At 40.6% G+C, this 288,358-nt stretch overlaps 5 protein-coding genes across 10 annotated transcripts; 3 read left to right on the top strand and 2 right to left on the bottom strand.

The window, feature by feature from the left end:
• Positions 1–46,857: 46,857 nt before the first annotated feature.
• On the bottom strand, positions 46,858–75,253 carry LOC117397938 (synaptobrevin homolog YKT6). The gene is made up of 8 exons (XM_059008467.1): positions 74,986–75,253; positions 72,751–72,884; positions 70,761–70,843; positions 68,307–68,407; positions 67,651–67,755; positions 66,546–66,611; positions 53,418–53,519; positions 46,858–50,386 (listed from the first exon to the last, which is right to left on the bottom strand). Exons 2-8 carry the CDS (start codon positions 72,852–72,854, stop codon positions 50,351–50,353), a joined length of 597 nt encoding a protein of 198 aa, XP_058864450.1. The 5' UTR covers positions 72,855–72,884; positions 74,986–75,253; the 3' UTR covers positions 46,858–50,350.
• A 53,457-nt stretch (positions 75,254–128,710) lies between these two features.
• Positions 128,711–142,027, top strand: LOC117966137 (hexokinase-4-like). Its single transcript, XM_059008639.1, has 10 exons — positions 128,711–128,874; positions 129,439–129,601; positions 130,084–130,238; positions 130,684–130,803; positions 131,780–131,875; positions 132,106–132,205; positions 136,335–136,518; positions 138,367–138,522; positions 138,964–139,197; positions 139,488–142,027. Exons 1-10 carry the CDS (start codon positions 128,827–128,829, stop codon positions 139,630–139,632), a joined length of 1,401 nt encoding a protein of 466 aa, XP_058864622.1. The 5' UTR covers positions 128,711–128,826; the 3' UTR covers positions 139,633–142,027.
• A 1,155-nt stretch (positions 142,028–143,182) lies between these two features.
• Positions 143,183–151,939, top strand: LOC117966074 (myosin regulatory light chain 2, atrial isoform-like). The gene is made up of 7 exons (XM_034911483.2): positions 143,183–143,303; positions 144,348–144,458; positions 146,841–146,916; positions 148,243–148,347; positions 149,160–149,238; positions 150,117–150,165; positions 151,071–151,939. The coding sequence occupies exons 1-7, from the start codon at positions 143,301–143,303 to the stop codon at positions 151,173–151,175; spliced, it is 528 nt and encodes a 175-aa protein (XP_034767374.1). The 5' UTR covers positions 143,183–143,300; the 3' UTR covers positions 151,176–151,939.
• Positions 151,940–173,674: 21,735 nt separating this feature from the next.
• LOC117970910 (DNA polymerase delta subunit 2-like) lies at positions 173,675–200,649 on the top strand. Of its 4 annotated transcripts, XR_009310857.1 has the most exons (13): positions 173,710–173,783; positions 174,220–174,429; positions 176,265–176,493; positions 178,218–178,339; positions 179,730–179,853; positions 191,475–191,589; positions 192,795–192,993; positions 194,553–194,633; positions 194,745–194,902; positions 196,216–196,343; positions 197,113–197,214; positions 198,038–198,262; positions 200,108–200,649. XR_009310857.1 is itself a non-coding variant. In XM_059008764.1 (12 exons), exons 3-12 carry the CDS (start codon positions 176,274–176,276, stop codon positions 198,196–198,198), a joined length of 1,410 nt encoding a protein of 469 aa, XP_058864747.1. In that variant the 5' UTR covers positions 173,675–173,783; positions 174,324–174,429; positions 176,265–176,273; the 3' UTR covers positions 198,199–198,408. The 4 variants fall into 4 exon arrangements, 3 of the variants coding, with proteins under 3 accessions (XP_058864747.1, XP_058864745.1, XP_058864746.1); XM_059008764.1 differs by lacking the exon at positions 200,108–200,649 and having other exon boundaries at positions 173,675–173,783; positions 174,324–174,429; positions 198,038–198,408; XM_059008762.1 differs by lacking the exon at positions 200,108–200,649 and having other exon boundaries at positions 173,711–173,783; positions 198,038–198,408.
• A 949-nt stretch (positions 200,650–201,598) lies between these two features.
• Positions 201,599–272,315, bottom strand: LOC117970911 (inactive carboxypeptidase-like protein X2). 3 transcript variants are annotated; one of them, XM_059008758.1, is made up of 21 exons: positions 271,532–272,315; positions 269,371–269,609; positions 251,417–251,710; positions 246,290–246,346; positions 240,122–240,220; positions 235,053–235,133; positions 234,416–234,484; positions 233,963–234,013; positions 225,443–225,514; positions 222,733–222,842; positions 222,415–222,566; positions 219,633–219,717; positions 218,145–218,289; positions 217,472–217,560; positions 214,896–215,019; positions 214,539–214,735; positions 213,764–213,943; positions 212,348–212,708; positions 209,215–209,354; positions 203,066–203,165; positions 201,599–202,646 (listed from the first exon to the last, which is right to left on the bottom strand). In XM_059008758.1, exons 2-21 carry the CDS (start codon positions 269,591–269,593, stop codon positions 202,015–202,017), a joined length of 3,261 nt encoding a protein of 1,086 aa, XP_058864741.1. In that variant the 5' UTR covers positions 269,594–269,609; positions 271,532–272,315; the 3' UTR covers positions 201,599–202,014. The 3 variants fall into 3 exon arrangements, with proteins under 3 accessions (XP_058864741.1, XP_058864744.1, XP_058864742.1); XM_059008761.1 differs by having other exon boundaries at positions 222,415–222,554; XM_059008759.1 differs by having other exon boundaries at positions 271,536–272,315.
• Between the last annotated feature and the right edge of the window lie 16,043 nt (positions 272,316–288,358).

Raw genomic sequence — 288,358 nt, 5'->3', positions numbered from 1 at the left:
CACAGGCCAGAATGGTTAACAGAATTCTTCCATGTTGTGGTAGGCTCTCTGGAAGCAGCTGTCCTTGTGGTTAAAGTCAGAGACACTGATAGAGGTGCAGAGATTGGACGGTGCTGGGTAAAAGTTACAGAAGCCTAAAGTGAAGTCTTGTTGGCAGTTCCTGGTCATTTAGCTGCACCGCCCCCTGGTGTCAGTGCCCTGTGAGCCCAGGCTGGTGGTATGGGGGTGGAGCTATCAAAATGCAGGGTCTGTCAGCACAGCAGATCCTTCCTGGGACCTTTCTGATCCCTCATCCTCATTGTCTGCTTCCTGAAATATTGCAAAGGATATCTTACAGGGAGCCATTAAGTTAGAGAAGAATCTGCAACAATTAACAACACTTCATTTCATTGGGATCCATCTCTGTACCCTGCATTTGTTTCCAAATCAATCTGCAATAACACATATTCCCTGTTAACTAATTTATGACCCAATAAAATATTTAAAAACTAGAAGTTGCAAGCAACTTAACAGCTTCCAAGGCATTCTTGTTCCTATCTGTGTTCCGTAGTAACCATCACCCTACCTGCACTCTCTAAGCAGTTATAAGCAAGTTTTGCATTTGACCTTAAGGAGAGGTCAAAGGTCACGGTCAAGGCAATTTTTGAATAGAGCATTTATGGGCTCATTTGTGTATTCTATAGTAACTATGACATGGTCTAAACTCTCAAAAGGAATTCTAAACAAGTTTTGCATTGGAGCTTTAGCAAGGTAACATGTGCAAGTATGTGCAATTTGATCATAGCTGAAATTTGATTGGCTCATGGTGGCCATGTTTTTTATGTAGCGAGTTGCTTTTATCAAACTCAATAGACAACCTTGCCAAGGCTATGTATGCAAAGTTTGGCGTCAAAATCGGCCTAACTGTTTCAGATAATTAGACGTTTGAATATTTGACAAATCCAATATGGCCGCCAGACCATGTGACCAATCGACTTCTCTTTACAACTGTAAATCTTGGCTATGAGGGTAGTCTATTGCACCAAGATTCACATCTCTGCAATAAGCGGTTTCGGAGAAATTTTTTAAAAGATTGTCCAAAATTCAAGAAATCCAATATGGCCACCACACTTTGTGACCTATGACTTTGTTTTCACTGACGCAACTTGCCTTAGGTGCCTACCACCCTACCAAGTTTCGTGAGTTTTCATGAAACGGTGTTGATTTTACGGACATACGAAAATTTGGCTTGGAAAATCCAATATGGCTGCCAAATCATGTGACCAATCAACTTCATTCTTTCGTTGACATTAATTTCCCATAATCCTCTACTACTGTATGCGGTTTCATCACTCCATCACATTGCACCATAGACTAACACTGCAATATATGCAAATTGACCATTGCTGAAATTTGATTGGCTAGTGGCGGCCATGTTTTTTTATGTGGCGACTTGCTTTGAACAAACTTGATAGACAACCTTGCCAAGGACATGTATGCCAAGTTTTGATTCAAATCGACAATCGTTTCAGAGAAGTCGTCGTTTGAATATTTTCGACAAATCCAATATGGCCCTAAAACAATGTGACCGATCGACTTCTCTTGAACAACTGTAAATCTAGGCCAGGAGGGGAGTATGTGCACCAAGTTTCAGATCTCTGCTGTAAACTGGTTTGGAGAAGATATTTTTAAATTGTCAAATTCTTGAAAAATCCAATATGGCTGCCACACCATGTGACCTATGACCTTCATTTTCACTCTGACACAACTTCCCTTAGGTGCCTACCACCCTACCAAGTTTCTATTCATTCTACAAACTGAAAAGACAAAACATATTTCATGGGGCATTTGCTGAGGCTGTAAGGATAGAATAGAGGAAGCAGAAACAAGCTTGTTAGTGGCGAACATAGAGAGCCTGGACTTTGGATAGAAGGCGAGCCGATGGCCCAGACTTAGAGACGGGCTTGCAGGGGCCCGGACTTGAAGTTAGGAGAGGAAGAGATCCCCGACCGATGAGCTGCCTTTACGTAGGCTCGGGCTTGGTCGAAGGCTGAAGCCTTGGGAGGACCTGAAAACACATAAAAGGGTTCTGACTCGGCAGAGGCGCCTCTCGGGGCGAAGGAAAGTCTGATGAATCAGGACCTGAAAGGAGAGATAGAAAAGGGTTCCCTGACTGATCTGGTGCTGCCACACTCAGAGCATGCTACCTAGTCTTTGATGGGCTATTGCTATGTCGGTATGGGATGAACGGATGTATAAACTGATTGCTGCAGAGGACCGGCACCCCATGTTTTTTGATTAGCTGGAGATTGATGCTGGCTTTGGAAGTAGCTGCTCCGATTAGAACTGAATGCGGGGTATAAGATTGGGGAGAAAGTCGGTTTTGGAGATGAGAGTGGCGTGACCACCCTATGTGTTAGTTAATATGGGATCGATCAGTGGTTTGCTACTATCATGTCTGCTTGGAATGGAAAAGGTGAACTCACATTCAGAGACTTGGGTTTCATAACTCCAGTCATTCTCCTAATAGTGGAACTCCTTAACTCATAATCAAGACAGATTTCCAGTCTCGTACCACGTCTCTCACCATGTATTAATATTTGTAGTATTTCAAAGGATGAGCGGACATATGAAGATTGCTGAGCAACTCAAGCAAAATGGCTGCCACGATCAGAGTATTGGAGGCAAGCTGGAGCGTTGGAAGCTGTGGAGGAGGGCAGCTGCTGATTTAAAATGGTAAACTAAAGCAACTTTAGCGTGCTGCAACAGTAAGCACATCTGAAGAGGGAGCCGAGATCTGCTGTAGTGAGGCGTGATTAATAGTGGAGTGTGGGATCTGCTGAACAGTGCAGATATCTAAGGAAGTAAACAACGGAGTACTGTCAGTAGTGTGCAGAAGCCCAGCTGTAGAGAGCAGAGATCTGCTGAAGCAGTTATCTGTAATAGCGAATGGTGGACCGCCATCAGTAGTGTTATTGGTTTTCGAGTGTTAAGGCAGTTTAGATTAAGCCGAAAATGAGGCTGCCTTTGGGAAGTGATATAGAATGCATAGATCTGAGGCCGCTGTAGAACCTGAGAGGATGAAGAATGCGTTGCTCTGAGGCTGCTGCGAAACCTATTGATTTGATCAGGAGCAGTCTATGCGTGTATTGTCCATTGCTGGGTAGGCGGGCGCCTTGACTGAAACGTTGATAATCGTAGGACATGGATTCCGTATCCGACATGTGTCTTGCATCGAATGAAACTTCTTAACTTCTGAAGTAATTTGGTACCGATTTGAAAATACACGACTTCCGCAGTGAAAGAGGACCAGCTAAAATATATAGAACTTAAGGTGTTATACTGCCATCTGGAGTTTATGATTAGAATAAAGCAGTTGACTTCAGAAAGTGATTCAGGGTAGAATATTTGATTATTGTGATTAATAACTCGCAATTGGAATGTTTATCCTAAATGCTCTGATGGTGTAACTGATTGTATTTGGTAGAGGGAGGTAGAATGGGCTGTGAATGCAGAGTCCGCAGGCGCTGGCTCGCGAAGCGCTGAAAATGCGGTTAAAAGACGACTGAATCAGGGGAAGACCGGCTGACAAAATGGTTCTCTGCTGCTGAGATGGTGGCGCTTTAGCGGAGAATGTTTTCTAGTACTCGTAGAACATAGTACCCCGTGGCAGTGTGCCCCGCCCATGTGTGTGTTATGTGTTATATGTTGGGTGTGGTGTGTTAATGTTGGTGTATAGGTATTGGTGCACGGGATATAAATGGGTCTGTGTAACACGAGTGATTTAAACTATATAGTTGTATTTAGGCATGGGGATTGCACAATCACTTCACGTGCAGATGAAGTATGTAATAGTGCATGAGCAATGACTCATTAGTAACTGAATCTTGGCACAGCTGTATATATAGAGGCATGTGTTTGGTGAGTGGAGAACAGGTGTGGAGAGGAGAGTAATTTAAATTAAAGAAAAAGCAATTGCTATGTCATGCTGGAGGACCAGCATGGTACTGGTTTGTTTTGTCTGTTTGTCCTTGTTATGGTTAAGCTATACCAGAAGGAAAGACGTGTGTTACTATCGTGAGTGTTTTGTCGTTATTAAATACTGTTTGTTGTTATTTAGATGGCTAACACGATCCGGAGCAGTCGCCAAAGGCCAGCACTAAACCCGGATCAACATCACTGCACTTTGTTTCACTAAGGACTGTATATTCACTACGAGCACTAGAGCACGCACTGTGTTTGTGTGACGTGTGGGTGTAAAAGATCGGGACTGTTATTTTGGGACCAACCCGTGGATTAAAGTAAAGCAATACACACTGCTCCATTGCTTATCATTTTTATTATTTGCTGCTGTTTTGCCACCAGGCAATTGGATTACAAAATAAAACACCATTGCACCTGGATTATCATTGTCTGTCTGTTTATTGATCACCTGCACACTGGTAACCACTTTGCCACATACCCCCATATCTAACAGAGCTCGATAATGTAGAATAAATATTGATCCGACTGCTGACGGCGGTGTGGAACTTGATGTTGCATGACTGAGTTTAACACGGATATCTTTACCGTTGACTATTTATTTGGTAAAAGACCTGAATTTTATTGTTTAAACTATGTTTCCAGTTGGTGGAAGTGGATATCTTCTATTTGTTTTCGAATGTCTGGAGAGAGTGTAATGATTAATGGTACAGGCTGAATGAGAACCGAATGCCATTGCTGAAACTAAATTGTACTCGGCCTATGCTTGATGATTCTTTGCAGTGTGACACCAGTTGTTGGGATAGACAGCAAGATAGGGGAAAACTGCCAATAAAACGTGTTTTTTTTTTTTTCTGATAGAAATTAAGGATCCGAAGTTGCTGAGTGTATTGCGAATGTGCAATGATACATTATGAAAACATCTTTAGTTCCGTAGCAGTGAAAACTGGAGGTGTACAGGATGGGAAAGTCCGGTACAAATAGCAATGTGAAGTCTGTTTCATACTGTAGCAACTTCGAATTGCATTGTACCAGTCAATAAATAAGTTAACTGACTCGGCAGAATCTGGTACTTCAGAAACCTCAAAAAACACACACACAATAAAGAGAGTGAAAACATAGAGGAAGTTCGTACCTCTTGGGTGCCGTCACCATACATTTCCAGAGGATTGCGTAGAGCCCCAACAACAAGCCAATGAACACAGCTGCTGCTATCCCACCTGAGGAAAGCCAGGACACATGATTATAACATTACAGTCTATTACAAACACTCCCAGGCTTGTTGTCTTGCACCAGCGGCTGGTTTCACTGGCCCCAATTAGCATCAATACTACCTTATGTTACCTTAGTTAAAGTAGTCCAAGATTAGTGCTAATCGGGGTCTGTAAAACCAAATTTTAAGTGTTTTGTGCAGAGAAAACAAGTGATTGCTTATGCTCTATGATTGTTCTCGTAATCACAGAAGAGTCTCATCATCATTATACAGGGTCAACTGCACAGCTGCTTACAGGGCACTCCACCAATCACTAGAAGTATTACAGAACTCTGCAGTTTCCTTTGCTGTGTCCTGTGTTGTCTCTATTGCATTTCCAGACAGACATATTGCCAACTTGCATTTTGCATGGGTAATAAATCAAATGGCGAAGACATCTTAGAAATGCATCTGCGGTAGTGAACACTTTGGAATTTAAAACACTAGCAGTGTATACATTCAACCTTGGAAAAAAGATTAAGTAACAGATACACAAGAGAGCATATTTTATTGATCTAAACTGTGGTGGATCTTAGTGCCACCTGTTTGTTTGTTTGTTTTTTTGGGGGGGAAGTGTACAGTAATCATAGCACTAATAAACATTTCAAAATAACATTTTTATAAATTATTACTTATTTGCTTTTAGTTTCAGTCTGGAAAACCGCACTTAATAATGCAGGGATCCAATGAGAGGCGATTGTGTTTCAGATTCGGTGACAGGTCTGTTCCCACCGCATTGAACCCTGTTCAGTACATAATGAATGGGTTTGTGGTGCGTGAAAAAAGACAGAACGATTGTGCAGGTGCATCATCGTCTAGAAACCCAAAAGTTCGGAAACATGAAGAAAGTTATTTGAAAATTGGATTTACATTTGTTGGCACTGCAGATGAACCTCGTCCTCTTTGTGCCACCTGTGGAGCTGTCCTGGCTAATGATAGACTGTTTATTAAAAACAAAAGTGCAGCCGGAGAAACGTGCGTTTTAAAAAGTTTATAGCGATTTCTGTAATATCTTTCTTTATTTATTTATTTATTTGTCAAGGAAACATACAATAATAACATAAAAGTGTCATTTACAGAACACAAGATGCATTGCATTTTCAATTTATCCGATTGGCTAATTTCCATTGATAGTCCCTGGGCAGACATTGGTGACCACTATAAAATAATGCCCCTACTGCTCCTACTCCAACTCCTAAATTATTTAATTAATGCTAGAGATACAATCATAAATAACCAATATAATACAGGAGTACACTCCATCAATATGTCAGACACACACTACAACAATTCTAAAAATTAATACAATAAATAAAATCACCTATTAAAATTAAATTACCTATTGTACACACAAAATAAATCAGCAACTTACATAATAGTCCTAATACATTATTAACCAGTGATACAGTTACTGAAAACATCCTAAATAAGTTAATGATTACACAATGAAGTATGTTTAAGCCAAATCTTAACTTTGTTGCAAAAGATTTTAGTCACTTCAGACCTTCATTTCAGAAGGAAGCGAGTTCCAGAATAGAGTGCCTTTTATTGAAAAAGATGTTTGAGCGAATGTTGTTCTTGTCTTTGTACTCTACAATTCCCACACACAGCCTCTCTAAGCCTTTTAGAGTCTTCAGAGGTCTTTATCATGAAAGGCGGAGCACTTAAGCCTTGCAAAGTTTTAAATACCAGTTTTGCACAGGAAAAGTTTATATAATTGTCAAAATTCAATGACTGGTATTTTCTCAGACTGTTACAATGATGGTATCGCATAGGTTTTTTATACCACATTTTTATGCCTTGCTTATAAAGAGAACATATTGGTTTGATTACTGATTCACTAGCTTGACACCAAGAGGTAATGCAGTAAGATATATGGGGGGAAATCATGGTATGCAAAAACAGTTTAGCAGCATTGGTAGTTAGATTAGGTTTAATATGTCTAAAATTTGGTAGATTCATTTTCTCTATCCTACTAACCTTTATGTGACTATCACATTTCAAACGGGAGTCGATAATAATTCCTTGACTTCTGAAACTTCCTCAATGGCTTTCCCATCAATTTGAATGTTAAAATGATTAGTTGGTGGTTGCTTTATGGAGAAACACAAGCTGACTGTTCTCTTCACATTTCAAGTCAAACATGAAGAAACCAGCCAGTCTGATATAATGTTCATTAGCTCTGTCAGTTTAGAAGCTGCCGGTGCAGGTTTCTGCATATACATATATGACAGTGTCATCAGCATACAGCTGCAAATCCACACCTGGACACATGTCTGGGAGGTGATGGATATATAAACTAAATAGTAAGGGTGCCAGCACAGATCCCTGTGGGATTCCAGTAACAGATTTTCTAACATGAGATTTAACATTATTAATTGAGACACACTGGGTCCTATCCTTTAAATAGGATTCAAACCACCGTAATGCAGGTTCAGAAAAGTTAAATGTGTGTAATTTAGAAAGAACAACTTGATGGTTAACTGTGTCAAATGCCTTCTTCAGGTCCAAAAATACTGACCCAACTATACCTCCTTTATCCAAGATTGCGTTTACCTTTTCTATAAAAAAACAATTTGCAGATTCAGTAGAGTACTTGGGTCTAAATCCGAACTGTAGCGGATGCAAAAATTTGCCAGACTCCAAATGATCTATCAATTGCCCAGCTAGTACTTTTTCCAAGACTTTAGATAATGCTGGAAGAATACGGATTGGTCTGTAATTAATCACCTGTAGAGAGTCCCCTGACTTATGTATTGGAATTATTACAGCAGGTTTCCAATCTTCAGGAAATTTACCATTCAAAATGGATAAGTTAATCAAATGCGTTAGAGGTTTCACCAGTACATCCCTGCACTTCTTTACAAAAAAAGTATCTAAACCGTTTAAATCTCTAGACCATGATCCACTTACACTATTTTTTTCACATCAGCCTCGGATACTTCTAGAGCAAAAATGGGCTTCCCATCAATAAGTGATTCAGTATTTTGTCTTTTACCCGTTTCAAACTTTAAGGACAACTCCTCTACAGAATCAATAAAAAAACTGTTAAATTTCAGCAACATTAGACTGTCAGTAACTGTTTTATCTTCAATTTTTAGTTGATATCCCTCATGAACATTGTCTTTCTTTTAGTTAACTATCTAATTGCTTCTAAATAATTTTACTGTTTCCCTTTGCTTCATTTATTATGTTTATAAAATATTCTGCCTTTGCTTGCGTATTTCTCAAACTACTTTGTTTCTCAATCCCTTAAAAATCCTGAGATCTCTTGCACTTTTTAATGAGGATTTTAGAGCTAAATCTCTTTTCTTCATAAGTTCCCATATATAATCATTTATCCAAAGTAAACAATTTCCTGATCTAGGTTTAACTTATAATATTTAAAATGTCTCCCTAGTATACCTTGAGGCTTCACCTTCAAATCCCAGATTATGTTAGAGTGATTTACCGTTTGAAAAAACAGCCATTGTTTTTGCTTTTGTACAGCTACATTTTTTACCCAACCCAGTCAGTTTATGTCCTTTTTGTTGACACTCAAATTTCCCAACATTCTTTTGTGAATCATGATAAGCATTGCCATTATTCACAAATTTACGTTTATCAGAAATGCAGTCTGTAAACACCAGTTCATTTTCATACAGGTTCAAATCGTTACATTGTTGCAGTATAGTGTCCTGATGTCCTCCCATTCGTACTCCACACCAATTAGCTTCACAGCTATCCACAACTACTTCATGTTTATCAGCTGGTATCCCGTACTCACATATCATACCCTCTCCCCTCCAACGCAACTCCGCACAGCACAGCAGGGTGTTCTCTCAGCCAGGCCCTTGATTCCCCGAACCGCAGAGTCCAGCAGTTCCACTCCACCACTCACAACCAGCCCAGCCTGACACAGGCTCCGCTCCACTCAAGTCCGTCCCAACAATCAGATGATTCCACCAAACTCAGATCCACATCTTCCCTGACTTCAGGATCATGCTGGTTAGGGACTGGGGTTAAGCTGTACATCTCCAGTGAGATCGTAAAAAGGAGAGCAGTAGACAAGCGCCTTCTCTCTCTTAAGGTCAAGTTTGATATTTGATTTTTTTTATCAGCCCAGAACTGTTGCGCTCGCCCAATCTTTACTACTGAGGTGTAGGCAATATACCACCCAAAACAACCAAAGATAAAGACTTCTATTCAGGATGCATTCCTTGTTTTCAAACATTCTGTCTTTGATGTATACTTTGTTGTGAAAAAGTAACTTTTGCCCCGTAAAACTGGATCAAACTGGAGCTCCCCCGGTGTATAGGGGTAACACAAACAGTAATAAAATACAATACGTAAATAATAGACCATTGTCCGAGCCTGTTACTAAATAAACATGCAAATATTTTTAAAAAATAATGCAAGAGTAATTCTATTAAAAAAAAAAAAAAAGAAAAGCATTACGAGCGGCGAATGCAGTATCTACCGTATTGCTCACCATTGCTCCTGAAGCACCAGCAGTCTGCAGCTGTCTTCTTATTCAGTAAAATATATAGTATATTCTGAATTGGATTTTATTTCTTGGTATTGTGGCTCTTTCTACATATATTACAGCTCATCTTTCAGAGAAGCATCAAAGTTCCATCTCTTTTAGACAGCAGAATTATAATTCCACACCTATCAGAATTGTTGACATTTATCTTCTGAGAAACTAGCACCAAGTAAAAAGAAAAATTGCTAAAGTAGGGAGTGATTCAAAAACAGGTTGAGGACCCCTGGTTTAAATCATTAAATTAGAGCCCAAGCTAACAAGCCCCAGTGTAGAGAATGCTCACCTGGGACGATCCCGTTTCCCCTCTCCGTCACGCCCCTGCCCCTCGGGGGTTCTGTCCACGTGAACAGGGTCGAGTCTGGAATAAGGAACAGAACCAGCAACTCGACAGTACAGCAAATATTCAAGCAGGGGAAAATACATTAAAAAAAAACAAAAGCACAATCATAATGGGGCTGGGAGGTTAAACTCAAGCCATGTCTACTTTTGTAAAGAGATTTTCTAATTAAAACAAGTCTGCACCACACTGCTAATGCAAACCATTGATTTTAGGAGCACAGTCTTACTGACAATCCCAGCAGCTGCTTGTGAGCCGATGACATACAAGAGTAGGAATTGGAACACATATTTACTGTTTATTCTGCTGGGTAACGAACTGAAATGAAAAGAGCACAGGCTGTCAGTAATTGCTGCAGTATTAGAAGTTTACAAAAAAGGGCATTTATGCAAACTGACCTTCTTGTAACATCTTAGAGTAAGTAGCGGGGATCCGAAAAATATAGCGTTACACGTCCCCAGTTGTTGCTACAACTGTTTAAATAACGCGCCTGTAATTTTTCTTTTCACTGTTAACATCCTGACAACATTTTACACTTTCAAAGCTCTTTTCAAAATGGCCGCTCTAGTGCACTGATAGTTTAAGGATTATTGCCCACATTCTCAAACAGGGGTGCGGGTTCTGTAACATTTTCTATTGAACGCCCTGTTACAAAAAAAGCACTCTGTAACGTTAGCTAACACTCTCAGGAGTTGACTCTGTGGGCGTGTCAAAATTGTCTATGCTTGTAGTCATTGTTAATGTGTAAATCTTGTTGCTTTAAAAAAGGTGACGTTTTTCGTACATTTCCACGCGCACAAGAAGTAAACAGTCTTATGTGTTGTAATGGCTGCACACATTTATAAATGTTATTGTAAATAAATAAACTTATGGTCAGATTCTGTAGTATTTTTATTACGTTAACGATAGGAATGTTAAACATTATTCTCATAGTTTTGCTACCCCTGCACAGTTATAACTTTTTTTTTTTTTTCTAAAAGGGGGAGTGACATTAACTTCATTATTATTATTATTATTATTATTATTATTATTATTATTATATAAATTACAATTCGTATTCATATTATTGTTGCTCACTCCATCAAAAAATGAGCTTTAAATGCAGCATCGGTGTAGTAGGCTATATCACAACATTCTCAACGTAATTTTCTACCCTCACTGGACAATTTGAGTTCACTGCTGTCACAGCCGCTAACGCTGCAAAGTCGTTGCTGAGTATACTGTCATGTAGGCATGATGCTGTCTATCTTCCAGAAACTCCTGCAAAACTAACCCCATTGCAGCTTTGTCCACCATTTTTGAAAATGTTTGCTAACATACCATTCAATAAGACCTAACTTCCGCCTTGTAGACCCACAAAAGCGCTCTGCTTATTGAACGCAGCCCAGGTAACACAGCAATAACGATCCATGATGTGGTACCGAACTGAAAGGCAGAGCACTTATGTGTGTGTTTTTTTTGTTTTTTTTTAAATCTCTCTTCCTGCAGTGATTTAGAGGACAGATCTCAAACCCCTGTGCACTAGAGTGGACATTTTGAAAACAGCTTTGAAACAGACTTTAAAGTTAAAGTGTAAAAAGTTGTCAGGATGTTAATGAAAAGTAAAAAATGACATGTATATTATTTAAACAGTTGTAGCAACACAAAGGGACGTATAATGCTTGGGCAGCAGTGTGGAGTAGTGGTTAGGGCTCTGGACTCTTGACCGGAGGGTTGTGGGTTCAATCCCCAGTGGGGGACACTGCTGTTGTACCCTTGAGCAAGGTACTTTACCTAGATTGCTCCAGTAAAAACCCAACTGTATAAATGGGTAATTGTATGTAAAATTAATGTGATATCTGTATAATGTGAAATAATGTATAATGTGATATCTTGTAACAATTGTAAGTCGCCCTGGATAAGGGCGTCTGCTAAGAAATAAAAATAATAATAAAAAAATAATAATATCAATGAAAATCTAAGCTCAACCTTCTCTCCGTTTTTCAAAACCTCAACATGACTGCTTCCTAACGCAATTTGTCAAGGCACCGACTAGAGGGGAGGTAGGAAGGTATGAAACAGAGACTAACAGAAGTAGATTGGAGTAAAATAGAGAAAACATCCACAGAAAAAGGATGTTTTTTAAAAATGTAGTACTAGAGGCGCAAAACAATTACATCCCAAAAGTAAACAAATCTAAATCTAAAACAAAATGGCCAAAATGGTTTAATAGATCAATTAAAAAAAATATTCAGCGAAAAAAGGCACTTTACAGAGCGTGTAAAAGGGACCAAAAACAAAGTACACAGAAAGAGTACTTGGAACTGCAAACACAAGTCAAAAAGGAAGTTAGAAAGGCCAAGAGAGAGATAGAAATCAATATTGCTAAGGGGGCTAAAACCAATTCCAAAATGTTTTTCCAATATTATAACAGCAAGAGAACATTCAAAGAGGAGGTTAAATGTCTAAGAGACACCAATGGCAAAATCATAGATGAAGAAAAAAAAAATAGCAAATATATTAAATGATTACTTTTCACAGGTTTTTACAAAGGAGGACATGGACAACATGCCCCACATGTCGACCTGTTCCTATCCAATTTTAAATAACTTTAGCATAACAGAGGCAGAAGTGTTAAAGGGACTAGGAGCTCTGAAAATAAACAAATCCCCTGGGCTGGATGAGATCCTCCCAATAGTACTCAAAGAAATGAAAGTAGTTATTTACAAACCGCTAACCAAGATCATGCAACAGTCTCTTGACACAGGGGTTGTACCGACAGACTGGAAAATAGCAAACGTAATACCGATCCACAAAAAGGGAGACAAAACCGAACCAGGTAACTACAGACCAATAAGCCTGACTTCTATTATATGTAAACTTATGGAAACTATAATAAGATCCAAAATGGAAAATTACCAATATGGTAACAATATCCTGGGAGACAGCCAGCATGGTTTTAGGAAAGGGAGATCGTGTCTAACTAACCTGCTTGACTTTTTTGAGGATGCAACATTGAAAATGGATAATTGCAAAGCATACAACATGGTTTATTTAGATTTCCAGAAAGCTTTTGACAAAGTCCCGCATAAAAGATTAATTCTCAAACTGAACGCAGTAGGGATTCAAGGAAATGCATGCACATGGATTAGGGAGTGGTTAACATGTAGAAAACAGAAAGTACGGATTAGAGGAGAAACCTCAAAATGGAGCGAGGTAACCAGTGGTGTACCACAGGGATCGGCATTAGGTCCTCTGCTATTCATAATCTACATTAATGCTTTAGATTCTGGTATAGTAAGCAAACTTGTTAAATTTGTAGACGACACAAAAATAGGAGGAGTGGCAAACACTGCTGCAGCAGCAAAGGTCATTCAAAATGATCTAGACAGCATTCAGAACTGGGCAGACACATGGCAAATGACATTTAATAGAGAAAAGTGTAAAGTATTGCATGCAGGCAATAAAAATGTGCATTATAAATATCATATGGGAGATAGTGAAATTGAAGAAGGGAACTATGAAAAAGACTTAGGAGTTTATGTTGACTCAGAAATGTCTTCATCTAGACAATGTGGGGAAGCTATAAAAAAAGGCCAACAAGATGCTCGGATATATTGTGAGAAGTGTTGAATTTAAATCAAGGGAAGTAATGTTAAAACTTTACAATGCATTAGTAAGACCTCACCTAGAATATTGTGCTCAGTTCTGGTCACCTTGTTACAAAAAGGATATTGCTGCTCTAGAAAGAGTGCAAAGAAGAGCGACCAGAATTATCCCTGGTTTAAAAGGCATGTCGTATGCAGACAGGCTAAAAGAATTGAATCTATTCAATCTTGAACAAAGAAGAATACGCGGCGATCTGATTCAAACATTCAAAATCCTAAAAGGTTTAGACAATGTCGACAATGGGACTTCTTTGATCTGAAAAAAGAAACAAGGACCAAGGGTCACAAATGGAGATTAGATAAAGGGGCATTCAGAACAGAAAATAGGAGGCACTTTTTACACAGAGAATTGTGAGGGTCTGGAACCAACTCCCCAGTAATGTTGTTGAAGCTGACACCCTGGGATCCTTCAAGAAGCTGCTTGATGAGATTCTGGGATAAATAAGCTACTAACAACCAAACGAGCAAGATGGGCTGAATGTCCTCCTCTCATTTGTAAACTTTCTTATGTTCTTATACCTTAACACCAATTTGTTCCGTTCAAAAGAAACCCTGAGTACAATCAAACATAATTCAGCTTTCCTAACCCTTTCCAGAACAAACAAATAAACAAACACAGTCTGTCGTAATTTTCTGTCTGCAGTCTGGAGTACGTCACCTTTTCAATTCCGGCCTTAATAGCTTCCACATGATCTCGCAACACACCACCATACCTTGCAAGTAATTGAACTAATTGAACAAATTACCATTGTGAGGACTAACTTCTCGTCTAAGCTTCTCAAAAGCTAAACACCTCACACAAAAGTACAGCACAATATAAGATGGGACAAAATACTGTGCCATGTGTCCTTCTGCATCCAGTAGCATGTTTGCATACCTTTGTTAATTGTGCGACCTTTTTCCAACCATTCTACAAGTTCCACCCAGCGAGCTATTGCCTCCATGTGTTCCTTCGAATATTCGTGTTGGCATACTCACTCGCTAAAGTGAAAAGAGTTTGTGAACCCATTTTTACAGCAAATGAAGATGAGGAATTTGTCTGGAAAAGCAAAAAATAACAAAGGAGGCAAGAGCTCAGCTGTACATCAGCCAATATTGCTGACGTACGTGTTGACAAAGAACCATGATTTTAATACTTGCCTTCCTTTGCTTTCTCTAGGCAAAAAGAGTTGTTCTAAATTAGTCCACATCCATAAAAGACGCACGAGCAATGAACAGACATCTTTCTGTAGCAGCACCGCCCATGGATTGTAAACCAGGGGCCCATCTCAAGAGTTCTGCGATTCGATGTGCTTGCGAGGATGCAGAGGTCGTCGCTTGCGATCACTCATTTTTTTCAGCTGCATTGAGATCAAATCAGTAACTATGGCAATCAGCTTTAAAGCACAGTGACCAATTATGTAATTAGAGTGAGTGGAACAGGGCGTGATCACGTTATCCCCTATGAGAATGACAGTGTTTTCGAATTATGAATGCTGCCGTTTTTAAAATCGATGCAAGATTATTCCAGTAATCATCAATTGCAAAATACATTTAATACAACTTTGTCTACTACATGTCTGTCTTAAAATAGTTATGTTTGAGTAGTTTTGTTTACAGAGCTCTAAAAGTTACTACATGTCGCCAAAGACAATGAAACCTGTTGTATTAAATCATAATAACAATTTCACAAAATATCATTCTTTGGATTGTACAATTCACCTAGATTATATTCGGCACAAACAAATCATATTTTGCTAAGTGGATTTTATTGTATAACAGTTTGTTTTTAAGACAATCTGCCATTGAATTACCAGACTTAGCCACAGCATCCTGAGTTTCGTTTGCAGTTTACCTATTTTTGACAAAACCACACCGACTTCATTATACTACACATACAAACTGCTTTCAAATAAACGCAATACCCTTTAATCTTTCTGAATCCCTGTTTTCACGTTATTCTCGCATTGGTTAATGTTATGTGTCCGCAACAGATTCCTCATCTTCCTTTGCTGTGGGGTCAATTTCACTCTTCAGGTGAAATCAAAGAAAGTACTCCTTGAAACCAGCTGTGATCAGAATACACTGGGCAGTGGAATTGGAGCGGCTGACCATTCCTGATACTTCCCAAGCATGAAACACGAAGACACAGCCACCCTTCATCCTGCACACTCACCATTGTGGATTCCTCTGGAGCCAAACTCTTGCTGGGTGAGATCCTGAGGAACACTCTAGAAAACAGGGACAAGAAAGCAGGGTTAAAGACTGGTGGATCATTTGTTGCGATTTGTGTAAATTCCATTGGTTTTGACAAGAACCGTATAGTGTTATATCACAGTGCCAAAGGATGGCAGAAATTGTATATAATCTTACAATGCTCAGGTAATCCAAGGCACGCATGCAAAGAAATTAGATTTTTGAATGGATTCCCTGAAAACAGATCTACCATTCAAAACACAGCTAGCCACTACATAAACCTACCACTTTGCATCTAGATCAACGTTTCTCAAATGCGGCCACCAGCGGGATTTTGTGCAGCCACAACAGCCCCCCCAGCAACTCCTCTCAATCAACCTTTACCTTAATCACCGCTGCTATCCAGCTTTTATTCAATGCAGTTCACATTGCTTGCACTCCGATTCCTCATACTGCTTCTGCATGAACATCAGTATAAATCACTGCATGATGAGTGGCCGAGCTTTCATTCTGATCAGATTTTATTTTGGCATGCGTCACAAATCTCCACCCATTTTGCTTTCTGTTAGTGCTCATTGGTTGATCAACGAGAGATGACTTTAGTAGTGCAACGTGAATCTGAATATTCGAACGAACACTGCTGCACATGAATTTGAACGAAATAGATCTATATCTGTGTTTGCCATAAATTACTTAGTTGATGGATATTAGAACTATGTATGTGTTTTGCCTAAAATGTATAGTGATGAACGTTTTCTTTTGTGATCAAATCTTTATTTGAAAATGGGGGAAAAAACAGAACAATTCAAAACAAAAGCACATTCCCATTTTCACCCCATATCCCCCCTCCCCCCACAACAGACCCTGAGAATCCACATTAGACATCGAGAGCTGAGGACTGGTTTATCAGTGATTTAATAGTATCTGCGGCCGCTTCCCAGCCCTGTACAGTCCCCTCCCTGGCCCCATGAACCACAGCGACAGAAAGCTCCATATAGATAATGTCAAGGAAAGCAAGGGTCCACTGACGCCAGGGCAGGGAAAGCGGAGGCTGCCAGCGCAGGGTTATCATTTTCTTAGCAGCAGTAAGGCCAGCCACTTTTGCTGTAGAGACAGATCAAGTGATAAATCATCATTTAACAAAAGGACTAAGAGGAACAAGGAATGACCCCCACGCCATGGATCTCTCACAATGTAATGTATAGAATTTGAGACATGGCCACTTTCCTCTCCACACGAACTTAGAGATTACTGAATGTAGTTTACCCCAGTATCCAACATGAGGAAGTGGAAGCATCGAACTGAAAAAATTGATTTGTGGAAGTACATTCATTTTTATTATGGATATACGAGTTTGGAGCGAGTTGGGCAGCTGCATCCATCTGTTTAAGTCCCCCTAAACATGCCTGAAAATCGTATTAAAAAGTTAGTGAGTACAGTCGAGTGTAAAGGTGGGTGGATTTCCACACAAAGATATTTAAAATGCTTCACTACCTGTATGTTTGCAGGAAAAACTATATCAGTCATTGATACTCAATGGGGCAGACTAGACCAGTTTTAAATCCCGAAAGAGCACTGAAATCATTAAAAAGGGCAAGTAAGTAAGTGAGTGAGTGAGCGTTTGGGAGACGTTTAATAAATAACACGTCATCAGCATAAAGCGAGATGCAATGCTGTGTATTCTTGATCCAGGAGTGAAAGTAGCAGATTGGTGGACTGTTCGAGTGAGTGAAAGAGCAAACAACAATGGGGGGAGAGGGCAGCCCTGACGAGTGCCTCTGGAAATGGCAAACTGTGGAGAACATTTGGTGCCTGTGAGCACCATCACCGAAGGATTCGCATATAAATTTATTAAGAACATAAAAAAGTTTACAAACGAGAGGAGGCCATTCAGCCCATCTTGCTCGTTTGGTTGTTAGTAGCTTATTGATCCCAGAATCTCATCAAGCAGCTTCTTGAAGGATCCCAGGGTGTCAGCTTCAACAACATTGCTGGGGAGTTGGTTCCAGACCCTCACAATTCTCTGTGTAAAAAAGTGCCTCCTATTTTCTGTTCTGAATGCCCCTTTATCTAATCTCCATTTGTGACCCTTGGTCCTTGTTTCTTTTTTCAGGTAAAAAAAGTCCCCTTGGTCGACATTGTCTATACCTTTTAGGACTTTTAATGTTTGAATCAGATCGCCGCGTAGTCTTCTTTGTTCATGACTGAAAAGATTCAATTCTTTTAGCCTGTCTGCATACGACATGCCTTTTAAACCCGGGATAATTCTGGTTGCTCTTCTTTGCACTCTTTCTAGAGCAGCAATATCCTTTTTGTAACGAGGTGACCAGAACTGAACACAGTATTCTAGGTGAGGTCTTACTAATGCACTGTAAAGTTTTAACATTACTTCCCTTGATTTAAATTCAACACTTCTCACAATATATCTGAGCATCTTGTTGGCCTTTTTTATAGCTTCCCCACATTGTCTAGATAAAGACATTTCTGAGTCAACATAAACTCCTAGGTCTTTTTCATAGTTCCCTTCTTCAATTTCAGTATCTCCCATATGATATTTTGATCAATTCTGTCCCCACTCCCATATATTCTAAAATACATTCCATGTGGGCAAAAGTTTTTTAGCATCTAATGAAAGGACCACACACAGGGCTTCAATGTCCATGGCCGTAAGGATAACACAAAGGAGACGGCGAACATTATCTGTCGCCAACAGAGTCTTAATAAATCCTGTTTGATCATGGTGCAGGGCCGGTGCCATGGGGGGGGGGGGGAGGAATGCCCGCCCAAAGTCAAGCTGGTGCCCACCCAGTTTGACTATTCTCAGCCTTGATAAATAATTAATATACTATATAATTTGTAGAATATTTCGTGTTTTTTTGTCAAGTTTGTATTTATTGTAAGTGATCTACAACAAAGCCCACAGCGTCCGCCCCGGAGTTACCCCCTTCCGGATTCCTGTGTATTTACGTAATCGTCGTACAACACGCAAACTGAAAAAGTAGAGCAGGGGGAGGGTCTTATGTGGCGCGAAGTGAACGTTTCACACAAAACAAAGTAAATATTTTGAGAGTGTAAATTTAACCTCTACCATCTAGGAGTTATGGATATTAGAATGTGGATAAATAAAATCAAACAATCTGTTGACATTGTGGATAGATCTAATGGAGTTTTCCTGGGTTTATTTTAATACACTTTAACCCTCTGCAGTCCACTTATTCAGTGCTTGTCAGGTCCAATTTATTTTCACACTCGCAGTTAATTTTAGACGCGCTGTTTAAAAGTATTTTTCCACAGTCAAACGGGTTTAAAAGACCCTGCATATCAACAAAGCACTCACTAGGCATTACCAGCCCCGCCCCACCCTTTCGATCGCTATAGCTTTCACATATGAGAAGAAGAAGAAGAAGAAGAAGAAGAAGAAGAAGAAGAGGAGGAAGAAGAGGAAGAAGAGGAAGAAGAAGAAGAAGAAGTCATACATACTCAATACCCAATAGTACTCAAAGAAATGAAAGAAGTTATTTACAAACCGCTAACCAAGATCATGCAACAGTCTCTTGACACAGGGGTTGTACCGACAGACTGGAAAATAGCAAACGTAATACCGATCCACAAAAAGGGAGACAAAACTGAACCAGGTAACTACAGACCAATAAGCCTGACTTCTATTATATGTAAACTTATGGAAACTATAATAAGATCCAAAATGGAAAATTACCTATATGGTAACAATATCCTGGGAGACAGCCAGCATGGTTTTAGGAAAGGGAGATCATGTCTAACTAACCTACTTGACTTTTTTGAGGATGCAACATTGAAAATGGACAACTGCAAAGCATACGACATGGTCTATTTAGATTTCCAGAAAGCTTTTGACAAAGTCCCGCATAAAAGATTAATTCTCAAACTGAACGCAGTAGGGATTCAAGGAAATGCATGCACATGGATTAGGGAGTGGTTAACATGTAGAAAACAGAAATTACTGATTAGAGGAGAAACCTCAAAATGGAGTGAGGTAACCAGTGGTGTACCACAGGGATCAGTATAAGGTCCTCTGCTATTCCTAATCTACATTAATGATTTAGACTCTGATATAGTAAGCAAACTCGTTAAATTTGCAGATGACACAAAAATAGGAGGAGTGGCAAACACTGTTGAAGCAGCAAAGGTCATTCAAAATGATCTAGACCGCATTCAAAATTGGGCAGACACATGGCAAATGAAATTTAATAGAGAAAAGTGTAAAGTATTGCATGCGGGCAATAAAAATGTTCATTATAAATATCATATGGGAGATAGTGAAATTGAAGAAGGGAACTATGAAAAAGACCTAGGAGTTTATGTTGACTCAGAAATGTCTTCGTCTAGACAATGTGGGGAAGCTATAAAAAAGGCTAACAAGATGCTCGGATATATTGTGAGAAGTGTTGAATTTAAATCAAGGGAAGTAATGTTAAAACTCTACAATGCATTAGTAAGACCTCACCTAGAATATTGTTTTCAGTTCTGGTCACCTCGTTACAAAAAGGATATTGCTGCTCTAGAAAGAGTGCAAAGAAGAGCAACCAGAATTATCCCGGGTTTAAAAGGCATGTCGTATGCAGACAGGCTAAAAGAATTGAATCTATTCAGTCTTGAACAAAGAAGACTACGCGGCGATCTGATTCAAACATTCAAAATCCTAAAAGGTATAGACAATGTCAACCCGGGGGACTTCTTTGACTTGAAAAAAGAAAAAAGGACCAGGGGTCATAAATGGAGATTAGATAAAGGGGCATTCAGAACAGAAAATAGGAGGCACTTTTTTACACAGAGAATTGTGAGGGTCTGGAACCAACTCCCCAGTAATGTTGTTGAAGCTGACACCCTGGGATCCTTCAAGAAGCTGCTTGATGAGATTCTGGGATCAATAAGCTACTAACAACCAAACGAGCAAGATGGGCCGAATGGCCTCCTCTCGTTTGTAAACTTTCTTATACTGATCAATCATCTCCTGATCACTCGTTTTATCACCAAACGCCTCAATAATGCAATCCAAGTCATTATTTTATTACTATAACATCTCAAAAAGGCTCTGCAAATGTCTGTGATATTCTCTGAGCGCTGATGCAGTCACAGGCAGCTTGTTTCCTTATGGCCGCCCCTATCAGGGGCAAGTATGACTATTCATGAGATACATCCTTTTTTTTTCGGCTTGTCTCAGCTCCTGTCGCTCCCACTCGGCCATTGAATGGTTTCTTGGCTTTTTCCGGAGAAAAAACGACTAGAAACCCGTTTTTTGCGTCTTTTTGATGATGTCGGACAGGGTCCGACATTGGACCGGATAGGAATAATTGCAATGTCGGACCAGGTCCGACATAGGACCGCAAAGGGTTAAGAAAAGATCCAGAGCTGGCAAAAGTTTACCAAAACTATACCAGGCAATGCTAAGTGCACCTTGCACGATATACAAAATGAAATAAACTAATGTGTGAAACTGTGAAGGAAGAGATAATATGAGAGATCCGGGATTCGTGGTATACAGTAAAAGCTGATGGAGCACGAGACCCAACTGGTTGTGAAAACATCTCGATCGTAGTTTGTTTTGTAACTGCGAATGATGAAATCAGGGAAAGGCTTTTGACTGACTACAGCCACAAACACAAATGTTTCGGTGCATTTTCAAACACGATTGTAACTTAAAATAACGGAAGCAGGACTCTGCCCTTCTAAAACATTAAGCCAGTGCTACGATGGAGCAAATATTATGTCCGGCTGCCACGGGGGGGAGCGGGGGTGGGGGGGTGGTTTAAAAGATTTTACAGGACAAACTGGGAAGGGAGGTCCAGTACATCCATTGCTTTAATCACCAGCTACACTTGGTCATTGTGCATGCCATGCATTTAAAACTAGAAAGGAAGGGGGGAGAAAACAAAAAAACAGAAGGGAGACCACATCAAAACAAGGGCAACAACTCAGGTAAGACAACAATTAAATGTATTTATCTTAATGTTAGAAAAATGTTAAATGTTAGAACTTGAAGCTACTGCACTAACAAGTAACTATGGTGTGATAGGTGTTACGGAAACTTGGTTGTCTGAGAGTGATGGAGATGAATATAATATTAGTGGGTACACAATGTATAGGAAAGACAGGCAGGACAGAAGAGGCGGAGGGGTAGCGCTATACATAAGAAATAGCCTTGAAGCCCAGGAGTTAAATCTGGACAAAGAAAACAACGCTGAATCAATATGGGTCAGAATAATGGACAAAAATTCAAAGAGCATAATAATAGAAGCATGCTATAGACCGCCAAATTCAGACGCCGAGCAAAACAATCTGTTATACAATGACATTAGAAATGCGTGTAGAAAAGGAGAAGCCATACTAATGGGTGATTTCAACTTCCCGCGTATAAAATGGGAGAACCTGGTGGGGAGCACGACGGATGAAATTGAAATGGTGGAAATGACTGCTTCCTAACTCAATCTGTCAAGGCAACGACTAGAGGGGAGACATGACTTTATTTAGTCTTTTCAAATGACGAAGACAGAATAACTAAAACAGAGGTGAGAGAGCCATTGACAAACTCAGACCAGAACATGGTCTCATTTGAAGTGTTTTTTATTATTATTTTTTTAGCAGAAACCCCAAAAGTAATGACTAAAGCTAAGGTTTACAAATTTTAGAAAAGCAAACTATGAAGGTATGAAACCAAGACTAACAGAAGTAGATTGGAGTAAAATAGAGAAAACATCCAAAGAAAAAGGATGGCAGTTTTTTAAGAAAGTAGTACTAGAGGCACAAAACAAACAATCACATCCCAAAAGTAAACAAATCTAAATCTAAAACAAAATGGACAAAATAGTTTAATAGATCAATCTAAAAAAACATTCAGCGATAAAAGGCACTTTACAGAGCATTTAAAAGGGACCAAAAACAAAGTACACAGAAAGAGTACTTGGAACTGCAAACACAAGTCAAAAAGGAAGTTAGAAAGGCCAAGAGAGAAATCAATATTGCTAAGGGGGCTAAAACCAATTCCAAAATGTTTTTCCAATATTATAACAGCAAGAGAACATTCAAAGAGGAGGTTAAATGTCTAAGAGACACAAATGGCAAAATCATAGACGAAGAAAAAAAAATAACAAATATATTAAATGATTACTTTTCACAGGTTTTTACAAAGGAGGACACGGACAACATGCCCCACATGTCGACCTGTTCCTATCCAGTTTTAAATAAGTCTAGCATAACAGAGGCAGAAGTGTTAAAGGGACTATGAGCTCTTAAAATAAACAAATCCCCTGAAAGAAATGAAAGTAGTTATTTACAAACCGCTAACCAAGATCATGCAACAGTCTCTTGACACAGGGGTTGTACCGACAGACTGGAAAATAGCAAACGTAATACCAGTCCACAAAAAGGGAGACAAAACCGAACCAGGTAACTACAGACCAATAAGCCTAACTTCTATTATATGTAAACTTATGGAAACTATATTAAGATCCAAAATGTAAATTTACCTATATGGTAACAATATCCTGGGAGACAGTCAGCATGGTTTTAGGAAAGGGAGATCATGTCTAACTAACCTGCTTGACTTTTTTGAGGATGCAACATTGAAAATGGATAATTGCATAGCATACGACATGGTTTATTTAGATTTCCAGAAAGCTTTTGACAAAGTCCCGCATAAAAGATTAATTCTCAAACTGAACGCAGCAGGCATTCTAGGAAATGCATGCACATGGATTAGGGAGTGGTTAACATGGTTAACAGGAGAAACCTTAAAATGGAGCGAGGTAACCAATGGTGAACCACAGGGATCGGCATTAGGTCCTCTGCTATTCCTAATCTACATTAATGCTTTAGATTCTGGTATAGTAAGCAAACTCGTTAAATTTGTAGACAACACAAAAATAGGAGGAGTGGCAAACACTGCTGCAGCAGCAAAGGTCATTCAAAATGATCTAGACAGCATTCAGAACTGGGCAGACACATGGCAAATGACATTTAATAGAGAAAAGTGTAAAGTATTGCATGCAGGCAATAAAAATGTGCATTATAAATATCATATGGGAGAAACTGAAATTGAAGAAGGGAACTATGAAAAAGACCAAGGAGTTTATGTTGACTCAGAAATGTCTTCATCTAGACAATGTTGGGAAGCTATAAAAAAGGCCAACAAAGATGCTCGGATATATTGTGAGAAGTGTTGAATTTAAATCAAGGGAAGTAATGTTAAAACTTTATGATGCATTAGTAAGACCTCACCTAGAATATTGTGTTCAGTTCTGGTCTCCTTGTTACAAAAAGGATATTGCTGCTCTAGAAAGAGTGCAAAGAAGAGCAACCAGAATTATCCCAGGTTTAAAAGGCATGTCGTATGCAGACAGGCTAAAAGAATTGAATCTATTCAGTCTTGAACAAAGACGACTATGCGGCGATCTGATTCAAACATTCAAAATCCTAAAAAGGTATAGACAATGTCGACCCGGGGGACTTTTTTGACCTGAAAAAAGAAACAAGGACTAGGGGTCACAAATGGAGATTAGATAAAGGGGCGTTCAGAACAGAAAATAGGTGGCATTTTTTTTTACACAGAGAATTGTGAGGGTCTGGAACCAACTCCCCAGTAATGTTGTTGAAGCTGACACCCTGGGATCCTTCAAGAAGCTGCATGATGAGATTCTGGGATCAATAAGCTATTAACAACCAAACGAGCAAGATGGGCTGAATGGCCTCCTCTCGTTTGTAAACTTTCTTATGTTTTTATGTCCTCAGAAGAAAAAAGGTAGAAGAATTCTTCAATGTGTGCAACTCACTGTACAAATTTCTAAGGAAACCAGCTGTTGTTGTTCTCTAAAAAAGGCGAGAAACTTAAACGATTACTCGAGCAGCGTTGGACTGGGCATTACTGTACAGCTGGGGTTGTTGTGAAGTCGTTTAAACAACATTGTAGAATTACTCGAGGATATGGAACCGAAGTTAAGATTGAAGCTATTGGATTATTGAAGCAGGTGCCAGCTGTAGACTTCAAATTCATTGAACACATGGTGCAAAAAATTGAGTATACTGAACACTCCAAACAAAATGCTTCAGGGAGAAAAAAGTGATCTTCTTTCTACTGTAGAGGTCATTCTTCACTCTGAGTACTTCAGAGTGTATTGCGAAACTGCATTGTGATGCAGTTTAACAATCTGCTGAATGATAGTGGTGAAACAACTGTGCCATGCAAGAAACAGAGTTTTACATTTGAGCAAGGACCTTGAAGACCTTGTGGTTGAGGGATCTGTTGGTCAGCCAGGGGGTGAAGCTGATAATGAACATGAGCTCAAGAGGCTGTTTTATTATGTGCTGGATGCTGTACTAGTTGAACTGACGGCTCGTTTTAATGAATGTAATACTAAACTAATTGCAGCGCTACAGGCTGCCGACCCCAATAGCCCAACGTTTCTACAACTTGCTAATTTGCAACCCTTAGTTAATTTATCAATGGACATTGCTGAATCTGAATTGCTATTTGCACGTAAGTTTCTACAGAAGCAGATTAAATCAAATGAAATGAAAAGTGGACAACACAGTCTGTGATGAAAACATTTCACAGCGCCCTTGAAGCAATGCCAAGTGTTAAGACAGTGCTACGACTTGCTTTGACTTTTGGGGCTTCTACTGCTATGTGCGAAAGCTCATTTTCTTCCCTTTCCAACGTACTGACAACACACAGAAGGAGCGTCACAATCGCAAAGCGCACCTCATACAGTTGGCCTTTGAGAAGGTTTGACCCTCAAGTTCCGTGGCGAAAGTAGTACTGAAAGTTCAGTGCAAAAGGGAAGTGAAGATTGCAGCTTTACTGAGGACTTCTACATTGGTAAGTTATGTTTTACATTTAATCGATATGCTTGTCATTATAGATTTTCTGTCGATCTGTTAATATGCTTATTCAGTTGTTACATGATCAGTTATTTGCTTAGTTAGCTGTTATTTGATAATAGGTGCATATAGTGAGTAGCACTGTAAAGCACTTGGGTATTATTATTATTTGTGTCACTCTTTATTTAAATACCGGTACAATGTGTCAGTTTGCATATTATACATGATATTTACATGTGCCCCCCCCCCCCCCGTGTAATTCCTGGTGCCGGGCCTGTCATGGTGGATTAATTTGGCCATATAAGTTTCAAGTCTACAAGAGAGCGCCTTGGCATACAATTCAACATCCACGTTTATCAACGATAGGGGGCGATAACTAGCACAGAGAGAGGGGTCCTTTTCTTTCTTCAGCAAGAAAGATGCAATAGCAGTATTAACATCTCTGCAAAAAAAAAAAAAACCCTCTCTATAGCCTGCACCATCTCCAGCAGCAAGGGTCCCAGTTCATTCAAGAAAGTGAGGGGAAAAAAAAGAAACAGGGGATATGCCATCAAAACCAGGAGATCTGGCCTTCCTCATATCCTGCACCCCCTTTCTCATCTCCTCCAGAGAGATCAGAGCTCCCAACGCAGCTGATTCATCATCTGAGAGGCGGGGCAACTGAGCTCTGAAGAAACTGCTCACATTTTTCGCTTTCAAATGGAGTATCAGAACTATATAAATTTAGAATAAAAAGAGTGAAATTCAGTATTTTTCAAAAATGGATCATCACCCTGCGTGGTCTTGGTAAATGAAATGTTTGCGAGATGTTCATTACTGAAGCCTTAAAGCTAGGAGGTGACTCGCTCTGCTACCATGAAAATAGTAGTTCTGCCAAGCCCTATGAATGAGAAACTCAGCACGCCATCCAAGTAATAGATTGCGATCTTTCCTAGTAACATCCAATTTGGCTTCCAGCTCTTTAATTTTGCTCAAACGTGATTTATTGAGATTAGAGGCAAACAATGAAGCAGAATCTCTAATAAAGCCCTTTATTGCGTCCCATAAATTACAAGGATCATTCACTGAATCACGGTTAAAGTCAAGAAACTCATCCAGATTAGATTGAAGCGAGGTACAAAATGATTTGTTCTGTAATACAGTAATATTGAAGCGCCATCGTGTGGCTCGATTCGGAATGTCATCCATTACTAACGTACAGTACATAGCGCTGTACTCTGACACGCAATGATATTTCGTCACTTGCTGACTTTCCACACCACTCGCTGGCGCATGCGTATTTCCATCACAGAGTGAAAGCCAGATGTGCAGTTAAAAGTAAATTTCATAATTTTGAATGAAGTGCTCGTTCGTTTCGTGGAGACAATAGCATTGGGCAAACCACCCAGGAGTAATGAAAGTATGAGGCTTTAAACAAGACTGGAAGAAAGAGTGTGATTTCACTGAAAACAGTGGTAAACCCACATCTCATCTGCAACAAATCACTTACACACTGTACCCTGTACAAAGCGAGCAACCTCAAACGTCATTATAAAACAAATCGACACATTTTCATCTGAATATCATCTGGGTCAGACTTAAGGCAGATTCTGCTTTCGGCTCAAGCGAGTTTTGTATGGCAAACGTCCTTCAGATAAATGCTAGTATATAAAATGTCTCTCGCAAACATGTCATGTTTTACAGTGTGTGTCTTGCAGCTCTCGACCATATGGAAATTTTCATATGGGGCTCATTGGGTTAGGAAGTTTGGCCACCCGTGAAATATATGCTCAAAATACTGACGAGTCTGAGACATGCACGCCTTAATATTGGAGGCCAGCTCCAGATCGACTCCCCCTTGGATGGAGAACAGGAGTACGATGTAGGTCGCTTTTTCGACGAGTTCGACATCCTGGGGCATGTCAGACAGCCGAAAGCGGAAAAAGTATGTAAGAAAACTGAGGTTTAAAATGAGGGGAGGTGAAACGAAAAGCTTCTAGGCAGCCATTGCTCAAAAGGTGCCGGCCCCATCAAATCCAACAACCGTCACCGAACCATATAGCAGCCGGCCCATCAAACCCAACAACCGTCACTGAACCATAGAGCAACCCGGCCCCATCAAACCCAACAACCGTCACCGAACCATATAGCAGCCGGCCCCATCAAACCCAACAACTGTCACCGAACCATAGAGCAACCGGCCCCATCAAACCCAATAACCGTCACTGAACCGCAAAGCAGCCGCGAGGCTGCCGACCCCATCCAACCCAACAACCGTCACCGAACCATAGAGCAGCCGGCCCCATCCAACCCAACAACCGTCACCGAACCATAGAGCAGCCGGCCCCATCCAACCCAACAACCGTCACCGAACCATAGAGCAGCCGGCCCCATCAAACCCAACAACCGTCACCGAACCATAGAGCAGCCGGCCCCATCAAACCCAACAACCGTCACCGAACCATAGAGCAGCCGGCCCCATCAAACCCAACAACCGTCACCGAACCATAGAGCAGCCGGCCCCATCCAACCCAACAACCGTCACCGAACCATAGAGCAGCCGGCCCCATCCAACCCAACAACCGTCACCGAACCATAGAGCAGCCGGCCCCATCCAACCCAACAACCGTCACCGAACCATAGAGCAGCCGGCCCCATCAAACCCAACAACCGTCACCGAACCATAGAGCAGCCGGCCCCATCAAACCCAACAACCGTCACCGAACCATAGAGCAGCCGGCCCCATCCAACCCAACAACCGTCACCGAACCATAGAGCAGCCGGCCCCATCCAACCCAACAACCGTCACCGAACCATAGAGCAGCCGGCCCCATCCAACCCAACAACCGTCACCGAACCATAGAGCAGCCGGCCCCATCAAACCCAACAACCGTCACCGAACTTAAATTAACCCGGCATCATGGCAAATAGAATGTTATATTGTGTAGAAACAGTCTTAGTTATGCCAAGACTATTTAATCCGCTGGTTAATACTGAATATTGTGTCCCATTTAGGAACATAGAAGGCTGATCCCGGGGCAAAATGAAATGAGCTGTGAGAACAGGTTAAAGAAAAGCCCCTTCAGCCTAGAAAAAAGAATGGTTACGAGGGGTCTAGATTAAGCTTTATAAAACCCATCACTGCAAATTTAGCAGAGAGGGTAGAATGAGAGGGCATACATGGGAGCGGAGAAAAAGTTTAGAACAGAAGGCAGTAAGCACTTTTATTAGAGATATAAATGCATGGACTAGCCTACCAGGTGACATTGCAGAATCTACAGCTCCGGGAACATTTAAAAAACAACTAGATTCTGTCATTTTAAATTAGACACCCCTAGTAAAGACAAATGGTGTGCTAGGATATGACAAGCCTTACAAACATACAGACCGGAGCAGACTGCAGGTAAGAGAGACAGGAAGCACTGTATCCCTTCACTGCACCACCAGCATCTGCTATGAATGAACCCTGAATAAACTTTCTGGCTGTCTCATCTATGTTTATAATCCTAGCACTCACTGTCTGATTCATGACTGGAGGCATTCTAGCCATGTGAAATTTCCATCTGGGACAGTGAAATTGTTATGAATAGATTTAGAATGGTTTAACCTTTTGCGGTCCTATGTCAGACCTGGTCTATAATTATCTGTATGCAGTGGCTTTATTGAGCTATTCACATAAAAAACAATAACAGAAAAACAGCTACCATGGTGATCATCAGCATTATAATAAATGTAATATTGTTTACAGCAAAAAACTAATTGGTAAATTGCAGCATACCATTTAGTCTACATGATGTGTCTAACTAGTGGATTGAGCAGGTTTAGTTCACTTGATGCGGACAAAAGGCCCTTTCATACCTAGTTCGTTTATGAAGATCCGATTCAGAATTCACTTGCAAACAAGTGTTGCAATTTTGCTTTGATGGTTTCAAACCAGAACATATCAAATGAACTGCATTTTTCCTGCAAGTGAGTTCAAGTTCGCCTTCTCGACTTGTAATTGCATCAGAATGTGTTTGTTTTCACACTGCAATTTAAGTGAACCTGACTGTCTGGGTTTGTGCATGTGACTAAAATGATATCTTCCTGTTCATGCCCAGACGGATGCTCATTACTAAACATGGAGGGGTCCGCCCGTGCAAGGCTTGCCATATTAGTACTATGTATGTACATTTTATTTATTCAACATCTGCTGGTACAATGTTAGCACGAAAGCCAGATAACAAATATTGTTAAGCAACAACAACATTTTTCATGCTGTTTTATGTGCAAGGAGGAGACATTTTTAAAAGATGACAAATGTATAGTCTGGACGTTGCGAGTTCGAGTCCAGGCTATTCCTGTGCCGATCGAGGATGGGAGCTTCCAGGGGGCGGCGCTCAATTGGCCGAACGCCGCCCGGGGGGAGGGAGGGTTAGGTTGGCCAGGGTGTCCTCGGCTCACCGCGCACCAGTGACCGCTGTAGTCTGGCCGGGCGCCTGCGAGCTTGCCTGTAAACTGCCCGAGAGCTGCGTTGTCCTCCAACTCTGTAGCTCTTGGGTGGCTGCATGGCGAGTCCACAGTGTGAAAAAAAGCGGTCGGCTGATGGCACACGCTTTGGAGGACAGCGTGTGTTCGTCTTCGCCCTCCCGAATCAGCGCAGGGGTGGTAGCGGTGAGCTGGGCATAATAAAATAATTGGCCATTCCAAATTGGGAGAAAATAATAAAAATAATTGGCAACGACAATTTATAAAAAAATAAATAAATAAAATTTAAAAAATCTGCCTGCTCGCCCGAGGCGAATTAAATCTGATGAGGACTAGTTGATGTCTGTGTCTCAGTAGTCCTCTGGGCGAGTACTTAAAACAAATGTACACATATACTCTCACATTTAGTCTTGTGTTATGCAGGAAAGTCAATTTTCTAACAGGGTGTAGCAGTGGTGAATAAGCATTCATAATGATTTAGTCACTCAGAACTGAACCCTCCCTTCATCTCCCCTGCAACGCCAACTTGAGTGACACGGGAATGAAGCTTCAGTCCTGTCAGAAATGTTCCTGTCCCATCCCATCCCATGAAAGAGTCATCATTTCCAATCCTGTCCCATCCTGTAACTTTTTTTAAATTCCTGTCCTTTCAAAAAAAATCCCATCCCATCCCATCACGTGATATACAGAGATCAACTATTATTTGGAGGTAGATATAACCCAAACATGGTATTGAAATATTTCATGAACATTCAGAGAGTATCCATCATGTATTTATTTATTAAAAATCGTAGTATTATACATACCCCTTCAAGGTAGCGCCGTAGCAGAATCTCAAAAAAATAGTAGCCGATATGGCCAAATCGTAGCCGTTGGCATCTCGTCATTATTATTATTATTATTATTATTTATTTCTTAGCATACACCAGGGCGACTTACAATTGTTACAAGATATCACATTATTTATTTATTTATTTTATTTTTCTATTTACATACAATTACGTTATTTTTTACACATTATTTTTACATACAATTACCCATTTATACAGTTGGGTTTTTACTGGAGCAATCTAGGTAAAGTACCTTGCTCAAGGGTACAGCAGCAGTGTCCCCCACCTGGGATTGAACCCACGACCCTCTGGTCAAGAGTCCAGAGCCCTAACCACTACTCCACACTGCTGCCCTAGGGGTAATATTCATAAAAACCAAAAATGTGCACATCCTTAATATACTGTACATATGTACCGTGCCCCCTGTCTGATTTTCTGCATTTTTGCACATTTTTCACATTGTATTTGGTCCGATTTTTTTTGTGGATTGTAGTAGTACATAGAGGGAGTCTGAGAGAATAAATGACACCAGAGTATGGTGCTTCTTTCATTTGTTTGGTGTGCAAGGTAATCAAACATGCAATCTTCAGGTGTGAAAAAGTTATTGCCCCCCCTAGTTAACTCAACCCAATTAAAGGGATAATTATGGTCAGCTGTTTGAGTACTTTCAACCAGGCCTGAGTTGGGCCAGCCCTTCCCAATATAAATCTGACTATCTTTGGACATTACAGAGTGAAGTTGTCAGCACACAGGTTCTAGAGGCACATCATGCCACGAACAAAAGAAATTTCTGAAGACCAAGTTGTTGATGCCTATGAGTCTGGAAGCGGTTACAAAGCAATTTCTAAGGCTCTGGGGCTCCACCGAACCACAGTCAGAGCCATATTGTCCAAATGGAGAAAGTTTGGGACAGAAGTGAATCTTCCCAAGAGTGGCCGTCCTGCCAAAATCTCTCCAACAGCAAGGTGTAAAATCGTCCAGGAAGTCACAAAGAACCCTAGAACAACATCCAGGGATCTGCAGGCATCTCTCGCCGACATGGGCCCCGTTATGTCTGGCAAAAATCAAACACTGCATTCCACAGTAAGAACCTCATACCAACAGTCAAGCATGGTGGTGGTAGTGTCATGGTTTGGGGATGCTTTGCTGCATCAGGACCTTGGACGCCTTGCCATCATTGAAGGAACCATGAATTCTGCTCTGTATCAGAGAATTCTACAGGAGAATGTCAGGCCATCTGTCCATGAGCTGAAGCTGAAGCGCAGCTGGGTCATGCAGCAAGACAATGATCCGAAACACACAAGCAAGTCTACATCAGAATGGTTAATTTAAAGTTTTGGAATGGCCTAGTCAAAGTCCAGACCTAAACCCCATTGAGATGTTGTGGCAGGACCTGAAACAAGCAGTTCATGCTCGAAAACCCACAAATGTCACGGAGTTGAAGCAGTTCTGCATGGAGGAGTGGGCCAAAATTCCTCCACGGCGCTGTGAGAGACTAATCAATAACTACAGGAAGCTTTTGGTTGCAGTTATTGCTGCTAAAGGTGGCGTAACCAGTTATTGAGTCTAAGGGGGCGATTACTTTTTTTCCCGGGGGCATTGGGTGTTGCATAACTTTCTTTAATTAATAAATAAATGAAATATGTATCAAATTTTGTGTTATTTGTTCACTCAGTGTCCCTTTTATCTAATATTAGGGTTTGGTATAAACAGAAGGGAGACCACATCAAAACAAGGGCAACAACTCAGGTAAGACCACTATTAAATGTATTTATCTTAATGCTAGAAGTCTCAGAAACAAAATGTTAGAACTTGAAGCTACTGCAATAACAAGTAACTACGATGTGATAGGTATTACAGAAACTTGGTTGTCCGAGAGTGATGGAGACGAATATAATATTAGTGGGTACACACTATATAGGAAAGGCAGGCAGGACAGAAGAGGCGGAGGGGTAGCGCTATACATAAGAAATAGTCTTGAAGCCCAGGTGTTAAATCAGGACAAAGAAAACAATGCAGAATCAATATGGGTCAGAATAATGGACACAAATTCAAAGGGCATAATAGCAGCATGCTATAGACCGCCAAATTCAGATGCTGAGCAAAATAATCTAATAAGCCATACTAATGGGGGATTTCAACTTCCCCCATATAAAATGGGAAAACCCGATGGGGGGCAAGACGGATGAAATTGAAATGGTGGAAATGGCAAATGACTGCTTCCTAACGCAATTTGTCAAGGCACCGACTAGAGGGGAGGCATGCCTTGACTTAGTCTTTTCAAATAATGAAGACAGAATACCTAAAACAGAGGTCAGACAGCCATTGACAAACTCAGACCACAACATGGTCTCATTTGAAGTGTTTTTTAAAACCCCAAAAGTAATGACTAAAGCTAAGGTTTACAATTTTAGAAAAGCAAACTACGAAGGTATGAAACAGAGACTAATAGAAGTAGATTGGAGTAAAATAGAGAAAACATCCACAGAAAAAGGATGACTGTTTTTTAAAAATGTAGTACTAGAGGCGCAAAACAATTACATCCCAAAAGTAGACAAATCTAAATCTAAAACAAAATGGACAAAATTGTTTAATAGATCAATCTAAAAAAACATTCAGCGATAAAAGGCACTTTACAGAGCGTTTAAAAGGGACCAAAAACAAAGTACACTGCAAACACAAGTCAAAAAGGAAGTTAGAAAGGCCAAGAGAGAGATAGAAATCAATATTGCTAAGGGGGCTAAAACCAATTCCAAAATGTTTTTCCAATATTATAACAGCAAGAGAACATTCAAAGAGGAGGTTAAATGTCTAAGAGACACAAATGGCAAAATCATAGATGAAGAAAAAAAAAATAGCAAATATATTAAATGATTACTTTTCACAGGTTTTTACAAAGGAGGACACGGACAACATGCCCCACATGTCGACCTGTTCCTATCCAATTTTAAATGACTTTAGCATAACAGAGGCAGAAGTGTTAAAGGGACTAGGCGCTCTTAAAATAAACAAATCCCCTGGGCCAGATGAGATCCTCCCAATAGTACTCAAAGAAATGAAAGAAGTTATTTACAAACCGCTAACCAAGATCATGCAACAGTCTCTTGACACAGGGGTTGTACCGACAGACTGGAAAATAGCAAACGTAATACTGATCCACAAAAAGGGAGACAAAACTGAACCAGGTAACTACAGACCAGTAAGCTTGACTTCTATTATATGTAAACTTATGGAAACTATAATAAGACCCAAAATGGAAAATTACCTATATGGTAACAATATCCTGGGAGACAGCCATCATGGTTTTAGGAAAGGGAGATCATGTCTAACTAACCTACTTGACTTTTTTGAGGATGCAACATTGAAAATGGAAAACTGCAAAGCATACGACATGGTTTATTTAGATTTCCAGAAAGCTTTTGACAAAGTCCCGCATAAAAGATTAATTCTCAAACTGAACGCAGTAGGGATTCAAGGAAATGCATGCACATGGATTAGGGAGTGGTTAACAGGTAGAAAACAGAAAGTACTGATTAGAGGAGAAACCTCAAAATGGAGTGAGGTAACCAGTGGTGTACCACAGGGATCAGTATTAGGTCCTCTGCTATTCCTAATCTACGTTAATGATTTAGATTCTGGTATAGTAAGCAAACTCGTTAAATTTGCAGATTACACAAAAATAGGAGGAGTGGCAAACACTGTTGAAGCAGCAAAGGTCATTCAAAATGATCTAGACAGCATTCAGAATTGGGCAGACACATGGCAAATGAAATTTAATAGAGAAAAGTGTGAAGTATTGCATGAGGGCAATAAAAATGTGCATTATAAATATCATATGGGAGATAGTGAAATTGAAGAAGGGAACTATGAAAAAGACCTAGGAGTTTATGTTGACTCAGAAATGTCTTCATCTAGACAATGTGGGGAAGCTATAAAAAAGGCTAACAAGATGCTCAGATATATTGTGAGAAGTGTTGAATTTAAATCAAGGGAAGTAATGTTAAAACTCTACAATGCATTAGTAAGACCTCACCTAGAATATTGTGTTCAATTCTGGTCACCTCGTTACAAAAAGGATATTGCTGCTCTAGAAAGAGTGCAAAGAAGAGTGACCAGAATTATCCCAGGTTTAAAAGGCATGTCGTATGCAGACAGGCTAAAAGAATTGAATCTATTCAGTCTTGAACAAAGAAGACTACGCGGCGATCTGATTCAAACATTCAAAATCCTAAAAGGTATAGACAATGTCAACCCGGGGGACTTCTTTGACTTGAAAAAAGAAACAAGGACCAGGGGTCATAAATGGAGATTATATAAAGGGGCACTCAGAACAGAAAATAGGAGGCACTTTTTTACACAGAGAATTGTGAGGGTCTGGAACCAACTCCCCAGTAATGTTGTTGAAGCCGACACACCCTGGGATCCTTCAAGAAGCTGCTTGATGAGATTCTGGGATCAATAAGCTACTAACAACCAAACGAGCAAGATGGGCTGAATAGCCTCCTCTCGTTTGTAAACTTTCTTATGTTCTTATCTGATAACATTCAGTGTCAAAAATATGCAAAAATGCAGAAAATCAGGCAGGGGGCAAATACTTTTTCACGGCACTGTATAAAGAGGGAGATGTGTTAAAAACATGCCAGTAGCTATCCACAGTGTTCGGTTATTCTGCTTGTATCAATAATTCATATATCAATATTGTTAACTAAAAGACTGACTCTTCCCGTCTGCTGGTGGCAGAGTAGTCCCATTCCTTCCCATTCCCGGAAGCTTAAATCCTGTTCTTGCCCGTCCTGAGAGGTTATTTTTTTATTTTTTATTTCCCGGTCCCGTCTGTTCCCGTGAGCTTCACTCCTGTACCATCCCATCCCGCAAAATTTAACACAATTTTTTTCCTGTACTGTGGGAGTCCCGTCTTCATGTCACTCTCTAATGCCAACCTCACTTAATGACATTTTAGGTTTGAGTTCTGCCTCTGCACGGGATGCGAAGTTAATTGGTCATTTGAATTTACTGAAACACGTTGCTGCTTTGAAGTAAGTGTGAAGTCATTTTACAAGAATGTGGAGATTTATACCGGGTTGTGACCCCCCACCTCAAAACAAAACAAAAAAATACTGAAGATGCGATTAGGAAAGAGGGCCGGTTGTACTAAGGTCAAAGATGCCACGTTTTACTAAACATTTTAAAACCAATAAACAATTACCTTAAATGAACATTATAGTAATATGTTGCTTAAAACATAACACAATATATCATAATCAAGTTGAGTTCTTACCAATGAAAAAACACAACACGTTGAAAGGATCACTGTCTGTAGTTTGGTGTTGTTTACATTATCGTCAGCATATTTTAAATGACTGGAAACTAAAATGACTTTTTTAAAACACCCTTTTCTTATACCAATACAATACTGGTGAGTGGCAACACCGTGTAACAATTTTTTTTTTTTTTTTTGGTTCCTGGGTAGTAAGTGTTATTTCCTAATTGCTTATGCCTCAAAAGTATAGAGAATGGCTATTATTCCCCACAAACTTTGCTTTTGTGACCAGGACAGTGATATTTTGAAATTTACCTATTTTCCAGAACATTCCAGATAGATTCAGTGCTGAGTAAACTTGGAGTAACTTCTAGAACTTTCCAGTAATATAAACAGTACTATAAATACAGGGGCCTTAAGCCCACCAGTTCAGTTTAGTTCCAGCTGCCTAAGTGGATACATATCTGCATTTTTCTGAGATGGCATCAAGAGGCTACAAGCATCCGGCAGACGCATTTTGCTATGTCTGCGGCCAATTTATCAAGACAAGAGCGAAAAAGTACTCCGTGAAAGCATCTGCTAAGATGTATGAGGCCTACAAGGCATATTTCGGCATGCCTGTCGGGGATCAAGACAAACCCTGGGCACCTCATTTCACCTGCGAGCACTGCAAAAAAACTCTGGAAGGTAAGATGGACAATTGTTGCTCGGAATTTTATGTTATAAAATTTGTTAAAATTTTTAAAATTGTAAAAGTTTTTAATTTTAAAATGTTTTACAATTTTCAATGTTATTGAAAAAATATATCATATATGAAAAATGCTGCGAGAATCTCTTGCACATTAGTGATGGGTGAAATAAATGTATTTTTGTAGGATGGTACAGAGGGGAAAAGAGAGCCATGAAGTTTGCTATCCCAAGAATTTGGCGGGAACCCACTGACCACTCAAGCAACTGCTACTTCTGCATGGTGGACCTTCCAAGCGGACCGAGTTCTCTGTGGGGAGGAACAACGTCAAGTGGGAGCCACTGGTGGACCCCCGGAAGGTGCTGATGCCACCACTGCACATCAAATTGGGCCTTATGAAACAATTTGTCAGAGCTCTAGATAAGGAGTCGGCAGCCTTCAAGTACCTTCAAGACTTCTTCCCTAAGCTGTCTGAGGCAAAGGTCAAAGCCGGTGTCTTCGTCGGACCACAGATAAAGAAGATCCTGGAGTGCAATGAATTCCCCAAGAAGCTCACTAGTAAGGAGAAAGCGGCTTGGAACAGCTTTGTCGCAGTGGTTCGGGGCTTCCTGGGCAATCACAAGGACGAAAACTATGTGGAGCTGGTTGAGACTCTGGTGAAGAACTATGGCACAATGGGCTGTAGGATGTCCCTCAAAGTCCATATCCTTGAAGCTCATCTTGATAAATTCAAGAACATGGGAGCGTACTCGGAGGAGCAAGGCGAGCGCTTCCACCAGGATATACTGGACTTTGAACGCCGCTACCAAGGACAGTATAACGAGAACATGATGGAAGACTACATTTGGGGGCTGATTCGTGAAAGTGATTTACAGTATAATCGTAAATCTCAAAAAACTACTCACTTCTAAATCTTTTGTAGTCATTTTTGTATTACTTTAGTATAAATACATGTTAATTTGGATTCATATGTTGTTTTTTTTCTGACTTATGTGAACGAAAAGACACAAATTTGCCCGTTTTCTCATTGGAAATAGGTAAATTTCAAAATATCACTGTCCTGGTCACAAAAGCAAAGTTTGTGGGGAATAATAGCCATTTTCTATACTTTTGAGGCATAAGCAATTAGGAAATAACACTTGCTACCCAGGAACAAAAACTGTGTTCCACAATTAGTTTGTTTGAAAATCAGGCTTTAAATCACTGATAATAGGTGCATAGGAAAAGTCAAAGTGGTCTTGTGTAAGCCTAGAGCATGTAAAACCCCTCAAAACAATGAACAAATGTACAAACAGGCACAGGCACATACACTTGACCGGAGGGTCGTGGGTTCAATCCCAGGTGGGGGACACTGCTGCTGTACCCTTGAGCAACGTACTTTACCTAGATTGCTCCAGTAAAAACCTAACTGTATAAATGGGCAATTGTATGTAAAAATAATGTGTAAAAAAGAATGTAATTGTATGTAAAAATAATGTGATATCTTAGGAGGCTGTGGTCCAGTGGTTAAAGAAAAGGGCTTATAACCAGGAGGTCCCTGGTTCAAATCCCATCTCAGCCACTGACTCATTGTGTGACTCTGAGCAAGTCACTTAACCTCCTTGTGCTCCGTCTTTCGGGTGAGACGTAGTTGTAAGTGACTCTGCAGCTGATGCATAGTTCACACACCCTAGTCTCTGTAAGTCACCTTGGATAAAGGCGTCTGCGAAATAAACAAATAAAAAATAAACATCAACTTAACAGCTTCTACAATCTCATATCAAACAGGCACAGGCACATACATCAACTTAACAGCTTCTACAATCTCATATCAAACAGGCACAGGCACATACATTAACTTAACAGCTTCTACAATCTCATATCATACAGGAATTTAGGGACTAAATGTGATGCAGGTATAATACATTTTATGTCAGTGGGCACAGGCTCCATATTTGCCGGGTTGTAAACATAAAATACAGTGCATGGTGGGATAATGTCATATCATGTCCCACGGTACCATTGTGCTGCTAGGAACTGTAACTAAACTATTTTAAAAGTGCTTGTACACATTAACCCTGACTAAACATGAAACAGTACTTTAGTGTGGATGCTTTGAGCTGGTTTAATTTAAAAGATTTTGAGTACGGTTTTCGAGATCGGTTATAAGAACATAAGAAAGTTTAGGAACGAGAGGAGGCCATTCAGCCCATCTTGCTCGTTTGGTTGTTAGTAGCTTATTGATCCCAGAATCTCATCAAGCAGCTTCTTGAAGGATTCCAGGGTGTCAGCTTCAACAACATTACTATGTAGTGCGGAGAGGAACTAAGACATCCTCTTTACAATCACAATTCTGCTCACACAGGCTTCCTCCCCTCCCCTGCATGACAGATTTAAACACTGTCTACAATACAATGTGAATAGATACAGGACAGATTAAAGCCGGAGGGCAAACAAACCCTTATTTTTAAATAGTTTGTATTTCATGCATACCAATGTACAGAAGTTATATTGGATACTTCTGGAGAATATCAACATTTTTGTCTCCCAATACAATTGGTGTATATTTCTGAATATTGTTGTACTAGTCCTTTTATCATACAGTTCTCTAGATAAGACACACATGTGACACACAAACAGAAGATCAGACAGACTGACAACTTCCATGCACCCTCAGATTCGATTCACACACTGAATTCCAAGGGCACTTTCTAGTGCACTGCTTCTAGCATAAACTATCCAGAGTGATCATTTCATATATGATTGTTAGCTTTCAAATCTTAGAAAGTAGGGTTAAATCTAGTGTATAGAATGTGTTAAAGGTCAGTGGTCTTACTTTTAGAGACCATTCATAACTATTACTACTACTCAGTAGTGCTTAATTTAGAAATACTAAAACTTAATTAAAACGACTATTGTCTTCAATGTCAATGAACGCAAGTTTGAGTATTTATTATTTTGGAGATACTACTGCACAGCAGTAATGACATTCAGTACTAAAAACTCAAGAGTAAGACGAGTACAACCAATACTATTTTAGAAAGTCAAAAACGACTGGGAAAAAACATCCAGTATTCTTACAAAACTTAACTGAAACAGACCAAAACATGTGTAGTTGTGACACTGGACTGGATATATTTGTTGATTAGGGATTAAACCATCCCATGCTTTACTGTCAAAGAATAAGTAAAGACGTGACGATGCACCCGAATTTATTTTGCAGATTATTATTATTATTATTATTATTATTATTATTATTATTTATTATTAGAGCATGTAAAAAGGTAAACAATTAAAGTACTGAGTTGAAGAAGCACGTGTGTTATGCCACGGTGCATTCTCTAAACATTAACAAGTCAAGGTCTTCCGCTCCGATAAAAACTAAAGATATGTACTGTATCTTTCTACAGTCCTCATTCGAGAAGTGACCGTGCTGGTCTGCCTGTCACAGTATTTTTACGGATCGTGTCCAGTAATACCGGTGTGTATTTCTTTCCCCTCCCTCTGTTGTTGTTAATCAGTAAGTGTCTGTGCCCGCAGCTAGTAAAACGACCTTTAGGTAACAGTGAAAACAAGGTCTGGGTTCTGAGAAAGTAGAGTGCACGTACGTTTGAATTCTCTACAAGAAATAGCACGAATATGTTGCGCTGTGTTTTATCATTCACGCCGTACACTGTCATTAAGTGTGGGATCTGCTGCTTTACAGGTAACTAAAAGCAACACTATTATTATTATTATTTATTTCTTAGCAGACGCCCTTATCCAGGGCGATTTACAATCGTAAGCAAATACATTTCAAGTGTTACAATACAAGTAATACAATAAAGAGCAAGATAAATAAAAATGACTTTGGTTCAAGCAAGTACAAGTGTGACAAAATACAATTCAATAATACAGCAGATAACAGTGACACAGTGATAGTTACATCAGGATATGATTAAATACAAAATACTACAGATTAAACACTTGGCAGATTACAGTACTCTGAAGTACAGGATTAAATGCAGTAAAATAGGGGGCAGATAAGAGCAAATAAAGCGCATTTAAGGAAGGGTGATAAGTGTCCCAGGGGAAAAACAGAGGAGTTCTACAGGTGCTGTCTGAAGAGGTGAGTCTAAGGAGGCGCCGGAATTATTAGCGTCATGAATTCTTATAGTTATGCCAAGTTTTTACGTTTTTTTTTTTAAACACATATTAATGCCTCAACATCTGTTTGAACACGGTAAGAAAAGAAAAAAAATGAAATTATGCAGTGTTCACTAAAACCCTTGCACTGTCGTCCAAAATAGCTTTTGCAAAATGAGCAACATTTTCAGTTTGTTCACGTGGTCGAGCTTGCATACAAACAGTAACGGGGACGCGCAATAATAAATAATACATTTTAAATTCAATATTTAACTCCCCTTTACTAAATCGACTGCGTTAAACACAACATCGTAGTATCTTGCCAAAACAAAACAACCACATCTCTCTGTTGCCTATTCCTATTCCCAGCCTACCTGAGACAGGTTAGCTCCAATCCCAAACTTGCTCCGGTTGTTTGAAAGATTAAAATGTCCCGACATTTTTCATCACTTCGGGGATAGTGTACAAACACCGTTCTGCGTCTCGCTCATCGCTGCTTTGCTCGGACTAGTTCGGTGGCGGGTGTCAATTATCTTCTGCTGAAATTCCCGAAAACGTTAAACTGATTTTGTGATTTCAGGGACTTTCAATACCAGAGGGCGGAGACTGCTCATCAGTGGGAGGGGCGGAGCGTGTGTCATGGGAAACTTCGCCCCTCCCCTCCTCTGCAGTGGTAAATAGTCACGTGACAATTCAGTTTTGCGATTTAGACCAACAGAGTGAAAAAAAAAGGAATAACAAGTACGATATTTTGGCGTATTTTATTTATTGTTATTTAACCGTAATGTTGACCTTTTCCCCAGTGCCCTTGCTGAAGCTGTCATTCTTTGTCCAGGGATCCAATAAATGTATTTTAGGTAAATGTGTGCAGGACTGGGGTTCTGCAGAAATGCATGAAGCTGGTTGGGCTATCTGTGGTGTAGCAGGTGCTGCCTGGAAAATGTTGCAAAAGTTGTCTGTGTTCTCTAATAAAAAGTTCCCCAATTGTGTGTTCGGGTTCTGTGTTGTGTTACTGCAGAACTGAGTGTTTGCAATGTGTTCAGCTCTCATGCCAGTATTTTCTTTCATTCAATAAAACCTTTTAATTTTGTTTAAAACAAGTCTGTTTTTCCTGCCGTTTTTATTACTTATTCTAAATTTGGTAAAACACAGGATGTGTTAACAGGGCCGCAGCCACAAATTTTGGGGCACGGGACAAATCCTATGACAAGGGCCCCCCTCTCAATCCAGCATCATGTCAACGTTCTATTGCTATGTGATGCGTCATCGCTTTAACGCTACTGTCTTCGATAGTTCGAGTGCAATACCTGCTTAAGGATTGACATACAGCCCATTGATGATCACGTGGGGGTGTGCGTGTGTGTGGGGGGGACTCAAAATTGGCAGGGGGGAAGAATTTGGCATGTCAACGGCTTCTACGTGTGACATCTGTTGCGCGCTCACTTACAATAGGACATTGATTTAACATCTCATCCGCAGGATGGAGCACAAGGAGGTTAAGTGACTTGCTCAGGGTCACACAGTGAGTCAGTCAGTGGCAGAGCTCCTGGTCCAGGCCCTGGTACTCTCCTGCCTAGACGACTCCAACTCCCTCCTGGTTGGCCTCCCTATGTCCGCCACCCGTCCGCTCCAGCTCATCCAGAACTCCGCTGCTCGCCTGGTGTTCTCTCTGCCTCGCTTCTCCCACGCAACTCCACTGCTCTGCTCACTCCACTGGCTCCCGATCACCACTCGCATCCAGTTCAAGACTCTTGTACTCACCTACAGATGCCTTGACCAGACTGCACCCAGCTACCTCCTGACCCTCATCTCTCCCTACACCCCCACTCGACCTCTCCGCTCCTCTTGCACTAGAAGACTGCATCAGTGTCTCCCACCTGGGATTGAACCCACAACCCTCCGATCAAGAGTCCAGAGCCCTAACCACTACTCCACACTGCTGCCAGAAGTTTGCCAGAAGATCCCCCAAAGTCAAACTTTGACGGCTTATAACTCCTTACAGAGTGCAGATAGATCCATAGTTAGTGTTGAACACTTATAGGAACCACTGGGTGCTCTATAAAAATAAGTCCTGGACTTTGACCTTTCCAGAGCTGGAGACTGAATCTTGGCAATTTGCAAAAAAAAATAATAATTTTTTTTTTTTACTGCTTATAACTCCTTACATAGTGTTTATTGGGTCATAATCAATTTTGAACACATATAGAAAATCAATGAAGCTGTATCCAAAAAGCAGCTTCTGTTTGACCTTTGACCTCAGAGAATGTTTATATCTCCTTACAGACTGCACATTGAGTCATATTTACTATAGAACTCGTATATGACACCAACTAAAACCTTTCTAAAAATGTCTCTCCTGAAAGGTCACACTATTGTTTACAGCATAAAATTTCTTACATATGCAGAATAGAGATTAATTCTGCACTATGTAAGAAGTCTTTGCACCGTCACAACTACATCTACCACACTGTTTACATAGAAAAGTTACACATTTGACCAACGTATACACAGGCACTATACAACACAGACGAAGTTTCTCCAGAAACTTCCATTCTAGTTACATATAGCATTTAGGTACCTCATTTTCCTTCAAACTTTTTGTGATTGGTGTTTGTTCCAAACTACTGGAATTTATATTTAAAAAAAAGGTGCGTTGGATATTCAAGTTGTATGATAAAGAATGGCAATGTTACTATATGTATGGTTAATTTGGGGCTGTTTTACTGTGCAGTTTTGGAATTAAAGAACTTTAAAAGCACCACATCGCATCATTTCTCAGAATGGGAAAATGCATATGGAGCGTTTTGAAACACTTTTATCTCAAGTTTACTAAAAGGTGCGTTGGATATTCAAGATGTATGATAAAGAATTGTATTTTTACTATAGGTTTGGTTCATTTGGGGATGTTTTTCTTTTTAGTTCTGTAATTAAGAATCTTTAAAACCACCAAATCGCATCATTTGACGCATAGGCACATTGAACTTTTGAAAATCCTTTCTCTCAAGTTTGTTTGAAAATGCGTTAAATATTCAAGTAGTATGATAAATAATCGTATTTTTACTATACGTATAGTATACAAAAAAATAAAATAAAATCTTAATAGACTTTTAAAAGAACTACCCCACCCAATGTCTCCCCACGAAACAGTCTTTAATTTTATGACACCAAAATAAATACTGAAGGGAATCCTCGGGGTACGTTGCAGCAGCTGTAGTGTGTGATACCTGAGAAAAAGCAACAAGCCGATGTACCAAGTGCGTGAAATAGCAGCCTACACAACAGTTAACACATATTCCCTAGAAACAAAACAAAACAAAGCAAAAAAAAACAAAAAAACATTAGACATCAGTGCAGATAACAATCAAAAATAAACATAAGCAATATGGGCAGAAAACGTATAATACTTGTTATAATATTATTGTAAAATGTTATCGTAATTTATCTCGTGTGATCTTGCCGCAATCCAAATACGTGAAAAGCATTTCAACCCAAAATTAGAACAGCGTGCTCACTTTATCGCAGTACATTATTATTATTTATTTATTTCTTAGCAGACGCCCTTATCCAAGTCGACTTACAATTGTTACAAGATATCACATTATTTTTACATACAATTACATTCTTTTTTACACATTATTTTTTACATACAATTATACAGCTGGGTTTTTTACTGGAGCAATCTAGGTAAAGTACCTTGCTCAAGAGTAGCAGTGTCACCCACCTGGGATTGAACCCACGACCCTCCGGTCAAGAGTCCAGAGCCCTAATCACTACTCCACACTGCTGCCATAAAGTATATTATGTTAAACTAATTTATTCAGTATTTCCAAATAAATATATGTAGATTATTTGTTTATTTAGCTGACGTATTTATCCAAGGCGACTTACAGAGACTAGGTTGTGTGAACTATGCATCAGCTGCAGAGTCACTTACAATTACCTCTCACCCGAAAGACGGAGCACAAGGAGGTGAAGTGACTTGCTCAGGGTCACACAAGAGTCAGTGGCTGAGGTGGGATTTGAACCGGGGACCTCCTGGTTACAAGCCCCTTTCTTTAACCACTGGACCACACAGCCTCCTATATTACTTCGCTGTCACAGAAAAAACATGTATTTTCTTTTTAAAACATATGGTACTACTCGGGGTGAAGAGTTAGCGGTACATGCTTCGGCTGCCCACGGCAAGCCACCGAAATCAAAACAGCTTCAGTGTTTTTTTTCCCCAAACCTGGCGAACATCGGAAATTATAAACAGTTTACACAAAACCACTGGAGAGACGGAAAAACAGCCCCCGCCGAGACAAATATATGTCCTGTTTCCATTGTCAGCTGAAATTGTAAATCCCTGTCTAAATGGAAAGGAAGACAGACTGTTTGTTAATCATGTGGATTATCCTGAAGGATTTATAAGGGTGCTTTATGTGTTACTGAAGGAAGCTGTCGAAGTGAGGGCAACACGTCTGTTTCCTAGATTAAATTAACATGTGGGCATTTTATTAGGAAATGTTGTGAAATACTGTAGGCTTATTATAAGGATGCAACTGACTGGTCTACGAGAAGGCCTAGAGCCATTAACTACTAGCAAGTAATGGGGTAGAAGACGTCTTGAAGATTGTTTAGTTTTTATACTTTAATACAGGATCAACATATTTCAAATACACCTACAGCACAGGAAGTGATTAGGTACCAGGAAATAGCAGCGCATTTGTTTAGTGGCAAATTTGAAAAATGTGTGGAATTACTCCACTGGAAATCTGACTAACCAAACTCACACCCGAGACATGAACCAGCCAGCGAGCTGCAAAGGGCGGGAAGGACAAGCATTGGAACAGCTGAATGCTCTCTAGGAAGTTTCCAGAACAGCTCCAGTGGAAACACAGCTGCAGTTCCCCTGTGGAACAAAACCAGGTCCCAGAAATGAGAGCCCTTGTTGTCCAAGGTCATTTCCATTGCATCACTGAGACCCAATGCACCTTAAAGGTCAAATAAAAACAACTAAAAATAAAGACGATTGCCACAAGCTACAAAACATTAATGTTTATAATAATTAAAGTGTACAGTGTTTACTAGAAATGCATTATTTTTCTGTACCCTGTATTGTCCAGATGTATGTATTTTCAGACATACTGTTTTGATAGTTTTCATATTTTTAGTCACACATTACATTTCTCAACTTTTACTCAGGGTGGTGCCCAGAGAAATAACTTCTATTATGAACATCATTGTGTTCCAGATCATAGTGTATTCAGATCATGCTCCCTCCTCATTTCATTCACATCTTTTAAATATGAACCTTCTTGAGTTTAACATATTTTGCTTAAAAGAATAAGCTGTGTTGGATGTTTGATATTCATAACCTTGAAACTCGATTTCTGTTTCAACAGTGTCAGTGTTTAGATAATTTGAATAGCCCCTAATGTATTAAATGAGACTCTTTCATTTGTCATCATGTTGTGCACAAAATCCCAGATGAAAATTACTTCCATCCAGGGTCAACTGAAAGTCCAATATGCATAAATTAATTGAGTTAGACTATTGAAAACAAAAAAAAAACAGGAGAGACACATTTTCCCAAAGCAAACTTTATACACTTTATATAGGCAAGATTACAATTAATGTAAACAGTAATTAGAGAAGATATTAGGCAACGTTTATTAAAATAAACTTTTTTTTTTTAAATTAATATTTTTTACTGACAGGTTTTCAGTGATAACTATCTGAAAATGACAATAAATTATCTACATAAAGCACATTTACAAATTAGCTTGGTTATAGAAAGGGGGAAAATGAAAATGTAGATTAATAGAATGGATTTTTTTTTTTTGGTTTACAGATACCATGAAGATCAGAATTTGGGTAAGTTTAAAAGATTACTTTCTATGGTGTTAAATGCTATGGAACCAAACAGTCTTTTCCAAGCAGAAAAAAAAAAACGAGAACAAAATGGTGGTACAATTCCCAAACGGAGTAAGAACATAAGAACATAAGAACATAAGAAAGTTTACAAACGAGAGGAGGCCATTCAGCCCATCTTGCTCGTTTGGTTGTTAGTAGCTTATTGATCCCAGAATCTCATCAAGCAGCTTCTTGAAGGATCCCAGGGTGTCAGCTTCAACAACATTACTGGGGAGTTGGTTCCAGACCCTCACAATTCTCTGTGTAAAAAAGTGCCTCCTATTTTCTGTTCTGAATGCCCCTTTATCTAATCTCCATTTATGACCCCTGGTCCTTTTTTCTTTTTTCAAGTCAAAGAAGTCCCCCGGGTTGACATTGTCTATACCTTTTAGGATTTTGTATGTTTGAATCAGATCGCCGCGTAGTCTTCTTTGTTCAAGACTGAATAGATTCAATTCTTTTAGCCTGTCTGCATACGACATGCCTTTTAAACCCGGGATAATTCTGGTTGCTCTTCTTTGCACTCTTTCTAGAGCAGCAATATCCTTTTTGTAACGAGGTGACCAGAACTGAACACAATATATAACTCTGCTGTGATATGACCTTGTGCCCACACACTTCCTTTAACTTCTCAAAAGAGATTCACATAGGGGTCCAGCAACAGTATGTATGCAACACTCAAATGTATGTACACGCAGTGTAATCTCTGGAATGGCTCAAACTGCTATCCAAAGGGAATCGATTGTCTTTCCACAACTTTTTAAATTATACAATATTTCAGTCTTTTTTTTCACCAGCTTCAAGCAATACCTAAAGATAGATCTCAAAATTTGCAGCTGAACAATGTGACCAGTTTTGGAATTGAAAAATGTTTCCGATTCAACCCGTGTTTCAGGCTGTTTGCAGTCCAAGTTTATGGTTGACATTGGCACCACCCGGAGTCAACTGGTCACTGCAAGGCCTGGTAGAGGCACTATTTTCTACACATGCTCTTTAACAATCCAGAAGACTTTAATGAAAGCCTATGGGCACAAGATTGTAAAGCAGACACCAGAATAGCAAGAGTGTAAAAATATTGCACACAGCACATACAATTTAACAGCAATAGTACTGGGGCATTGTGCCCATGTCACAAACACTGTCCATTAGTAAGTACAGTCACGCACACACACGCTTACAGACACCAAACACACACACAGCCAAATTACACAGGAACCAACAGCAGAAATACATGGAGTTTTTGTTAAGCCTCTTGCTGGAATCATCACATAATTAATGGGAAAAAAAAAAAAAAGATCAGCTAGGTCCTGCAATGTATCTTCCTTTAAAATGTTTCTTTTATACATTTTTTTACATTTGTAACAATCTAATTTTGTGCTGATGCACTTAACCATCATTAAAAAAAAAAAAAAAAAAAAAAAAAAAAAAGTAAATCAACCCCCACACACCCCAGAAAAGCTGGGTGCTGGGAGAGACCTTTGAATATTCAAAGAGGCTGCCTTCAGGATGGATCAGCCTTACTGTAGACCGTACTATACCACCAGGTTTTAAATAAAATGATTATGCTAAGAACAGAATTCCAGTGGGATACAGTGGTTAATTGTACTCCTAAGATATTTCTCTGTGGTAACTTCCATTTTTACTCAAAATAAAAAATGATGGAATAGGTATGATTTGAAAGAATATTCAGACACGAAAAATGTGAGGGATTGCAGGCTGTCATGAGTTTTCATTGGTAACAGAAAAAAAAAAAAAGGAATTAATGAATTGGACAACCCCAAAAACAAAATTAGTTAATTATAGCTACACAAGATTACTTTTCTTCAATATTTTAAACAGTGTATCTATGCATGTAGAGACCAGTCTGGTTTGAAAGAGATTTGAACAGGTCCAGCTCAGGGAAACAGTCCCGAACAGAGAGGATCAGGGGACCGATTTGAAAGAATGAAGTGACTTCCTTGCAAATTGCTTAAGATAACTTGTAAGAAAAAAACAAGATAGAATAGAAAACAAAGAAGAAAAGATCTTCAGCTTCAATACTGTGCAAGGTAAGAAAATAGATTTGAGTGGATTTGCATTACTCTTTTTTTTTTTTTTTTATCTGTAAATGTTACCATTATGTGTGTCCTTTATCATCATATATTGCTCTTGCTGTTCTCATGGACATTGGGCAAGCTGAAATTTGTAAAATTAAGCCAGTTTTAAAAGAAGTCCACTGGGAGTGTGCACCGGTAATTTCTTTTTCACCGAGACCATGAGTTTGTCTGCAATGTTTAAAATTACAGTTTCAGTGGGGAAGAAATTAATGGTGCACACCTCTAGTGGTCATTTTTATACTGGGCTACAGAAATTCCACCATGCTCAGAGTTAGTAAAATATGATGGTGATCCATGGTATAGTAAAATATGCTTGCCAAAACTCCATGTTTGCAAAAACTAATAAATGAGGACATAAAATGGAAAACCAGATTAAATAAAATCATGCAAATTATGTTCTACATTGCAGGCTTCAACAGTGTGTGTTTGATTTATAATAAAACATGTATGCTTGTAAAAGGACTATCATGGTAAAGATTGCATCTGCAGTGAAAGCACACACAAGCTGCATTATGCAATGATCCAGATGTCGTGTGCGTGTGGGAAAGATGTGTTTTAATTCTTGCCATCCTAACTATGAGCAGATAATCCACTTCACTTCTGTAAAGCAATGACATCGTCAAGCTACTTGGACTAAACCGCAATACGCAAGACAAGAGGCTAGTTTAAAAGATAGGTAGGTAACGTGGCTTTTAATAAAGCATTTATACTTAGGAAGATTTCCTGCTTGCCAGATTGTTGTTCATTAAGTTAATTTCCATTGTGCAGAGCAATTGAAAAAACTAAACATACAACAAATACAAATTATCTGCCAAGTACATCACTGCAATTCAAACAGGAAACCGGGTAAATGGGCAAGATAATGCTCTAGGCAACAACTTTGTAGTGATGAATACAGAATCTGATATAGTAATGAACACAGTTAAAACCGCCAATAGGAAGAACAAAAAAAACAAACAAACAAACAAACAAACTTGCAGGAATGTGGCGCACTCTTTCAAATCAGCCCCCTTTGTATTTAAGGAATTAATTTAAAATCATTTTAATGTTCTTAAATCAGATAAAAACTTCATGTATATCTCACACTGGCCTCCCCTAGCTTTTAAAGCTCCCGGAAGTAAAAGACAGATGTCAAATAATCTCCCCCCTGCCCGCCCGTTCCCCTGAGGAAAAGGATTGTTAAGTGTCTGCTCTCGTGTCCTGTGTGCTCGAGGCTTGGTTCTGAATGTTAAGAAGGCTTGATAGTCAGAGATCAGTAGGTCCAGTGGGCCTGGTGAGGAGGATCACATGATCTCACAACACGAGTTTTGCTTGCGAGCCTGAAAGGATAAATAGAAGAGAAAAAAAAAAAGGATCAGAAATTACCAATTCTCTTTCTGTGTTCACAAATCCATACGGATGGTGGTTACCAATTTTTATTTTATATATGCCTTTCATAGTGGACCACCATCACAAAGCACTTTAAATAGGGATGTAATGATACACTAATGCCATAACACCTGCATATCGAACACATGTATCAAGACATGTGATGGTTCTGATGGGCTGCTTGTATGGTTCATACCAAGATCAAATGATAATTTAATTCTCCATTCAAGAACCACTTGGTGGACAACAATGACCTATGTTGGACTTTTGGTTTTGTATCACAATACAAAGACACTTACCTATACTACGATATGATACTCATGTAAAGAAAGGACCACAATTCATCGATACACAGAGAATCTTTCTACCACGAGTTATGAATGGTTCAGCCCCCCACAAACTCTTTCAACCATTTTTTAAATCGATCGACTAATCAATTATTGATCAGCATGGTTTTTATTTTGTTAGCCTCAATCAAACATTATTTGATCCTTTAATCTCCCTGTTACCCCATATGAAGCCTCAACTATATATTACTAGTTAATGCTTTAGCTGTATTTGTTCACACTGACATTTTCTCAATGCAATATATTAGATTACAATGTCTAATAATATGTACGTGCATGTTTTCAATTGTATTTTATTTGCTTCTTGCTTTTGAATAATAAAAAGTGTTCTCAATGCATCAATTATTGTTGATTATTACCTGTCCATTATTCAATTAGAACATTGGTTGCCGACTGTATCTCTAGCTATTCTACCCCTGATGTCTCCCTCATTTTAAAGTCACCTCACTGCTAGAACCCAGAAAGACAGAAGATCAACGGTCGGTCCTCCAACCTAAGCAACGGATGTTCCCCCGGAGGACAGGGTTTAGAGCGTTTGCCCTGCCCAGACTGTGGAAGCACACAGCTCCATGTGGGTTAGAAAATATAAAAGCTAATCAGGAAAGCTTCAAAATACACAGAGCCAAATACCTGATATTTTATGTATTACTATCAATTCATAGATCTCACATTTTCTTACAAGAAAGACGCGCACATTATGTTAAACTGGCATTTGGTTTCGTATTTTGTTCATAACATTTGTTATTCCATGACTGACCCAATCACTGCTATTCCTCTGACTGACCCAATCACTGCTATTCCTCTGACTGACCCAATCACTGCTATTCCTCGACTGACCCAATCACTGCTATTCCTCGACTGACCCAACCACTGCTATTCCATGACTGACCCAATCACTGCTATTCCTCTGACTGACCCAATCACTGCTATTCCTCTGACTGACCCAATCACTGCTATTCCATGATTGACCCAATCACTGCTATTCCTTTGACTGACCCAATCACTGCTATTCCATGACTGACCCAATCATTGCCAACTCTGACTGACCCAATCACTGCCATTCCTCGACTGACCCAATCACTGCTATTCCTCGACTGACCCAATCACTGCCATTCCTCGACTGACCCAATCACTGCCATTCCTCTGACTGACCCAATCACTGCTATTCCATGATTGACCCAATCACTGCTATTCCATGACTGACCCAATCACTGCTATTCCATGACTGACCCAATCACTGCTATTCCTCTGACTGACCCAATCACTGCTATTCCATGACTGACCCAATCATTGCCAACTCTGACTGACCCAATCACTGCCATTCCTCGACTGACCCAATCACTGCTATTCCATGACTGACCCAATCACTGCTATTCCATGACTGACCCAATCACTGCTATTCCATGACTGACGTGCTTTCAATGTTGACCGGAAGTGCAGCACTGAAGAATCTGCAAGGAGCTATCGATACATTTTCTTCACTAACAGCTTCAAGTAAATTACCATTAAATAAACAAATTCACCTTTTCCAGGATATGTGTGTTTTTCATAGAGGAAGATCTAAGACCTACAAAATGGCAAGATATATTGGCTAAGATTTACTAGACATTTTGTAGTTTAACATAGTAACTCTTGGACAGGGTATGTTAATGTATTAAAACAATTCAGACATGTTAAACATCCTTAGTTGACTATTCGAATGAACTTGCTCTTTCAGTGCCCTACAGGAAAGCTGTGAAGCATCTCAAGTTTTTTGGTGATATAAGTGATGTTAAATGACAGATAGTTAATTTGGTTAGAGAAACATTCAAGACTTCATTTGTTCTTTCTCCCGATTTTATCCCCAGTTTAGAATGTCCAATAACGTTCTCTCACCACAGCAATTCCCCCAACAGTTCATGACAACGGATAGTCAGTGGGCATCCTTCAATACCAAGACCAGGCCAATTGCCTCTTTTACACCCAGGAACTTGAGAGCGGATGTCTACTGGCCTCTGAAGATGTCCTCCTGAGCTCACCAGGCACCTGGCCGGTAGGGTCCGCTGAAGCACGATGAGGAGAAACAGTCCCTGCTGGTTATGCCTCCCTAACCCTGGGGAGCGCCAGAGCTAATGCAACACTCCCTCCAGAATCCCCAGCAAAAACCGGTGACTTCACACCCCCAGGAAGCAAACCTGTGCTCCCCTGACTGTATGACTCACCCTGCACACCACACTGTCCCTTTACCAGTGGAGACAGTAGGGGACTCCCCATACCTTCTTTCTTGTCTACAGTTTAATGCTCATAGCAGGACTGTCTGGCAGATGGCTCATTGAGTTCCACCATATAGCTCTGTTGATTTAGAGGAGAGGGCTGGACATTCAGCACTTTTTGGTAACACACAACACATTACTGGGGTGTTTGTTAAGTTCTTGCCAATAACATCACTTCTTGCGGCTGGTTTTGAATTGGTGTCCCCACTACACCAAGGTACTGGACAGTCTAAACTTAGCTTCCAAGTGCTGCTGAAATCACACTCAAGTGTTATGGCTGCCAGCAAGATGCTTTTAATAGACAATAAAATATCTATTTTAACACTGAATTAGATATTTATTTGTTATATCATCTAAAAAAACACATACATACAAATACTCACAGTTTTGTAAAAGGCTTTGGATTGGTTTCCCAAGTGTTCAGACTTCTGGACTAAATCATCCAGCTTCTCACCTCTCTCCAACAAGGACTCCATTGTGTTGTGCTGCCAATAAATTAACATATATAAGATATGAATAATCCTCAGATTTCAGCACTTAACTAGATCAGAAACCAAGCATCCCCATGGCACAGCCCAGCGGGAATGTTACATCAGTATACTTTGTCCACAGGTAAAGGCAATATGCAATCTCATGATCGTAATATGGCAGTCGTGTATGTTAGAAGCCAAAGCCGCACGCAAATTGTGTTATAGCAATGCAGAAGTCTGGATCAGTGGCAGCAATAGGAGATGCTTCATTACTGAATTAAGTTTATGAGAAAAAGCAGTTAATCATTTGGTTTCATATATAAGCCCATGAGGATAAGTGTCCCCACTGATAAAGATCACATTAAAGCAAACTGGTTTTCTATTAGATATTAACTTTTTACATTGTCAACTGTTTTCTAAGATAGTCCCAAATGTATTTCATGCATAAGAGCTACAAGAGCCTTTTCATGTGATTATACAGCAATATAACCTTTTAAAATCCCCTTATTTTTTGTTTATTCCAATACCTTTATATTGATTTTTTATTTTGCTTTAGTTCAGTGTTTTTCAACCTTTTTAGGCACCAATGCCGCAGTGGCAGCATTTGAGAATCGAACAATGCCGCCACTATTAAAAATGCAATCATTTCAAACTGAAATCCTGAATTCACACTAGTAAGTACTATGCAGCCTATACGCCGATGGTCTTTACACCAGGAAAGGGCAACAAAAGCAACAAAAAAGCAAAGGTTTTACTTTCAGGTTCTAACTATACACATTAAATTCTAACAAGAATGCAATTAAACACAAAAAACGATGTTTTACTTGACGCTAAGAGCTGACAATTCCAAAAAGACGGGAAATTGTCAGGTAAGACCACCACTGCGCCCTTACCTGACCCATGCTCTGACAAGGCTTTCCAGCACACACTGCTTAACTGGTACAGCAGGTGGGTTCACTTCAGACAACATGTGGAGTCACCAGTGAGCAGGCCAGGTCTAAAACCAGAACAACCACGGTTGTTTTCATGTCGTCACAGAATTATATGTGAATTGGAAAAGCTAATTAGAATAGCTGTTGTAATATTAACACATATGGAATGAGACAAGTTATTTATCAAGTACTTTTCCAAGTACTCATATTTACAACTGTCAATTTACAACTTTTTTTCTTTTTTTGGATTTGTTTATGAAGGACACAAAAACAAGTTTGATATGCTAGAAAATAAATTTGATGTATGTGTGACACAGAAATGTACGGAACCTCCGGAAAGTACATGGTGTAAAAATTAAAATGGAAGGCTGGTGAGCACGAGACAGCACCGTAAAAAATGTTGTATAAGTCGATTTTAAAAGGGGGGAGTGACTAATACACCGGTGCGACATATGCGCCGGTGTGTCTACTAAACTACCGTACCAGTGCCACAAACAAAGATACACCAATGGGATTACTACAGCCACAGTTACGGCTCACACAAACTTAAATATCAACAACCTGATTATTTTTGTCAGGATCTACAGCATTTCAGCTCATGTTAATCTCAATACCATTAGTCATTTTGAATGTTAAACGCAAGCTTTCAGATTCTTGACTGACCTCCTCTCGACCCAGACGCATGTATGTGAAGAAAAATAAATAGCGGTTAAATGTATCAATTTCCGGATCTCTATGAATTTCCTTCCCACCCTCCTGAGCCACTGATCTGTCAACATTCAGACTGAACCCGCCCCCGGGATCCGTACCAAACGGCGGTAAATTTACATTATGGAATAAAATTAGGATTTCGCAGACCTGTTTAAACATTAAATAAACTTAAGTAGACAGTATTTCAGAGCACAATAAAAGCCTAAAAATAGTGATACTTGCTTCCTTACTAAAACAGAGTGCTGTCATTTGTTAAAGGCAAGCATGCAACATCCCCTAGCAGTTGCAGCTGACATTCTCTGTCTGGTGTGGCCTTGCCCATACATTGAGACTGCATGTTCTGCATTCACTGAAGTGTAAGGCAAAGCTTTGCCAAGTTATACAGATGTGGAAATCGATTAGAAACAGTCCTCAAACTCAGTTACCCAAGGTCATCTGGCATACTTTAATAAAGGCAATATATGCAGCACATTCGTTGTCATGTTATTTGTCCCATCCAATAATTAATTTTATTAGTACTGAGTCAAAACAAAGAAAACGTGCCTATTCTGGTCTAAATTTCTAACTACACGATAATCAGCCAAAATATACTTTGCTTTTTATGCTGAAAACTAGATTTTAGCAACCTACATCAAAACAATGCCGCACTGACTTTGTCCCACCCCCTACTGTACAGTATTATTTGTTTTATTATTTGTTTATTTAGCAGACACCTTTATCCAAGGCGACTTACAGAGACTAGGGTGTGTGAACTATGCATCAGCTGCAGAGTCACTTACAATTACGTCTCACTTTGACTTTGCTGAAAAGCATGGCAATCACAATGCCTTAGAGAGAGTTTGGAATTAATGAAAAAAGCTGACTGGAGACGAAACAAAGACAAATTAAATATGGTGAAAGAAAAACAAACTGATAGGAGGAAAGTGTTTATGGCCCAATGTAGGAAACATTTTGTTTGAATGGAGTACTTTTAATGACTTTAATACATACTGTAACTGTTCTTCGTGTCAGTGCAATGCAGTGGTACACTTGTAAACTATGTGTATGGTATGGTTCTGATTAACAAATCAAAAGTAATGTATTATTGTACTGCTGGAAGTTTAATGCAATTGTACTGCACTGTATGCAGTGGTTTACACTGTTCCTACTGGCACTTACAGTAGTAGTATATCTATATTTTGATGCATTTTGACATTGTTCTTAAATTGACTTGAACCAATTACAGTAGAGAGTCAATTATCCGATCTTTGTCTAATCAACCGAACGCACCTGTAATCACATGATAAATTATGTGTGGTGTATTACGCACTCAGCTTCTGCTGCTAAAATGGCTACGAGATTTAGCTGCCAAAAAAAGGACCAGAATTATTCAGACCACCAAAACCTTAGATGGAGCATTGTGTGCTTTAAATGGTTGCAGTTCAAGGGTACATAAGGACCTTTTTATTTTATTGTGTTACATGTTCCCATGTGTTGCTACAACTGTTTATGTAAGGTGTCTGTATTGTTTAATTTTTATATTTTATTTTTACATTTTGACCACTTTATTAAACTTTTAAAATGGCATTCCCTGCCTCAATATGGCTTCCCATGTACCCGCATGGACCTCTCAGAACTACATTTCCCATCATCCTCCTGCTCTCTGGTAAATCCATCTCAGTTACATATGTGAGAAGAAGGATTATGGGAAATGTAGTTCCGAGAGGTCCATGTGGGTATATTAATTCTACTACAAGTAGCAGCACTCTAAGAACCTCTAAAAATATTAAAGTTGAGATCTTGCTACCACCAGTGCCCCTCTCTATGTCGTGGTGCTGATTTAAATTCTCTGAGCAACTGTCAAATACAAGATGCAAACCGACCTAAGATTTTAACATCATTAAAATCTGTGAAGTTGGCTCTTTTTTACACACTACCTCTTACAAATAAGAGTCTTTTCTTTCTGATTTTATATCTGAAAAGAAGCTTGACGACTTATGTTTAACAGAAACATGGCATCAACAAGATTATTATTTTCTGTTAAATGAAGTAGCGTCACCTGGCTACGGCTATGTGGAAAAAGCTTGGGCTGTTGGTTGGGGTGGGGGTCCAGCTGTTTGTCATCATTTAGATATAGAATTGAGCCTGGTACCTATTCTTGATGTGAACTTATTTGAATGTTTGGCTTTAAAATTAAGATCCTCTCATTTACTTCTTGTAATTCTAGTCTATAGCCATCCTAGACCTAATACTCATTGTTTAGTGAGTTTGCTGACCTCCTTACATCTCTGTGCCCAATTTTTAATAGAATTCTCCTGTTAGGGGAGATATTAGATCTCATTATTACTGGTGGTTGTCTGCTTCTGACTTCCATGTTCATGAACTTGGTATTTCTGATCATATGGCTGTTCTTCTGGATCTGATTACACCTCTAGGTCTAAAACCAAGCCTCTCATGAAATTTCGTAGCTTAAAATCAATCAACACAGTTGTGTTTTCGGATGTGGTTGCTGTCTTATCTTTATGTGATCGTAATCTGTGTTCCTTGGATGATATGGTAGAGGTGTACAACCGTTCTTTAAGTGACACTTTGGACTATTTTGCACTGGAAAAAACCTGTCTTGTGTCTTTCTCCCATTCTTCCCCGTGGCTCACTGAGGAGTTACGTACAATGAAAGCAGCAGGGCGTAAACTTGAGCGTTTGTGGAAGACTGGTCTAATTGTTCATTTACAATCCTACAAGCACATCAATTAGCTTATGGTACTGCATTGAAATTAGCTAGGTCCTCGTATTACTCTGGCCTTATTGAAGGAGGTAGTGGTAATTCTAGGCTGCTATTCTCTACTATCACAAGAAGATTTAAAAATAAGATTGATAATATACGACTTCAAATTCTGTCTTCTGAAACCAATGCTACCTTATCTGTTGATTCTCCTGCCTGCACTGGTACTGTTTTAACTGACTTTGTCGAAATTACCTCTACAGGTCTATCTGAGCTAGTTGCCAAAATGAATTCCACTAGTAGTTCTTTAGATCCCATTCCCACCTCTTTACTCAAGTTTTGTTTTTCATCCTTATGCCCCTTAGTAACTAGTTTAATCAATGAATCATTGAGATCTGGTGTTGTTCCCTCATCTCTCACACTGGCCACTCCATTATTGAAGAAAACAAATCCTGACCCTGAAGCTTTATGTAATTAAGGCCAATCTGAAATCTACCTTTCCTGGACAAAATTTTAGAACGGGTGGTAGCGTCTCGGCATCAGTCCCATTTAGTGTTAAATCAGCTTCATGAACCTTTCCAGTCCTGTTTTAGACCCGCACACAGCACGGAAACTGACCTAGTTAAGGTAGTAAATGATTTGTTGATGGCTGCAGACTCAGGCTCCCCATCCATTCTTGTTTTATTGGATCTAAGTGCGGTCTGAAGGACCTCATTGGTCTTTCTGTTACTGTCCTTCAGTGGTTTACCTCCTAGCTGTCGAACAGAAAGCAGTATATTACCTTAGGGGGGTTAAAGTCTGTGTGGCAAGACTGCGAGTGGTGTGACGTGACGAGACGTGTTTGCGCTCGGCTTATAATAATAAATGAAATAAACAAAACACTTCACAATACACAAAACAAAAAGAGACCGGTGGCCAAAATAAACCAGCAAACAAATACCGTGTGGTACAGCGGTAGCAGTTGCTTCTCTTATATTCTCCAGCTCAACACAGTACTCTCGTCTGTGGCTCAAAAAATGCCTCGATCAGCCTGGAGCGGGTTCTTTTAAGCTGTGGCTGGAGCCTTAATTAATTATCAATAAAGCAATTACCTTGTTGAGGCACCAGCCACATTCTCACAGGTTTTAATTAAAAACAAACAATAAAACACTGCTTTTTCACCGTTATAAATACAAATATATAAAAATACAGATAATAATACAGGGGTGGGGTGTACCTTGTCACAGTCTGACATTACCTTTGTTACATCTGGTGATCCTCAGGGTTCTGTGCTGGGACCTCTTCTATTTAATATTTACATGCTCCCACTGGGTCAAATAATTAGGCAGTACGGCATTCAATTTCATTGCTATGCTGATGATACACAAATCTATTTACAGACTAAACCGGATGTTTCTTTGGCTGTTTCTGTACTTAACTGTCTGACTGATATAAAAACATGGATGCAGCAAAATGTCTTGCAGTTAAACTGTAGCAAGACAGGGGTCATGTTATTGGGTTCTACACATCAGGTCAGGAAAGCTGGCAATTTAGGGTTGGTTATTAATGGGCATTAGTCCAATATCAGAAGTTACTAACCTAGGTGTAAAGTTCGATTCCACTCTGTCATTTGAGGCTCACATTAAGAATATCTGCAAAGTGTCCTTTTTTCATTTATGGAATATTGCCCGCCTTAGGTCAACCTTGTCTTTGCCTGATGTGGAGAAACTAATTCATGCCTTTATTACATCAAGCTTGGTCTATTGTAATGCCTTGCTTGCTGGTGTTTCTTTAAAATTAATGAATCGGTTGCAGTATGTGCAAAATAGTGCTGCACGGCTTTTATCAAGATCAAGGAAGCATGAGCATATATCGCCAATCCTGGTATCATTACATTGGCTACCAGTAAAATTCAGAATAAACTACAAGATCTTGATGCTGACGTTTAAGGCTTTGCATGGCCTTGGCCCATCATATGTCAGGGACATGCTTAACCTTCATTTGCCACCGCGGAATCTGCTTGTGCCGAAGACAAGGCTGTGCACTATGGGAGACCGGGCTTTTTGCTCGATGGTCCCCTGCCTATTGAACAATCTGCCTGGACACTTGATGGACTGCAAGACTACTGAGGCTTTTAAATCTGGACTCAACATATTTTTATCAATTGTCTTTTTTGTAATTGTGCTTATTGTTTTACATGTATTTCTCTATTTTTCTTTTTTGTGACTCCTGCTATGAAAGGCGCTATATAAATACAATTCATTAATAATAATAATAATAATCTAATATAATAATCTTTATTTATAGAGTACCTTTCATACCACAAGGTTCAAGGCGCTGCACAAAAAACAAAAAAGAAGGTAACAGAACACAAGATTAAAATCAAAGTTAATAAAACGGCATAAAATTGATAAACAGGTTAAAAAAGAGAAAAAAGACACAGTTTAAAACAACTAAAAACAACAATATTTAAAATCAAAAAGCTAAATTATAAAAATAGGTCTTAAGCCTAGATTTAAAAGTAGCTACTGTAGGTGAACCTCTGACATGGTCGGGGAGAGAGTTCCACAGCTGCGGAGCACGAACACAAAAAGCAACCTCTCCTTTCCTCCTGAGCCTCACCCTCGGAATACAGAGGAGGCCACTATTAGTCGACCTCAATGCACGCCGAGGCTGATAAAGAGACAACAACTCTGAGAGGTAATCTGGTGCCATTCCATTTAGTGCTTTAAATGTAAGCAATAGAATTTTAAAATCAATTCGATATTTCACTGGAAGCCAGTGCAGAGAAGCAAGTACAGGAGTTATATGTGCTCTACTTTTGGTTTTGATAAGGACCCTTGCAGCTGCATTTTGCACAAGCTGTAGCCTTAATAAAGCTTGGCTAGTAAGTCCAGAAAAAACAGCATTACAGGAGTTAAGTCCCCCAAATGTATTTCTGATAAATCAATTTGTTGCTGAGAGCCTACTATCAACACTTCTGTCTTATCAGAGTTGAACTGCAGAAAACTTAAGGACATCCAAGTTTTGATGTCAATGATACACTCAAGTAAAGCTGATGTTGTGCTAATGTCACCAGGTTTCACAGAGATGTATAACTGTGTATCATCAGCATAGCAGTGGAAATTTACAGCATGTTTATGAATAATCTGGCCTAGAGGTAACATGTATAAAGAGAATAATATCGGACCAAGAATCGAACCCTGAGGGACACCACAGGTAATATTTTCTAAACCAGACACAGACTCCCCCAGTGAAACAAAGAACTGTTTGTAAGGTAGGATCTAAACCAGTTTAGTACTTTACCATCTAGGCCCACCCATCCCTTAAGACGATCAATTAAGATGGAATGATCCACAGTATCAAACGCAGCACTAAGGTCCAAAAGAACAAGAATGGATATAGCATTTGAATCTGCACTCATTAATAAGTCATTTATTACTCTTACCAGGGCAGTTTCTGTACTGTGATTTGAACGAAACCCAGACTGAAACTTTTCAAACATATTATTAGCAATTAGAAAGCCATTAAGTTGTTTAAGCACTACCTTTTCAAGAACTTTTGCTAGAAAAGGGATATTTGAAATGGGTCTGAAGTTACTCAGCAGTGAACTGTCTAAGTTGGGTTTTTTAAGTAGGGGCTTAACCAGGGCAATTTTGAAAGAAGCCGGAACTATTCCATTTTCCAGCGAACTATTCATAATGGCAAGAATATCATTACACAAGTAACTAAGGACATCCTTCAGAAACCTTGTTGGAATGGGATCTAACATACAAGTTGTGGATTTCATGTGCATGACAATCATGTTTAGTTCCTGTGCAGTAATACAAGAAAATGATTCCATCACTGTTTTCCCCAGTCTATCTGAAATAATTAAATTAGAACCATAAGATGGAATTTGTTCCCTAATAGTCTTTATTTTATTTTCAAAGTAGTTGAGAAATTCTTCACACTTGGACGAGGACACTTCTATGTTGCAGATGGGTGAGAATGAAGGATTTATCAATTTATCTATTGTTGAGAAAAGCGACCCTGGAGTTATTTTTATTTTCCTCAATCAATTTTTAGAAACATGCACATCTTGCAGATCTTATAGCTTCATTGTACCTCGATAGATAATCTTTCATAATATCAAAATAGATCTGTAATTTTGTAGCCCTCCATTTTCGTTCCATCTTACGACAGTGTCTTTTTATTTGATTGATAGTATTGTTAATCCAGGGAAGCCATACTGAGGCAGGGAATGCAATTTAAAAGTTAAAAAAGTGGTCAAAATGAAAAAAGAAATAAAAATAACACACACCTTACGGAAATACATGGGAACATTAAAATAATAAAATAAAAAGGTCCTTGTGTACCCTTTAAGCAAATTAAAAAGTCACCTCGTTCTTGATTTTTCTTCTATTTTGTCAGTAAAGGCTGGAGATCCTGTCTGTTACTGAGCAGCTAAATAACTTATTGTATTAAATTTCAATTGCACGTTATTACAATGCTTAAAAGCAAGTATCAAAGTATAGAAACGTTTTACTGAATTTTTGAAGTTTAATGATTCCTAAAGTTCTGTAATGTGTCAAACTTGTGCTGAATTGTATTCTTAGATGATTTTCAAAGTTTGGTATATGGTACATTTAATTACAGTATTGCATTACCATAACTGTAGGTGTTAGTTTTACTGAATTGCAAATTATTTGTAAAGCTTTGTAATTTGGTATGCTTAGTGTGATAGAATAGGTTACTAGCTATATATCAGCAGTAGGTACTTTATTGTATATATTATTAAAGGTACAGTCATTGTTATTAATGCCCGTTGATTATGCGAACTAGTATCGGTCCCAATTACTATTAATAATTACTGTTATTATTAGGCTTCCAAGCCAAATTATTAGGATAATTGACTCTACTGTATTTTGAAAAACAGAAGAGAGCTTCTATTAGCAGTTTAGCTCAAAACAAACAAAAAAAAAATTATTAATGGAATAAAATGTTGCAAACAAGGGTTGTATCAAAACTAAACCTGTGTATTTTTCTTTATTATATGTGTTCAACATATAATATGCTCAAAAAACAAAAACAAACAAAAAAAAAAGGATTTTAAACTCAAAAAAAGGTGTTTTCCTAAAATTGAAGTCTCAAAAAGGGGGGAGTGACTTTTAGGCCAGTGCGACCTATACAAGGAATTTTACAGTGAGTCGTGTGCATGAGATAGGAGCCCATAATTTACACCATGTCTCTTTAGGGGGTTCCGTAGTAATGAGATCATTCAAAGGAGACAAACAACATGTTACACAAGCATTTTCCACCCAAGCAATCCATGAAGTTTATAGATCTTTCTTATCCATTCATGACAGTGACACTTCTGAACTTGTATATCTATTAGGCTGTTTCAGAGAACTTTTGAATCCTCAGCAACCCACTAGTGACTACACACGTTGTCTGAAGTGAACCCACCTGCTGTACCAGAGTGAAGCAGCGTGTGCTGAAAAGCCTTGTCAGCTCTTTACCGTCAAGTAAATCGTAGTTTTTGTGTTTAATATCCATTCTTTTTTCACTGGAAGGCTGATTTTAAAACATGATATTTATATGCAATGGAATAGATCCCTCCATTTAGATTGTAGTCCTCTCTTTATATATTAAAGGAAGTTTTTGGTTTGCTATTTATTTTTTTTATTTGTGATGCAACTGTTAGTTTTTGCATAAGAGAAATGATCTGCTATTATAACAAACATTCAAATAGGACCACATTTTAAATACATTAAACATATATACATAGACTTCTCATACATAAAAGAAGCTATTATTATTAAGCTTACATTGAGAATTTTTAAAAACATGAATAGTTTAGTTACATTTATATTAGGCTAGCTATCTGATTGATTATTAATAACTTGAATATATTCATAAATGTATTTATATTCATACCTTGTTTAAAAACGTGCAATGATTCAAATTGCGTCATTAGGAGGAGAACGGCACATTTCAATACAATCGATTCAACCATTTCATGGCTTAACAGAAACAATATACTAGCCTAATAATCATGAACAGGATCTCCCACATACTTGTCACTAGGGATTTCAACATGTAAACAAAACGCTGGGGTAAAAGACATACAAAGAAAAAAGAAAAACACTCAAGCACTGACTTTACTTTTGTTGTTCAAATGCAGCTACCCTAGTGTATTCACAGCTATACTGTATGTATTGTCCATCACAGTTCACAGTCAAATGCTGCAAATCTATAATTGTTTGTGAGCAATTTATTATTTGGCAATCTTAATTATCACTCACATTATATTGTTTGTAATACATTATCAAACAGAATATATTGGTAATACGAATATAGAACTTTTATGACTGTTTTAAAGTGTATAGAATGCATATAAACTAAAATATATACTGACTAATACCTTGGCTGTAAATATTTAAGAGAGGTACAATTTCATTCGTTGCTACATCAGCTTCTGGAGTCCCCATTGGAGACAGCGCTGTCAATCATGGTACTACATCCGGGGATTAGCTTCACAGACTGAGTTAAGGTTGGTGGAAGCATTTAAAAAAGAAAATGTAAATAAGTCATAAAAAAATGAAATGGATAAAGTCAGGATCCACATAAACCACAAGAATAAGGAATTCCAATTAAATTACCCACAGAGAATGATTAAACTGACGAATCCCTGCTAACGTACTCTTGGTGGTGGAGCCCGACTGTGCAGGAGTAACTTCTGAGTTAACAAAAAATAAAATAACTCGCTAAATACTTTATCAATTTCTTCATTTCCAAAACAAAGGCACTCCTAGTCAATGAGTACTATCCGGCTGTCAGATATGGTGTTTAAACAAGCGGGCATTTTTTAGTTATTTTAGCTCAAAAAAAAAAAAAAAAATAATTGTCAAAACTATTTTTTTCTGTAACTTGAAAACTACTGCAAAGATTTTCACGAAACTTGGACAAAGAAATTCTCTGTCACATGGACACGGAGCATACGAAATGCTGTCCCGATCCGTTTTGAAACGGCCGAGAAAATACACCCCTCAAAATTTAGTTAAACAAGGCTCTGCCAGCCGCTCTTACCTATAACGCCACAAATCGCACCGTTATAAAAGCAGATGGTTATTTTGAGAGAAGCAGCAAAGGACATCTAAATGGGAAATCTGAACTTGTCTTTCAAATCACCAAATGAGAGAAATTCTCAGCTGAGCTTCAAGTTTAAAGTCAGCCATTCTGTTCCTTGGGTTTTAAAAGAGCTTAGTTTAGCTTTCCGTGGGGATGCAGATTTTTTTGCTTTGCCTTTTGTTTGTAAATAAAACGCACTACTTCGAGTCTTGAATCTGAAGAATTGCACCGTCAAACATAGCAAGCTACCACACTTTGAGATACAGTAGATGTCAGTTATTAGCAACCCTGATAGACAACTTTTGGTTATTAACAACATTTTCTTAATGACAACTTTTTTTTTTTTTTTACAATTCTAGGCTACGGCAAGCAAACGAATACATCGTGCACAGGCATAGCAGTGTCTGACTGTCGTCTGTCATCATGGCTTCAAAATGGGTAGACCTTTCTATAGCCGATAAAGTTCAGATTCTGGAGGCACTACGTGAACCCGGTGCTAAAGAAGTACAGGGAGCAGAAAAGTTGGGCATCTCAAAATCTGTTGTATCCCGTATTTTGAAATTGGCTACGAAGCTGCACGCAAAATTGAGTGGGATTTACAGCTGGAGGTGGAGAATCGTAAAAAAACAAACATTAGACAACCACTTCTTTTCAAATGATGCTTCTGTATTAAATGTAAATACTGTATACCATGTGTGTTTCCTGTTTGTAAGGATATTGATAGTATGTTGTTGTAGTACTATGTGTACAATACAGTACTGTGTATAATTTTTTGTTTTACACATCCGTATAGTATTAGTAAACAGTTGTTTGTTTTGATATTTGGTGTTTTTCGTGTTTATTTTTTTAACTGTAATGAAACAGTGCGCTGTTTCTACAACTATAGTATACATCGTTTTTCCAGATACATACACTTGAAAACGTTCGGTTAATAACAACTTTATGCTGGGAATTGAGAGGTTGCTAATAAGCGGCATCTAATGTACTAGAATTAATCTGTATACTAACCGATGTAGTTTACTTAATTTGAGTTCAAATACCCGCTACATTCCTTCCACACCATATCCATGGTAACAAGTGTGCCTTAACTACAATTGCTAATTTACTTATATTTTGTAAAGTGTAACTTTGTTTTATAAAGATTTTTATTTTTATTTTCTGGTATTTTGTATTAGCGAAAAACACGGGGATCTACATATTGGTAAAGAATTCTTGAAAATGTAGTTGCGTTTGAAGTAATAAAAATGTTTAACTATTTTAATAGTACAGTGAAGCTGTACAGGTGTTCAATGTACGAGGGCGAAGAGGCTGTTGCTATGATACTGTTTCCAAGGTAAATGTAACCTTTTGACCTTTAAACTTCCTGCAAAGGTATGCGAGATAGACGTGGAAGCATAGCTGTGCTGGTGTTACCTTCAATGTGATTGATGCGGTGACTTTTCAGATGGAAATAAAAATAAAACATGGGAGAATTACAATAAATACTTCTGAATTTTTTTTTCTTTTTTAATATTTTGCATAACCCGTGGCATGAAAAGCGCTGCTTGAGTTCAATGGAAAGGATTGCAGAGTACTACTCTAAATCATGTAGTTCACCGAACTCACCAGAATGATTTTGGTTTCGTCCAACTCTGCCTGTACTTTGGACATAGCATCAGCCTCCCGAGGATTCTAGGAGAAAGGAGGGACCATGACAAATGATGTAGTTAAGAACAAAACATCTTGGCAACTCTAAACTAGAATGGCTAAACAAAATAATCAATAAAAAGAACACAGGTGTAACATCAACTATTTTTTAAAGCAATAACCTCCTTTAAATGCATTTACTTTGTTTCCAGATATTGACTTGGAAATTCCTGTGTTACAGGTAATAGGACCCCACCTGAGCCTCACAGGGGTCCATCAGCTATGTATAAATATCTTCTCTATAGGGAGTCGTTATGCTACATTGTAGTTGCTCTAACACAGATCCCGACAGGAACATAAACAGCTTCTTCTTCAGTAAACTAAGCTCCTTTTGATGCGATACAAGGACTATTTAGATTTATAAACAAAACATTTAAAATAGTTTGCCTGAATGTACACTTTAAAGAACTCAAATTGCATACGAAAAATACTACAGTATAAATGATGCACAAGTATGTATCTACAGAACACACGTGCATATATATTACCTGAAGTCATTAATCTAACAGTGTTTTATATACATTATATCCATCCCAACTAACATTTGCTACTAAATAATACTAAAACTTTATGTATTGTTATGATTACAATTTACTATTTGCTATATCCAGTATAAGATTGTTTGTTTGTTATACTACAAACATTTTAATTACCTAATGTAATTATCTGCAACTGAATCCATTCTGTCCTGCTAGAGTTGAATTTACTATTTTAGACCCCTAATAAAATGTGCATTGATCACTTTCCATCAGTGCCATTTATTTGGTAGCATCATGTGTAAACGACACATGCCACAGGTCTATTGGTTAATGGCGGTTATTGAATTTGACAGGTTCTACTGTATATGCTGTCCATAAGAGACTGTTGGGTCAAGTGGGATCCTGTTACCTAACACAGGAAGTTTTTGGTCAGATGAGACCAAGTCAAGTGTGGTCACGGTCAACGTGAAAATAAAGACTGGGGGGGATTTGGGCGTCGCTGTTCTGCTTCCGAGAGGCAGCCTGTGTTCCATGTTTTTCCTCACCTGGTATTTGGCGAGGTAGCCGTCTAGTGCGGTGTAGTTGATTGTAGTTGGCGAGCCAGAAGGCCAGTCTATCCTGTCCACCTGCTTGGAGAATTCATCTAATACCTGAAAACGGAGACCAAGGAATGAATCAACCAGGTTTGCGCTGCTCTTTAAAATTAATACACAGCATAGGTGGTCAAGCCAGAAAAAACTCAAGACTTTTCATTTAGGGATTTATGATCCCTCAAGTTTATTTTGTTTTTTTCTTCTTTTTAGAGTCTAATTGATATTACTTGATATAAAGACCTCTATTTTGCAATGTTTCCTGGAGACAGTTTAACATTGGAGAATATGTGAAAATTATATTTTAGTCAATACTAAGAAACTATATGTAATTATATTAATTAAACTATGTTAGTCGTTTTATCTGCTCATGAACACCCTGACTTAATAGTCTAGGACAGTTTTAATTTAATAAGATTCATTATTGAACTTTGTCTCTTTGAAACATTTTCTATATTTAAAGCACCGATAGGCTTGATTGTTGTAATCAAACACACAGAATGTCGCAGACAGAAGCGACGTGGGTCTTCTAGGGTCCGTGCGCCTGAGCCAGTTGATAATGGGAGAGGCATGTAGAAATAGCAGATGTATTCAAGACTGCAGTTTCTTACCTTATCGAGCAGAGTGAAGCAGACTCTGGAAGGGTACTCGTTGTCAGCGATCACCACTGCGCTCAGCGAGTCATTACGCACGTACACGTGGCACAGGTACTCTGGGGGAAGGCAAAGAATATTCACCCCATGGATCCTCTGCATACAACATAGTAAAAACAACAGAGATGCTCTACAGAACAGAACACGCTTTCTACCTCAGTTCAAGTCTGCACTGAAGGTGATTGGTTTGCAGTATAATGATATAGTATGCAATGTATCAATTATAACTATAATATAATTGTAACTGTCATTTTTATCCAGGGATTCTTGGGACAAGCCAAGTCACAAGAGCAATGTCTGAAATCAGCAGAACCCAGTGATGTAACTTCAGCTTGGTTAGAAAGTCGCTTAATCTTTTTTCTAACTACAGGCATTTCTAATTGAAAAGGCGGCAGCCAGCCATCATGAAGTTTTGAAAAGTACCTGTGAAAATGCAACACTATGGAGTTTTTAGTTATCTTGAAAATGGGAACCCTCATTGGTGCAGTTGCACACAGAGTATGGGCTTCAGCTAGAGCATCTACTAGACTCGTGGTGGCAGTCCTAAAACCTTGCCGGCACTTGCCAGATTTCATTGCTGTGTTATAGCCATAACAGCAGTGCAAGGTGGTCAAACTACACCCATAACATAGGTAAGGTAAAATTTTCTACATTAAAGAGCCTCCCACGCACTGATGTTTGTCATGACCATGGTACACAATGGGCTCTCTTTTAATGATCAAACTCCCTCTCAGTTTAGATCGACGCCATATCAGAGGAACCACTGGGCAAGATAGGACAGATTTATGGTCTGGGATCCACAATCATATTCTTCAAGCAGTCGGATTTAACAAAACTTCAGGGTTTTCAAAATAAGCCAGCGACCTGCGAGGTCCACCACATAATAATATATTTGCACTGGCTACTTTATTAAAAAAAATCTTAAGATTATTTTCAGGTATTATCATTGTCCATTTTGTGTTGTATTATCATACTGTAAGGCGACAGAGTACATAATAGCTATACATATGCATGAAAATTGGGGGGTCATGTAAAGTACGCCTTTCACAAAAAAGGCATGATGGGATATCAGCTGAAAGCTTGTCAGCCGATTTCGGCTTCATACAACTGTTGTGATGGTGACCAAACGTGTGGGGGGGGGGAAAAAAAAATTAAAATGAACAGTTGCATTCAAGAAATTTTGAACAAGAACCATGAAAAACTAAAATAAACACACTTAAGGTTTGAACGTTACACTCGTGCATTTAACAAAATGCCCTGAAATTTCTTCTAAAAAGTAAAAACAAACTGTCTACAAGTGTGTATAAATGTCCTTGGGTTCTGTGTTACTTATTTACAGTTTACAACATTTATTATAAGAAATATACAATTTAAATAAGAGTCGTGTAAATTTTAATGGACCCTGTGTGTGTGTGCGGGTGTGTGTTGGATTGATTTGATGGACGTCCGGGTAGGCAGGGACATGAAAGCCCACATCAACATGGACAGAGCTGACAGCCGAGTCAGACAAGCTGCTGAGTGGATGTGCAAGACTGTTTGTTGTTTTTGGTGTGGCCCAGGCCGACAGGGGCCGGGAATAATCATCCCAATAAACTATGGATTCCAGTACCTGCAAACTGTATGTGTCTCCTTCCTTCATTTTCCATGGTACACTACAATATTAATTTGGCCATTGTAAATCATTTCAGGAACAAAAATGACAATACTTGTTATAAGGCGAAACACAAATAATGCAGTCTACAATTGTGGACCCCGACAGCAGCGTTATAACGGGGTAGCACTGTATATGACAATGTGCTTGCTGAGGTGTATTTAATATCAAAAATAGCAGAATGAACACGCTGCAGTTTAAACTTGTTTTTACTGAAATATAAAGGGTAACATGTAATAAGAACAGTCTGTGTTACAGTACATGCTGTCAGATTAGGACTTGACTAATGATGAGCATTGGAGCTGCAGCATGCTGTTTCCCATATTACTGGTCACAATTAAAGGTGTGGTCACCAATTCCACACACATTTTCAGCCAGTCTTGTATTGCAGGGGCCTTGATGCTCCAAAAGTCAATTTTTATTCTTGTTGATCTTGCCTTGCTGTGAGCAGCACTGAAATAAAACTCCTTCATTGCACTAATGGAGTACTTTGTTAGAGACTACAAGCAGACCACTAGTACATGTAAACCATTCAAAATCATGCCAGAATGCACCCCCATCGGCCTTGCACGCTACGATGCGATCAGTGCCCCCTACTACTTTGTAAGTGCCACATAACTTAAAACTAACTGCAAACCCTGCAACGTACTAAAAACATAGGTCAAGCTTTATTAAATGACAAGTCTTTAAGAATGCTAACCCTACTTTTAAAGGAATATATAACATCCTATTATTAAACTAAAGTTTTGTTGTTTGTTTACCTTGTTCCTTGACAGATGCCCGGCTTCCATGCGATGAACGTTCCACAATCAAGGAGCTGGTAAAGGTCATGAACTCTTGCACACTGAAACAAAACCAGTCAGTCACTGTGTGTCACGCTGTACTCTGCATTAGCTAGACCTCTTTGAACACCAGTTTATTGGATTTTTGGCATGACAGAAAGCAGCATATTAAGCAACAATTAAATTAGAAAAAAATGATATAATTGAATCACCACGGAGCACAGGAACTGCTCCGTGCACATTACTGTGCTCTCACATGGCCTGCATGTTTCTGGCTATCAAGACTATAGAAAACTGCTTTCAGAACATACACTGTCTGCACACATGTACTAAATATCAGGTCGGGCCACTGTTTGCCCTGAGCACAGCCTTGACACAAAGTGGCACAAGGTGCTGGAAGGGTGTTCATCCATTCAGTCACTGATATTTCAGCTTGACAAGCCTCCAACAGCCTAAAAGCATGGCTTATAACAGAGGTTTATTTAACCTAGTGTAGTATACGTTTTAAAATAAAAATGCATGTTTGTTATAACATGGATTTCTTTCAAAACTGCACATTTGAGACTTATACAGTCAGCACTCACATATCAGACTCTATAAAATGTTGACTTCAGTGACGGTTAACAGGTGTGACGCATATCTGATTATTTCATTCTGGCCCGTTCCAACCCTTGTCCATTTTTTCAGGGAACACAAAAAAAGATATAATGTCAAAAATAAATAGCTGAAAGGACTGTGTTTTAAAATAATTAGGCTTCCGTTTAGATGTCCTGTAATTAGTTTGGTTGGTACAGTACTATATTTTCAACAGAAGTAGTATTTTAATTCAGAACGACAGGATTCTGAAAATTCCACTTGCCAAAAGAGACGAATGTGGACACGTGGACTGTAATACACTACATACATTTAAATCAAGTACGTATTGTAGCAGTATGTAAAATTCCCCAGCAAAATGAAATTAAAATGTCACCCATGCACAGAACTGCGTAAAAACGTAAAAGGCAATGCAATTTAGCAAAAGATTAAAAAAAACAACACCAGTTTCCAGAATTAAAACAGTATCCAAAGTCAGTTTTCAAAATTGCAGAATATAGTGCTCGATAAGGCTCTAACGGCATAGTTTACTAACAAATGAAAATGAACAAAAGCATGTGAAATTGGAGGAAGCGCTTTGTAACTGCACAATAAAGACTGACAGATTTGGCATGCGAGAAAAGAAAAAACGCGGCCCGTGACGAATAAACAAGTACATTGTAACATTGAAGAGATGGGCATTGTATCAGAAAACTGACAAGAGTCAGAAATCACGTGTGACCAGCAAGTGTATTCATTTGTTACACATATATTTATATATAAATAATGGGGATTGATTTTAATCTTAATACAAGGGCGGTAAAACACGACTGACATGTAAATGGGTAACGGATATCCGAGTGCTGACTGTATAATGAATGAATGGTATTGCGAGGAAGAATGTATGGAACTTGCTTGTTAGCTACAAATACTGCAAGAACGCCACCATACTTTAAGTCTTTCACCTCTGTAATCCATCTCAAGCCAACTAAACTTCAGATGACTGTAGCCAACACCTCAAAAATCACACGACTCATCACATTACGAACTGGGCACCTTTTATTCAATAACGCCGTGACCTGAATGAGCGTGGAACTGAATGCATAGAAGCTTTATCTGCTACTACGTGTGCTTATAAGTAAATACATTTCATGTGCCCGAAATTCCAGGGATGGAAATAAGGCTCTCATTGCATAGCAGTTTGAGCCAATCCTGATTTTGCTAGGAGTTTAATAAAACACACCTGAGCCTAGCTACCTATACATTGGGGCTAATCAAGATTGTATTAAAACCTGGAGTGGGTGAAACTACTATGCAATAGGACTCTTATTTCCATCCCTGAAATACCTAATCTGCAAAACAAAGGAAACGTGAATAAGGTGGTGAAGGTACAGACCTGGACCTCTGAAAGAAGCTGAAGGAGGACAAGTCATAGGCTGCTTTGAGGAGGTTGGCTTTGGAAGCCCCTTTATGGAGAACACTCAGGCTGTACAGCTTCATGGCGAGTCACCCTGACAATCACAACAACCCCTGAAACACAATACGAATCGTTACTGCCATGCAGGTACACAGTGTTTCCAGAGAGAGAAGCCAGCAAAACAATCCGATTCCTTTCACTTCGATCAGATGCTTTTATTATCACACACTGGCAATGCACAGCAGTGGATGCGGGTATGTCACAGTTCTGAATGTTTCATATTTATGGATGATATATCTAGAGAACCATTTCACTAATTGTGATAAAACTTGCTAACAATACCGAGTGTATTCACAATCTATGGGGGTCTATGGAGGATGTCTGTCTGACCGACCATCCGTTTGTAGCGTACGGTGGATGCATTGCAGGGCATGGTGATCTACTTTTTCATGTTACTGATAGTTCTAATTTTGAATTTGCAGCTGTGGTCAGTGCTATACCTCTGGTATTATTCCTTGCCAATAAATTAGATAATCTTAATCAATCTGCATTACATTGGAGCTTTGGGACAGATTTGGGAATATAAAACATATTTAATATAAATGAAACCGCCTTTATTACGAAATGTGTTATATTATTTTGTAAGCGATCAGGATTTGTAAGTGCCATAAATGACAATCCCTCTGTTTTTCAGCATGGTCCAGAGTCTTTACTTTAATAAATGAATGAGCTATGAAGATAAGACTTAAAAGAACTGATTCTATTTAGCCTTGAATAAAGAAGAATTAGATAAAGGGGCATTCAGAACAAAAAATAGGAGGCACTTTTTTACACAGAGAATTGTGAGGGTCTGGAACCAACTCCCAGTAATGGTTGTTGAAGCTGACACCCTGGGATCCTTCAAGAAGCTGCTTGATGAGATTCTGGGATCAATAAGCTACTAACAACCAAACGAGCAAGATGGGCTGAATGGCCTCCTCTCATTTGTAAAATTTCTTATATTCTTATGAAGACTATGGACTCCTCCAGGTGGAAGAGCTAAATAGTTAGACATGTTTATAGAAGCAGTTAGAAATGAAATAGTAACACGCCTAAAAAAAAAAAGAGATAAACTTACTTTACCTAAACATAAAGAAGAAGCGCTACACAGATTAAGAGGATGAGAGTAACAGTGTCAGACCAGCAGATACAGGGTCACAGATTGTAATAACAGACAATGTGGATATGAGAGCAGTAGGGTCAAAGATTGTAATAATGGACAACGTGGATTACATGAAAGCAGTAGAGACTGAACTGCAAAATGTAAAATATGGAGGAAAAACAAATAACATCATAAAATAAGTGAGCATTTTAGAAGACAAACTGTATAAAAATGGATTTATATCCAAATTAAAAACACTAAACTTCCACAGAATACTATTTTATTTTCCCTGGATGTAAAATCCCTGTACCCCAGTGTTCCTAGGAATGAAACTTTAGAGGCATGTAAAGAAGCATTGGATAACAGAACAGATAGCATAAGAACTACACAAGAAATGTTACACATGATCTTTAGAACTTATTTTACATTATTAAAATACCTTGATTCAAATTGATCAAGGCTCTATTAAAACAGTTCTTTACTCCAAACCGACTGACATGCATCAGTACCGATGTCATCTGCACATCCTAGCCATGCTAAAAGAGCCATTTCTAAAGGACTAGGTACAAGGACAAAAAGAATATATGTTCTGATGAACATATTAGAATAAATCGTAAAAAATGACATAAAAATAGATTTTAGAGAATGAGTTGACAGACTCAATAGAAATGAACTACTTGAGTATGTAAGAGAGGAATACCATTATTAATTACATATTCTACATTACCTAACATTTCAAAAATAGTTTGGAAGCATTGTCGTATACTTAATAATTGAAATGTATGTTAAACATATCTAAACGCTGGCTCTTTTGAGCAGAAACTTGAGAAAGACATGCATTTTGATGTTGATCTTCGTATTTTTGTTTTTATTTCAGAGAATTCATGAGAGACTGGCTAGTACTGTGGTAAAATCCTCTTCGTTTCCTGTGGTGTTTTGTATACAATCACACTGCTAACTGGTGTTAACAGTAACCCGATACCAAGACACTTTAGGTTGATACACCTTCATTGTAATCTGTGTAAAAAGGTTTCCTGTCCATCATTACCCAAACCCTCTCCGGCAGGACTTACCGAATCTGATTCTTCTTCTCTCGCTCGCTCTATGCACTTCGTTTCTCTCCTGTCTATCACCCCAGGATCTCGACCTAAGTATCTACAAATGTAGCTTCCGTGCTCCTTTAACAGCGGCTGATGAAAATGGTATATTAAAAAACACAACAGCTGAAAATAAAAACCGAGATGAAATCCAACAAAGAAACTCCCTTTTCTTCACCTAACCACGTCACTCCAGCGGAAAGCGGTCCTACTGTCAAACACAACCGGCTGGAAACACGACACAGAATCGCAGAATCGCGAATGATTTAAAAAAAAAAAAAAAAAAAAAAAAAAGTACCCCAGAGAAGGCTAATTGGTTACTTGACCTATTTGCAGTTCTCCTGCGCAGAGTTACTGTACTACGGAAACGGTATGCAGTTACCTTTCCTCGAGGTCTGCAGTGATGAGTCTGATATTCACAAGCATCTGCACTAGTCTAACGTTTTCACCAATTCTACAGTTTACAGAAGCTACACACAATTCCGTACATCACATTAAGGATTCCAGTGTAGTATTTTCTTTCTATTACAATAAAAGCATCATAAACGTATTATGGTAAGAAATACTGTATAGCGCCTTTCACGACAGGTCGCCCTCCTCCTGTGTGTGGAATGCCTCGCCCTGTGTGATGCGCCTGCCTGCGTTAACCTATTAACAATATTACAAAAACAATAAACAATAAAAAAAAGAACTGCATAAAAAAACCCCAGTAAAATATGTAAAATAAATAAATAAATAAATAATAAATAAATAAATAAATAAATAAATAAAGGTTGGGGGGGATTATATAAGCTATATTATAAAAATGTGTTTTTAATCTTGTTTATAAAAAGAGCAACAGTGGGAACAATATGTGTAATGGAGAGAAATTTCCACTTGACCTCATCAAAAATTCACTGTGTTATACACTGGTTGGCCTATTTTTAAGTGATTGTAACCTTGTGTTAAATGTTGGGTGGCCGATGCCTGTAATGTGCTACATGTATCAATAATGTATACCTGCCAGACGGACGCACCACGCCTTGTACTTCAAAGCATGGGTGCGTTCACGAGACGCACACTTTGCTAAGTCTGTGCAGATTCTGCAAAGATTCTGAAAATTCATTGGCTACTTGCTCCGATTCTGTGCAGAATAGCGAAAGTCTGCGTGGTTGAACGCACCCATATACCACAGTAACTCCACCTCCACAGTGACGCGATCGCCAAGCCCCATCCATGGAAAGTCAAGGGTTTTTTTTTTTTTGTTTTTTTTTTACGGAATCTGCTTTGCTCTGTATTGTCAATGTCGTAATGTTTGTATTGTTAAGAAAGGCTCAGACACCTAAAAGTAAAGTGTAATATGCCAATTTGATGTGTTTTATAAATAATGAATACATTGTCATTACACTATAAATAAACCATGTAATTACCATTACGTTTAAAAAGGCAGTATTAGCTAATGCTCTTGCATGTTTCCATATAATATAGCAAACGCAGTGATCGTTAACTATTTGTAGTATGTACGATAAAAAAATCAAACTGCAAGCATTTTCAGTGATGTTTAGTTTCTATATCTGCAAGCGTTGTCGGAAATGTTCTTGATGTAAGCGTATTTTAAAAATATTGCCTGATACTCCCTGATTGATATATTAACCTCCACTTCTTTGGAAACCGTTAAATTATCCGTTTGTGCCCATTGAACAATACTGTTAGAAAGGATCCCTATAAAAATGAACCATGGCACTTCTACCACTGGATTTTGAAACAAGGTACGATGGTATCAGTGTGAAAGTACATTGGTACTGTGTAATATATGTACGTATCCTATACCATCAATGTACAATTCCCTGCTATGTTACTATAATGCAGTACAACCATAATAATATATAGCTACACTATACCATGGTACTAGAAAGTACAGTGGTACAAGTACCATGGTACATTTTTATAAGGGGATAGCTTCACCCCATTTACCAGATCGTATTAGTTAAATTAAGAATGGTGTGCCATTCTCATTTTATTTACAATGTAAAATGTACATGCTTGCATGTCTGTCCAGGTTAGCCTAGGTATACGCAATCAAATACAGGGAGCTGAAGCTGGCTTTATTCAAGTAGTTTAGTCACTCATATCTTATTTGCATCCCAGTTTTTTGTTCCATCCTTTAAGCTCATATGCCAATTGTTTTATCAAAGTTGAATGATTTTCCCTTTGTTTACCCTTTGGTTAAATCATGCTGACCCGCTTTTTGTCTGTGAGTATCCCACAAGGAGCATCCCTTCTACAAGTGCATGTAACCTGGCCCAACATGGATTTGTGTGGCACTGTGGCAGGAATGGCTGAGTGGTGACGTCACGGCAGAAGAAGGCACAACAAAAACAAAAGGTATGGTGCAGTGGCGCGGGCGCTGTTTTATTTAAAGCAATCCAAAAAAATAAAATAAATATTCAAACAGAAAACACTTGCTCACAGAGCAAAATAAAAAGTTAAACAAAAACAAATCACGAACACAAAATAATAACAAAACCCAGGTCAGGCTGGGCAATCGCCTTCACTGACGCTAGTTAGTTTCGGTTTTTAAATAAATTCCTCTCGCTCTCCGTCTCTCTACTCGCTCTCTCCTCTTTAACACCCACCCTGAGTTAGCGAGCTGCAGGCTTTTTATAACAGGTGACCATCTCCCGATTAGCAACAAATTAAATCACCTAATTAATTCGGGAGATGGCCACCTTCTGTACGAGTTTTAATTATTACTCCTGGCAGAGGACGAGCACCGATTTTGCCTCTGCCAGGACACGTTTTAAAAAATAAACAAAACAATAACACGGCGCTACGCCGTCATAAATATAATACAATAAAACATACGGCGCTCGCCGACAAATACAATAAATCATAATAAACAAAAACAATAATCTGCACAGGGGCGGAGGGGGAGACCCCGATCTAAAAATAAATAAACAATACCATTAAACAGCAGGGCTTTTCTTCCGCCCTGCTACATATCCCCCTCCTTGTGCGAAGCACACATGGCCCCAACGGCCACCTCCCCCCTCAGTCTCAAAGTCCCAGAAGAGGGGGAAGCAAGTTGCTTCTGGGGGGGTGGCCATGGTGGAATCTCCGGCACCCCCCAATTCTTCGTGGCTGGTAGCTCCCTCTTCCGGGGCTCCCTCCACACTCTATCCTGCCGCGAAATTGCGGCTGGGGGAGCTGGTCTCCTGACCTTCCCCCTCCTCTTCATGGCCAGCAGTTCCCCTCCGTGGGGCTCTGACCACACAAACTCCTGCCGCGAAAGTGCGGCTGGGGGAGCTGGTCTCCTGACCCCCCCCCCCCTTCTTCATAGCCGGCAGTTCCCTTCCGTGGGGCTCTGACCACACAATATCCTGCCGCGAAAGTGCAGCTGGGGGAGCTGGTCTCCGGACCTCTCCCCCTTTCTTCATGGCCGTCCGTTCCCCTCCGTGGGGCTCCGGCCATAGTGTGGCGACCCCAGGCGAAGCAGGATCCCTGGCGACCCCAGGCGATGACAGCGGACCCTCGGGAGGCGACGGCAGCGGACCCTCGGGAGGCGACGGCAGCGGCAGCGGACCCTCGGGAGGCGACGGCAGCGGACCCTCGGGAGGCGACGGCAGCGGACCTTCGGGAGGCGACGGCAGCGGACCCTCGGGAGGCGACGGCAGCGGACCCTCGGGAGGCGACGGCAGCGGACCCTCGGGAGGCGACGGCAGCGGACCCTCGGGAGGCGACGGCAGCGGACCTTCGGGAGGCGACGGCAGCGGACCCTCGGGAGGCGACGGCAGCGGCAGCGGACCCTCGGGAGGCGACGGCAGCGGACCCTCGGGAGGCGACGGCAGCGGACCCTCGGGAGGCGACGGCAGCGGACCCTCGGGAGGCGACGGCAGCGGACCCTCGGGAGGTGACGGCAGCGGACCCTCGGGAGGCGACGGCAGCGGCAACGGACCCTCGGGAGGCGACGGCAGCGGACCCTCGGGAGGCGACGGCAGCGGACCCTCGGGAGGCGACGGCAGCGGACCCTCCGGAGGCGACGGCAGCGGCAGCGGACCCTCGGGAGGCGACGGCAGCGGACCCTCGGGAGGCGACGCAGGACCGGCAGCAACCCTAGGAGATGCAAGAGAGACACAGGCGACCCTAGGCGATGCCGACGGCGGGAGGGGAGCCCCTGGCCATGAAGGCGGCAGCAGGAGCTCCACTTCTCCCAATGGTGGTGGTGGTGGAGGTTGAGGTAACTCCTGCTCCTCTTGACAGTAAAGGCGGCAGGGGCTCCTCCTCTTCTGGCGGCCAAGGCGGCAGGGGCTTCTCCCCTTCTGGCGGCCAGGGCGGCAGGGGCTCCTCCCCTTCTGGCGGCCAGGGCGGCAGGGGCTTCTCCCCTTCTGGCCGAGGCGGTAGGGGCTCCTCCCCTTCAGGCGGCCAAGGCGGCAGGGGCTCCTCCCCTTCAGGCGGCCAAGGCGGCAGGGCTTCCTCCCCTTCAGGCTGCCAAGGCGGCAGGGCTCCCTCCCCTTCAGGCTGCCAAGGCGGCAAGGCTTCCTCCCCTTCAGGCTGCCAAGGCGGCAGGGCTTCCTCCCCTTCAGGCTGCCAAGGCGGCAGGGCTTCCTCCCCTTCAGGCTGCCAAGGCGGCTCCTCCCCTTCTGGCAGCGAAGGCGGCAGGGGCGCCTCCCCTTCTGGCTGCAACAGGGAAACCAGCAGGCATGTTCCCTCTGCTGGCGGTGGTGGAAGCGGAACCAGCAGGCATGCTCCCTCTGCTGGTGGTGGGGGTGGGAGCGACATGTCGTCCTCCCACGGCAGTGGAGGTGGAACCAGCAGGTACTCTCCCTCTGCTGGCGGAGGTGGGAGCGACTCACAGTCCTCCCATGGCGGTGGAGGTGGAACCAGCAGGTATGCTCCCTCTGCTGGCGGAGGTGGGAGCGACTCACAGTCCTCCCATGGAGATGGAGGCGGCACCAGCAGGTATTCCCCCTCTGCTGGCAGGTACCTGGGCTGTGGACCTTCGGCCTTCCCCTTCTTGGGCCGTGGACGCACCGACTCCCCCCTCTTGGGCCGTGGACGCACCGACTCCCCCCTCTTGGGCCGTGGACGTTCGGGCTCCTCCCACTCAGGCGCAGGACGTTCGGGCTCCTCCCACTCAGGCGCAGGACGTTCGGGCTCCTCCCACTCAGGCGCAGGACGTTCGGGCTCCTCCCACTCAGGCGCAGGACGTTCGGGCTCCTCCCACTCAGGCGCAGGACGTTCGGGCTCCTCCCACTCAGGCGCAGGACGTTCGGGCTCCTCCCACTCCAGGTCCATGTCTTGGAAGACCTCCAGGCAGTGGTGCTCCTCATGCCCGTACCTCATGCAGTTGGTGCACCACTCCTCTTCCCCTCGTTCCACTTTTCCTCTCCTCCTCCTCACCTCTGTCTGTGTCCCCTCCTCCTGCCATATGGGGAAGGTGCCAGGGGAAATGTGCCATGGCTCCCCACAGTTGAAGCACCACTCCTCCCCCAACAGGCAGGTAAGGCAGACTTGCTGCGGCTGTTGCTGCTGCAGCGGCTGCTGTCTCCTCATCCTCCTTCTTCCTCCCATCTTCCTTTCTCCTCTTCACTCCCCTTTTCTCCCTCTTCACACACTCAAAAAACGAAAAAAAAATGAAAAAGGTGCAGTACCCTCTTCTGCCTGCGTCCTGGAGGCGCTGCAATCCCACGCAGGACACCACGTGTGGCAGGAATGGCTGAGTGGTCTGACGTCACGGCAGAAGAAGGCACAACAAAAACAAAAGGTATGGTGCAGTGGCGCGGGCGCCGTTTTATTTAAAGCAATCCAAAAAAATAAAATAAATATTCAAACAGAAAACACTTGCTCACAGAGCAAAATAAAAGGTTAAACAAAAACAAATCACGAACACAAAATAATAACAAAACCCAGGTCAGGCTGGACAATCGCCTTCACTGACGCTAGTTAGTTTCGGTTTTTAAATAAATTCCTCTCGCTCTCCGTCTCTCTACTCGCTCTCTCCTCTTTAACACCCACCCTGAGTTAGAGAGCTGCAGGCTTTTTATAACAGGTGACCATCTCCCGATTAGCAACAAATTAAATCACCTAATTAATTCAGGAGATGGCCACCTTCTGCACGAGTTTTAATTATTACTCCTGGCAGAGGACGAGCACCGATCTCGCCTCTGCCAGGACACGCTTTAAAAAATAAACAAAACAATAACACGGCGCTACGCCGTCATAAATATAATACAATAAAACATACGGCGCTCGCCGACAAATACAATAAATCATAATAAACAAAAACAATAATCTGCACAGGGGCGGAGGGGGAGACCCCGATCTAAAAATAAATAAACAATACCATTAAACAGCAGGACTTTTCTTCCGCCCTGCTACAGGCACATATGACAATGGGCTTTGTATGTCATGAGTAAATATCCTTGTGCCACATATTTACATATCCTAAATGAAATACAAACTGAAATTACAATTTCAATGTACATGTAAAAGAAAAATACAGGCCTCTTGCATAAACCAATGTGCAATCACAGTTTTTATATATATATATATATATATATATATATATATATATATATATATATATATATATATTGTGATGATGTGTATGTACCAGACAGTAATTTGGAGGCTTTAGGACCATGGGGGGTAGCCACACACTGTGTTGAAACAAATGTAACAAGTGTTTAATTGTATAATTAATCGGCAAATGCTGATCAGATGGAAGTGATCAGGTCGGGGTTAAAAAGGGTTTCAGTTTGTGTGTTCGGGGAGAGGGTTGAAGTGGTGAAACAAGCGTGTTGGACAAAAGGTTTTCTTGTAACAAAATAAAGGTACGGCGATCCTTGACAACGAAGTTCTGGACGGTGATTTGGCTGAGGTGATTCTGGGAATTAGTTTAAACAGGGGAACAGGCTTACCCTGCCCTGCATTAGTTAGCCTTTCTGTTTCTCAGTTTAGTTAGCGCCTGAAGAAAGGCTAGGTTTTGTTTTGTGTTTTTGTTTTGTTTGAACAGTTTGCTAAATAAACGTACGCCACGGCGTTTAAAGAGCACTACCCTTGTTTCGTGTATAATTAAAGTGACAAACACCTGTTGGAAAGAACAAAGTACTTCACATATGGTACCAGAAGTGTGGGTGCCCCTACGACCCAGTAAAAGGAAAAAAATGGATTTTAAGGAATTGATCGAGGAGATCAAAAGAAACACCGCTGCTCAAGTGGAGCAGACAAAGAAGTGGAGACAGGAGTTGGGGCTACCGGATCCGGAGCCGACGGAGCTGGACCTGCTGCTCCAAAGGTGGGAGCAGGCAGGGGGTGCCCCACTGACTCAAGCCCCGGAGCCCAGAGGGGAGGAGCTGCCGCTGCCGGAGCCCAGAGAGGAGGAGCCGCCGCTTCCGGAGCCCAGAGGGGAGGAGCCGGAGCCCGGGGAGGAGGTGGAAAGCATACCTCCACCACAGCCCCGACCACCACCCCTACAGTCCAGTTCGGCGCCGCTGCGTCCAGTCCCTCACCCCTTGCTCCGGGACACCCTGCCGGTCTTCCTGGACCTCCCTGTGCTGGACCTGGAGCCCAGGGGTCTGCAGCACTGGCCACAGCTCTGCCCCTGGTTACCTGCTCCGCTCTCCCCGAGCACCCAGACGTCGCTGGGCTGCTGCCAGACGTCGCTGTCGCTCCCCCTGTTCGCTGCTTCGCTCCCCCTGGGTGGTCGGGCATCACTGCGCCAGTCCCCAGGGGAAGACCTGTGTCCACTGCGGCATCCTCCAGTGCCCCGGCCTACGCTTCGGTCGGCCCTGTTAGCCCCCAGTCCCGTGTCGCCGGTTTGCGGTCCCTTCCTGGCAGCGCCGAAAGGACCGACCCATCCCCAAGCCCGCCCGTGGAAGAGGGCGGCAATGGACATTGCTGGACTTGGGGCTGGGTGGTTGTGTTTTAGGGGAGGAGGTGGCCGTCTCTTGAAAAGACAAGGGGGGGGATGTGTGAGGAAGCAGGTGGAGTGAGACAGCAGGGAGGGGGTTAAAACCTCCCTGCAAGAGAGAAAAGATGTGCGAATGCACGTGTTGTTAATTGTTTTATTAATGATTATCCGCACCTGAGCGTGATTGGGCAGTTAAAAGGAGAGCAGTCAGTCTGCACAAGGCTGCTGAGGAGAAGGAGGCAGACGAGGTGCTCTGCTTCCCAGCAGTCAGAGAGAACGAGCAAGAAAGTTGAAAAGTAAGTGCGGTACTAAACTGTTTTGTGGGGCAGGGAAACGGCTTAGCCGTCCTGCGTTAGTTAGGTTCCTGCGTGTGTAGTTAGCGCTCGATAAGAGCTAGGTGTTTATTTGGTTTTGTGTGTTTTTTTTGTTTGTTTTATTAAAAGTGCGCGCAAGCGCTGAACCGCCTATTTCTGTGTCTGGGTCAATTTTTAAAGGGGCAACGAACCCGAGTGGGGTGAGATCTTTCACAATATATATATATATATATATATATATATATATATATATATATATATATATATATATATATATATATATATAGTTTTCTATGAATATTAATTTGGAGCATGCACAAAGTGAATTAGATAGGGTATATTCACCCCTGAATGTTCCCCCAGATATACCAGCATGTGGATTAGTGTTCAGGGCTCTGGACTTGTAACTGGAAGGTTGTGGCTTCAAACCCAGGTGGGGCACTGCTGCTGTACCCTTGAAAAAGGTACTCCACAGACTGCTCCAGTAAAATACCCAGCTGTACAAATGGGTACAAATGCAAGTCGCTTTGAATAAAAGCATCACCCAAAAAGTTATCTATAGCAATTTAAGTCCACATGTGAAACACACACACAATATATCATGTAGTCACATAGAGATGGTGATTAAATGGGTCTCTTTTAGAGAACCTAAAAACAGGTCAGAAAAATCATTTCTGTTCAGACACTGAAAAGTGTTAGGACAGGTTTCGGTGGAGAGTCAAGGGCAGTTGCACTGAACTGAAAGTGGTTGCCTATAGCTACAGTTGGTGGCTAAAAGTTGAATTGAAGACAAACCAACCCTAACCTTAACCTCAAACCCTAAATAATAAGCTGTGATGTAAATAAAAATCCAACTGCGGCCTGTATTAAAGATTATAATCATTGAACACATCTGTGATGTTTGCTGGTATTGAAATGAATTAGTAATCCTAGAAGAGGAATGGATTTTGATTTATTGCTATTAAAACTGGAAGTTTTTAGATACACAAGGAGTTCTGTAACCACTGTGGGTCTTAATGAAGAACTTGATTTACAACCTTTGCTCTTATGATTTATCATGTATATTTGGTTATGGTTTATATTTTTAATAAATAATGCTACTCACATGTATTGACGTCCCCTGTTCTCTGATTGATAAACATTTGGACTCAACTTGTTCAATTTTCCCACACATGGATAAATTGTCAAAATCCCTGTGACAGAGATCGAATGATTCTTGGTGTTAGATCTCCCTCCTGACCTGGGAGGGCGCTGTGTAAAAGGAACAGAGTACCCTTAACTAAATGGCACGACAATTTATTCCTTAGGGTAGGTGGAAGTCGATCATTTAGGAAGGGGGCGGAGCTACGGTACCCAAGCTCACTGACCCAGACGGTAAACAGCATGGCATCCAAGGATTGGAGGAGCGGATGCGCTCGCTAACCTAGGGGTGAGCGAGGATATAAATAGGGGACATAGTGTAAGTGATCTGTTCCTTTGTAAATGGTTAGATCAAACCTAGAAGGAGAATTCTGTGCTGCCAAACATGAGTGTTGTGTTTTAGTTTGTCTAAGTAAAAACTGTTTGTTTGTTATTTTAGACTTCTACTAAAGATGCGGAGCTGTCGCTATTCAGCCAGCATCAAACCCGGACACCAACACTTTCCCTTTGTTCACGGAGAACTGTCTTGCACCACGAGCACTAATATCACTCTCTGTTAACTGTGTTTGTGTTGTGTGTTTCGTGTGGGTGTAATAGAACTGGACTTTTTGGTTACGGGTCAAACCCGAGGATTACAATTACCGAGTGATACACGCCGCTGTATCACTCCATCATTATTATTTACAGGTATTTGCCATAAGGCTCTGGACATTGTTAAATAAATCAATAAACACCCTTGCACCTGAAAATCATTGTCTGTTTGTTTTGTATCCACTCTGCACTGCACGCACCTGTAATCAATCACCACTTTGTCACAATCCCACATCAAGTATAAAATTCAACTGCTTAAGAGCAAATAAAAGGGTTCAACTTTTCCAATTAAGCAAATTAATTCAAATCAGGTAATGAAGGCCTCGGGGAACGAAAACCGAAAACCTTCTGGCCCCAGTGTTATGCATCCCTAACATAAATAAAGTAGAGGTTAAGACAGTTATTCATTCACAGTAGTCTGAAGGTGAGGTTTTTGTTTTATTTCAAAGCACTTATTTAGCTGTTTTGGTTGGAGTCCTGATTTCCTCTCAGAAGTACTATGAAACAAACAAGTAGATCAAAATTGGATGGATGTCACCCACCCACTCGTTGTTGTAATGCTGCTGCTGTTGGTGCTGAGTCGATTTGAGGTTGTCTCGGGCCAAACAACCTACCAAATCTAGGTCATCTCTTAGTAGGAGCACATGCATCATTACATTTTTGGACGAGCCTTTGTGCTCCTCCAACCCCTCTCTCAACAGATTGAGGATGCCGCAAGGCTGTCGGCCGTACAAGAGCTCGAAGGGGGAGAACCCTGTCGAACTCTGTGGCACCTCTCTCACTGCAAAAAGGAAGTAGGGAAGAAGCAATGCCCAGTGTTTTTGCTCTTGTGTTACAAACCGTCTCAGCATCGACTTCAAGGTCTGATTAAAACGTTCCATCAAACCGTCTGTCTGTGGATGATAAACAGACGTCTGGATGGGACGTATTTTTAATATTTTATATACCTACTGTAATGTGTTAGTGTGGCAAAGTGCCCGCCCCTGTGTGTATTTTGCGTGTTATGTGTTGTATGTATGGTGCGTATGTTAATGTTGTCCTGCGTGGGATCTACAGTGCCTCCAGGACTCAGGCCAGAGCAGGAACAGCATTTTTGGATTAAAAAAAAAAAAAAAGAGAGAGAGAAAAAAAAAGAGGGAAAAAAAAATGGCAGAAGACGCAATCAAAGTGCGGGACTGGATGCTGGATGCTTTTTCGCTGCAGGACGGGACCAGCATGCTGTCAGCCGTGCCACTACCGGCAGGGGAGCTGACAGCATTTCCAGCCATGGGCCCACTGAAGCCTCCCTTCCCAGCCCGAGACTTTGGCCTGGACTGCTGGGTATTTAAGGGGGGAGGTGGCCGTTGAGGCCATGTGTGCTTTGCACAGGGGGGGGTATATGTGGCAAAGTGCCCGCCCCTGTGTGTATTTTGCGTGTTATGTGTTGTATGTATGGTGCGTATGTTAATGTTGGTGTATAGATTGGTACACGGGATATAAACGGGTCTGTGTTTCACGTGTATTTAAAGTGTAGATTTGTATTTAGGCACGAGGAGAGCACAAATCACTTCACGTGCTGGTTAAATGTAATATGTGAGCACGGGGTTGCACAGAATTAATTCACGTGCTGGGATTCAAGTGAATAATTAATTAGTAATTGAATCCCAGCACAACAGTATAAATAGGCACATTTTTAGTCACTCAGGGTTGGGTGTTCGAGAGTGGAGAACGGGTGTGGAGAAGGAGAAACTAAATAGTGAAAGAAAGCGTAAATATAAGTGTTGTACTCACCGTGTTTGTTTGTCTCTCCATGCACCGTTTGTTAAGTGTTTAGTACATTTTGTTTGTCTATTTATTTTGGCTACCAGTGCCGTGTCCTGTTTTTGTGTTCCAACCTTTTATTTTCTGTTCTGTTCTGTTTAATTATTAAATGCTGAGCGCAATCACGCGCTCAGCTTTACCAAAACCCCATCTCTCTGTTTATTTATTTCCTGCATCTGGTCTGACGCCACCCACTCCGGCCGTCTTTGTGACAGTTAGACAGAAAGTTGGTTCCATGATTAGTCAAAATCTCCTTGGGGATCCCGACTCTAGCCATACTCTATACTAACTCGGTGGCTATTGCAGCAGCATTAGTGGACCTCAATGAAACTGCCTCTGGGTATCGCGTTGCATAATCTACCACTGCTAATATATGCGTATACCCAGAGTCAGAAGGTAGCAAAAGGCACACTATGTCCATTGCAATGCTTTCAAAAGGAGTGGAAATAATCGGCAGTGGAACCAAAGGGGCGGGGCGCACTCGATCCGGCGCTACTCGCTGGCAGTCTGGGCATGTGGCTACATATTTTGACACATCAGTATGAAGACCTACCCAATAGAATCGAGCCAATATCTGTTCCCTTGTCTTGTCAGCTCCAAGGTGCCCCACAAAAGGGATATCATGCGCCAGCCTCATGACCTCGGTGCGACAAGACAGGGGAACCAATAATTGTGTTACAGGCTGCCCTGAGCCCATGGCTAGATTTGCACTATACAGTAATTGCCCCTTGATAATGAAGTGTGGATATACTAGCACCTCAGCGCCATCAACATCCTTACCTTCAATAGACCGGACCTGCCCCCAAGCGCGCACTAGTGATGGGTCATTATGTTGGCCCCACACTATGTCCGCACTTGAATACCACATGTCCGGTTTATTGAGAGGGGCCGGAGTAGCATCTGCCCTGGATGGCCCAGTAACCTTGCCCTCTCGGTTACACTGTGTTCCGACTCCCTTTGACTGGCGTTTGTTACCATTCAAGCACTCTCCCACCAGACCCCAGCCTTGTATCAGTGATGCTCCCTCCCATTTTGCGGTCCGTCTCTCTTTATTCGTTTTTCTAGGATGGAAAATAGGAGAAAACATTTCAGCTTGAAAAGGAAATACATCGCCAATTCGTTCCCTTTTCTTTTCTTCTGCCACGTTTACGTGTGCGACCGAGACTGCCATTATTTACATTAATTCTTTGAATTTTGGCTAGTCTCGGCCCAGAATAACTGGGTGTGGCAGCCTTTCCACCACCCCTACTACCAGGTGACGTTTTATTGGTCCTACCGATAAATATACCTTTAGGGTGGGGTATGCCGCCGTGTCTCCATGGATACAGGAGATGACCACCTGACCTCGTAGCCACCACGACACACCACCCAAGAGCTGTTCTAATCAAGGTTTGCTCACATCCCGTGTCCTCTAATGCGTGGGTTTTCACATTACCTAAAACCACATCAATCATACAAGGCCCCTCCCAACCATTTTCCCCATGCTTACCTGTCTCAGGTGCCCAATTACACATGGCCACGTCACACTCCATGGCAGCGGGGCATAACCTGGCCTGATGTCCTGGTTGGTTACACCTAAAACACGTTGGGGGGTGTGACAGGCTAGCTGCAGGGAGGACTTCAGACCAGAAAGAATCACAGAGACAGACGTACTGTGTGTAACTGAGTCACGGCAGCGCTCAGTGTTTTAATTAACAAACAAAAGGTTTTAAACAGAAAACAGAAGACAGGCACGGCACTTTACACCAAAATAAACAGACAAACAAAACGGACCAACACTTAACAAACGGTGGACGGACAGACACACAAACATGGTGAGTCTAAATAAACAAACAAGTATTGTGCTGGTCCTACCAGCACACAATAGCAATTGTTATCTCTATTTCTCCTTCTCTCTCTCCCGTTCTCCACTCATCGAACACACAACCCCGAGTGAGTAAAACGTGCATCTATACAGCGCCTTGCATAAGTATTCACCCCCCTTGGACTTTTCCACATTTTGTAGTGTTACAACCTGGAATTAAAATGGATTTAATTAGGATTTTTTGTCACTGATCTACACAAAATAGTCCATAATGTCGAAATGGGGAAAAAAATCTACATATTTTTCAAAATTATTTACAAATAAAAAAACTGAAAAGTCTTGATTGCATAAGTATTCACCCCCTTTGCTGTGACACCCCTAAATAAGCTCTGGTGCAACCAATTGCCTTCAGAAGTCACATAATTAGTTGAATGGAGTCCACCTGTGTGCAATTAAAGTGTCACATGATCTCAGATTAAATACACCTGTTTCTGGAAGGCCCCAGAGTTTGTTAGAGAGCATATCTAAACAAACAGCATCATGCAGACCAAGAAGCTATCAAAACAAGTCTGGGATAAAGTTCTGGAGAAGCACCAATCAGGGTTGGGTTATAAAAAAATATCCCAAACTTTGAACATCCCCTGGAGCACCGTTAAATCCATTATTAAAAAATGGAAAGAATATGGCACAACCGCGACTCTGCCTAGAGAAGGCTGTCCACCAAAACTCAGTGACCAGGTAAGGAGGGCAATGGTAACTCTGAAGGAGCTGGAGAGATCCACAGCTGAGATGGGAGAAACCGTCCATGGAACAACTATAACCTGGACGCTCCACAAAGCTGGGCTTTATGGAAGAGTGGCGAGAAGAAAGTCATTGCTGAAAAAAACCCATATCAAATCCTGTTTGGATTTTGCCAAAATGCATGTGGGAGACACAGCGGGTTCTCTGGTCTGATGAGACTAAAATTGAACTTTCTGGCCTTAGCGCAAAACGCTATGTGTGGCGCAAAGCCAACATTGCTCATCACCCTGAGAACACCATCCCCATGGTGAAGCATGGTGGTGGCAGCATCATGTTATGGGGATGCTTTTCAATGGCAGGGACTGGGAAACTGGTCAGGATTGAGGGCAAGATGGATGGAGCCAAATACAGGGAAATTCTAGAGGAAAACCTGTTTCAGTCTGCAAGAGACCTGGGACTGGGGCGGAGGTTCACCTTCCAGCAGGACAATGACCCTAAACAGACAGCCAAAGCTACACTGGAGTGGTTTAAAAACAAGAACCTGAATGTCTTAGAATGGCCCAGTCAAAGCCCAGACCTCAATCCGATTGAGAATCTGTGGCAAGACTTGAAAATTGCTGTTCACAAACGGTCCGCATCCGACTTGACAGAGCTTGAGCAATTTTGCCAAGAAGAATGGGCAAAAATTGCAGGATCCAGATGTTGAAAGCTGGTAGAGCCTTGCCCAAAAAGACTCACAGCTGTAATTGTTTCCAAAGGTGCTTCTACCAAGTATTGACTCAGGTGAATACTTATGCTGCTAAATAAACAAATAAATAAACAGCCAACAAATTTCTTTGTTGGTCTTTTTTTTGTTTAATTAACTTTTGTGTCACAATAAAAAATATTTTGCACCTTCAAAGTGTTAAGTATCTTGTGTAAATCAAATGGTAAAAATCCCAATTAAATCCATTTTAATTCCAGGTTGTAACACTACAAAATGTGGAAAAGTCCAAGGAGGGTGAATACTTATGCAAGGCACTGTATATACTGTTGTGCCGGGATTCAATTACTAATTAATTATTCACTTGAATCCCAGCACGTGAATTAATTCTGTGCAACCTTGTGCTCACATATTAAATACTTTAAATACACGTGAAGTGAAGTGCAATCCCCATGTCTAAATACAATTAACATTTAAATACTCCTGCTGCATACACCCATTTATATCCCGTGCAGCCATCTCTATACAACATTAACACACCACACGCAACATACAACACAGAAATGCACACAGGGGCGGGACACATTGCCACAGGGGGACAGAGGGAACACTGGTTAGATATTTGTCCCTTTGCTGGTATGGCAACGGGGCAGGGGCAGCACCTCTACCCCAGCTGGGGGTCAACCTTGGTCTCCATGAAGAGGGCCCATTGGGGTCGGCTGTCTTGGAGGTCTGGGTCCCGGGACTGATAGTAGGGGTGGTGTTGGAGGAGAGAGAGGTAGGGGTCGGCTGCTCCGAGGGGCGGGAACCGACAGTATCCCAGTCTGGGTGGAGACCAGGGAGTGCTTGAAATCGCAACCACTCCCTGAACCATACATGGTGGGTCTCTGCCGTAATGTTGAGGCAGTGGGGAATGGCCAGCTTGTCCAGGTCGTAACTGGCAGCGCTGAAGTCGCTCGTAGCCTGCTGGGCTGCCTGAGCCTACCCGATCAGGCAAGGTCCTAGCTGGCTTGCCCAGCGCTCCCGCGGCCATAACGCGGTGGTAGCCATCCTCTCAGATGCAACCAGGTGCACCTCTGGGTCACTGTGGCAGAGTGTCCCGCACCTTTGTTTGTTATTTATTTATATTATGATTTATGTTTTATATTACGGCGAAAGCCGATTGTTATTTGTTATTGTTTTGTATTTTAAAAACCTTATGAGGATGCGTGACTGATCAGCTACTGATTATTTAACTAGCTGACAGTCACGCATCCTTACTAAACTCGTGCAGACTGTGGTCGAGGGGTAATAAGATAATTAACAGTTAGATAACCCCTTGGTCAGAATATAAAAGCCTCCAGCTGTCCGCGCTAGAGCGGAGAGTGTACAGAGGAGAGTACAGGAGAGCGAGCAAGGAGAGCTAAAAAAACAACTGTTCAAAACAACTGCTAAGAGTGCTGGTTTTCACCAGCACGATACTTATTTGTTTATTTGTTTGGCCAACGTGCCCTTTTGTTTGTTTGGTGTTTGTTTTGTTTAAACCTTTTGTTTTTGTTTATTATTTAATAAAAGAAGCTGAACGCTGTAGCGTTTCAGCTCTCACCCGCTACTTCCTGAGTCTGTGTTTCTGGTCTGACGTCATCACTGAAGCCATCCTGTTCACAGTCATCCTCCGCCGTCATCTTCATCGCCCGAGCCTTCGGTGTCGACATCGCTGGTGTTGCGGTAGGGGCTGGTGCTGTGGAAAGTGCCAGCTTTACCCCTTTAATGAGCGCAGTGTAGCGCTCCTCCCTCCTTCTCTCCTCTGTGTCCCGTCTGCTATCCAGTGCCTCCAGCAGGTGCAGAGTAGATACAGTGCAGAAATAATCACACAGCAGGAAACTGTAATCCGTTTGGAAAAGGAGGTCTTTTATTTATAACTCCCGGTCTGGTGACCAAACAATTAACCTCCGGCAATACACACCAATGTGTAAAGCACGGAAGAAACAATAATAAATGGACTGCAGTCCAAATAATAAAGACATGTTATCCGCCCCACGGAGACGTGTTAGCCGTCTAGTGAATTCACAAAAACAAAAGACAATTACCAACAATGACAAAACAAACAAAACACTCACAAACTCTATTTAGTTTTTAAAGGGTTTCTCCCGGTCCTTCCAGTTTCTCGTTTCTTAAAAACCAAGCGAAGGAGTAGATTGCGATTCTCAGTCCCCTTTTATGCTATCACGCATGACCCCTTGGTAAACAAGTGCAGCTGTCTCTACTATCTGCAGCTGCTACATCGTTTCCTTTCCGGGTCAATACGTTCCTGCAACAGTCTCGCCTTCTTCCAGACTGACCGACTTCACGGCCCAGGGAAAGAACTGTCAAGCCAGCCCGTCCAAAGACTTCTCCTTTCATTGCTTAGCGCCCTTGCAGGTATACCCTTCTCACATGTATTAGTGCTTAGACCATACCATTTCAGAAAACTGGGCGGAGTTAAAAAAAACATTCTGATGGACAGTGTTTCTTTCAAACTGTCTAAAGGTTTAAAATACTAGGTAAATACTTACAAATATCAATGGTTGTAATGGAGCTGTAATTTAAATATCTACTAGATTAACAAATCTGTGACTGACACATTGCCTACCGCATTCAGGCGCTGATTTATGGTATCGTGGCCCTGCCCCCTTCCTGGATGGCCGGCTTCCGACTGACCCCGGAATGAACTGCCAAACCATCCATTCCGGGGTACTCTGCTCCGGTCATACAGTGTCCTCTCTGTCACAGTAAAATATAAAGAGAAAATAAAATTGAGCCAAGAATTGAACCTTTAGGGACCCCACAAGTAACCACTGCTAAAAAGGAGGTCTCCTCCTCAATTTTTATAAACTGAAACCTGTTTGAGAGATAGGACTGGAACCAGGACAAGACAGTACCTGACAATCCCACCAAATGTTCAAAGCGATCAATTAAAACAGAGTGACCAATAGTGTCAAAAGCTGCATTTAAATCAAGTAAAACAAGGACCGAAGGTGAGCCCAAGTTAGAGGACAGCAGAACATCATTTACTTCTCGAATTAGTGCTGTCTCAGTACTATGATAAGGCTGAAATTTCTCAGATATATTCTGTGCATCAAGAAATCTATTGAGTTGGCCAGCCGCTACTCTTTCTAACACTTTGGACAGAAAAGGGAGATTGGAAATAGGCCTGTAGTTATTAAGAACAATGGGATAGTACTGGGGAAATTCAGACTAATTGATAGTGAAGTAAAGGAGGATTTGCTTTTATTTGTACTGCAGGGGTGTGCCCCATGTTTCTGATAGTAAAATCATCGCAAAGTGTAATAAAAGCACACTAAAGCATGGTGTTGCAAAGGTAAGCATTGTAACGCTCAAGTAGGTATGGTAAACCATGGCAAACTATGTAAGTGCATAGCCATGGGAAAACGACGTCATTACCATTGTAATCATTTATAAGTGTAAATAGCAGGTTCAGCTTGGCTCAAACACTAAACTTCAATATTTATGTTACACAACAGATCTGCAGTAGCATCGTTTGAAACACATTTCTGTGAGATATACAGAGTACTAATTAGGTTATCAGTATGCTTTTAAAATGTTAGAAATAAATGGGCTCCTGAGTGGCGCACCCAGTAAAAGCACTTGCCTAGAGTGCAGGATGCGTCCTATAGTCTGGACATCGCGAGTTCAAGTCCAGGCTATTCCTTTGCCGACCGAGGACGGGAGCTCCCAGGGGGCGGCGCTCAATTGGCTGAGCGTCGCCCAGGGGGAGGGAGGGTTAGGTCGGCCAGGGTGTCCTCAGCTCACCGCTCACCAGCAACCCCTGTAGTCTGGCCGGGCGCCTGCGGGCTTGCCTGTAAGAGCTGCGTTGTCCTCTGACGCTGTAGCTCTTGGGTGGCTGCATGGTGAGTCCGCAATGTGAAAAAAGAGGTCGGCTGACGGCACATGCTTCGGAGGACAGTGAGTGTTCGTCTTCGCCCTCCCGAGTCAGCGCAGGGGTGGTAGCGGTGAGCTGAGCTTAATAAAATAATTGGCCATTCCAAATTGGGAGAAAATAATAAAAATAATTGGCAATGACTAAATTTATAGAAAAAAGAAAACAAAAAAAAATGTTAATGAAATAAAACATGTAAATGCATTATTTTCAATTGATACATACAAAATCAAACATTTATTATTTATTTCTTAGCAGACGCCCTTATCCAGGACGACTTACAATTGTTACAAGATATCACATTATTTGTACATACAATTTCCCATTTATACAGTTTTTTTTTTTTTTTTTTTACTGGAGCAATCTAGGTAAAGTACCTTGCTCAAAGGTACAGCAGCAGTGTCCCCCACCTGGGACTGAACCCACAAGCCTCCAGTCAAGAGTCCAGAACCCCTAACCACTACTCCACACTGCTCATTATGAAGGATATTGTGTAAATTATTATAATAACTAACTTAAACCCTGTTTGTGTTCACCTGCTACATTTCAATGTGTGTACTTAAAAATAATAGCCATTCTTGGTTGCAACAAGTTGGTCTATATTGTTTAAAAACATGTATTTTCTGTTACATGTCTTTACCCTGATTTCAAAACCAGAAACGTTTGGGTCAAGTGTTTGAGATACATTAACACTAACACAATCACTGAGCATCATGCATTTATTACTAATTTACACCAGAAGGTGGAGCTATTTTGTAAAGAAATGCTATCATGTATTGATAAAGGTGGTTATAGTCAGTTGACCACTTTGCAATTCTACTGTGGAAAAATGATTCACAGCAGAACCTTGAAACAAGAACAACCATCATGGGTCATTGCGGCAAAGTGGTTTGCAGTGTGCAGGTGTAGAGGTGATGCAATGTGTAAACAGATGACAAATAACAAAGTTAACGCTCCAAACAATTCTTTATTTGTTTTATTTGTAATCCAGGTCGTTTTGGCGACCGTAAATAATAATCCCTGGCAATACACAGCAATGTGTACTGCAGAGTCTGTCGGTTGTACCGACAGACTGGAAAATAGCAAACGTAATACCGATCCACAAAAAGGGAGACAAAACCGAACCAGGTAACAACAGACCAATAAGCCTGACTTCTATTATATGTAAACCTATGGAAACTATAATAAGATCCAAAATGGAAAATTACCTATATGGTAACAATATCCTGGGAGACAGCCAGCATGGTTTTAGGAAAGGGAGATCGTGTCTAACTAACCTACTTGACTTTTTTGAGGATGCAACATTGAAAATGGATAACTGCAAAGCATACGACATGGTTTATTTAGATTTCCAGAAAGCTTTTGACAAAGTCCCGCATAAAAGATTAATTCTCAAACTGAACGCAGTAGGGATTCAAGGAAATGCATGCACGTGGATTAGGGAGTGGTTAACAGGTAGAAAACAGAAAGTACTGATTAGAGGAGAAACCTCAAAATGGAGTAAGGTAACCAGTGGTGTACCACAGGGATCAGTATTAGGTCCTCTGCTATTCCTAATCTACATTAATGATTTAGATTCTGGTACAGTAAGCAAACTCGTTAAATTTGCAGACGACACAAAAATAGGAGGAGTGGCAAACACTGTTGAAGCAGCAAAGGTCATTCAAAATGATCTAGACAGCATTCAGAATTGGGCAGACACATTGCAAATGAAATTTAATAGAGAAAAGTGTAAAGTATTGCATGCGGGCAATAAAAATGTGCATTATAAATATCATATAGGAGATAGTGAAATTGAAGAAGGGAACTATGAAAAAGACCTAGGAGTTTATGTCGACTCAGAAATGTCTTCATCTAGACAATGTGGGGAAGCTATAAAAAAGGCTAACAAGATGCTCGGATATATTGTGAGAAGTGTTGAATTAAAATCAAGGGAAGTAATGTTAAAACTCTACAATGCATTAGTAAGACCTCACCTAGAATATTATGTTCAGTTCTGGTCACCTCGTTACAAAAAGGATATTGCTGCTCTAGAAAGAGTGCAAAGAAGAGTAACCAGAATTATCCCGGGTTTAAAAGGCATGTCGTATGCAGACAGGCTAAAATAATTGAATCTATTCAGTCTTGAACAAAGAAGACTATGCGGCGATCTGATTCAAACATTCAAAATCCTAAAAGGTATAGACAATGTCGACCCAGGGGACTTCTTTGACCTGAAAAAAGAAACAAGGACCAGGGGTCATAAATGGAGATTAGATAAAGGGGCATTCAGAACAGAAAATAGGAGGCACTTTTTTACACAGAGAATTGTGAGGGTCTGGAACCAACTCCCCAGTAATGTTGTTGAAGCTGACACCTTGGGATCCTTCAAGAAGCTGCTTGATGAGATTCTGTGATCAACAAGCTACTAACAAGCAAACGAGCAAGATGGGCTGAATGGCCTCCTCTCGTTTGTAAACTTTCTTATGTTCTTATGTTCAGAGTTTAAACCATGGGTTACAGTCACGAAATAATAAACACAGTATAAACGCACACACAACACAAACATGATCACAAGACCAGAGGGAGTGCTAACGTGTAAGTGGTGAAATACAATTTATTAGTGAACAGTAGCGCAGTGCTGTCCGGGTTTGTGGCCCTTAGCGACAGCTCCTGGTATGTGTAGTTGTCTAACAAGAACAAACGAGTACAATTAGAAATGACAAAACAAAGAAACACTAAACACTCATGGTTCTTTTATTACTCTCCTTCAGCGGTTCTCTCGCAACCATAACATAGGAGCAGTTCACTTGGCCACATCCCTTTTGTACCTCAACCACACCCCCTTGGTTAGCGAGTGCAATCGCTGGGGCAATGACGGTGTACTGTGGCTCCGCCCCCTTTCTAGATGGCCAACTTCCACTTTTCCCTGGAATTAATTGTCAGACCATCCAGTCCAGGGCACACTGTTCCCTTTACACAGCGGCAGGGAGATTTATAACAAAGATTCCAAGTAAAATGAAACAAGGACCAGGGGTCACAAGTGGAGATTAGATAAAGGGGCATTCAGAACAGAAAATAGGAGGTGTGCACTAGGCACCTATATGCATATCTTTTGGCACTGTGACAAAATTAAAACATTCTGGCTATACAGGATATATTACATTTTAAATTTGACATGTCTCCACTTTTGTAACTTTTGGGTATAGAGCCAAATTTAGTACTTGACCCTAATCGTGAAAAACTTTTTGACATGCTGGCATTTTTAGCAAAAAAGTCCATCCCTTTACTGTGGAACTCAGATACAGCTCCCTCTCTTAAACTATGGACTTCTCAGGCATCAAATATTTTACCTTTAGGAAAATTATCATATGATCTGCGCAACAGATCTGATACATTTTGGAATATATGGTCTCCTTTGTGGGATTATATTGAGAGTGGGAGGGGGGGTCATACTTCAGTCCCTGATAGTTAGACATGACCTTGACTTCTGTGTATTGTGCTTCTCTTTTATTTATATTTTCCTTCTTGCAGTATAGGCTATCACATGGAAAATGTTTATGCTCCTTTGGTCTGTTAGTGAACTGCAGTGGTTTATGTTTTTCTTTCCTTTTTTCTTCATTGCTATTATAATTATTATTATTTATCTATTATCCTATTGTGTGTGTATTTTTTTTATTTTTTTATTATTGTTATTGTTGTTGTTATTATTATTGTTATTATTATTATTTTATTATTATTTTGATATCCTTTGTATTAATAAAATCCAATAAAAATTTGAATTGAAAAAAAAAAAAGAAAATAGGAGGTACTTTTTTACACATAGAATTGTGAGAGTCTGGAACCAACTCCCCAGTAATGTTGTTGAAGCTGAAACCCTGGGATCCTTCAAGAAGCTGCTTGATGAGATTCTGGGATCAATAAGCTACTAACAACCAAACGAGCAAGATGGGACATTTGCAAACTTTCTTATGTTTCTTATTGTTTTTATGTATTGCATCATTTGCTACTGGGGTAATGTTTTCCTAAGTAATTTTGCTTCATTAAACAATTTCCTCTTGCTACTTCTTGCTTTGTTGATAAGTGTTTTCCACGCCAAATGTGAGCGTATTAGGCCTTGAGTGGTCACCAGGGCAACATGACTCTTAAATGTTTTTGCCATGGTAACAGGAATAAAGTACCTGGAAAGAAGTTGAGTGGTTGTTGCAGTAAAACGCGAGTGTGAGTGCTTTCCATAGCAACAGTAGGCTTTCTTTCTGGTTTCCATGGTTACTGAATTAGAACAGTTACCAGGAAGAGGAGGATGAATGGCTGGGCCTGGGTGTGTTGTACTCGCAGCCAATAGTGTGATAATGGACTGAGGCACAACTCTACTGGAGTTATAAAGCCGAGATGAAAATAAAATTCCAGGTAATTCAAACATGGTAAATTAAGGAGAGAATGATGTGCCACTTGTAGTATGAATGGCTAAATTAAACAAAAAGGAATTACATAACAACACAGATGAAGTGTTCTTAACGGTTTTCTGAAGTTAAAATCATAAACAAATGGTTCAAGAACTATACTCCTCGGTGGCTAATTGGTGGAACGCTTTACGTGGTAACAAAACCATAATTGACTGGATTATTTTTAGTGAGAAAATTACAACAACAACAATAACTTTCTTATAAAAAGGAAAGCAACTTGGAAAAAAAATGCACGGTAATACTTCCAGGCTTGACTATGGCAATGTACTGAGTGAGGTGAGAGGAGTAAAGAAGGAAAAATGAAGACAGTCCAGAAGGCCAGCGCAAAATAAAATGAAGATTTATATGAAACAGAAAACCAACTGCTGAAGAAAGCAAGTCATTTGCAAGGAACACCTGGAAAACAATGATGCAACAAAACAAGTAACTTTCACAAAACATTTGTATCATTTTAAAGAATATATATGTGGTGTTTATATTATTACACCAAGAATTTTAGAAAAGACAACGGGAAAAGACAACAGTACAGAAGGGACAGACAAGCCGAATTTAAAACTAAAAAAGTTAGGATTTTACATTAAAAAAACTACAGAATAGCAGGGGAAAAAAGAGAACTCCAAATATAAATACATGTGAATGAAACCATTGTTTTTACTATTTTTGACAATAAAAGACCTGCGTGTGCGTGTCCATATTGTTTCTTGTTTGGAGTTTCTTTTTATAGACCCGTCAGCTCTATTTTGCACCCAGTGTTTGTCGGAGTGGATTTACATTCATACCCCCAACCAGCCCTCATGACAGATGGCAGGAGCACGATGGACCCCAGTGTGATGGAGAAGGTAAGATATAAAACATTTATTTACAAGAAAGGAATAGTTGTGAGTTTTGCCATTTGTTCGCAGTGATGTAGATTTGTTAATAATACACCTCCAATGAGAGGGATTTAAAGGTATGATGTCACTTAGAGAAAAGCTATTGCATTTTGTACTGTAAAATATTTTCTGTGTTGCTGAAGATACTGTAGGACCAATCGAATTACACCCCAGGCCCAATCCACAATTATGTAGCTGGCATAATCAGCTTTACTGGTGCACTGTAATGTAGCTTACTGTATCTGTCTCAGATGTGAATGTAATCACGTTGTTGTAGTCTCAGCAAAAGTAGCGTTCAAGCAGCTAGAACTTAAAATAATAATAATAATAATAATAATAATAATATTTTTTTACAAAGCGTTAGTGTAGCAGGGCAGAGCCTGCTTGTAACAGTGTTGTGTTTGTGGGTTTGTGGTGGTGGTTGGCAGGGATGGGGTTAAATCCTATCCCTGTCAAATACATGTGAGAATGTGGCTGTTCCTAAATTAGATAATTGGTGCTAATTGGGAACAGCCATATGATATAAAAAGGGAGCTAGAAGCTCTATTGTGGGAGAGGTCTAGAGATGTTTGGAGAAAACAAATATACCTCTGTTTATGTTGAAACGGCGTGTGCGTGTGCGTGTGCGTGTGCGTGTGCGTGTGCGTGTGCGTGAGGGATTTCCTTTTCATTATTTGTGGTGCTTGATGTGGTGGTGTTTTATTTAACCCTTTTATTTTGGCTCTGTGAGCTGTCCTTTTGTTTGTCATTTTCATGTGTAAAATAAACACTTGAGTCTCTTTCCTACCTCCTCACCACTTTAAACACCCAGCTATCTTGTCACAATTGGTAATAGGATTAAAAACTGAAAAACTGACAGTGTTAAGTTTCATTTGTTTAGAGCCACATAAGTGTTTAACTATAAGTTAAGAGCACTTGTCTGAAAATACAATTTTATTATGGAATACAACACGTAAAACTGTGTACACATTTCCAGTAAAAGTTACAGGCATAAGTAAAATTTATTTTTCTTTTTGAGTCTTGTAATTCGAGGAAAGCATGCTGTATTTTACAAGTGTTGGTTAATCAATGGCCTACAGAGGGACTGTGGGGATTGTAGCTAACCGCTGCTCCGTGTGACGTCGATACAATTCTGGTCAATAACTTTTATAGCTCACTTTATCTAATGATGCATTTGATTTAAGCAAACCAAAACTGACTTACACAATACATCCTTTAATATTGAAAGGTGCAGTGACCCACACAGTTACAAACATTATATATACTGTATATATATATATATATATATATATATATATATATATATATATATATCTATATCTATATGTATATATAGATATATATATACACTGTATATAATCATTTTTTTTAGGATGGTTTACTGCAAAAGCCCATGCTGGAAATACTACATTTTGACCTTTAAATATGAAAATCCCAATCCTCAGTTAGTCATATTGGACAAACCTATTTTGGTTTAAATCGTGTGATTTAGTACCTGGTTTCATGTTAAATGAAATACACCCCACGGTATATTTAGTGTTGATTGTTCCACTTGCTGTAATTCCCATTGTGGAGGGTCTGTCAAACAGTATGCCTATGATGTGTTGTGCCTTAGCTTAATGGTCAGGAGATTTATATGAATTGTCACCCTGTGTCATTGGCGGCACTATCACAGCTTGTCATCTGTTGACAATACCCTTACAAAACCATATTAAAAGCATAGCAAAGTGTAATAAAGCACAGTGAAAGCATGGCAAAGCATAGACAAGCATAGTAAATTAAAGTATAATAAACATGCCAAACCAGGGTAAACTATGGTAAATGCATAGTGTAACCAGGGGATCTCCAAAGTTAAACACAGCACATTAATTCACCCTTTGGCTTACTATTACAATTGCTCCAGTATCTTTAAAAAAAAAAAAGATAAAAAAAAGTAGCATGTGTTTCTAAAGTCAATTTGTTTTTTTATCTGCACACCCCTTACCTCTAAACTAAGTAGGTCAGTGGTTGAACTTGGGCTTAAAACCTAATACTGTAGCTTCCAGTTCTCCGCTCTAACCCCTAGTCTAAATTGCCACAGGTGATTTATCCTCCAGGATAACTTGTTGACTGGATGGGATGGTCAGTCACCACTGAACCGTGGCAAATCTGTTCACCTTGAGCTCAAAGGCTTTCTTGTTTTCAATGTGTTGCCTAAAGTCAACACAATTTATCCAGTTATTCCTGTAAACACATTAATGGAAACATTTACTGTTCATTTTGGTCCTTGAATGCACTTGTATCACATGGACAATTTGCAAAACCATTACAATACTTGCAAGATGCATACAGTGCTGTCATTTACCATGTTTTCATATAGTTTACTGCACTTTGCTATGCTTTTACATTGTTGCTAGTTTACAGCTGATCTATGCAAATAGTGCTAACTGGATGATCTGATTATGCACAAGAGTACAAACCTTCTCTATCAGTGCACACGGCACAGGCCCAGATACAGTAATGTCCACATTTAAAACAATTAGAGGTTTGTCCACAAATCTGAATATCCAATATCACACCACATCTGCAACTCCCCCCTTCACCAAGCCAATCACCTCTCTAGACCCAGTAGCTTGGTAGTGTATGCCAGCTGGCTTCTGAACACCAGTCACCTGCCCAGTAGGGTTGGTGCAGCAGAGTGTTTTTCCCTCCCCAACCAGTTGCCTAACTCACTCCGCAAACCACAGGTTAGGCTTTTACCAGGTGAGCCACTTGGGAGTCCTGGAAAGTACTTTCAATGGAGGGCTCACATAAGAGCACAGCAACATTGAGCAGCAGAAACAACACACAATATGTTTAGCATTCAAATCAGGAAAGATGTTTGGAAAAGCAAATAATACCACATACTGTAAAAGTGTCTGGATACTGAAAATACTATTTACTGTAGGAATCATATATTAAAAAACATTAAATCATTTTATTAGGTGCATACTTTGTTTTTCTCTTTTTTCTTTTACAAAATCTGAACCCCATTTTACAACAATGCATCAGCTTTATACAAATATAAAGACATTGACAAGAAAAAGATACACTGCAATTCCACCCTTCCACACTCCATTACTGTACATGTCACTCAATTGCCAAACCGCTGTTATATCCCAGGCATTGCTGAGCGCTCTTCAGGCTTCAGTTTTGTACATTGCTTGATTTCTCAACCTGGAATTCAACTTAGTTCAACTTACTGAGTCACCACCATTCACAGCCTGTGGATTTTTGGTTTGTTTGTGCTTGTATGATGATAACATTACAACATCTCTACCCTGGTGCTCTTGCCATCCTGCAGAAAGGCCAACCTTGAAAAGAAAGGCCGATCTAAATTTAAACTGGAATGTGGATCGATCTCCTGGTTTTGTTTAAACAGCTAGGGACACAGGGTCAGGCAATGCTCATTAGAAGTGTTCCTATACTAAACATGCCAGAGGTCTTTGTATGTGAACCGATTAACCCTCCATTTAACTGGCACTGAGAACAATTACCTGGTCAACACCCCACTTTCATTTCAAGAGAGAAATTAGCAGCTGTCAAAAACTACCTAGTATTGACCAAAAATAAAGAGGTTACGGTTCTATATTTAAACTGGATTAGAAATAATTTGACCCACAATTCAAACTGAAAAGTAGACAATGAACTTCACTGAAATCTGATTGGAACAAAATGTATTCAGAATGTATTTCAAAATATATTTGGAAATATGTAGCAATATTCTAAATAAGAACAGCGATTCAACACATGCACAAATTGAAAAAAGTAATACAGTAAAACTTGTTTTATACAACCTCCCTACAGCCTGGCATTCTGTATAATTTATTTTAATATTTGGGTCCCAACTGAATCCCCATTAAAATGAATGGTGTCATACCCTCTACAATATGGAGCTGAGACCTCTCTGTAAAAGTACACTTTTTTGAAAGATTTAGAAACTTCTAGCTGCCTAGGCTATTGCTGTGCATGATTGGTCTGCAGAAATGACCTATTGTGTGAAACACTGAGTCTATGATGGGACCTTCTTTCCTGGATGTATCTTGTGTTTTAAGGCTTCAGAATTGTTTTGGGGGTGTTATTTTTGAATATATGACAATCCAATTACATTAAGTATTTTACTATTTTGTGTTTAGTTGTATTTGTGTTTAAGAAGAATGTTCTCAATAGAGCTGTGGCTGTATGCCATACTTGACCCTGTGACTTCTGTTTGTTTCATAAACTGTAGATCGTGGCCCATGACAGCCCGCTCCGTGAGCACGGTTCATAGTGTTTTGTAAAGTACAATACTGTATATAATGCTTCTTAATGCTCACATGTTTATGCAACCTGTTTAGGCAGTATGAACAATTGTTATTTAAATTGTTTTTAAAGATGGAGTACTGTGTGGGGGGATATGGGTATTCCCTAAAATAATAAGCTGTTTTTTTTTTTTTTTTTTACAGTGTTATAAAAACTATACTATAAAACTTGATCTTGAGATGCCACATTGAATTTCTCTGTTGTCAATAAGTAGCCTGCTGGGTGCAAATAAATAAGTTCCGGTGACCTGATCGATTTATTTTTCTTCTCCTTTACTTTTCCTAGATTGTACTTTTTACGATGGAGAAGTTTTTTCCTTATTCTTTTATGTTGTCATTTTCTTATTTGTTTATCTGAATTCATTCAGGTATGTGAGATTAAAATTAATAAAAATATTCATTTTCTCATTTATTGGGAGATTTCTTATAATACAAATGAATTGCTTATTTGTGTTATTATTCAACAAAATATACTGTCCTACAGTACAGGGCTATGCATCTGACTATACAGTTTCACTGTAAATCTTTCACTGCAAAAGTTTTGCTTTTGTGGATTAGGTTACAAGAAATAGATGTCTACAATTATTTATTTCACGATTTTTTTTTTGCAAAACTCAAAAAATGCTAATTCAAAAGTATTCATACCCTTTGATGCTATGATAGTATTGTCTACAAGTTGCTAGAAATTTCAATATGTCAATGCAGAACCTAATTCTAGAAAAGTCTACAAAATGCTGGATTGTAGGTGAACATTCTTAGAGAGTATAAAAGGGTTAGGCATAGGGTGATTGCTGTCATTACCAATAAGTCAATATGGGAAAAAGTAAAGAGCTCGTATTTATTGTCATAAAGCTGGAGAAGGATACAGGAAGATTTCCAAGCATTTGAGTATCCCAATTTCAACTATTGTTTCTATTATCAAGAAGTACAAGACTCATGGTACTGTCACAGTGCTCCCTCGGTCTGGAAAAAAGAAGGTTCTTTCACCAAGAAGTAGTAGAAGAATTGTGAGGAAGGTTAATAACAATCCGAGATTGATTGCAGAAGATATTCAAAGTGAATTGGCTGCAAGTGGGACTGGGGTTTCCATTTCAACCACAGGTCAAGTATTACATGGTGAAGGTCTCAATGGTTGCAGGCCAAGGAAAAAGCCACTCTTAGGAAAACGTCACAAGGACAATCACTTAAAGTTTGCAAAACGCTATTTGAATGATGGATATGAGTTCTGGTCAAAGGTTTTGTGGAGTGGTGAAACAAAAATTGAGCTATTTGGTCACACGTTTAGTCGTTCTGTTTGGAGAAAGTCTGGTGAGGCGTACACAGAAAAGAACACCATACCTACTGTCAAGCATGAAGGTGGTAATATCCTTCTATGGGGCTGTTTTTCCTCTAATGGCACAGGAAATTCAGTTACAATGCATGGTAAAATGGATTCCATAGCAGACCAAAAGATATTGGCCAATCACCTGAAACCATCCGCTACAAAACTTGGTTTAAAACTCAACTGGACGTTCCAACACAACCATCCAAAGCACTCATCAAAATCTATTTCAGAATGGTTAAAGAAGAATAACATCAAGGTTCTGGAATGGCCTAGTCAAAGTCCTGATCTAAAAGAATCTTTGGTATGAGTTGAAGAAGGCTGAGTTGAAGAAGTCCTCGGAAATTTGAATGAACTGGAACAATTTTGTGTTGTATAACTGAGTACATTGATTTGAATGCAAAACTAGATTTTTTTAACGAGAGGCCAATTAAAGCATGGGCGTGTAAGAGCCAGATTCAGTCTGTACCTTGTTGTGTAAAGCTTAATAACAGGGATACCTCTGCAGCAGTTTCCTTCCATGTCTCCAAGGTGGATGATTTTGCCATGTTTATCCTGGAGGTGGAGAGCTCTAACAGAATGATGTCTTTTAAAATTAAATAGACATTGCCGCCAGGATAAGTTGTGAGGAGGGAGCCAACGCTAAACTATCATTTTTTTTTTTGCCGCTGTTATTCCAGCCAGCCAGATCTTAAGTTGGCGCTCAGATAAATGAAGATTAGAGTCATCATTAAGCAATAAAAGTAAGGGCTCCAGCGGCAAATCCTTGTCAAGCAAATTGGACAAAGTAGAGGCCACACGGCCCCAAAAGGGCATTCCCATAAAATGTGTAGTAAAGTGCCAGGATCCTACAGGGAGCAGAACTCGCAGTGTGGATTCGAGATAATACCAATAAGGAAGCTTCTACGGGCGGTCAAATGAGATCTATGACAGACCTTAAGGTGGATTAATTGGTGGTTAGGGTTTTTGAAAGCTCCAAATATATTATCCCAAACTGCTTCCCAATCAATTTGTCTATCAGGTCTCTTTCCCATAAATAGTTAGTGGTTTATAGGAGGCTTTGAGTAAGGTGCAAATAGATCTGACCTCCAGGGCCCATAAGCTCGTAGGGCAGAGTGAAGTCTGAGGTAGAAAAAAAAGAACCAGGTAACGCAAAACGTGAACATAATTCTTGGAATCTGAGGAGACCATCTCTATTAAATATATTATTAAGCATGTTAATACCTTTTTTAGATCAGGATGCAAAAAAGAAGTGCTGGGCACCGGAAAGAAGAGCTTTGTTTTACCATATCATGTTGTGTCCCATATGCTTTTCCACCGCTCTCCAGCTTGCAATTGAGTTGGCTATATTAGGACCATAATGTAAAGCGCGTTTTTTAGGCGGAAGCCCCACAAATAATAGATCTTGTAGTCTGATGGGTGAGACCAAAGCGTCCTCAATTGCTCGCCAAGGCACAGTAGAATCCAGCCAGACCTTCAGAGAATGTAACTGAAAGGTCCAGTGATACAATTTGAAGTTTGGGACTGCTAAACACCCAGCTGATTTAGCACGTTGTAATGCAGTTAATTAAATCTGTGGTTGTTTATCGCCCCACAGAAATTTCCTATTGAAGGAATCGAGCTTTATCCAGTAACCTGAAGGGGGAGGTAGCAGTATCATGGGGCTCACAAAGTTAATGCGGGGGGAAGATATTCATTAACAGTAGAGCCATCCAGCCATGTAATGAGGAGGGCTTAGTGTCCATCTGCGCATGTCTTCACAAACTCCCTGTAAGGGTTTCAAACAGCTTATTTTGCAGTTGTTTGCAGGGTGTGGTAAATATCGATACCCAAATAAGTAAATTGTTTTTTTAACAGGGATAATGGATGGTAAGGGGACCCTACCAGTGGCAACATTGAGGGGCATCAGGGCAGATATAGACCAATTCATTTTATAACTAGACCAAGCACTGAAGTTGTTGAAAGCTGACAGAACTGTGGAGAGAGTGTTGACTATCTGCAACATAGAGCAGAATATCATCGGCATACAGGGAAATGGCATGCTTTGACAATTTAAATTCAATAGAGTGGCTATTTTGTATTCTGATGAATATTCTGTGCTAAGGGTTCAAGTGAGAGAGCAAACAAAAGGAGAAAAAGCAGGCAGCCTTGTCTGGTTATTAAAGTGTTCAGAGTGATATATACCAGCCGATACCATGGCAGAGGGACTGTCATAAATAATATGTAACTTATTAATAAAATCTGTCCCTAGACCAAAGCAATACAAGCCATAAAAAGTCCCATTCAAGCTGATGAAGGAGTAATAAACGGCGCACATTATCTGAAGCAAGACGTCCCTTCATAAAACCAGTTTGATCAGGGTGAACAAGTCTATCCATAAATTTTTCAAGATGCATAGCCAGGGCTCCCGAGTGGTGCATCCAGTAAAGGCGCTCCACGTGGAGTGCAGGATGTGCCCTATAGTCTGGGCATCGCGAGTTCGAGTCCAGGCTATTCCTTTGCCGACCGAGGACGGGAGCTTCCAGGGGGTGGCGCTCAATTGGCCGAGCGTCGCCCGGGGGGAGGGAGGGTTAGGTCGGCCAGGGTGTCCTCAGCTCACCGCGCACTAGCGACCCCTGTAGTCTGGCCGGGCGCCTGCGGGCTAGCCTGTAAGCTGCCCGAGAGCTGTGTTGTCCTCCAACGCTGTAGCTATTGGGTGGCTGCATGGTGAGTCGGCAGTGTGAAAAAAAACGGTCGGCTGACAGCACACGCTTCATCTTTGCCCTCCCGAGTCAGCACAGGGGTGGTAACGGTGAGCTAAGCCTAAGAATAATTGGCCATTTCAAATTGGGGAGAAAATAATAAAAAAAATAATTGGCAACAACTAAATTATTAAAAAAAATAAATAAAGATGCATAGCCAAAACTCTAGCGTGTCATTTGATATCTGAATTAATCAAAGAAATAGGACTGAAGTTAAAGCAGTCAGTCAGGGGGGTCTTTTTTGGAAGGGAGATCAGAGCAGTACTGAGTTCACGATGACATGCACCTTTTTCAATTGCTGGGTGCAATGCAAGCAAAATTTGTCCTAATAATGTAAACCCCTGTGAAGCCTCCCCTCTAGTCGGTGCCTTGACAAATTGCGTTAGGAAGCAGTCATTTGTCATTTCCACCATTTCAATTTCGTCCGTCGTGCCCCCCATCGGGTTTTCCCATTTTATACAGGGGAAGTTGAAATCCCCCATTAGTATGGCTTCTCCTTTTCTACACGCATTTCAAATGTCATTGTATAACAGATTATTTTGCTCAGCGTCTGAATTTGGAGGTCTATAGCATGGTCCTATTATTATGCCCTTTGAATTTGTGTCCATTATTCTGACCCATATTGATTCTGCATTGTTTTCTTTGTCCTGATTTAACACCTGGGCTTCAAGACTATTTCTTATGTATAGCGCTACCCCTCCGCCTCTTCTGTCCGGCCTGTCTTTCCTATATAGTGTGTACCCACTAATATTATATTCGTCTCCATCACTCTCAGACAACCAAGTTTCTGTAACACCTATCACATCGTAGTTACTTGTTAGTGCAGTAGCTTCAAGTTCTAATATTTTGTTTCTGAGACTTCTAGCATTAAGATAAATACATTTAATAGTGGTCTGTGGGAGGGTAGTGGGTGGAGCTTTAGGGAAGGACCAGAAATGACAGCACACAGGAGCCGGAAGTGTCGTTTAGTCCTTGGAGCCCTGTACCATCAATGGTACAGGCAGGATTTTATTTTAACAAACAAAAATAGAACAGTCCAGCATTTCAGAAAATAAACAAGAAAACCACCGGAATACCAGCGATGGTAAACTCAAGTTTCAAATAAAAAGAATAAACAAAAACGTCTCGTTACAAAACAACAATAAAGGAAGCACTGGGTTTCTCCGTGCTACTGCAGTGGGTTTCCTCTCACCGCCTCTTGGCCCCCTTCCACGGATTACTGGCTTGTCCTGGGTTTCCTCCACTGCGGCAATCCACCAAAGTTCCTTAAAGTTTCAAGCTTCTGCGAATTACAGCAGTTTGATAAAAACAAAACAACAACAAAGCACAGCACGTGTTTTCAGTTCAGGACAGGGGGCCGAATGGCAAAACCATACTGCTTAAATACTGCCAAGTCCCACCCCTGCAATCAGCACGCTGCCTCATGTCAGCCAATCGATGAGAACAGCACAGCTGATTGCAATGATGGGACCTGACGGCCGCATGGTTCCACCTTGGTCCAAGATGGCCGCCTGACCCGGAACTTCCTGTATGGTCAGAGTTCAGCCTCCTGACCCAATCACGGTCAACCCTACACAGCGCTGCCGGTGGTCGGGAGGGCGAATTACAACAGGGACTCCTTTCAATCCTGTCACATGGTCTTACCTGAGTTGTTGCCCTTGTTTTGATGTGGTCTCCCTTCTGTTTTTTTGTTTTCTCCCCCCTTCCTTTCTAGTTTAAATGCTTCTGGACTGCCTGAAGGATCCTTTCTCCGAGTAGATCCAGGCTCCTGGAAGGCAGCACACTGTTGTAGTAAGGGGGTCCAAACTGCGAACTGAACTTGCTGTGTTTTTCAGTATGGAGTCCCCAACAATCATGACCTCCCTTCTTTTTGCTGCCTGGCCAGCACTGTTTATAGGGTCCTGGGTGTTGTTTCTTTCATTCTCTTGATGTTGGTTTTGGTCATCTAAATGTTGAAGTGGCTCAAATTTGTTGGATGTCTGGATTTCTGGTGGTTGTGTTTGACGAAGTTTCCTTTTTTCCCTGCTTCTGCCTATCTGAACCCAGCTGTTTCGACTCTCTTCCATCTCCCTGGTGGCTTTCAGTCTGCTAGGGGTGCAGACTTCCATGAATTGTGGGTGTGTCAGCTCCTCAAGCTCCTGTTGCTGTCTCATTTCCTCCAGCTCCTTTTCTAGCAGGCTTAATCGCTGAAGCAAGTCCTAGATCGTGCGGCACTTTACCCGAACTTGGTTGAGCCCTGTTGGGTTTTCTCGGATTTCCCACATCATGCAGTGGTCACAGATTACTGGCTTGAAGACCATTTTTTTTTTTTTTAGTTTAGTGTAGCTTCTGCAGCTGTCAACCTGCTTTCCAACTGCTTCTAACTGCGTTGTACTTGTCCACTCGTACTTCTCACACGATGTCGCTTCCACACGCTGTCGCTGGGAAGCCTGTCTGCCTTTGTTTGTTTTTGTGCTGCGTGCTCCGCTCCTCTCCCGTGTCCCAGAACGCCGCAGGATTTGAATCAGGAATTTAAATATATATATATATATATATATATATATATATATATATATATATATATATATATATATATTTTTTTTTTACTGCATCATCATTCACACTGGTGTTGCTTTAAAATAAGCTGCTTTCAGGAGACCTAACAGCTGGTCATCACTGTGAGACAGAGCACTCTCCATTGCTTTTGCCATTGCTTGACGTGAAGTTTTTGCTGCAGCAGAAGAAAAAGGTGCTTTTTTTACACTCAGCCCTATTTCCACCTGTTTTCACTGTTTTCATTTATTTATGTTTAACTACTGGATAGTTTGTACTGCATGCATGTAGTATCAACTGGAAGGCCACAACATTTCCTTTAATATTATGTAAGTTGCAACAGTATCAGGCATATTATACGTGGTAGAGATGAGAATATATTAAAAAAAAAAAAACGCTTTTTCAAAAAAAATCATGTTTGGTCACTGCTATATATATTATAATCATAGATGGCTAAAAAAACACTGCACCATTGAACCTCAATATGAAATGAACATGGGGGTGGGGGTGGGGGAAGCTGAGCTTTTAAGCTTTCCAACGATACCGCCCCTTTCAGTCTGCTTCAATGACGGAGCAATATACTCAAAACGAAACCTAAGCTGTGGGGCTGATCTTAGCTGACAGTCGGAGTGCACCACAAGAGCGCCCACCACTGCTCCGTGCCTGCCAATGGGGCACCAGCAGGACATGCCCCCAGGGAAAGCAAGCTAATTTCAGCATTACAAGAGCCAAACAAATTGTTACACTGCACCACGGGTCGAAACATGTATGCAGCATGGGTGAAAGTGCTCCGTCTGAAGACGGAATTCTGTCAAAATGGCCTCTCCCAGGTCCATTCCTATAATTCGTGTAGAAATGACTTGTGACCTTTTAGTATATTTTTCTCCTGTTGAACTGTAACTTGATTGAGACAGTAGGCGCCTAACCCATAGGGCACCGGGGAGGCAAACGATTTATTTTGCCACTCGATTTTTTTTTGCTCTGTGTAAACACACTATTATTCTAAGTTTTGTTACGGTTTTAACCTATAAACGGTTTAAAATGTAAAATTAATACTAATTAATTAAATATAGGCTAGTTAATTGTTAGTTTAGTTTGTTTTATTCTCTATTAATTAAATTATATTCAGACGGTTATTTAGTAGGTTCGTGTTGCTGCGGGGCCATGAGCGGGTTTAAATTCAACAGCAACTCTAAATAAAATGTTACTGCTATTAAGCACTGGTAATAATCTGAAGCAGCGGTATTGCAGTGTTTTTTTTTCCATTAAAAACTTGTTGTTCTCTCATTAAAGCAAACCAAGTAGGAATTTGCTTAAGACGATTTTCAAGTCAAGTAAGCTTATTTGTGTATAAATAATGACAAGAGTTAAATCAACTTTAAAAGGCCCCTGAATCGTAAGGTTATTAAACTGGTTTGCTTACACTCTACCCGCCGTTCTGCGCACTGTCAGCGCTGGTTAAAGATATAAATAATGTACCCGATCCAAAACAAGTGTAAAACTTGCCCGAACATTGAAGTAAAAAATATAAATATTTTAAAACTAGCAAGACATGACTTGTTGCACGAGCAGCAGTTACATGATTGTTTTACATTATTGTTTTGCCCTCTAACTCAATGGACCATAGAAGCAAGCACAAAGGCAAAGACACCATTTCTTAGAGCAATAAGACCATTTAATGTTATAAAAAAGAAACAACTCTTGACTGGTCCTTCCTGCAACTAAGTTTATACTGTTGAAATACTGTTAAATGTACTGTTTATTCAGCAAAAAAAAAAAAAAAAGTCTTTGCATTTGCTTCAGAGTGAAGTCTTTTTTTATATAATAAAACAGTGCTTTTGACATGGCAAGTATTTTGAACTGCCTTACTTATTTACCTTCTAAAGAACAGTACTTGCTTTTCATTGTTTAACAGCTTCCTTTAATAAACTACATGTGGGAATTCTAAGTGTTGCACTGTGCAGAGACTTGTATGTATTTGTATTTAATGCATGTTCAGTAAGTACATATTGTAAATTTTAAGCTGAAACATCTGCACAGTTTTGTAGGTTTGCAATTTCTGAAACAGCAACTTCACAACAGCAAGGTTTGCTTGGTTTCTTAGAGCTTCTTAATTGTAATAAATAAATAAATAAATAAACATTTGCTTCTCTACGCTCAGCAGTTAGTCCTTCAGTTTGCCCTCCTACTGTTTAACAAAGTTAGGTGCCTGTGATTGACACAATTCTTTGATCATTGCTTCTGACATTGATTAAAACACTGAATTGTTGTGCTGTTTTTAGAATGAAGCACTCACCTATAGATACCAAAACTGACTCATGTTACTGAATAAGAAAGGTTACTGGTCCAGAGCTTATCTATAAAAGTGAGTATAATTTAGATTTTTGTTATAATACAGTTAAATAAACTGTTAATGCAAACATTTTATTTTTTACAGTTGGTTATTAGTTATGAACTTAGAAAAAGATGTCAAACTCAGAAAAACTGAATGAACCCTGTATTTACGATATCTGATTGGGGGGGGAGGGGGGGGAGTTTCAGTCAAAATGATCATTGGCCACTTTCACCCATGATGCAGTTGCTGTATTCTAACTTTTAAAAGAGAAAAGCTCAAGAATAAGTAAATACAAGTAGCTTTCGAGTTAAGGTGGGAGAAAGCAGTAACTATAGAATTTTGCCAATAGCTTGTGTGTTCCACTTACTGAGCCGTCTCCGTTCACAGCATGTGGTGTGTTTGTATCGGATGATGACATTGCAATATCTCTACCCTGGTGCTCTTGACACAGAAAGGCCAACCTTGAAAAGAAAGGCAGATCTAAATTTAAACTGGAATGTGGATCTATCTCCTGGTTTTGTTTAAATAGCTAGGGACACAGGGTCAGGCAATGCTCATTAGAAGTGTTCCTATACTAAACATGCCAGAGGTCTTTGTATGTGAACCCATTCAACAAGTTCACTTAAAACATAAGAACATAAGAAGGTTTACAAAGTTTGCTTGCTTTGTTGTTAGTAGCTTATTGATCCCAGAATCTCATCAAGCAGCTTCTGAAGGATCCCAGGGTGTCAGCTTCAACAACATTACATCAGATCGCCGCATAGGGCCGGACCAAATCAAAGTTAGCACTTAGCGAACAAGGACGCGAAAGCATTCGCAGTAATAAAACACAAGAAAAATTCCAAGCGAAATTTCGCCGAACCAAAACAAGCCCTTTTCGCCCTTCAAAAAGCAGCTCTCGCTTGTTGACTACAAGTGGGTTGAGAAGGAGGGGTGGTTGGTTATCACCCGAAATCTACTCAATTCCAGCTATAAATCACATCGCAAGACTTTCACAGGACCGGATTTTATAGCCAACTTAACTTGTCGAAAGCTATCGCGTTTTAAGCAAATAGTAAACAAAATAACACTAAACATCCTGATATTTGACAAAAAAAACAAAAAAAACATCATGCCTCAAAACGCTCTGCAGACCTCATATATGAAGAAAACAACAGCGAATCAATATGGGTCAGAATAATGAACAAAAATTCAAAGGACATAATAATAGGAGCATGCTATAGATGGCATAGCATGCTCCTATTATTGTGGTGGAATATATATGGTGGAAATGACAAATGCAGGCTTCCTAACGCAATTTGTCAAGGCACCGACTAGAGGGGAGGCATGCCTTGATTTAGTCTTTTCAAATAACGAAGACAGAATAACTAAAACAGAGGTCAGGGAGCCATTGGCAAACAGACCACAACATGGACCACAACAGGGGTTGTACCGACAGACTGGAAAATTGCAAACGTAATACTGATCCACAAAAAGGGAGACAAAACCGAACCAGGTAACTACAGACCAATAAGCCTGACTTCTATTATATGTAAAGTTATGGAAACTATAATAAGATCTAAATTGGAAAATTACCTATATGGTAACAATATCCTGGGAGACAGTCAGCATGGTTTTAGGAAAGGGAGATTGTGTCTAACTAACCTGCTTGACTTTTTTGAGGATGTAACATCGACAATGGATAATTGCAAAGCATGGTTTATTTAGATTTCCAGAAAGCTTTTGACAAAGTCCCACATAAAAGATTAATTCTCAAACTGAACGCAGTAGGGATTCAAGGAAATGCATGCACATGGATTAGGGAGTGGTTAACAGGTAGAAAACAGAAAGTACTGATTAGAGGAGAAACCTCAAAATGGAGCAAGGTAACCAGTGGTGTACCACAGGGATCAGTATTAGGTCCTCTGGAGTGGCAAATACTGTTGCAGCAGCAAAGGTCATTCAAAATGTCATTCAAAATCTAGACAGCATTCAGAACTGGGTAGACACATGGCAAATTACATTTAATAGAGAAAAGTGTAAAGTTTTGCATGCAGGCAATACAAATGTGCATTATAAATAGCATATGGGAGATACTGAAATTGAAGAAGGAATCTATGAAAAAGACCTAGGCGTTCATGTTGACTCAGAAATGTCTTCATCTAGACAATGTGGGGAAGCTATAAAAAAGGCCAACAAGATGCTCGGATATATTGTGAGAAGTGTTGAATTTAAATCAAGGGAAGTAATGTTAAAACTTTACAATGCATTAGTAAGAGTTCTGGTACAGTCACCTCGTTACAAAAAGGATATTGCTGCTCTAGAAAGAGTGCAAAGGAGAGCAACCAGAATTATCCCGGGTTTAAAAGGCATGTTGTATGCAGACGGGCTAAAAGAACTGAATCTATTCAGTCTTGAACAAAGAAGACTACACGGTGATCTGATTCAAGCATTCAAAATCCTAAAAGGTATAGACAATGTCGACCCAGGGGGCTTCTTTGACCTGAAAAAAGAAACAAGGACCAGGGGTCACAAATGGAGATTAGATAAAGGGGAAGAATGATGGCGCTGATTCCGGGACTGAAGCCAAAAAAGTAAACATACCACCAAGCTTTGGGTTCATGCGGAGTTTCCCAAAGCAGTTCATAATGCCAAACAAGTAGAGAAAGTTATTTGAAGTGATCCAGGAAGATAGGAAACAGCAATGCAAGGTCCAATACAGTTCATCTTACGGGTATTGATAACTTATATGAATGTGATACTGGCTTTTTAAAGTAACCTGTATTGACCAAGAATAAAGAGGCTCTGATGTCTATTTAACTGACCTGATGGATCTAAACATTAAGAGACTCACACAAACTGTTATTTGTTGCTTGCTCCAGTCACTTTGGAATTGAGCAGTATGGAACGAGGAGTGTGTGTCTCTCAGATGGAAACAGCGTGCTATGTGTCCAGTGTTGGTTTGGATTTAAACAAGGGCAGTATTTAGATTTGCCATTGTTTAAATCAATTGAATTTCAAAGACCTCTTTTTGATTTGGAAATTCGATTGGAAATAATTTGCCCCACAATTGAGAAAGAAAAGTAGTTTATGAGCTACATTGAAACCTGCATGGAAACTAAATGTATTTCAGAATGTATTTCAAATATATTGCAATAAAAAAATATGTTGCAATAGGAAACTATTTGCAATTAACTCCCAATATTCATAGCTGTCTACTGAAACAAATCCTTACCTGCAAAATGCAATACTCATGGTGTATCCTTTATATCTTCAAAAGCTTCTTGATAAAACTTGGTAGGGACTTGGTTGATTAGTTTTGCATACAGTAATGCAAGGGATACTTGCAGCATGTTACTAACATACTGGATACAATTTTTTTTACACAGTGAACCTGAATGACAATTCTTGAGATATAATTTTCACTGTAACTGAAAATACAGTTTGTTGGCTTCTATATGATACGAATCTGAAGCTGCCCAAAGAGGAAGTTGCTTCATATTACATTATTTGTTGTCATGTTTGTAGTCATTCTGTGTGTGTGGTTCTATTTTCTATTTCTATTTTCAGTTGTGCTGCTTCAGTTTGTGATAAGCCTGCATTTGGGGCTTTGACTATGAGTTCAGGAGTGACTGTTCTAGTTATCCCCTCTATATACATACACTATGTACTGTAATGTAGGCTAGATCAGCCAAAGACAGAGTGCCTGATATTTCTAATGCTCAGCTATTTATTGCCAAAAAAACCCAAACGGAAACTTAATCCAAAGTCATAGATCACTAGATGAATAAATAGATCACAAAGTGAATGATTAATTAATTAATGAATTAATTAAAGATTGATATTTATGAAAGTTTTCTTATAAGTGTTGAATCAGGAAAACTAATTCACTGTTTCGAGTGCCGACTCGCACTGAGTTGTATGCCAGTTATAACAGCAGTGTGGCGTAGTGGTTAGGGCTCTGGACTCTTGACCGGAGGGTTGTGGGTTCAATCCCCAGTGGGGGACACTGCTGTTGTACCCTTGAGCAAGGTACTTTACCTAGATTGCTCCAGTAAAAACCCAACTGTATAAATGGGTAATTGTATGTAAAATAATGTGATATCTGTATAATGTGAAATAATGTATAATGTGATATCTTGTAACAATTGTAAGTCGCCCTGGATAAGGGCGTCTGCTAAGAAATAAATAATAATAATAATAATAACATGTCTTCCTAATTAATACTAGTCCGATAATGAGGTTCAATTGATTGTTTATTTGGTAATTGGATCTGGTTTTTGCTCTTTTGTTACGCTTAGTTCTTCAACCTGTTAATGTTTGCCTCTCATATTGTGGGAATGTTGTCATGAGTTCCTTAGTTTGAGTTTGAAATCCCACTTACAGTGTCTGTTAAGTGAAGATCGTAGTAGCGATGTCTCTGTTTTAGATGTCGAACGTGAAAGTGGCATTGAAAAAAAAAAAAGCAAAAACTAAGCAATGTAAACCAGGAATGGAGGATAAAGTTATTGTTTGTTTGGCCAAACCTAAAACAGATGAAGACCTAAATATCATTGCCAGTGATCGGTTTTTAAGAAGTACTAGCGTAGTCTTCTTTGTTCAAGACTGAATAGATTCAATTCTTTTAGCCTGTCTGCATACGACATGCCTTTTAAACCCGGGATAATTCTGGTTGCTCTTCTTTGCACTCTTTCTAGAGCAGCAATATCCTTTTTGTAACGAGGTGACCAGAACTGAACACAATATTCTAGGTGAGGTCTTACTAATGCATTGTAGAGTTTTAACATTACTTCCCTTGATTTAAATTCAACACTTCTCACAATATATCCGAGCATCTTGTTAGCCTTTTTTATAGCTTCCCCACATTGTCTAGATGAAGACATTTCTGAGTCAACATAAACTCCTAGGTCTTTTTCATAGTTCCCTTCTTCAATTTCACTATCTCCCATATGATATTTATAATGCACATTTTTATTGCCCGCATGCAATACTTTACACTTTTCTCTATTAAATGTCATTTGCCATGTGTCTGCGCAATTCTGAATGCTGTCTAGATCATTTTGAATGACCTTTGCTGCTTCAACAGTGTTTGCCACTCCTCCTATTTTTGTGTCGTCTGCAAATTTAACGAGTTTGCTTACTATACCAGAATCTAAATCATTAATGTAGATTAGGAATAGCAGAGGACCTAATAATGATCCCTGTGGTACACCACTGGTTACCTCACTCCATTTTGAGGTTTCTCCTTTAATCAGTACTTTCTGTTTTCTACCTGTTAACCACTCCCTAATCCACGTGCATGCATTTCCTTGAATCCCTACTGCGTTCAGTTTGAGAATTAATCTTTTATGCAGGACTTTGTCAAAAGCTTTCTGGAAATCTAAATAGACCATGTCGTAAGCTTTGCAGTTATCCATTTTCAATGTTGCATCCTCAAAAAAGTCAAGTAGGTTAGTTAGACAGGATCTCCCTTTCCTAAAACCATGCTGGCTGTCTCCCAGGATATTGTTACCATATAGGTAATTTTCCATTTTGGATCTTATTATAGTTTCCATAAGTTTACATATAATAGAAGTCAGGCTTATTGGTCTGTAGTTACCTGGTTCGGTTTTGTCTCCCTTTTTGGGGATCGGTATTACGTTTGCTATTTTCCAGTCTGTCGGTACAACCCCTGTGTCAAGAGACTGTTGCATGACCTTGGTTAGCGGTTTGTAAATAACTTCTTTCATTTCTTTGAGTACTATTGGGAGGATCTCATCTGGCCAAGGGGATTTGTTTATTTTAAGAGCTCCTAGTCCCTTTAACACTTCTGCCTCTGTTATGTTAAAGTTATTTAAAACTGGATAGGAACAGGTCGACATGTGGGGCATGTTGTCCGTGTCCTCCTTTGTAAAAACCTGTGAAAAGTAATCATTTAATATATTTGCTATTTTTTTTTCTTCATCTATGATTTTGCCATTTGTGTCTCTTAGACATTTAACCTCCTCTTTGAATGTTCTCTTGCTGTTATAATATTGAAAAAACATTTTGGAATTGGTTTTAGCCCCCTTAGCAATATTGATTTATATCTCTCTCTTGGCCTTTCTAACTTCCTTTTTGACTTGTGTTTGCAGTTCCAAGTACTCTTTCTGTGTACTTGGAACTGCAAACACTTTTTGGTCCCTTTTAAACACTCTGTAAAGTGCCTTTTTTCGCTGAATATTTTTTTTTAATTGATCTGTTAAACCATTTTGGCCATTTTGTTTTAGATTTAGATTTGTCTACTTTTGGGATGCAATTGTTTTGTGCCTCTAGTACTACATTTAAAAAACAGCCATCCTTTTTCTGTGGATGTTTTCTCTATTTTAATCCAATCTACTTCTGTTAGTCTCTGATTCATACTTGTTTGAACAATGGTTAAATGAAAGAAATACAAAAGCTGAGTTTAAATCTAACGTCAGTGTAATTTATGGAGATTTACTAAGTGCTGGAAATGCATTTGTATTTGAAAATGCATTTGTAATTATGATTTTTTACTTTGGTAATGTACAATTGTATTACTTTTAGCAAACAGTAAGAAATGCTAAACTGAAATTGCAAGCCCTTTTCTAAGTGTTACGTTTGAAATGTGTTGTTGCATAATAAAATGATATTCACTTTCCTGTTGAATTGTTCTGACTGTGGTTTCGTTGATGACGCAACAGTTTTCTGTGGATTCGCAGCACAAACTGCATCCGTTAATCAAGAATATACCTGCCATGCAATCCCCTTCTCTCAAAGGCACACTGCCACTTTTCATTAGAAGATTCGTAGAATGAATCAATCAGAAAATCAAAGGGTGATGTCACAGAAATGTTTTAAAGATGGTTATTGGGCTCTTTTAGCAAAAGGGAGACCTGTGCTAATGCTAATAATGGATTTCAACATCTCGGTTTGCAGCACTCCTATTAGACATGCTGGAAAAGATTGGAATACCATAATACCACTGATGCTGTCTGGATAAAGCCTTTGATATCCTGGAGTTCCAGCCCTTATAAAAGTTTCCCATTCAACTCCCCAGTAATGTTGTTGAAGCTGACACCCTGGGAGCCTTCAAGAAGCTGCTTGATGAGATTCTGGGATCAATAAGCTACTAAGAACCAAACGAGCAAGATGGGCTGAATGGCCTCCTCTCGTTTGTAAACTTTCTTATGTTCTTATGTAAAAGCATGGCACTGTAATAAACCATAGTGAAAACACGATAAAGCGTAGGTAAGCATCGTAAAGCCAAGCAAGATATGGTAAAGCAAATCAATTTTTACATTTAGCCGTTGACTGAGCAAGACTTTCCTGGAAACACTACAAAGTGCTCTCTGCTTTCTCGTATTTATATATATATATATATATATATATATATATATATATATATATATATATATATATATATAAATATATATATATATATATATAAAGACATTGACACAAACATTATAGAGCATGATGTAACATGATCATGTTATTATCAACACACTGTTTTTTTTATTATTATATTGTGCTCGCAGAGTAATGTGTTTGCACTGAAGTAAGTGTCAGGTGATTTATTGAGTGAAGATGTGTACACAGGGAACATTTTTTAACCTTTTGACTTCCACGCAAATGCTGGGCCACAATCAAAACAGTACTTTACAATGTTTTATTCAAATCTTTATTAAAGTGTTTTACTTAGTTCACATAATTAAATTGTTGATATACCCCAAGAGAAAACACTCCTACTAAACTGTTGAGACGTATTCTCTAGGATTACCAAGTCAATAGTTTCCTTGCATCTGGTATTGTTCCCGACTCCTGTAAGGCTGCTGTAGTAAAACCATTGCTAATAAACCTACTATAGATCCAAAAGTTCTTGATAATTGTAGGCTGATGATACTCAACTATATTTATCTCAAACTGGGTGACACCTGAAAATACTCTGACTACCTGTCTTTCTGCAATTAAGCAATGGATGTCCAAAAAGTTTTTCATGTTAAACTCAGATAAAACAGAGATGATGCTTTTGGATCACAGAATCAACTACATATAAATCCATCTGATTTAGCATTTGGTAGTTTCTCCTCCGAGTTGGGTAAAACTTTAGTTTAGGCATCTGTTATAATTGATTATAAAAAATAGCAAAAAAAAATGGCAAAAGTGTATAATAATATTATGTTATTATTTCTAATCATATTATATAATTGTTAACAGCATACTTAATAACATGTTTATAGATTGCTTATAATCACTCAAGGGATACCTAAACTAAAGTGTTACCCTGAGCTGAAGGCTGAAATGAGAAATGTGGTTGTCATTTTTTATCCAGATTCGATCCACACACTAGGAATGTAACTAAAGTGTCTGTTTTTTTCATTTAAGAAATTTAGCTAAACTAAGATGTTCTCTTTTGCTGCCAGACGCTGAGAAACATATGCTTTTATAACATCTGCGATTGATTATTGCAATGCTCTTTTCTCTGGTATTTCAAGTTTTATCACAATTGCAGCTTGTGCAAAATGCTGCTGCCAGTTTTAACAAGAATAAAGAAGCACAAACACATTACCTCTGTGTTAGCAGCCTTACAAAGAAGCACAAACACATTACCTCTGTGTTAGCAGCCTTACAAAGAAGCACAAACACATTACCTCTGTGTTAGCAGCCTTACATTGGCTTCCTGTATGGATGAGGATTGATTTGAAGGTCCTGCTTCTAAATGATACAGCTTTAAATGGCCTTGCTCCCCTATATCTAAAAGATTTGCTGACCCCGTATGTTTACATGACCAGTTTGACTCAGTATTCCATGGATACAGAGAAAGAAAACAGGTGGCAGTGTTCAGATTTAGAGCTCCGGAATTGTAAAATGATCTGCCACGATTTGTAAGGAGGCACCATCTCTTTTACAGCTGCTTTTACAGTAAGATTAAAAACACTTTTTAAAAAATAATAATTTTGGCATTGTATTTTAAAGGGAAAATGTATCATCCTATCTGATACTACTTATTGTTGTTTTTTATACAACTTATTTTGTCACTTAAAGTAAGAATTAAACCGACTTTTTTATTATTTTAATGTATGTAATTTAAAGGGGTATTTTATCATCTTATCTTTTACTATTTTACTAAATTGTTTTGTGTATTTTTTGTTATTTTTATCTGTAAAGTGCTTTGAGGAAATTTATCATGAAAGGCGCTATATAAGAAATAAAGATTGAGAGAAAATCAGAAATCTGTGAACTGGGGAGTTTATGACGCTGTGTTTTATTAGTTTCAGAAACAGCACAGTCACTTACACATATATAAAATAAATATATTATACATTTGTAAAGGTTATAATCCTTAAGTAGATTGCTGTAAAATAATCTAATTGATAAGTCTAATTGGTCTGTATTTTATTCTGTATTCCATTAAGAGTCAATTGTATTTCCCTTGCATTCGTGCTGAAAGCTGGCTTGCTGCTTTCCGGGAATCAACGACTTTGATAAGACCGAGTCTTTTGTCTTTTTGTCTTTCAGCAGCCACCTCTCTTGCATGGTAGGCCGCTCTTTGTATCTGTCTGTCGTGTGTGAGTGACTGCCTGTGCAGTCATCCGCGAATGGTTGTCCTTTCTTCCGGAGAGTACACAGTTCGTCCATGGGGCTAGGCTTTGCCGCATCCCCGCTGTCGAGTAGACCCTCTTGGCTGTGTAGACCTGAGCCCGCCTGCTCTCCGCTTTACTATCCTTTCCATGTGCTGTCTGCTAACTCGCCCACCGCGGCTTCGGCCTTGTCCCCCTGGTACATGCTACTCGCTGACCAGGTGTGTTGACAACGTGGTTTGGGTAGGCACTCTGCGTAGTGGCTTCTCCGGTGCTGTGGTACCGCGGCGCACGCATCGCCCTTGATACTCTGGTATCTCGGTGAACGGGTGCTTAGTGCGGGCACGCATACGGCTGCACGGTATGCGGTACGAACAGCCCCCGGCGGTGCACGGGGTTACCACTGCCTAGACCTAGCGCTACAGCTGTCGGTGCGGCACAGTACTCAGCACACGCGGTGCACAGGTCGAGCGGTGCTTGTGTCTACACTGCTGCACGGGCATTCAGTGCGCAGTGTTAGGTACTATTAGCGCTACTGGGTGAATGCACAGCGTTCGCACTTACTAGTGCCTGAGCGCAGTGTGAGTGGTGCTTTCTGCACTCGAGCCTGTGTATCCACCCCGGTATATGATATGCGCTCCCTGGTTGTGTTGACTTCACGCGGTTAAAGTGCTTCGGCTCCCTCAGTGCTTAGCGCCACAGCATGTCAATAACACCTGCACTCGGTGCCCCGATCCTTCGGTGCACCAGTACTGTATTCTACCTCACTCAGTGTCCTCGGTGCGTCTGCACCCTTGGTGCCTGCCTCAATACATGGCTGAGCCGTACGCGGCGTTGGGAGCCTCTGGCCAGGCAGCAGGCAGCAGGCTCAAGCCCTTGCTCTGGCCCCAGCTCAGCCGATAATGCCGGCCCCGGAGCTGGCCCTACCTGCACCAGTGGTTGCCCCTGGTGTTACAAAACCGGATTTCAGCATTGCTGAGGACCATGATGCAATTCTATCGCGGCCTCATGGGAAGGTGGCTCCTTTCTTCAAAAGCAGCCTCTACCTCCCCCTGACCATTTCTTGGACCAGCAATTGAGGAATTGCTGCAGCGCTCTCACTGAGAACGCAAGGCGTCTCGGCAGGTAGAGAACGAGACACTGGCATCCAGGCTGTCTGGCCGGATGAATGGTTTATCACACTGGACCGAAAGAACACGGATTCCACATTCCTATTCGTCCAGCGCACAGGAAATATCTCTGCTTTGCCTTACAGGGGAGCGTCTTTGAGTTTTCCGTGCTGTGATTCAGCCTCTCCTTAGCCCCCCGCACGTTTTCAAAGTGCATGGATGCCATCCTAGCTCCCTTGCGGCTGCAGGTGATCAGGGTGGTGAATTACCTGGACGACTGGTTGATCTGCCAGTCGCAGGAAGGAGCAGTGGCCCACACAGCGATTTGTATGAAGCATCTGTTGAGGCTGGGTCTCACCCTCAACGATGCCATATATATATATATTTGGCTATTAGTTATCAACATTGAAAATTGTCAAATTCTTTAAATTAGGTGTTTGAAAAAGTGGTCCTTGAAGGTCCTTGAAAAGTCCTTGAAATTTGTATCAGAAAAACTGTAAGAACCCTGTACATCTGATTGAGTTAAGCAGAGATTGTATATTATTTTTGCAGCTGAGGTTTTATAAAATGAATATTATGTGAAATCGGGGGCATACATGTAAAAGGTTTTATCAGTAACATTTCAAAAACTATGTTTGTTAACTAGCCTCATGTGTGATTTATCAGGTGGATCCATCCGATAAAATGAAGTAATTTCTGAATTTGATTCTGAAAGTGGTCCAGAATGGCTCTGAATGCATCTGAGACCATGTACAACCCCAGAGCTTCAAGTGGCCTAGGGGGCACCCTGTCCTGCCAAATTCTGTCCCTCGCTGAATTTTGCACTACTTTGAGATATACGCATGCGTGAGTGTTTCGTTGAAGTTTTTCTGTGTGATTACTTAAGCTATTCATTTATTCATCGTGGTTTACCGTGAACTTTCGGTATCACAAATTAAATGTACAGTTTAGACAGCAAAACAGTGTGAAAACATCAAAACACAAAATGGCTTGTGAATGGCCATTTCCTCACATTATGTTTCTTTAAAATGGGCCAGATGACATTTTTATTGTAATATTTTACACTGATTTCCATTACACGAGAGTAGATGTTAAAACTTCATGCTGATTTGAACTCGGCTCTCGCCAAGATAAGCACCAACTAAGACATAGCTTTTCAGTAAACTAATGTGATCCATCTGTGTCTCCATCCATCCATATGATGATGTAGATATCCTTCTGTCTGGTGTTGAAGGCTGAAGTGTAATGCTGGCTCCAGGGATCAGCTTATTGCCTCCCTAGCGCATCAGCACACACAACGGCTGCGATGCTGGCTCCAGGGATCAACCACAGTGCGGTCTCCCCAGCGCATCAGCATGACAACTGCCTGGATTGAGCTAAGTAGGGTACATCTCTGGGGTCTTCAAGTGGGCACCTTCCATCTGTGTTTTGTCGACTAGCCCACGACACCTCAAGAGGGCTTGACGGTGATTCTGGCGTCCCAGAATAACCCCCCTCCGCCCCCCACTCAACTCAGCCCAGCTTACTTACCTGTACATCAGCGTTTCTTTCTTTCTATTGTGCTTGAGATCACCTGCCAGAATCTTTCCGTCTCAACCACAGCCAGTTGCTGCTCCTCTCTGCTGCTTCAGATAAGTTCTTCACAGTGCAACACAACTCTTGGCCACTGAATCCGACGTCTCTGAGAAACCGGGTTGTAGAGTGTGCCACAAATCCTTGACAAACCACCTCCACTGGGTAAACCCGGACTCTCCATCCTCGCTGTTCCGCTTCAGTGGCTAGTTGAGCATACCGCAGTTTCTTCCTCTCATACACCTCATCTACAGCATCTTTCCATGGCACTGTTAACTCTACCAGGTGAACAAGGCGTGCTGATCCAGACCACAAGACAATATCTGGTCGAAGGTTACTGATGGCAATCTCAGGTGGAAAAATAAGCCGTTGACCAACATCTGCCAGCATTTTCCAGTCTCTAGCAGCTTCCAGTTGTCCTGGGCGAGGTTTGGTTTTAACACCTTTTCTTGGTGGTTGCTCTCCTGGGCAGAGGAATGTTGTCTTTTGTGTGTAATGTTTTGATGGAACAGATGGCAACTTATTGGTCATGTTACGCTTGTCTTCCAATGCTAAGGCCAAACATCGCAGCACATGGTCATGGCGCCAAATAAACTGTCCTTGGCTAAGAGCCACCTTACATCCTGTCAAAATGTGCCTTAATGTTGCAGGTGATGAACACAAAGGACATGAGGGGTCCTCTCCTACCCAGAGGTTTAGGTTCTGTGGTGATGGGAGAACATCATATGTTGACCTGATGAGGAAACTGATCCTACTCTGTTCCACTGACCATAGGTCTTGCCAGCCAATCTTGTGTTGTTCCACACTCTCCCGTCTCATCCATTCTCCCTGCTTGGCCTGGGAAATGGCCTTTATACACCTCATCCTCTCCTCCTGCTTTTGCACCTCGTTGACTACCAGCTTCCTCCATTGAGCTGGGGCTGCCATGTAGGAGGAGCTGAACTGAGACCAAGACCCCCTTTTCCAATGCTGAACTTGCCCCATGATATCACCATTTCGAAGGGCAGCCTTTACATCCTCCACAGCTTTCTTTGCCGCCCACTTTCTTCCAGTTTTCAACACAGGTGCTGCCTCCCTTACACATTTGTCAAGTGACTCTACTAATGTCATTTCCAGTCTGACCTTGGCGCACTTAAACTCCTTGGTTAGAGCGGAGACTGTTAGCTGCAGTATTCCTTTACCATAAAGTCCCACTCTGCTGAGGCAGCGTGGAACTCCCAACCATTTCCTGATGTAAGAACTGATTAAAGCTTCCAGCTTATCTGCTGTTGTCACTGGCCACAGTAACCTCAGCAGTAGACCAAACTGAAAGCACCAGAGTTTTAGTTTGCCTGGTAGAGCGCAGCTGTCTATGCTCTTCAACCCTTCCATTGCTTGTTGTCTAACTTCTCCCACACGAACTGTGTCCTTTAGATCCTCGTTGTACCATCTCCCAAGACTCTTCACTGGCTTCTCAGTATTACACATTAAATATACATTTTAGACATCATATACTGTGTATCTATATACAAACATAATTTTCTACACAGCAGAAGGGCTTTTTTGTCTGAAACGTCCTGAAATATAGATATTTTAACCAGTTAAATAATTTAAACCTTATCTGTACATCAAAAAAAACTATTTTTTTCTATATCTTTCATTTTTGTACACTGCAGTTATACCTCCTTCAAACCTATATATACCTCCTTCAAATATATACTTGTCCAAATACACTGAGTGTACAAAACATTAGGAACACCTTCCTAATATTGAGTTGCACCCCCTTTTGCCCTCAGAACAGCCTCAATTCGTCGGGGCATGGACTACAAGGTGTCGAAAGCGTTCCACAGGGATGCTGGCCCATGTTGACTCCAATGCTTCCCACAGTTGTGTCAAGTTGGCTGGTAGTGGATCTCTACTCCAAATAGCTCGTTCCATCTCATCCCACAGATGCTCAAATGTATTGAGATCTGGTGACTGGGCAGGCCACTGCAGTAAGCTGAATTCACTGTCATGTTCGTGGAACCATTCCTCGACAATCCTAGCCTTGTGGCATGGGGCATTATCCTGCTGAAAAAATCCATTAGCAGATGGATACACTGCTGCGTGAAGGGATGCACCTGATTGGCAATGATGTTCAGATATCCTGTGGCATTCAAACGTTGCTCCACTTTTATCAAGGGGCCCAATGTGTGCCATGAAAACACACCCCACACCATCACACCACCACCACCAGCCTGCAATGTTGACACGCGGTGGATGCATGTACTCATGTGGTTTTCTCCATCCCTAGTCCTCCCATCAGCGTGAAACAGCAGGAACCAGGATTCATCAGACCAGGCAATGTTTTTCCAGTCCTCCAGTGTCCAGTGTTTTCGTTCCTTAGCCCACTGCAATCGCAGTTTCTTGTGTTTTGCTGAAAGAAGTGGAACTCTGTTAGGTCGTCGGCTGCCATACCCCATTCATGTCAAGGTACGACGAGTTGTGCATTATTTTATGGGTCTTTCGGCACCAATGTTGTCTGTTGCTCTGCACAATTCGTGTCAGCCTCCTTTGGCCTCTTTCACCAATGAGCCGTTTTCGACCACTGGCCTGCCGTTGGCTGGATGTCCTTTGGGGGGTGGACCATCCTTGATACACACGGGAAACTGTTGAGTGTGAAAAACCCAGCAGCATTGCAGTTCTTGACACACTCAAACCGGCGCGCCTGGCACCTACTACCATACCCCGTTGAAAGGCACTTAAATCTTTTGTTTTGTTTTTCCATTGTTGGCATTTGTACGTGTCTGTGTTTGTGTTACCATGTTTCATTACTATATTTATTATGCTAAACAGTGCTTCGCTCTATTGTATAATTCTTACGTTTTGGTTTACTGAAACTTGCATTAAGCATTTACTAGTTCGCTAACATTGTTTGGATTATGCATCAATCTTTTCATACTGGTATTCACAATTCAGTTACTGTGGTGCAATATTTCACTGCAAATAAGACTACCGTTTACTACTAATACTGTACTTGTATTATGCATGTAGTGTATGGAAAAGGGTGAATGATTTATACATTTTAGATGGTTTTAAATGGGTCTACCTTTGATTTTAGTCTCTAAACACATATATAAAAAGAGTAGTCTGTGGCTAGATATAGCGAAAGTTCATTGTAAACAACATTGATGAATAAATTAAGCTTAAGTAATCACACGGACAAACTTCAACGAAACACTCACTGATGCGCATATCTCAAAGTAGTGCAAAATTCAGCAAGGGGCAAAATTCGGCACGGCACCCCCAGACTCACAGCCAAAAGATTGGTTTTGCTCCAGGAGTTTCAGTCAAAATGATCATTGGCCACTTTCACCTATGTTAATAGCATGTGCTATATAAATGGGACAGTTTATTCAAGTGTTGGAGTGGTAACTACATTTTAAAGTTCTGTTATTATTATTACTATTAATTTCTTAGAAGACGCCCTTATCTAGGGCGACTTACAATTGTTACAAGATATCACGTTATTTTTACATACAATTACATTATTTTTTTACACATTATTTTTACATACAATTCCCCATTTATACAGTTGGGTTTTTACTGGAGCAATCTAGGTAAAGTACCTTGCTCAAGGGTACAGCAGCAGTGTCACCCACCAGGGATTGAACCCACAGAGTCCAGAGCCCTAACCACTACTCCACACTGCTGCCCAATAAGTTCACTAAGGGACTAGTTAAAATAAATATTTACAGTGCTTTATTAAAATACAGTTTGTATACACACTTTTATTTGCAGATGTTATGAGCTGTTGAGGTCATGGTTTTGTACTGTGTGTTTTACTTTTAATAGTAACTACTGTTTGACTTCTAGAAAGAAATTGCAAAATTAGATCATTTCCAAGGCTAAATGTCTACGGTTATTCTCTTTACCGGCCGGTCATCCCGTTTAGTTACACAACAGATCTGGCCTTGAATTGCACATTATCTTGGATCATGTGTGTGACATTGACCTTGCCTCCCTGACAAGTATAAATACAGACCCCTGAGCTACTGTACTCTGTGAAGAGCAGAGGCACGCACGTAGACAGAGTCAAACAGGCAGAAGGAAGGTACCTCCAGTCTCTGTTCTAGTTTGCCTGAATTCGTCTCTACTAAATACAAGGATGCATCTTTTAAGCAAAGGCAGTTCTGTTCTCGAACATATCCTTAAGGTAAGGAAGATTTGTACTGTATACAATTAAATATGCAAATATGTGTGTGTGTGTGTGTGTGTGTATATATATATACAGACACACACATATATATACATTTAAATGAAAACAATAATATAAGTATAAACTGGGATAAGATTATACTGTGAGCTGGTCAGTCGACTGATAAATGTAGTGCTTTTGAAAATTCCAGGTGAAGGAACTGTTTAATCCATGTGCAGAGTGACTAATGCTTGTGTCAAATCCCTTTATTTTTGTGTTCAAATCAAATGAGTTATCAGTTCACAGATGGATTTCTTAGAGCTTCTAACAGAAGTGGGGAATCACCCTGGATTGCATCTCCTTGGTTATCCTGGGATTAAATAATCATTTAATCCAGGTAATCCCTGGTGCTGTAAAATAATCAAATACATGTCAAATCACCCCACTTAGCTATAGTTTAGTTTTAGAGAGGAATTGCCAGGCATTGCAAGATCCACTCAAGTTGAGAAGCAAATGGCGTGTGTAATCAATCAGCCAGATCAATGCTGTTATTTACATGTCAGCTCCTTTCCACACACCCAGGTGGATCAAATTTTATCAGAGTTCCGACTGACAAAGGAGGAGCTGAAGGAAGTGATGCGAAGGATGCAGCAGGAAATGGAGCGCGGCCTGCGTCTGGAGACTCATGACCAGGCTAGCATCAAGATGTTACCCACCTACGTGCGCTCCACCCCTGAAGGCTCCGGTATGCATGTGTGTGTGTGTGTGTGTGGTAATGAACCATCTTGAGCAACGCACAAGAAGCATCTGTATGTTGTTTTGGACTCTCAGTTGCCGCAGAGACCTCAATAACTTTGCAAAATACACATTGTTAATGTATGGAGTCCATTCTCACAATAATGTTTTAAATATTAGTAAATGGTAGTAGTAAAATATTAGTAAATGGTAGTAATTTTGTATTGATTAAGAAACGGAGAACACAATCAGATATAAAACTGGTGAGAAATTAATATCATGTAAAGAATTTATTTTAATTCCTAAACATAATAATATTTTTGCAGTTATTGCTAGCAACTTTTTAATGAAGGAAACTTGCTGCTGTGTTTGATCGCCGTTATTTATTTTGTTATATAAACAATTTCTAACACAGTTAAATTTAGAAGCTCTTGATATGATAAAAAGACAAAATGCTTCTGTTACACTTTTGTGTCTGGTTCTCAATCTCAGAAGTTGGTGATTTCTTGTCCCTGGACCTGGGTGGGACGAACCTCCGAGTAATGCTGGTGAAGGTGGGAGAGGACCAGGAGCGAGGCTGGAAAGTGGAGACCAAACACCACGTGTACTCCATCCCTGAGGATGCCATGACCGGCACTGCTAAAATGGTAGCGTTAAGAGTTATTACAAAACCTTTGAAACAATAGGGATCAAAGCACCTCTAGTTTGAGAGACATACTAAAAAAACGATTGCGTTTCAGTAGATACAGTATTGGGTATCATATACAGTATACCAATTGCCTTGGATCAGCTGTTCAGTCCATGCAACTATTATCGTGGTAACATTATTGCCATGAAATATTTGACAATTCTTGCTCATTAGTAAAATGCTTATAATACATAATCTAATAAAGCTTCTAAGTAATTAATACATACACAAGATTGTTGTTTAAATTACATTTTGCTGGGGAGTGTCAGTGGAGTTATAAGGTTTGTAATCCTATCAATGTGACTTGCTGGAGATAAGGTTTGGAACTTGTTGGGTAATATTAAAGATCCCATAAAATAGTTTCCATCTTAAATACTGATAGCAATTTACCTTTTCCCTCCCAGCTTTTCGATTACATTGCTGAGTGCATCTCTGACTTCTTGGACAAACATAACATGAAGCACAAGAAACTGCCCCTGGGGTTCACCTTCTCCTTCCCTGTGCGTCACGAGGACATTGACAAGGTAACCGAGCCCTGGATTGTGCTGGAGTTCGGGATCAACCCTGCAGGGAGCAGTCAGCATAGCTTTAAAGAAGACAACATACTGACCCTATAAACCTACAATAAATATCATCATTTCTTTAGAAAGAATGTACACCCGATTATTAAATGACTGGCTCATTAAACAACCCTCTATATAAAATGTTAAGGTCTTAGAATTTTAATGAACAGTCTATGATAATATGAGCTACACCCAGAGATGAGCAGTATCAAAAATAATTGAAATATGTATTCTCATAACATTCGTATTTTTGTAATTTGCAATTCAAATGCTAATGTAAGTATTTTGTATTTTATATCAAAAGTACACATGCCTGAGTATTTTGTAATACATTGTTTTACATTGCTGCTATGCAGAGCTAAGCTCATTGCAGGATATCAGATGCAAACAACCTTTTCACTGCAAGAATGCAACAACATTGAGTTTTGTACACAATGTTTTGTATGTGAAAATATGTACTTTTAAGTAGACTATTATCAGATTGCAAGCAATATTCAGTGACACAGCAGTGGAAATCCAATGCATATGTTGACATACCAATGATATTACAATGGTAGGAACCAACACAAATGTACTGTTATGGTAACTGGACCACCATGCATTATTTATTCCAAATCCATTGTGTTGCTGGCAATAAAGGTTCTGTTTTGGTTTCTTCATGGTAATAAACTGTATTATATTGGCACCCCACATGTTTTTCTTTATTGGTGCTTCCAATTTGAAACTTTGAGGGCTGCCATTCATTGGAACTAATTTCATGTGATCTCTAGTTTAAATGTCTGGCAGTGGTACAATGTACAGTTATACTACAGTTTGTTACCCTATTTGTCCTACATCGCTACAATAGAATGAATGTGTGTCACAATAACCTGCTTTTCAACAATACGACACTCAATACAATACTTTGTTTATTTCCCACCTGTTTTTCTAACTTCAGGGTATCCTGTTGAACTGGACAAAGGGGTTCAAAGCTTCAGGAGCAGAGGGAAACAACGTGGTGGGGCTGCTGAGGGACGCGATCAAAAGGAGAGGGGTGAGTCTCTCTGTCTGACTGACTGCCTGGCACAAAGAGTTAATCTATGCCCTTTTATAAGAGAATACAAATCAGTCCGTTTTGTGAAGGCACGTCCCTTGTGGTTAGATTGGACTGTAGTTCCATCACGTTTGGATCATTCAATCTAGGTACTTTCACGTTAATGTTTAAGTTGTGGATTTTGGGGTTTTCTTCAGCAAATGACAATAACAGCTCTTGTTGTTACCCAGGATTTTGAAATGGATGTGGTAGCCATGGTGAATGACACAGTGGCCACGATGATCTCCTGTTACTATGAAGATCGCACTTGTGAAGTTGGGATGATAGTAGGTAAGGTTGCAAGTGGACGAGATTTGATATAGTACAGCATAAGTAAGCTTTGTGAATGTTTGTACTAGAATTCACACAAACTATGGCACTGGCTTCAAATCCCTTGCAGGGGTCTATTCAATTGTAAAACAGTGGCAGATCTACAATACTAACACTGTTGGTAAAATATAAAATTAAAGGTGTTGGTTTTGTCAAAGTCACCTTGTGCAAATGTACAATGGCAGAATTTGACCTGCCGCCATGTATTATACCCATATGTAATCAGAAGGGTCTGTGTAGGAGGCTCTGAGTCTATGATAAAAGTCTGGAGTAAGCTTGAACATTCAAGGCAGTTATAAGAACATAAGAACATAAGAAAGTTTACAAACGAGAGGAGGCCATTCAGCCCATCTTGCTCGTTTGGTTGTTAGTAGCTTATTGATCCCAGAATCTCATCAAGCAGCTTCTTGAAGGATCCCAGGGTGTCAGCTTCAACAACATTACTGGGGAGTTGGTTCCAGACCCTCACAATTCTCTGTGTAAAAAAGTGCCTCCTATTTTCTGTTCTGAATGCCCCTTTATCTAATCTCCATTTATGACCCCTGGTCCTTTTTTCTTTTTTCAAGTCAAAGAAGTCCCCCGGGTTGACATTGTCTATACCTTTTAGGATTTTGAATGTTTGAATCAGATCGCCGCGTAGTCTTCTTTGTTCAAGACTGAATAGATTCAATTCTTTTAGCCTGTCTGCATACGACATGCCTTTTAAACCCGGGATAATTCTGGTTGCTCTTCTTTGCACTCTTTCTAGAGCAGCAATATCCTTTTTGTAACGAGGTGACCAGAACTGAACACAATATTCTAGGTGAGGTCTTACTAATGCATTGTAGAGTTTTAACATTACTTCCCTTGATTTAAATTCAACACTTCTCACAATATATCCAAGCATCTTGTTAGCCTTTTTTATAGCTTCCCCACATTGTCTAGATGAAGACATTTCTGAGTCAACATAAACTCCTAGGTCTTTTTCATAGTTCCCTTCTTCAATTTCAGTATCTCCCATATGATATTTATAATGCACATTTTTATTGCCCGCATGCAATACTTTACACTTTTCTCTATTAAATTTCATTTGCCATGTGTCTGCCCAGTTCTGAATGCTGTCTAGATCATTTTGAATGACCTTTGCTGCTTCAACAGTGTCTGCCACTCCTCCTATTTTTGTGTCGTCTGCAAATTTAACGAGTTTGCTTAATATATCAGAGTCTAAATCATTAATGTAGATTAGGAATAGCAGAGGACCTAATACTGATCCCTGTGGTACACCACTGGTTACCTCACTCCATTTTGAGGTTTCTCCTCTAATCAGTACTTTCTGTTTTCTACCTGTTAACCACTCCCTAATCCATGTGCATGCATTTCCTTGAATCCCTACTGCGTTCAGTTTGAGAATTAATCTTTTATGCGGGACTTTGTCAAAAGCTTTCTGGAAATCTAAATAAACCATGTCGTATGCTTTGCAGTTATCCATTTTCAATGTTGCATCCTCAAAAAAGTCAAGTAGGTTAGTTAGACATGATCTCCCTTTCCTAAAACCATGCTGGCTGTCTCCCAGGATATTGTTACCATATAAGTAATTTTCCATTTTGGATCTTATTATAGTTTCCATAAGTTTACATATAATAGAAGTCAGGCTTATTGGTCTGTAGTTACCTGGTTCGGTTTTGTCTCCCTTTTTGTGGATCGGTATTACATTTGCTATTTTCCAGTCTGTTGGTACAACCCCTGTGTCAAGAGACTGTTGCATGATCTTGGTTAGCGGTTTGTAAATAACTTCTTTCATTTCTTTGAGTACTATTGGGAGGATCTCATCCGGCCCAGGGGATTTGTTTATTTTAAGAGCTCCTAGTCCCTTTAACACTTCTGCCTCTGTTATGCTAAAGTTATTTAAAACTGGATAGGAACAGGTCGACATGTGGGGCATGTTGTCCGTGTCCTCCTTTGTAAAAACCTGTGAAAAGTAATCATTTAATATATTTGCTATTTTTTTTTCTTCATCTATGATTTTGCCATTTGTGTCTCTTAGACATTTAACCTCCTCTTTGAATGTTCTCTTGCTGTTATAATATTATAGTGCTCACCATCACCAGTGTAATAGATCAGTGTGGCAAAGTGGTTAATAGTGTGCAGCTGCAGATGATCAATATCAGACAGACAACGATAATCCAGGTGCAATGGTGTTTAAATTTGTAATCCAATTGCCTGATGGCATAACAAAAGTAAATAATAAACAATGTTAACAGGCAATACAGCGGCGTGTATTGCTCTGTTAAATTCACGATTGGTTCCCAAATAATAAACAGTCCCGTTCTTATTCACAAACACAAACACAAACACAAGTCCACAGTGCGTGCTCTAGTGCTCGTAGTGAATATACAGTCCTTGGTGAAACAAAGTGCAGTGATGTTGATCCGGGTTTAGTGCTGGCCTTTGGTGACAGCTCCAGATCGTGTTAGCCGTCTAAGTAACAACAAACAGTATTTAATAATGACAAAACAAAACAAACACTCATGATTATCACAGCACAGTTCTCCTTTTAGTTACCAGTTTTTAACCATTCACAAAGGAACAGATCACCTCACAACGTCCCCTTTTTATACCGTCAACCAATCTAGTCCACGGTACTCTGTTCCCTTTACTCAGAACACTCACAGGTCAGGAAGGAGATCTAACACCAAAGAATCATTCGATCTCTTTCACAATCAGTGAAAAAAAAAACAAGAAAAAACAAAAAATCTTCAACACAAATAATGCTAACCAAAAGGGGCTAGGGATAAGAGTTGGAGGCCAATGATGTAGAAAGACTCTTTCTCAGTGTGTCACAGCACTGTGGCAAGCTTGTGACGAGTGTGTATGTACTGTAAGTGTGTGTGTGTGTGTAGGGGCTGGGTGCTGATGACCTGGTGCTGTCGCAGCTCGTTACTTCCACTCCACTTCTCTGCCATTGAGCAAACAGCAAATAATAATGGCGAGCAAGCAGCACGAAGTGCGTATTCAGGTTGTGTGGCCAGAGACAGGGTAAACACAGGCAAGCAATAACAGGACTCATTATAGGGAGAGAAAGAGAGAGAGAAACTGTGGTGGGGAGGAGGGAATACTGTCAGAGAACTAGACAGAGAGGAGTGTCCAAATCGGAGATATAACGAGGTGCCTGTCTGGCTGTCATTATGAACTGCTTCTTTAAAAAAAAAAAACTATTAAAAGTGTAAGAAGTGCATGTGTGTCCGTATGTCTGCATGTCACACGTACATTGTACAGTACATACTGTTGGTAGGTCTGGTTGATTTACTTTTTCATGTTACAGTAATAATGCTATATTTGAAGCCGTGGCAACAAAGACTTATAACCGTGGGTCTGTTTATTTTCAACCATTAGGGTCTCTGTAAAGAACTGGTGGGATGTTACATCAGCTTATTATAGGAGATAGTGACGTGAACTGAACTCAACCTTTCGGCTTTACAGAATCTAGCACAGCAGCCTGTTGTGCCATTAGATCCTGTATGCTGACACATCTACAAAACTCAGTCACCTGCTGGAGTGAGTTGATTACAGTGGCCTTGACCGACTGGCTGTGAATAAACAGTGGCAAGCGTTGTTCAAGGTTCTTGAAATCAGTACCTTAATGTAGTCTTTTGTGGAGGGGAATGGCACCTCTACCTCAGTCACAAAGGCAGACCAGCTTTCATGGTTAAACGCTAGCTTTGGGGTCTTCCTAAAGGAGTGCAAACCCAGGTCTAAAATTCATTTTCTTATCTAACCACTTGTGTGGTAGATCACATGGTCTGATTGTAGTTAGACCATTGGAGTACAGGAAGTGATTTTGTACAGGGATGCAGCAGCTACCTTACTCCTAATGTATAGCCTTTGAAACTTCTGCATGTTTGAAATTGAATTATAAAATAGAACTGAAAGATTTTCAACAGAGGAAAGAGGGAAAGGGATAGTATTAATTGTGATAATAAACCTTGGTTTTCCCTCCTTTAAAACTCTGTGTGACACAGCAGTTCTTTTGAAGATGGCCTGACAGTCTCTCTCTCTCTCTCTCTCTCTCTCTCTCTCTCTCTCTCTCTCTCTCTCTCTCTCTCTCTCTCAGGGACGGGCTGCAATGCTTGTTACATGGAGGAGATGCGCACGGTGGAGCTGGTGGAGGGAGAGGACGGACGCATGTGTGTCAACACAGAGTGGGGGGCGTTTGGAGAGAGGGGAGAGCTGGAGGAGTTCAGACTGGAGTATGACCGTATTGTGGACGAGACCTCCACCAACAGTGGACAGCAGCTGTGAGTGACACTCGGATACATCTTGATAACTACTTCTACTGCATGCAGTCTGTACACTATGAACCAGTGGGCACACATTAAGACAGTCCTCATAATCTCAGATTACATTGCTGTGTAGGTTAAAAACTTGGAATAAAACTAACACTTTACCTGAATATACAAAAAACGCAATCCAAGGTCTATAGGAGTCGGAGTCTATGATAAACGTTTGGAAAATCCAAGGCAGTTATCAGGTTCACCATGTAGAGTAAGACAGACTGACAGACATGATCAGTGCATAAGGGTCCACATTCTGAATGTGGCTTCTAGCCAAGTACAGTCATTGCAATACACAGTAAAGCTGGTCATTATTCCTGGTGATCTACTTTTTTATTGTACTGGTTCTCCTATATGCATGTACTTCACACTTTTATATACATCTAGAGAATAATAGCGCATTCAATGACACAGATTTTTGAGAGTCTCACAATTTAGAATCCAGGTCTGTGGTAGGGTAGCGTCACAGCCAACGCTGGTATATATTTTTAACCACCGCGGTTGTAGGCTGAGCCGCTGTTTCACTCTATAAACACGGCTTCATGAAACTCACTTACACACCAACGATAATTATTTATATATTACACAACGCACAATACATCTTCACCAACTATCACATTAAATCTCACCAGTGAGAAATTTAACCCCCTCCCTGCCACCCAATATTCCCCACACCTCTGCACCAGAGGGCAGTGGTTTACATCTAGTGGTGGGGCATGGTTTATCTATGTTGACAAGTGAAAGAGTTTCTTTTTCTCTCTGAGAGCGCTGTGGGTCGGTTGCTAGCCCTCTGCCGGAGTGCGTAAGCAGTAGTTTAATTAAATGTGATGTGAGAAAGTATGCCACCCCCTCCAGGTCACCTGCAGATCACCTGTGGCCGCAAACAGGGCTGAGGGCTGAGTTTCAGAAAACGTTTGTTTTTGTGCAGCCCGCAGTACAATCAGACCCATAAACTGGCCATCAATCTCGTGTCTGGATGGAGGGTAATGTTGTGTAATGGCCCCTCCATTAGCCCTGCATTGCTAATGGTTGTTTACTGTAGACGTAGGCGCTGAGCTGCCACTGCACTGCTCATAGACAGCTGTTAGCTGAGGCTCTCACTGAGGTACAGAGCTGAGACTGCAGGACATGCCCCTCCTGCACAGATCCAGAGTAATATTACTACTCTGACTACTCATAATCCTTAAGTTATATGCTGGAGCACTTCAAAGGTGCCATTTGTGACTCATTTCACTTATTCTCTTAGCCTGATTCGAGTCTGGTCCCAGAAGTGAAGGTACTTGAAACTTGACATGTTTGCAAGCAAGATATTTTCACTAATTCTGTGTTCATTTAATAATCCGTAAAAAAAACATGCTGCAGAATTAGCATTTTTACATATTGGTGATTTTGTAGCATTGCATACTTTTCCACTGCATCATCCAGTTGTAAACTATAGAATTAGTATAAAACCACTTTTGCACAGCAGAAAATACTATTATAAGTCAGTAGTATAAACTATACTCAGAAATGTCTTAGGAGGGTGTATCATGAAAAAAGACATAAATACAAATTTTTAACATACAATTCCTTACTAATAACATACAGTAAATCCGAAATGAAAACCGCGCTTCAGTTTAAAAAGTAGTTCTTGTAGCTGCTTCTGTCAAGGACAGCCGTAAGTAGATGTAACCGGAACGCAAGCCGTACGCAGGTTTATTGGTATTCAACATCACAGGCCTTACCTACAAAGAACAAACACAACAGCAATCTTAAAACTATTTTGCTAATTTAGGTAAAGTACTGAGTGTTGTTCCCTTTCTCTCTGTGCAGCTATGAGAAGATCATCAGTGGGAAGTATATGGGGGAGCTGGTGCGGCTGGTCCTGCTCAAACTGGTGAATGAGAACCTGCTCTTCAACGGAGAGGCCTCTGACATCCTGAAGACCAGGGGCAGCTTCGAGACTAGATTCGTCTCCCAGATTGAAAGGTACATTTCAGCCAGCAGGATGCCAGCGGATTGTAGCTGATTAAGGGACTTGATTAAGGGACAGCGGGAATATCAGAATGGCAGCTATAAAATTATGAGTCTGCCTTTAGTAGAATGCTACCACATTTTTGAAGTACCAACACTCAACTTAGTAATTTGTTTATACTAAATAAAAGAATAAAGGCTGGTTCATACTTCTGTAGATAGTCAGGTGACATGACCAGCTAGAGACGAATTCAACTCTGCCAGTCCCTCCCACTTGGGTTGCCAGATAGTCACGCCACTAGAAATCAGCAAGGGTCGCATGAATTGAGGTATAAACCAGCTTTTAATTTTACATTACCAATTATTAATATGGATTACATAAAACTATTGAAAACTACTTTTAATTTACTTTTGAATGACAGACACTAAAAACGCATTACCTTTTTCTTATAACAGTGATTCTGGGGACCGAAAGCAGATCTACAACATCCTGACATTGCTGGGCCTGCTACCCTCAGAGCTGGACTGTGACATCGTGCGCCTGGCGTGTGAGAGCGTGTCGACACGGGCGGCTCACATGTGTGGCGCGGGGCTGGGAGGCATCATTAACCACATGAGGGAGCAGCGCAGCGAGGAGGTGCTCAAGATCACGGTGGGCGTCGACGGCTCTGTGTACAAGCTACATCCCAAGTAAGATCATGCAACTGTTTAAGCTATGGGAATGGGGTAGGACAAGAAATTAAAATACATACCATCTGTAGCAAGTAAGTTTGTTTCAATTAGCTGTCTGTCTCATGACTCATTAATATGTTATGAAAATGGAACCAGGCATGTGTTCTGTACTGTTTAAAAGCTGACTCAAAGTGCAAGGCTGCAATCTGACATACTTTTTAGTAGAGGGGTGATAGTAGGCTATCAGTTGGCAGGTGCATTAGTATGGTGTTCTTATAATCCTATATACAATCCCTTTCCTCTTGCAGTTTCCAACAGAAGTTCCATGCAGTGGTGAGAGAACTGACGCCTGGCTGCAACATCACCATCATCCAATCGGAAGAGGGGAGTGGCCGGGGGGCAGCCCTGATCTCAGCAGTGGCTTGCAAGATGGCATGCATGCTGAGCCAGTGAGTTCAGTGCAGCCTCTAGCCACTGGGGGCAGCCTCTCTGTACACTGCTGGACCACTTTACAAACATTAACACTGTGCCAAGCAGGGCATCTAATGTAAGGGCTTTTCTTCCAGCCTAGAGCTCTATCCTGGTAGGACAAGCCACCTTGCTCATACCTCTAGAATACCAGACCCACACCAAAGACTTGGATTAGCTCAAGGGGTTCAGATCAGGAAGAAAAAGAGACATTCATAGCAGTAAGCACAGATTTCCACTCCACTGCTTGACAGATCAGCTGGCTTCACATACTGTACCTGGAGTTCCTTCAGACACAGTGTTCTGTGTTCAGATTGCCAGCTTGAACTTTCCAAACAAAGAGTTTGTAAAGAGATATGAAACTGAAATAGAGTGAGTTTTTATGTCTCCCCTATAGGGTAATTCGTTAAGTCCAGCAAATAAAAACAGAAGAGCATAAGACATTCTTGAGAACGAGAAGAGGCCATTCAGTCTAGGCTTGACCCTTACTAGCACAATATTTGCCTAAAAGTAATATCATTGTTCTCTCTGTTCATTGAACTGAGTTTATCTTTTTATTGCAATGATGAATCATTATTACAATCATTGACTTTTGGAATTGTTCAGAAGTAGTTTAACTACATACCTCTGTCTGTGAATCGTCAGTTCTTCTAAACCTTATAATGAAGCAAAGTTTTGTCTAAAGAAAAGCACGGTACCTCGGTGCTTAATTTGTGCCGGGCCGCAGCCACAGGACCTCTGGCAACTCTTACATTATGAAAGTTAAAAATCTCATACTATGTTTTTCTGTCAAATGCTGGCTGTCTGACAATTTAGCATTTTAAGCCAGGCATAATATAATGCACCAACGTTTTCTTAAAATTCTCAACACTGTGTTACCCATTCTGCAAGTTCTTGCGTGAACCAAGGATAGAGACAGTCGGCTGCCAGGGACATTCACGTTAGTTTTTGGTACAAGGCAGCTGAGGCGGAGCGGTTGGCTGTAATAACAGAGAGCAAGCCTGGGCAAAGGTGTCTGTTGCTGTCTGTTTAATTTGATGTGTTGCAGACAGGTAATCACTGTGTATTACATTTCTTGCACGCTGAACTTGAAAATAAAGCTAAAGGAAAGTTTAAATATTTCAGGGCTGGTGGAACTACCCCTGGTATATTGTATATATTTTGTATATAAATGTAATGGTTGTGTACGTTTAGAAATGCAAATCACTGTAAATAGAACATTTCAGAACTTTAGACTGCTGTATTATGCATTGCTGTGCAGTGCAATTGTTGTGTAAGATTGGGCAAAAATATGACTACTATAGTCAAAATTACTCCCCCTTTTAAATTTGCTTTCAAAGCACTGGGTGATTTGTGCCTGTGTATCGACTGCTGATCATAGCTAATATTCTTTAAAGACGTTCAATTAAAAATTAAAGATAGCCAAGTCAACAGTTGTGTGTAATCTTAGATCTCTTTATCAAGCATATTGGGCAGAGCAGGAATAAAGTTGCCTTTTCACCATCAGGATCTGTTCAAACAAAAATACAAACCAAATCACTATTAATATGACATGATTCTAAGGAAACTTGATTGCATTGTATTGAGGTAAAGTGACGCAAGTGCAAGTAGAAAGACTCACAAGCAGCTTTACTCTTGACAGGGAAAACTGAATACAAGTGCAAATGAGACACTTTTATCAACTAGGATCAGTCTAGCTTTTACAGTAGCTCAAACAGAACCGGGGCAAAATGTGTTATACTGAGATCACAAGATAAATGATCTGAGGATATCGATATTTCAAACAAAAAATCCACTTCTATGAAATATACTGTTATTTCCTACAGTTCACACACTTTATTTCAAACACATACAGGTAATCATTTTGAATAGTGTTATCTTATTCATCCATACCTTTGCACACCCAATCCTAAAATAAAATGAAAGAATGTATTTAACATACATATTTAAATGTAGATTTTCAAAATTCATACCAAAAACACACCAATAAAGTAACCAAACCTAAATAAATCTACTTATCATTTAGGGGCATGTATTGTAAATAGTTCCACGTTGTTTAATAGTTTTATAACTGGTGTTCTTTCCATACACTTAGCAATTGCTTTGAGAGTACCTATTTACAGTGACAATAGACTCTATCAGACCTCTCAGGTCTACTGGCATTTCTTTCTTATCACATCAGCTTATTCACTAACCCAAAGGCCCCTGACTTGGTGAGAGGTTTTTCTAGATGATGTTGTGGGCCTGCCCAGCCCCTCAGCATCAGGGAGCTACGTCTTTATAGTCAAGTGGAATTGCTGTTGCTGGATTCAATTCAGTTACCTGTGAAGTATTATTCTGTAAACAATAAATTATACCTTTGAATAAAAAACAAATTTGCTGGGGTAGTCTTTCTTCTTGTTCCTTAAACAGAAACACATTCCTTTTAGGAAAAACAGATAACTTAATACCTGAAATACTGGTGTTTAAGAGGTCAGATGAAACTTTCTTAAAGGTGTTTACTAATTTATTATTATTATTATTATTATTTATTTATTAGCAGACGCCCTTATCCAGGGCAACTTACAATTGTTACAAGATGTCACATTATTTTTACATACAATTACCCATTTGTACAGTTGGGTTTTTACTGGAGCAATCTAGGTAAAGTACCTTGCTCAAGGGTACAGCAGCAGTGTCCCCTACCAGGGATTGAACCCATGACCTTCCGGTCAAGAGTCCAGAGCCCTAACCACTACTCCACACTGCTGCCCCAGATTTAAAGCACAGCACTTCTAAATCGTGTTAACCCTATGTTGCTTTGCACCTTGCATTACAGTAGGTTATCTAGATTACATTTTTGACAAGAAAAAGTTTAAAAGCTTGAATTATTTTCATTTCCATTAACATATTGTCTAGTATTCTGGAAACTCCTGGTATGTTACCAACATAATGTATGTAAACAAGAGACTGAACAGAGGAAATCCTTATATAAATGTACAAGATAAATGTGCACGATAATATTTCTAAGCTTTGAATACATTTTCCAAGCTGAGTAAATGTAGCCTCTTTGTCATTTTCCAAGCTGAGTAAATGTATCCTCTTTGTTAAAGTACACAAAAGTAACACAATGATTCCAGCACCTCTTACACAGATTTGCCTGAATACAATACGGTCTCAAAGTGATGGTTAGGTAAGATGTACAGAAATTAGTTTATTAGCTTTATGTCCGTTAGTTTTCTTTGAATACATTTACTCTACTTGCTGGTTTATTACACAGTAAATTGACATTAGTGCATTTAAAGTTACAAATTGATTTTCCAAGCTAGTTAACATCAGGGTTTCTATACCATTGTACCAGCTGTATATCCTCATAATGCTCCACCGGTGCCCTTACCAAGCTTAATTGCAGCAGAGGGAGCAGCTTTTCAAGCCTTACAGGGTGACATGCTGGCCAGCTGGAATGATAGCGACCCTCAGCCCTATCTCGTCAGGACCAAAAGAATCCTGGCAATCGTCTTATCTTGTTCAGAGGGGACAGTGCTGCACATTCCCATGTAGGGACTATGTTCCCACTGCTGTCCTATTATAGGACGCTGTAGATAAGGTGTGCTATATAACCTAGTCCGGAAGCGTGCCAAGCAAGGACTCGGACTTCACTTCACAGCACAGGCATGGTGAGTAAACAGCAGCTTTAAAATCTGCAGCTTCTTTTCCAAGGCAATACACTATAGTCTGCTTGTCTGCCTCTTCCAGCACTGAATATATTACTTGAACATTGTGAATGCGTGATTGTTATCAAGTCATTTTTTCCTTAAATTGTCTGCCTTAACATATTTTCTCCAACTGAAAAGATCTTAAAGGTGAAGTTTTATTTATGTCTGCAGTGCCGCTGTTTCCTGTATCACTGTGTAGTTGAACTTTTAATTCTCTCTGAAGATACAACACTATAGAGCAGCCCTTTACTCAGTGTTGGTCTGCTGAAATTGGAGTTCACCAATGCCGTGTGTCCCTTTAAGGAAACACTGAGCTCTGTTATTTGCATGTGCTAAGAGGAGTTCATACTGCACATGGACCAGCAAAAAGTATTGGAACTCTGTAATTGTGAACCAGCACAAAGAGCTCTGTTACTGTGTACAGTCTGAAATAGCCAGATGTCCAGTAAACTATATTTCTTAGAATGGACTGAAACAATCACTCAAAGCTCTATAATTCTAAAAGAGATGTGAATACCAAATAAATTACATGTATTGACAATTTAAAAACAGCAATCATTATATAAAGTATTTTATTGTGCTTAAAAATACATTACCTGTTGGATGTAGTTCCCTTTAATAAGTAAGTACGATAGCTTTAAATTGAATTCTTTTTTTATTGTCTGCATTCATTTCAAGTGGTTCTTATTGCAATTACTTAAATATGCTCTTCAGTTCTTGTTGCCTGCTATAAAAATATGTAGGTTGACTAGATCAGCCAAAGTGTCAGTGCCATTTGGTCATCAAATAGAGAGAAAATAATAAAAAAAAAAAAAAAAAAAAAAAAAAGAGATACAGTATTGATTCATTACAAGATTAACCTTTCAGAATGATTTAACCTCATTAAGGAGGTAAGAGGACTGCAGAAAAAGAAAATGCAATTTACAGCACCTTACTCTTTGAACTGGTGACTGCTGTTCAATATTGGATATTGGCCAAAGAGAATATCCTTTTTTTTATGAACAGGCCAGCAGGAAAGCAGCAACAAAGAGCAAGGCAGCAGCCAAGCGCACACAGCGCGGCTCCTCCAATGTCTTCTCCATGTTCGAGCAGTCCCAGATCCAGGAGTTCAAGGAGGTACAGTACAGCCGTCAACACAACAGCTCTTTGTCAGGTTCACAAGACCTGTTGTGTTCAAATGTGTAGTTCTACCACTCTTTTGTTTGTTTGCTTGTTTTAGTAAAAGCATGTTTTACCTAATAAAATGAAGAAAATCTTTTTTAAAAGACTACAGTAAATCCTGTCCTATTTTTGAGTGTGCGACCAATTGGTCTCTGGGACTTCAATCTACGTACCTATTTGAGAAGTGAACATAAGCCAAAACAGACTTTCTTTTGTTTTAATATACAATCACCTTATATGGTCGGCACATCATTGTGGTTAAGCATTGTAGTGCACAGATGTTTATACATACATATATATATATATATATATATATATATATATATATATATATATATATATATATATATTACACAGTTGTCAAAAGTTTACATATCCTAATGGAAATTTATCACTTGTAGAAATTTCTCAAACAACTAATTATAGGAAAAATCTTGTATAAAAGTTTTGCTTTTGTGGATGAGGAAAAAAAGTTACAAGAAATAGGTGTCTACAATTATTTATTTCAGCAATTTGTTTGCAAAACTCCAAAAATGCTAATTCAAAAGTATACATACCCTGACAAAGAAAATGAAATTAATAGCTAGTTGAGGCACCTTTAGCAATAATAACCCTTTTAAACAATATCCTATCCTAATTAGGGTAATTAGGATAGAATATTAGGATACAACTTCCCAGTAATGTTGTTGAAGCTGACACCCTGGGATCCTTCAAGAAGCTGCTTGATGAGATTCTGGGATCAATAAGCTACTAACAACCAAACGAGCAAGAAGGGCTGAATGGCCTCCTCTCGTTTGTAAACTTTCTTATGTTCTTATTTGTTAATGAGCTTTTGGCATGATTCTTCTTTAACCATTCTGAAGTAGATTTTGATGTGTGCTTTGAATCGTTGTTGTGTTGGAAGATCCAGTTGCACTTTAAACCAAGTTTTGTAGCGGAGGGTTTCAGATGATTGGCCAGTATCTTTTGGTATGCTATGGAATCCATTCTACCATGTACTGTAACAACATTTCCTGTGCTATTAGAGATAGAAACAGCCCCATAGAAGTATATTACCACCTCCGTGCTTGACAGTAGGTATGGTGTTCTTTTCTTTGTATGCCTCACCAGACTTTCTCCAAACAAAGCAACTATCAGCATGACCAAATAGCTCGATTTTTGTTTTATCACTCCACAAAACCTCTGACCAGAACACATATCCATCATTCAAATGACATTTTCCTAAGAGTGGCTTTTTCCCTGGCCTGCGACCATTGAGACCTTCACCATGCAATACTCAACGTATGCCTATGAAAACCCCAGACCCACTTGCAGCCATTTCACTTTGAATATCTTTGGCAGTCAATCTCGGATTGTTATTAACCTTCCTCACAATTCTTCTACTTGTTCTTGGTGAAAGAACCTTCTTTCTTCCAGATCAAGGGAGTGTTGTGACAGTACCATGAGTCTGTACTTCTTGATAATAGAAACAATAGTTGAAACTGGGATACTCAAATGTTTGGAAATCTTCTTGTATCCTTCTCCAGCTTTATGACAATAAATCAGATAGCTCTTTACTTTTTCCCATATTGACTTATTGGTAATGACAGCAATCATCCTATGCCTAACCCTTTTATACTCTCTAAGAATGTTCACCTACAATTCAGCATTTTCTAGACTTTTCTAGAATTAGGTTCTACATTATCATATTGAAATTTCTAGCACCTTGTAGACGATACTATCATAGCATCAAAGGGTATGAATACTTTTGAATTGGCATTTTTGGAGTTTTGCAAAAAAAATTGTTTAAATAAATAACTGTAGACATCTATTTCTTGTATCTTTTTTCCTCATCCACAAGCAACATTTTTGCTACAAAAGATTGCCGGATGCGCCCTATAGTCTGGATGTCGCCGGTTCGAGTCCAGGCTATTCCTTTGCTGACCGAGGACGGAAGTTCCCAGGAGGTGGTGCACAATTGGCTGAGCGCCACCCGGGGGGAGGGAGGGTTAGGTCGGCTAACCGCGCACCAGTGACCCCTGTGGTCAGGCCGTGTGCCTGCGGGCTTGCCTGTAAGCTGCCCAGGGCTGTGTTGTCCTCTGACGCTGTACCTCTGGGTGGCTGCACGGTGAGTCTGTAGTGTGTAAAAAAGTGGCCGGCTAACGGCACACAGTTTGGAGGACAGCGTGTGTTCGTCTTCGCCCCTCCCGAGTCAGCGCAGGGGTGGTAGCGGTGAGCTGAGCTAAACAAAAATAATTGGACACTACTAAATTGGGGACAAAATAACAAAAACCTAATTGGCAACTTTAAAAAATATATACTGTATCTATTCTATTCTTATTCTTATTCTGTTTCCAGGCCTTCAGCTGCATCGATCAGGATCGAGATGGAATCATTAAAAAAGCTGACTTGAAAGAGACATATGCACAGCTGGGTACTTTATTATTATTATTATTATTATTATTATTATTATTATTATTATTATTATTGTAGTGTTCCATCGTTGGGGATAGGCATGATAGAATTAAGAACAACTCCCACTTTCTCGGCCGAAGTTAAGGTATTGTGCAGCAGTGTTGGGGTATGTTGAGCAGTGTTGGGGTATTGTTGAGCAGTGTTAGAGTATTGTTGAGCAGTGTTGGTGTACTGTGCAGCAGTGTTGGGGTATTGTTGAGCAGTGTTAGAATATTGTTGAGCAGTGTTGGGGTATTGTTGAGCAGTGTTGGGGTATTGTTGAGCAGTGTTAGAGTATTGTTGAGCAGTGTTGGGGTACTGTGCAGCAGTGTTAGGGTATTGTTGAGCAGTGTTAGGGTATTGTTGAGCAATGTTGGGGTATTGTTGAGCAGTGTTAGGATATTGTTGAGCAGTGTTGGGGTATTGTTGAGCAATGTTGGGGTATTGTTGAGCAGTGTTAGGATATTGTTGAGCAGTGTTGGGGTATTGTTGAGCAGTGTTGGGGTATTGTGCAGCAGTGTTAGGGTATTGTTGAGCAGTGTTGGGGTATTGTTGAGCAGTGTTGGGGTATTGTTGAGCAGTGTTAGGGTATTGTGCAGCAGTGTTGGGATATTGTTGAGCAGTGTTGAGGTATTGTTGAGCAGTGTTAGGGTATTGTTAAGCAGTGTTAGGGTATTGTTGAGCAGTGTTAGGGTATTGTGCAACAGTGTTAGGATATTGTTGAGCAGTGTTGGGGTATTGTTGAGCAGTGTTAGGGTATTGTGCAGCAGTGTTAGGATATTGTTGAGCAGTGTTGGGGTATTGTTGAGCAGTGTTGGGGTATTGTTGAGCAGTGTTAGGATATTGTTGAGCAGTGTAAGGGTATTTTGCAGCAGTGTTAGGGTATTGTGCAGCAGTATTGTTCAGCAGTCTGTATTTTAGAGACCCCAGTGCTGAGCTCGGTATTAAAATTGTAGCTAACAAAATACTTCCCTTTCATACAATTCTATTGACTATGAAGTTCTCAGATGTCACTAAAATAGATTTATTTTCTGGTTTACTTCCAGATATCATGTTTTTAAATGAAAATACATGTTTGCTAAAACAGATTTCATTCAAAATTTCACATCTGAGATGAATGAATGAATGAATTTGCAAATATAGTAGCCCAGAGCCTACATACTATATTTGATATTTAAAACTAATGTTCCAGTTAGCACTCTGAACTGCTGGATTTAGAATCTGAGTGCTTGAGGTTGACTCTGTCCTGTGCACCAGCATGAAGCCAGTATATCCAAGACAGTGAGCCAGTGTGTTTGTGCTTTAGGGAAACTCAACGTGAATGATGATGAACTGGAGGAGATGCTGAAGGAGGGGAAAGGTCCCATCAACTTCACTGTCTTTCTAACGCTCTTCGGGGAAAAGCTTAACGGTATGTAACAGGAAATTCTAATTTTTTGTGTTTCGGTGACAGTTATGATTTATTTCCTAAGCATATAATATATTTTGAATGCCTGATGCATTCTGTTGACACCAACAGGGCCCCACCTGAGCTTGGTAATTATGATTTCCATTACATGAGAGTAGATGTTAAAACTTCATGCTGATTTGAACTCGGCTCTCACCAAGATAAGCACCAACTAAGATGTAGCTTTATAGTAAACTAATGTGATCCATCTGCATCTCCATCCATTTGCGTTTCTGATGATGTAGATATCCTTCTGCCTGGTGTTGATGGCTGAAGTGTAATGATGCTGCACATGAGAAGTGCCACCATCAAACTAATAGTGTTGTGGATCAATAGATGAGCGAAAAAAAGACTGAGCAAAATCACCCATGTGGCCTAAAAAGGACTCACAAGGATGTCTTTTCTCTAAGTACATCTGGTCCGCCAGAATGTAACCACTAACCAGTACCCCTGCAATGCACAGGGTGGCAGGTTAATGTAGCTACATCATAAAAGAAATATCTCATAGAAGAACTGAAACAGAAAACAGTATACAAAGTGACTGTAAATGGTAAGAAGAACTCTGAGAATACTGAGATACTTATTCCTTTAGCTACAGGAGTCATACTGTACTACTGTCTTATGTGCTTATGTTCTTATGTACTGTCTTGAGGTGTCCTGATTGGGAAAGTCATATTTACACTTTTACACTAATAATCTGGATGTCTGAACTTGATTTTACAAAGGCACTCTGCACCCGTATTGGTTTGCAAATGGCTGTGTTTGTTTCTTTGCAGGCACTGATCCGGAAGACATTATCCTGAATGCATTCAAACTCTTTGACCCCAATGGCACTGGAGCAGTAAACAAGGACGAGTGAGTACAGAGAGACTCGAGAGGAGAGAGGGGCTTGCACTGAACTTTTATTAACTGACTTACAAAATGATTCTCGTGATATTAAATACAATACCAGTCTGGGGGTAAAATGCTATGTATTCTGCATTGGTAGTAAATTAATCATATTGGGGTACCACTCCACTTATGGGATGTCTTACCTATGGAAATCCTTTGCATTTATTTGAAGAGGGGACAATTACCTAGAAAGAGAATGGAAAGATGGGGCTTGATTGATATTTTGACATGGTACAGATAAAGGTAACCCAAGACATGACATCAAATTTAACACAGAGATAAAGATGAAAGGGCATACATGGAAGCTGAGTAAAAGTACATTTAGAACGGAAAGTGGCAAGCACTTTTTCACACAGTTATAAATGCATGGAATACCTTACCACCACATAGGGTCTAAAACACTGGGAACATGTAAAAGACATCTAGAATCTGTCGTATTAAATTATATACCCATAGTCAGGGTGAATGGTGTGCGAGGAAGGCATGAGCCTTGATGGGCTGAATGGCCTCTTATTCCCCAAATGTTTATATGTTCTAATCTATACAAGGATACCTATATATATATATTTATTAGGGTAAAGGGGTTTGGTAATATTTTTCAACTGCTTTTGGAAGGTTGTATAAACAAGTTAGCAATAACACAGAGGGGCACTGCTGAGGCACATTCTGCTTTTCCTGGTTGGAATGAAATGATATCCAAACCACTGGTTATACTCTTTTTTTTTAACCATATTAATTAGGAATGTCAGCTGCAAATTATGATTCAAGAAAAATAATGTATGTGGTCTCTACCATGGGAGTGTCTGTGGATGTTTACCTAAGGAAGTGTTTGTGGTTTGCAGGTTCAAGAGGCTGCTGATGACCCAGGCTGACAAATTCACTGCAGAGGAGGTGGGCATCTGAAAATAAGAACTGAGAATCAACTGCAAATTGTACTGGGGCTGGGTATCACCTTTCATCTCATGTATTGGAGCTGGGTTTCAATTGCTTTCATCTCCTGTATTGGAGCTGGGTTTCACCTTTCATCTCATGTATTGGAGCTGGGTTTCACCTTTCATCTCCTGTATTGGAGCTGGGTTTCACCTTTCATCTCATGTATTGGAGCTGGGTTTCACCTGCTTTCCTCTCCTGTATTGGAGCTGGGTTTCAATTGCTTTCATCTCCTGTATTGGAGCTGTGTTTCAATTGCTTTCATCTCTTGTATTGGAGCTGGGTTTCACCTGCTTTCATCTCCTGTATTGGAGCTGGGTTGCACCTGCTTTCATCTCCTGTATTGGGGCTGGGTTTCACCTGCTTTCATCTCCTGTATTGGAGCTGGGTTTCACCTGCTTTCATCTCCTGTATTGGGGCTGGGTTTCACCTGCTTTCATCTCATGTATTGGGGCTGGGTTTCACCTTTCATCTCCTGTATTGGGGCTGTGTTTCACCTTTCATCTCCTGTGTTGGGGCTGGGTTTCCTCCATCCAGACCCTGAAGTAGTTCATTGTCTCGTTTTAACTGTTAAACCAGGAGGGAATGGCCCTCCAGGACTTTGAATGGACACTCCTGGTCTTGAAAGTAGCCATCACAGTCAGGGTGCAGTATTGTTGGGTGGACTCGTTCTGCAAAGATGCATTTGTTCAGCCTTCCAGAGCAAGAACGAGAATACCAGCAGAAGAGGCCCTCCACCAGGGCGATGCCAAATCCACAGAGGCAGAAATAATAAAGTAGCAAAGCAGTGTATCTGTAACAAGGAACCCTAATCGAATCTGTATGGTTTATCACCCAGGTAAAACATTTTATTTTCAACCCTATAGGTGGAGCAGGCATTTTCGGTCGCACCCATCGACGTGGCAGGAAACATCGATTATAAATCCCTTTGTTACATCATCACTCACGGGGATGAGAAGGAGGAGTCTTGATGGGACACACCCCAAAACAGACCACACCTGGAAGGTGGGAGAGCCAAGGAACCCGAACTGTGCTGGAGGATTCAATCCTACTGTCTGGCGAACTGTCACCACTGACGCCTCAGAATGGTTGTAGCTAACAAAATAATTCCATAAACATTATTTTTTTTCTGCACTTCATTCTTCACTATAAACATCTCAAACGTGCAGTATTGAAAGAAACACGTTATTGCACACACATATTTTCATTTTAAAACACAATATCTGGTGCTACACTTAACTTCTCAGTTGTTTGTCCTTATTTGCAGGAAGTCTGCTACTGAATTTCCTAGGACCTAGGCCATTTCAGCAGTGTCTTCAAAGTATGTTGCTGCACAGCAAGACAGTTATAAATGACAGGAAACAAAGTGTTAAAAAGGTTGGGGAAAATCTCACTCTCTCTCTAGGTGAAATGACCAAGGATGTGCAACACTAGCGGAACGCAAGGCTTGCAAAAATAGATGTATTTAATTGAGAATAGTAGCAGCATGTGTTTCTTTCAAAACTGTACAACTGCACTGCAAAACTGTCTAAACAGTGACAGGTACGTTTATGGAATTGTTTTGTTAAACAGCGTCCAGAGTGTTCAGTACAGAATAAATACCCTAGGATGGGTCATAATATTGTGCTACTATTATATTAGTTTTTTTTTTCTTATAGTGTTATTGCCATTCCATGTTAGTGTTTTCCATCAAAATGCTGTCCCATTTCTCTCAAAATAAAGGAGTGTATTCTGAGATTGCGTTAAAATGTGTGAGGATGGTGTGGGTGTTAAACATAAGAACATAAGAAAGTTTACAAACGAGAGGAGGCCATTCAGCCCATCTTGCTCGTTTGGTTGTTAGTAGCTTATTGATCCCAGAATCTCATCAAGCAGCTTCTTGAAGGATCCCAGGGTGTCAGCTTCAACAACATTATTGGGGAGTTGGTCCCAGACCCCCTCAATTCTCTGTGTAAAAAAGTGCCTCCTATTTTCTGTTCTGAATGCCCCTTTATCTAATCTCCATTTGTGACCCCTGGTCCTTGTTTTTTTTTTTCCGGTCAAAAAAGTCCATTGGGTCAACATTGACTATACTTTTTAGGATTCTGAATACTTGAATCAGATCACCGCGTAGTCTTCTTTGTTCAAGACTGAATAGATTCAATTATTTTAGCCTGTCTGCATATGACATGCCATTTCTGAGTCAACATAAACTCCTAGGTCTTTTTCATAGATTCCTTCTTCAATTTCAGTATCTTCCATATGATGTTTATAATGCGCAGTACTTTACACTTTTCTCTATTAAATGTCATTTGCCATGTGTCTGCCCAGTTCTGAATGCTGTCTAGATCATTTTGAATGACCTTTGCTGCTGCAACAGTGTTTGCCACTCCTCCTATTTTTGTGTCGTCTGCAAATTTAACAAGTTTGCTTACTATACCAGAATCTAAATTATTAATGTAGATTAGGAATAGCAGAGGACCTAATAATGATCCCTGTGGTACACCACTGGTTACCTTGCTCCATTTTGAGGTTTCTCCTCTAATCAGTACTTTCTGTTTTCTACATGTTAACCACTCCCTAATCCATGTGCATGCATTTCCTTGAATCCCTACTACGTTCAGTTTGAGAATTCATCTTTTATGCGGGACTTTGTCAAAAGCTTTCTTGAAATCTAAATAAACCATGTTGTATGCTTTGCAATTATCCATTGGCAATGTTGCATCCTCAAAAAAGTCAAGCAGGTTAGTTAGACACGATCTCCCTTTCCTAAAACCACGCTGACTGTCTCCCAGGATATTGTTACCATATAGGTAATTTTCCATTTTGGATCTTAGTATAGTTTACGTAAGTTTACATATAATAGAAGTCAGGTTTATTGGTCTGTAGTTACCTGGTTCAGTTTTGTCTCCCTTTTTGTGGATCGGTATTACGTTTGCAATTTTCCAGTCTGTCGGTACAACCCCTGTGTCAAGAGACTGTTGCATGATCTTGGTTAGCGGTTTGTAAATAACTTCTTACATTTCTTTGAGTACTATTGGGAGGATCTCATCCGGCCCAGGGGATTTGTTTATTTTAAGAGCTCCTAGTCCCTTTAACACTTCTGCCTCTGTTATGCTAAACTATTTAAAACTGGATAAGAACAGGTCAACATGTGTCCTCCTTTGTAAAAACCTGTGAAAAGTAATCATTTAATATATTTGCTATTTTTTTTCTTCATCTATGATTTTGCCATTTGTGTCTCTTAGACACAAAATCACTTCAAATGAGACCATGTTGTGCTCTGACCTCTGTTTTAGTTATTCTGTCTTCATTATTTGAACAGACTAAATCAGGGCATGCCTCCCCTCTAGTCGGTGCCTTGACAAATTGCGTTAGGAAGCAGTCATTTGTCTTTTCCACCATTTCAATTTCGTCTGTCGTGCTCCCCACCAGGTTTTCCCATTTTATATGGGGGAAGTTGAAATCCCCCATTAATGGCTTCTCCTTTTCTACATGCATTTCGAATGTCATTGTATAACAGATTATTTTGCTCAGCGTCTGAATTTGGCGGTCTATAGCATGCTCCTATTATTATGCCCTTTGAATTTTTGTCCATTATTCTGACCCATATTGATTTGGCGTTGTTTTCTTTGTCCAGATTTAACACCTGGGCTTCAAGGCTATTTCTTATGTATAGCGCTACCCCTCCGCCTCTTCTGTCCTGCCTGTCTTTCCTATACAGTGTGTCTTGTAACAATTGTAAGTCGCCCTGGATAACAGCGTCTGCTAAGAAATTAGTAATAATAATAATAATAATAATAATAATAATAATAATAATAATAATAATAATAATAATACCCACTAATATTATATTCGTCTCCATTACTCTCAGACAACCAAGTTTCTGTAACACCTACCATATCGTAGTTACTTGTTAGTGCAGTAGCTTCAAGTTCTAACATTCTGTTTCTGAGACTTCCAGCATTAAGATAAATACATTTAATAGCTGTCTTACCTGAGTTGTTGCCTTTGTTTTGATGTGGTCTCCCTTCTGTTTTTTTGTTTCCCTTCCTTTCTAGTTTAAATGCTTCTGGACCTCCTCAAGGGGGTGCGGGGGGGGGGGGGGGAGGGGGGATGGGATGCAATGGTATTTAGGAATGAACTTTTATTTTGAACAAACATCTCACGAATTAAAAGTATACACAGAGAGGGGTCCCCGAGTGGCTCATCCAGTGAAAGCACTGCCGCTGGGAGTGCAGGATGAGTCACACAGCTCGGACGGTACCAGGTTGCGTCCAGGCTGTGCAAAGAGACCGAACTTTGCTGGGAAACCGGCAGGGATTGCTTCTCCTCATCGCTCAAAAATGAACCCTACTGGACAGACAGCGAGCACATTCAGAGTGGATAAAAAGCAGGGCTGATCTCTGTTCACCAGGATCGGTAGCCCGCCCACCTCTGCTCTGGATTGCTCGGTGTAAAAGCGATTCTGGCTTTAGGCTTATAAGATCAGAGGACGCTCACACACCCTCAGAACGTCTGTGCTGTATAGTGACTCGCTGCGGTGAGCAGAAAAAAATATAACTGGACATTCCAAACTGGAATTTTTACAAAAAAAATAAAAATAAAGTAAGTATACGCAGAGTATAACCACAACTTAACATTGTGTGCAATGCAAGCGTCTTTTCCGTTGTGACCATGTTTCTTTTGTCAAAAAGTGATTTTGTTAGCTACAAAAATATTTAACACAGTTCATATGAAAATAATATTAATTGAACACAATATTTGTGTAATTGCAATAAGAACCACTTTGCATGAATGGAAACATCAGAAAAGGTCAGAGACAGTAAAAATGATAAAAGTATGTAACGCCATTTGTGCCAAAACTATCATCAATTAATTCGGCAATTCATCAATTAGTCAATTAATTCATCAATTTGCACATAAATTCATAGATAAATTTGTCAATTTGTCCATCAATTCATAAATGAATTAATCAATACATGCAGCAATTAATAAATTAATGTCAATTATTCCATATGAAAGGCTTGACAGGCTTCTGGGTGAATTGATTGCTCTGCGATTGACCTGTGAATTAATGAACTGAAAGATGAATTGCCAACTGTCAATCTCGCACTGTGCCAAAAAGGCGTAACTATTTCTAGCCAAAAGAAGCAGGTACTCAACCAATGAGAATCCAGTCTCAAGCAAAACTGCTTCAGCCAATAACCTTGCAGCTTACTAGAAAAGGCATTTCAATCACCTAAGCCACTAGCAAAAGAAAAAAAACATCTATGAATAGATCTTGATGGATTTCCAAATGATTATTATTATTATTGGAAGTAGTAGTAGTACTAATATTATTTATATTCATACAGAAGAAGTCTTTATCCAAAGTGACTTACAGTTTTACTTTGCAGTAAGTGACAAATATAATAAAGCAAATATGGTACAATACATAAATAAAAAAGCAAAATTCTAATAATAAGAAGTTTGCAGAATGCATCAGTCCAGCAGGTTGGCAGGAATAGCTGGTGATGCCGTGCTGGATCCAGACTGCTGTAAATCAGTGTGCAGAGTGAGATCAGAGGGGTAGATCTGTGTGAAGAGTGAGAGCAGAGGGGTAGATCACCGCTCGCATCCAGTTCAAGACTCTTGTACTAGCCAACAGATGCCTTGACCAGACTGTACCCAGCTACCTCCAGACTCTCATCTCTCCCTACACCCCCACTCGACCTCTCCAAATCCTCTTGCACTAGAAGACTGACTGTACCTCCTCTACGCTCCCCTGCCTCCAGAGCCCGCTCCTTCTCCACCCTTGCTCCGCAGTGGTGGAATGACCTTCCTACAGATGTCAGGACTGCCCAGTCCCTGACCACCTTCCGGCGCCGCCTCAAGACTCACCTCTTCAGACAGCACCTGTAGAACTCCTCTTTTTTCCCTCTGGACACTTATCACTCTTCCTTAAATGCGCTTTACTTGCTCTTATCTGCTCCTGATTTTACTGCATTTAATCCTGTACTTTAGAGTACTGTAATCTGTCACAAGTGTTATTTGATCTGTAGTATTTTGTGTTTAATTATATCCTGATGTAACTATCACTGACACTGTTATCTGCTCCGTTATTGAATCGTATTTTGTCATATACTTGTACTTGCTAGAACCAAAGTCATTGTATTTTTATCTTGCTCTTAATTGTATTATTACTTGTACTGTGATTCTTGAAATGTATTTTTGTTTACGACTGTAAATCGCCCTAGATAAGGCCGTCTGCTAAGAAATAAATAATAATAATAATAATAGATCAGTGTGTAGAGTGAGATCAGAGGGGTAGATCGGTGTGTAGAGTGAGATCAAAGGGGTAGATCAGTGTGTAGAGTGAGATCAAAGGGGTAGATCAGTGTGATCAGTGAGATCAGTGAGATCAGAGGGGTAGATCAGTGTGTAGAGTGAGATCAAAGGGGTAGATCAGTGTGATCAGTGAGATCAGAGGGGTAGATCAGTGTGTAGAGTGAGATCAGTGAGATCAGTGAGATCAGAAGGGTAGATCAGTGTGTAGAGTGAAATCAGAAGGGTAGATCAGTGTGTAGAGTGAGATCAGAGGGGTAGATCAGTGTGTAGAGTGAGATCAGAGGGGTAGATCAGTGTGTAGAGGGAGATCAGAGGGGTAGATCAGTGTGTAGAGTGAGATCAGAAGGGTAGATCAGTGTGTAGAGTGAGATCAGAGGGGTAGATCAGTGTGTAGAGGGAGATCAGAGGGGTAGATCAGTGTGTAGAGTGAGATCAGAAGGGTAGATCAGTGTGTAGAGTGAGATCAGAGGGGTAGATCAGTGTGTAGAGTGAGATCAGAGCGTTAGATGAGTGTGTAGAGTGAGATCAGAGGGGTAGATCAGTGGGATCTACAAGTATGTTTTTGTGCTCTGTGTATTTTACAATCTGACATACCATTCCGGCCTTTAAATCACAGACACAAAAACTACTAGTGGACCTCAATGGAACTGCCTCCGGGTATCGCGTTGCATAATCTACCACTACTAATATATGCGTATACCAGGAGTCAGAAGGTAGCAAAGGGCCCACTATGTCCATTGTAATGCGTTCAAAAGGAGTGGAAATAAATCGTCAGTGGAACCAAAGGGGTGGGGCGCACTCGACCCGGCGCTACTCACTGGCAGTCTGGGCATGTGGCTACATATTTCGACACATCAGTATGAAGACCTACCCAATAGAATCGAACTAATATCCGTTCCCTTGTCTTGTCAGCTCCGAGGTGCCCCACAAAAGGGATATCATGCGCCAGCCTCATGACCTTGGTCCGACAAGACAGGGGGAACCAATAACGGTGTTACAGGCTGTCCTGTGCCCGCGGCTAGATTCACCCTATACAGTAATTGCCGCTTGATACTGAATTGTATCGCCCCATCGCCATCAACATCTTTGCCTTCAATAGACCAGACCTGCCCCCAAGCGTGCACTAGTGACGGGTCATTATGTTGGCCCCACGCTATGTCCGTGCTTGAGTGCCACATGTCCGGTATATTGAGAGGGGCTGGAGTAGCATCTGCCCTAGATGGCCCAGTAACCTCGCCCTCTCAATCACACTGCATTATGACTCCGTTTGACTGGCATTTGTTACCATCCAAGCGCTCTCCCACCAGACCCCATCCTTGTCTCAGTGATGCTCCCTCCCATTTTGTGGTCCTTCTCTCTTTATTTGTTTTTCTAGGACGGAAAATAGGAGAAAACATTTCAGCTTGAAAAGGAAACACATCACCAATTCATTCCATTTTCTTTTTTTCTGCCACGTTTACGTGTGTCGCTGAGACTGCCATTATTTACATTAATTCTTTGAATTTTGGCCAGTCTTGGCCCAGAATAACTGGGTGTGGCAACCTTTCCGCCACCCCTACTACCAGGTGACGTTTTATCGGTCCTACCGATAAATATACTTTTAGTGTGGGGTATGCCGCCGTGTCTCCATGGATACAGGAGATGGCCACCGGACCTCGTGGCCGCCACAAAACACCGCCCAAGAGAGCTGTTCTAATCAAGGTTTGCTCACATCCTGTGTCCACATCACTCATACAAGGCCCCTCCTGACTATTTTCCCCTCGCTTACCTATTTCAGGTGCCCAATTACACGCTGCCACGTCACACTCCATTGCCGTGGGGCATGATCTGGCCAGGTGTCTGGTTGGTTGCACCTAAAACAGATGGGGGGGTGTGGCAATGCGCCCCACCCCTGTGTGCATTTGTGTGTTATGTGTTGTATGTTGCGTGTGGTGTGTTAATTTTGGTGTATAGATATTGCTGCACGGGATATAAATGGGTGTGTGCAGCACGAGTTATTTAAAATAACATAGGTTAAATAGGTCTGCAGCACCTCTACCCCAGGTGGGGGCCTACCTTGGTCTTCATGGAGGGGAGACAAGGGGGCCCATCGGGGTCGGCGGTCTCGATCCCGGGGCTGAGGTTGGTGGAGGTGGAGAAGAGAGAGGAGGTGGTGCTCGGCTGCTCCGAAGGGCGAGAACCGGGAGTCCTCAAAATCCTCGGCCAGCTTCACGTTTTAGTCTCTAAGCACAAAACACATTTAAAAAACTCTCACTGCTTGACTTGACTAGCAGGCAACTGAAATATGACACCACCTGTCTCCTCACACACCAGCACTCGAGCAAGCAAGCAGGCTGTGACGTAGTAGCTTGCTCACACACACACGCCGACATCCAAGCACACAGCCTCAACTGAGGTGATGCAGACAATCGTAGAATATATCACATTAAGCTTATTAATGGTATATAGATTAAGGATATGGCAAGTTTTCTTTTAAAGAAATTCTTCATACAACAATATGAGGTAAATTACTTATAGTTACTTCATCAAGTTTCACTAAAAGTTATTTCACACGCAAAGTGTGCAAACTATTTTTTTTTTTTTTAAACTTTTTATTTATTACAAGAAAAAGGTATACATATATATATATAAAAAAAACATACTGTAATACACATTAACCTCTCACTTGTTTTTTGGTTATAAAGAGGGCAGAACTATACAATATACAATGTCAATTCATTGCTCATATGTTGGAGGCTCTTGAGCAAGCCATTTTCTTCTGATGGCTTTTTTACTGGCCACTGGAAGAACACCCAGGATGGATCTTATTCTGCTCTCAAATACCTCGCTGGGAAAACTTCCCAAATACATTGACAAAAAATCAAATGGTATATCAGAATGTGTTAATTTTTAAAAAGCTACTTAAGAAGTGCCAAAACTGCTGCATCTTTGGGCAGGACCAAAAAATATGTGTATGGGTCTCTACTTGTTCTCCACAAAGTCTCCAACACTGTGATGTTCTGTGTTTTTGTAGTGCTTGTATTTTGGGACTAATAAAAACAAGTTATGTTTTTCCAGCCAAATTCTCTCCAAATTTGTGAATTAGTGGAGCTCTGTTGAAATTGACATATTCCTTCCCATTGTTCAACAGATATTACCCACTCAGCTTTTATATATATTGTTGATTCTTGTTTATTGTCTCGAATGCTGTTGTACAATTTAGATACAATTTTCTTCTGATTGCTTTATTGATAGGCAGTAATGAATATATCAAGAATGTCATTAGTATTAGACCCTGTTTTTCTAGATTTTATATGTTTGCCTAAATAGTGTTGTATTTAGAGGTATCTAAAAAAATCATTTTTTTCCAAATTAAACTTCCGTGTCAGCTCTTCAAAGCTCTCCATCTGACCCTGCCGCATCATTGTGCATATCGCAGCAGTGTGGCGTAGTGGTTAGGGCTCTAGACTCTTGACTGGAGGGTCGTGGGTTCAATCCCTGGTAGGGGACACTGCTGCTGTACCCTTGAGCAAGGTACTTTACCTAGATTGCTCCAGTAAAAACCCAACTATATAAATGGGTAATTGTATGTAAAAATAATGTGATATCTTGTAACAATTGTAAGTCGCCCTGGATAAGGGTGTCAGCTAAGAAATGAAATTTATTTTTATTTATTTTATTTTGTTTGTATGTGATTCATTATATGTAGTGTACGCCTAATGTTATCCTGTGTTTGCCTATTTAAAATAAAACCTGTTTGATCTAGATGTATTAGTTGAGGTAAAATATGCTCTAATCACTTGGCTATAATTGAAGCATAGATCTTGTAGTCCACACAGAGGACAGAAACTGGACTAAAAGATCTGCATTTAGTCTGGTCCTTTCCTTCCTTTGGAATTACAGAAATAATAGCTTCCCTCCAAGAAGGTGGGAGTCCTCCCCCTTCCCGTAACCAGTTGCACGTGGACAGCAGCCATCAGCCCCTGGGGATTTATGAGATTTAAGATTCGATATAGCTTTATTAATTTCCTCAATAGTTATTGCTCTTGTCAAATCTGTGTTTTGTTCCATATTCAAATTAGGCAGTGTAGCTGGGCGGTAGTAAGCCCTGCTGATTAAATGTATTTATTTATTTTTAGAACTGGGTTTCCCCCTCCGCCCGTGTTATTTTGTGTTTGTTTATGTATTTATTATTTAGATTTGTCGGCGAAGCCCCGTATGTTTTGTTTATAAATATGACAGAGTAGCCGATTTGTTTTGTGTAGCGTGGATGGGTAGCCCCATCCACAGTAATTAATAAACTTGTGCAGATTGTGGCCGAGGGGTAATAGAATAATTACTAACCAGTTAAACCCCTCGGCCACGATATAAAAGCCTGCAGCTCGCTGCACTCTGTGTGGAGTGTTCAAGAGGAGGAACGAGAGCGACGAGAGACAAAACAAAACAAAACAAAACAAAACAAAACAAAACAAAACAAAAACAAAACTTCAAACTTCAAACTTCAGACTCCAGGATCAGTGAAGGCCACTGCCCAGCCTGACCTGGATTATTTATTGTTTATTTTGTGTTCGAGATTTGTTCTGTTTAACCTTTTTATTTCGCTCTGTGAGCAAGTGTTTTTGTTTAAATATTTATTTTATTTTTGTTGTATAAAAAAATAAAAACTGCAGTACTCCCTGGTGTCAGTTTCCCTTCCTGCTTCTGCCGTGACGGCACCGCCCAGCCACCCTGTCACATGTGGTGTCCTGCGTGGGATCTCCAGCGCCTCCTGGACGCAGACAGAGTAGGATACTGCAGTTTTTTGTTTGTTTTTTTTCTGTTTTTTTTTTCGATTTTTACTTGTGTGTGGAGAAAAGTAGAGTGAGGATGGGAAGGTAGAGCTATAGAAAGCAGCACCCCAGAAGCGGGAGCTACCAGTCGTGGACACAAAGCGGGAGAGCAGCTGGGATGCCATCATCCGGGCGGTCATGCATGACTGCTGGTGCCCCATCTGTGGTGAGCAGGGGCATTCCCCACTCAACTGCTCACTCCTGTCAGAGGGGTGCCTGCTGCGCTCATTCCCACCAGCAGAGGGAGAGTGTCTGCTGGTCCCGCCACCACTACCCACAGCAGAGAAGGTAGACCTGCTGTGCCCACCGCCACCAGCAGAGGGAGAGTGCCTGCTGGTCCCGTCTCCACCACCTCTGATGACAGGAGCAGAGCAGCCTCTGTCTCCACCACCGCCAGCAGAGGGAGCATGTCTGCTGGTTCTGCCTCCATCGCCGCCACCAGCAGAGGGAGCATGCCTGCTGGTTCCGCCTCCATCGCCGTCACCAGCAGAGGGAGCATGCCTGCTGGTTTCCCCGCTGCAGCCAGAAGGGGAGGAGCCCCTGCCGCCTTCGCGGCCAGAAGGGGAAGAGCCCCTGCCGCCTTCACGGCCAGAAGGGGAGGAGCCCCTGCCGCCTTCGCCAGGAGCAGAGCAGCAGGAGCTGCCTCTGCCTCCACCACCACCACCCGAGGGAGAGGAGCAGGAACTGCCTCTCTCTTCACGACAGGGTGGACCGGAACAGGAGGCTGGCGGTCCGTAGCCACCCTTGCATAGGCTGCTGAGCAGAGCAAGGGGGAAAACCGGCGGGTCGCAGCGGCTGAGAAGAGGGCCAACCCCAGCACCACCGCTGGTCCTGGCTCCCCTCCTGCAATTGCCTCCCGAGGGTCCGCTGCCACCGTCGCCTCCTGAGGGACCACTGCCGCCCCGTCGTGCATCGCCTGGGGATGCCAGTTCGCCATCGCCTGGGGATACCAGTCTTGCACCGCTCAGGGATGCCTGCCTTGCACCGCTCAGGGATGCCTGCCTTGCACCACCCAAGGATGCCTGCCTCGCACCACCCAAGGATGCCTGCCTCGCACCACCCAAGGATGCTACGCCTGCTCCGCTCAGGGATGCCACGCCTGGATCGCCTGGGGCTGCCTGCTGATGTAGTAAGCCCTGCTGATTAAATGTATTTATTTATTTTTAGAACGGGGCTTCCCCCTCCGCCCGTGTTATTTTGTGTTTGTTTATGTATTTATTATTTAGATTTGTCGGCGAAGCCCCGTATGTTTTGTTTATAAATATGACGGAGTAGCCGATTTGTTTTGTGTAGCGTGGATGGGTAGCCCCATCCACAGTAGTTAATAAACTCGTGCAGATTGTGGCCGAGGGGGAATAGAATAATTACTAACCAGTTAAACCCCTCGGCCACGATATAAAAGCCTGCAGCTCGCTGCACTCTGTGTGGAGTGTTCAAGAGGAGGAACGAGAGCGGCGAGAGACAAAACAAAACAAAACAAAACAAAACAAAATGAAACGAAACTTAAAACTCCAGGATCAGTGAAGGCTACTGCCCAGCCTGACCTGGATTATTTATTGTTTATTTTGTGTTCGAGATTTGTTCTGTTTTACCTTTTTATTTCGCTCTGCGAGCACAGTTTTTCTGTTTAAACTTTTTATTTATTTTTGTTATTTAAAAATAAAACGGCGCGCCGCGTCATTTACTTTGATCCGCAGTACTGGTGTGTTTAGTTCCTGCTTCTGTCTGATGTCACCGCCCAGCCATTCCTGTCACAGGCAGATTAAGAGAATTTAATAAGGAGTCAGCATCTTGTCTATTCTGATTCTCAGGTTGTGCATATAGTTTTATAATATTCTACAAAGATTGTTTGGATTTCCTCTAATTTGGAGCATATCCGCTTGGTTTTTGGGTCTTGTATTTAATGAATTGTAGTCCTGCTCTGTTGTTTATGTAGTCTTCTTGCTGATATTTTCATAGATTTGGTTCCAGATTCGTAATATTTTTGCTTTATCAACTTAATTTTTTCTCCACCTCAAGGGTTTGTATATTATTTATTGCTGCTCTAATTTTCAGGAGCTTTTCCCTTATGTGAGGCGCCAGTTCCTTTTTATGTTTTTGTTCTAAAAGTTTTAATTCAGATTGTAGTTCAATCATTTTGGCTTCTTTTAATTTTTTTCTATGGGAATTAATTGCAATACATTTTCCTCTGATCACAGCTTTAGCTGCGTCCCACAATATCGCAGGGGATACGTCGCCTGTATCATTATTTTGTATATAAAGTTTGATTTCTTGTTTGTTCTTTGACCGTATTGTCATTTAGAATGCCAGAGTTCATTCTCCATAGAGTTTTTTGTTTCTTTAAATTTAATTCCAAAGTCATATAGATTGGAGCATGGTCAGATAACTCAATTGTTCCAATCTCACAATCCTTAATCTTAGCTCTGTCCTTATTATACATTAAAAAGTAATCTATTCTACCATAGGATGTGTGAGGGGCAGAAAAATGTGTATAGTCCCTACCTGAAGGATTCAGATCCCTCCATACATCCAGGATGCCTAACTCTTCCATAGATCTATTAACAAATTTGATTAAGGGTTTAGGGGCTTTTAAATTGTTTTTAGAGGAGTCCTGAATGGGCTTCATATAAATATTTAAATCGCCTCCACAGATTAGCACTCCAACTGTTTCCAGGGCCATTAAATCAAAGATTAAAAAAAAAAACAACTCTATGGCTCCCCGGAGGGGCATAAATATTAAATAAAGTAACTGAGGCCCCCCAGATTCTCCCTTTAACTAGAATGAATCTACCTTCCTTATCTTTCATTTCTGACAGGTATTCAAAATTAGTATTATTTGGTATCAAGATGGCAACACCACGTCTATGTCCAGATCCATGAGAGGAATAGAATGTTTTCTGGAATCCCATATGTGTCAATTTAACATGTACACAGTCAGAAAGATGGGTCTCCTGGAGGAATACAGCATGCGCCCTGTCCCTTTTAACTTTTGTCAAGATCTTACTCCTTTTTATAGTATTGTTTAAACCTTTCCCATTATAAGATATAAGACATTAAGATATTATTTTAATCTCCCTATTCATTTTAATGTCAAATATATAAACCTTTCTTTCTCTTTCACATACTGACCTATTGCTTTCTTCTCTCAGAATACAAAAATGCAGGCAAGTAAAACAAAAAAGGACTTCAAAGAGGGGGTTCAGACACTTATCAACCCCTTGTGGCCCAGGAGGGACCCTAGGTATCTAGGGGAAATCCTCTCCTGATTGAGAGAAGAGGGCCCTAAATGGCTTGCATATTTAAAAAAAAAAAAAAAAAACTGCAGCTGCAGCAATACACAAAATATATATATATATATATATATATATATACACATCGGTGCAGGGTTATGAAATTTTAGTCACTGCTCCCGATCATTGATTTAACTCTAAATTGTCATCTAAAATTGCGGAGATGTTTAAAGGAGAATTCAAATGCAATAGGCTATGCTGTTATATATCTTTAAAAGAAATACAATTATAATTTACTTGTCAAATTAAGGTAAAGGGTTCAGTAACTTCTTAATTTCTATGCCCATGCAAAACCATACATTACATGCCCAAATTATGGGTCCCATTACCCACAGATTATAAGTAAACTATAATTCGCTATGTAGATTACTGATCCGAACTTAACATCCATTTAGATCTACATTGTTATTTGAGTGACTGAAAATATTAGAGAGATATAGGAACAATCACACCAAAATATCGTTAGCTCCTTCAATTACACTGTTCGGTGGGCTATTTGTGTCCAACAGAGTTCAAGCATTTATTTCAGTCTTCAGGAGAGGTACGGCGACAAAAGGCCTGGAGTGCTATTTTGTATTGGTCATTCGTTTTCTGTCCCTTGCGTCTCCCTCGCTGACCTCCTGCCGTCTGCCAGGCATTGCGTTTGATCTTATCCATCACTGTTTCAGTTTTCTTGAGATGGGCGCTGATATCAAAACCTCTGTCTGATAGATCCTTTATCGCATTATCCGCTGACGAGTACAGTTGCACACCAAATTCAAAGAAAACCCTGAGTTTTGCTGGAAATGCCGTTTGGAATTTGATTTTGTTTTCCTTTAGAACTTTCTTCACTTCCTTGTATTCCATGCATTTCTGTAGAACTTCGGGTGCATAGTCATGGTCAAAGTATACTCTTTTCTTTTCATAAAATATTTCCTTTTTCCTCCATGCTTTCATCAGGATTTCTTCTTTGGTTTTGTATCTCAGGAATTTGATCACTATAGATCTCGGTCTAGCACTGGAATCCGCGGGCTTAGGGCCAAAAGATCGGTGAGCTCTTTCAATTTCTAGATTAAAGTCTTTAGGCAGGTCTAGTTCTTTTTTAATGAGTTTATCGACAAATAGTGTCATCGAGTTTTCTTCAAGTTCCTCTGGTACACCGTATATCCTCAGGTTCTGTCTTCTCGATCTCCCTTCTTGATCCGTCAGCTTCGCTTCTGTGTCTGTTTTTGAAGCAGGTGTACTATTACGTTATCCATTTTTTCACCCCAGGCTTCAGTTTGCACAATGCGTTCCTCTGCTTCGTCGATTCTCTTGTTGGTGTGTTTTATATCCTCAGTAATGTCAGATAGTTTTTTATTGATATCTCTTCTGAAGTCAACCAGTTCAGCATATATTTTTTCAAGACTTACACCGGGGGAGTGTGGAGTGTTTCTCCATTTCACCAAAGCAACGTCTCGTCTCCCGCTGGGAAACTGGAGAGTTGCTGTGGCTTCTTTCCCCTTCGTCATATTCGTCTCTATCATGTTGTTTTGTAGATTTACGTCCTCCGTCTCTTGTCTCCATAGTCACCCAATATTCACTATAAGAAGTATAGGTTTTTAATAATATTTGGTCGGGTTTATTGGATAAATTCTAATCAAAACCGAGAGAGCTTTAGTTTCAGGCAGCCATTAGCTTGCTGACTTCACTGGAAGTCCCCGCAAACTAAATAATTAACAGTTAAATTCTATGTGAATATGTTACAATGAATTAGGGCAGCAGTGTGGAGTAGTGGTTAGGGCTCTGGACTCTTGACCGGAGGGTCGTGGGTTCAATCCCCGGTCAGGGACACTGCTGTTGTACCCTTGAGCAAGGTACTTTACCTAGATTGCTCCAGTAAAAACCCAACTGTATAAATGGGTAATTGTATGTAAAAATAATGTGATATCTTGTAACAATTGTAAGTCACCCTGGATAAGGGCGTCTCCTAAGAATTAATTTAGTTCCATGAAAGGCAAATGCAACTGGAATTATACTCAATGGTTCCTTGAAGCTTAGACTTCTGGTCCGCTGTTTTGGAAACTCAATCTGTTGAAGTGTCCAGTACAAACTCCCCTCTCCACAACAAAGTCTTCAATCTCACATTGGATCAAACTCAGCAACAAAGCTTTCAATTCTCGATAGAATCAACAAACAGCTCCAACAAAGTCTTCAGTCCTCGGTATAGGATCCACAACAGCGCCTGTCCGCTCTGTCCTCTTCGTTGAATCTTTTAGCTATGCAGGTAGCAGGGCACAGTTTCTTTTGGATACTGTGGTTTTAGGTGTACAGCAGACCTAGACTGGTTTGTCTGATAAGTCTCTGTAAGGTTACGGCAGTCCTTCAGGTGGGCCTCAGTCTCGTTGCTTGTGGTCGTTGACTCGCTTGCAGCTTGCTTCCTCGTCTTGGGTCTGTTTTCAGGCAGAGTCCCGTCTTGATTCCGTTTTTAGGAGTCCCGGAGTTGCAGCTTTTCGTAGTAGAGTGACAGCACCTTGTTTAGCATTCGATGTGGAGCGCAAAATATTTAGTTTTCTTAGATATTTATAGTCTTTCTCACTCTGCTAGATAGTCACTTTCATGAGATCATTTGTGTATCTTGCCTTTTTTTAAACTCACAGTCCTCTGATGTTTTAATGTCCTTTTCCACTGGGACATCGCTAGTTTATGTCTTCCTTGCGTCAAAACAATTGTTGTTGCACGTGTGAATTATTTGTACATAATTCAACTGTCCGCTCAGCCTAATCCAGTTCAGGCACCTGTCCTCTAATCAGTAGGTCACATAGTTTAGTAAGTCTGCCAGGAACCAAGGGGCCCTTTTTCTTAAGGCGCAGCAGTTTGCGCTGTTTCTAAAGACACGCAGTTTCATTAATGAATCCAGTTACATATCCGTTCATGTATTATCATATTCAGGGAATATGTCCCACACCGTCTTCTCTCCTCTGCGTCCCCTCTGCTCTCCAGCGCCTCCAACAGCTCTGCCAGTGTGTTGCGGTCCATTGTCCCATCTCTGACACCACGTGTGGCAAAGTGACTTTACTGTGTACAGGTGCAGGAGTGATGCAGTGCGTAATGAACCAGACAGAGAGTTATTCCAAGGGAAAAAACTGAGCTTTTATTTTCAAAGTCCAAGTCTGGTGACCAAAAGAAAAGTCCCTGGCAATACACAACAATGTGTACAACGCAGGGAAAATAACACGGGTTGCAGTCCCAAATAATAAAAAACAATATCTGTCCCACAACATACAATCACGGTCACCAGTCCTGGGTGCGCGTTGTAGTGCTCCACGTGGGTGATAAAGTTTATCTTGGTGACAATCCGTGCAGTGTTGTTCTGGGTATTTTTTTGCTGGCCCTCGGCGACAGCTCCGGAACTTATTTAAGTGTCTACTAATAATAATAACAATAATTAGTACAAAAAACAAATAAACACTCACGTACAGCAATCACAGGCATTTTCCGTCCTTCTCAGTTAATTAAATTTTTAACCAAAGCAAAGGAACAGATTGCGATTCTCCGTCCCCTTTTATGCCGTCACACATGACCCCTTGGTAAATGAGTGCAACCGCCTCTCCAATCTGCGGCTGCCGTGTCATTTCCCTTCTGGGTAAACGCGTTCTTGCAACGGACTCTCGCCTTCATCCAGACTGGCCGACTTCCCGACTACGGGAAATAACTGTCAGACCAGCCCGTCCAAAGAATTCACGGGAAAGAACTGTTCTCGCTGCTTGGCGCCTTCACAGGTTGGGAGGGAGATTTATAACCAAGAATCATTGTATTTCTGTCACAGAGGGTCAGACCCTCACTGTAGTATTGAATTGCCTGTTATTGTGATTGTGATCCTACTGGCGATAGAGCCGTGGGTTTATTATGTGTTGTGCATGCTGTTGATCAAGTGTGTTTGGTGTATGACACTGTATTGCTGTAATTAGATTAGGGCGCTTCCATTAAGGAAGTTACCGTAGCTACCGTGGTTTTGTTATTGCTATTTGTTCAGTAATCTTCCACTAGAAGGAATAATGCTCATTTTCAGTCTGGTAATAGTTAACGATTAAAAGAATAATGACAGTGATTATAATAAGTAAGCAATATTATAGTTTAACAATCGTTTGTAAACAAAGACGGTGTGCATGCAGGTTAAATAAATACATATAAATGAGAAGAAACCTGTTTAACATAAAGTATATGAATGTTGTATTGTAAAAATATAACTGTTAAATAAGAGTATTTTTGTATAAAATCATTCCAGGTGCATATGTTTATTGAATAATTAATCCTGTCAGGAGTAGGTGGGGTTGGGGATTATATAATGCTGTGTCTTTCCTTAGGAGAGAGACAGGATTATTAGGTCAGTCATGTTGAATGTCAGTTATTGACGATACAACCTGCTAGTCTGTGTTAATCATTGCTAATTTATGTGCAGTATCCAGTGCAAAAGAACAAAATAAACATTTATAAATGAACTCGAGCAGTGACGGTTTCCTGCGTTTTAAACACCTCCGTGTGAAGTGATTGAGGGTGGAGGTAAGCTTGCACCTTTCACCCCGTTACATTGTGCATAAAAAACCGTCAATAGAGTCGCAGTCCCTCTTTCTCAGCAAGTGTCATCTTTATGGCACGTAGCTGAAATCGTAAAATAAATGTCCCGGGCAGCGGACTATATTGAGAATTAAGAACGCCTTTGCGAGCAAAACATTCTATGACATTTTTAAGTAGCTGAAGAGGTGCCGGGGCTATGCCTCGCCAAACCCAGAGGGCCGGCCAGCTGGCACAAAATTAACCACTGCATTTGTGTACTGCACAGACTCTGTGTCAACAAATACAGGCGTTTATGTACTGATACAGACTCTGTGTTGGTACATGAACACCTGTACTAACTGACACATTTGCAGTGTCACTATATAAATACCTACCTTTCCCAGTTGACACAGTTCAGCTGTTCAGTTAAAATTATAGAAACTGTAGTGTGCCAGTGTCACCTAATGGACACCTATACAAAGGCTAGCAGGAAGTGGATATGAGGTTTGGGGTAGGAAGTGTAACAAGCAGCCTTTAACACCTGCCAGAATAGAAATAGGAGGCACTTTTTTTACACAGAGAATTGTGAGGGTCTGGAACCAACTCCCCAGTAATGTTGTTGAAACTGACACCCTGGGATCCTTCAAGAAGCTGCTTGATGAGATTCTGGGATCAATAAACTATTAACAACCAAATGAGCAAGATGGGCTGAATGACCTCCTTTCGTTTGAAAATTTTCTTATGTTCTTATTTTCTTATGTTCTTATCCCGGTTCCTGCTGTTTCACGCTTATGGGAGGACTAGGGTATGGAGAAAACCATATGAGTACATGCATCCATCATGCTGCATGTCAACATTGCAGGCTGGTGGTGGTGTGATGGTGTGGGGTGTGTTTTCATGGCACACATTGGGCCCCTTGATAAAAATGGAGCAACGTTTGAATGCCACAGGATATCTGAACATCATTGCCAATCAGGTGCATCCCTTCACGCAGTAGTGTATCCATCTGCTAATGGATTTTTTCAGCAGGATAATGCCCCATGCCACAAGGCTAGGATTGTCGAGGAATGGTTCCACGAACATGACAGTGAATTCAGCTTACTGCAGTGGCCTGCCCAGTCACCAGATCTCAATCCAATTGAGCATCTGTGGGATGAGATGGAACGAGCTATTTGGAGTAGAGATCCACTACCAGCCAACTTGACACAACTGTGGGAAGCATTGGAGTCAACATGGGCCAGCATCCCTGTGGAACGCTATCAACACCTTGTAGTCCATGCCCCAATGAATTGACGCTGTTCTGAGGGCCAAAGGGGGTGCAACTCAATATTAGGAAGGTGTTCCTAATGTTCTGTACACTCAGTGTGTGTGTATATATATATATATATATATATATATATATATATATATGTGTATATATATATATATATATATATATATATATATATATATATATATATATATATATATACAGTGTCTTGCATAAGTATTCACCCCCCTTGGACTTTTCCACATTTTGTAGTGTTACAACCTGGAATTATAATGGATTTAATTAGGATTTTTACTATTTGATTTACACAACATACTTAACACTTTGAAGGTGCAAAATATTTTTTTATTGTGACACCAAAGTTAATTAAACAAAAAAAGACATTTGTTGGTTGCATAAGTATTCACCCCCCTGAGTCAATACTTGGTAGAAGCACCTTTGGCAGCAATTACAGCTGTGAGTCTTTTTGGGTAAGTCTCTACCAGCTTTGCACATCTGTATCCTCCAATTTTTGCCCATTCTTCTTGGCAAAATTGCTCAAGCTCTGTCAAGTTGGATGGGGACTGTTGGTGAACAGCAATTTTCAAGTCTTGCCACAAATTCTCAATCGGATTGAGGTCTGGGCTTTGACTGGGCCATTCTAAGACATTCAGGTTCTTGTTTTTAAACCACTCCAGTGTAGCTTTGGCTGTGTGTTTAGGGTCATTGTCCTGCTGGAAGATGAACCTCCGCCCCAGTCCCAGGTCTCTTGCAGACTGAAAAAGGTTTTCCTCTAGAATTTCCCTGTATTTGGCTCCATCCATCTTGCCCTCAATCCTGACCAGTTTCCCAGTCCCTGCCGATGAACATGATGCTGCCACCATGGTGTTCTCAGGGTGATGAGCAGCGTTGGCTTTGCGCCACACATAGCGTTTTGCGCTAAGGCCAGAAAGTTCAGTTTTGGTCTCATCAGACCAGAGAACCTTTTTCCACATGTTTGCTATGTCTCCCACATGCCTTTTGGCAAAATCCAAACAGGATTTGATATGTTTTTTTTTCAGCAATGGCTTTCTTCTCGCCACTCCATAAAGCCCAGCTTTGTGGAGCGTCCGGGTTATAGTTGTCCCATGGACGGGTTCTCCCATCTCAGCTGTGGATCTCTCCAGCTCCTTCAGAGTTACCATTGGCCTCTTGGTTGCTTCTCTGACTAATGCCCTCCTTACCTGGTCACTGAGTTTTGGTGGACGGCCTTCTCTAGGCAGAGTCACGGTTGTGTCATATTCTTTCCATTTTTTAATAATGGATTTAACGGTGCTCTGGGGGGTGTTCAAAGTTTGGGATATTTTTTTTATAACCCAACCCTGACTGGTGCTTCTCCAGAACTTTATCCTGGATTTATTTTGATAGCTCCTTGGTATTCATGATGTTGTTTGTTTAGATATGCTCTCTAACAAACTCTGGGGCCTTCCAGAAACAGGTGTATTTAATCTGAGATCATGTGACACTTTAATTGCACACAGGTGAACTGCATTCAATTAATTATGTGACTTCTGAAGGCAATTGGTTGCACCAGAGCTTATTTAGGGGTGTTACAGCAAAGGGGGTGAATACTTATGCAATCAAGACTTTTCAGTTTTTTATTTGTAAATAATTTTGAAAAATATGTAGATTTTTTTCCCCACTTCGACATTATGGACTATTTTGTGTAGATCAGTGACAAAAAAATCCTAATTAAATCCATTTTAATTCCAGGTTGTAACACTACAAAATGTGGAAAAGTCCAAGGGGGGTGAATACTTATGCAAGGCACTGTAAGTAGCCAGGGTTATACATGGACATACTGGGAACTTTGGGATATGGATAACCAGGAGATTCCTGAAAATATAAAATCCAATTTTACTGACATCCTACTGTACAGTATGCTTTCATGGGTTTTCATGTCATGTCAATTTAGAGAAGGAAAAAAAGTATTTCTTTAAAAAAAAATTTAAAAAAATTCTTCAAAACTGTTTAACACATTTACATACGCACCAAGCAAGAACACTAACTAATGCCCATAACACTGGCGTTTATGAAAAACTTAAATACTGTACTATATTTTATAATAAAGGTTTACTCCCTCGCCATTAACGTATAATCCTCATGCAGCTGTTTTTTTCTTTTCATGCGATGCAGTTAACCTATCTAAACCGAGCAGGTTTTTTTAACACAAGTGTTTTTGTCAGGAGAAGGACCTCGGGAAACCGGGACGTTATGGTCACCCTACCTGTAACACCTAAGTCACCTTGGATAAAGGCGTCTGCCAAATAAATAAATAAATAAATAAATAAATAATAACAATAACAATAATAATAATATGAAACGTGTTGTCATCAGAATACAATAGTAAGATTCTACTGCTGCCGCCACCAGTATTCATGAGTCACCCATAAATAATACAGCGATATAGTCCTAAACAAATGTGTGTTAAGAGAAAACCCAAACAAAACTACTATTATCTCAATAATCTACTACAGTGTGGAGTAGTGGTTAGGGCTCTGGACTCTTGACTGGAGAGTTGCGAGTTCAATCCCAGGTGGGGGACACTGCTGCTGTACTCTTGAGCAAGGTACTTTACCTAGATTGCTCCAGTAAAAACCCAACTGTATAAATGGGTAATTGTATGTAAAAAAAATAATGTAATAATGTGTAAAAAAATAATAAAAAAATGTAATTGTATGTAAAAATAATGTGATATCCTGTAACAATTGTAAGTCGCCCTGGATAAGGGTGTCTGCTAAGAAATAAATAATAATAATAATAATAATAATAATAATCGGGACTCTTAAATTAAACAATAGTGCCAATATGACAGATCAAACTGCTCAACACCCAACAGTAAGCAAATCAATCTACCCAACATCTTATTCGTGAATCAAAATGAACAACTTTGTGTTTTGCACTATTCTTCGGAAGCACATATGTATTGTAACATTTCACAGGCAGCCAGAAAACAGGAGAGACTGACACGTTTGTTTCTCATTCCAAAAGCTTTATTCAGCACTGTTTTCTCTCAGTCGCTCCCTCAGCTCCCTCAGCTCCCTCAGCTCCCTCAGCTCCCTCAGCTGCAACCATGCAACCATGCAACCACGACACAATCCCAAAAACAGGACGTCTCAGCGCCTCTTATAACCCCAGCCCGCCCCTTCATTCAAAGCTTACACATCCCATTGGTCCTCAGCTGCACACTTCGGGCCAGTGGGAACACACAGTGACTCACAGATGGGACCAATCACAGGGGAGACACATAACATGACCCGCGCGCAGGCTAGGTCAAACAGCAACAGAGACAGTTATATGGCGGGAAATACAGAGGGGGAGGGAACACAATTACAAACAAGGGGAACGACATAACACACATGCACAGAGGTACAGTACAACACAAATGCACAGATCGTTACAGTATCAATATCATGAATATAATACTGTTACTTTATTGAACAAAGTATTTGTATATCTACCCTATGCAGTTAGTATATTTGTAGAATAATTTAAATGCAGTAGTTACAACTGTTCTGTGTGCGTACGCGATGTATTCTGTGTTTTTATTTATTTATTTTTTCATCTGAGGTTCAGGGCTTCAGTACTAATATTCACCATCAAAGTAAAACGTTTTGTTTTGGTCTAAAATGTACGAGTTCTGTGGTTAATGAAACGTGGTAAAAGAAATCTATGGAATTAAATAAATGCAACATTTTACTATTGGCAACACACCACTAAATTCTATTTTCTTGTGAAAAAGAGCCACGCTTTTCTATGTGTTGGTTGGCACTTAATCTTTGCATTTACCAATTTCCTAATCTAGTGAAGGACCACTAGTCACATATGACCTCACTAACATGGCGGCGTCTCGACACTGCTTGACGCGTACGCAAGGTGAAGGGTGAGAGGTTACTGTCTTGCTTTCAGGCGGCGGGAGATATTAATACGGTTGCTGGACGACTGAGAGAAACATCAAAATATACCAGCGACTAAACGTGTGGGTGCCTGGTGGTCCTGTTCTCAGATAATAAAGGTAAGTAATAACGCGATACTCAGCTGGGATAGGTAGATATAACAAAACGGTGTACAAGAAACATCGCATTAAATAATTGTTATGGGCAATCAGTCATGCTTTATTGATTTCGAAACTATGGTACTGTTAATAATATTATATATGTATTAGCAGCAAATCATATTCTTTTGCACCGGCCTCTGGAGTAGTTCAGGAGGGTTTCCAATCCTTTTGTTTGAACTCTAAACCCCTTACTCCCACTAGCGGAGTCCCCAGGTGTGGAATCCTCTCAGTCTTTGCCAGCTGCATATTGACACCCTACTAGCAGATGTCAAATCTGCGAATGCATGCTGAGGTGACGAACAATGTTATGTGCAGAAGTACCATTGAATGTATACTGTATACAGGAGCAGGACAAACATAGAAGCACCTGGCTTTAGTAGTTTAGATTTTTGGGCTAATCTCACATGACTGATTCAGTTGTTACCCATATGCAGGGATGGCAGTAAGACTCCTATTGCATAGCAGTTTGATCCATTCCTTTTTTTACTATTAGTTTAAAAAGACACACCTGAGCTTGTTACCTATACACTGATTAATCAATTGTAGTAAAACTGGAATGGGTGAAACTGCTATGTCTTTATTTCCACCCCTGCAGTGGCACCCATGACCTGTATTCTGCAGTATACTCAGCATCTCCTGTGGCGAGTCGATTTCAGAGAGGTGATCCCATATCCAAAACAAATTGCTGATGTTTCAATTGCAGTAGGCCATTCCAGTCAATTCATTTCTGTATTTCCACCCCAGTTCCCTAAATGAATTGTGAATGTGTTCATCCAGGACAGTTTAAACACCTTGACTTGCCGTGTGGAGTCAGTCAGTCCTGACTTCCATGGTGTCCCTGCACCCTGTTGACAGTGGTTTGGCAGGTGTCATCAGTTTTAGTCTATCTAAACAGTTTGGATGTTCAGCGAGTGTCTCTGCAGAACTGCCTCTTGCATAAGTGTCCCGCAGGTCCTTCCTGCCCTTGGTAAAACCACTAATACATGTTTATCTCCTGAAATAGTTTAGTACTGAGACAAACATGGGTCATTCATCTTTAAATATTTGTTCAAATTTAAACGAATATCCTAATATTCCTTCATTTTGAATTAGCTGGAAAGCAAAAGTGTGGGTATTCATTTCAGATGTGATGTATGCATTGGTTTTCTTTGCAAGATATCATTTTGATATAAGGATTCATAAATTCTTTTATACAGCTATGGCCAAAAGTTTTGCATCAGCTAGGATTTTAGGATTGAGACACAATTTAAAACAAAATTTAGATATTTTATTTACCATCATGTAATCAAACAAACTACAAAATTATATCACAAAAATATACTGGAAGACGTAATAGTAGTGCAGTATTTTTCAATTTGTCAGTTTTTCAATAAGTATATGAAACTACAATGTTAACGTATCGTTATTCAGCAGGTTTCATTCAACCTTATGCAAAATTAGTTAATTCTAGATGGTGATGCAAAACTTTTGGCCAATGCTATATAAAAAATACAAATTGTTATCTATTTTTGCAACTGAATACAAGGGGATGGAATTAAGACCTATTGCATAGCAGTTTCACCCATTCCAGGTTTTAATACAAGCTTGATAAGCCAGTTAGTAGTAAAATCCGGAAAGGATCAAACTGCTATGAAGTAGGAGCCTTATTTCCATCCCTGATACATTCCAGACAGTATTTATTAGTATATGTCAAACATTTGCCCCAGCACTTTAGAGAGAGAGATGTTTTTTTAGTTTATCTTAATCTAGCCCACTAGTTAATTGAGATGCTAACCCTCAGTTTGTTGTTCCAGTGTTTGGCCATGTTCTCTGACCTCACAGCCCAGAAGGGGGCAACGTTGTTGGCCCCACCTGCCCTTGAGGGCCCGGTCTTCGACAGAGTGTGCCCCTCCTCCTACACCAACTGCTCGGAGCGCTTCAAACTCGGGGAGCGGAGCTTCAGCCGCCAGTACGCTCACATCTACGCCACCCGGCTCCTTCAGATGAGACCCGTCCTGACCAAGAGGGCTCAGCAGATGTGGGGTGAGTGTCTTATTTCAAACAGCAGATAGAGGTTCAAAGAGCAGCAGACAAAGTTAACCCTAACCAATACATTAGGCATAGCACAGAAACCAGGACCAGAGGACACAGTTGGAAATTGAGTGGTGAGGGTATGGTGGGTTACCGAGTCATGTTGTTGAGGCAAAAACACTTGGATCCTTTAAGACACAACTTGACAAAGTTCTAAGATTAATCAGCTACTAGGACCCGGACGAGCTTAGATGGGATGAATGGCCTCCTCTCGGTTGTAAATGTTCTTTTGTTCTTAAATGTAATTTTTGGTTCTCTGTAATTAGAAAGCAAGTAACATACACATTTTTTTATATACTGCAGCATGAATCAAGACTTTAAATCCTATTTTTTACAGTGAAATTCATGATGCAGAAAAAAGAAAAAAAAAACTGGGAGAAACCCAAGAGAGTTGTCTCCCTGGCTCTTAGAACCTAAGAACCAGGGTTACAAACTCCTGCTCGCCCGAGGCGAATTAAATCTGATGTGGACTAGTTGATGTCTGTGTCTTTGTAGTCCTCTGGGTGAGTACTTAAAATAAATGTACACATATACTTGTTCTTTCGTTAAAAAAATGCATGGAAGTCAATTTTCTAATGGGGTGTAGCAGTGGTGAATAAGCATTCACAAGTAATGCTTAGAAAACAGTCACTCGGAACTGAAACCTCCCTTCATCTCCCCTGCAATGCCAACCCCACTTAATGGCATTTTAGGTTTGTGTTCTCCCTCTGCGCGGGATGCGAAGTTTATCCCTAGTTTTTCTTTTGTATTTGTTATGCTGTCATTAGTATCTATAGTAGATTCAGCGTCCGTCAGTTCTGGCAGATTCTACTGTACTTGCTGAAGCGTTTTTCTCCCACTGCTAATTTAAAAAAAAAAAAAAGCCACCTAGCTAACAAGTTCATCCCGAGGGCTAAAGTGAAACGTACTGTCTTTAAATTGGGACTTTAGTGAAGACCGCATTTGTACGTGACTACATTCATTATTGTAGATAATAATTCATAGTCTGCTAGCATTTTTGTAAATAGCAACACATGTACTGTACAATAAAATAAACATTTTATTTGTGTCATCGGTGTCAATTTCCGGTTGAGCTTCATCAGTGTCAGTTTCTCAGCACACAGTACAGTAGTCTCTCAGTAACGAGGTGCAAACAGGTGATTGATCAATTTGTATGAGCGTTTAGAAGGTGCTTTGTTAAAAAAAAAAAAAAAAAAAAAATGTAAACCTAAATTTATAACGGTGTTTATTTTTTTAGCAAAATAAAATCAAAACCTATTTTTAGGGATCCCGACTGTTGTTGATTCCAACCTAGGCACTTCACATAAGGACTAGTAAGTTTACATCAGGACTAGCAAGTTTCAAAAGGTACTAGTCCTTTGGACTAGTAGCACAATATTGTTGTTTCTAACCCTGCTAAGAATATTAGAATTTACGACCGTGAGGAGGCCATTCGACCTATCAGTGCTCATCTGGTTCCTAGTAGCTGATTGATCTCCTTCCCTCTGTCCTGAGTCTTCCTCCACTTAATTTCCTCTGGTCCTGGTTTCTGTGCTGCTCATACAATATTGGTTAAAGTTTATTTTTGTCAACTCCTTTTAAGATTTTAAAGACTTCAATCCTGCCTCCCTGTAATCTTATGTGTTCTTGGCTAAATAAATCAGTTCCTCTTGTCTGACTGTAGAATTTCATTGCAGGAGCTGACATACCGGTAAAGAAACTCTGTGAGATCCAGATGGGTGAGCAGTGTTGCATTGTGGGAACCATCTTCAAGCACATGGACCTCCAGCCATCTATTCTTCGAGAGATCAGCGAGGAGGTACGTGAGTGTGTGTGTGTGTGTGTGTGTGTGTGTGTGTGTGTAAGAGATGGTACAGTTTGCTCTGTGTCCTATGTAAGATTTGTGCACAATTGTGTAACAGAATCGCTCAAATGATCCAATATTCAGACCCACCCGGAGCACACAGGATGACACTCAACCCTGAGAGTTGTAGCTGAAAGCCACGCTGCTGTAAGATCCTTTCAACCAAACTAACCTTGTTCTACTTTTACAGTAACAGCAATGTTTGGGAGGCCTCCGTTTGTTTTATAAATCCCTGTGAAGGGGATATAGTGGAGTGTCACAAAGACGGCCGGAGTGGGTGGTGTCAGACCAGAGCCAGGAAATAAATAAACAGAGAGATGTGGTTTGGTGAAGCTGAGCGAATGCTGTCGCTCAGCATTTAATAAACAGCACAGAAAATAAAAGGTTGTAACACAAAAACAGGACACGGCACTATACGCCAAAATAAATATATAAACAAAAACGGACTAAACAGTAAACAGACAAACGAACAAACACGGTGAGTGAAAACACTTACTATTTTATTATTCTTTTCGTTTATTTGAACTCCTCTCCACACCCGTTCTCCACTCACCGAACACCTAACCCCGACTGAGTGCTACGTGTCTCTATATATACTGTTGTGCTGGGATTCAATTACTAATTAATTATTCACTTGAATCCCAGCACGTGAATTAATTCTGTGCAACCCTGTGCTCACATATTACATTTAACCAGCACGCGAAGTGATTTGTGCTCTCCTCGTGCCTAAATACAAATCTACACTTTTTAAACACACGTGAAACACAGACCCGTTTATATCCCGTGTACCAATGACTATACACCAACATTAACACACGCACGCAACATACAACACATAACACACAAATGCACACGGGCGGGGCGCATTGCCACATGGAGACACGTCACACTTCACATGTTTGCATAAATCTGGAGAACCACTTATCCAATTGTCATGAAACGTGGCACTATTTAGCATAAGTTATTGACAATGTCGAATTCTGGGGATATAGTGGGGTGCCTGTATGTCCGTTCATCTGCCTATCTGTATGTCACTCTTACTAAAATTGATAGTAACATTATTGAACTGGAGTTTTTGAGAGTATCAGATTCTGGGGATATGGGGGGTGGGTGCTTGTGTGTCTCTTCATCTGTCTGGCTCTATGTTTTTGCATTAATCTGGTGAATTGGTTATTACATTGTGATTAAACATTTCATTGCTAATTCTTATTCTATACGATTCTGCATTACTGTTGATGCATGTCTTGGTCATCAGCTTTGTCATCATGCTGATAGCTGTCATTGTGAATGTACAGCAGTGGATGGGGGATGTGTTTTACTTAACAAAGCTTCATCTTGGTTTCAGCACAACCTCCTACCTCAGCCGCCACGAGCAAAATACATCAGCCAATCGGACGAGCTGATTCTGGAGGACGAGTTACAGAGGATCAAACTGGAGGGTGCCATCGAAGTGCAGAACTTCGTCACAGGCAAGGAGCAGGGATCTCTGTTTATATTGTTAATAGACAGAGAAGGAGAGGTGATGCCTTTTGATCTCTTCAGGTGAAAGTAGAAAAGAGAGATTGATGTTTTTCAGGGCTTTCGTTTTTATATACTGTATGACATTAGTGTTTTTGGTTACTTTCCCAAAATGCTTGAGCGTTTTTTGTGTGTGTGTGTCAAAATATGTTTAGTAACTCGACAGTACTTGCACGCTTAAGTTGTACCTTCTTTCCTTTGCTTTCCTTTGTCTTCCACAACGAAATCCCTCTGGTCACGGGCACATTCTTCTGGGGTTTTTGTGTGTACGCATTTTTGTACTTTTCGCCATAATTCTGTTTTAAATCCTCCAAGTAAGTTACTTGTGTCTAAAGTAATTCCAAAATCATTTATTTATAGTAGAATTTTAAAACCACAAACTTGTCTTAGCACGCAGTAAATTTCAAAGTCCACATATTTAAGCAAACTGTTTGGTTTTGCAATAATTTATTACACACAAAAAAAGTGGTGGAAGACAGAATCAGACACCAATGAAACTGAGAAATTATATTTCAAGCATAAAAACAAACAATGTCACATAGATACCATAATACCAAGTGAGACGGAAGAGAAAAATGTGAAGCAATTTCTAAATTAAAGATAAGAAGCAGTATTAATTGGTAGTACATTTTAATACAGAAAAGGTAAGCCATGAGCTGTGTTTTGTTTTCTATTTTTTCATGTATACAATTTTTTCCTTTGCATTTTATACAAAAAACAAAAAGATACATTTTTAAGTTTCTAAAATATTCATAGAACCAACCACTCCTTACAGTTATTTTTAGTCTTCCAAGATTCTGAGTATACATACTTTCCCATGTCACCATTTATCATTAACTACCGAGTCTGAGAATGCGCAATATAATATAATGCAATATGCAATATAATGGTCATTTTTAAAAATGCACTTGCAAGAACTGTGATTTCGAACACTGTTGATTTTACAGTTTTCAGAAGTTTGTTTCTGTTGCATTTTCTGTAAACATTAAATCGATTTCTACAGTAAGTTGTAGGGCTGGTACAATGCATCAAATCGCTGTAACCATCGATGGATAAAATAACCTTTGATGGTTGAAAAAAACCCCAAAAACGCATCTATCAGTTCATTAATAGGACTGTTTTTTATTAGGACCGGCAAAATTTAAATCTACACTCTTATTCCTTGCCTTTCCTTTGGTTCTTTGCCTTTCCCTTGTGTAAAAAACCTCCCCGCCCACTATGGAGCACGTACGTTTTCAGAGTAAGCATGACAAAACAAAAAAAAACCTAGAGAAGGGACGAGAGGTAGGCTGCACTGTGGAACCTCGCCGACACTGTGACTAGACATAAATAATTAGAAATGTGTAGTTTTAAGTTCAACTGGAGAAATGTTTACTTTTCGTGATTAAATTTTATGAAAATATGTACTTATTATTTACACGTTTCTTTTGCGTTATGAAACTAGTGTCTAAACAGGTTTATGTACATACAAAACTGTAAAAACAAAAGTAGTGTTTAATCTAAAATGAAAGTAACATATGATTTCTCGTGTGTGTGTGTCACTTGCAGCACAGAATCCAGGTTGAGCTGCTGTAGCAATTTTCTGATCAAAATGTTTCTGGTGAAGCGCTGTGGCTAGCTTCAGGATGAAATCTCGCCTACTGATATTTTCCTCGGTGCATTTCTTGTACAAAATGAAGGAAGAGATGGCTGCTAGATCCAGCAGAGATAACAACAGGCTTGCATATATATTAAAAAATAGAGTATTGTAGGTTATATTCAAAATAAAAACATGTATTGTAATAGGCGGTTGTAGTGTTGATGAAATTTAACTGTTAGATGTTCCACACACACAAATATAAATTCTAAGTAGTAAAACTTGTACTTAGTAGAAATTATATTTTATATGTCAGCCTTAAGGCAAAAATTCAGGGGGGTGTCGGAGAGGGCCCCTCTCTCACTACGATCTCCATTTCCTACCTCAATCCTGTCCTCCCATTAGTCCAGATGAAAGCGGCCGCACTTAGCTCGGGCAATGCGTTTCTGCCTCCACTCTCGAGCTCCGTCTTAAAGCCTGGCTCCAGAGCTGCGCCCCGCCGATTCGTCAGTCCCGGGTCGGCAGAGCGGGAGCTTCTCTTTGGCTATCTTATCTGTCGGTCTATATTCACCTATATAAGCATGATTCTAATGCTGGTCTATGTGTTGTGTTTGTTTTCGTTGTTCTGCGTTTTTTTGGTTTCATGTATCATCACAGACCCACATCTAAATCGATTTGGAATACAAAAGAAAACTCACCCGCAGCAATTTTCTTTCTAGAATCAACAAATCTCTGATGATGGCGCCCCATCTATTTAAGTTCATCAGATGAAATGGCTAAAGAAATCCGCCCGGTATCCCGTTTTATCCTACCGACATAGCGACTCTTCGACTCCGCACAACACCGACCTTCCGTATCGGCCGCAGCGGTACAGTACTCGATCATGCAGCAACTCTAGTATTCTGACCGTTAGAGAAATCTTCCTTGGTGTGCGTTTCCAGCACGTCTTTGTAAAGATTGATACGTTCACAGAATCCTGAAAGCGCTGTTCGTAAAAGGTATTTTCTTTTCTTTTCTATTGCAATCCAGTACTCAAGTAAGCTCCCCCAGGTGGTTTAAGCCGCCGACATTTTACTCTGTCTGCGTTACAAGAACCAGTAGCGCAGATTATCTTTCTCCACTTTTATAATATCTAAAGACAGCAAGCTTTAATTCAGCTCTCAACGATGCCCTTCGGTGCACAATCGCCTGGAATCACTCATCAGCATTACCAATGCTGTTTACTTTCTTGCCATGCATATCTCAATTCAGCCTCGTCTTCACGCCCATATCAGCAGTAGATTTTTCAGTCATCACGTTTTACTATTTCCATACACTCTCCCAGGTGCAGCGATCCATTGCTACTTTCTTTCAGTGACTGAGAGACAAATTCATAATGGGTAGGACATTATTTGATTCAATTCTCATTCATCTCGGGATCCCCAGCCTGTTTTGGGGGGGGGGGGGGGGGGGAGTTAGTCATGGCGAAATTGTCTTGGTTTCATGTTTTACAACAAATTCTTGTGGTTTACCCTCTTGCTTTCATGAAGTGGACTCATGCATGTTTAATCGTAACCACTAGAAGGCAGTATGACAACAGTATATGTATCATTGTGTAAGAAAGCCCTGTATTTTCCAATCAAATTATTACCTGGAGCTTGGTTTGAAATGTTTACTTTAAAGGCTAATAATTAATGTGTGGAACTGCCAGCAGACATTGAAGAACTATTAATATAATTTAAAGCAGCCTCTTACCTCAACGTGGATAATGCATTCATAGACTGTTTCCGATCAGTTCAACGGGTTCGCAGCAAATCTACATCTTGCAGCAACCTCCGAGTAAACGCCTGCAGGGATATGATCCACCGCACACTTTGTATCAATCTTCCTAAATCTGCCCCAACATTTGTATAATGTATCTCTCTTCAGCCCTCTTGACCGGTCCTCTTTGTCACTGGTCATGCAGCCTCTCTGTCATCTAATATGAATTTCAGTTTCCAATCCTTTTTATTCAAGACACCACTTTCCTGATACTCATAATAACACGGCCAGTGCGTTAGCTCAGATACAGATATCCAGATTCCATCATAAAGTCTGCAGCTCATCCAATGCCTCTGGAAGCTTTGCAATCATATCATCTATTCAACTAAATCTCTCCTTAGTAATCTCCTGGATTCAGTCCAGGATACATGGCATCTGCTCTCACACTTCAACTAGATCATCCTACACCGTCGGCTGGAGCACTTTTCTCAAAAATTTCTGAACTAAAAATGGATTTCCTCAACCCCTTTCAATCAAGATTGGTTTCTCATTTTTTATTATTCATTTCAAGGACTCTTTCACTATCAAAGTCTACCTATCTGGAACCCAGCATCAGTATTATGTGATATCCATTCCTTCAACACTACACTCCATTCCAGCTGTTCATCTTCGCCTGTGTGGGACCTTTAAGAGCCATCATATACCTTTCCTTGTTTGCCATTTTTCCCGTTCTCAAATACTTTAATCTCTCAGGATCTAGTGATGGAAACAATCTGTTTAGCCACTGCAATTTCTAGGAATCATACTGGCACTGGATGTTTTAAGTAAGCCCTCTGTATCTAAACCGGGCCTAGCAGTGGATTTAGCATCAGTAGCACCTTCCAGCAGAGCTTCACATACCAGGATTTCAAGGTAGCAACAGAGCAACGCTTCCGATTTCGATTTCAAACTGCAAACTGAGACACCAACTCCAGGCAGCGCTGCAGTCACTTCCATCACTCAAGAGATACTTAAAGAAATTAAATAATTTTTTGCAGACATTTGCAGACAGCATTGCACCAATCAACACTTGTTTGGACACGATGGAAGCCCAGTTAAACTCTCTCCTACCCTCAACCAGCACTCCTGCCTTATCTACCATCACAGCAGAATCAGCACCGGCTTTCAACCTGACTTAAGCTACAGCTACAGATCTGCAAGTTTCACAACCTGGTACCAGCAGCTGAACCTATACCTCTGCAAGTCCCCACCTTCAGCCATCTGACGTTATGAGCAACTCAACATTATCCAACTTGCTTCAGTCAGCTTACCAATACATGGCTGCAGCACTGGCTCCATCCACCAGATTTCACCACATACAGCTCTGGAAAAAATTAAGAGACCACTGCAAAATTATCAGTTTCTTTGGTTTTACTATTTATATGTATGTGTTTGGGTAAAATGAACATTTTTGTTTTATTCTATAAACTACTGACAACATTTCTCCCAAATTCCAAATAAAAATATTGTCATTTAGAGCATTTATTTGCAGAAAATGACAACTGGTCAAAATAACAAAAAAGATGCAGTGTTGTCAGACCTCGAATAATGCAAAGAAAATAAGTTCATATTCATTTTTAAACAACACAATACTAATGTTTTAACTTAGGAAGAGTTCAGAAATCAATATTTGGTGGAATAACCCTGATTTTCAAGCACAGCTTTCATGCGTCTTGGCATGCTCTCCACCAGTCTTTCACATTGATGTTGGGTGACTTTATGCCACTCCTGGCGCAAAAATTCAAGCAGCTCGGCTTTGTTTGATGGCTTGTGACCATCCATCTTCCTCTTGATCACATTCCAGAGGTTTTCAATGGGGTTCAGGTCTGGAGATTGGGCTGGCCATGACAGGGTCTTGATCTGGTGGTCCTCCATCCACACCTTGATTGACCTGGCTGTGTGGCATGGAGCATTGTCCTGCTGGAAAAACCAGTCCTCAGAATTGGGGAACATTGTCAGAGCAGAAGGAAGCAAGTTTTCTTCTGATCACTGCTTGAATTTTTGCGCCAGGAGTGGCATAAAGTCACCCAACATCAATGTGAAAGACTGGTGGAGAGCATGCCAAGACGCATGAAAGCTGTGCTTGAAAATCAGGGTTATTCCACCAAATATTGATTTCTGAACTCTTCCTAAGTTAAAACATTAGTATTGTGTTGTTTAAAAATGGATATGAACTTATTTTCTTTGCATTATTCGAGGTCTGACAACACTGCATCTTTTTTGTTATTTTGACCAGTTGTCATTTTCTGCAAATAAATGCTCTAAATGACAATATTTTTATTTGGAATTTGGGAGAAATGTTGTCAGTAGTTTATAGAATAAAACAAAAATGTTCATTTTACCCAAACACATACGTATAAATAGTAAAACCAGAGAAACTGATAATTTTGCAGTGGTCTCTTAATTTTTTCCAGAGCTGTATATTCAATCAAGTTTTCCTGCTGGCATTTATTGTTTATCTCCGAGACATTCTCAAACTGGCACCATCATCTATCCGGTCTTATATCTCTGGCATTCGGTACGAATACCGCCTCAGGTCTATACCATCCCCTCCTCTGCTATCGGTTCAAGCAATCCGCCTAACTCTTTGGGGGATTGAAAAAACCTCGCCTTCAGCCTCCCCAACCAGACAGCCGATTACCCGAGACATTCTTTTTAAACACATCAATAGGTTGTGAAATAGTTGTTTCAATCCAGCCGACGACCTCATCATGGAAACCTTATGTCTCATAGCTTTCTTCGGATCCATGAGATGTGCAGAGTTTACAGTACTACTCCGACCTGTCTGGTTCCTGGCAGCCACTTCATCTTACATCCCAGTTTCTAAGACCGATCAACTGCGGCAAGGGCAGTTCATCTAACTATCAAAAAATCGACTGTCCCTTGTGCGTGTTTTCATCCATATCCAAATACCTCGCCGCCAGGATCTATGCTCTTCCAACAGACCTGCTATTCACGGACATATCCAGGACAATTATTACAAGATATTGGTTCTCCTCCCATCTATCAGCTCTCACTTCAAGAGCCGCCCTGTTGCCTCAGTTCTATACACCGCACTCCTTCCGGATAGGAGCAGCTACTTCAGCAACAAGCGCAGGAGTGAACCAACACCTCATCAAGAGCCTGGGGCGTTGGTCTTCATCAGCAGTAGAGACTTATATTAAATCATCTCCCTCAGACATTGCAACAGCCCAGCAGTCAATTGTTAGCATACCCGGAGAGTATGGGTGCCCTCTCTGCCAGGACCAGAGGTTTTCCCCCCATTTAAAAAATTAAAGAAAATGTTTGTTTTTTTTCCTCTCCACAGCGCAGATGGCCTCCAATCCATAGTCGTCCTACTAACACTTTACTTTGTCTTGTCTAAATGTTTCCAGCTTATATTCATTTGTGCAGCAAGTGGTCTTTCTCTTCACGGTGAGGTTTGTGTGTGTGTGTGTTGGAAAGGTAACCAGACAAACATGTAGCTAATGCGTGGTGTAATTCAGAAAGTGCGCTACAACACGTGAATTCATTTCTCTTGTTTAAATGTTTTTATCTTCATGGCAACGCATGAAGCTCTCCTCATGATTCCTACTTAGTAAGCAGACACAGACATTTAAATATCCCCTCCCCTAAATGACTATGAATTGAGTAATCTGCATTGGTACGGACGAATTTTTTTCCTAAATCACAACAGCATAGCAATGCATTTCCTGAAAAGTACGGCAAACATGTTGTGAGGAAAACTGTCATGACTTATGCATGTAAACGCTACCAATGAAACTACTTCAAATGGAAAAGAGTAATGTTGAAACGGAAAATCACTTTGGTGTACAAATTACACACAAATGGTTTTGGATATTTCTTATTCATTTTATTAATACAGATTAGCACGAACCAACATACTGCTTCTTTAGGAGATTAGCATGAGCTACTACAGGAAATCTGGAGCAGCTTCCCATTTTGGCTGGTAATTGCAGTCTGCCACAAAACACTGTAATTCATTGCTTACTAGCTTTAATTTGTATTAAATTGAAGTACAACTACTTACTGTAGATATCACATTGTTTATGTAGCACCCTGGAAAAGGGTAAAAGTTATTGACATAGATTGTATACTATTTAAGACTTTCAGTGTAATACTGTTGTAGCTCAATTTTGCCAGACGTGACACCACGAGAGACACTCAAATCAATGAGCCAGCTATACAGCTGGTGAGTGCATAGGAGCAGGGGCGCTGGAACTAGGGGTGCTGGGGGTGCAGCAGCACCCCCTGGCTTTGCATGGCTTCCATCATGTACAGGGGTTACAGTTTTGTTCAGTGGCTTTCAGCACCCCCACTTTAAGAACATAAGAAAGTTTACAAACGAGAGGAGGCCATTCGGCCCATCTTGCTCGTTTTGGTTGTTAGTAGCTTATTGATCCCAGAATCTCATCCCAGGGTGTCAGCTTCAACAATACTTCAACATTACTGGGGAGTTGGTTCCAGAGCCTCACAATTATCTGTGTAAAAAGTGCCTCCTATTTTCTGTTCTGAATGCCCCTTTATCTAATCTCCATTTGTGACCCCTGGACCTTGTTTTTTTTTTCAGGTCGAAAAAGTCCCTTGGGTCGATATTGTCAATACCTTTTAGAATTCTGAATGCTTGAATCAGATCCCCGCCTAGTCTTCTTTGTTCAAGACTGAATAGATTCAATTCTTTTAGCCTGTCTGCATACAACATGCCTTTTAAACCCGGGATAATTCTGGTTGCTCTTCTTTGCACTCTTTCTAGAGCAGCAATATCCTTTTTGTAACGAGGTGACCAGAACTGAACATATTATTCTAGGTGAGGTCTTACTAATGCATTGTAAAGTTTTAACATTACTTCCCTTGATTTTAAATTCAATACTTCTCACAATATATCCAAGCATCTTGTTTTTATAGCTTCCCCACATTGTCTAGATGAAGACATTTCTGAGTCAACATAAACTCCTAGGTCTTTTTCATAGATTCTTCAATTTCAGTATCTCCCATATGATATTTATAATGCACATTTGTATTGCCTGCGTGCAGTACCTTACACTTTTCTCTGTAAATGTCATTTGCCATGTGTCTGCCCAGTTCTGAATGCTGTCTAGATCATTTTGAATGACCTTTGGTGCTGCAACAGTGTTTGCTACTCCTCCTATTTTTGTGTCGTCTGCAAATTTAACAAGTTTGCTTACTATACCAGAATCTAAATCATTAATGTAGATTAGGAACAGCAGAGGACCTAATACTGATCCCTGTGGTACACCACTGGTTACCTTGCTCCATTTTGAGGTTTTTCCTCTAATCAGTACTTTCTGTTTTCTACATGTTAACCACTCCCTAATCCATGTGCATGCATTTCCTTGAATCCCTACTGCGTTCAGTTTGAGAATTAATCTTTTATGCGGGACTTTGTCAAAAGCTTTCTGGAAATCTAAATTAACCATGTCGTATGCATTGTAATTATCCATTGTCGATGTTGCATCCTCAAAAAAATCAAGCAGGTTAGTTAGACGAGGTCTCCCTTTCCTAAAACCATGCTGACTGTCTCCCAGGATACTGTTACCATATAGGTAATTTTCCATTTTGGATCTTATTATAGTTTCCATAAGTTTACATATAATAGAAGTCAGGCTTACTGGTCTGTAGTTACCTGGTTCGGTTTTGTCTCCCTTTTTGTCAATCGGTATTACGTTTGCAATTTTCCAGTCCGTCGGTACAACCCCTGTGTCAAGAGACTCTTGCATGATCTTGGTTAGCGGTTTGTAAATAACTTCTTTTATTTCTTTGAGTACTATTGGGAGGATCTCATCCGGCCCAGGGGATTTGTTTATTTTAAGAGCTCCTAGTCCCTTTAACACTTCTGCCTTTGTTATGCTAAAGTTATTTAAAATTGGATAGGAACAGGTCGACATGTGGGGTATGTTGTCCGTGTCCTCCTTTGTAAAAACCTGTGAAAAGTAATCATTTAATATATTTGCTATTTTTTTTTCTTCGTCTATGATTTTGCCATTTGTGTCTCTTAGACATTTAACCTCCTCTTTGAATGTTCTCTTCCTGTTATAATATTGGAAAAACATTTTGGAATTGGTTTTAGCCCCCTTAGCAATGTTCATTTCTATCTCCCTCTTGGCCTTTCTAACTTCCTTTTTGACTTGTGTTTGCAGTTCCAAGTACTCTTTCTGTGTACTTTGTTTTTGGTCCCTTTTAAACGCTCTGTAAAGTGCCATTTTTCGCTGAATATTTTTTTTAATTGATCTATTAAACCCTTTTGGCCATTTTGTTTTAGATTTAGATTTGTTTACTTTTGGGATGTAATTGTTTTGTGCCTCTAGTACTACATTTTTAAAAAACAGCCATCCTTTTTCTGTGGATGTTTTCTCTTATTTTACTCCAATCTACTTCTGTTAGTCTCTGTTTCATACCTTCATAGTTTGCTTTTCTAAAATTGTAAACCTTAGTTTTAGTCATTACTTTTTAGCTTTTACAAATCACTTCAAATGAGACCATGTTGTGGTCTGAGTTTGTCAATGGCTCTCTGACCTGTTTTAGTTATTCTGTCTTCGTTATTTGAAAAGGCTAAATCAAGGCATGCCTCCCCTCTAGTCAGTGCCTTGACAAATTGCGTTAGGATGCAGTCATTTGTCATTTCCACCATTTCAATTTCGTCCGTCGTGCTCCCCACCGGGTTCTCCCATTTTATACGGGGGAAGTTGAAATCCCCCGTTAGTATGGCTTCTCCTTTTCTACACGCATTTCTAATATCATTGTATAACAGATTATTTTGCTCAGCGTCTGAATTTGGCGGTCTATAGCATGCTCCTATTATGCCCTTTGAATTTTGTCCATTATTCTGACCCATACTGATTCGGCTTTGTTTTCTTCGTCCAGATTTAACTCCTGGGCTTCGAGGCTATTTCTTATGTATAGCGCTACCCCTCCGCTTCTTCTGTCCTGTCTTTCCTATACAGTGTGTACCCGCTAATATTATATTCGTCTCCATCACTCTCAGACAACCAAGTTTCTGTAACACCTATCGCATCGAGTTACTTGTTAGTGCAGTAGCTTCAAGTTCTCACATTTTGTTTCTGAGACTTCTACCATTTAGATAAATTCATTTAGTGGATGTCTTACCTGAGTTGTTGCCCTTGTTTTGATGTGGTCTCCCTTCTTTTCAAACAAATTATTTGCACCGGAGCTGATTTAGCAAAAGGGGTTGAATACTTCTGCAAACCACGTGTGTGTGTGTGTGTGTGTGTGTGTGTGTGTGTGTCTATCTATATCTAATATATATATATATATATATATATATATATATATATATATATATATATATATATATATATATATATATATATATATATAAATATAGTGTGTGTGTAAAGCAGTCACGTGCTGTACTTTTATTCCAGGCACAAATAATGTTGTATAGTTTGAATTTTGTATTTATCTAGTTATCTAGAAAATATATAGTTTGTCTTATTACCATGTTAAGAAATAACATCTTTTTCAGTCGCAAATTCAAGAAAATCCTCCAGCACTGAGGGTTCCAAATGCCCTTGCACCGAAAGGGTTAATGTGTGATTAATAGTATTCACACACTGTCAAACGGTTTCTGTTAACAGAAAGGAAAAGAAAAACGGTGCGTGAATGCTGTCTGACGAACCTTTGAAGGTTTATAACAATCTTCGAATTCCTGTCTAGTGAACGAACCTTCGAACACTGCCCTAATACATATATATATACACACACACACACACACACACACACACACACACACACGTATTATAAGTTGCAATGAGGTAGGAAACCAGTATCCCTTTTGAGTCCAGGAATTTTATACTGTTAATACTGTTAATAAAAACACTGTAAGGTCTTTAGATAGAAATGGGAACTACCACTACGTTACACACAGAAAATGTACTGACGCAGAATACAAAAACACATTCCCAAAAGCTGCCTCTGGTCTCTTTGGATTTCAGGAATTTAGAATAAAAGTCATTTTTTAGCTGTGAAAAAAACCCAAAGATAGTAATGTAGAGTCAATAAAAGATATTCTATTTTCAAAAGGCTATTATGTGTCATTTCAAATTAGTGTATCTTAGGAGAGTGAAGGCCGTATTGTAGATCATTCTAAAAAACAACTTTTCCGGCTCCACATGTTACAAAACTGTACCTGTAAAGTTAACCCTAGCCTATGCTACTGACCAGCCTCCGCTCCTTTAGGAAGTGTGATTGCTGTTTACGGAGCTGAGAAGAACGATGGGAAGTTCATGGTGGAGGAATACTGCAGAGCCGAGCTGCCCCCACAGTCCCCACGGAGAGGCCCCCATGCTGACAGGTGAGGATAGCTGAGCAGCCCACGCTCAAACTTCCTCCATCTCCACCCTTCTAACTACCCCTTAATCTCGGGGGTCTTTTATCTGGTCCAGTTGGACCCAAGTGGGTTTGAGGCAGTTAATGTTGCAAAATCATCAATTCAAAGTCATTCTGTTTCAAATTAAGAACTACTAAATAAACAGCAATGCTTGTGTCTAACCATCATGTAGCAATCCAGTTCAAATGTGAAGTATTTAGAAATTGTGAACAGGCTGTAGAATTGAGTTTAACTGCAATTCATCCATAACTTCAAACATTCAGATCATAACATCTCTATGAAATTAACTTTTATAGACCAGGAGACAAACATTTCAACACGGTATTGTCTACAAGATTCAAATCTTGGTAATGGTATTTTGGGGATGTTTTACTGTATGTTGATATTAAGTTTGTACATTGTACAAGTTTTGGTAGGTTGATTAGATTGATGGAATAACATCAGTCGCCACTACATAGCATAAAGTCAATACCATGTAAAAATATTGTGTTTTGTACCTCCATAAATCCTCAGATGATGATTCTCAATAATTACTGATCAAGAATGAACTTTGAGAAGCAGTTCTGTAGATTTATGTAAAAATGTGATGTAATTATGGACAGACTTATGTCCGTAAAATGCGTCTGCCGTATGATACACCGCTATTAAAGTGTTTGTAGCTAACAAAATACTTCCATAAATATTTCTGTCAGTATGCTAGATTAGAAAGAAACACATTTTTAGCAAAAATGATTGTTTATTTTAAAACATGATATCTGTACCACAGTAGGTTAAACAAATCTCTGTTAGCAAGACAGGCTTTCAGATGGTCTTGCACTTCCTGGGTCATTTCACCTGGAGCACGAAATTGTTCTTTCTTGCTAGTAACCAACCAGCTACTTTTTATCTAATGACGGACATACTTTGCAGCCAGTAAGGTGCTTTGACCCCAAAGACACTGCTGGGGTGAAATTACAGAGGAATTAAAGCAATAAAGACTTCATGGAAGGCAAGCCAAGAAAACTGGGAACTGGGAAAATAGTATAGTTTTCTATAAGATGTGTTTCTTTTGAAACGACACATTGAAACCCATATAATGAGGAAAAGTTAATGGTTTGTGAAGTTATTTTGTTAGCTACAACCAGTTTAAAAAAGTCTTCTAGTTGACACTACCTCTCTCTCCCTCTCAGGTTCGTGCTCCTGGCCTCGGGGCTGGGTTTGGGGAGTGGCAATGCGGACTGTCTCCTGGGTCTGCAGCTGCTGGTGGACATGGTGACGGGGCAGCTGGGGGACGAGGGTGAGCAGAGTGGGGTGGCCCGAATCTCCAGGGTGCTGCTGGCTGGGAATCTGCTGAGTCAGAGCACACAGGACAAGGACTCCATCAACAAGGTGAGGGGGGGTGACCGGGAAGGTAGTGCTGGGACAGATATTCAGACAAACACAACTTGAAATGTATTCATATAACAGAATGTTTATATAACAGAACTCATAAATGACTGGAACAAAAAATACCATGCAAACGAAACCAATGCATAAATGGCATCTGCAATAAATAACACATATTTAACTGTGCGTAATAGTGTTTTTCTCCTTTCTACAGTAGGTAATGGTGTACAAAATGTGGGTATAAGCATAAGAAAAAATCTAATAACATCATTACCCTGCTATGGGTTTATATGCAATCTGTTGAATACAGTTATATTGTTATTATACAAGGTATAGAGCTTTGAAAGAAATCTTTGACTTTCACTGTAGTTCGTTCATAATCAAATCCATGCGCTTGTGTGTGAATTTAAAGGGTACATAAGGACCTTTTTATTTTATTGTTACATGTTCACATGTGTTGCTACAACTGTTTACGTAAAAAATTAAAACCATGCACGCACCTTACGAAAACAGTTGTAGCAACACATGGGAACATGTAACACAATAAAATAAAAAGGTCCTTATGTACCCTTTAAAAAGCTCTTTGGGTTGGAAGGTTTTTTTCGCACTATTATAATATGAAAGGTTGTTTGCTATTTTGTGTGTTGTATTCTTAAGGTTGTATTAGGATGTGGGTGACAAAGTTTTCTTTGACCTTCTGCAGTGGAAAGTTACTGAGAAGGAAATACATTCCTTATTTGGGTATGATATATGGAGGTTGTCTGTGTCTTGTAACCTTTTGTACCAGTACTTTAATAGCAGGATGTGTGTGTGTGTGTGTGTTTGTGACTAGAGGAGATGGAGTACTGGAGGTGCCATGTCCAGCTGTGAGAAGTTTTATAATGAAGAAATCATTATTGAGGAGCGATGTAACCAGGGCAGTGATACTGAGGAGAGGGTTGTTGAAGACTGATGTAAGAGTTAGGTATAAAACAGGCTGATTCTTTGTTAGATCAGAGGAAGAAGAGAAGGCTGTTACACTCTGCATCTCCAGAACTGGTAACTAGCCATTCTGCATTGCTTGCTGTTAACTGAGTTTAATAAAGTGTTGGCATTAAACTGAACCTCTGTATTGGGAGAATCATTCTGGGTTAATCCATCACAAAGACTGGCATTAGTGAGCCACTTACTAGTGTGTAGTGTAGGAGGTTGTGTGGTCCAGTGGTTAAAGAAAAGGACTTGTAACCAGGAGGTCCCCGGTTCAAATCCCACCTCAGCCACTGACTCATTGTGTGACCCTGAGCAAGTCACTTAACCTCCTTGTGCTCCGTCTTTTGGGTGGGACGTAGTTGTAAGTGACTGCAGCTGATGCAAAGTTCACCCACCCTAGTCTCTGTAAGTTGCCTTGGATAAAGGCTTCTGCTAAATAAACAAATAATAAAAGTGTAGGTACATGCAGTTACTGTGTATTTGCGATAATATAGCTTAAAACACATCTGATAAAGTTCGCTGTCACTGGCTCCATGCTCTTGGCTTGCCCCCTGCTCCTCTGCTCATCTCCCGCTCTTGTTGATTCCTGGCAGGCTAAGTACCTGACCAAGAAGACGCAGGCCGGCAGTGTGGAGGCTATCCGGATGCTGGATGAGATTCTGGTACAGCTGGCGGTGAGTTTCTCTACGGAAAAATCGGTTGACTGACTGAACTATGCTGGTGAAGACAAATTGAATTATGTGATCCCTGTTCTCAACGATCTTGATTCCTTTGTCCCCCTCTAGGCCTCTGTTCCAGTGGACCTCATGCCTGGGGAGTTTGACCCCACTAACTACACCCTGCCCCAGCAGCCTCTACACCAATGCATGTTCCCACTGTCCTCCGCATACCCCACCCTGCAGCTGGTCAGCAACCCCTTCCAGGCAGACATCGACGGGCTCCGGTGAGCATCGGGCTGGGGGACCTTACCCAGGCTGGAAATCTGTGTTTGCATGAATTTAACCTTCATACAGGACAGTTGGTGATGACACTTCTTTTTTTTTTTATGGTTTTTTTTTTGTAATGAATAGAGTAGTGTGTTTTCTTTCTTTATTGAAAACAATAATGTAGAACCTTTTTTTGTTTAACATTTACACATTTAAACTTTTCAAGTTGTAGAAAGTCAAGTAGACAAACATTTTGGCTAATACATCAGTGGTTCCACAGCCCTTGTTGAGCACTAGTCTTGGACTACCTAATGTTACCCCAGCTAAAGTGTCCAAGATTAATTCTAATCCAAGCCTGTGAAACCAGCCATAAGACTTTAACGGCAAAATGAATGTTCTCCTTTTTACAAAATACTCCTTTCTGTTGTTTTCCAATGTTTCTACTTATTACTTGACATGAAGCACTTTTAATTTGAAACTGTTATACAAGTCAGTATATGATTCATTGTTGGTTGTATTAATTTTTAATTACATAACAGTCCACAGTAAAAAATAAATGGTAAAAACATATCAGTTATTTATTTAATACTGAACGTCGGCTATTAGCACTACTGAGCCAAATCTTAAGTGCTTGATGATAACAAATAGTCCACACAAGCTGCAGTCTAAAATTATAAAGCAGCATATTATTGGTGTTAAGGCTAATTATTTAATGGTAATTTCATTACCATGGAATGTCAAAGGTTCTAGGGTACTCCTTTAAAGAGTAAGTAGTGGGGTTCCAAAAAATATAGCGTTACACGTCCTCACGTGTTGCTACAACTGTTTAAATGGCGTACCTGTATTTTGTCTTTTCATTTTTAACAGCCGGACAGCTTTTTACACTTATAACCTTAGTCTGTTTCAAAGCTGTTTTCAAAATGTCCGGTCTAGTGCACGCATAGTATAAGGATTATTGCCCACATTGTCAAACAGGTAACACAGCAATAACAAATAATAGAGCAGTCATTTTGAAAAGAGCTTTGGAACAGACTTTAAACTTATTAGTGTAATAAGTTGTCAGGATGTTAAAAATGAAAAGAAATTACAGGTACATTATTTACACAGTTGTAGCAACACGTGGGGACATGTAACGCTATATTTTTCAGAACCTGTTACTTGTTCTTTAAAGAGCCACAGCAATGTGGGCTGTGCAATTATTTCTACATCACTTTCTCAGAAGCATTTAGGCGTTAACAATCTAGATCCTTGGAATATTATCCTGTCTATAATCGTGGAAATGCAGCCTCTTTTAAAGCTGCTGCCTATGACCAGTGTTGTTTCCACTCAGGTTCCTGGGGACGTCAGGACAGAATGTGAGCGATATCTACAAGTACAGCGGGCAGGAGGACTACATTGAGATCCTGGAGAGCACCCTGAGACTGAGCCACTTGACCCCCACTGCTCCAGACACGCTTGGTAAGGTGCTGAGGGATACAGGGGCTTTGGGATGTCCGAAGGGTAGGATCATTCTAATCCTGCTCGCGTTGAGTTGCAGATCTTGGTTTGAGACCCCCAGGGTTAGGTAGGTGGGGATGGTTTACCTCATCACATCCCCAACTGATTCGGTGGAGACTCCCCAAGCTGGGCCCTTGCCTTCAGGGTTCAGTAGTTGTAAACATCCGTTGCTTGGCTTGACAGCAGGTCTTTATCCTGGGTTGCAGCGGTGAGGCACTATTCAAATTGGACATTTCAAACTGGGAAGAACAACAAAAAAATTGAAAAACAACTGGGTCCCAAAGTAGCTCATCTTATAAAAGCACTACCACATGGTGTGAGGGGTCAAGGTTTGAGTCCTGGTTCAAGCTGAAAGCTGACACCTGCAGGGCTGGCCTTTGTCCTCAAAGCACCAGTAGCTTGCCTACATATGCCATTGAACTGCTGGGTGCAAAGAGGCAAGTGGCTGGGCGGTGGATCGGAGGACTGCCCGAACTCCTAGGTGCAAAAGAGGCAAGTGGCTGGGCAGTGGATCGGGGAACTGCCCTTTAGTTGTTCTGAGCTGTCATGGGGAACTGCTCCGGCAACATATTTTGATGTTCTGAATTGAGAAAAATAAGGGTAAAATAATTGGGTGTTAAATAAATAATAATAAAAAAAAAACACAATGTAAAACCAAGAAGGAATTCCAGCATCTTCTAAAGTGTATGTGGTAGGATTGAGACTGATGCTGTATGTGTGTCCTGTGTAGGCTGCTACCCATTCTACCAGCGCGACCCGTTCATTCTGGAGGAGTGTCCTCATGTCTACTTCTGTGGCAACGCACCGGCCTTCCAGTCCAAACGAGTCATAGGTGAGGGAGAACGAACACACTGTGATGGGTTCGTGGGAAAGGGATATTCGCCATGGGTTTTACTCTTGACATGTCAGTTTTTTCCTGCGTCATGTCAGTTTAAGTATCATTCTGAGTGGTTCTGTGGCTCCAGTACTGAATTGCATTAATTTTTATCTGGATCAGAATCCACTTTCTATTGTCCAAGCCTGTATGATCCTTTGTGTCTAGCAGAGAGGACTGCATCATGTGATTTGAGATGATCCTGATGCAGAGGAAAAAGAATAACATTCAGTATTAGAAAAAAGGAACTCAGAACCACCACTGATTGTTAATGGAAATGAGAAAGTAAATAGATAAACAACATAATAGAAGTTGCACTGCCTAGTTAGTCTACAACAGAAGCAGCAACAGTCGTGTTTTTGTGTGTTTTAAAGTGTATTCTAGTAGCAAATTGTTTTGTCAAATTGAAATTGTAAGTAATTGTGAAGTGTGCGGTTTCAGATGAGTGCAGTTGCCTTCCATTTAATATGTAATGACATTTTAGAACATTTAATAATTTAGTTGAAAAAAATTCCAAGCAGCCTTAAAATGCATTTCACAAACAGCAGTGTTATAAAACTGCATCTTGTAAAGCTCTTTGTGATGATGGTCCACTATGAAAGGCGCAATATAATTTGATTGATTGATTGATGAAACAGTATGTTCACAAATAGAGCACCAGAAAGGATCAGATGCGTGATTTATTAAAACTAGTCAACTATTTTTACCTCAACTATTCGACTAAATAGTGTGCTGCTGCGAAGCAGGTTCACTGACCTGGTGTCTGGATCTTGGTCTCTAGGTGCTGACGGCCAAGATGTCCTCCTTGTCGCTATCCCAGAGTTCAGCTCGACGCAGACTGCCTGCCTGGTAAACCTGCGCAACCTGGAGTGCCAGCCAATCAGCTTCTCTGCTTTCTCAGCCGAGGCAGAGGAAGAGAGTGAGATGGATATCAGCCACTGAGCGCAAGCTTAGCAGCTGAAGAGAGAAGCTCAGCCTGGGGGTATAAGACCAAGGCCAGGCCCAGGTCTGTCGGTCTGTAATACAGTTGTCAGACTGATAAGTTGCTACATTACCTGCACTCAGTACCAGCTGCTTCAGGCTAACATGGAAAAACTTATTTTTTAAAAAAATGAAAAATAAATAAATAAATGTAGGTTAAATCTAATAAAATATTCCTAGTAATTATTGTATTATGCAGATCTTGCATTTTCTGATATAGAAGGTTCACACATTTTTGGTAAACCTATATTTTCAAGTTTTAATTTCTTTTGTAGCAATTAGTGAAAAAAATGTATTGTGCTGCACATATTCCCAGCCTGTACTTTGATGATTAGTTTGTGAAGATGTAAAAGCTCCAGTGTTCCTGCATGAGGACGTCATGTTAATGCCCATTCAGGATTGCCAGCTGGCTCCAGAATTTACGGACACTTTAAGCCGGGTCAGGTCTTTTAACTCGCCTCTCTAACCGCAAATTAATTGATTTTAATTTGAACATGCAACGTGAGTGTAATTTGCATAAGCTGTCGCTAAAGGAATGTAATTATTTTGCTAACTATTAGAACATAAGAAAGTTTACAAAAACGAGAGGAGGCCATTCAGCCCATTTTGCTCGTTTGGTTGTTAGTAGCTTATTGATCCCAGAATCTCATCAAGCAGCTTCTTGAAGGATCCCAGGGTGTCAGCTTCAACAACCATTACTGGGGAGCTGGTTCCAGACTCTCACAATTCTCTGTGTAAAAAAGTGGCTCCTATTTTCTGTTCTGAATGCTCCTTTATCTGATCTCCATTGGTGACCCCTGGTCCTTGTTTCTTTTTTCAGGTCAAAAAAGTCCCCTGGGTCGACATTGTCTATACCTTTTAGGATTTTGAATGTTTGAATCAGATCGCCGCGTAGTCTTCTTTGTTCAAGACTGAATAGATTCAGTTCTTTTAGCCTGTCTGTATACGACATGCCTTTTAAACCCGGGATGATTCTGCTTGCTCTTCTTTGCACTCTTTTTAGAGCAGCAATATCCTTTTTGTAACAAGGTGACCAGAACTGTCTGGGGGCGAGAATTACTTCCTGTGAGGATCGTTTCCATCAATCAGACCTATACAGCTTGCTGATTTGCTGTATTTGTGTGATTGAGGCGGGACTGTGCGAAGCAAAAATAAGTATTACATTAATAGAAACTTAGCCCCAAGGTTAAACAAGAAAGAGTGCGGGTGAGTGCAGAATTCTCTATTACAACAGAATTGCACTATTTTGTTTTTTTTTTGTTTACCATATAACATTTCAAGCAATATGATTTTAATACGTTATGATGGTCTCCGGATAGAATTGCCACCGCAATTAAACAATTGAACACTTTTATTGAAGCCGCTCATGCAATTTACACTCATGTTACATGTTCAGTAAAATCAATTAAAATTTGCGGTTAGAGGCAAGTTAAAAAACCTGACCTGGCTTAAAGTGTCCGTAAATTCTGGAGCCAGTTGGCAACCCTGTGCCTATTGCAGAGACCTTCAAAGTACATGAGTCTCATGAAAAACAGTGGCTGGTTAATTGTTGAGATTGCATTGCCTTCAGGGAGTAGAGTCGTTGTATAATGAATAAATGGCAGAAAGTCAGAACTTTTTTTTTTTTTTTTTAAACCATTTTTTTACCCTCAAGAAAAAACTAAACAAGAACTGTAGTTCCCAGAGGCCATGACAACCCCTCCCAGTAACTGACCTCCACAATGAATACAAGCAGCCCCCACTTTCCCTAATTGCTAAGATTAAAATTCTATAAAATTAGTGAAATATGAAGTGATCTCTAATACATGTGGATGATATTTACTGGAATTATTGTATTTGCTTCATGTCCTTTTGAAACGCTCTTTTCCAGCACGAACAAGGAAGAGTTTCCATTGCAACCTGATAATTCTCTGGTGCAGCCACCATAAGCTGAACCCTTGCAGCTTATCCAAGAAGCCTTTCTTAAATGAAATTTGGACTGGAATACACCATCTGCTGGTAGAGATATAGATAGCGGTCGGTATTGTTGTCATTCCACACCCCATACCCCAGAAACATACTCCAATGACCCTGCAGATCTATTTATGCCAGTCCCTGCATCATGAACTGGCATCCTTGGGAAGCAAGTACATTATTCCAGTTTATTGGCAAAACATCAGACTCTTGTGTTTAACAATCACTATTTTAAGAAGCATTTTGTGCTTCGACTGGACTTGAACTTGCATCGTCAGGCCTTGGACTCGAAATTGTGACTTGACAACTGCTGTGGGGTCGCGAAAGACAGACTCAGATACATTTTGAAAGAAGAGCTATATACCCTTCCCATGCCCCTCCCTGATGTACTGTATCTGTGTTTGTTTTACTGAAGACACTTGTAAATAAACTAGGATCTTGTGATTTTCTTATAAGAAAGACTCTTCTTTATTCCAGTGTTTATTCTTTATTAAGGTTGTCAATCAATTTTTTTTTAATAGATTAGTAGACTACCTGATGTTATGTCTGTGAAACATATATGTTTTTAAACCTACAAACGGTTGTTTATCATACATATGTCCAGTGCTCGATTTTAGTATTTATAGTCTTAGGTCGACATGTGGGGCATGTTGTCCGTATCCTCCTTTGTAAAAACTTGTGAAAAGTAATCATTTAATATATTTGCTATTTTTTTCTCTTCATCTATGAGGTTGCTAGTTGTATCTCTTAGACGTTTTACTTCCGCCTTGAATGTTCTTTTGCTGTTATAATATTGGAAAAACGTTTTGGAATTGGTTTTGGCCTCTTTGGCAATGTTCATTTCTCTCTCTTGGCCTTTCTAATTCCTTTTTGACTTGCGCTTGCAGTTTCAAGTACTCTTTCTGTGTACTTTGTTCTTGGTCCTTTTTAAACGCTCTGTAAAGAGCCTTTTTTCTCTGAATATTTTTTTAAATGGTTCTATTAAACCATTTTGGCCATTTGGTTTTAGATTATGTATTTGTTTGCGTCTCTAGTACTACATTTTTGACATTTTACTACATTCTCTGGATGTTTTTTCGATTTTACTCCAATCTACTTCTGTTAGTCTCCGTTTCATTCCTTCATAGTTTGCCTTTTTAAAATTGTAAAGCTTACTCGTTACTTTTTAATCTTGAGACAATTCAGGTTGAAAATAAATGAAAATATATTCAATGAAAGAGAAAATTGCTCTAATAAAGAATTCCATTTATTAAGTAATGTTATTTTTGAAAATTGTGGCCCAAGGTCTCTCCTTACGGGGAGCCACTCAGGGCGGTCAGAGGCTATTCAAGGCTGGTGAGGGAAGCCATTGACCTGCAAAAGGGAGATACAGCTGCAGAGGTTGATGAGAAAGAAACTTAAGACACTCTTGTAAAAAGATAAACCATGTATTTTGTTACAGTCAAATAACAATTATCCAAACTATCTGGAACCAGGATTACTGTAATACAGTATTGTTAAACAAGATCAGAGAAACAATAGCATTTATATGTTTAGATATCTGTCTATTTTCTGTTTGTGTATACGACAGAAGGATTCCAACCACTGCACTGTACGCCCCGCCCCCCCAATCCAGAGATACTGTAAAGCATGCTTAAGGAATGGTTCAGCACATCATGTAACAAAGCAACCAGCAGACACGGTTCAGCACATCATGTAACAAGCAACCAGCAGACATGGTTCAGCACATCATGTAACAAGCAACCAGCAGACACCTGTAAATCAGGACCCTAATATTTATATGCCCATCTCTAAAGTGGCCCGGACAGTTATTAAAAAAAGTTGTTAATAATCGTCCTCCTTGTACCCAAAAGGATAATTCTGCTCTGTGGGTTCAGGATAATCCTCTTGTTTATATTTGAAATGGTAATTCTGCTCAGTGGGTTCAGGATAATCCTCTTGTTTATATTCGAAATGGTAATTCTGCTCAGTGGGTTCCGGATAATCATCCTCTTTATAAGCGAAAGGGTAGTCCGGCTCCGTGGTTGTTTCGATGAAGGGCAGAGTGGTGGGAGGGAGTGTGGTGGTTGTGGGTGGCAGGGTGGTGGGAGGGAGGGTGGTGGTGGTGGTGGCATTGGCTAGCAGTTTTTGCTGGCGTAGCCGTCGCAATCTCATCATGCGCAGACGCTGCAAACGCATCCTACGGGCTCTGGGACCCAGCCTTATCACTCCATTGCCTTTCCCTTTCCCGTTCCTGATGCTGTTCCCATTCAACAGTCGGATCGGTCTCCCGCTGTTCAGCGCCATGATCTCATGGATACGTTTCCAGTTCGATTTGGCCAGGACGAAGTTGCAGGGGCTGGCACCGATCTCATAGCCCACCACACACACCTTGGTGCTGGAGGAGAAGGTCTCGGCTCGCACAGTCACCCGGTACTCACCCGGGTTCAGCAAACGCCAGTAGTCTCCGTTGGTGGCTGAGAACGAGAGTGGCACAGATTATTTAAATCTTCAAATAGCCCTTCATTCATTTTAATACCATTTATCCAAAATTTAAAACACAAAAGGTTCAGATTCAATGAAAAAGCAATGTTGCTTTTGGAGCAGCGTTATGGCGCTATTAACGATGTTCACACAAAAGTTAAACCGTTGCCACATTTTGCTACCTACCTGAAAAAGGAACAATTAGTTACAAGAGACTGAACAATGTAATCCGATTACACAAACTGGTTACATGTAATGTGTTACTCCCCAACCCGGCCCCAAGTCAAGGAGAGAAATGCTTGGCTAATCATTAATATAACTGAAAGACGTTTGTATTTGGACTCTGGAGGGTTGAAAGGCTGTTGTCGTGGTGCAGCAGTGGGGTCTGGGTTAATGGAGTGCAGGTCCTTGCCTGTTTTAACATCATGGTTGACTCCATCCACAGAGACGGTGGCGTTAGCAATTGCGTTGCCTTCCCGGTCAGTCACCACCCCCTTGATCCCACGATGGACCTGCGAGAGAGCAGCAAGCAGGGTTTCAGTGCCTGAACAGCTAAAACCTCACATGGCATTCAGCCCTAAAGCCGTACAAAACACTATATATTAATATTATTATTAGAGGCTGACAAGAGTAGAAAATCCAGAACTGGGTACCTGCCGTGAAAAATACCCGGAAAAAAAAAATGTTTATGTTTTAAGTGCACGATACATATTTAAGTACTACATAGTACACATAGTAGTCCCTTCAGATCTGTAGACTTGTGTAACATTTTTCAGTCTTGGAAACATCGAAATAGTAATAATAATAAAAAAAATCTGTTTGAATACAGTTATTAATCTTAAATGCAGATCATGCTGCGGGATTCTTTGCAACATCTATTGTCCATATTCCGCTGTTGTTGTTAACATGGCCTCCAAGCACAGCATTTTGTGGAATTTATTTACCAAAGCAGGAGAAAATGGAATTTGCAAACTCTGCCAAGGAAATATTCTATTCAAAAGAGGAAGCACTAACACACTTAATGTGCTCCACAAATATTTTTTATTTAACCCAAAACAAAATAGGTAAACATTTCGTAAGTGTGTGAGTAATGTTTTTCTCATACTGATTTAATTTTGTACTTTGCACCTTATGCATTTTGGAGTGTGTGTGCTTTTTCTTATATAATCTACTACAAAATGTTTATGATTTTCATTCTGTTTTCTGGGATGCACCAATACTTTATTTGTTTATTTATTTTCTTTATAAATAAAGGCTATTTATTTGATCTTTATGGGTAAGAAACTATATCTGTGCAATAACTGTAGATAAAGCATTCCGTACTGGAAGACACATGGTTATTATTATTAATGGATCACAGAGTTTTCAGTGACATAAACCCAACAGGATGTTATGTTGTTTTCTTTCCGATTTAGTTGTTGTGAAGACTAGTCGCCGCAGTTATTATTATTTATTGAGGTGTACACCGCTGTGTTCTTGTTTTCTGTAAAACATTGATATCCTGACAGTTAAGAAAAGGCTTAATGCAAAGCTTGTTTTAACGTTGTCTTTATTATGCTGGGCAGAGACCCGCGCTTACAACTGCATTGTCATATTTTCTACATTTTCTTTAAATTCTCAAATTAATAATCGATACCCGGGTAGTAAAAAGAGACCTGGGTCGGGTAATTTAAAACCGGAGAGACTACGAACAGCTAAGTAACACGTTACTTACATCTGCATAGTTTTGCTTGTGTAATTACACTAGTTAAGGCGAATTGTTATGTGATTTTAGTAATTGCTATTTACACATATTGTGCACTCCGCCTGTTGTTTTGCAGTCATGCAGCGGCCTAGTTCCCCGCGTGAAGCCGGCAGCTCCAGTCGCCCCTTCCTTGGGATCAAACAACCTTAAAATGGCTGCATCGTTCTCTCTCTCAGGCTGCTAACTTCAATTTGAAGTTTAAAATTAAGTTTAATTTTTTATTACAAAAGTCATACAGTTTGAACTGTAATCATGGTATTACTGTTTTGTGTGAGTTTGTTTCTCTTCTGTGTTTTTTTCTTTTTTTTTTTTTTTCAGAAACACGAACGCAACTGCTGGACTCGATAGGCTTGCGTTGCCCAGTGTGTACTTCGGGTTACATTTTAAAAAGAACTACGATTAATCTCTCCACAGCATCTTTGTGCCACACTATTCTGCTTGCAGAAACATTGAGAAGGTTGTTAGGGCACTGACAGCAGGCTTCCCTCAGTATTAGGACTGTGTCAGTTTGCCTGAAGCTAATAGACGGGCACCCCTATATATTGCTTCTACGGGAACTGTGGGTAAACAGATCTACCCCGTTCCTGACCCGGTACATGTACCGAACAGCGAGCGAGGTTATCTCACCGGTTCTGTACCATGGGCACCATGCCATGTGTACCATACCGTACTGTACCTGGGCACCGTACAGGGGTTCACCCTGGTTCAAGTCACCATGATAAGGTACTGTATTGTACCAAACTGGAACTAAGGCTCCAAACCAGTACTAAACCAACACAGGCCCGTCCCGGTTCTACACGGTTCAACCTTGGTGCATCAACATTCAATCTCGGTTAAAAAAGTAGCCTTAAACAGTGGTACCATCCCTGGTCCAGTAACAGCGGACTTGGTCTTAATCTTGGCTCGCCCTGTTTCAATCATAAGCGGCGTTGCTGCTTGCGCTGTCTGAGACAGCTTATTCTGTGGTTACAAGTACTGTATACTGTACCTGTTACAGTAAGTACAATATAGTAGCTGCAGCTGCTTGCTGTGCCAGCCTTTTACTCCTGTGACCTGTGCAAGACCGGTCTCCCAATGGAAGACAAGGAAGGTGCGCTGCCTGTTTGGGTCCAGAGCATGTGAACGAGGCATTCACAGACTATAGCTCCTGTGAGTTGAGAAATAGGCTTCACCTGGAGGTGTTGAACCTTATTTGGCAGTGGTGCAGGAGAGCAGAGATAGACCTCTTTGCCTTGCAGGAATCTACCCATTATCCCCTCTGGTTCTCCATAACAGGAGCCGGGGACCCGCTGGCGATAGAGGCCTTGGCGTACCAGTGGCCGAGGCAGCTGCTATATGCTTTCCAACAGCTCGCCATGATCCTGCTGTGTTTGGAGAAAATCAGTCAGGACCGGGCCAGGGTGCTATTAGTAAGAATCATAAGAACATAAGAAAGTTTACAAACTAGTGGAGGCCATTCGGCCCATCTTGCTCATGTGGTTGTTAGTAGCTTATTGATCCCAGCATCACATCAAGCAGCTTCTTGAAGGATCCCAGGGTGTCAGCTTCAACAACATTACTGGGGAGTTGGTTCCAGACTCCCACAATTATCTGTGTAAAAAAGTGCCTGCCTCTCCATTTGTGACCCCTGGTCCGTGTTTCTTTTTTCAGGTCGAAAAAGTCCCTTGGGTCGACATTGTCTATACCTTTTAGAATTTTAAATGCTTGAATCAGATCGCTGCGTAGTCTCCTTTGTTCAAGACTGAATAGATTAAATTATTTTAGCCTGTCTGCATATGACATGCCTTTTAAACCCGGGATAATTCTGGTTGCTCTTCTTTGCACTCTTTCTAGAGCAGCAATATTCTTTTTGTAGCGAGGTGACCAGAACTGAACACAATATTCTAGATGAGGTCTTACTAATGCATTGTAAAGTTTTAACATGACTTAAATTCAGCACTTTTCACTATATATCCGAGCATTTTGTTGGCCATTTTTTATAGCTTCCCCACTAGATGAAGACATTTCTGAGTCAACATAAACTCCTAGATCTTTTTCATAGACTCCTTCTTCAATTTCAGTATCTCCCATATAGTATTTGTAATGTACATTTGTATTGCTTGTGTGCATGAATCCTCCAATTGAGCCCTTGCATTCAGCTGAGCTGACATTTTTATCGCTTAACGCGTCTGTCTTGCTTGCAATCACGTCCGCTAGCGGGTTGGTGAGATGCAAGCATTTCTGATTGCGAAAGCCTGCTTAATTTTTGCAGAAGCCAGGACTAAGGTTACGCTTCGTACCAATCCTGCTTTTTTTGCCGAAGACATTTTGTGCAAGGCACTGTGGAATTGGAGGACTTCCATCCACCTCTGACAGGGAGCGAGCAGCTCCATATGCTCTGCCCTGTGCGGGCACTAGCGTATTATGTGGAAAGAACACAGTTGGAGGCAGTCTGAACAATGTTTTGTCTGTTATGGGTCCCATGGTAAAGCCCTGTCTTAGCAGAAGAATCTAAATGGATCACAGACACAGTCAAGACTGCCTATGAGCGAGCCAACTTTCCTCCTCCAGAAAAGCTCACTGCCCATTCCACCAGGGGCATGGCAACTTCATGGGCTTTGTTCCAGGGTGCATCTGTCAAGGACATTTGCAGTGCAGCGGTGTGGGCTACTCCCCATACTTTTACAAGATTCTATCGACAGAATGTTGTGGATCCTCAAAACCCTGGCTTTGGAACGAGAGTGTTAAGGGTGGCTTCAGGGTCTACCCTTACAGCATAAACATAGAGGTGAGTTCTCCCTCAATTTTCTAGCCCTAGTTCTGGGGTTTCTGTATGGTAACATGCAAGGTAGCCTTGGCTTAGCCTTGTGGCATTCTAGTTGGTCTGCAATATTGCCTTGCGACAGCTATGCATTAATGGTTACATTTCGTACTTGATAGGGAACGTTAGGTTAGGTCAGTCCCTGACCACCTTTCGGCGCCTCCTGAAGACACACCTGTTCAGACGGCATCTGTAAACCTCACAACTCTCAACTATACTGGACTATATGACACCTAACTGTAGCAGTACTGGCATCATCTTGTATTTGCACTTAACTGCTCCACACATTGCTGTATTCTACTACTGCTCTCAATCATAATTATACTTTCTGTATCTTGTACTTGATATTAACCATATTGACATTTTTTTTTGTAATTGTTCTTAATTAAAATCATTCTTATCCACTTATTGTACTTGCTCTTAATGGAATTTACTCTCAACCAGGCTTGCTACTTTCCGATATTAATCAGTAAAGCTTGTTAAACGTCGAATTCATAAAAAATTTGAGTTTGACTGAAATAAATGTATATAGGATAAACGTCTGTAAAACCAGTCGCTATTTTTTATTACCAAAAATAATCATTTAGAAATCCTCTCTAGTTTGTGTAGTTTTTATACTTGCTGTCTGTCCCGTCTCCGTTCCACTCTGAATGGCTGGGCGTCGTTAGTACTGTGGTTTCACTGTCACCGTCATTTCACCCTGTTCTGACACATCTCGTTGACTGAAACAGCGCTAGAATGCTCTCATTCATTTAAATGACTGTCAATCATCAAGACCTGCACTGACTGTGCACTTTCATTTGCCAGCTACAGCACCTGTCATTCAAAGCGCCTACTTTGAAATTAGCAGATTAAGGTGTAGGTAAGCTTTTGCTATAGGTATACGGTGACAGTTATTAGTTTGATTTGAAAATGAGGTGCAATGACAAAGCGGGCCCGTCTGCCTTGCCTTCCAGTGACTCTGAGTCCAGCTGTGCTGAAGCAGGAGAGGGGGAGCTCAGACTCTGAATAATAAGTGCAAGTTAGTTTTGTTGCATGTTGAATATGATAAAGGGGGTTCGCTAAATGAGACTTTTAAGCTTTTTTTAACATAAAGATCGAAAAAAACAGTTAATTCTTTCTAAAATAAACGTTGATGTTAATCATCGATTTTGGCAAAAAAATACAAATCGAATAATAGCAAGCCAACTTATATCCAAATATTTGTAAGTTTAACTGCTCTTAGTCGTAATCACTCTCAAACGCAATTATTTACTGTCATTTTTATTTTCTCTCATTTGAACTTGCTCTTACTTACTACTGATATTATTGTATTCTGTAACTGCTGTTATCTGTAATGTGACACTTTGTAATGTGATATTTAACTGTAAGTCACCCTGGATAAGGGCATCTGCTAAGAAATAAATAAATAAATAATAATAATAATAATAGCCCTGGTTCCCTGAAATAGAAATGTAACCATTAACCTTCAAGGTCGCTGCATCCATGATTGCAGCAGTCTTGAAGGAAGAATTATGACGAGCAGTCTTTGTTATATCTATTCAGGTTACAGGGTATTTATGAGATAAATACCCATACGTTAATGGTTACATTTATATTTCAGGGAACCAGGGTTATGGTACTAGCCTAACTTTTTGTTGTTGTTTTACTGTTCCATAACCCTTTCATGACAATCTTTCTGAGTTGTTCTTTTGCAATTGCTCGAATCTTGAGTATTTTTGTTAAGGTGCTTTATCTTATCAGCTGGGGTCACATATCCCAGTTTACCACATTGGATAGTCCAGGATTTGTGCTAATCGGGTTCTGAAACCAGCTGTAAGAGTTCAGGAACTACTCTCCAGGTCTAGTTACCTGCCTTGGATAGCTGTAATGTCAGCATTGTTGCCCCCCTAGACTCACACTTAGTAGGACAGTCTTTTCCAAAGGGCATCTGTATGCCCTCAGTCAGGATGCCTATTGTTATGACATGACTGAGTTTGGGAGCCCTAAAGGAGGCAGAGAATCTCCGCCTGGTTACCTGCTCCATGAACATCAGGAGTGCCTCCCGGTTGTTCTCCCATTCCTGCGGCAGCTCGCTCTCGTGAGGGAACTTGTCACAGCCCACAAAGATGGACAGTTCAAAGCAGTTGGTGTGCAGATAGCTGAAGTCATTCATACCTACATTCAAAGAAAAGCACGAATGAAAGTGCTGCTGAACAGACTGTCGGGTTTAAAGCACAGTGCATCACTTTCCCCAGCCTTCTGCTTTGTTGTACATATTCTTGCAATATCTTTTTCAACATAATTGCAATTGTTTTGATATTTTTATTAACATCACTGGTCATAACTCAGTTTTTACAGTTATTTTTGTTTCACAGCGTCCCGTAAAAATGTCGCCTTAATTAAAAACACTGGCTGCTAAAATCCAAGCAGTTAAATCAGAACTCCTCTCCCAAAGTTCAACATTTTGATTGGTTCATCTGCCATACTTGCTCACTCCGGCACAGCTAGGGAAAGTAATGTGTTGTGTTTTAAACCCTACAGCTTGTTCAGTAACACTTTCAAACTCTTCAAATAGAATTGCTTTAAACATGTATTAACCTTCAAGTAACTGGCATTCTCAGTGACCACAGTCTATTATCCAAAATAATTAGAGCTGTTTGTAAAACCAATGTGTTTACAACTGTCAAGAAACCTCCATCAAGACTGTAATTACAATCCAACTCCAGTTACTTTCAATATAATGCACTGAACTAATTCTATACATAGCTGTTTACCAAATTGTCATTGGCTCCATTTTTTTTTACGGAAAGAAAAAACAGAGATAAACAACTGAAACATGTAATACATGTACATGTAAACGGTTTTCAGTAGTTTATTCATTTGGGAACTGTAATTGTCTTTCTTTTGAGAAAAAAAAAGAGGATTTTAAGTTAATAACCGAGAATTTTTAGCCCAATATGTAGTGTTTCTCAGGCTGAAGACACTTTATTTTGAAACGTTTCTTTTAATATTACTGATTTAATAACATAAAGAGAGGACTGGTTGGCACATTTTCTCTCAAAGCATTGCACAAGACATGACTGTACCAGGGGGTTGTTCTGAGAACAAGAGGTCAAATTCAAGTTCTGTTAATTAAGGTTTTACAGTAAAAATAGCATGGCATTAAAATTCACATATTAGGGTTAGCAATACGAAACCAGTTATCCACAGTAACAGAAGTTTTGCTTTGGGTTTAAAATGTTAAACAAATTGTGATTAAACCTTGATAACATTGTATGAAGTACAGAAAGATACAGCACTGCCACCAGGTGACTACCTTGTACTTTTAACAGTCTTGTCATGGTACAGTAAATTCGTTATTTAAACTTAGAGGGTAAAAGTTTTGAATGCTAACCAACATTTTAAAAAGGACAAGGGATATAAAATAGGTTGCCTGTGTGGGTTTTGCCCAAATTAAATGAAGAATTTTAAAATGTTGGTTTACCACTCTAAATTAAAGGAAAGCAAGACCACAGCTTTTGTAGTAAAACTAAAATAAACTGAGTCAAGTAAATTAACACCTGAAGGAGGCACGAGCTGAACAGTTTGTCTACTTGACTTAGTTTCTTATGGTTTTACCACATCTTCCCTGCAGTTTGATGAGTGAGCGGCAGGGGATGCAAAAATGATTTGATGCATCGGTATTAGTCATCCGTACTTCAATTTCCTGCCACTTCGATTACATAGTGTTGAATCGGTGCATACAATTTGAGCCCAGTTTGAAGTCTCCCATTGCCAGTTTGCATTAAACATTAATGATGTGCTAGTGCTAGTACGGTAGGTAGCTAACGTTAGCGCATTGCTGGGATACAAACCTTTTTTTGCTTCTGGATTGCTTCAGTTAAAAAAAGGTTTTTTTATTTTTTTTTATTTGGAATTGGCAATTATTTTACCCCCAATTATCTCCCAATTTGGAATGCCCAATTATTCAACCCAGCGCACCGCTGCAACCCCCGCACTAACTCAGACGAGACGAATATGAGCACTCGCATCCTCCGAAACATGTGCCGTCAGCCACCCGCTTTTTTTCGCACTGCAAGCCCGCCGTGAAGCCATTGCAGAACTACAGTGAGGAGGAGGCTGTGTGGTCCAGTAGTTAAAGAAAAGGGCTTTTAAACACGAGGTCCCCAGTTCAAATCCCACCTCAGCCACTGTCTCATTGTGTGACCCTGAGCAAGTCACTTAACCTCCTTGTGCTCTTTCTTTCGGGTGAGACGTAATTGTAAGTGACTCTGCATCTGATGCATAGTTCACATACCCTAGTCTCTGTAAGTCGCCTTGGATAAAGGCGTCTGCTAAATAAACAAATAATAATAATAATAATAATAATAATAATACAACGTTGGAATTGCACACAGGGGTCGCTTGTGTGTGGTGAGCCAAGGACTCCCCAGCCGACCTAAACCCTCCCCATCTGAGCAGTGCCTGGCCAATTGCGCGCTGCCCCCTGGGAACAGTGGCCTAGCCTGGATTCGAACTGCCAATCTCCAAGCTATAGGGCACATTCTGCGCTCTGGGCGGAGTGCCTTTACCAGATGCGCCACTCGGAAGCCCCCTGAAAATATTTTATTTACATTTTCCCGGTTTTAAAAATTAAAGCTATAGAATTATTTTATTTATAAAATGGAAAAATCGGACAGGATGATTGGTAATTTTTAGGGAAAAGGAAACGGAGGACGGAAAAGCGATGGCAATCGCTTTGGCAATTTATTGGATTTTGTGTAGAGGGTAAATACTTTGACACAATGTTAACAGTAATGTTAATTAATAAACATATTTCAAATGTAATATAGATTTTTGTAATTATTATTATTATTATTATTATTATTATTATTATTATAGTAGTAGTATAACAAAGTCTTAAAGGGACACATGGTGCTGATGCACACTTTCTTTTAACTGAAGTCAAATCCTTCAGATTTTTTTTCTTTGACTCAAGTGTTCTAATTTGAATGTAAGTTGTGCTTTGCCATTTAACTATTAAGCACAGCAGTTATCTTCTGAGAAAAATCTTAATATTTGTTCTTGATTTTGAAAAAAAAAGTTGTTGATGCATCGATTATTGTCGATTTAAATGCGTATGTGACAATCGATTATGAAGTTAGGTTGTCGATTGCACCACTACTTACTGCCGATGGTGGGTTTCCAGGCTCCCCCGTTGAGGATGCCCAGCCCCCCTGTGAGGTCGTCCGTGTGGCAGGCCCCTCGGTAGGTCTCGGTCATGGTTAGGTGGGAGGAGGCGAAGGAGATGGCCAGCCAGCGGAATACTGAGTCGTCCGGAGTCTCCCGGAGCGAGAGGTTCTCGTACTGCCCCCCCTCCTCCTCCTCCTCATCGTGCTGCCTCTCGCGTCGAGACCCCGGTGAGCCTACAGACGGACGCACCATGTTGAAGGGGTAGGTCACCAGTTGCTCTCCCCCGTGGATATTCGCCCCCAGCACGAACGGGGTCTTTTCCATCCAAGAAATGATGGCTCGCGTCTCCACGGCAACCTGCCAGGGCACATAATCCCATCAAACTGGTCAGAATACATTGGGATTATTAACAGCCATAGTCACAGCAGAACACACTTGGATTATTAACAGCCATAGTCACAGCAGAATTCGTGAGAAGTTGGTTTGGTCGCAGTTCAATCCTCCATATAAGTTTTAAGAATAGTAAATTAAAAATCTGTTCGCTGACTTCTATAAGGCGCTTTCTAGTTTTGGCGCAGGGTACCGACAGCACAACAGTCAGAACATGAGGAGAGCTGGAACCAGTAGGCAGCACGCTCTTCAGGGATTTTATTTGCGATTACAAAGTTATATGTCGTACATTTTATAATTAGTCTTAAAAAGCAACAATACTTACCCTTTAACAATTGCTGTTCTGAGGATACCTAATCATTTAGTACCACCAATTCAAATGTAAATCTCTTGTTTCTTTAAATATGATTTTTAATATAGGCGAATGTTCATGAGGATTTTTATAGCATGAATCAGAGTAAGACATTTTTCTTTGTAAATCAGTTCAGGTTATTAGCTCCAGCTGCACCCTGTTTTTCCAGAGGCAAGGCTGGAATTATCATATCAGTAAAACCACATGGCTTGTTCCAAAATGCTTCTATGTTTACAGACTCGGTGTGGAAAAAACGCAATTGAATCTCAGAAGTGCTGATGCTTTTTTCTTTAGTATCATCCATTACACTGCTTGGAACTGCTTGTTTTAACTACCTTGGCACTGCAGTAACTCATGAGGGAGCTGGGTGACACAGCAGGCCCTGATAACACCGATTGTAAACAGCTTTTATAGATAAAACATGCTTTTTTGGTGGGATAACACACAATAATAATGGTAAGTGACTTATTTTAATTCGGACCTTAATGTGTGTGTGTATATATATATATATATATATATATATATATATATATATATATATATATATATATATATATATATACACAAAAAAGTAAAGCAAGGTGGATTTTCTGTCAAAGAGTATAACAAATAGGTGGCGAGGGTTGGTTCCTTTTAGACCCCTACCGTTCCCATTGGCAGTCTGACTCACCGAGGCGTTCTCTGATAGGAAGTTGTCTGGGATAGGGATGTGGTGATTGGGCACAATGCGGGGGACCCACCCCCTTTCCTCCGCGCCCCACAGGATGGTGTTAAGATCGGGGAAGTTCTCAAAGATGTCATAGCCTTCCTCTGTCCAGTGGCCCAGTGCCCAGTTACCCAGCTCGGACCCCTGAAAACAGGAAGTAAAATAAACTACCAGGGAGCTGACAGTGGGAATTTGTTCTGTAGTTTGTGTTTTCCTCCCCTTAACTGTACCCTGCAAAGAGGATATTGTGGAGGCAGTCATTACATAGGTCACGCTTCACACAATATTGCATATATCTAGAGAACCACTTATCCAATTGTCATGAAACGTGATAGTTACATTATGTATCATAAGTTAAGTATCAGATTCTGGGGATATACAATACTGACACAAAGTATGTAAACAACAAGTGATGTACAGCAAGATAAGTGGTGCCTATTTTCCTCACTTGGTGCCTTTACTTACCAAATACTGTACCTTGGTATCTCTGAATTGATAATCGTCTCCTCTTAAAAATATTCAAAATATCTTAATAATATTCATCTCATAAGTATAATAGTCCCCAGTGTTCTACTTTTTCTTAGAAAGCTGTAAAACTGGGGGTGGTGCGTTTATTACCAGATAATTTCACTCAGATTACTTGCTCACTAAATATTTTGCTATCTCTGAATAATTGTCACACATATGTTGTAATCAAATTACAAGCTACTATCTTAGATAAAGCTGAAAGGCTACAGACCATCTCATAGGCAAGCTCGTAGGCGTCAGGGTTGAAGGAGGGTACCAAGTGGATGCGCGTTTCCTCCACTAGACGGCGCACTCGCGGGTTGTCGTCATTGTATTCCTTACACATGAACTGCATTAGCAAGAGCAGCAGCTCCCGCCCCAGCACCTCATTGCCATGGAGACCGGCTGTGTACCGGAACTCCGGCTCGCCTGTCAGGGAGGAATAATACATATCAATCATAAACACATATCAAAGCAATGAAAGAGATTTTGTCAGAGGCACAACTCAGGAGACAGTGAGGGTAACTCAGTTAAGTTAAGTAATGATGCCTGAGCTGGTACAGGGCTCAGCCTGTGGTCCTGTCGGTACCTGTCTCGTGTTCTCCAGGGTTGTCTGAGATCTCCATGGCGTACAGCTTCAGCCCCTGGGAGCTCTTGCCGATGTTGTAGATGCGTGTGATGGAGGGGCACTCCTCATTGATCACCTTCATCATCTTGGGGACAAATTCAAAGAGACGGGGTGGAACATTTATTTTACCCAGCACGTGAAATGCCAGATTTGAACATCAACCCACTGCTGCAACACATGTGAAGTACAAGGAGCTAACCAAACAATTCCAGTGAATCTAACATGTATAACCAACCCTTTGTAGTTCTGACATTTTCCTATATGAAAGATGCACACATTATATTAAACGCTGGCAAATGCCTTTCACAATGTTTCAAATGCTGCACTTTTCGTCATGAAGGAATCAGTCGACTTTAAAAAAGAAGCATCTGGGGATTCAAGTTCTTGTTTATTTGTTATACTACATCTTGATATAATATATATATATATATATATATATATATATATATATATATATATATATATATATATATATATGTGTGTGTGTGTGTGGTATTGTGTTGGAAAATAGATCTATCAGCTTGAGAATGAAGAGGGCACTGTTCCCAGAAAGCTCCTGATCTTAAAACCTTTTAAAGAAAAGGGTTATGTGCAGAATGTCCACTAGGGGATCAGGAGCCAGTTCTCTCTCATGCTTAACTAGCTGATTATTAGGAGCAGCTGAAGTCAAGCTGTCTCCAATTAAGCTAAATCAGGCAGAGATATAAGCTGTCTCTTTGTCAGTGCTCGGTGATCGCGAGTGAGAGAATGTGGAAGACTAAAGGCAAGTTAATTTTCAATGGTCTGTGAAAAGGAATATAATCCCTTACTACAGAAATTAACCCTGTGTTTAGTTACGGTTTGGTAACTGTTTTTTTGTTTGTTGGATAAGCGGCTTATCCGTTCCAACCGTAGTTTAGGAAAGCCTGTGTTTAGTTAGTGCTCTGTGGAGAGCTAGGCCTTTTCTTTACTGCCCTGTGAGGTGCTGTGGTTTTTTTTTTTTGTTTTCTTGTTTATTTCAAACCTGTTAGTAATAAACTGCCAGTCCTGCTTTGAAGACCACTTTCAGCTTCCAAGCGCTTTTATTCTGATTCCAACTTACCCTTCTAGCCACTGGGTTACAATATATATAGTGTGATAGATTGGGAGATATAAGTAATGGGTCATTATTATTATTTATTTCTTAGCAGACGCCCTTATCCAGGGCAACTTACAATTGTTACAAGATACAACATTATTTTTTACATACAATTACCCATTTATACAGTTGGGTTTTTACTGGAGCAATCTAGGTAAAGTACCTTGCCTAAGGGTACAGCAGCAGTGCCCCCCACCTGGAATTGAACCCACAACCCTCCGGTCAAGAGTCCAGACCCCTAACCACTACTCCACACTGCTGGGTCATGTTATTTTTGAAAAAAATATTTATTGGAGTGACCACTTCAGATAGAGATGTGGGAAAGGATATAGACTTATCACGGAAGAGAAAGAGAACTCTGTATCATTGAACTGTGACCCGGATCTGAAAGGTGGCTATCTTTGAAAGGGGCAGAGTGAGTTTGCACAGGGGAGAGTGAGTGAAGAGGTTTTGCAGTCAATAGTTGGAACACAAAGAATTGGTGTTTGGTCAAAAAGAGTCTTATAGTGGTCTTTGTAGAATTAATGAAATAAAGGTATGGTACACCAGAATCTTACGTAACTCCCCTTGTAGGTAAGGATACGCTGGTGGAGGTAATGGTGTCAGACTGGCGGTGAGACATTTCCACACAGACAGTTTAAAGTCTGCCACTGGGTGGTAGTGAAGATTTTGTGTTGCCTTAAACGTTAAAAATAAATATTGCCAGCAGCTGATGTACTGTAGTTGTGGACATTGTAATAATTTACACCATCTTGACCACCCTATCACAATATATATTGGGCAGCTGGCTCTTTGAGCTAAAATATATATATATATATATATATATATATATATATATATATATATATATATATATATTTTAAACTGTGTGCCATTTATTTCCTTACAAAAACTCCTGACTTGCCTTTCCAGTAACCCATTGCTGCATGACTGACTTGTGACACTGAAGCATTGAAATATCTGTACTTCGATTGATTATTTTTCTTCACTAATATCTACTGAATCTGCCTGTCCTCACCAGCAGCCTGATCAGTAGGGGTCTAATGAGATGAACTACCCCCAGTAGTGCTCTCCTTACCCCAATGCAGAGCTCCCTGTGGGCCCCCCAGCCAAGATCAGCAACTCAAGCGTGATTCGAACCACATTCATAGGACTCTCCCTGCACTCCATCCAATAGTGCCTTTACTATGAGATCTCCATTTTTGATACGACTATAACATATATTTAGCTTGCTGTTTTTATATTTTTTACCTTTTTAGTTTTTGTTTGTTTTCTCCTTTTCATTTCTATTCCTTAAACATATTTCAATTCTATTCATGATTTATTTACATTGAGAATATATTAAATTAGTAACAAGCAACTCTGATCATTAACTTAAGGAATCAAAAGTGTGTCTGAATTGGTAAACAGTTTCATCTACCTGTCTCATCTCTTTATAGTTGTGATGCCGGAAGTCCAAGTCGTCCAATGAAGTTACTTCATTCTGCCTGTACTGGTAGCTGTTTGGGGCTGAAATAATAAAACAAATTTGAATGTAAAGCAATGCAAAGTTTCAGGCAGTAAACTCTAAATACACCTGCAAATATGATCATTTCACTGACAGGAAAATCCTTGCAAACATATTACACCAGCAGTATATTACCTTGACTATCAGCTTCATAGAATCATTGCTTTTTTATATAATTACTACACAATTCCGTAACCATCGTAAAGGTGTCCTCCTGAGAGCAGATTTTCAAAGTTAAAAATGTTTGTGATTTATAGCAAACTTTTGTGATTTAAAATATAATATATTATTGTAAAATAGTTCCACACAATACTCTCACCCAAATGGCACGAGAAGACATTTATTATACAACAGAAGATATAATAACAAATTAACTTGTCTGGTAGCCTATTAAACGCCCTTATAAAAGTTTACCACAGTGATTGGTAAACTATGAATTTACTCTGGTTTGCCATATTTTTCAGTACACTTTATCATCCCTTACAATGCTTACTTAAGCTTTACCATCCTTGCCCTATCCTTTATTACACTTTGCTGTACCAGTCTATTACCCCTTCTTCCTCTCCCTGGGTATAGAAGCACTTACAGTACACCGGGCAGCCCAGGACCTCCAGGCGCATGCACAGGCTCCCGTTCCAGCTCTGAGGAAGGATTCGGATGTACCGAGCCACCACTGGCTCAACGAATTCTGAGATCACAGGCGTGTCCTTATCTACATTCCCGAAAAACAACTTCCCAGGGACAAGAGAGAAAGAGACATCTATAAACAAACCTGGACTTATGCCTTTCTGTCAGTCTAGGTCTCTAGTAACCCCTTAAGGATTGGGTCACAGTATTGGCTGTGATGGATGGTGGCAGGGCAGAAGCCCTGCACAGGGGATTAATGCTTTGTTTGGTTTTGTGTATTAAATTTACGTTTATTCATTATTGTCACTTCCTGCCGTGCAACTTGGGTGTTCAGTGGAGATGCACTGACAGCCAATTGATTGACAGGGGGCTCAGTCAAGGTTTGATTGATTGGCAGTCCCTGATTGGCTGGAGGGGCGTTTCTTGAGGCGCACCCGACCATAAAGGGAGGGGCTACGCTGAACACTCGCTCGCCTCCAAATCGCTTCCATGCGTCTGCTGTGTGCATCCAGGTCTGGCTGAAGGATCAGCATTCGGCTCAAGAGAGGGATCAGTGACGGTGTCGCCCAGTCTGAACCCTAAGATCATCGGAACTGTGTGGTCCAGTGGTTAAAGAAAAGGGCTTGTAACCAGGAGGTCCCCGGTTCAAATCCCACCTCAGCCACTGACTCATTGTGTGACCCTGAGCAAGTCACTTAACCTCCTTATGCTCCGTCTTTCGGGTGAGATGTAATTATAAGTGACTCTGCAGCTGATGCATAGTTCACACACCCTAGTCTCTGTAAGTCGCCTTGGATAAAGGCTTCTGCTAAATAAACAAATAATAATAATAACTGGTATGGCCATGTGTATACCCGGGATCACCAGAGCTGAGATTGGCAGGTAAGTGAACCAGGACGTGTGTGTGGATCCAGATACAGATCCCCAATTAGATAGTGCACGGCCCGATCTTTGCCAACTTTTATTTTTTTTAGCTGTGGTTTTTTAATGTGTTTTGTTTTAGGACATTCTTTTCACTGTCTGGTACCCTAGTGGCTGCCACCTACCACTGCACTGGAATTTAAATTGTGTAAATGTGAATAAATCTGCGTGCCAGCGTGGCAATGCCAATTTACTGTCTGTCCTTGCCCAGTGAATACCCCAAAACTACCCTTTTACAGATAGATATACTGTACTGTGTAATAATGGATTTATGAATGTAATTTTATTTTATTATTTTACTCTAGTTTTTCACTGTTTAGACTGTCCAGTCATGCTTCCCCCTGCAGTAAATCAGTACAAAAGCTCTGGCCAGTAGGGTCTCCTATAGCATGCTGAAGACCTTTTAGTCTCTCTAACCCGCTGAGCCACTGCTACTCTCCCTGTGGAATCCCTAGGTCATGCCTGAGCCAGGTGAGTCATTCAGGGACCCCTGAGAAATCTAATCTGGCTTTTACACCCTACTTACCCACTCTGCGTAGCCATCGTGGATCACAGTCCATGTGGTGCTGTCATTGCTGAAGGCCACAAAGTACGAGGTGACAAAATCGTTGCTGGAAGAACAAAAGAAAAAAATGTGTGTACATTGTCAGCTATCATACAAGACAGCATAGCAGTTCTCAATTTAAACACTATCTGTTATAAATAGTAAGTATGTCACCATTCTATGTCTGTGAATACAGAGCTATTGGTAACATAATCACTAGGACCTACAGCACATACAATGTATGCACATAAATACTGTAAATGTGACAAAGACTGTAGCAGGGTGAAGGTAAGAAGGTGGTGACGCTAAAGCATGGTTCTTTAATCTGTGCTCATTTTTCTGGAAAAAAAATGAATGGTCATAAAATATGTGCTCCAGTTGCCCGGGATACATGAATATTTCTATTATTTCCATATATTTTTGGAGAGGTTAGCTGCATAGTAACAGAAGTTGTGTGAAACAGAGAAGCTGTATTTGTAACTTGACTTGTGAACTGTGCTGTAGTGTGAACGATCGATTTTAGCTCCATGTTATTATATGGGTTTATTCCACCAGGTATAATATTTTACAAGACTGTATGCCAAAAGGAAATTCTCTTAAAACTACTTCTGGAAATAATGTGTACAGTCTGTTCCTGATGCTGTCATATTTAATCAAAATGCTATAAATCCTATCGACCGTGTGCCACCAATCCCGTTTAATTTACACATCACCAGAAGTATTAGGTAACATCCTGTATACTCTCCAATCGTTTTTACATTTTTCAAATTGCTTCCCACCTACCTCATCTTCATATTCTGATGTGTTTTTTCTATGTGCGAAGTTGGTGACAGTGAATGCAATAAGTTGTTAGAAATTGATAGATTAATTTGCTACACAAGGTAATGGTTGCGGGGACAAGCACTATTTACATTTATTGGATCCAAGGCTGACCCAAGCCCCAGTGCATTATTTGTCGGGAGGTTTTGTCAAACACAACTCTTAAACTTGCAAAATTGAGACACCATTTATCTACAAAGCATTCAGAATGTGAACTTTGTCATCAGCGCAAAATAACAACATTGCTTGTTGACCTGGTAGCAAAGATTCAAGCCCAGGAATTATATAACTACTTTCTACATGTACTTATACATATACACATAAAAAGTAGTTTCAAAATGCTGTTGTGAAAAAATGCTGGTCCGTGGGAAAAATCCAAACACCAAGGTGGTCCCTACATTGAAAAAAGTTGGGAACCACTGCACTAGAGCAATCGCCCCACGGGTCCTCACCAAGATGGGACATACATTAAGTATAGAGTCAGCTTGCAGCAGCCATCTTGGGAAGGACAATCATTCAGGTGTTTCGAGTTGCACATTCCACAAAGCTAGTGTTTTTCCATGGACACAATCAACTAGTGATTGGTCATGGAGGATTGCTGGGGATGTGGCTTGGACCATAAAGGTTAACTGTGCCTGGGGAGACAGACAGAGAAACACTGCCTGGAAAGACGTGACGTGGCGTGACGTGACGTGACGTCCTGACTTGTGCTTTAACCCTTTTTGGTCCTATGTCGGACCTGGTCTGACATCGCAATTTTCCCTTTCCCGTCCAATGTCGGACCCTGAAAAAGATGCAAAAAACAGGTCTCTATCGTTTTTTCTCTGGAAAAAGCCAAGAAAACCATTCAATGGCCGAGTGAGACCGATAGGAGCCGACAGAAGCTGAAAAAAAAGGGCGTATCTCATGAATACTGATACATATTCATCACATAGATAACACGGACATAAACAAACAAGATAGCTGCATCTGCATCCAGCGCTCAGAGAATATCACAGACATTTGCAGAGCTTTTTTTTAGATGTTATAGTAAGAAAATAACAACTTGGATCACATTATTGAGGAGTTTGGTAATAAAACAAGTGGTCAAGAGATGATTTATCGGTATATACTATTATTAAGAGGTATTTGAAAAATATAGAGAACAAGGGGTGGGGTGGGGCTGGAGATGCAGTACTGAGTGTCCTGTTGATATGCAGTGCCTTTTAAACCTGTTTAACTGTGAAAAAAAATACTTTTAAACAGCACGTCTAAAATAAACTGCGAGTGTGAAAATAAATTGGACCTGACACGCCTGAGATGCACTGAATAAATGGACCACTAAGCGGTAACCCAGGAGTCCAGGAAGTAGGAGAGTGTGGACGCTGGGAGTGGAGCTCTTCTGGACGGAGCAGAGAGCAGTGCCACGACGAGCCTACCAGGGAATGGGGCACTAGCACCTGAGTGAGACAGCAGCAGGAGGCGGACGTTTCCTTCCCACCAGGAGCGAACATTGTTGTGTGTGGAGGTGAACAGGACTGTGGGGTACCTTGTGTTGTGTTATCACGGATACCAAGTAAAACTTTGTTGCACCACACTCCAGCCAGGGACTCAGACACATGCCAGTATATACTCATAGATTATGATAAATCTTATCATAAGACCTTAGCAAGTTTCATTACAATTGGATAAGCAGTTCTAGATATTTGCTGACATAAGTATTGTCACCTCCACTATATTCGTATCACCGGTGATCATGACAGATCACTGAGCAACCATTATTAATAGAGTAATAAAAAGTTATATCATTGTGTTGCCATTGCTGGTAATACTTGTTTGCTAATGGTCCTGTTATTAGTTTCTTCAGGGTAATCCACAATCAACCACTGGAAACTGGGTCTTCCAGTTGTCTGGCCTAAACATCAGAAAGACATTTAGAATCCTAAGATTGTCCAGTGATACTTACTGTGTCTGAGAGTCTTTGCCCTGAGTGATCACTCCAGTGAATTTGGTGTTCCTCCTCGTGTCCACCTCAAACCAGTGCTGTGTTTCCTCACTGTCAGCACACCAGGCCCCATCATAGTAATCTTCTTCCTCTTTGCCAGCCTGAAAAGTTGACTTCATTTACCATGAAATCATTAAGCAGATGAGAGATTAAGATGGTGACCTAGTCCTCAGCTCCATGCAGTGAGCGGTATGGAGTATGTACTGTATGGTAGTATCTTCTGCAGCTAGACCTAGGGATGTCAGATTTAAAACTCGCTCAATCCAACCTGTGCCATACCTGCATATTTAGCCTGCCACGCTGTGGACCCAGGCCGTGCCGTAACATCGAGGAGGCCAGCAGCTGGTCATCTTCCACGCGGTGGGACTCCAAGCCAAGGGGCGGGCATTCTGGGGCAAACAGTTATCAGTCAGAATCATAATCCTTTCTTTACTGAACACTGTTGAATATGCTGGCTCTCTGATTCCCAGTACTGCATTGTCTACAGTTACATTCATTTGTAGTCCACCTCAGTAACACCTCCGTGTAGAACTAAATACACCACCAGTGGAATGCAAAGTGTGGTCTTACAATGGTGTCTGTGGCTCACCTGCACTCATCTCTTCCCATTAGCTCCTTTAAGAGAAACACCTTTAGAAGAGGACCAAGAGAAATCATAGCAATGTGTATATCTGCACATCCTGCCAGAGTGTGTTCTGTGTGGAGTCAGATCTTCTTATTCACTCTAAACAAAAGTCACCTGCATCTTCTCTGCACTATTCAATAACAACCTACAGCTCTGAATGACTTTAGATTAGCAGGCTTCCTCCAATGTCTAGCAATCTTCTTAACCAGAAAACAGAAGCAGCAAATGTATCCAAGCTGCAGAGGCCTGGTGGAGGGCATTCAGCTCATGCACCTGATTCAGTAACTGTGACGAGATGAGGTGAACAACCCCAGGGGATTTTCCATCTCTGTGGGATCTCCATAGCCTGTGGGATCACAAAGGCCAACGAGGTGCAACCTAAGGGGCCCCAGCCAAGATCACAACTCAGCGAAACCTGGATTGAAACTATCAGGATTAGGGCTGCATTATTCACCCTACATTCCTTGCAGTAGTGCCCTTACCACTTAGAAACCAGACCATTCTGCATAGCATTAAGAACTCAGTACTGGAGATCTGAGTCAACAAATTGAATACAGCATAGTAGTGAGAAATAACAGAACTGGGGATCTGAGGGCTAGGAAATCTAACCCAGAAAATAGAAACGAGTCCAGGGAATCCATGAACCAGCATCTTGATACAGTAATAGAGCATTACTGTATTTGCAGGCAATCTGTGAGGCAGCCAGGTCAGTATAATGGGGGTCTGAGAGCCAGCAAGTTTTAGTTGAGCACGCTTCATCTGATCTGGTTGTAATTTGTTGTTTTTGGAATGTTGCACAAGCAAGAGCTAACGCCAGAAATAACAGCACCACATCCAAGGGTCTAGGTGCAGTATTGACTTTGGATACTTTTTGTAATTTTATGCAAGCTTTCTCTTTCCTAGGAACAACAAAAGACATGCTTTCTCTCTGCGGATGGATTAGGGAGTGTCTGTACCTACCATGCTGTCTGGTAACAAGTTTTTCTTTGTAATTATCCCAAAAAAGTGCAAAACCAACCAGAGAAAGTTGAATGAATCAGTAGAATAAAAGCTGTAGTTCACTACTTCCTATCAGCGCACTATCCTTATAATTATAACTTTGAAACATCCACAACACTATAGAGCAGCCCTCCATGTTGGTCTGACCCCTGACCGGTTGGTGAGATGAGGTTAAGGTTGTTGGTCTGACCCCTGTCCCCTGTTGGTGAGATGAGGTTAAGGTCGTTGGTCTGACCCCTGACCGGTTGGTGAGATGAGGTTAAGGTTGTTGGTCTGACCCCTGTCCCCTGTTGGTGAGATGAGGTTAAGGTCGTTGGTCTGACCCCTGACCGGTTGGTGAGATGAGGTTAAGGTCGTTGGTCTGACCCCTGACCGCTGTTGGTGAGATGAGGTTAAGGTCGTTGGTCTGACCCCTGACCGGTTGGTGAGATGAGGTTAAGGTCGTTGGTCTGACCCCTGACCGGTTGGTGAGATGAGGTTAAGGTGTTACAGAACACTGCAGTGTTTACAAGAAACATGTTGCGTTACCTTTGCTGTGTCCCATATTGTCTGTAGCGCAACAATATATTTTGAAACATATTGCCAACTGTTTTGACATTTTTAATTACACATCATGGGTCATAAATAACTTGAATAATACATTTCTCAACTTGTACTCAGCAGTGCTATTCAGGAGAAAGAGAATTACACTGGATACACTGTGAAGCAAAATTATCTTTCTCCGAGCAAATGTTCCTGAAAGGTCTCTGTCCTGATACAAGATGGCAAGATAAGGGAAAGGTTTCCATACACAAGTGTGGCAGGATAGCTTGGGTAGATGACGTCAGACCAGAAATGAAACCATAACAGGCAAGTAATGCAGTGCGAGACGCAAACACGCTCATTTCTTTAGTAAATAGAAAGGTTGAACAAAAACACAAACACTGATACAAAGCAAATGGCATGATGGCCAAAACAAACAAACAGAACACGGAACAAACAAACAAGTATCGTGCTGGTTTAAAACCAGCAATCGTAGCAATTGTTTATATTTAGTTTTAGTTTTACTTTTACTCCTCCTCACGACTCACGTTCCGTCTCTGAACACACCAACCACTTTCTCACCCGTGATCACCCTATTTATACACCTGTGGCTGGAGCCTTAATTAATCATTTAATCATTTATTCAATTCACGGGTCCAGTCACATTACCATGTGTTTACACCACTATTCCACACACACACAAACCCACATCCCCGTGCTCACATACTATACATTAACTCCCCTGTGATACATAACCCCAACTATACAAAATAAACAAAAAATACACCCAGGGGTGGGGGTACCCCATCACAACAAGTCAGTTAGGTTTGTTAAGAGCCTTACTCTGTGGTGTACTGTAGAGTGGATCCACTGGCTCTGGCTCGTTCTCCTCCTTTTTCTCTTTCTTTGGTTTGGCTGTTTGAACAACAAGAAGGGAAAGGCACAGTCAGCTATGGCACTGCATTGGGAGTAGGAACCTTCTATGGGTGTAACGATGCATTGTGTATCGATGAATCCTGATACATTCTTTACATACTCCGTCTCATAATAGAGGTATGTACTGTTTATATCGTGATACAAGACCAAAAGCAGAGCATGTTGTAGTTCACCAAGTGGTTCTTGTATAAAGAAGTGTGTTTTATAGTTGGTATTAATGCACAGTTTCCCTAACTGATTTTTTTTTGTCTTTTAACAAAATAGCACTTCATTAAATGATCATTTGATCTTATTATGCATCATCAAGTAGCCAATCAGGCAATCACTTGTATTGTGATATACAGTGCCAATATTAAGTATTCACCCCCCTTGGACATTTTAACAGTTTGTTGTGTTACAACCTGAAATCTTGATGCATTTAAATGTTTTTTTTTTCCCTTTGATTTACACAACCTACTCAACACTTTCAATGTGTGAAAAAATGGGGGGGGGGGGGGGGGGGTGAAAAAAAAAAATCAATTAAAAACAAAAACCTGAAAAGACTTCTTTAGATACGTATTCACCCCCTTTGCTATGACACTCCTAAATAAGCTCAGGTGCAACCAATTGCTTTCAGAATTCACACAATAAGTTAAATGGAGTCCATCTGTGTGCAATAAAAGTGGTTCACATGATTTCAGATTAAATACGCCTGTCTCTGTGAGGTCCCACAGTTGGGTAGTGCATTCAAAGCAAAGGTACTACCATGAAGACGAAGGAGCTTTCAAAACAACTTTGGGATAAAGTTGTAGAAAGGCACAGATCAGGGGAGGGGTATAAAAAGATTTCAAAGGCATTGAATATCCCTTGGAGCACAGTCAAGTTGATCATTAAGAAGTGGAAGGTATACAGCACCACCCAGAATCTGCTTAGATCAGGCCATCCTCCCAAACTGAGCAGCCGGGTAAGAAGGGCATTGGTCAGATAAGCCAGCAAGAGGACAATAACAACTCTGAAAGACAGCGTTCCATGGCTGAGATGGAGGAAACTGTCCATGTGTCAACAATAGCTCAGGTACTCCACAAATCTGGCCTGTATGGAAGAGTGGCAAGAAGGAAGCCATTTCTGAAAAAAGTCCATGTAAAACCCCGCTTGGAATTTGCAAAAAGGCACGTGAGAGACTCTGAAAAGATGTGGCAAAAGATTCTGTGGTCCAATGAAACAAAAAAGGAACTATTTGGCTAAATGCAAAGCGTTATGTCTGGCGCAACCACAACACAGTACATCACCCAGGTAACACCATCCCTAGAACATAAGAACATAAGAACATAAGAAAGTTTACAAACGAGAGGAGGCCATTCAGCCCATCTTGCTCGTTTGGTTGTTAGTAGCTTATTGATCCCAGGATCTCATCAAGCAGCTTCTTGAAGGATCCCAGGGTGTCAGCTTCAACAACATTACTGGGGAGTTGGTTCCAGACCCTCACAATTCTCTGTGTAAAAAAGTGCCTCCTATTTTCTGTTCTGAATGCCCCTTTATCTAATATCCATTTGTGACCCCTGGTCCGTGCTTCTTTTTTCAGGTCAAAGAAGTCCCCTGGGTCGACATTGTCTATACCTGTTAGGATTTTGAATGTCTGAATCAGATCGCCGCGTAGTCTTCTTTGTTCAAGACTGAATAGATTCAATTCTTTTAGCCTGTCTGCATACGACATACCTTTTAAACCCGGGATAATTCTGGTTGCTCTTCTTTGCACTCTTTCTAGAGCAGCAATATCCTTTTTGTAACGAGGTGACCAGAACTGAACACAATATTCTAGGTAAGGTCTTACTAATGCATTGTGAAGTTTTAACATTACTTCCCTTGATTTAAATTCAACACTCCTCACAATATATCCGAGCATCTTGTTGGCCTTTTTTATAGCTTCCCCACATTGTCTAGATGAAGACATTTCTGAGTCAACATAAACACCTAGGTCTTTTTCATAGTTCCCTTCTTCAATTTCACTATCTCCATATGATATTTATAATGCACATTTTTATTGCCTGCATGCAATACTTTACACTTTTCTCTATTGAATGTAATTTGCCATGTGTCTGCCCAGTTCTGAATGCTGTCTAGATCATTTTGAATGACCTTTGCTGCTGCAACAGTGTTTGCCACTCCTCCTATTTTTGTGTTGTCTGCAAATTTAACGAGTTTGCTTACTATACCAGAATCTAAATCATTAATGTAGATTAGGAATAGCAGAGGACCTAATACTGATCCGTGTGGCACACCACTGGTTACCTCGCTCCATTTTGAGGTTTCTCCTCTAATCAGTACTTTCTGTTCTCTACATGTTAACCACTCCCTAATCCATGTGCATGCATTTCCTTGAATCCCTACTGTGTTTAGTTTGAGAATTAATCTTGTATGTGGGACTTTGTCAAAAGCTTTCTGGAAATTTAAATAAACCATGTTGTATGCTTTGCAATTATCCATTTTCAATGTTGCATCCTCAAAAAAGTCAAGTAGGTTAGTTAGACACGATCTCCCTTTCCTAAAACCATGTTGACTGTCTCCCAGGATATTGTTACCATATAGGTAATTTTCCATTCTGGATCTTATTATAGTTTCCATAATAGAAGTCAGGCTTATTGGTCTGTAGTTACCTGGTTCGGTTTTGTCTCCCTTTTTGTGGATCGGTATTACGTTTGCTATTTTCCAGTCTGTGTCAAGAGACTGTTGCATGATCTTGGTTAGTGGTTTGTAAATAACTTCTTTCATTTCTTTGAGTACTATTGGGAGGATCTCATCCGACCCAGGGGATTTGTTTATTTTAAGAGCTCCTAGTCCCTTTAACACTTCTGCCTCTGTTATGCTAAAGTTATTTAAAATTGGATAGGAACAGGTTGACATGTGGGGCATGTTGTCCGTGTCCTCCTTTGTAAAAACCTGTGAAAAGTAATCATTTAATATATTTGCTATTTTTTTTCTTCATCTATGATTTTGCCATTTGTGTCTCTTAGACATTTAACCTCCTCTTTGAATGTTCTCTTGCTGTTATAATATTGGAAAAACATTTTGGAATTGGTTTTAGCCCCTTTAGCAATATTGATTTATATCTCTTTCTAACTTCCTTTTTGACTTGTGTTTGCAGTTCCAAGTACTCTTTCTGTGTACTTTGTTTTTGGTCCCTTTTACACGCTCTGTAAAGTGCCTTTTTTCGCTGAATTTTTTTTTTAATTGATCTATTAAACCATTTTGGCCATTTTGTTTTAGATTTAGATTTATGGTAAAGGAATACTGCAACTACCAGTCTCCGCTCTAACCGAGGAGTTTAAGTGCGCCAAGGTCAGACTGGAAATGACATTAGTAGAGTCACGCAACAAATGCGTAAGGGAGGCAGCACCTGTGTTGAAAACTGGAAGAAAGTGGGCGGCAAAGAAAGCTGTGGAAGATGCAAAGGCTGCCCTTTGAATTAGTGATATCATGGGGCAAGTTCAGCATGGAAGAGGGGGTCTTGGTCTCAGTTCAGCTCCTCCTACATGGCACAAGGCAGCCCCAGCTCAAAGGAGGAAGCTGGTAGTCAACGAGGTGCAAAAGCAGGAGGAGAGGATGAGGTGTATAAAGGCCATTTCCCAGGCCAAGCAGGGAGAATGGATGAAATGGGAGAGTGTGGAACAACGCAAGATTGGCTGGTAAGACCTATGGTCAATGGAACACAGCAGGATCAGTTTCCTCATCAGGTCAACATATGATGTTCTCCCATCACCACAGAACCTAAACCTCTGGGTAGGAGAGGATCCCTCATGTCCTTTGTGTTCATCACCTGCAACATTAAGGCACATTTTGACAGGATGTAAGGTGGCTCTTAGCCAAGGACGGTTTACTTGGCGCAATGACAGGTGCTGCGATGTTTGGCCTTAGCACTGGAAGACAAGCGTAACATGACCAATAAGTTGCCACCTGTTCCATCAAAACATTACACACAAATAATAATAATAATAATAATAATAATAATAATAACAATAATAATAATAATAAAGACAACATTCCTCCGCCCAGGAGAGCAACCACCAAGAAAAGGTGTTAAAACCAATCCTCGCCCAGGACAACTGGAAGCTGCTAGAGACTGGAAAATGCTGGCAGATGTTGGTCAACGGCTTATTTTTCCACCTGAGATTGCCACCACTAACCTTCGACCAGATATTGTCTTGTGGTCTGGATCAGCACGCCTTGTTCACCTGGTAGAGTTAACAGTGCCATGGGAGGATGTTGTAGATGAGGCGTATAAGAGGAAGAAACTGCGGTATGCTCAACTAGCCACTGAAGAGGAACAGCGAGGATGGAGAGTCCGGGTTTACCCAGTGGAAGTGGGTTGTCGAGGATTTGTGGCACACTCTACAACCCGGTTTCTCAGAGACGTCGGATTCAGTGGCCAAGAGTTGCGTCGCACAGTGAAGATCTTATCTGAAGCAGCAGAGAGGAGCAGCAACTGGCTGTGGTTGAGACGGAAAGATTCTGGCTGGGGATGTCAAGCACAATAGAAAGAAAAAACGCTGATGTACAGGTAAGTAAGCTGGGCTGAGTTGAGTGGGGGACGGAGGGGGGTGATGCTGGGACGCCAGAATCACCGTCGAGCCCTCTTGAGGTGTCGTGGGCTAGTCGACGAAACACTGAGTATGGAAGGTGCCCACTTGAAGACCCCAGAGATGTACCCTACTTAGCTCAATCCAGACGGTTGTCATGCTGATGCGCTGGGGAGGCCGCACTGTGGTTGATCCCCGGAGCCAGTATCGCAGCCGTTGTGTGTGCTGATGCGCCAGGGAGGCAAAATAAGCTGATCCCTAGAGCCAACATTACACTTCAGCCATTAACACCAGACAGAAGGATATCTACATCATCATATGGAAGGAAACGTAAATGGATGGAGACACATGTGGATCACATTAGTTTACTGTAAAGCTACGTCTTGTTTGATGCTTATCTTGGCGAGAGCCAAGTTCAAATCAGCATGAAGTTTTAACATCTACTCTCGTGTAATGGAAATCATGTCTACTTTTGGGATGTAATTGTTTTACCCCTCTAGTACTACATTTTTAAAAAACAGCCATCCTTTTTCTGTGGATGTTTTCTCTATTTTACTCCAATCTACTTCTGTTAGTCTCTGTTTCATACTTTACTAAAATTGTAAACCTTAGCTTTAGTCATTACTTTTGGGGTTTTAAAAAAAATATTTCAAATGACACCATGTTGTGGTCTGAGTTTGCCAATGGCTCTCTGACCTCTGTTTAAGTTATTCTGTCTTCATTATTTGCAAAGACTAAATCAAGGCATGCCTCCCCTCTAGTCGGTGCCTTGACAAATTGCGTTAAGAAGCAGTCATTTGTCATTTCCACCATTTCAATTTCGTCCGTCGTGCCCCCCATCGGGTTTTCCCATTTTATATGGGGGAAGTTGAAATCCCCCATTAGTATGGCTTCTCCTTTTCTACACACATTTCGAACATTGTATAACAGATTATTTTGCTCAGCATCTGAATTTGGCGGTCTATAGCATGCTCCTATTATTATGCCTTTTGAATTTGTGTCCATTATTCTGACCCATATTGATTCTGCATTGTTTTCTTTGTCCTGATTTAACACCTGGGCTTCAAGGCTATTTCTTATGTATAGCGCTACCCCTCCGCCTCTTCTGTCCTGCCTGTCTTTCCTATATAGTGTGTACCCACTAATATTATATTCGTCTCCATCACTCTCAGACAACCAAGTTTCTGTAACACCTATCACATAGTAGTTACTTGTTAGTGCAGTAGCTTCAAGTTCTAACAATTTTTTCTGAGACTTCTAGCATTAAGATAAATACATTTAATAGTTGTCTTACCTGAGTTGATGCCCTTGTTTTGATGTGGTCTCCCTTCTGTTTTTTTGTTTTCTCCCCCCTTCCTTTCTAGTTTAAATGCTTCTGGACCTCCTCAAGGATCCTTTCTCCGAGTAGATTGGTTCCCTTTCTGATTAAGTGCAGTCCGTCCCACCTGTATAGATAGTCCTTGTTGTAGAATGTGGTCCAATGTTCAAGAAAGGAGAAGCCTTCCTGAGTGCACCACAATTTCAGCCATGTATTTTGATTTTGTATTTCCAGCTGTCCATATGGTCCTTTGCAAGGCGCCGGCAGTACCCCAGAAAATACCGCAGTTTTGGTCTTGTCTTTTAATTTCCTTCCTAGCTCTCTGAATTTGTTTTGCAGGGATCTTGGTCTGTCTCTTCCAATGTTGTTTGTACCGATGTGGATGACTACTACCGGGTCGTCTCCTGTTCGTTCTAGGAGCCCATCCACGTTCTCAGTGATGTGCTTAACAGAGGCTCCTGGAAGGCAGCACACTATTGTAGTAAGGGGGTCCAAACTGCGAACTGAACTTGCTGTGTTTCTCAATATGGAGTCCCCAACAATCATGACCTCCCTTCTTTTTGCTGCCTGGCCAGCACTGTGTATAGGGTCTTGGATGTTGTTTCTTTCGTTCTCTTGATGTTTGTTTTGGTCATCTAAATGTTGAAGTGGCTCAAATGTGTTGGATGTCTGGATTTCTCGTGGTTGTGTTTGACGAAGTTTCTTTTTTTCCCTGCTTCTGCCTATCTGAACCCAGCTGTTTCGACTCTCTTCCATCTCCCTGGTGGCTTTCAGTCTGCTAGGGGTGCAGACTTCCATGAATTGTGGGTGTGTCAGCTCCTCAAGCTCCTGTTGCTGTCTCATTTCCTCCAGCTCCTTTTCTAGCAGGCTTAATCGCTGAAGCAAGTCCTGGATCATGCAGCACTTTACACAAACTTGGTTGAGCTCTGTGAAGCATGGTGGTGGTGGCAGCATCATGCTATGGGGATGCTTTTCATCGGCAGGGACTGGGAAGCTTGTCAGGATAGAGGGCAAAATGGATGGAGCTAAATACAGGCAAATCCCTGAGGAAAACCTGCTTCAGTCTGCAAAAAACCTAAGACTGGGACAGAGATTCACCTTCAGCAGGACAATGACCCCAAGCACACAGCCAAAGTGACACTGGAGTGGCTTAAAAACAAGAAAGTGAATGTCCTAGAGTGGTCCAGTCAAAGCCCGGGCTTGAATCCGATTGAGAGTCTGTGGCAAGACTTGAAGATTGCTGTCCACCAACGATCCCCATCCAACTTGACAGAGCTTGAACAATTTTGCCAAGAAGAATGGGTGAATATTGCAGAGTCCAGATGTGCAAACCTGGTAGAGACTTACCCCAAAAGACTCACAGCTGTAATTGCTGCCAAAGGTGGTTCTACCGAGTATTGACTTATGGGGGGGAAGGAGGTGAATACTTATCTAAACAAGACATTTCAGTTTTTTTATTTTTCATTAACTGTTGTTTCATAATAAAAATTCTCTTGCCTCTTCAAAGTGTTCCCATTTAAATGCATCAAGATTTCAGGTTGCAACACAACAAACTGGAAAACATCCAATACTTACAAAGGGCACTGTATACTGTATCGGGGCCAGCGTACTGCGGTACAGTATTATATTGTGACATTAGTGTTTGAAATATTCATGACTAGCAAAGTCTATGCCGTAACATGGGCCCAACCCGATATAAAGTACAGGTCCTAGCTAAGTTTCCAGGCAGTGTACTGTATGTACCTACACCTCCACTCTATCCCCCAGCACAGAGGAGAATACTATATTCCTTCAAATTTAACGCACCCTTGAATTTAAGACACAGCCCAAATTTACCAACCTCAATTTGAGGAAAGAATAAAACATCAAATAAATAGGCATTTACAAAGATACAACCTCAACCTCACTCACTTATGGCATCACGCATCTTGGCAACAGCAAGCACAACACAACACTTCACTACATCAGGCAACATGTAACCCAGAAACCACAACAGCAGTGATCGCAACAGTCAGAACGATATGCACACTACCAACTATCAGAACATAACATATGGATATGGAGATTACTTACACCTGTGTTTTTCTCCCAATTTGTAAACTGTGGTATTTCTTGGCATGTAGAAAAATACAGGAGTCTGATCAGCATCTCCGATCTATCCAAGCTGGTACTGGAAGCGAATGACTCTTTGAAAATGGCTGCCTGTGTGTCATGAATGATTAAAGATCAGGCAGTAACATTTTGGTTTGTTTTCTCTCAGCAGTAAGTCACGTTGCTGCTTGTGTATTCGGGCAGTGACGTCTTTGTTCGTCTTTTCTCGGCAGTCCGTCACGTTGCTGTTTAAGTACTCAGGTAATCACTGTACTGTACTGGAATTTAAGATGCAGGCTATTTTTGAGAAGCAAAACATGGTTCAGAAAATGCATCTTAAATTTGAAGGAATACAGTAATAGCCATCGTTGTTTGAACTGGCTCAATACTTCCTCCTCTTTCTGGCTTTTCTGACAGTTCACATCTGATCCCAGCTGTTGTTTTTATCATGTTTCTTACATTTACCTTTCTCCTCCTCTCTCCTTCTCTCCTCAGCTTCCTCCTCTTCCTTCTTTCCTGTGGGGTTAGGAGGAGGCAGAGCTTCATTATAGATCACAGATGTGTTGTTCTCTCATCCTCTCTTACAGTTTGGAAGCTGGACATCCAAAAGTTATTTGACTAAATGTTTGCCTTCCTTACTCAATGAAAGTGCAGTTAAAACAGTCAGCACAACTCATATCAGTCTATCTAAATACAGCACTGATATCAATTACTGTAGATTATTCAAATACAATTTTGGTGTTTTTTTACAGGCAGAAATACACTGAAAATAAAACTATATGCACTGTTACAGTTTTCATAACCAATGTGGTTTTGATAAATTAATGGATCCAATTCAGATATGTTTTCTTCATCCTCAGTGTTTTTTATTGCAAGCTATCATGGAACACAAGTTTTAAAATTCAGTGAGGTACGTACTGTCTCCATAGTCATACTCATCAAACCATGTGTCTTCCTCTGGAGGAGGGGTGGGTTCCTCACGTTCCACTGTGGAGAAAGGAAAACAAAATGTTGAAAACTACCTCCCAGTCCCTCAGCTCTAATCACTTTGCCATGTTACCTCCGTCCCTCAGCTCTGACTGCTAAGGCACTGCATCCCAGCCTTTAGCTCAAGGCCAAAGTGCCTCCTAGTCCCACTGCTCCAACTAGTTGGGCACACTGGGCCCTCCATGATCCTCAGATCTACTACCGTTAGTTTATAATAGTAAAAGCACAACAAAGTTTAATAAAGCATAGTAAAAGTAGGCCACACTGCCTCCCTCCCTCCCAGTCCCTCAGCTCTAACCACTAGGCCACACTGCTTGCCTTCTTTTCCCACAGCTCCAGCCACCAGACCATCCTACTTCAGATTCCCACATTTCTAACCACTAAGCCACACTGCTCCCTAGTCCCAGAGATCCAACCACTAGACCATCCTGCTTCTCACTGGACCACACATTTTTATAGTCTATCAACTCTATGTTCTCCCCTCTGCTTCCAGTGTCTCAGCTCTAATGTCTAGCCCCCTTCATCAGTTCTACAGGCTCCCTGTGTGGCTGGCACAGCTGCTGTGTACCTGTTGGGTAGAGTCTCCAGTCCTCAGTGTAGGGCTCATTGAAGTCCTCCTTTCCATCAGTAGGGGGCTCTGGAAGCTCATCTGTTAGGAGAAAATCACACACCGCACATTGACAACAGCATGGCATCCCTACTCAAATACCTATCCACTCATGGTGTACTGCTGACCAGCAATAGTTTGAAATTAATTGGAGCACACAATTACTGCTTTAGGTAATTGCACCCAACTGGCTAACAAAATTCAGCAATGATTTATAAATAAATATTCCTTATAGTTTTGAAAGAAGCACCTGTTATACTTTAAGTAATACAAATTATATCTTGTTCCATAGAGGTTAACTCACTCTTGCATGACCTACTTTCAGGTAGTCTGATACATTTGCACCTCCCAGGTTATTTAACTTCAGCAGTGCATTTTGGGGTCAAAGCACGAAACAGCTGGTTGACAATGACAGGAGGAGAGTGTTTTGATTTCATAAATGAAAGAATTTGGTGACGTTTCACAGGGGTAATGCGAACATTTTGCAAAACGAAAATCGTCAGTTTCTGCAAGTCAAATAGCATTGCTTCTGTGTGGATCTATCACTTACTGTCTCAGAAGATACATTATGCTTTGTTATCTGCAGCTTATCTGTTCACTGAGTGATAGAATTGTTTCCTTGCAGACAGATTTCCTTTTATAAGGACTCACTCCAGAGTGTTTGTAATAGTTTAGATGGGGGGGTAGAGTCGAGGAGGGAGCCAGCATGACAGTGAGTGAGTATGAATTTAGCGTTAGCCAAAGCAACTCAATTTAGAGCTTCCCAGTTGTGCCCTAATTTACCAGCATAGGTTATTTTATTGGGAATGACCAGTACAGTAACTGCAAGAAAGTGGAGGACAAGCAAAAATGGAGTGCAAGATTTTTATTTATAAGATAAAACATATTTTTTGTATTTACAACCAGAGATTATTTATATCTTCATTTTCCAGGGCATATTAGTTAACACCAACTACACAAATTATAGACTGCTTCAAATAGGCTACAATATGCCGACGGCATCGTTCATAAATCAGCATCACAGGTTTTAAAAGCACTAAAGGGAACCTAAGCAGAATAAAACAACCCAGATGTAGTAACATTAACGAATTGGAGACTCCATCAAGAAAAGTACTCAAATCAAAATAAACTGGAGGACCAACTAAACAGAAAACAAAACCTAGTGAGTCCTCAATCTCACCTCCAATGGACTTCAGATATCGAGAATCGGGAATGTATTCTATTGGCTAAATAATCCCATTCTCACAGCTAAGAACGAAACTGGATTTTCAACGTACAGGCTAAACAACCACACAGGAGCCATTCTAGAACCCCCCCCCCCCCACTACAGTCAGAGTCTGACGGATACCCGAAGAATGTAGCGGTAACACATGTGAGCTATAATCATTATATGCCGGATACACACCACTCCGCATATGCTAGAGTTTAAAAATGTCACTATAATAACTGTATGCCAGAAAATACTTTAAAATACAGTGTTACACGTCCCCACGTGTTGCTACAACTGTTTAAATAATGTACCTGTCATTTTTCTTTTCATTGTTAACATCCTGACAACTTTTTACACTTATAACTTTAAAGTCTGTTCCAAAGATCTTTTCAAAATGGCCTCTCTTTGGCACTGGGGTTTACAGTTAGGGTTAGGGTTAGGGTAGCAGCGCGTAGGGACGTGTAACGCTATATTTTAAAATGACAGGTATGTTATTTAAACAGTTGTAGCAACACATGGGGATGGGTAACGCTATATTTTTTCTGACCCCTGCAACTCTTTAATCCTGTTACATATGCACCTTATTACATTATAGAAGAGTGCTGCCATTCTGTTAGGATTATATATCTCTTTAATAAAAGAGAGGCAACTAGAATTGAAAAGGGGCTCAAGCACCTTAACAGCAAAGAAATAAAATAAAATACATTATAATTGGAATAGCAATTACTCAGAAGAATTTCAAACATCTTCAAAAAGGTAAGGGGGCTGTAAACAAACTTGAAATATAATTTCACGGGGCGTGTAAGGATAGGGCAGAAGAAGCAGAAAGGAGCAGTTAGTTGGACAGTGCGCCGGCTAGAAAGGACTGAACTTAGGATAGAGGAGCGGGCGAGGCCCTGACTCTAGTAGCAAACCAGCGGAGCTGGACGTGGAAACTAGGATAGAAAGTGGTCACTGACTGAGGACGACAATGCCGACATATCCCAGGAGCAGAGGACCCAGCAACCAAAACAGGATAGAAAGATGGTTGCTGACTGAGGGCAATGATGCCGACACATCCCAGGGGCAAAGGACCCAGAGACCGAAAACACATACGAGGGTTATGACTCGGGGAGCCGCCCCTCAAGAGGAAGTTAGTCTCCGTAAACCGGGACACGAAGGAGATAGAGAGAGGTACCCAGCATCTGTAAAGGGGCACTCATTAAACCCCTGATTGGCCGAGACTTCACGCTGCCCAGGACAAAGCATGGAGGTTAGTATGGGACTCGAGCACTGACAGCAGCCACGTCCTGAAAGAAAGGCAGAATACAGAACAGATCTTCGAGGTGAGGTAAGATAAGTGCAGGAGCTGTGAAAGGACAGAGTGTGGCCTGGGGTTCATTCTGAATCGCATGGTGAGAACCCCCCTAAAGATAAGGCAGGATGATGCCTAGCCCTGAGGTCGGGGAAGTGAGACTCACTTGCCCCCCAAAGGATGGACCCCCGGCACCTCACGAAATCCCCCACACCGTGAGACAAACAAAAGACAGCACATGCCAACGCATAATATAAACAAAAGACCAGAAGGACAAAACGGGACTGTGACAGGGTCTTCCTCGTGTCACGCGTGTGGGTAGCCGCTGTTCAAGCATACAGAGAGACAGTGGTGGTGGTGTTGAAAACGCCGGCACAGGCGCGCAGGTTTTATTCACAAACAAACAAACACAAACCGAAAGTAAAATAAAGATGGTCATGTGACGTTACCAGCGATGGTAACGCACAGAGGACCAGTACATCAAGCTGTACAACAAGTGCAAAATAAAACACACTCCCACAAACTATAAATCAAAGGTGCCGTGAAAACGGCAGGCCTTGCAGCAGCCCTGAGCCATCTCCCGCGGATGTTTTTAACCTGACGGACACTCGATCAAGACCCGCCCACCTGCTGATTGAGGTCCAGCCCAGCCAATCACCTGCTGCCCTTCCCCTCAACCAAGCCTAGCAGGCAGCAAGTCTCCATCGAGCGTCCGTCTGTAAACAATGATTCAATTAAACAAATCAGCTCCCAAAATGACACAAAATAAACCCATTCCACATACAAATTATATAACCAACACTAAATACACACGTGCAGGGCACTCGCCCTGCTACAGGGACAAACAGAGGGATGGTTAGTGATTTAGTAGGATGTGACTATGTGTATACCTGCCGCTCAGTGGAGAGGAAAAAAACCCTTGAGACTGATTAGGGGAAAACCTCTGGTGGCCCCGGCAGACAGGAAGCCCCCACTCCGGGCATACTAGCAATTTTAAAATGAGTAGCAACTATATCAGAGGAGGATTAATGAACGTAAGAATCCACCGCAGAAGATGACCAGCTCCCCACATTCATTATCCAGCTGCGATTGATGTTGGCCCTCGCGGTGGAGGTGGCTGTGCCTATACAGAATGATGGGGGGGTAGAGTCGAGGCCTGCTCTGGAGGCGAGGGTGGAGAGGTGGGTTGTGGACCAGTGATGAGTGATGATGGGAGCGAGAGGAATCAATGAACAGAGGGTCTTTAAAAGGTTGAACGTAGCTGATGGAGGTCCACAGCAGGATCTTCTGATGGAACGGTAATTGTGCTGGCTCTGTGGGAGCGGGGGAGGGGCATCTGATTGCAGGCGAGGAGTAAAGAGAGATTCCACAGACAAAGCTTTGTGGTGGATTTAATAGAGTTAAAGTAAGGCAATCACTGACAACAGGAATGTCGATGTCTTGTCGAAGGAGCTTTGAAAGTTTAGCGGAGGACCAGTCTTTCTGATAAAGTTGAGTAATGGAGCTGTGAGTAATGAAGCTGTGCTTTGGACGGCGCTGTTACGGGCTGGAGACTGGATAGAGCAGGAAAGACTAACGTTGGAGCTCCTGGAGCCGAAAAGAGAAGCTGAATGAAAAGAAGAATCACCTGAGCAGGTAGGAAAATGATTGATAATATATTGGCAGCCCTGCGCAGAGAAGTGACCTGCAGTGAAAGGAGCGAGGCAATGAAATTTAGATATTAGCGATGAGGCACGAAATGACAGCGTCTGAACATTTGCTACAAAATGAAACACTAGACAGTGAAGGTGCAAGTGATCAGGGCTTAAATAGAAAACAGATACTAATTAACAGGAAATTAGAAGCCCCCAGCTCCACGCCCCCTGAACTACGCAAGCTAACATTTAAACATTGCACTACAATCGCTATAAAAAAGAAAAAAACTAAATGTAACCAAACTATAAATCAGAATTTGCTGTGAGAGCTCCAAATGCCTTTTTCATACTTTCTGTGTTGCTCTCAATGTTCGGTTATTATTGTTTCTCTAAATCTGCCTATACTCTTTGAGCTTTGAGCTTGTCTGGAGATTCCTAAGTGCCGGAACGGAACCCCCTTACTCATTCTATTCAAATCATGAGACAATATGATTTTTCAACTCTGCCAGCCCCACAGATAAATATAAAGACAAAGCTGAAAGTCACACTGTCACATGATTTAAATGGAATGTTGAAGGTTGTTCCATCCTGGCACTTTACAGACAAGTTTGAAGCGAGGCAGATTTAGAGAAAAATTATAATAACTGAATTTTGGAGCAACAAAACCAAGAGCTACTCAAATGATAGCAAACATCATAAAATAATAAAGGAAATATTAAAAAGCAACAAAAACAGCTTTTGAAGCTAATTTGATGGCTCATCTGTGATTTTGTAGCATTTTTAATGAAATGGTTAATGACAATAAAGCAAAAGCTTTTTAAATCTGTTTATAGGGTGTTAGAATACATTTTTTTATTGTGAAAAAGAGAAATTAATGCATAACGTTACTCACATTTTATATCCCAATAGTCATCATCGTCTTCTCTCCTCTCTTCTCTCTCTTGTTCAATAGCAGTTGTTACAGGGATCTCTGGTGGTGGGTAAATATCAACTTAAAAAAAGGAGAAAAATAAAGTTGGAGTTCTATTCACAAAACAAAAATGGTACGGCTGACAGGCTATCAATCAAAAATAGTTTTTTTCGTAACTAAAATCGAAGAGCAGAATTATTGTGACGATAAAGCATCAACATGACTAGACACAACACACACAGAGTTTCTTTAAAAAAATTGGGTTTTGAAATGTTTAATCCGTAACCTATCCATGGGTCCTGTGGACCCAGAGCACTTTAAAATGCCCACTGCTCTTCTGCTACCCTCAGCCACTCACTGTGCCCTCGTAGTAGTTTCATGTGAAGTCAGCTCCAGCTGTATGGTGGCGTTCTTGTTGGGCTGGCTACTCTGTGTTTCTGCACCGCTGGGTATTTGGGTCCAGGAGACACCTGGATTATACTTGTTGACATTTTTTGATCAATCATGTGATTTAGAATTAATAATTTTTTGAGCTACTAGGAGTTATTTCAAGAGTCATTTGAAGCTGATATGTTGCAAAAGGAAAGAACAAAGCTTTTCCAGTTTGACCAGTGGCACTATTTCATGCCATTCTAAACATTGCCTGGATAAACAGTCACATTTTCTACATGTCTGCAGCTCCAATGAGAGTGTAACATGCTTTGAATTGCTCAAGGCTCTTGGAAAAGCCAGAGCTCATCCCTCGATTAAGTGCAGAATGACCAACACCAAAGTCACTCGAAACTCTGCTCCCTTACAGAGGATATTCTAAGAACTCTGCTCCCTTACAGAGGATATTCTAAGAACTCTGCTCCCTTACAGAGGATATTCTAAGAACTCTGCTCCCTTACAGAGGATATTCTAAGAACTCTGCTGCCTGCTGACCCAATCCCTGCAGATGCAGACCTGTCAACTCAACTGTATTCACCGGGAGTCTGCCGTATTCACCAGGAGTCTTCCGTATTTTGGACCCTTCTCCTGGACATCTCCCAGGACAGATTTTCTCCCAAACCTTTAATGTTTACAAAATTCATGGCCAGTTTGTGATTACTGCTGTGGGACATATTGTCAGCAGTGTGGAGTAGTGGTTAGGGCTCTGGACTCTTGACCGGAAGGTCGTAGGTTCAATCCCAGCGGGGGGACAGTGCTGTTGTACCCTTGAGCAAGGTACTTTACCTAGATTGCTCCAGTAAAAACCCAACTGTATAAATGGGTAATTGTATGTAAAAATAATGTGATATCTTGTAACAATTGTAAGTCGCCCTGTATAAGGGCGTCTGCTAAGAAATAAATAAATAAATAAATAAATAAATAAATATTCCCTGAATATGATAATAATAAATGAACGTGTATTGGAAATGTAACTGGATTAATTAATGAAACTGTGTGTCTTGAGAAACAGGGCAAACTGCTGTGTATTGAGAAGAGGGCCTCTTTCTTGCAGACATACTGAACTTTGTGACCTACTGAACGAGGTGACTGGGACTAGGTGGCGCCTGAACTGGATTAGGCAGAAAGAACAGTTGAATTATGTACAGATAATTCACATGTGCAACAACAATCATTTTGACACAAGGAAGACATAAACTAGTGATGTCCCAGTGGAAAGGACATTAAAACATTAAAGGACTGGGGTTTAAAAAGGCAAGATACACAAATGATCTCATGAAAGTGGCTACTCAGCAGAGTGAAAAGACTATAAATATTCAAGCAAAACCAAACATTTTGCACTCCACATCGAATGCTAAACAAGGTGCTGTCACTCTGCTAAGCAAACCTGCAACTCCGGGACCCAAGACGAGACTCTGCCTGAAACAGACCCAACACGAAGAAGCAAGCTGCAAGCAAGTCAACGACCACATGCAACGAGACTGAGGCCTGGCTGAAGGACTGCCGTAAACTTACAGAGACTGTTATCAGCAAACCAGTCTAGGTCTGCTGTACACCTAAAACCACAGTATCCAAAAGAAACTGTGTCCTGCTACCTGCATAGCTAAAAGATTCAGGAAAGAGGACAGAGCGGACAGACGCTGTTGTGGATCCTACACCGAGGACTGAAGACTTTGTTGCAGCTGTTTGTTGATTCTATCGAGAATTGAAATCTTTGTTGCTGAGTTTGATCCAATGTGAGATTGAAGACTTTGTTGCTGAGAGGAGAGCCTTTTGTACTGGATTGAGTTTCCAAACCAGCAGACCAAAAGTCTAAGCTTCAAGGAATCGTTGAGTATAATTCCAGTTGCATTTTCCTTTTATGGAACTAAATTAATTAATTGTAACACATTCACATAGAATTGAACTGTTAATGATTTAGTTTGCACACTTTTGTGTGAAATAACTTTTAGTGAAACTTGATGAAGTAACTATAAGTAATTTACCTCATATTGTTTTATGAAGAATTTCTTTAAAAGTAAACTTGCCATATCCTTAATCTATATACCATTAATAAGTTCAATGTGATATATTCTAAGATTGTCTGCATCGTTTCAGTTGAGGCTGTGCTTGACTATATCACTGTAACAGGGCGAGGATCCCTGTACAGTTATTTGTTTATTTATTTTTAGAACAGTGTTTCCCCCTCCGTCCCTGTGTTCTTTTGTATTTTTGTTTTATGATTTATGTTTGTTAATATGACGACGAGATTAGTGCTCGTCCTCTGCCAGGAGTAATTAATAAACTTGTGCAGATTGTGGCAGAGGGGTAATAGAATAATTACTGGCCAGTTAAACCCCTCGGCCATGATATAAAAGCCTGCAGCTCGCTGCACTCAAGGTGGGTGTATGAGGAGCGAGAGTGGAGAGAGCGAGGAGAGAGAAAACGAGCTTTAAAATATACAGGAACAGTGACAGTGACTGCCCAGCCTGACCTGTATTTGTATTTTGTGTTTGTGACTTGTTTTTGTTTAACTGTTTTATTTTCGCTCTGTGAGCAAGTTTCTTTTTGTTTAAACATTTGATTTATTTTTATTATTTAAAAATAAAACGGCGCACCGCATCATTTCTTTTGCAACTGCAGTACTTGGTGTCAGTGTTTCCCGTCCCTGCTTCTGTCTGACGTCACTGTCTTAGCCATCCTGTCACACGTGGTGTCCAGCGTGGGATCACCAGCGCCTCCTGGACTCAGGCAGAAGAGGGGTACTGCAGTTTTTTTGGTTTTTTTGGTTTTTTATTATTACTTGTGGAGAAAGGAGAGTGAGGAAGGAGGATGGGAGGAAGAAGGAGGAAGACCTGCAGACAGCAGCAGCTGCAACAACAGCAGGCACAGGAGGAGATCAGCTGGGAAGCCCTCTTCCTCAGCATAAGCCAGACCTACTGTTGCTGCATCTGTGGGGAGCGGGGGCATTTCCCAGTTAATTGCCCCCTCCCCGAGGAATGGGATTACAGCTATAGGAGAGGAGACAAGGGGAAGGAGTCAGTGCGTCCACAGCTCAAGAGGGAAGAGACTGAGCGTCCACAGACCAAGAGGGAGGAGTCAGTGCGTCCACAGCCCAAAAGGGAGGAGGCCGAACGTCCACAGCCCAAGAGGGAGGAGCCGGTGAGTCCACAGCCCAAAAGGTGTTACGATGTGATAGGTGTTACAGAAACTTAGTTGTCTGAGAGGGATGGAGATGAATATAATATTAGTGGGTACACACTGTATAGGAAAGACAGGCAGGACAGAAGAGGCGGAGGGGTAGCGCTATACATAAAAAATAGTCTTGAAGCTCAGGTGTTAAATCAGGACAAAGAAAACAATGCAGAATCAATATAGGTCAGAATAATGGACAAAAATTCAAAGGGCATAGTAATAGGAGCATGCTATAGACTGCCAAATTCAGACGCTGACCAAAATAATCTGTTAAACCTGCAGCTCTCTGCACTTTGGGGTGGATGTTCAGAGGAGGAATGAGAGCGAGCGAAGAACGATAGGAATTGAGAATAGAAAAAATACAGGATCAGTGAAAGCGATTGCCCAGCCTGACCTGTGTTTAGTTTTTGTGTTCATGATTATTTTGTTTAAACTTTTATTTTTGCTCTGTGAGTGCAGTGTTTTGTGTAAAAATATTTATTTTATTTTTATATTATTTAAATAAACGGCGCACGCCCAGTCTTTTTGAACTGCAGCACTGCCTCAGTGCGCTTGTTCCTGCTTCTGGCCTGACGTCACCACTCGTCCATCCCTGTCACGATCACATTAAACTTATTAATGTCCCACATAAAAGATTAATTCTCAAACTGAACGTAGTAGGGATTCAAGAAAAGCATGCACATGGATTAGGGAGTGGTTAACATGTAGAAAACAGAAAGTACTGATTAGAGGAGAAACCTCAAAATGAAGCGAGGTAACCAGTGGAGTACCACAGGGATCAGTATTAGGTCCTCTGCTCTTCTTAATCTACATTAATGACTTAGATTCTGGTATAGTAAGAAAACCTGTTAAATTTTGCAGACGACACAAAAATAGGAGTAGTGGCAAACACTGTTGCAGCAGCAAAGGTCATTCAAAGTGATCTAGACAGCATTCAGAACTGGGCAGACACATGGCAAATGACCTTTAATAGAGAAAAATGTAAGGTACTGCACACAGGCAATAAAAATGCCTGTATATTATAAATATCATATGGTAGATACTGAAATTGAAGAAGGAATCTATGAAAAAGAGTTTATGTTGACTCAGAAATGTCTTCATCTAGACAATGTGGGGAAGCTATAAAAAAGGCCAACAAGATGCTCAGATATATTGTGAGAAGTGTTGAATTTAAATCAAGGGAAGTAATGTTAAAACTCTACAATGCATTAGTAAGACCTCACCTAGAATATTGTGTTCAATTCTGGTCACCTCGTTACAAAAAGGATACTGCTGCTCTAGAAAGAGTGCAAAAAAGAGTGACCAGAATTATTCCGGGTTTAAAAGGCATGTCATATGCAGACAGGCTAAAATAATTTTAATCTATTCAGTCTTGAACAAAGAAGACTACGCGCCGATCTGATTCAAGCATTCAGAATTCTAAAAGGTATTGACAATGTCGACCCAGGGGACTTTTTTGACCTGAAAAAAGAAACAAGGACCAGGGGTCACAAATGGAGATTAGATAAAGGGGCAATCAGAACAGAAAATAGGAGGCACTTTTTTACACAGAGAATTGTGAGGGTATGGAACTAAATCCCCAGTAATGTTGTTGAAGCTGACAGCCTGGGATCCCTCAAGAAGCTGCTTGATGAGATTCTGGGATCAATAAGCTACTAACAACCAAACAAGCAAGATGGGCCGAATGGCCTTCTCTCGTTTGTAAACGTTCTTATGTTCTTATGTTCTTGTCTGGATGCGTGTGTGTGTGTGAGTAATTTACTAGCTATGTCACAGCTTGCTTGAGCTGCTGCAGTGGCTGCTTTGTGTGTGCAGAGACAGGCGGTGTCATATTTCAATTGCCTGCTAGCAAGCATGAGTGCAGTGAGAGTTTTTGACTTGTGTTTGGTGCTCAGAGACTAAGAGATTTTTCTGATTTCTGTTTAATATTTGTGTACTTAATAAAATACTACTATTGATTAAACATTCATTGTGTCTAGCGTGTGTATGTGTGTTCATTAAATCCTCGATTTTTGTAACACGTCAATTAAATATTATAATAAGAGAACTAATCAACCCATATAAACATTAAATTATCAATTATTGAATTGTTCCTACATTGCAATCCCCGTCTGTACATAGCAAGGTTTAGGACCCAGGGGAGTCCTGTGGCAGGCGTGCATTCAGTGTGCGAGGCAAGTATCATGGATTGCACCCTCACCCTCACAAACGTCTCCTGCACCTCATGCAAAAATCCAATCTGTCTTCAATGTGTGCGTCACATGTGTCCAAATTGCATCTGAGCAACGACACTGCTCTGAAATATCTGAATGGTGTTGTTTTCTTTTGCTAAAGTGTAATTTTTGTTAAATGGATTTAATGTCTGTTTCTTAGAAGAAGTAAACGATGGGTCAGCAGCATCAGCAACAACAGCGAATCACTTGATCCATCTTATGAGGGTTACAAAAAGAGGAGGTTCTTTTTGTGAACATATCAGTGTTGACTTGAAGTATAGCAGAGGTTTAGATAACTATAGGGAAAAATCAATTTCTAAATTATTCTTCTTACCTTTCTCTGTGTAAATCTTGTCCTTGTCGGCTTCAGTCGGGGGTTCTGTGGCTTCGACTATGGAAAAACTGATTTATATTAGAGAACACACTCTTTCACTTCAATCAAATTAAACTAGAGGCAATTACACTTAAAGAATGCAAGCCTTAGAATAAATTGCCAACTGCAGATATTCAATGTTTTTCTTATAGTGGTGTTTTCTTAACTGTGTGTTATCTCTACATTACCGTTTCAACCAATGGCACCAGGTTTGATACATTTTTGGTGGTGCCCAAGTGAGGGGGCAGATTCCCCTATACTTGGGGTTAGAAGAAAAAATTGAAAATAATCTCTTAAAACGCTCTGTTTTAAATAACAAAATGTAAAGTCTTCAGTAAACCCAATATTTATTGGATAAAACGTCTACCTTGTTATGTACAATGATCGTCCCTGTGTACTTACAATATCTCATTTTTGTGTGTATATATTGCTTGTCTGTGGCACATTGTTTGTACTATAAAATAGTGTAGAGGATAATCATCGAAGCCCCATTGAATACGTAAAATATACAACAAAGTGGATGGATCCATAACCTGTGAAAGCGACGGTTCTGAATTGCTGCTCTGGCTGCTGGCTGTGAACACATCAACACGGTGCATTTCAATTAAACCAGTTCTAATATCTAAAAGAGCCGGGACATTCAAGTCACTCACAGTCTGATCGAGTATAAACAATAGTTCAGACAGATTCGCTTTTAAACTAGCAGCATAGACAGAATACGTGAACATACTATAATAAGGTACACAGTATTGAATCTCAATTATTGTAAATAAAAAATATTAATAAAATCAATAAATAACGAAAATATGCATAAATTACATGATAATGATTGACTGCATTTACACTGCTGAAGTCATGTTTCAGTCATGTTTATTTATTTATTTTTTAAACTTGGATTATAAATTAAATCGCTTCCCAAACTATAAGGATATTTGAAAAAGAACATTTTATTAACACTATCTATTTTTTTGTGTTGTCATATGGACAGGACATACCGCTGAACTTCTGCACCAGAGCAATCATGCCAACAAACCAGGAGAAACAAAACTGGTGCATAATAAAGCATTTCTACTAGTCAATTATACAACTAAATTATACATTTGTGCTTATACAAAGATAGAAGGAATGATTGATTAGTGCATAGACAACTTACAAACATTGCAGTTCACAAAATGAAGTCATTCAGGAGATTTTGTCTGTTTCATCGGTAAGGTTCTTTTTGAACATGCAGAACTGCCAAGTGATTCAGTCGTTCTTGACTCATACATAGTTTTGGTAGACAGACTAACAACACACTACCATAATATTAAATACAAAAATAAATTACACAAACATAAAGATATTGAATATGGAAATGACAAAAGAAAGTGGACCCAGACAGAATCTGACCCTTTCTGGTTCCCTTTGAAGTACAAAATGTACCATAACTGTACTGTATGGGTATTTACCTCCTAAAGACCCGAAACCTGAATAAGATATATCAAAGCTGCTCGGCGACCTGTGACGCAGTCATGGCCCGCCCCCGAGGACAAGTACTGACCTGACAGGAGAGCTGTTTCAGATAAGTACTTATTACCTTTTCTGCTATATATTTCGCATTTATTATGTTTTACACAATTTATATGTGATATTAAAAATAATCTCTGTATTTGTTTTACTAACTACGTGTATTTGTGCACTACAGCCTGTTGTTTGTTACGTCTCACTGCGATCTTTGCCCCGTGTGAGTCGTTCCTTCCCAGGGATCCAGCACATAAGTTGGCTGACTTTATGCTCTCCCCCTGAGCTGCAATAGCTCCAGCTGGAGTTATTTATTTCTCGTTTTGGCTTACACTAAAATGATGACAGTTTGTATGTTTTATGCAATTGTGATAGGGTAATGTGTTCCAGACGTTGAGTGTTTAGCAAGAAGCAATCAAAAAATAAAGTAATGTGCAAAAAAAATCTTTTAATTTTAACAAAAACAAAAATAAAAGAAAGAAAATTTTAAAAAAAAGATATCCTAATTCCCCAGATACTCAGCTATCCCCACTGTTAGCCTGCCTGTAATGGCTGTTAACATTGAGGGTACACCGCTACCCCCTGTACTCATTCTGTCTCTCTTTCTCTGCATATGAGGTACCTCTCCATTTTTATAACCTTAAGTAATTTAGACTCTCCCCTTGGGTGCTTCTAAAAAGAAAAGTTGGGTGGGGGGCGGTAACTAACCAAAATTAACTTGGGGGAAAATTCCTGCATTCACCTGGTAACTTTCTCATCTCTGAGTTAATCATTACCACAAATGCTTTTAATCTACCATGGATATGTTCACCTTATTTTGCCATATCCCCTACTTATATTGCTAAATAATTTCCAGCACAAATCTGCTTGCGCTACCCCCATTGACTAAAACTGACCGATCGCCTGCAGACTGCTGGAAAGGACAAGGTAACCATTTTCTAGTTTGCGTTTAGTTTTTATATTAGAACTGGGTCAACTGTCATTACAGCAGACTAAGGGGTTATATCACAAAATATGTGCACCTATTCTGTAAAATAAACACCAGTGTCAACTGCCGCTATATCTGTGAATAACTTTTCTCTTTTCTTTTACAGGTTACAGTCTGTGCGAGAGCACACAGCACCCCTCACCCCAGGTAAGTTATTCCTCATTATTATTTGTTTTGCTTTAGTTTTAAAACACAATGGTAAAGATATATTAACATAAACACATCAACAGTTTTAATATGAGCAGGAAAGTCCAGCGCATATTTAAAATGTCAGGGTTCAGGATTAGTGAAGGAGAACGGGTTTCTCTCCATCACAAATTGTTACATACTGTATTTTGTTGAGAGAAATTTCTCATGCTGTTTTTTCTGTTTTCACAGACTAAGCACAGACCTGTCAGCAACACGGTGCTGCGAGCACATGTGTAGCGATAGCATCTGCTGGGTTCAGCACACTGCGCTGGACCACGGTACTTGCTTCGGTTGTGGTTGCTTGCAATCTCTCCCACAGTATCTTGATGCCGTTCTGGTGACAGCTTTAGCATTACCATTATGAAGGTTGTTAGTTTATTCTGACAATCAGGCTTCCCTCAGTCTTGTGTGCTGACTGTGCTAAAGTCACCAAACTGGTACTGAACCGATCTGGTACTGTACCTACACCATGCTAAAGTCACTGCACCGAACCAAACCAGTGCTGTCAAGGTTCCAATCTGGAACCGTACCGACCCGGTGCTAAAGTCACCGAACCGGTACCGAACCGACATGGTTTCTACCCGATCCTACATGGCCGGCGACCGAGCAGCTCAAGACCCGGTTGCTGTCTATAAGCAGATTGAGGCAGCCCCTGTACATCTGTATACTGTACACTACATTGCTTGTTTCTTGCATCATGCCTGGGTTTTACCCCTGCGACACATGCAAGGCCAGTCTGCCTGTTGAGGACAAGCACGGCCGCCGTTCCAAACAATCGGCAGACTCAAAGCAGATGGAACAGCTCTGGGCAGCTGTTTCCCACCAAGGAACAGTGCTCGCAGAGTTACTGTGTGAACGTTCGGCGCAGCCTGCCCTGTCTGTCCCCTTGGGGCCCAAGGGGGCTATGAGCACAGATTGGCCACAAGAGGACATGCTGTCCATCGCCGCCTCTGATGAGGTGGGAGAACAGGACGTTCCCTGTCAGCAGAGCTTCTATCGCTGATCAAGAGGGCCACTGCCATCTCGCAAGTGCCCTGGCCTACAGAAGGTGCAACAAGGCTATCTTTGATGATGAACCTACCACCTCTCCCGTGTCATCCCAATGCAGCTGGATTTTCTTTTTGAAATCCAGTCCTGGGATCATCCAGCTACAGCTCTGGCTGTTTCCCGGTCAATGGATACCCTATATAGGGTGCATAATGCAGAGAAGCTGGGCCTGGCCCATTTTCTGCCAGTGGACGCCTCACTTGCTGCTTTGGTACAGGCACCTAATTTAGAGCTCCTGTCCAAGGACGCTATCTGTCCCAACAAGCAGTGCCAGGTCTCGGAGGTGATCCTCAAGCATGCCTATTCAGCAAGTGCATTCGCCACATGGCTGGGCAAGTATAATAGTATTCTGGTAGCTTACCAGTCCTATTTTCTGTCTCAACAGCTGGAGGAGCAACGCCTGGTTAATAAGAACCTGCTCCGTGTGTCAAAGCTCAATGGGCAGGCTGTAGGCAGGAACCTGGCTGTTCTGGTAGCTGCACGTAGGCAGCTTTGGCTTTCCCAGGCACACGTGCCTGATGGGGACAAAGCACCGCTGTTGGATGCCCCTATTACACCAGGGCATACATTTGGTCCCATGGTGGACGAGATGCTGCAGCACTATCACCGCGTGCGGGCATCCATGAAGGAGCTGGTTCGCTTGCTTCCCAAGTGACCATCCCCAGTGCACAAACCAGCTGCAAACTGGCACCCTAGGCCCCAGCAGCCTCAAAGGCATCAGTGCACCAGACATCTGGGTGCTTACTACCGTTCAGACCGGATACTCACTGCTGTTCAAGCACGGTCCCCTCCATTTCGGGGTGTGAATGTAACATCAGTCACAGACCCACAGGACGCCGAGTTATGGTCTCAGGAGGTAGCAGCTGTGTTGCAAAAACAGGCTTCCCATGATAGACCCTCTCCAGTTGGAGGAAGGGTTCTACTCCAGTACTAACCCAAAAGATAAATGTTTATCAAACTTCACAATTTACAGTCAAACTTGCATAACAACCTTATAACAAACTGCAAGTGTTCTTTATAGGCTGGTTTATGTAGTCTGACTGTCTATCTTATATTGATACTTATACTTAGAAATACTAAAAGATACTCAAATCAATGACAAGGCGCTAGGTTGATCCACTTCGTTCTTCCTCCATCTTGCACAAGTTATTTACATCCAGTTCATTGTTTACAAATCATGCACAAAAGTGCCTTCTCTGGCCACAACATCGCATTTCATTTTGAATTTACCGACTTTCCTTGATGAAAACTAATCCACATCTGGGAGGTTACTAGACCTCCTCTGCTTTTGACTATCTATAAGGACACTGATTTTTTGTCCTGTGCAAATAATGTTCCGATTTGGATATAACACTAATACTTACATTTGTCCCAGCCAAGCTCAGTCAGAACTCGCTCTTCTTCCTCCTCTAGTGTTGGCTTCTTCTCAGGTTCCTCTGGTATCTTCTCCTCCAGTATCTTCGCCTCTGTTTTTTTCTTGCCTTTAGGTTTCTTCGTTGGTTTAGGGTTCTTTGTCGGTTTGGGGGGTTTCGGTTTCTTGGTTGGTTTTGGGGGTTTCGGTTTCTTCGTGGGTTTGGGGGGTTTCGGTTTCTTCGTGGGTTTGGGCTGTTTCTCTTTCTTGGCTTTGGCCTCCTTCTCGGCTGCTTTCTTGGCCTTGGCTGTAGAGAGAAAAACAGAGGAAGTGAGGGACAGTGGAGAGCTGAGAACCATAATCGAAAGTGGCATTATTCACACTGTAATTGTATGACTCGTATGACAGTCCAATTATATGTTTGTTTTTGTATTTGTCTTCTGCTTATTGTACACTAACTTTTTGTATTGACAGTCAACAGAACACCCCTGTAAACCAAATGTTCAATTGCATTGGGCTTTTAAAGTCCATAATTAGATGCATACTAATTTGTGTATTTGCATAATAATTTACGTTATAACTAGTTAATTCACACATTATCTATAAAGAAATGTACTGTGTGAAATCTCAGACATTAGTTAGCTAATATGCAAATTATCCAAGGCTTCCTTATTTGCTTTACCAAGTTACAGTTTTATGTAATATGCAAACTATCCAGCACATTGAGTAGTTCATTTAAGAAACCATTGAAATTGAAGAATACATTTACACCTACCCTCTGTCTAAAATGCATTACCTAAAGCGTGTGTGTCTTTGCATTTGGGCAGGAAATGACTTAACAAAGAAAGCATGATTGGCTGCTTAGTTCAAAGTGATCAAGATGAAAACTGCTTCATTTATGGCTCTTCATGGACCGAGTATCTAGTTACAGGCTCATACAATTTATTTAGTGAAGAGGTTTTTATTAAAGTGCTATAATGAAATATCTGACAATCCATAAAAAAGATAATGATTTTTTATATAATTTACATTTCATTTGTTAAAAAATAATCTAAAATAGATAGGAATTTGGATTTCAAATTATACAACTCGTTTATAAGTTACTTAGCACTAGGGAAAATGGGAGAGACATTTTAAATAGTCTTTAGCGGGAAGTTTTCCTTCATGTGTGTATTGATTCATACCAATTTGACATCATTGTTATGTCAAAATAAGGAAATGCCAAGGCCAGGGCTTCTACCATAGTGGAGAACCATTGTGTTCCCATACAACTGTTGCATTACCACAGAGTTTCATGAAAGTGTTTTTGATTACAGTGTAAGTATTGCCACTCGTAACAGTGTTATGGTTATGGGATGTGTGTGTGTATGTGTGTGTGTGTGTGTGTGTGTGTAAGTTGCTGGTATACCCTCCGGATCATTAAGAATTTCAGAAGCTTCGTCTGCTGAAAAATATAAATTAATTTAGAACTAATACCATTCAGTACTGACAGTCTCAACTGATAGCCATCCGACGCCAGAAGCCTATATTACAGGACCACCATCCAAGAAACAGGAAAAGATGTTTTTAAAACAGGCAGGATATAATACTTGACAGGATTGGTGGAAAAACATTGTTATCCGTTTGTATAAACGGAACCAAGAAATGTGCAGAAATGTGGCTCTTACATTTGTGCGACCGGCACGTAACATGAATGTGTTGAGGTATTCTGAGAACTTCTCAAATCAATTAACAGCAGCGCTGAGATGTGCAGTGATCACTATACCGCTGCTCTTTGTGAGAAACACAGGCTTATGTTTTGTTTTTGTTTTTTTTTTGGGGGGGTTGGGTATCAATTAAAAGCTATAATCAAAAAATGATAAGCAAGGGTTTACTGACCTGTGGACAGTATTATTATTATTGTTGTTCAGTATTTAAAATAATCTATAATCTATTTCTGTGTTGAATGTTGTTTTGGGCCTAGTGGAATGTTTTTCCACCAGAGTCCTCAATTGAGAAGTGACAATGAAGATGGAGAACAGCACATCAAAATAAAACACTCACTTTAGTACAGATTAGTACCATTTTTAGTAGATAAGTATGACTGCGATAAATATAAAATGGAAAATTACCTATATAAAATGGAAAATTACCTATATGGTAACAATATCCTGGGAGACAGTCAGCATGGTTTTAGGAAAGGGAGATCGTGTCTAACTAACCTGTTTTACTTTTTTGAGAATACAACATGGTTTATTTAGATTTCCAGAAAGCTTTTGACAAAGTCCTGCATAAAAGATTAATTCTCAAACTGAACACAGTAGGGATTCAAGGAAATACATGCACATGGATTAGGGAGTGGTTAACATGTAGAAAACAGAAAGTACTGATTATTCCTAATCTACATTAATGATTTTGATTCTGGTATAGTAAGCAAAATTGTTAAATATGCAGACGACACAAAAATAGGAGGCGTGGCAAACACTGTTGCAGCAGCAAAGGTAATTCAAAATGATCTAGACAGCATTCAGAACTGGGCAGACACATGGCAAATGACATTTAATAGAGAAAAATGTAAGGTACTGCACACAGGCAATAAAAATGTGCATTATAAATATCATATGGTAGATACTGAAATTGAAGAAGGAATCTATGAAAAAGACTTAGGAGTTTATGTTGACTCAGAAATATCTTCATCTAGACAATGTGTGGAAGCTATAAAAAAGGCTAACAAGATGCTTGGATATATTGTGAGAAATGTTGAATTTAAATCAAGGGAAGTAATGTTAAAACTTCACAATGCATTAGTAAGACCTCACCTAGAATATTGTGTTCAGTTCTGGTCACCTCGTTACAAAAAGGATATTGCTGCTCTAGAAAGAGTGCAAAGAAGAGTGACCAGAATTATCCCGGGTTTAAAAGACATGTAGTATGCAGACAGGCTAAAAGAATTGAATCTATTCAGTCTTGAACAAAGAAGACTACGCGGCGATCTGATCCAAACATTCAAAATCCTAAAAGGTATAGACAATGTCGACCCAGGCGACTTTTTTGACCTGAAAAAAGAAACAAGGACCAGGGGTCACAAATGGAGATTAGATAAAGGGACATTCAGAACAGAAAATAGGAGCCACTTTTTTACACAGAGAATTGTGAGGGTCTGGAACCAACTCCCTAGTAATGTTGTTGAAGCTGATACCCTGAGATCCTTCAAGAAGCTGCTTGATGAGATTCTGGGATCAATAAGCTACTAACAACCAAACAAGCAAGATGGGCTGAATGGCCTCCTCTCGTTTGTAAACTTTCTTATGTTCTTATGTTCTAATACAATACATGAATCTTTATAATGTGGTTGCTGATACTAGTATTCGTTTACACGTCTCAATCTAAAAACTAATTTATCTTCAATACTGTACAATACTAGTACAATTTCATGCATTAGAAATGTCAAGAGTTTAGAATGGCCACTGGTCAAAAACAATTCAGGAGATTATAAACATGATAGATATGAGGGATAGAATTCCAGTTATTTTTAAAGCAGTAATAATTAAAAACAATGAAACATTATAATACTCTTAGCAAATAAAACATTTGAATATACTTAATATACTTGAAATAATCATGATAATTTCTGCATTTGTTATAATAGCTACACAACATTGAAGAAAAAACACGATCTCCACAAATAACTAGCATATCATATTTTCCACACCTAAGATCGGCAGACCCTGGTTGCAAACATATAAATATAGTAGCTCACTTATTTCTTTTAAAAAGCACCATACAAGGGGTTAATTTACTGCAGATCTAGAATGTGTATTCCGGACCAGTGTGCAAAGCAGGCCCTTGAACCTAGCTGAATCACAACTTTGGAATTCATGCTCAAAGATCCTTGACAAAAAGCTGAAGCTCTCAGAAATAATCTTTTACATGCCACGAATAAAACTGGAGCAAGAGCCTGCCAAACTGACGTAATGCTTTCCAACGCTTCAGAGATATAAAAGAGATATAAAAGTTGGATGTGTTTGGAAACAATTCTACAAAATCTGGTGGTGATAATCAATGAAATGTTATTTATTTGTGCTGGCAGCTTCTACAGAATCACACAATGTAAATATTCACCAAATTAAATTAATGAATCTCCAACGATAAGTCAGATGATAGTTATAACTTACTGTGCTTTCATTCCAGTGAATTCACAGTGCTTTAAATCGGGAGCTATTTAAGTAAGTGTGTGGATTCAAATTAAGTTTCAATGTCATGAAACTGTTCCAGAGTGTTATTAAAAAGACAGCTGCAGTCTATAACAGTTCCATGCATTGATCTCCAAACTGTTTTTTTTTTTAAAAGGGTCCCAATGATTCAGCTCAACCACTTGGTTTGGTAACACATTCCAGGCACTAATCTCTGTCATAGCAACAGACTTGAAAAACATTCTTTAAAGCTATGTGAATAAGGACTGAGATCCTTTTGAACGTCATGTCTCATTTTTGAATGCTATATGCATACACTAGCTTGTTGCAGACAAAACCACATCTCAAATTGGCATAAACTTGTATTTTGCAAACCAACGCAAGTTTGGGGAAAACTAAAGCCGTCTAGTGATCTGACTCATGATTTAATGTGCAACTACATTCAAACAAGCTCCTATTTTATACACAGTATCTTTGGAGGGTACAGTCAAGTTAAACAAGTTTTTTCAGAACTTCGCAAGCCAAGTCCAGCTGTTCTGTAATTGTTTAGGTTGGGTCCACATCAGCAGTGTCAAAATGAGGCATGACGTGTCTATTTTAATATGCAGAGTTGGATATTATCAAGATCTGGCCAAATTATCCTGAAGGATAATTTACATTTTATAACATTACCAACAACAGAACATGTAGATCTAAAACACTGCACCGTGGAATCAAGCATTCCACGTTCCCTCATTTAAAGCACATATTTTCGGTCACTATTTGAGCGGCACAGTTTAAACAAAACTGTTTGCCAGGAAAAAAGAAAGAAGAAAAACTAACAAAGAGAGCTTGTTCAAATAGCCTTTAGGGAAGTGTTCCTCTCTAAACTCGATTGCAGGGAGAGTCTCAGCGTTTTGCAGTGTTTGATTCAGCAGACACATGTTTACATCCCACACACTCTCTCGGGCAGACAAAACTCACCTTGTTCTTGTCTGAAGGAACAGTGTATGCTTGTACAGAAGAATTCCATGATACCATGGTGGCATTAGCTCTATCAGTGTCTCATTAGACATGCCAGCCAGGCAGCAAATTAATAACTGCCCTTTTACATCTCCCTGTGCTTCTTATGTTGTTACAAAAGCTGTATGTAAGAAAAGCTATTCAAATCTATTCATTTGAAAAGCTAATCAAATCGGTATAAATTCAGTTGAATATTATTGTGGTGATAACAGTTATGATAAAGTAATTGTAACATAAATCCTAATCTATCTCGAGACAGGTAAGCATGTATTTGGATACCTTCTCAAGACCTGCCTTTAGCTATGTATAAACAATATTTTACTATAAAATATTCTAGGGTGTAACCACAATATCCTTCTATTTTAACATCAAAACTACATTCATATGCAAGTGCAATCAAACGTTACTTAAACATATGAATATATATTTTACAGTAATCATAGGATTGATTCATTCGGCATATGATTTAAAGTTTAGACAATATTCAACTGTGATTCAATTCAATTTTATCATATATCAGTGCTTGTTTCAACATTCAAAAACAAAAGGACAAATCTTGTTGAAAGTAAATACCTTCTTTTATTTGAAAAGTTACAAAAATGAGATTAAGTAGATTGCATTAGATTGTAGTAATACATTTTCAATGTATTATATTGTATTATACTAAGTATGTTCAAGACAAATTAACCATATATTCAGTTATAATTAAGATTCTAAATATATTCAACATTCAACAATGCATTCATATTCTATCATGTAATTCAAAATAGGTTAATATTAATTTATAGTCAATTTAAACATAAATAATCATACAATCGATTTATGAACATAAGAACATAAGAAGGTTACAAACGAGAGGAGGCCATTCAGCCCATCTTGCTCGTTTGGTTGTTAGTAGCTTATTGATCCCAGAATCTCATCAAGCAGCTTCTTGAAGGATCCCAGAGTGTCAGCTTCAACAACATTACTGGGGAGTTGGTTCCAGGCCTTCACAATTCTATGTGTAAAAAAGTGCCTCCTATTTTCTGTTCTGAATGCCCCTTTATCTAATCTCCATTTGTGACCCTGGTCCTTGTTTCTTTTTTCAGGTCAAAAAAGTCCCCTGGGTCGACATTGTCTATACCTTTTAGGATTTTGAATGTTTGAATCAGATCACCGCATAGTCTTCTTTGTTCAAGACTGAATAGATTCAATTCTTTTAGCCTGTCTGCATACGACATGCCTTTTAAACCTGGAATAATTCTGCTCGCTCTTCTTTGCACTCTTTCTAGAGCAGCAATATCCTTTTTGTAGTGAGATGACTAGAATTAAACACAATATTCTAGATGAGGTCTTACAAATGCATTGTAAAGCTTTAACATTACTTCCCTTGATTTAAATTCAACACTTTTCACTATATATCTGATCATTTTGTTGGCCTTTTTATAGCTTACCCACATTGCCTAGATGAAGACATTTCATAGTCAACATAAACTCCTAGATCTTTTTTATAGATTCCTTCTTCATTTTCAGTATCTCCCATATTGTATTTATAATGGATATTTTTATTCCCTGTCTACCATACCTTACACTTTTCTATATTAAAAATCATTTGCCATGTGACTGCCCAGTACTGAATGCTGTCTAGATCATTTTGAATGACCTTTGCTGCTGCAACAGTGTTTGCCACTCCTCCTATTTTTGTGTCATCTGCAAATTTAGCAAGTTTGCTTACTATACCAGAATCTAAGTCATTAATGTAGATTTGGAAGAGCAGAGGACCATGGAAATTCATAAGTGGTTTAGTTACCTATCCTTATATGTGAAGAAAGCAGAAAGAGTCTCGCAATGAAGAATTACTATATATAGCTTTCTCCTTGTGGTTAAAAAGTTTCCACTTAGAAACTTGAGATCTGAAGTGAAGTCCTCCCCATTCAAGGTTGGTAAAGAAAAAAACAACATGGCAGGGCAAGGTACTTTATCTAGATTGCTCCAGTAAAAACCCAACTGTATAAATGGGTAATTGTATGTAAAAAATAATGTGATATCTTGTAACAATTGTAAGTTGCCCTGGATGATGCTTGTAGGAAGCGCCAATTTGAGTAGATTTAAAAAACACTTAGTATTAAGTAACTTTAGTATTCTTCTCTTTACTTTAGCATACTTTTAGATTTAGTAGCAACACAGTCTTTTTATTGCTCTTTTGAATTAAGATCTTTTCTTCAAGAAGTAGTTTTCTTAGTACAGCAGCTGTGTTTTAGTTTTCCTTCCTTGAAGTAAGAATGTTGACAGATGTTTCTATGTTGCTTTTCCAACAGTAGTATTGTCTTTTGATTTGTTTGACAGAAATTTCCTCAGGAAGTTATTGTTGAGAGCTTTTTTTTTTCATTGAGAGAGATCGATTTTCCATGCTGCAAGCATTTTTCTTACAAACAGAACCATCTCCATTGTCCACCAGATGGCAGTATGACACAATTTTGCCCTTTAGACACGATGTCTGAGAGAAACTTTTTCAAGATGCAAGGTGTAAACCAAAATTTGTTTGAAGTTCGATACTTAGTTCTGATAACAATATAAATGTTCTTGACAAAATCAAGCTCAGCAGAGGATTTTCTCTAAACAAATTTCTCTGGTAATCGATGAGTTTGTCTTTATCTCTCGTTAGACTACAGTCAATGGTATATTCTAATTTAAGCAAATATTAAATTGTACTTTTTATATCACACTATTCTTCAAACTATGAAATATCTTTTTGGTTTTATTTATTTCGGATACAGGCTACTGTTAATACACTTGAAGACACTAGGCGAAACGTTTGTCAATGTGACTAAGCTTCTCACAGTTTTAACCAGCGGTCCAGGTAAGCTGCGTACCTGCCATTTTTACGCATTAAAGAATCTGGAATTTTAATTTAATGTGTAAAAATACGCATAGCAATTTTGCTGCACAGCTTGTCTGTATCCCCTCCCGCCTCCCCTAAAACTTTCACTAACAAATATATCTCCCAGAATACAATATCTTCAGTTACTAGGAAACTGTACACAAGAAAACCCAACCCGACGAACATTATCCAGTCTCTGGCTAGCCCTGTTGTCTTTGCAGCCAATCACAGTAAGAATAAGAACAATTCGAAGTTACGCAGGTTGAAGTGTAAACACCCCAGTCCAGCTACAAATCCAACTGGAACCATCATCAGAGGCAACCACTAAAAAAAGGTGCCTATAATATTAAACAAACTGTTTTATAACTTATTAACACTATAACCGCCATGGCAGTCATTTTGACAGTTTGAGGTTTTCAAATTTAAATTACTCTGCGTGTCTGAAAGTTATGCGGTTGTCCGTCTATGACTTTTCCTAAATACATGTATTAAATACCCTGACAGCGTTTGAAAGGCAGGATCGCGAAAGTAAGGTCGTTATAATCCCGCCCACATAGAACCGGCAAAGCAGTCATTTTTTACTGCCTTTTACAATACAAGTTTTTATTTTGAATATCACTTACAATATTCTATTTTTTTAATATACAAGCCTGTTGTTATCTCTACTGGACCGGGCAGCCCTCAATTCCTTTGTTTTGTACAAGGAATGCACCGGGGAAAATATCAGTAGGAGAGATTTCACATTGAAGCTAGCCACAGCACTTCAAAACATTTCAATCAGAAAACTGCAGAGCAGCAGAGTGCTGCAGCTCCACCTGGAGTCAGTGCTGCACCAAGTGACACATCCTCAAGACAAAACATGTTTTATACTGATGTTTTAACATGTTCACCGAGTTTAAGAATTTAATGTTAAAATATAAGTAACGTAATTAATTTGGAGTCAGTGTGATACCTCGAAAAAAATGTGCTGAGTTTATAAAGAACCTTGTAGAACACACGCATGGTACAGTAATTCAAATTAACATTGCAGTTAAAATGGAAGGCTCTTTTTTAATGCCTACCCCATTACCATTAAACATTGTACAGCATTTATCGAGATTACGCATCACTTCAAGGTAATGTTGCATTTTACCCCCTGAAAATACATTTTACTTTCTCAGTGTTAAAACCTTATCTGGAGTGCTGGTTTTACCGTAGAATTCTGATTGAGTGTTTTGAAGTTCTGGTGGTTTGACCAAAGTCGTTAGAAGAATCTAAATAATTTAACAATGAGAAAATGGAAAAAATATAAAATGGAAAAATTAAGTTAAAGTAAGGTATACTAGCAATTCCTTGTTTGTGATTTATAAGTTAGTATGGTGCGTGAAGGATGTCCTTTATTGACATCAATATGGGAAGAGTTTAGGTACCAGGCAGCAACAGCAACTTAATAAACAAGGGATAAAAACAAGAGCTAGGACAATGATAATGAGTCACGGCAGCGTTGTGTGATGCACTGGTGTTGCGTATTGGGACCCCTGCTGGTGAGATGAGGGGCAGATATATTGTTGATTAACGAAACCACAGTTTGTGCTACAAAACCACAGTCAGAACAACCGATCGCTGCCAGTTAAATGTATTTTTTTTTTTGTCATTTTCTATGTAGTCGTGCAGTATTCGCATTGTTTGCTTTGCTCCCGGTGTGCATACTTTATTTGCCTCGAATTCGCTCGCTGGCGTCCGGTGTGCATAGCCCTTTAGCTTCAGATTTAGCTGGCAAAATAAATGTTTTTTTTTGTTTGTTTTGTTTTTGTGAAAACCCAGATTTATTTTTTTAGATTTAATTGCTGAACGATCATGTTTTTCAGATTTATCTGTTAGGTAAATGTTGAATCGACAACCAAAAAAAAAAAAAAAGATTTAAATGTATTTATTAGAAAACCCAGACTTAACATGCGACGTAACCAGTGATGTACCACAGGGATCAGAATTAGGTCCTCTGCTATTCCTAATCTACATTAATGATTTAGATTCTGGTATAGTAAGCAAACTTGTTAAATTTACAGACGACACAAAAATATGAGGAGTGGCAAACACTGCTGCAGCAGCAAAGGTCATTCAAAATGATCTAGACAGCATTCAGAACTGGGCAGACACATGGCAAATGACATTTAATAGAGACAAAATGCTCGGATATATTGTGAGAAGTGTTGAATTTAAATCAAGGGAAGTAATGTTAAAACTTTACAATGCATTAATAAGACCTCATCTAGAATATTGTGTTCAGTTCTGGTCACCTCGTTACAAAAAGGATATTGCTGCTCTAGAAAGAGTGCAAAGAAGAGCAACCAGAATTATCCCAGGTTTAAAAGGCATGTTGTATGCAGACAGGCTAAAAGAATTTAATCTATTCAGTCTTGAACAAAGAAGACTACGCGGTGATCTGATTCAAACATTCAAAATCCTAAAAGGTATAGACAATGTCGACCCAGGGGTCTTTTTTGACCTGAAAAAAGAAACAAGGACCAGGGGTCACAAATGGAGATTAGATAAAGGGGCATTCAGGACAGAAAATAGGAGGCACTTTTTTACACAGAGAATTGTGAAGGTCTGGAACCAACTCCCCAGTAATGTTGTTGAAGCTGACACCCTGGGATCCTTCAAGAAGCTGCTTGATGAGATTCTGGGATCAATAAGCTACTAACAACCAAATGAGCAAGATGGGCTGAATGGCCTCCTCTCGTTTGTAAACTTTCTTTTGTTCTTACGTCAGTTAAATGTTCACTAGCAAAGAAAAAAAAAGATTTATAGATGGATTTTAAATGTTGAATTTGTGATACGCTTATGTATTTAGCTAAATCTGGACTTTTTGTTGTTACATCTAGGAAAAAATATGCGATTTACATGAAATCGTGAAAAAAAAACACCTGTAAAACATAAAGTGCTAAAAAAGGGGGCGGCATTTCAAAAGTTTGTGCACCATTGTCCTACGAGGTGGTAGTATTGCTGCCCTTTTTTAACAGGAGTTTGCTCTTAAGAATGAAAATATGGACGGTTATAATGTACAGTGCCTTGCGAAAGTATTCGGCCCCCTTGAACTTTGCGACCTTTTGCCACATTTCAGGCTTCAAACATAAAGATATGAAACTGTAATTTTTTGTGAAGAATCAACAACAAGTGGGACACAATCATGAAGTGGAACGAAATTTATTGGATATTTCAAACTTTTTTAACAAATAAAAAACTGAAAAATTGGGCGTGCAAAATTATTCAGCCCCTTTACTTTCAGTGCAGCAAACTCTCTCCAGAAGTTCAGTGAGGATCTCTGAATGATCCAATGTTGACCTAAATGACTAATGATGATAAATAGAATCCACCTGTGTGTAATCAAGTCTCCGTATAAATGCACCTCCACTGTGATAGTCTCAGAGGTCCGTTTAAAGCGCAGAGAGCATCATGAAGAACAAGGAACACACCAGACAGGTCAGAGATACTGTTGTGGAGAAGTTTAAAGCCGGATTTGGATACAAAAAGATTTCCCAAGCTTTAAATATCCCAAGGAGCACTGTGCAAGCGATAATATTGAAATGGAAGGAGTATCAGACCACTGCAAATCTACCAAGACCTGGCCGTCCCTCTAAACTTTCAGCTCATACAAGGAGAAGACTGATCAGAGATGCAGCCAAGAGGCCCATGATCACTCTGGATGAACTGCAGAGATCTACAGCTGAGGCGGGAGACTCTGTCCATAGGACAACAATCAGTCGTATACTGCACAAATCTGGCCTTTATGGAAGAGTGGCAAGAAGAAAGCCATTTCTTAAAGATATCCATAAAAAGTGTCGTTTACAGTTTGCCACAAGCCACCTGGGAGACACACCAAACATGTGGAAGAAGGTGCTCTGGTCAGATGAAACCAAAATCGAACTTTTTGGCAACAATGCAAAACGTTATGTTTGGCGTAAAAGCAACACAGCTCATCACCCTGAACACACCATCCCCACTGTCAAACATGGTGGTGGCAGCATCATGGTTTGGGCCTGCTTTTCTTCAGCAGGGACAGGGAAGATGGTTAAAATTGATGGGAAGATGGATGGAGCCAAATACAGGACCATTCTGGAAGAAAACCTGATGGAGTCTGCAAAAGACCTGAGACTGGGACGGAGATTTGTCTTCCAACAAGACAATGATCCAAAACATAAAGCAAAATCTACAATGGAATGGTTCACAAATAAACATATCCAGGTGTTAGAATGGCCAAGTCAAAGTCCAGACCTGAATCCAATCGAGAATCTGTGGAAAGAACTGAAAACTGCTGTTCACAAATGCTCTCCATCCAACCTCAGTGAGCTCGAGCTGTTTTGCAAGGAGGAATGGGCAAAAATTTCAGTCTCTCGATGTGCAAAACTGATAGAGACATACCCCAAGCGACTTACAGCTGTAATCGCAGCAAAAGGTGGCGCTACAAAGTATTAACTTAAGGGGGCTGAATAATTTTGCACGCCCAATTTTTCAGTTTTTTATTTGTTAAAAAAGTTTGAAATATCCAATAAATTTCGTTCCACTTCATGATTGTGTCCCACTTGTTGTTGATTCTTCACAAAAAATTACAGTTTCATATCTTTATGTTTGAAGCCTGAAATGTGGCAAAAGGTCGCAAAGTTCAAGGGGGCCGAATACTTTCGCAAGGCACTGGGACCAGCTGATTCCTCCCCTTCTCTTTGGTATCAGAGAGGTACCTCAGGCTTCTACAGGATTTTCACCATTCGAGCTGTTGTATGGACGGAGACCCCAGGGTGTACTCGATCTGGTGAGAGAGATGTGGGAGGAGCAGCAGGACAATTCGACCAATTGGGGGCCTGGTTACGCACGTTTCAGCCTGGGGATAAAGTGCTTCTATTGTTACCCAGCTCTGAGCCCAAACTTCTGGCAAAGTGGCAAGTACGTTTTGAGGTTACACACCGGGTTGGGACGGTGGATTATGAGATTTGTCAGCCGGAGCAACGGAGAGAAAAGCACATTTATCATGTAAACCTCTTGAAGCCTTGGTTGCAACAGGAGGCTTTGTTAGTGGCGCAAGCAGATGACGTCACCTACCTGGGACCTGATCTTTCTGTGTTGGTGAAAAAGGGTTGTCACAGATTGCAGATAATCTGACACCAACACAGAAATGTCAGGCTCGGGCGATGGTGATGGAGTTTCCTGATGTGTTTTCTCCCATCCCGGGGCAGACTCAAGTAGCCCACCATCACATTGAGATTAAGCCGGGGGCGCCAGTTTGCCAGAGGCCGTATCGCATACCTGAGCGCAAAAGTCAGGTAGTAAAGGCGGAGATTGATGAGATGCTCAGACTGGGTGTAATAGAGGAGTCCCAAAGTGACTGGAACAGTCAGATTGTTTTAGTGGATAAGCCTGACGGGTCAACACGATTTTGCATTGACTTCAGGTGAGTTCATGAAAAATCGAAGTTTGACGTTTATCCCATGCCCCGTGTAGATGAGTTGCTGGAGCGTCTAGGTACGGCTCATTTTATGACGACACTGGATTTAACAAAGGGGTACTGGCAGATACCCCTGACCCTGGAATCTAGAGACAGCACGGCGTTTTCAACTCCCTTTGGGTTATACCAATCCAGGACCATGCCCTTTGGGTTGCACAGAGCACCAGCCACTTTCCAGCGGATGATGGAACGCATTTTGCGGCCCCATCAGCAGTACGCCGCTGCTTACATAGATGACGTGGTTATCCACAGTGAGGATTGGCCGAGTCATCTGTGTAAAGTAGCGGCGGTGCTGCAATCCTTGCGGGAGGCTGGGCTCACTGCTGACCCAAAGAAAGGTGCCATTGGGAAGAGTGAGTCGGAGTATTTGGGGTATCGAGTAGGGAGCGGCCAGATCAGACCGCTGATTGAAAGGCTTGGCTGACTGGCCGGTCCCTACAACCAAAACCAAGGTGTCCTCTTTCTTGGGACTAGCGGGCTATTATAAGAAGTTCATCCCGAGCTTCGCCACGCTCGCTGCTCCCTTGATAGACCTCACCTGGAAGGCTGCCCCAAATATGGTTCAGTGGACAGAGCCGTGCCAGAGAGCCTTTCTCGCTTTGAAGCGAAGGCTGTGTAGCAAGCCAGTACCATGCAGTCCTGATTTCAGTAGGAGGTTCACCCTACAGACGGATGCGTCAGAGCCTGGTCTCAGGGCACTGTTGTCTCAGGAGGTGTGGGGAAGCGAGCACCCGGTCCTGTATATCAGCAGGAAGCTCCTTCCCAGCGAGAAAAACTATATTACCATCGAGAATAAGTGTCTCGCAGTAAAATGGGCAGTCGAGTCACTCCTGTACTACCTCCTGGGGCGACACTTCACCCTGGTTACAGATCATGCCCCCTTAGCATGGCTTCACCGGATGAAGGATAACAACGCCAGAATCATGCGGTGGTACTTGGCCCTGCAGCCCTATGCCTTCAGGGTAGTCCACAGAGCAGGGAAACTACATCAAAACGCAGATTTTTTCTCTCGGGAAGGCATGGGGGTGTAGGATTTTTCTAATGGACTGGTGGTGCCATTCTGAGGAGGAGGATATGTAATGGGGGGAGATCTGTGCTGACTATCTGGCGCATGCGTGGTACTGCAGGAAGGGGGCAGCAGCCTTGTAGATCTGTCTGTCAGTCATGGCAGTGACACGGAGAGGTGGGGAAGAGGGTGTGTTGGCTTTCCCTCTCTCTGAGTAGCTGAGAGGAGGGCCTTGGGGGATTGCTCGGCCTATAAGTACTGCGCTAGGTTATGCATTCGGGTGGCTGTGATTGGAAACACACAGAGACGCTGGCTGAGAAGGCCAGTGGTTGGAACAAGCGACCAAAACAGGCAAGCACAGCTGAGGAAGACAGCCAGCAATAAATAAACAATTTTATTAAAATATCTTGTTACGTACCCAAGGGGACATGTGTAGTGATAGGGAAACCATGGCCACCCCAGTGTATAGTGCATAACAGCGTAGGACGGAGATCCCGAGCTGACCGGCTTAGTGGCAGTGGGGGCACTGCGTAAGCAGCACCTTTATTTTGTAGTTTTATTACTGTGTTTTATTTTTCCTTTTCATTTCGCCTTTTGTTTTCATTATTATTTTGAGCACCTGTGAGTGCGCCAGTGTTTCACTGTTTACTAGTATTGGTATTCCTGTGGTCCTGTGTACCGTTGTCGGTACTCAGGCCACGGACAACAGCGCCCTCTGTGGGCAATAAGAAAAAAACATCTGAAATAATAAAACTGGGCACCAGTGCGGTGTTTTCAAATAAAACTTCTGTCTCCCATGTGTGCAGTGAATTACTCACCACCCTTCCACAGTATCCAAATGGTATTTTACATTATAAGCACATGAACAACCTCAATTGTAATAATAATAGTAAAAAAAAATCACAAAGGAAAATCTATTTAGACAATTAAAAAAACTAACAATTGTAGACATTTCTTTCCAGCAGTGTTCCACGTTTGTCATGTTTAAGCATTTCCATATGGAGAGATAATGTATGCAATTATGCAATTATGAAATCAGTGAGTTGCAGTGACTACTAAGCCTGTTTGTTCTTGTTTCATGTAACATACAATAAACTAGCAATTTTACTAATGTTCAGCTAATGCAGACGTTTGCCTTACCTTGTGCAATTTTAAAGCTGTTTGTTCTGGTGAAAACTTATGAAAAAGTGTAAAGACAAGCACGCTTTAAAGCAAGCAGGCTCTGTATATGTTGGCTGTACTATGTATAACATGACAGATGTTAATATTACTTGGGAATACTGATTACTGGCTCCAAAAGTAGGTTAATATTAATATTACATATTAATTGGCAGGTGTTTCCAGATCCTACACTGTTGAAATCTGCTGTCTTGCCCATCATGACTGAAACCGACATTTAATAGGGAGATGCAGCCCTTATATATTACACAATAAATGCCAGGGATGCGACATACAGAAGCAGCACACAATACTATCTGCGCTACGTATCATATAAGAGCCCGTCCATAACGTTCAATCTGCAGCTAAAAAACATTAATCACAAAACAGACTGAAGGTCAGATGATATTCGTTATTGCACAAGCTTGCATTTAGATTTGCACATGAACCAAAAATCTGTTTATTATTAGAGTAATATATTAGAAATCATATCCCTCTTTGAGTATTTATAAAGAACTGCAGCCAGTTACCTTATGCCAGCTGAAGGGCTATTATGAAGAGCCAGGGAGTGTGTTAACTTGTAAATTATATTAGGAATGTGTTTTAAAGTATGAAAAGATCATATTAATTTCAATATTCCAGACTCATGAGTTGAATGTTTGTAAAGTTGGCTCCTGTATTTGGCAGAAAATAATTTGATGATATAAAAACCAATTGATTTATGTGATATTTGAAGTGAAAATGTCATGCAATTACAGTATTATTAAAAAGAAAAACACAAACAAATGTTAATAATGCCCTTTTTTGTCCAGCCACACAGAGTCGTGCAGTTAATGGATTTCCTTGTGCAGTCCCTATCCTTTCTTTATCTCAAGCACTATAAAGACACTGGCTGATCTAGCTTACATTACATATATCTATGGCAGGTGACTAGAAGTGATGATTACTCCTCAATACAAAAAATACTCAAACAGCATGCCTACTGCAAAGGTACTGCTGTGGGCATCCAGAAATAAAACTTATAAAAGAAAAACTATAACAGGATTTTGAAAACTTTAAAAATTGTTGTGAGGTTAAACAATCGTACTTCCAGTCTAAAAGTTTACCACAGAAAATTAGCATGGTCATTTTCTGTTTTTCCATGTATTTACCATTGTTTACCATGATTTGCCATATTTTTATTAGGCTTTACTATACCTATCTATCTGTGCGTTACAGAGGTTACCTATGCTTTACCATGCTTTCGCTATGCTTTATTACACTTTACCATGCTTTTACTATGAGAAATGTTTGTAAGTGTTTTAATGGACTATCAGGTTACTAACTGACCCTGGAGCAGAGTGTCCACCCAGTCAGAACCCACATGTCAGTGGCAAGACCTCCTGAGATTCCATCTGTCAGGATGGATTTTACAATGGAGCTGAATTATAGACCTCACAGCCTGTAGGCACAGGAAAGATCCTGACCTGCCAGTAATTAGGAATAAACAAAAGGCTCACCTGTCTCCAACATCTTTTGAATGGCTAGGTACTGTAATTCATCCCATACCCTGTTCTCCGTCTCCACCTAATTTCCAACCGGGCCCCCCCCCCAGCCCTGGTGTCTGTGCTGCTCGTATTGACTGGGGTTAACTTCAACTCCTTTTAACATTTTAAACTTCAATCAAGTCCCCCCTTATTCTTTGTTCCAGGATAAAGGTGCAGTTATTTCAGCCTGTCTTCAAAGCTCATTCCTTTAGGCCCTGAGATTAGTCTGGCTGCTCTTTGCTCTCTTCAAGGCCATGCTGTCTTTTTTCTATTGTGGGGACATCTAGCTTATTCAAATCTGTTGTCTATTTTGATGAGGGGTGATAATTTATTCAGGGACACCAACATATTAAAAGGGGAATACATGACCCTTCCTCAGTAGTTTCTCATTCCTAGAAATTGGATACATATTTTGAGAGGTCTATCCCATAGTACTGCATTTTATTGCATTAATTATACTGCAAGCATCATTATTTGCCAATGCTTCACTACTGTGATATGGGAAGTATGACAATGTGGCTAAACCTAGTATTTATTAATGCTGTTAATATGTTAGTGAGCTAGTTAGCAGGTTTGTGCTCAAACCTGGCAACAAACAGGCTTATATTTTCACACAGGAAACATCTGTTTGATTAATTTTGCTTAAGGCATTTGAAAGATAACGCAAGATGTTTATTACTTGAATAGATGGTTCAACGTTTAATGAGAGTTTTGATTAGCCTAATACCAGAAGTAAGCAGATCTCAAGTTAAAGTTTCTCCTACCTGCAAGGATTTCTTCGGGAGACTTCTTAGATTTTGTCTTCATGGCCTTCTCCCCAGTATACTCCTGGACCTCCCCCTCCGTCCCCTCCATGAGGAAGCCCTTTTGGAACTCTGTGATGTCATAATCCGTGAGGACAGCCTGCGAGCGAGCAGGAGCACTCCATGTCAGGAGGACCCCGAGGCAGAGCAGGGCACAGGTGCACACTGTAGCTTTCCACTCCATCTTCACTTTAACACTCCTTGAGATTGTGGGAAAATATGGCTATATAAATACTAACTCTTTATCTCACTGATTTGACATCAAAATAACAGTGAAATACTGAAAACCGTGAATAAGTGCAGGGCCCTTTCCAGTACCGGATAATACATGTACTGTACAACTTGCTGCCAACATGGCCTAACTGTGAATGAACTGAATCGTGAATGATCCAATCATGTATATATTCAACATTTAAATATTGTCTAACACTATTATCATGTAAAACCAATGTCATTTTCAATATACCGGTACAGTTGTAGTCAAAAGTTTACATACCCCGATGGAAATTTATAATTTCTAGAAATTTCTCAAAAACAAACAATTTTCGGAAAAATCTTTTGTAGCAAAAGTTTTGCTTTTTTGGATGAGGAAAAAAAGTTGCTAGAAATTTCAACATGAAGTGCAGAATCTAATTCTAGAAAAGTCTAGAAGATGCTGGATTGTAGGTGAACATTCTTAGAGTATAAAAGGGTTAGGCATAAGATGATTGCTGTCATTACCAATAAGTCAATATCGGAAAAAAGTAAAGAGTATCTGAAGACCTAGGCAGAAAATGATTTATTGTCATAAAGCTGGAGAAGAAGATTACGAGCATCTGAGTATCCCAATTTCAACTATTGTTTCTATTATCAAGAAGTACAAGACTCATGGTACTGTCAACGCTCCCTTGGTCTGGAAGAAAGAAGATTCTTTCACCAAGAAGTAGAAGAATTGTGAGGAAGGTTAATAACATTCTGAGATTGACTGGCAAAGATATTCAAAGTGAATTGGCTGCAAGTGGGACTGGGGTTTCCATTTCAACCATAGGTTGAGTATTGCATGGTGAAGGTCTCAATGGTTGCAGGCCAGGGAAAAAGCCACTCTTAGTAAAATGTCACAAGGACAAACACTTAAAGTTTGCAAAATGGCATTTAAATTATGGATTAGTGGAGTGATGCAAGCTATTTGGTCACGCTGATATTCGTTACGTTTGGAGAAAGTCTGGTGAGGCGTACAAAGAAAAGAACACCATGCCTACTGTCAAGTATGGAGGTGGTAATATCCTTCTATGGGGCTGTTTTTCCTCTCATGGCACAGGAAATGTATTTCCAATACATGGTAAAATGGATTCCATAGCATACCAAAAGATATTGGCCAATCAGCACAACTGGACGTTCCAACACAACAACAATTCAAAGCACACATCAAAATCTTCAGAATGGTTAAAGAAAAATAAAATCAAGGTTCTTGTATGTCCTAGTCAAAGTTCCGATCTAAATCCGATTGAGAATCTTTGGTATGAGTTGAAGAAGGCTGTGCTCAAGAGAAGTCCTCTGAATTTGAATGAACTGGAACAATTTTGCATTGAGGAATGGTCAAAAAATCACTAAAGAATCATGCCAAAAGCTCATTGACAAATATTCTAATCATTTAAAATAAGTTATTTTTGCTAAAGGTGTCTCAACAAGCTATTAATTTAATTTTCCTTGTCAGGGTATGAATACTTTTAAATTAGCATTTTTGGAGTTTTGCGAAAGAAATTGCTGAAATAATAATTGTAGATATCTATTTTTTGTAACTTTTTTCTTCATCCACAAAAGCAAACTTTTGCTACAAAAGATTTTTCCTATAATTATATGTTTTCAAGAAATTTCTAGAAATTATAAATTTCCATTGGGGTATGTAAACTTTAGACTACAATTGTATGTTCAATGTATTATATTTTATATAACAGTACTTTAAATATTCACTCTCAAAATAAAGTCCATGCATATTAAAAAAGAAAAAAGAATAAATCAACTAACAATCCCTGAACATAAATTGGACTGATATCATAGACTTCTATGAAATATCATTTCAGGTAAACTTATTTCAAACACATGAAATAAGGCAGCTCACTTATAAAATATATATATACAATACCAACTGATGTGATGACCCCAAACTTCTCACACAGACTGATACAGATCGACGAAGCTCCTCACAGCAGTCCTGCAATGTCCATTTGGAAGCAGTCAATATGTGTGACTAAAGACTGGTGGTTCTGGAGGCTTTCCTATAGTAGTCCACACCAGCAGGAAAAACAGTCAGAGCGAAAGCTGGGAAAGGAAACAGACTGGTGGGAGTCAAATGCTTAGACTATGATATGATCTCTAGAGTGACAATACAGTGTAGACCCCTGGGGAAATTAAAGTAGTTAATCTGCCGATTCTGCAACTTTCCCCAGAACTTTAAATGAATCACTGTCGCCCGAGCGCTCACTCCAAGGAAATTCCTGAAGCTTGAAGTAAAGGTGTTGGCTATAGTTGGAAAGAAAAGAAAATGTAAATCTATGTTGCAATGCACTAGGCTTAAGATTCTTAAAAAAAAGTTTAATAATCCCAAATACAGCAGGACTCCAGGTTAAAATGGCGGCAGGGAGATATCCAGGCAGATATTGCAGAGAAAAGTAGAGAAAGTTCCAGTTTATGCAGACTCTGCAGTTATTTGTTGTTCTAGCAATTTTCCCCAGCTTTTTTTAGGGCTATCTTTATACTTTTTAGTTTTTTTCTGTTTTTTCTTTAAAAGGCACTCCCTGCTTGAATATCAAAGATAACAAGAAAGCTGGAGAAGTATTTAGGAGGAGCTGATAAGAGAACTGCCAAATCCGTCTGTCTTTCCTTAGTCCTCTTGCAGCAGTGCTCGTCTGCAATGCTGTGGCAGCTGCACATGTCTTTAATACTGCAGGAAACCCGAAGCCCAGCCCCTGACTCATTTAACAAGACTTTAAAACAGGGCAGAATTACAATGTCTAAGGAAAGGGAGGGGAGTGAGCTGTAAGGTTATGGTCTTCAAGTCTATAGCTAGTTCAAGCATATAAATCACTCTGTTATCAGATAAGTATCTGGGAATGACTCAGGAATTAAATGGAATTTAAAAAATAAATTTCAGGGAAAGGTTGTTTTTCCCCTCATGTCTAATTAGAGGCAGATGGGCATGTTTGTAATTCAACTCTAATATAATACAACATGCTGACAGGCTTTGCGTGTAAAATACATTGTTGATTTACTTGTTTTTAACAGCCCTCTAATTACCCCCATCCCTCTCTCTCTCTCTCTCTCTCTCTCTCTCTCTCTCTCTCTAGACAAAGCCAACAGTGTTTTTCAGATTAATTCAAGAATACTTGAATTTTCGTATTTAAACTGGATTCATAACAGATGCTGTAAGAGGGTGTGTGAGTGGTTCACTGTTTACACAGGAGTCAGAAAGTGTTTCTCAGGCGGCTGCCACTAGGGTATCAGCAATAGTATCCCTAGGGGGTGGGGAACAAACACACAGGTGCTTCTTGCCATGGGCACTCTCAGGGTTGCTACCAACAATGGTATAGTCCACAGGTATTGCAAGTGCAGAAATAATAGTTCATAATCACATGGAGAAAATAAAAAGAGACTGCCAAGAATCCATTTTACAACCTTTTAATGCAAAAAATGTGGTGGAAGTAACGAGGCCATGGGGATTGCTTTGCCTGTCTTCCTGTTGTTGAAGGCTGAGGAACTCCGAATCTGTGGGGTTTCTAACAGAGAGAGACAGACATGCTTTTGGACCGCCCTTCCACTAGGAGTCTAGGACTAGGAGTTTTCTACCACAATGAGTGCTGCGATTCACAACTGAATTCATCTCAGTTTTAATGGCTCACCAGTTATATCTATTATCTCAGCTAAGATCAACTCAGAGCTGACCACTGATGTTGACATTTTTAAGAAACATAAGAAAAAAAGAAAATTTAGGCCATTTGGCCCATCTGATCATCCTGTTCCTATTAGCTGATTGATCTCAGAACTTTGTCAAGTCGGGTCTTAAAGGATCCAAGTATTTCTGCCTCAACATCATGACTAGGCAGCCCATTCCATACCCTCACCACTCTCTGTGTGAAGAAGTGTCTCCTTCTCTCTGTCCTAAGCCCTCACTTAACATGTGCTGTTGCGTCACTGGAAAATTCACATCCTTTTACAATAATTCTACAAAAACATTGAAAAGTAAATGTAAATGAAACAGGCTCTAGCCTAGTCTAGGTCAAGATAATGCTGACAAGTAACAACTGTGATTCTTGAAACGTATTTTTGTTTACGACTGTAAGTCGATCCCTGGATAAGGGCATCTGCAAAGAAATAAATAATAATAATAACAATAATAATAATAATAACAAAGGATAAACTAGGAAAGTAAATAGTTATTGCAATACGAATGTGTTTGTGTGTAAAATATATTTGTTAAATCACGAAAGGTAGTTATTTACAAAATACAGGTACTTTATAATAACTACTAATTGTGGTAAGGTGTTTTTAGGTCCTCATTCAAATACTGAGGGGACTTATTCATCTACCAGCATCCCTGTCATCTTCACCAGACTTTTATCATACACTCCTAACCGCCTCGCATTTACCTAGAATTTGATTTTATACAAATATTTTGTAACTTTTATGTACCATGCAATTATTGCGTGATTACGAGGACCCCCTGTTGATGCATGCCCTTTAGTACTGTGCGATTATTGCGTGATTACGAGGACCCCCTGTAGATGCATGCCCTTCAGTACTGTGCGATTATTGTGTGATTACGAGGACCCCCTGTAGATGCATGCCCTTCAGTACTGTGCGATTATTGTGTGATTACGAGGACCCCCTGTAGATGCATGCCCTGTTTTGTTATTACCGTTTGCCAAGCTCTCAAATTTAATAGTGCATGCTTTATAAGCTGTTAAAAACAGAAAAGAAAGGAGCCATTCCTCCCTTAGTGCTGGAGAGCCCCCTTCTCCAAACCCCCCATCCCCAGCTGTAAGGGGCTAGGTGGAGGTGATAAGACCCAGCTTGTACTTTTGGAAAGACTATACCTTGGCAGACATCCAGACATAACAGCAGGAAAAAAATAAACACTAGACACATGAACTAATACACTTTAACCAGGTTTCCAGGGAGTTTGTAAGACACAGCTGATCATGGGAAGCAAGGTCTGGGACGCTAATGGGAAGTGATCAGCACCATGTTTGAATGACACAGCTGTTTGGTAAAGATCAAAGCATAGCATTGGTCTCGGTTCATTATGTCAGTCAAGCGGTTAAGTGGATGGGAGGCCTTAAAGGACACGTACAACTTAGCATCCCTTAAAAACACACATTACGATTGTAAGAAAGCCAAAGAATGTTGAAGCAGTGAAGGCATTTATTCAAATCCAGCGACAGAATGACTGCGAATCGCACTGTTCCAAATTACTCCTCACTGCTAAGCAGGATATCACCTTTTAAATATAGGTTTAAACATGCTTTCTTTATAAACATTGTATATATATATAAACTGAATACCCCATGTACATCGAGTCATTTCACGCATGTGTATAGCTGTATACAACAGAATAACTACAGTACTCTATGAACTTTCATGGTATGTGGGTCATTGGGGCTGGGTTATTATTTGCACATTTCACCCCATACCATAATATTTTACCTCATGTCTAAATATCCCTGAATATATCATGAGCACCTAGTTTTCACTGTATGTATGAGGGGGGGGGGGGGGGGGGGGGGTTTACGTGTCAAAACCTTTGATCTGGCACGTTGAGAGCTGCGTTCTCTCTTGCTTTCCATGCTCTTTAAGCCTGATATCTGTTATTAGCTGTTCTGTCTTTGTTACTTCTAACTCTAACTTTTTTTTTTTTTTTTTTTTTTTTAGTGTATTTAATGTATTATGCATTGTTCTTTTACTGTATCTTGTAAAGCGCTTTGTGATGGTGGTCCGCTAGCAGGCTCTCCAGGTACACATGGAAAGGATTCCCTTTGGTGATTACAAGATTTCCTCCTGTGTCGTGTTTATAAAAATGGTCTGGCACAGGCTCAGGAAGGGTCTGTCACAGCTTGCAGCTCAAATACTTTCTATCTCTGCTCATGTTGATTCGGGGCCAGGACCACCTTGGGGCTAACAGGCATTGACTGAACTACAGGAGTGTGTTGAGAGGAAGGGAATGTACAATAATTAACACGACACTGACACCCTGCAGGCTCTCAGAGACAGGAGCATTCCAAACCACTAGGCAAATTCTACTAATTAAAATACATACCATTATTTTACTTTCAAATCTTTTCTCATTTCTCTTATATTACTCTACGTATTACTCTTTTGTAATGTCTGTCTGTCTATTTACCATACGCATTCTCGAATATCTTTCACTCGCTTTATTCATTATTTGATGAAGTAAAAAATGAAGTGATATCTATAACAAAAACATTATCAATGTAAAAAACAAGTTAGAAAAACGCAACAGCCGTTTAAAGGGGTGATATCAAACACAAAAGTACAAGTTAGGAGAAGCAATTAGGCCAATCTTGTCAAGCATCAAGCAAATAGGCACAATTGGAAAGGTGCTGGGGCCCAAGATTCACACAATTCTTGCTAATTCTTGCTTCTAACTTGGCGCCTTTTTTTGATCGCTTCACTCCACTTTATCGCTCCACTTGAAATGCTCTTTGTATGACTTGAAGTGACTGAGACACACACACACTGAGACACACACACAATGACACATACACACACACTGAGAAACACACACACTGAGACACAAACACTCTGAGACACACACAGACACACTGAAACACACACACCGAGACACACATACACTGAGAAACACACACACACTACAACACACACAGTCTCAGTCACTTCAAGTCATACAAAAGAGCATTTCAAGTGGTTTGAATTTGCAGCATGATGTTCTTGAAGAGCACACGACCTTAGCCCGCCGCGCCACTGCGCATTTCAAGTGGAGCAAAGCGATCAAAAAAAGGCGCCAAGTTAGTGTGTGAGTGTGTCTCAGTGTGTGAGTGTGTCTCAGTGTGTGTCTCAAGTTAGTGTGTGAGTGTGTCTCAGTGTGTGAGTGTGTGTCTCAAGTTAGTGTGTGAGTGTGTCTCAGTGTGTGAATGTGTGTCTCAGTTACTTCAAGTCATACAAAGAGCATTTCAAGTGGAGCGATAAAGTGGAGCGAAGCGATCAAAAAAAGGCGCCAAGTTAGAAGCAAGAATTGTGTGAATCTTGGGCCCCAGCACCTTTCCAATTGTGCCTATTTGCTTGATGCTTGACAAGATTGGCCTAATTACTTTTCCTAACTTGGGCTTTTGTGTTTGATATCACCCCTTGTCACAAAGACGGCCAGAGTGGGTTGCGTCAGACCAGACAGGAATTCAAACACAGACAGTGGTTGTGATGAGCTGAGTGCAATGGCTGCACTCAGCGTTTATTAACAAATAAAACGGTTGTAAACAGTACAAAAACAGGACACGGCACTTGCGCCAAAATAAACAGACATACAAAACGGACTAACACTAACAAACAGGGACGAACAAACACGGTGAGTGAAAACACTTATCTTTACTCTTTACTCTTTACTCTTTACGCTTTTGCTTTCTTACTTTCTCCTCCTCTCTCTCCCGTTCTCCACTCACCGAACACCTAACCACAAGTGACTAAAACGTGCATCTATATATACTGTTGTGCTGGGATTCAATTACTAATTAATTACTCACTTGAATCCCAGCACGTGAATTCATTACGTGCAACCCCGTGCCACACATTATACACATTTTATCTGCACGTGAAGTGATGTGCCATCCTCGTGCCTAAATATAATTATACACTTTAAACACACGTGAAACACAGACCTGTTTATATCCCGTGTACCAATCTATACACCAACATTAACATACGCACGCATACATACACAAAACACACAAATGCACACAGGGGCGGGGCACTTTGCCACATATACCCCCCCTTGTGCGCAGCACACATGGCCTCAACGGCCACCTCCCCCCTTAAAAACCCAGCAGTCCAGGACAAAGTCTCGGGCTGGGAAGGGAGGCTTCAGTGGGCCCTTGGCTGGCAATGCTGTCAGCACCCCTGCCGGTAGTGGCACGGCTGACAGCCTGTTGGTCCCGTCCTGCAGCGAAAAAGCTGCGGGGGCAGGTGGTCCCCCGACCTCCCCCTTCTTCGTAGCCGGCAGCTCCCTCCTGTGGGGCTCCGGCCACAAGAACTCCTGCAGCGAAACTGCTGCTGGGGAAAGTGGTCTCCAGACCTCGTCCCCCTTCTTCGTGGCCGGCAGCTCCCCTTTCTGGGGCTCCGGCCACCGTACTCCCTGCGGAGGTACGGGCAGCAGAGGCAGCTCCTGCTCCTCTGCTCCGGGTGGTGGCGGAGGCAGAGGCAGCTCCAGCTCCTCTGCTCCTGGCGGTGGTGGAGGCAGAGGCAGCTCCAGCTCCTCTGCTCCTGGCGGTGGTGGAGGCAGAGGCAGCTCCAGCTCCTCTGCTCCTGGCGGTGGTGGAGGCAGCGGCAGCTCCAGCTCCTCTGCTCCTGGCGGTGGTGGAGGCAGAGGCAGCTCCAGCTCCTCTGCTCCTGGCGGTGATGGAGGCAGAGGCAGCTCCTGCTCCTCTGCTCCTGGAGGTGGTGGAGGCAGAGGCAGCTCCTGCTCCTCTGCTCCTGGAGGTGGTGGAGGCAGAGGCAGCTCCTGCTCCTCTGCTCCTGGAAGTGGTGGAGGCAGAGGCAGCTCCTGCTCCTCTGCTCCTGGCGGTGGTGGAGGCAGAGGCAGCTCCTGCTCCTCTGCTCCTGGTGGTGGTGGAGGCAGAGGCAGCTCCTGCTCCTCTGCTCCTAGTGGAGGAAGCGGTGGAGGTGGCGGAGGCAGAGGCAGCTCCTCTGCTCCTGGCGGCGCTGGCTCCCTCCGCTGTGGCGGCTGGGCTGGTGCGCGCCGTGCTGCCTTCAGCAGCATGAATAGAGGCTGCTGGGGGACACCAGCCTCCTGCCCCTCTCCCCCCCAAAAATTTCCAGGGGGTTGGGCCTGTAACCCCTCCCCTTCCGGCTCTTGGGGCTGAACCAGCAGGCATTTTCCCTCTGCTGGTGGCTTGGGTCCCAGAGCTGTGGAAGCCCCGACTTGCCTCCCTTTGGGCTGTGGACGCACCGACTCCTCCCTTTTGGGCTGTGGACGCACCGACTCCTCCCTTTTGGGCTGTGGACGCACCGACTCCTCCCTTTTGGGCTGTGGACGCACCGACTCCCCCCTCTTGGGCTGTGGACGTTCGGGCTCCCCCCACTCAGGCGTAGGACGTTCGGGCTCCTCCCACTCAGGCGTAGGATGTTCGGGCTCCTCCCACTCAGGCGTAGGACGTTCGGGCTCCTCCCACTCAGGCGTAGGACGTTCGGGCTCCTCCCACTCAGGCGCAGGACGTTCAGGCTCCTCCCACTCAGGCGTAGGATGTTCGGGCTCCTCCTCCCCTGGCTCCTGCTCTGGGCAGTCCTCGTCCTCATGCCCATAGGCAATGCACATGGTGCACCAACTTGGCTCCCTCTGCTTCCTCCTCACTTTTCCCCCTCTCTGCCTCCTTCTCCTCACCTTCCTCATTTGGGCTGGTTCCTCCTCCTCTTCCTGGAAGGGGCAGACAGCCACTGTGTGCCCATACACCCCGCAGGCAAGGCACCAGCCTTGGTCCTCCAACCTGCCGAGGAGCTCCTCCAGCTCACTGCAGCCGTCTCTCCAGTTCCAGCCTTCCATTGTATTTTGTTTTTATTTATTTTAAATCCAAGAAACTGCGGTTCCTGCTCTGGCCTGAGTCCTGGAGGCGCTGTCGATCCCACGCAGGACACCACGTGTCACAAAGACGGCCAGAGTGGGTGGCGTCAGACCAGAAACAGGAACACAAACAACAGAGACGGTGGTGATGAGCTGAGTGCAATGGCTGCACTCAGCGTTTATTAACAAATAAAACGGTTGTAAACAGTACAAAAACAGGACACGGCACTTGCGCCAAAATAAACAGACATACAAAACGGACTAACACTAACAAACAGGGACGAACAAACACGGTGAGTGAAAACACTTATCTTTACTCTTTACTCTTTACTCTTTACGCTTTTGCTTTCTTACTTTCTCCTCCTCTCTCTCCCGTTCTCCACTCACCGAACACCTAACCACAAGTGGCTAAAACGTGCATCTATATATACTGTTGTGCTGGGATTCAATTACTAATTAATTACTCACTTGAATCCCAGCACGTGAATTCATTACGTGCAACCCCGTGCCACACATTATACACATTTTATCTGCACGTGAAGTGATGTGCCATCCTCGTGCCTAAATATAATTATACACTTTAAACACACGTTTATATCCCGTGTACCAATCTATACACCAACATTAACATACGCACGCATACATACACAAAACACACAAATGCACACAGGGGCGGGGCACTTTGCCACACCCCTTTAAACGGCTGTTGCATTTTTCTAACTTGTTTTTTACATTGATAATGTTTTTGTTATAGATATCACTTCATTTTTTACTTCATCAAATAATGAATAAAGCGAGGGAAAGATATTCGAGAATGCGTATGGTAAATAGACAGACAGACATTACAAAAGAGTAATACGTAGAGTAATATAAGAGAAATGAGAAAAGATTTAAAAGTAAAATAATGGTAGAAGGGACTTTTGGACAGTATTGAAAGTGTAAACATTGTATTCTTATAATTGCATGAGTGGCAAAAACAATATGTCTATTTTGGTAGGTACTGATATATTGATATTTACGTAGGTACAAAACTACAATGTTATAAATGGTTCAAAAGGTACATATGCATGTCTGTGCTAAAGGGTAGTATACTAACACATTTTAATGCTGGAAAAAAATATTCTCCTTGATATAGTGGTGTTAGGAACTTAGGCTAAGGCATTTGTAAAGCATTTGATCTCTTCATAAAAGGCCATATACATTTTATTTGCATTTCTTGACCATGGTTTGACTTCAATAAGTGCATCATTTGCATGCACCCATTTTCCAGTAGCACCCACAGCAAGAACAGACACATAGTGTCCTGGCATATATGGCATGTTTGCCTGCTGTTCTGCCCCAGTAAACCACATTGGGCCAGCCTATATACAGGTGTAGCTTACGGAGGGGGTGCCCCTCACCAGGTACCTGCAGAGAAATCAGCGGCCCGACATGATTTAACCCGTTAAATGCAAGGCTACTTATTCAACATAGATACATAAGGAGCGAATAAGATGCTGAGCGATTGGCATATGTGGCATATTTACCCGTTGTACTTCCCCAGTAAACCACGTTGGGCAGGGCTAAATACAAGTGGGGCTTGCAGAGGGGTTGACCCTTGTCAGGTACTGGCAGAGAAATCGGCGGCCCAAAATGATTTAACCCTTTAAATGCAAGGCTTTTTCCAGCGAATAAGCTGTGCGATTGGCATATGTGGCATGTGTACCCGCTGTTCTGCCCCAGTAAACCACGTTGGGCCAGGCTAAATAAAAGTGGGGCTTGCAGAGGGGGTGCCCCTCGCTGGGTACCTGCAGAGAAATCAGCGATCCAATGTGATTTAACCCATTATATGCAAAGCTACTTATTCAACATAGATACATAAAGAGCGTGTAAGAAGCTGTGCGATTGGCATATGTGGCATGTTTGCCCCCTGTTCTGCCCCAGTAAACCACATTGGGCCGGGCTAAATAAAAGTGGGGCTTGTAGGAGGGTTGCCCCTCTTCAAGGACCCTGCAGGGAAATCGGCGTCCCAAAGTGATTTAACGCTTTAAATGCAAGGTTACTTCTTCAACGTAGACAAATACATTTATGCACTTAAAAGCTTGCGAATAAGCAGCTGGCGAATAAGCCAACTTCAGCCTCGTGTTTTACAGTGTAAATGTATGAAAAGATGACAGACGTAGCCATAATACAGTCAAATTTAATGTCACGTCTGTTAATGTCACACTCTGCTTATTCTCATCAAATTTAAATGTCCTGGCCCAAATATAATGCATGCTGTGACTTTGATGTTTTGTTTTTAAAATGTATTAATGACCAATGCATTGCTAAGTTTGTTGCGCTCACGTATCAGGTGGTGTCTGGAATGATCTAAATGCAATTAAAACAGCAGGTGGAGGCGTGAAATAAATGTATTTATAACTACTCTTATGCAATTATTTCAATAGTGATTAATACCCTTTAAATCAGCTCATTTTTGCTGTTTAAACTTCAAAGAAAAGTTTGAAGTATCTGGTATTGCCAGGCAGTCTCCCATCCAAGTACCAGCCAAACACGCATATTATTATACAACAAAGACAAACCTCGAGTGTTGAAAATACAACAAATGGTTGTTGTTATTATTATTATTATTATTATTATTATTATTAGTTTCAGCACAACAGCGTCCCCTACTTGGGATTGAACCCACGACCCTCCGGTCAAGAGTCTGGAGCCCTAACCACTACTCCACACTGCTGCCCATGCTGGCCTTCAACAAATAACTAGTTTTCTGCTCACGGGCCAGATAATTTGTGTGTGAGCGTGTGTGTGAGCATGTGTGTGTGCGTGTGTGCGTATGTGTGTGTGTGCGCGTGTTTCTGTGTGTGTGTGTGTGTGTGTGTGTCTGTGTGTGTGTGAGTGTGTGTATGCGTGTGTGCGAGTGTGTGTGTTTGTGTGCGCGCGCTCGCGTGTGAGAGAGCATGCTTGCGTGCACATCATATATAATTTAGTGTGTGTAAAGAAAAACGGTTTTGTCACTTGCACTGAACCCTGTTTTTAACATTTTGTTTTTCAGTCAGCATAACTCTATACAACAGTCTGTTTAATTACTGTATGAAAATAGCATACAAGTTTTAAATGTTTACAAAACTCGACAATGTTGCCGAATTTGTCATTCAAACTTGTTTTGTTTTAATCACTTCTGTCTGTTTGTTACTTTTTTAAGCCAACACATTTAAATGACTCTTGTTTGTTACATTTTAAAAGATTGATTTAAATGTTACAATGTAAATGTTGACTCAGTAGCTACCATTAAATGTTTCAACCTCGGTGACTTTCTTTGATGCGCTATTAATTTTAGGCAACTTGCTATAATATATATATATATATATATATAGCAAGAGGAAGAAGGAGAATAACAATTTGACCTTAGTTTGACGACTTATATCTCATTGTGTATAAGAGGTATGTATGTACTTTTGATATTGATACAGATGGTAATTCTAAGTGATTTAGTTTTGCTGCTGCAACATTGTAAAAACAGCTAAACTCTTTGAGCTGTATAGAGACTCTCGGTGTTTCAAACAAGTTTTTCTAACTTGTACGAAGAACTACCATTCCTCTCAATCAATATATAGGTCTCCTTGCATATAGCCCAACATAAGCATCCAGCTTGAGAGGCTGCAGTTGGCTACAGCACACAGACTGGGTGGTACAGCAGTGAAGATCGCTGTTCTTCACAGACAAGTCACGCTTCAAACTCAGTGTTGCGAGTTGGGAGTGATGTAAACACACTTGTGGCCTCAGTACCTGAAGCAGATATACGCTGCACTCCAATCATTGAGACAGATGAATGAATGTAGAGGGGGATATGTTGCCCATTGTACCCTGTTTAGGCCCCTCGCTCACGGTTCCCTGGTAAGAGAAAGGGAAGGAGACCAATATGTTAACCCCCATGGGGCTATCAACTGTAGCAGTCGATGCAACCAGCCCACTGGTCCCTTTTGTGTCACGCATTTGTCGCAGCACCGGCAGTAGTCCTCCATGTCCTGGCGGCAGCACCCCCAGTAAAAAACTTGTTGGCGCTGCCTTAGTATGATCAGGGGTGCCGTGAGCCTGCAGCACTGCCATTTTCAGAGAGCCTAGTACCACCACCTGCCACATCACCTCCCAGTCCGCTGGCTCTCACTACCACCGCTGTAGTACACCGTCTCTGATGGCTAGGCTGTTCCACTGTGACCACAGTCCCTTGGCAGCTGTAGACTGCAGGGCGATCTCGTCCCAGGGTGGCTGCTGGTGCGCTTCCAGCCAGCGCAGCACTGGTTGCAGGTCAGGATCCCGGTCTTGCTGCCGCCTCCACTCCACTACAATGACAATATACAGCTCCCTGCAAGTCACTGAAGTCGACTGGCTCCCTCGCACTGGCTGCTCCTGCTCCTCGTCGCAGTGTCACAGGAAATTGGTAGACCGTGAAATAATAGAGGGAGGGTAAAGGGAGGGTTCAGCCAGTTGGCATTTTCTATCTAAACTTTAATCTTTGAACACCCTGTATATAAACGTTTTTCTTTTAAATTAATTACCATAAAATTATAAAATATAGCAAACTGTTTTAAACTTAAAAATGTCAGAATCTTTCTTAAAGCTACATTTTAAGTAACAAATATTTAGCTAATGTACGCTAGACATAAATCACAACGTTTCAATAATAACACTTTGTAATATGACATACCGTTAAATTAATTAATATTTTAATAGGCTGTATTTTTTGTTGTTATCTATTACCCTTACTATACTGTTTACAAAAGGTGGTAAGGAAAAGTTACATTTCTTAACTCCGGGAACTGTATATTATTATTTTTCACGGTACAAATATTAAAATAAAATTAATAAATACATTATTTTGGATATGTAACTGTAGGAGGGTGAGGTCTGTGCTGGCTATCTGACACCTGCATGATCCTGCGGGGGGGGGGGGGGGGGGGGGGTTGCGAGCCCCATGGGATCCGCCTGCCAATCATGGCAATGACACAGAGAGGTTGTGTGAGGGTGTGTCATCTCTATCTCTCTCTGAGTGGTCGGGGGGCAGGTCTTGGGGGGTTGCTCAACCAATAAAAGTGATGCTTTGCTGTTCCCCCAGTCTTGCCCTTCTAGGAGAAATGACAGTGGGAGCTCTGTTCAAAAACCTGGATTACAAACCATAACAGAATGTCAGTGTCTGGAAAAAGAGAAAGAGGCAAGCCAGCCCGGCGGAAGAAGACAGACGCTGCACAGAAATAGTGGATTTGTTTCCATGTACCCCTAATGGGACATTATTAGCTTAACTGGGGGAAGTCTGCACAACCCTGTGAGTATTAGTGAGGAACCAGCAAAGTGTCTCTGAAACCCGAGCCGTACCGGAAAGCGCAGGCTGCGGGACGCTGCAAGAAGCAGCACCTTTTATTTGTAGTTTTGTTACTGTGTTTTATTTTCCTTTTTGCTTTTGCCTTTTGGTTTTGGAATATTATTTTCAGCACCTGCAAGTGCAATCTGAACTGTGTTTTAATATACCATTGTTGGTAATCGCTGTGTGCTACCCCATTTACTGTTGTCGGTATTTTGGGCCACGCCATAAGAGCGCCCTCTACGGGAATAAATAAAACGGTGCACCTCATAGGTGTTTCAAAGAAACTTTCTGAATTCCCCACACCCTTTCACAGTGATTAATCATGCATTCATCATGTGATTTATTTTTATGTGCTATTATATTCATGTTAAAATGTATTATCTTTTTATAAAAATTGAACAGGAATTTATATGACCCCTACTCAATACAGTTGAAAGTTGCAATTAGTCTATATATCAATATTGAAACCGTATTAATTAATTTTTAGTTTGTCAAGGAGTAATTTCAACCACGTACATAAATAAGAACAAAAAATATAGTTTTTTAAATTATATCTATGAATTGTTTGCCAAAAACACATGACATTAAATATCAAATACAGCCATTTGTTGTTTGCATGAAGCGGCACTTGTCTGAATGGAGCTTCAAGCCAGCCACATCCAGCTGTTATAGCACCTAACGCAGTGAGTGCAGCGCCTGTGCACCAGCAGATCGTCCAGGTACACCAGGCAGCGTTGAGGCAGGACCCCTTTAGTACCTTTTCCATCAGCCGTTCAAAGGTGGCAGGAGCATTGCAAACTCTGAATGGCATGAATTTAAATTGCCAGAACCCTCAGCCCGTGGAGAAGGCAGTGTCTAGCTGGGCTGTAGGGGTGTGCTCCACTTGCCAGTAGCTACTTTTCAGGTCCAGCAAACTACATGCCAGCGACAAACTATTCAGTCTTGAACAAATTAGACTACGAGGTGATCTGATTCAAGCATTCAAAATCCTAAAAGGTATAGAGAATGTCGACCCAGGGGACTTTTTTGACCTGAAAAAAGAAACCAGGGGTCACAAATGGAGGAAGGAAATTAAAAGACAAGACCAAAACTGTGGTATTTTCTGGGATACTGCCGGCACCTTGCAAAGGACCATATGGACAGCTGGAAATACAAAATCAAAATGCATGGCTGAAATCGTGGTGCACACAGGAAGGCTTCACCTTTCTTGAACATTGAAGCACATTCTACAACAAGGACTATCTATACAGGTGGGACAGACTGCACTTAAACAAAAAGGGAACCAATCTACTCGGAGAAAGGATCCTTGAGGAGGTCCAGAAGCATTTAAACTAGAAAGGAAGGGGGCAGAAAACAAAAAAACAGAAGGGAGACCACATCAAAACAAGGGCAACAACTCAGGTAAGACAACTATTAAATGTATTTATCTTAAGGCTAGAAGTCTCAGAAACAAAATGTTAGAACATGAAGCTACTGCACTAACAAGTAACTACGATGTGATAGGTGTTACAGAAACTTGGTTGTCTGAGAGTGATGGAGATGAATATAATATTAGTGGGTACACACTGTATAGGAAAGACAGGCAGGACAGAAGAGGCGGAAGGGGTAGCGCTATACATAAGGAATAGTCAACTTCCCCCATATAAAATGGGAAAACCCGGTGGGGAGCACGACGGACGAAATTGAAATGGTGGAAATGACAAATGACTGCTTCCTAACGCAATTTGTCAAGGCACCGACTAGAGGGGAGGCATGCCTTGATTTAGTCTTTTCAAATAACAAAGACAGAATAACTAAAATAGAGGTCAGAGAGTCATTGGAAAACTTAGACCACAACATGGTCTCATTTGAAGTATTTTTTAAAACCCCAAAAGTAATGACTAAAGCTAAGGTTTACAATTTTACAAAAGCAAGCTATGAAGGTATGAAACAGAGACTAACAGAAGTAGATTGGAGTAAAATAGAGAAAACATCCACAGGGCTGTTTTTTAAAAATGTAGTACTAGAGGCGCAAAACAATTACATCCCAAAAGTAGACAAATCTAAATCTAAAACAAAATGGCCAAAATGATTTAATAGATCAATTAAAAAAAATATTCAGCGACAAAAGGCACTTTACAGAGCATTTAAAAGGGACCAAAAACCAAGTACACAGAAAGAGTACTTGGAACTGCAAACACAAGTCAAAAAGGAAGTTTTGACAAAAAGGCCAACAGAGAGATAGAAATCAATATTGCTAAGGGGGCTATAACCAATTCCAAAATGTTTTTCCAATATTATAACAGCAAGAGAACATTCAAAAGAGGAGGTTAAATGTCTAAGAGACACAAATGGCAAAATCATAGATGAAGAAAAAAAAATAGCAAATATATTAAATGATTACTTTTCACAGGTTTTTACAAAGGAGGACACGGACAACATGCCCCACATGTCGACCTCTTCCTATCAAGTTTTAAATAACTTTAGCATAACAGAGGCAGAAGTGTTAAAGGGACTAGGAGCTCTTAAAATAAACAAATCCCCTGGGCCGGATGAGATCCTCCCAATAGTACTCAAAGAAATGAAAGAAGTTATTTACAAACCGCTAACCAAGATCATGCAACAGTCTCTTGACACAGGGGTTGTACCGACAGACTGGAAAATTGCAAACGTAATAACGATCCACAAAAAGGGAGACAAAACCGAACCAGGTAAATGACCTAAAAATTACCTATATGGTAACAATATCCTGGGAGACAGTCAGCATGGTTTTAGGAAAGGGAGATCATGTCTAACTAACCTGCTTGACTTTTTTGAGGATGCAACATTGACAATGGATAATTGCAAAGCATACGACATGGTTTATTTAGATTTCCAGAAAGCTTCTGACAAAGTCCCGCATAAAAGATTAATTCTCAAACTGAACGCAGTAGGGATTCAAGGAAATGCATGCACGTGGATTAGGGAGTGGTTAACAGGTAGAAAACAGAAAGTACTGATTAGAGGAGAAACCTCAAAATGGAGCGAGGTAACCAGTGGTGTGCCACACGGATCAGTATTAGGTCCTCTGCTATTCCTAATCTACATTAATGATTTAGATTCTGGTATAGTAAGCAAACTTGTTAAATTTGCAGAAGACACAAAAATAGGAGGAGTGGCAAACACTGTTGCAGCAGCAAAGGGCATTCAAAATGATCTAGACAGCATTCAGAATGGGGCAGACACATGGCAAATGACAATTAGTAGAGAAAAGTGTAAAGTATTGCACGCAGACAATAAAAATGTGCGTTATAAATATCATATGGGAGATACTGAAATTGAAGAAGGGATCTATGAAAAAGACCTAGGAGTTTATGTTGACTCAGAAATGTCTTCATCTAGACAATGTGTGGAAGCTATAAAAAAGGCCAACAAGATGCTCGGAAATATTGTGAGAAGTGTTGAATTTAAACCAAGGGAAGTAATGTTAAAACTTTACAATGCATTAGTAAGACCTCACCTAGAATATTGTGTTCAGTTGTGGTCACCTCGTTACAAAAAGGATATTGCTGCTCTAGAAAGAGTACAAAGAAGAGCAACCAGAATTATCCCGGGTTTAAAAGGCATGTTGTATGCAGACAGGCTAAAAAAATTGAATCTATTCAGTCTACGCGGTGATCTGATTCAAACATTCAAAATCCTAAAAAGTATAGACAATGTCGACCCAGGGGACTTTTTTGACCTGAAAAAAGAAACAAGGACCAGGGGTCACAAATGGAGATTAGATAAAGGGGCATTCATAACAGAAAATAGGAGGCACTTTTTTACACAGAGAATTGTGAGGGTCTGGAACCAACTCCCCAGTAATGTTG

This window comes from Acipenser ruthenus, chromosome 37 (assembly GCF_902713425.1).
Source record: "Acipenser ruthenus chromosome 37, fAciRut3.2 maternal haplotype, whole genome shotgun sequence".
NCBI lineage: Eukaryota > Metazoa > Chordata > Actinopteri > Acipenseriformes > Acipenseridae > Acipenser > Acipenser ruthenus.
Note: the sequence above shows the minus strand (reverse complement) of the source record. Positions and strands in the feature narration are given on the sequence as shown.

Coding starts and splice junctions, on each gene's coding strand:
- LOC117966137 (XM_059008639.1), top strand. CDS start 128,827: ATGCATCTTTTAAGCAAAGGCAGTTCTGTTCTCGAACATATCCTTAAG. Junction 129,602..130,083: donor CTCCACCCCTGAAGGCTCCG/GTATGCATGTGT, acceptor TCTCAATCTCAG/AAGTTGGTGATTTCTTGTCC. Junction 139,198..139,487: donor GTGTACAAGCTACATCCCAA/GTAAGATCATGC, acceptor TTCCTCTTGCAG/TTTCCAACAGAAGTTCCATG.
- LOC117970911 (XM_059008758.1), bottom strand. CDS start 269,593: ATGGAGTGGAAAGCTACAGTGTGCACCTGTGCCCTGCTCTGCCTCGGG. Junction 225,515..233,962: donor AAGGAGAGAGGAGGAGAAAG/GTAAATGTAAGA, acceptor TTGTTCAAACAG/CCAAACCAAAGAAAGAGAAA. Junction 212,709..213,763: donor TCCTATCAGAGAACGCCTCG/GTGAGTCAGACT, acceptor GTGCCCTGGCAG/GTTGCCGTGGAGACGCGAGC.
- LOC117970910 (XM_059008764.1), top strand. CDS start 176,274: ATGTTCTCTGACCTCACAGCCCAGAAGGGGGCAACGTTGTTGGCCCCA. Junction 178,340..179,729: donor TTCGAGAGATCAGCGAGGAG/GTACGTGAGTGT, acceptor TCTTGGTTTCAG/CACAACCTCCTACCTCAGCC. Junction 191,590..192,794: donor AGAGGCCCCCATGCTGACAG/GTGAGGATAGCT, acceptor TCTCCCTCTCAG/GTTCGTGCTCCTGGCCTCGG.
- LOC117966074 (XM_034911483.2), top strand. Junction 144,459..146,840: donor AGATCCAGGAGTTCAAGGAG/GTACAGTACAGC, acceptor TTCTGTTTCCAG/GCCTTCAGCTGCATCGATCA. Junction 148,348..149,159: donor CTTCGGGGAAAAGCTTAACG/GTATGTAACAGG, acceptor GTTTCTTTGCAG/GCACTGATCCGGAAGACATT.
- LOC117397938 (XM_059008467.1), bottom strand. CDS start 72,854: ATGAAGCTGTACAGCCTGAGTGTTCTCCATAAAGGGGCTTCCAAAGCC. Junction 70,844..72,750: donor AGCTTCTTTCAGAGGTCCAG/GTCTGTACCTTC, acceptor GTTTTGTTTCAG/TGTGCAAGAGTTCATGACCT. Junction 66,612..67,650: donor GCTACCTCGCCAAATACCAG/GTGAGGAAAAAC, acceptor CCTTTCTCCTAG/AATCCTCGGGAGGCTGATGC.